This window comes from Hyla sarda, chromosome 4 (assembly GCF_029499605.1).
Source record: "Hyla sarda isolate aHylSar1 chromosome 4, aHylSar1.hap1, whole genome shotgun sequence".
NCBI classification, from domain to species: domain Eukaryota; kingdom Metazoa; phylum Chordata; class Amphibia; order Anura; family Hylidae; genus Hyla; species Hyla sarda.
The window spans coordinates 403743156-404019161 of record NC_079192.1 but is presented as its reverse complement, the minus strand read 5'-3'; the positions used below and the strand labels follow the sequence as shown (position 1 = coordinate 404019161).

Sequence of the window (276006 nt, the reverse complement as noted above, 5' to 3'; positions counted from 1 at the left end):
CTCATCTTTTTGGGCACATTCACACTATGGAATTCCAGGCGGACATTGCGTACAGGAAAGCCGGTAATTACTCACAGATAATTGTGTTTCCCCGAGCCATGACAGCACTAAATGAGAGAGGGACTCCGCCCCTGAGGAGAGGAAACCTGGAGGATAAAAAAGGTAGGTCCCTCCTCCCCGGCCTCAGTGAATTTCTGAGACTAGAATGGGCCTACCATATGATTAGTAGACATAATATACATAACACTCTAAAAATAGTAGAAAATAATAAGGGTGAACCCCACGCCATTGCAGAAAAAACACTAAAATAATACTTCCGAAGCATAGGGTGGGAATGCCCCGATGCTGTCCTGGTAGTGCTGGGTGGTATACCGAAATTTTTGTGCGGCACGATATGAATTTTTCCCATACCGCAATACTGGTTGGGCCCCTCCCCCTCGGGAATGAATGAATTATCAGCCCAGCACTGCGCTGTCCCCACATCGGGGAACTAATCATATGTGGCCCGCGAGTGCTGTTCTGCGCCCCCCCCCCCCCCCCAATTAATTATCAGCCCAGCGCTGTCCCCATCAGGGTAAATACTCACATATGTCACCCGCAAGCGCTGCCTCCTCGCCCTCCTTTTTGTTGCGGGCCGCCGGCGCTGACACTCTATACCAGGGGTCTCAATCTCAAATTATCCGGGGGCCACTGGAGGTAGCAGTAGTATATAATGCCCCCATCATACGCCCCTCATCATCCACCAGCAACACCCCCCACCAGCAGTAGCACACCCATCATCCACCAGCAACCCCGCCCATTCCCCCTACCCCGTGTGGTAATAGCATGAGCTTAAAGGAGAACTCCAGAGTAAAAAAAATTGTCACCCATACTGCCCGCAGTAAAAAAAAAAAAGATGTACATACCTTCCTCCGCTCCCCCGGGGCCTCCGGTAACCGGCTCCGGTCTCCGCCGCGATCCACTTCCTGGTTGCCGGTGCTCAGCCAGTCACCAGCCGCAGTGAAGTCCCGACTCGGCCGGTGATAGGCTGAGCGGCTATGTGAGAACGCTTCAGGACACAAAATTCTTCACTACACCGGCACCTGCTGCCGGGGCCGAAAACGTCACGCTGCCGCTCAGCCTATCGCCGGCCAAGTCAGGACTTCACTGCTACTTGTGACTGGCTGAGCGCAGTATGATTCATCCGACCACCGGCAACCAGGAAGAGGATCGCGGCAGAGACCGGAGCCGGTTACCGGAGGCCCCGGGGGAGCGGAGGAAGGTATGTACATCTTTATTTTTTTACTGCAGGCAGTATGGGCGACAATTTCTATACTCTGGAGTTCTCCTTGAAGGATGATGGAGGTGCTACTTCTGGGGGTTCCCCACATTAGGTAGGTGGCAGGTTCCCCACATTAGGTAGGCGGAAGGTTCCGCACATTAGGTAGGCGGCAGGTTCCCCACATTAGGTAGTAGCAGGTTCCCCACATTAGGTAGTAGCAGGTTCCCCACATTAGGTAGGCGGCAGGTTCCCCACATTAGGTAGTCGGCAGGTTCCCCACATTAGGTAGTAGCAGGTTCCCCACATTAGGTAGTAGCAGGTTCCCCACATTAGGTAGTAGCAGGTTCCCCACATTAGGTAGTAGCAGGTTCCCCACATTATTTAGTAGCAGGTTCCCCACATTAGGTAGTAGCGGGTTCCCCACATTAGGTAGTAGCAGGTTCCCCACATTAGGTAGTAGCAGGTTCCCCACATTATTTAGTAGCAGGTTCCCCACATTAGGTAGTAGCAGGTTCCCCACATTAGGTAGTAGCAGGTTCCCCACATTATTTAGTAGCAGGTTCCCCACATTAGGTAGTAGCGGGTTCCCCACATTAGGTAGTAGCAGTTTCTCCACATTAGGTAGGTAGTAGCAGGTTCGCCACATTAGGACACATACATAGACAACCTTACCTGTCCTGCACTGCACTTCTCCTCTCCGTTGTAGTGAAGAAAACTGTGTCTTTAACCCCTTAAGGACCCGGGCTTTTTCCATTTAACTTAACTTTAAAAAATCATAACTCTTAAAAATTTTCACCTAAAATTATATATAATGGCTTAATTTTTGCGTCACTAATTCTACTTTGTAATGAAATTAGTAATTTTACCCAAAAATCTACAGTGAAACGGGAAAAAAAAATCAATGTGCGACAAAATTGATGAAAAAACACTATTTTGTAAGTTTTGGGAGCTTCTGTTTTTACGCAGTACATTTTTTGTCAAAATTGATACCTTATCTTTATTCTGTAGGTCCATACGGTTAAAATGATACCCTACTTGCATAGGTTTGATTTTGTATCACTTCCGAAAAAAATCATGAATACATGCAGGAAAATGTATACGTTTAAAATGGTCATCTTTTGACCCCTATAACTTTTTTATTTTTCTGTGTTCAGGGCGCTTTGAGGACTAATTTTTTGCGCCGTCATCTGAAGTTTTTAGCGGTACCATTTTTGTTCTGATCAGACTTTTTGATCACTTTTTATTCACTTTTTTGTGGTATAAAAAGTGATAAAAAATGCGCTATTTTGGACTTTGGAATTTTTTTGCGCGTACGCCATTGAAAAGCGGTATATTTTTATAATTCGGACATTTTCGCACGCGGCGATACCACATATGTTTATTTTTATTATTATTTAAATAATGTTTTTTTTATTTTTGGAAATGCCGGGTGATTCAAACTTTTATTAGGGGAAGGGATAATTGAAAGGGTTAATGATTTTTTTACATTTTTCTTATGCAATATTATAGCTCCTATAGGGGGGGCTATAACATTGCATGTACTGATATTTTACACTGATTGATCCATCTCCATAGGAATGGATCAATCAGTGTTTTCGGCGATTGAATGCTCAAGCCTGGATCTCAGGCTTGAAGCATTCATTCGGCGATCGGACAGCACAGGAGAAGGTAAGAAGACCTCCTCCTGTGCTACAGCTGTTCGGGATGCCGCGATTATACCGCGGCGATCCCGAACAGCTCCCTGAGCTAACCGGCACATTTTACTTTCGTTTTTAGCCGCGCGGCTCAGCTTTGAGCGCGCGGCTAAAGGGTTAATAGCGCGCGGCCGCGATCAGTGCCGCGCGCTATTAGAGGCGGGTCCCGGCTTCACTATGATGCCAGGCCCGCCGCGATATGATGCGGGGTCACCGTGTGACCCCGTGTTATATCGCAGGACCGGGACCCAGGACGTACTCATACATCCTGGGTCCTTAAGAGGTTAAGTGTTCTGTGTCCCGAACAGATGAGGAAAGTGCTGAGTCACTGTGATTGGTTGGTGAAGGGGGTGTGTGCAGTCTCTGCTCAGGACACAGAACGCTTCAAGACACAGTTTTCTTCACTACACCAGCCGTCAGGCAATACAAATTACATATACCTGGTGCGGGCCACAAATTTTCATTCCATTTGTGGCCCGGGAGTTTAAGACCCCTGCTCTATACTGTACGCTGTATCCCTATGCCTGGGCTGCCGGCCGGCTTCTTACATGACAGTGGGCTCAGCCTATCACCAGCCAAGGCAGAACATCGCTGCGGCCGGTGATAGGCTGACGGCTCTCCGACTTTCCCGTCACCGGGAAGCAGGTCCGGACTGGCGGGGGAGTGTAGTAAGGTGCGTTAAAGTTTATTTTGTTTATCTTTTGCAGCCTGGGCATAGGAATACAGCGTACAGTATAGAGTGTCAGCGCCGGCGGCCGCAACAAACAGGAGGGCAGCGCTTGCGTGTTATATGTGAGTATTTACCCCGATGGTGACAGCGCAGCGCTGGACTGATAATTAATTTCGGGGGGGAGCAGAACAGCGCTTGCGGGTCACATGATTTTGGGGGGGGGGGGGGGAATTATATACCGGGGAACCGCCATAAGTTACAAAAATACAGTGATGCACATATTTGGTCACACCGCCCAGCTCTACTCAGGGAAACACAATTACCGGTGAGTAATTACCGGCTTTCCCTTTCACCATGACCGCACCGAGAGAAATAACAGAGATGACACCTAGGGTGGGATTACAGCCTGGAGGACTTTCCGGCCAAAGGAAACAGCAGAGGAAGAATTACCCACATCCACCTTATATAGTGTTTGAAAAAGGTAAGTGGAGACGACCAGGTGGCCACCGTGCAAATCTGGTCTATGGAATCTCATCCTCTCTCGGCCCAAGAGGAGGTCACTGATCTAATGGAATGAGCCCTAACACCTGAAGGAGTGGGAACCCCTGAAGCTACACACTCTACAGATATAGTCTCCATCCAGCAATAGAGCTTTTACCAACTCTCTTTCCTTTATTCGGGCCAAAAAACGGAATAAATAAGGACAAGGACTTCCTAAAGGGCCCAGTTCTCTCTAGATACTTACATCTAAGTTATGAAAAAGTTTTTCTTTATCATTTGAAGGTTTAGAGCAGAAAGATGGCAAAACAATGTTCTGTGAGACATGGAATTTGGACACTATTTTGGGTAAGTGAGCAGGGTCAGGATAGAAGATGATCCTATCCTCTGGGATTTTAGTATAGGGCAGACAGGTCCCTTACTCTCCTGGTGGATGTTATTGCCACTGCCGGGTGCCGACCACGGGGACGGGAGTATCGTGATGTCACGACTCCGCCCCCCCGCTATGCAAGTCTATGGGAGGGGACGTGACGGCTGTCACGCCCCCTCCCATAGACTTGCATAGCAGGGGTGGAGTCACGATACTCCGGCCCCGTGGTTGGCACCCGGCAGTTTGTGAGCTGGCAGCAAGTGCGGCGTGCAGCTCAAAGAGGATGGTACCGAATGCAAGATCGACCACGTTTTTGCCTGCGGTCGGGAAACCGCATACGGCCTAAAAAGCAGCCGACCGGAGGCTGCAGTTCACTCCGGTCGGCTCATAGACATACATTAACTACGGTTCCCTATACGGCTGAGTGCGGGCGCCGCGATTAAGCCCCTCCCACCCCTCCTCCCAGCCGTATACGGGAACCGTAATTACAAACCGTCGTGTGAACCCAGCCTCAGACCGTATAAGTTTTTTTGTTTTTATTTTAACATGGGAGTCAATGGGAACCGTACAGAACCGTATGTGCATACGGCTGCATCCGGTTTTCACCATACGGTTTTTGACTTTGCAGTTTTTTTTTTTGGAATTTATATCAAACAAGGAAAACTTTATTCAAAATGGAGTGAAAAGTTAAAAAACGTATACGTTTTTTTTCTTAACAAACTGATGCAACCGGACATCATTTTTCAAACCGTATACGGTTTTTAACTGTATATGGTTTGAAATTTATGCACACGTTTTGATTTAGTCAGGTTTTGAGGAATCCGTTTTTCTTCAAAAACCTGATACCTGAACTGTATTGCAAAAACGTGGTGTGAATGCAGCCTAACTTCTATAAAAAAAAATCTTAATCCTTTCAGTACTTATGAGCTGCTGAAGTTGAGTTGTTCTTTTCTGTCTAAGTGCCCTCTGATGACACCTGTCTCGGGAACCGCCCAGTTTAGAAGCAAATCCCCATAGCAAACCTATTCTACTCTGTGCAGTTCCCGAGACAAGCAGAGATGTCAGCAGAGAGCACTGTTTCCAGACAGAAAACAACAACAACTCAACTTCAGCAGCTGATAATTATTGGAAGGATTAAGATTTTTTTAATAGAAGTAATTTACAAATCTGTTTAACTTTCTGGAGCCAGTTGATATAAAAAAGAAAAGAAAAAAAGTTTTTCCTGGAAAACTCCTTTAAGAAGTTGCTCATGAGGCACATTATTGGCCGCTAACTCGTCTATACAAATTAACATTGATCTAGACACGAGAGGAACGCTGAAGCTGAAAAACAACTTTGGACCGCGTTGCGCGACCGCCGGCAGACGGAAAAGATGACACCAGCTCCAGCCAGCCAGGAAGGAAGGACTTCCCCAGACTAGCGGAGCCGACTAGGGACACAGAATTTTTTTGACACTACAGGGTGTCCAACTGGGACAGGGATTCCTGCCCCACCAGGCTTCCCAAGGACAGGAAACCACTGAGGTTTGGGAGGAGGGACCTACGTTTTATCCTTAGGGGCGGAGTCCCTCTCTCAGTTGGTGCTGTCATGGCGAAAGGGAAAAATTTTAATTCCGGACATGGTCATTCTTTCGTCGGCTATGCACTGCCATCAATGACGGCTTAATCAGGACATGCACCGCCACCACCACTGACGGCAATGCATAGCCGGCAAAAAGAATGAACATGTCCGGAATTTTTACGGCAACATTTTCCACCGCGGAAATTCTGCATTGTGCACAGAGCAGCAGAATCCCATTGCCAGAAGTAGAGAAACAGCTGAACAAGGACCCTTCTGCAAAACATGATTGCTGGAGAAGCCCCTAGTAGGGTGCAAAGGGCCTAACTGTCAATAATGAACTAGGATAGTATTTCCCCAACCAGGGTGCCTTCAGCTGTTGCAAAACTACAACTCCCAGCATGCCCGGACAGCCGTCGGCTGTCCGGGCATGCTGGGAGTTGTAGTTTTGCAAGTGAATTTGGAGGATCAGTGCAGTAAAGTAGAGAAATTTTAGGAAAAAATTGTGATTTAAAAGGGGCCGCACAAATTAACCATTTACGCTACTAACAACGCGTCGTTATAAGATTATGGATTCCCCTTCGTAGTCTTTTATCACATCTAATCATAGTCGTGCGGAGATACCAAGGGCGTCTCAGACGAGGCAATGGGTATTCTGACAGCGCGCAGTCAATTACGGAGGTAATGATACGTTAATATAATGTGTTTAGTTAGTGATTATGGAGGGAGTCTGAATGCTGACAATATCGCCGGAGGGCGCAGCTGTTTTGAAACCGTGCAGGAGTTAAACAGGTTGTGACAGGACAACTTATTCCTGTTATGCCGGGATCTGCATGATTTTCCTGTTCTGGCCCTATTAAGTGTATACAGAGCTGTATTCACACCGCCACCGGGACACAGAGGCCTCCATTGTCTCTGTTCTAGGATCTTAAAACACATACTGCAACTTGATCTGACAGCATCTGCCCAGAGGTGTAAATGAGGGTTGGAAATTTACTTATCTACTGGGTAATTTATGAAGCCGAAAATTGAAAAAAAATGGGGAGGCTGCACACTATGAAAAGTGTTTGGGTTGCACAAACTGCGCCGAGGTCCTGAGTTGCACCATACCCATAGTTCCAAATTACAGTAAAATAAAAGGAGTTCAGACCTCAAGGGACAGATGGGGGTACTCCGGTGGAAAACTTTTTTTTTTAAATCAACTGGTGCCAGAAAGTTAAACAGATTTGTAAATTACTTCTATTAAAAAATCTTAATCCTTCCAGTACGTATTAGCTGCTGAATACTACAGAGGAAATTCTTTTCTTTTTGGAACACAGAGCTCTCTGCTGACATCATGACCACATTGCTCTCTGCTGACATCTCTGTCCATTTTAGGAACTGTCCAGAGCAGCATTTGTTTTCTATGGGGATTTTATCCTACTCTGGACAGTTCTTAAAATGGACAGAGGTGTCAGCAGAGAGCACTGTGGTCATGATGTCAGCAGAGAGCACTGTGGTCATGATGTCAGCAGAGAGCTCTGTGTTCAAAAAAGAAAAGTATTTCCTCTGTAGTATACAGCAGCTAATAAGTACTGGAAGGATTAAGATTTTTTTTTTTTATAAAGTGATTTACAAATCTGTTTAACTTTCTGGCACCAGTTGATTAAAAAAAAAAAAGTTTTCCACCGGAGTACCCCTTTAATATGCAAAATTTTTAGGTTATGTAATAAGGAAGGACTAGAGATATAGCTGGTAAATGCATTTTTTTATAAAAAAAATGTCATTAATATTATTTTTAATAAAACACGCATTTACCAGCTACATCTCTAGTCCTGTTCACACTACGGAAATTTTGCTGCACGAATTTAAAGGGGTTATCCAGGGAAGAAAAAAAAAAAAGATATAATCATATACATACATACACTATATATATGTGTGTTTATCTATCTATAATATATATATATATATATATATATATATATATATATATATATATATATATAATTTCGACTGGCTCCATAAAGTTAAATAGATTTGTAAATTACTTCAATTAAAAAAATCTTAATCCTTTCAGTACATATGAGCTGCTGAAGTTGAGTTGTTCTTTTCTGTCTAAGTGCTCTCAGATGACTCCTGTTTCGGAAATTGTCTAGAGTAAAAGCGAATCCCCTTAGCAAACCTGTTCTACTCTGTGCAGTTCCCGAGACAAGCAGAGATGTCAGCAGAGAGCACTGTTGTTAGACAGAAAACAACAACAACTCAACTTCAACAGCTGATAATTATTAGAAGAATTAAGATTTTTTAATAGAAGTAATTTACAAATCTGTTTCACTTTCTGGAGCCAGTTGATATATATATTTTTTTTCCCCTGGAATACCCCTTTAACATTGGTGTCAAGAGGTTTTTTCCATCGAACCCATTCACACTGCGGAATATCCGCAGTAGAAAAATTCTGTGGAGGACATTCTGGATTCTGAACTTAAAGGGGTAGTCCAGTGCTGATAAACCTATCCCCTATCCTAAGGATAGGGGATAAGTTTCAGATCACGGGGGGTCCGACCGCTGGGGCCTCCGTGATCTCCTTTACGGGACCCCGGCTAGCTGGCCAGATAGCGGGTGTCGACCACCGCACGAAGCGGTGGCCAACACGCCCCCTCAATACAGAGCTATGGCAGAGCCAGAGATTGCCGGAGGTAGTGCTCCGGCTCTACCATAGAGTTGTATTGAGGCGGCGTGTCAGCCGCCGCTTCATACGGTGTTCAACACGCCCCCTTTCCGTGGGCTGCCGGGGCCCCATACAGGAGATCGCAGGGGGCCCCAGCGGTCCGACCCCCCTGCAATCTGAAAATTATCCCCTATCCTTATACTCCAGGTGAGTATGTCATAGTGCAACCGGGGCCTTAGGCTACTACGTTCACACTGTGTAAAATGATTACTTAAAAAAAAAAAAAAAACTGCAGTGAGGCTTGGGTTAAGGTGGGTTCACACTATGTTTGTAGTGTACGGTTGCTGGATCCGGTTGGGAGGGGCAAAAACCGGCCGCTCCCATATCCCAGCCGGATCCAGCCCGAACCCCATTCATTTCAGTGAGCCGACCGGAGTCAAACGCTGACTCCAGTTGTCTCATTTTTGCTCCGTATACAGTTTTCTGACCGGACCTAAAACCGTGATATACCACTCCGACTATAACTGACTTGATTGGTAACTTGACTTGGTTGTAGGTAGAGACAGTAGACATAGATGGCTGGACTTACTGACATATAGGCTTGAGGCCTCCAGGGGTACTGTATGCTGGATCTGAGGTGTCTGGTCTTTACTGTTCCTCAGCAGGAGTGATGGTGTAAGTGAGAGATTGTAATGGCCGTCCCTCTTATAAAGGGGGCTGAGCAAGAAGCCCATAGGTCAAGCTGCAGGTCATGTGTTTAACTGGTGCTCTCTGGGTAACATAACAGATCAGGTGATCATAACGTGATACCTCCAAAAGGTCCTTAACATAACATGTGATACCTCCAAAGGTCCTTTATACTTTATACACATAGTACATAACATTATACTGACTATACACAGTAACACTAGCTTCAATACTGGGGGAGACACTGCAGGAGATCCCCTAGGACAATAAGGGACTCCACCTGACAGGGTCTAAGTACTATACAGGGTTATATCCTGTACTGGGACATTACAAACTTGACCTCAGCAGAAGTAGCAATGAGCTAAGAGAGATTGCAGCCCCTCCCCTGGTTATATAGGGGGGCTGTGCAAGGAGCCCATTGGTCACTTGGGGGGGTCACCTGATCACTGAAGACCTCTGGGTAACAATCAAGTGGTACAAACATTAAAGCAACAGTACATTAAATGAGGCAAACCTATATACATAATGGGGGTATGCTTCAGGGGAGCCCTGGGGATATGCAGAGACTCTGCCTGACAGGGCAGGAGGACAGTACGGGGTCACATCATCCCTTACTGGGACATCACAATATGTTGCTATGGGCAATAAGGAGAATCTTATCATAAAACAGTGCAAGATCTCCGCTTGCTTTAGCTTCTAACAGTGTTTTCCAACCAGGGTGCTTCCAGCTGTGGCAAAACTACAACTCCCAGCATGCTTAAACAGCCTTTGGCTGCCTGGGCATGCTGGGAGTTGTAGTTTTGCAACAGCTGGAGGCACCCTGGTAGGTAAACACCGAACTACACCAACAGAATTTAACATTTTTCTTCTGCGCTGATACTTTGTAACACTGTGTTAGTGCAGTAAAAACGCATAAGCCTCTTTAGATCAGACAAGGATACAACTTTGCCAAATCCTCAGCTGTGACAAGTATTAGGACCCGTTTACGCTGTGTTGTTTTTTTTTTAGTGGTGAATTGCGGCACGCTATACACATGTATTTATCACGAAAATATCCCGTAAGCTTTCTAGTGATTTTCAACTGAACAAAAAATATTTAAAAAAATAAATAAAAATAATCATAATTTAATTTTTTTAATTAAATGTATTTTAAAAACTTCTACAGAAATACAAGTGTATTTATCAGCTTCCTTTGTGCGAAACACAAAATGTTCAGAGTTATTAAGATCTATGGGGGAGATTCATCAAAACCAGTGTAGAGGAAGTGAGGTGCAGTTGCCCATAGCAACCAATCAGATTGCTTCTTTCATTTTCCACAGGCCTTGTTAAAAATGAAAGAAGCACTCTGATTGGTTGCTATGGGCAACGGCACCACTCTTCCTCTACAGTGGTTTTGAAGAATCTCCCCCTATGTCAATAAATAAATAGGAAATGAATTGCGCCGAAACTGCGCACTTCCTAATAAACCTGATGCATTTTGGACTGTCGTAAAGTCAGAAAACTAGTGCTGATATTTGCACCGTTCAGAGGCCATTGAAATGAATGGCGCCCGCTGCACCATGCCATAGTAGTATATGTTGGCATCATCTTCTCGGTGCCATAATTTGCAGCTTATTCTGCAGCTCGGTTTATGGCAAATAAAAAATAAAAAAAAAGTGGGCCGAACCATATTAGAACGTTGCGGGAAGTTTCGTTCTTGGCGATCTCGCTTTGTTTACGGAAAACAAGCCGACGGAGGGTTAAACGACAAATTCAGCTCTGCTACATCTCTAGTTACCTTCCGTTGACAGCACCTGTGGCGCTTCCTGATTCTTACCTGGCAGGGTGTCCCCGGCTGAGGTTGGAGGGGGAGCTCGGGGGGTCACCGTCCCCCTGGTCCGGTAGGTCTTCCTGGCAGGGAGTATGCCCAGGTGACTGCGCCTCCTGAGAAGGTCCTGGAGAAGGTGATCAGGGCTCCTTTGTTCGGGCTACATGTGAGGATAGTGAAGGCGGGGCACACAAAGAGAAAACACTTTAAAAAATCCAAGGTGAAAATAAAAGCCACCCACTCACCCTGCATTCCTCCCCTCCCCGCCTGACACAGTGTGGATTCATGGGAGACACTCCGGCAAGAACAGGACGGACAATCACATTCTCTGCCTCTGTAAACTGAGCAAAACTACAACTCCCAGCATGCCCGGACAGCCAACGGCTGTCCGGGCATGCTGGGAGTTGTAGTTTTGCAACAGCTGGAGGGACACAGTTTGCAAACCACTGGTCTAGACAATGAGCTCAACTCGTTCCCTGATTTCAAGAGGCTGTCCTTACCATGATAAAATGTCCCAAAAATAACCCTAACTAATCCCCGACAAAGTTAAAGGGGTACTCCGGTGGAAACCTTTTTTTTTTATTTAAAAATGTTAATCCTTCCAGTACTTTTTTAGCAGCTGTATGCTACAGAGGAAATTTTTTCTTTTTGAATTTTCTTTTTTGTCTTGTCCACAGTGCTCTCTGCCGACACCTCTGTCCGTGTCAGGAACTGTCCAAAGCAGCATAGGAGATTTTCTCCTGCTCTGGACAGTTCCTTATACGGGCATCAGGTGTCAGCAGAGAGCACTGTGGACACGACAGAAAAGAAATTAAAAAAGAAAATAATTTCCCCTGTAGCATACAGCTGCTAATAAGTTCTGGAAGTACTAGAAGTAATTTACAAATTTGTTTAACTTTCTGGCACCAGTTGATTAAAAAAAAAATATATATATATGTTTTCCACCGGAGTACCCCTTTAAAGTCATGTACTACATGATCCAGCAGTTTTTCCCGTCTGCGTGGACCAAGGATCTGTAAACTGTGCAAAACTACAACTTCCATCATGCCCGGACGGCCAACGGCTGTCCAGGCATGCTGGGAGTTGTAGTTTTGCAACTGCTGGCGGTCCACATTTTGCAAACCACTGGTCTGGACAATGAGCTCAACTCGTTCCCCAATTTCAAGGGACTGTCCTTACCATGAAAAAATTTCCCAAAAATAACCCTAACTAATCCCCGACAAAGTTAAAGGGGTACTCCGGTGGAGAACTTTATTTAATTTTTTTTTTTTTTTTTTAAGAACTGGTGACAGAAAGTTAAACAGATTTGTGAATTACTTCTATTTAAAAATCTTAATCCTTCCAGTAATTATTAGCTGCTGTATGCTACAGAGGCAATTCTTTTCTTTTTGTATTTCTTTTTTGTCTTGCTCTCTGCTGACACCTCTGTCCGTGTCAGGAACTGTCCAAAGCAGCATAGGGTATTTTCTCCTGCTCTGGACAGTTCCTGATATGGGTATCAGGTGTCAGCAGAGAGCACTGTGGACAAAAAATAAAAGAAATTCAAAAAGAAAAGAATTTCCTATGCAGCTGCTAAGAAGTACTGAAAGGACAAATATATTTTAATAGAAGTAATTTACAAATTTGTTTAACTTCCTGGCACCAGTTGATTTAAAAAAAAAAAAAAAAAAATCCACCGGAGTACCCCTTTAAAGTCATGTACTACATGATCCAGCAGTTTGTCCGGTCATCGAACGTGGGTTAAAGGTGATGTAAGGTGGCAAACAGTAGTGACTGCCATATTGAAGTTGCTGTTTTTTTAATACATCAATGGTAACTTTTGGAATGATCTTTTTTCAAAGGGGTTAAAAATAAAATTAGAAAAACATGGCTGCTTTGATCCAGAAAGAGCGCCACACCTGTCCATTAGTTGTGTCTGGTGTTGCAGCTCAGTTCCATTGAAGTGAATAGGACCGAGCTTCAGTACCACACACAGCCTGAGGACAAGGGTGGCACTGTTTTTTTTTTTTTTTTTACAAGAAAGCAGCTATGTTTTTGTATTCCTGGACAACCCCTTTAAAAAGGTGGCCTCATGACAGTCAAACCTTGATAGCTGCTATGGGGGGGAGGGGGTGGATCATGGGGAGACCCCCTGTTTTTTTATCTGGGGGATTTTACAACCATTAGAAACAATGCATGTCAGAGGCTCACCTCTCTAGCTTATACAGGTGGGCCCCACATGATGACCTCCATCTTTGATGTCTATACCTGGAGAGTAGATGTTCTGATGGGTCAACGCCCCTGCACACTATGAGAATTCACTCAAATTTATTCTGAGCGGAATTCCACTTAAAGCAGCCTCCTCTGGAATCGGCGCTTAAAGAGGTACACCGGTGGAAAACTATTTTATTTTTATTTTTTCAAATCAACTGGTGCCAGTAAGTTAAACAGATTTGTAAATGACTTCTACTTAAAAATCTTAATCCTTCCAGTACTTATCAGCTGCTGTATGCTCCACAGGAAGTTCTTCTCTTTTTGAATTTCTTTCCAGTCTGACCACAGTGCTCTCTACTGACACCTCTGTCTATATTAGGAATTGTCCAGAGTAGGAGTAAATCCCCATAGCAAACCTATCCAAATTTTCCAAAAAGAAAATAATTTCCTCTGTAGTATTCAGCAGCTAATAAGTACTGCAAGGATTAAGATTTTTTAATAGAAGTAATTTACAAATCTGTTTAACTTTCTGGCACCGGTTGATTAAAAAAAAAAAAGAAAAAAAAATTTGTTTCCACTGGAGTACTCCTTTAAACACACACCAGTAGATACTGAATAAAGCACCCTGAAAGTGAGTGTATCTACCGGTGTGTGTTTAAAGGGGTACTCCAGTGGAAAAACTTTTTTATTTTTATTTTTATTTATTTTTTTATCAACTGGTGCCAGAAAGCTAAACAGATTAGTAAATTACTTCTATTAAAAAATCTTAATCCTTCCAGTACTTATTAGCTGCTGAATACTACAGAGGAAATTATTTTCTTTTTGGAACACAGAGCTCTCTGCTGACAGCATGACCACAGTGCTCTCTGCTGACATCTCTGTCCATTTTAAGAACTGTACAGAGTAGGAAAAAATCCCCATAGAAAACATATGCTGCTCTGGACAGTTCCTAAAATGGACAGAGATGTCAGCAGAGAGCACTGTGCTTGTGATGTCAGCAGAGAGCTCTGTGTTCCAAAAAGAAAATAATTTCCTCTGTAGTATTCAGCAGCTAATAAGTACTGGAAGGATTAAGATCTTTTAATAGAAGTAATTTACAAATCTGTTTAACTTTCTGGCACCAGTTGATTTAAAAAAAAAAAAAAAAAAAAGTTTTTTTCCACTGGAGTACCCCTTTAAGCACACACCAGTAGATACACTCACTTTCAGGGTGCTTTATTCAGTATTTCCCAACCAGGGTGCCACCAGCTGTTTCAAAACAATTCCCACCATGCCCAGACAGCCTTTTGCTTTAGGGCAGTGGTCTTCAACCTGCGGACCTACAGATGTTGCGAAACTACAATTCCCAGCATGCCCGGACAGCCATCGGCTGTCCGGTCATGCTGGGAGTTGTAGTTTTGCAACATCTGGAGGTCCGCAGGTTGGAGACCACTGCTTTAGGGTCTGAGTAAAAACTTGTATACACTGGGAACGAATTTACAGTAAGTTTCGACACCTTGCTGAACATAAAATTAACTTTTCTTGTGTCCATCGATGCAAATAATCCAATGGTATGATCACATCCAGATAATAATGCCATATAGTTGTGGTATAGGGGTGTGAGATGCAGGGCAGATGGAATTACACTAGTGGGTGATAGCATTAACACCTTGTATTCGTGACGCCAGGGCATGGTTTAACCTCAAAACCACCCGAAGGTATACCGCTGGATCCTGGTCCTGGCACAGGGGCAATAATGACTCCAACCCCAAGTTACGGACAACGGCGGCTTTACTGAGGTTAGACAGGTGAAAAATGTCTATACAGTTCAGCCAGGGCCCACGGAGGTGACCAGTGACACAGAGACCTTAAGTGCTTGCTGGGACTTGTAGTAGATGAGGTCAATTTAATGCAGACCACGATGACTTGACAAATGATGACTGTGACTGACTTGTGTGACTGACAAGACTGTGACTGTGGTTACTTGCAGGTTTGTAGCTTGTGGCTGCAGACTGGACTTGAGCCTCCTATGATTCTGGACACTTAGGCTCGACTTGACTGGACCTCAGCAGGAAGCAAGAGAGAGAGAGCAGAACCCCCACCCAGGGCTTTTATGGGGGAGGGTCTGGGGGGATCCCATTGGTCACCCTTAAAGGGGTACTCTGGCCCTAAGACATCTTATCCCCTATCCAAAGGATAGGGGATAAGATGTCTGACTGCGGGGGTCCCGCCGCTGAGGACCCCCGCAATCTTGCATTTTGCACCCACCACTTTGAGCTGCACACCACGCTACCAGCTCACAAACTGCCGGGTGCCGACCACGGGGCCGGAGTATCGTGATGTCACAAGGGGGTGGAGTCGGGAAGTCACGATACTCCGGCCCCGAATGCAAGATTGCAGGGGTCCCCAGCGGCGGGACCCCCGCGGTCAGACATCTTATCCCCTATCCTTGGGATAGGGGATAAGATGTCTTAGGACCGGAGTACCCCTTTAAGTCACCTGGTCACTGATACCTCCTGGGTAACAATCACATGGTAAACAGTCTTAAAGTGACAACGCTTTCTTCACACATTAAACAATATAATACATAATAAACATATTTACATGGGAGACAGATGCAAGGGGGGCCCAGGGGACACTCAGGCTGCCTGACAGGACAACAAGGGTACGGGGTAACACCTCCCGTACTGGGCCACCACATAATGCCCTAATAATACCAACATACACTGCCTAATTAAAAATGCTTATACAGGATAACAGAGCTCAGGGCCTAAGTTATCAGTGACTAGTAGCCAGACTGTCTTTAGGAGCAAGGCCGGCGCTGCCACTAGGAAAACTAGGCAGCCATCTAGGGCACAGCTAGCCTTCCCCAGATTCTGCTGATAGGAAGCAGTGATGAAGGGGAACAGAAGGTAGTGATACGAGGGCATAGGGGGCAGCTTCACTCCCTGTTACCCACTGTCCTTCTTCTCAAGGTGGGCAATGATTTCCCTGCCCCCTCTATCTTGGTTTAAACAAGCCGCCCGGTATCTCCTTGCGTCACCTCTCTCTCTCCCATAAGCGGTCTTCTGAGCTCTTCCAAACTCCCAGCCACCACCACTGGGAACATTCAGCTGAGGGCGCTCAGAAGTTAAGAGCAAGACAGGGAGCCCAGAAAAGGGCCTGGGGGGGGGGGGAAGCATGGCAGGCCACCTGTTCATCCTTTGCTTTTAGCTGCCTTCCTCTAGAAACCTGCCTGACCCAAGCCTGACTGCTCCATCCTTGACGAGGTGAGGCTGCATGCCGTTTACTTTTGGATGCTGGCCGTGGAGGACCTGGGGTCTGCACCTTGCAGGAGGTAAGTACTGTTTTGTGAACCCGGTCCCCATTGGTGGCACAGGACACCAAACAGACTATTCAGTTCCCACTGGTGGCTCAGGACACCAAACAGACTATTCAGTTCCCACTGGTGGCTCAGGACACCAAACAGACTATTCAGTTCCCACTGGTGGCACAGGACACCAAACAGACTATTCAGTTCCCACTGGTGGCACAGGACACCAAACAGACTATTCAGTTCCCACTGGTGGCACAGGACACCAAACAGACTATTCAGTTCCCACTGGTGGCACATGACACCAAACAGACTATTCAGTTCCCACTGGTGGCTCAGGACACCAAACAGACAATTTGGTTCCCATTGGTGGCGCAGGACACGAAAAAGACTATTCGGTTCCCGTTAGTGGTGCAGGACACCAAACAGACTATTCGTTCCCATTGGTGGCGCAGGACACCAAACAGACTATTTGGTTCCCATTGGTGGCGCAGGACACCAAAAAGACCATTCGGTTCCCGTTAGTGGCGCAGGACACCAAACAGACTATTCGCTCCCATTGGTGGCGCAGGACACCAAACAGACTATTTGGTTCCCATTGGTGGCGCAGGACACCATAAAGACAATTCGGTTCCCGTTAGTGGCGCAGGGCACCACTAGATCTATTCACCTGGCAAGCAGGTGGCCAGGCACACGCTGGGCACAAGCAGGTGGCCGGGCTCACACCAGGTTCTGATATGTCTGGTATTCCAATGCCAGGCTTCCCTAGTGTAGGTAGCAGCATATGCCTGTGCATCTTGTCATGCAGGCATAAGCTAGCTGCGCAAGGGAGGCCAGGCATTTCATTTTCGAGGCTTCCGTCTGTGCCCAGCGTACACCTTAGGAGTCCTTGGGGCCAATAATGTTCTTTAATGAGATTGTTGACGTGGAGTCCAGAAAAATCCCTGCCACCTCGTCACATATCTCCAGTGCTCCGGTGAGTGGACGGTATTATTAGCTCGTCCTATAATCCTACATGATTATAAGCTTCTCATTCTCTGTATGTTTCCCCAATAAGATGAAATAATACCGCTATCTTCTGGTCTGTGGAGGGTGACATCAGCCCGAGATGAGAAGAGTCTTCATCACGATACCAGAAATGAGCCATTGTGCATCGGTGATGTAGGCCGAGCCCAGAGTCCAGCTGAGCTTTGATGTCTAAATATATTAAAGTGCAAAGTGCCCTCAAACTACCTGCTCCCGTCCTCAATTTCAGAGATCAAAGCCTCAACACCCAACCAGCTCCGATGACGTCACCGGGGAGAGAGCGCAGTTCAAACGTCCGCCGCTGCCTCCGCCACCGCCCTCCTCTCGCAATGGTGAGTGATGGAAATAATGACATCCATTTGCAGAAATTATGGATTATAGATGTGTTCATCATTATGTATAGAAATATATTTACAGAATTGGCCTTAAAGGGGTACTCCGCCCCTAGACATCTTATCCCCTATCCAAAGGATAGGGGATAAGATGTCTGACCGTGGGGGTCCCGCCGCTGGGGATCTCCTTTCTGCATCCGGCATTAGGTGCAGCGTCACGGCCACGCCCCACTCGTGATATCACAGTCACGACCCCTCAATGCAAGTCTATGGGAGGGGGCGTGACGGCAGTCACGCCCCCTCCCATAGACTTGCATTGAGGGGACGTGACTGTGACGTCACGAGCCTCCGCCCCGCATCGGCAGTCATCAGTCATGGAACAAGGTTCGCTCCGTGCATCGGGTGCAGCGTCACGGCCACGCCCCACTCATGATGTCACACTCACGTCCCCTCAATGCAAGTCTATGGGAGGGGGCGTGGCTGCCATCACGCCCCCTCTCATAGACTTGCATTGAGGGGACGTGACTGTGACGTCACGAGACTCCGCCCCGCATCGCCAGTCATCCGTCATGGAACGAGGTTCACTCCGTGCATCGGGTGCAGCGTCACGGCTACGCCCCACTCATGATGTCACACTCACGTCCCCTCAATGCAAGTCTATGGGAGGGGGCGTGACTGCAGTCACGCCCCCTCCTATAGACTTGCATTGAGGGGACGTGACTGTGACGTCACGAGACTCCGCCCCGCATCGCCAGTCATCCGTCATGGAACGAGGTTCACTCCGTGCATCGGGTGCAGCGTCACGGCCACGCCCCCACTCATGATGTCACACTCACGTCCCCTCAATGCAAGTCTATGGGAGGGGGCGTGACTGCCACCACGCCCCCTTCCATAGACTTGCATTGAGGGGATGTGACCGTGACGTCACGAGCCTCCCCCCCCCCCCCCCGTCATGGAACGAGGTTCGCTCCGTGCATTGGATGTCTGGGGTGCCGCAGCTGAGATCGCGAGGGTAGGCGATGGATAGGGGATAAGTTGTCTATGGGCCGAGTACCCCTTTAGGGTTAAAAATGCTGAATATTGTGGAGGTCCCCCTTGTGCCACCATCGAGACTCCATAAGACCTGCAGGAATGACCGTGATGTCACGACCCCCGCCGCCTGCACCCAGCATTCTAAACGAACCCCGGGTGCTGCACAGAGATCACTGGGGAAAGGGGATAAGATCTCTAGGGGCGGAGTACCCCTTTAAAAAATCACACACCACGGATGTCTAGCCGCTCACGGCGGACCAGACGTCTATGCCCCATCTCCCCGATTTAGTTTAGAGACCTTCTGGAGGCGGAAAATTGCCAGAAGAGAGACAGCAAAACTTACCCGGACACTCAGCCACCACACACTCAGCGCGACTGTTCCCAGAATTTTAGAGGTGACTCACTTACCTAAAATATCTGAGCTGAGATTAATATTTAACCTGGGAACGTGAATGACGTCCTGACACCGGCCCCGGAATGTTTACACTCAGTGGCGGCAATATTCTGGTTTCTTCCTAAAATCAATGACTGTGTGCACCATGGACAGGATAGACGGCCAATCTGAAAGTAAAAAAATTAAAGTTACCATTCAATGACAGCAAGCAAAGATCTTAAAAACCATAAGGAACAAAATACATGAAGTACTTTGTACAAGTTGACTGGTTTAAAAAGGTACTCCAAAGGGGGGGAGGGGGGGGGGGGGGGGAATGATCAAATCAACTGGTGCCAGAAAGGTAAACAAATTTGTAAATTACTTTTGATAATCCTTCCAGTACTTATCAGCTGCTGTATGCTCCAGAGGAAGTTGAGTTGTTCTTTTCTGTCTGACCACAGTGCTCAGTGTCAGGAACTGTCCAGAGCAAAATAGGTTTGCTATGAGGATTTTCTCCTGCTCTAGACAGTTCCTGACATGGACAGAGGTGGCAACAGAGAGCACTGTGGTCAGAATGGAAAAAAAAAACTACACAACTTCCACAGGAGCATACAGCAGCTGATAAGTACTGGAAGGGTTAAGATTTTTAAATAGAAATAATTTACAAATCTGTTTAACTTTCTGGCACCAGTTGATTTAAAAACATTTGTTTTCTGTCAGACTACCCCTTTAAGAAACTCATATTCTAACTAAGCCTTTACCTGGCAATTCTATTCTAATTCCATTCAGGATCTAGTAGCAAGAAGAGACAGTAGCTACAAAAAGAAGGTTTCACTCTGGAGGACCATCAGGTCCATCCATTACACAATGAGCTGTTGTAAATCAGAACTGTGTACTACTCCAGTTTTCCTGTGGTGGCGCTGTAGAGGAATTGCATACTTGTTTTAGCTGATTTTAGGAGAACACCATGTAATCTTCTAATTAAAGGGGCCTCTTCTAATAAAAAGAAGTTTCCTAAGCAAACCACCTCTTTACTGAATGACTACAACAGAATATATGAGTTCCCCTTTAATTTTGATGTGCTGGAATGTTCAAGTTATAGACAGACTCCCTCTGAAGGTGAATGAATCTTAATCCTTCCAGTAGTTATCAGCTGTTGTATACTACAGAGGAAGTTCTTTTCTTTTTGAATTTCTTTTCTATATGACCACAGTGTTCTCTGCTGACACCTCTGTCAATGGCAGGAACTGTCCAGAGCAGGAGCCAAGCCCATAGCAACCCTATCATGCAAACCTAACCTGTGTGACTACAGCCACCCAAACAGTGCTCAGAGTAACAGCAGGTGACTCCGCTCTTGGACCCCTCAATAACACCCTACAAACCCAGTATATCAGTAATTCCTTGTCCCTTCATATGTCATCTATAGTACTGTAGTGAGTAAATCCTCCCCAGTGCACTTTTTCCAGAACTATATTCGTGGCATAACAGAGCAGAGTAGGTGCTTAGCTGTGATTGGCCAGAAAAGTATGGGAAAGGGAGTCCCTGTATCCCAGCTGTGGTACTGCCCCCTAAAATGGACAGTCGCAGATGCTCAATTTGGGGTCCGGAGGCGCAGCGTGGGGTGTCAATTTCCGGGGGGGGAAGGTTGCTGGTTAGGGCAGGTTAGATTTGGGGTCCGGAGGCAGAATGTGTATGTATGATGTATGTGTATGTACTGTATGTATGGTGTATGTATGATCTGTGTATGTACTGTATGTATTGTGTATATGTGACGTGTGTGTGTCCTGTATGTATGATGTATGAATGTTGTGTGTGTATGAATGATGTGCATAAGCAACATGTCTGTATGTATGATGTGTGGAGATGTGTGTAAGCTAGGAGGAGATGTATGTATGATCTGTGGAGATGTATTATGCGGGGGATCTGGAAGCGGCGGGTGTATGTATGATGTGTTTATGTATGATGTATGTATGTATTATGCATGTGGGGGGCAGAGGCGGCGTGTGTATGTATGATGTGTGTGTATGTACTGTATGTATGATGTATGAATGATCTGTGTATGTACTGTATGTATGGTGTCTGAATGATGTGTGTGTGTATGAATGATAGCTGTGTGTAAGCATCATGTATGTATGAGTGTATGTATTTAAGATGTGTAGAGATGTGTGTAAGCTAGAAGGATTTATGTATGATCTGTCGAAATGTATTATGCGGAGGGATCTGGAGGCGGCGGGTGTATGCATGATGTGTTTATGTATGATGTATGTGTATGTATGTATTATGTATGTGGGGGGGCAGAGGCAGCGTGTGTATGCATGATGTGTGTGTATGTACTGTATGTATGCTGTATGAATGATGTGTATGTACTGTATGTATAGTGTATGAATGATGTGTGTATGAATGATAGCTGTGTGTAAGCAACATGTATGTATGTAAGATGTGTGGAGATGTGTGTAAGCTAGAAGGATGTATGTATTATGTGTGGAGATGTATTATGTGGGGGATTTGGAGGTGGCAGGTGTATATATGATGTGTTTATGTATTATGTAAGTATGTATGATGTGTGTATGTACAGTATGCATGATGCATGTGTGTGGGGGTGGAGGTGGTGTGTGTATGTATGATGTGGGTGTATGTACTGCATGTATGGTGTATGAATGATGTGTGTATGAATGATAGATGTGTGTAAGCAACATGTATGTATGTATGTATGATATGTGGAGATGTGTGTAACATGTATGTATGTATGATGTGTGGAGATGTATTATGCGGGGGGATCTGGAGGCAGCAGGTGTATATATGGTGTGTTTATGTATGATGTACGTGTATGTATGATGTGCATGTTGGATGTGTGTATGTATCTTTTTTCCCCATCATTATTCCAGCTGCCTGTTGACCTGGTGTTAAAGGGGTACTCCGCTGCTCAGCGTTCCGAATGCTGGAGCCGGCGCCGGGAGCTCGTGACATCATAGCCCCGCCCCCTCTTGATGTCACGCCCCACCCCCTCAATGCAAGTCTATGGGAGGGGGCGTGACCGCCGTCACGCCCCCTCCCATAGACTTGCATTGAGGTGGCGGGCGTGACATCACGAGGGGGCGGGGCTATGACATCACAAGCTCCAGTTTGTTCCAAACGCTGAGCAGCGGAGTACCCCTTTAAGACGTTGCAGATTTCTCCTTGTCAGACCGTCAGCAGACTCTCTGTGCCGAGGTGTCTAACCCGTCCTCGTACCCCGTATGTAATGAAGCTCTTGCTGTTAGATATCATCGGCTGGCACCGAGCAGCTCTGGCTGGCGGATGCGCACATCACAGCACAAACATTATCATGCTACCAGCTTTCTGCAATCATAGAAAAGGCTTTGTGTGAAAATCCCTCGGAGGATTAAAGTCTGTGTCTGTACATTCGCTTTCTACGGATTTGTCGGAGCGGTTCATTCCCTTTGTCTAAATACAAGAAAAAGTGCAGAACTTCCAAAATCCTTAAAGGGGTACTCTGCTGCTCAGCTTTTCGAACAAACTGTTCCGAACGCTGGAGTCGGCAGCTCGTGACATCATAGCCCCGCCCCCTCATGACATCACGCCTCGCCCCCTCAATGCAAGTCTATAGAAGGGGGCGTGACGGCACATGTGTAAATTCATAGTTTTGATGCCTTCAGTGTGAATCTACATTATTCATAGTCATAAAAATAAAGAAAACTCTGAATGAGAAGGTGTCCAAACTTTTGGTCTGTACTGTGTATATATATATATATATATATATATATATACCAGAGGGTTTGCCCTACCTGTCATGCCTGAAGAGGCTGCGCATGCGCAGTGAAACACGTTGCATCTTGGTCCAAATAAAGTCCTTGTTTGAAGTACTGCGACACCTGCTCTGTTCATCCCGGTCAGCGCCAAGGTTAATCCTGTGTCACTTTGAAGCTCCTATCCAGGTAAGAACTAAAGTCATCTTATGGTGGATAACCCCCTTTAAATCTAGAGTAATTTCTTCTACCCGGAGATGGTAACATTTAGTTCAGACCTCTTAGCAAAACGAAACTTTAGTAGACCTCCGGTCAAGTTTGGGCCTTTCTTCACCACTAAGAGCTAACCGCTGTAAGTCTTATCACCTCCTGAACATCTCAGGAACTAGCTCCAAACATTGACTTTCATGGGTTAATTCCCATAATGCCCACCCATAGTGTCGATTTTTCTATAATTTACAGCAATTTCTGGTGTAACTTATAGTAAACGTAGCAGGCTGTGGAGGCCACACCTTCCATCTAAGCTCCACCCACTTTTATAGAAAGTGCCAACTGTGATATACAGAGTGTCTGTAACACTCACGGTAGTAGTGGATCTGCTGTACCTGTGTGGATGATGACTTAGGCCATGTCAGGGAACAAAGTCTAAGGTGCCACTGGTTTTCACCAGAGCCCGCCACAAAGCGCAACGGACTTACTGCTGCAGGTGGCACCCAGGTCGCTACCCCTGACACGACTCGTCCACACAGGCTGCTGAGGAGATACGCGGAACAGGAGAGATCAGGCAACTCGTAGTCAGGATAGCAGATGGTCAGGGCAAGAGGCACAGGTACGTGGTCAGGAATGTAGCAGGAGGTTAATAGGCAGGCGGCACAGGAGCATGGACAGGTCACGGAGCGGAAGGTCAGAACACTAACAGGGCTAAACACAGTAACGCTTTCTCTTGGGCAAACAGCACACAAAGATCCATCAAGAGGTAGAGCGAGGTGCACATACTTATAATGAAGGGACAGGTGGAAACGCTAATTAGGGATGCACTGGCCCTTTAAATCTCAGAGCTCCGGCGCGCGCTGGGGAACAGAGGCAGCAAAGACGCCAGCAGGAGCAAGTGGTGAATGACGGCCGAGATTCGCATGAGGGCGCGTCCCGCAATGCAAATCCCAGACCCGCCGGAGGAAGGAGGAGGAGAGCACTCACGGCCAGAGTGAGTGGTCGGAGTGCTCGCCGCAACAGTGACAGTGGTAAATTGTGTATTCCACCCTCAGCTTTTCAAGAATATATATTATGTTTACCCATCCATGACCACCATGCCCATCCTTGGTATCTCCACCAGCTATGACACCACCCGCGCTGGAGAGTCTGGGTCCCACCCCCTCCCGTAGACTTGCATTGAGGGGAAGGGGCGTGATGTCACACGGGGGTGGGGGCGGGACCCCCGCGATCAGACATCTTATCCCCTATGCTTTGGATAGGGGATAAGATGTCTAGGGGTGGAGTGCCCCTTTAAGAATTTAGAGAGATTTGCTTTAAACAAAGCTAAAGCACCGACGCTTTGATGTCCTACCGCGCCGAAGCCGAGAGTTATTTATTCTATATAATATCTGCAAAAGCCGTGACTAGTCTGCAATGAAAATGAAGCGATACAGAGAGTCAGGATGCGGAGCGGCTCCTGTAATATCCTATTGCAAGAACAAGTCCTATGAAACTGAAATATCTAAAACAATCCACAGCACTAGAATGTGGAATCGGGGTTCTTAAAGGTACAGTTACCCTTAAAAAAAATATCTTCTCTACAAATGTACAATGATCCTAGGGGAGTCTAATTCCTTAGGTAATGGCCAATACAGTAACTGCCCCCCCCCCCCCCCCCCGACCTATGATGGCCCCGACATACAATAATTTCAACATACGATGGCCTGTCAGAGGCAGCATCAACATACGATTCTTTTGTATGTCGGGGCCATCGCATAAACGGCTATCCGGCAGCACAGACTGCGTCAGCTGCCACCGGATAGCCGTTTACGGTGCCCCGTGTGGTCCGCTGATGATCACTTACCTGTCCTTGGGGCTCCGGCGCGTCCTCTTCGGTATCCCCTGCATCGTCGGCGCTCTACATCGTCGTCATCATGTCGCTGCGCACGCCGTCCCCGTCATCCAATAGGAGTGGCGTGCGTAGCGACGTGATGGCGGCGACGGAGAGCGCAGATGCCGGGGAAGCAGAGGCCTTGCCGGACCGTCGAGGACACCCCGGGGACGCGGCGACAGCCATAGAAGGCGACATCCAGGGCAGCGATGACGAGCGGTGACGGGTCCGGAGCGGCGGGGACATGTGAGTACAACTTCCTCTACCAGTGGTCTTCAACCTGCGGACCTCCAGATGTTGCAAAACTACAACTCCCAGCATGCCCGTGCTGGGTGTTGTAGTTTTGCAACATCTGGAGGTCCGCAGGTTGTAGACCACTGTCCTATACTTTACATTGCACGGATCCCTCAACATACGATGGTTTCAACAAACGATGGTCCATTTGGAGCGGATTACCATCGTATGTTGAGGGACCACTGTATATTGATCAATTGAAATTATCTAGAAATGTGTTGGCTGTATTGACTGAATTATCTATGACCAGCAACGTAGGTGTGCACTAGTGATGTCACTATGAAGGAATGATGACATCACTTCATGGGAGATGGTCAACTGATTCACCACTGGCAGCTGCCGGACTCTTTAGGTGACCATACACCTTCATTAGCTGTTAAAGGGGTTACCCAGGAAAAAAACTTATATATATATATATATATCAACTGGCTCCAGAAAGTTAAACAGATTTGTAAATTACTTCTGTTAAAAAATCTTAATCCTTTCAGTACTTATGAGCTGCTGAAGTTAAGTTGTTCTTTTCTGTCTAAGTGCTCTCTGATGACACGTGTCTCGGGAACCGCCCAGTTTAGAAGCAAATCCCCATAGCAAACCTCTTCTACACTGTGCAGTTCCTGAGACAAGCAGAGATGTCAGCAGAGAGCACTGTTGCCAGACAGAAAAACAACAACTCAACTTCAGCAGCTGATATTTATTGAAAGGACTAAGATTTTTTAATAGAAGTAATTTACAAATCTGTTTAACTTTCTGGAGCCAGTTGATATATATTAAGTTTTTTCCTGGAATACCCCTTTAACATTTTTTTGTTCGACTCTAATTCAACCCTATATATACAAACATTCAGTTAAAGGGGTACTCCCGTGGAAAACATTATTATTATTATTATTATTATTATTACTATTTTAACAACTGGTGCCAGAAAGTTAAGCAGATTTGGAAATTACTTCTATTTAAAAATCGTAATCCTTCCAGTACTTATCAGCTGCTGTATGCTCCAGAGGAAGTTGTCTAATTCTTTTCTGTCTGACCACAGTGCTCTTTGTCCATGCCAGGAACTGTCCGGGGTCGGAGAAAATCTCCTTAGTAAACCTATTCTGCCCCAGACAGTTCCTGACATAGACAGAGGTGTCAGCAGAGAGCACTGTGGTCAGACAGAAAAGAAAAAAAAAAAAGAACTTTGTGTGAAGCATACAGCAGCTGATAAGTACTGGAAGGTTAAGAATAGACCTAAACCTGTTAGAACCAGTTAGTCTAGGCCTGTCCTTGGCCAGAGTAACATGCAATTGGAAAGTTATTCTGCATACATTAATCTATGATATATAAAAAAAATTTTTTGATGAAAAGTACCTTTTAAGTCACTATTACGTGCGTCAATATTCCATTAATTATCTTTACTTATATCTACTATTTAGAACATACATTGAGTGTTTCAGGCTTAGCTACTGTATTGTGAATCTAGGAGTTTTTTTTCCCCTCTGCTATTGTAACATAGTTCATAAGGTTGAAAAAAGACCAGAGTCCAACTTATAACCCTAATGAGTCCCTACTGAGTTGAGTTGATTCAGAGGAAAGCAAAAAACCCTCATACTAGAGGTAAAAATTCCTTCCCGACTGTAATATGGCATCAGAATAAATCCCTGGATCAACCCTCTGTCCCTATAAATCTAGTATACATGACCAGTGATGTTATTCTCCAAAAATGCATCTAGACCCCTTTTAAATTCTTTTACAGAGTTCCCCATGACCACCTCCTCCGGGAGAGAATTCCACAGTCTCACTGCTCTTACAGTAAAGAACCCCCGTCTGTGCTGGTGTAGAAACCTTCTTTCCTCTAGACGTAGAGGATGCCCCCTTGTTATAGATACAGTCCTGGGTATAAATAGATCATGGGAGAGATCTCTATACTGCCCCCTGATATATTTATACATAGTTATTAGGTATTCCCTAAGCCTTCTTTTTTCTAAACTAAATAACCCTAATTCTGATAATCTTTCTGGGTATTGTAGTCCTCCCATTCCCCGTATTACCTTGGTTGCCCAATTTTTTCCCCTCTGCTATTGTGAATCCTGTTTTGTGAATATAGTAGTTTCCACTTCCTGTTTGGAGAATCTAGGAGTTTCCACTTCCTGTTTGGAGAATCTAGGAGTTTCCACTTCCTGTTTGGAGAATCTAGGAGGTTCCACTTCCTGTTTGGAGAATCTAGGAGTTTCCACTTCCTGTTTGGAGAATCTAGGAGTTTCCACTTCCTGTTTGGAGAATCTAGGAGTTTCCACTTCCTGTTTGGAGAATCTAGGAGTTTCTACATCCTGTATTGTGAATTCCGCTTCCTGTATTGTAAATTTAGGAGTATACACTTTGTGTTTTGTGGGTTTAGGAGTTTACACTTCCTTGTCTGTGAATTTAATATGAGGTAACCCAGTACGGGATGGTGTTTCCTTGTACTTCTCCTGACCTGTCAGTAGGGTTGCCACCCTGCCGGTATTTTACCGGCACGGCCGGTATTTTCATCTACATTCCGGGCTGTGCCGGTAAATTTGGATGAAAAATACCGGCCATGCAATGGCCGGTATTTTTTATTCACTGACAGGGGCGGATGGAGCAGCATCCCCAGAAGAGCACTGCTTTCATGACCGGCCGTACAATGCCCAGGTCTGACACCAGCAGCCTGTGACAGGGAGAGCTCCGTGCGATGACAGGAAGAGATTGTACAGTGCTGGGGAGGGGGCTGCACCTCCTATCTCCTCTCTCCCCCTCCCCCTCCCCCTCCTTCTCTCTGCCCCGTGCAGTCTTACAACCCTCCATAGGCAGAGCAGGGAGGGGGAGAGGCCGTGTATTCTGTCTCCCTCTGCTGCGCAGGACGGGTGAGTGTCTGTGTTTACATGTGTCTGTGCATGTGTCTCTGTGTGTCTGTATATATGTGTCTGTGTTTATATGTGTCTGTGCATGTGTGTCTGTGTGTATATATATATATATATATATATATATATATATATGTGGGGGGGGGGGGGGTAAACTGCCTAATCTGGGGTACAACTATGCTCCTAATCTGGGGGACAACTATGCTGCCTAATCTGGGGGACAACTATGCTGCCTAATCTGGGGGACAACTGTGCTCCTAATCTGGGGGACAACTGTGCTCCTAATCTGGGGGACAACTATGCTCCTAATCTGGGGGACAACTGTGCTCCTAATCTGGGGGACAACTGTGCTCCTAATCTGGGGGACAATATGCTGCCTAATCTGGGTTACATCTATGCTGCCTAATCTGGGTTACATCTATGCTGCCTAATCTGGGGGACAACTATGCTCCTAATCTGGGGGACAACTATGCTCCTAATCTGGGGGACAACTATGCTCCTAATCTGGGGGACAACTATGCTACTAATCTGGGGGACAACTATGCTCCTAATCTGGGGGACAACTATGCTCCTAATCTGGGGGACAACTATGCTCCTAATCTGGGGGACTATGCTGCCTAATCTGGGTTACATCTATGCTGCCCAATCTGGGGGACAACTATGCTCCTAATCTGGGGGACAACTATGCTCCTAACCTGGGGGACAACTATGCTGCCTAATCTGGGGGACAACTATGCTCCTAATCTGGGGGACAACTATGCTCCTAATCTGGGGGACAACTATGCTGCTTTATCTGGGGGACAACTATGCTGCTTTATCTGGGGGACAATTATGCTGCCTAATCTGGGGGACAACTATGCTCCTAATTTGGGGGACAACTATGCTCCTAATTTGGGGGACAACTATGCTGCCTGATCTGGGGGACAACTATGCTGCCTGATCTGGGGGACAACTATGCTGCCTGATCTGGGGGACAACTATGCTGCCTGATCTGGGGGACAATTATGCTGCCTGATCTGGGGGACAACTATGCTCCTAATTTGGGGGACAACTATGCTGCCTGATCTGGGGGACAACTATGCTGCCTAATCTTGGGGACATCTGTGCTCCTAATCTGGGGGACAACTATGCTGCCTAATCTTGGGGACATCTGTGCTCCTAATCTGGGGGACAACTATGCTCCTAATCTGGGGGACAACTATGCTACTAATCTGGGGGACATCTATGCTCCTAATCTGGGGGACAACTATGCTGCCTGATCTGGGGGACAACTACCCGGCCCTCCACAATACTTTTAGTTTCTCATGTGGCCCCATGGGATAAATAATTGCCCACCCCATTCCTCCTCAACCCCGGACATTCCTTAACCTGGAGCCGCCCGGGGAAAGGAGAAAGTGAAGACAAGAGACTGGTGAGACCTCTCTGCAAAATTGTGTATTTAATGCAGTGTTTCCCAACCAGGATGCCTCCAGCTGTTGCAAAACTATTACTCCCAGCATGCCCAGACAGCCTTTGGCTGTCCGGGCATGCTGGGAGTTGTAGTTTTGCAATAGCTGGAGGCACCCTGGTTGGGAAACACTGATTTAATGTTTTAATGTGTGAAACTATCTGCTCCGCTCTGTATCTAATCCTGTCATGTGTGATACTGTCTGCTGAGCCTGTATATCCAAATCTGTCATGTGGGATATGAGCCTGTGTATCTAATCCTGTCATGTGCGATACTGTCTGCTGAGCCTGTGTATCTAATTCTGTAATGTGTGATACTGTGAGGTGAGCCTGTGTATCTAATCCTGTCATGTGGGATACTGTCTGCTGAGCCTGTGTATCTAATCCTGTCATGTGTGATACTATCTGCTGAGCCTGTGTATCTAATCCTGTCATGTGTGATACTGTCTGATTAGCCTGTTTATCTGACGTTGCGCAGGGGGACGTCACTCGTCATCAGAGAGAGCCAGCGTTGCTGTCGCGCACCACCACTACCGCCGCCGCTGGCATAAATAGGGTTTTGGTAGGTATTCTCTAAATGTAAATTTTTTGTGCGATATAGGAAAATTCCCCCCGCATATATATTGTATCCCTCCAATCCCCCATGCCATTTCTTAAACCCCCCTCCCATCCCCCGTGCCATTTCTTAAACCCCTGATCCCTCAGCCCCTGTGCAATCTGGCCCCTCCCCTTTTGTAGCTCCACCCCCACATAGCCACACCCATGACCGGTATTTTTCTGAGGGAAAGGTGGCAACCCTACCTGTCAGGCAGAGTCTCTACATGTTCCCTGTGCCCCTTTATATATTATCCCCTGTGTATATAAGTTGTGATATTAATAATGTACTGTTTCTTTAATTGTTATACCATGTGATTGTTACGCAGGAGGCACTAGTGACCAGGTGACCCCCCCCCAAGCGACCTATTGCAGCTCCCCTATATAACCAGGGGAGGGGCTGCAATCTCTCTTTTAGTTCCTGAGGTCCAGTGCAGTCCTCTCTGTGTGTGTCCGGCGCATTGGAGGCCTCAAGCCTAAAGTTTGCAGCCACCTGTCAATTGCAAGTAAGCCAAACTCATCTAATTGTCAGTAATCAAGTCAGTCAAGTCATATCTACTGTATAGTCACCGTGGCCTGCACCAAATTCTGTCTAAGGGTGCGTTCACACTGAGTAATTCAAGAGGAATTTACTCGTGTACCATATTGTTCGCCCTATAGGACGCACCGGTGTATAAGATGCATCCAATTTATAGGTGCAAAATCTAAAAAAATAAAGATTTTGAACCCAATAGTGGTCTTCAACTTGCGGACCTCCAGATGTTGCAAAACTACAACTCCCAGCATGCCCGGACAGCCAACGGCTGTCCGGGCATACTGGGAGTTGTAGTTTTGCAACATCTGGAGGTCCGCAGATTGAAGACCACTGCATAGGAGGTAATACTCACGTGTCCCCGCCGCTCCGGACCCATCACCGCTGCCCTGGATGTCGCTCCATCGCTGTCGCCGTGTCCCTGTCGCTCCGGAACGTCTCTGCTGCCAGCCGGGTATCCTCGCTCTCCGTCATCACGTCGTTACGCACGCCGACGCACATATGTGACGACGTGATGACGAGGAAGGAGAGCGCCGGCCATACAGGGGATTCCTGAACGGAGAAGACACCGAGGAGGCAGGTAAGGTCCCTCCCGGTGTCCTGTAAGCACTAACCCGGCTATTCAGTCGGGCTGTTCGGGACCGCCGCGGTGAAATCGCGGCGGTCCCGAACAGCCGGACTGAACAGCCGGGTTAGTGTCACTTTCCCTTCAGACGCGGCGGTCAGCTTTGATCGCCGCATCTGAAGGGTTAATACAGGGCATCACCGCGATCGGTAATGTCCTGTATTAGCTGCGGGTCCCGGCCGTTGATGGCCGCAGGGACCACCGCGATAGGGATGTTTTCGCCATACACTCGCACCGACTTTTTCCCCCCAGTTTTGGGGAAGAAAAAGTGCATCTTATACGGCGAAAAATACGGTAATTCCTCTTGAATTCTCCGCTCCAAATTAATGCACATCTCCTCTGCCCATTGGGGGAGATTTATCAAAACCTGTGCAAAGGAAAAGTTGCCCAGTTGCCCATAGCAACCAATCAGATTGCTTCTTTCATTTTGCAGAGGCCTTGTTGAAAATGAAAGAAGCGATCTGATTGATTGCTATGGGCAACTTTTCCTCTACACAGGTTTTGATAAATCTCCTCCATTGACTTTAATGTTATTTCTGTTGTGCTGTTCACACTGCGGAAATTCTGCTAGCAGAATTCCTTTCCGCTTGAAGAAAGAACATGTTCATCCTTCAAGCGGAATCCGCTAGCAGAATCCAATAGAAGTCAATGGTAAAAAAAAAATTCTGCCCGACATCGTTTTCGAGCGGAATTCAGAAAAGTAGACTAAATAGCCTCCTCCTTCATTCCTCTTCATTTCCGCATGGAAATTCCACTCGAATTCCGCTTGATGGAGAAGGGAACAATTTCCTTACTGAAATTATTCCTCGTGAATTCCTCTTGAATTACTCAGTGTGAACGCACCTTAACTAATGCAAGTCCCATCAAGCCTGCGAGGTCCCTGTGTCACTGGTCACCTCCTTGGGATATAAGCTGTACTGCATAGACTGTGTCATCTGTCTACCCTCAGTAAAGCTACCGTTTGTCTGTAACTTGGGGTCGGTGTCTTCATTGCCCCCGTGCCTAGCCCAGGACCAGCGGTATTACCTTACGGTGGTTAAGGCTAAACCACACCCTGGCATCACGACAAGAAGGCGTTAATAATATCTGCCCCTTGGGTTTTAACATCTACCCTGCACCTCACACCCCGACACCAAAAATAGTTTACCCTTCCTGTTTTGTAAATCTGGGAGGTCCATTGCCACCTGTTATCATTCAGAGACCAAAATTAAACCAGAAATGTATCATACATTTAATGGAAACCGGGAAAAAAAATGTAGAGAAATCAATAGACATGAGGCCAATGGAAACCTTCAACTCATTGTAAACCCGAAGTGAAAAGAAAGAAGAAAGTAAAAGAAGATTATTATACAAGGCTTTGCCGTCCGACATCCATGGTGTATCCTGAAGATTTGGCACAACCTATTCCGAAATCAATGAAAATTCCTTCCGAGTCGGAGTCTATGGATTCTAAGATCTGGTCAACAATTGTCTCTGGGCTGGAAGATGGGGCCGGAATCAAAGTGGAGTCTCTGGCTATATCCTCCCTGGAGCTTGTGCTGTGGAACAGTCCTTGTTGAGGTTCACTGTTGTTATGCATTGAAGGAAACTGTCCATTGCCCACGGCTGGATGCTCCAGCTCCCCCGTGGCTTGTGGTTTGGCAGTGGACATTGAGAGTTTGGAGCTTGAGTCCAGAATGGTGGTTAGATTGGAGTATCCCTGCATCTCCAGAAGTGAGGTCATCTCCGATACTGAGTGTCTTCTGATTCCAGTCCCATTGGATGTATGGTTTTCTATTTCGTACTCGGCTACCGGGGTCAGCAATGGATTGTTGTAGCTCTTGGATCTCACCACTGGATTCTTAGTGATGATTTCACCAGATTTGGGACAACGTCTGAACATGCGTTTCTCTATAAAGGACACAAAATAATACAATCGTCAGACATCCAAGATACCAAGAAGAAAGAAAGTAACAGAGCACTCAAGCGGTAACTTAGTTCGCAGTAGGGATACACCGATATGGATTTTTTAGGGCCGATACCGATAATCTGTCACCTTTCAGGCCGATAGCCGATAACTTATACCGATATTTCGGTATAAGTTATCGGCTATTTCAACCCCCGACGGGGCAGAAGTCGTTGCAGATCAATGATTTAAAGCAGGCACTTTAAATCAATGAACTACAGCGGCTTTTGCCGTGCCAGATACCGCCGCCGCTGCCCGTTTCTCTCCCCCTGCCTGTCCTGAGTCTAACCACCACAGTTGCCCCATCGCCTCCCCCCCATCCTCTGCCCACATACCACCGCTGCCCCATCGCCTCCCCCCATCCCCGGTGTTATAATTACCTGTTCCCGGGGGTCCGCAATCCTTCTGGCTCCGTCGGCGTCCTGCGCTGTCACTGTGCGTACTGACTGTGATGTCGTGTTGGGGACGTCACTCGTAATTACGCAGTGCAGCGCACAGCAACAGCGCAGGAGCCAGAAGGATCGCGGACCCCGGGAACAGGTAATTATAACAATGGGGATGGGGGGAGGCAATGGGAGGGCAGCGGCGGCGATAGGCGGGGGTCGGGGCATTATCGGCATATCGGCAAGGTAATTGCCGATACTGATAATGTCCAAAATTGCGATTATCGGTCAAACCGATAATCGGTCGATCCCTAGTTCAAAGGCTTAGTCGCCCATTGTCTACCTTCCAGTCTTGGAACTAAGGCTGCATTCACATCTCGTTTTTACAGTACAGGTGCCGATTCCGGCTGGGGGAGGGGAAAACCGGCGCTCCCGTACCCCAGCCGGACCGGCGCTGAACTCCATTTACTTTAATGAGCCGACCGGAGTCAAACGGTGACTCTGGTCTGCTCATTTTTGACCCGTATCCGGTTTTGTCACCAGACCTAAAACCGTAGTATAGTACGGCTTTAGGTCCGGTCAGGAAACGGGGTACAGGTAAAAAATGAGCCGACCGGAGTCACCGTTTGACTCCGGTCGGCTTATTAAAGTAAATGGAGTTCAGCACCAGTCCTGCTGGGGTAAGGGAGTGCCAGGTTTTCCCCTCCCCCAGCCGGATCCGGCACCCGTACTGTAAAAACGAGGTGGGAATGCAGCCTTAGAATACCATCTACACCATACAACACTTATTAAGTTGCTTCTAAGAGTTTGCGGTCATATTCAATAGTTATATCAGTGCCGATTCACACATCCCTTTCCAGAGAAGTTAAAGGGGTATTCCAGGAAAAAAACCTTTTATATATATATATATCTCAACTGGCTCCAGAAAGTTAAACAGATTTGTAAATTACTTCTATTAAAAAAATCTTAATCCTTTCAGTACTTATGAGCTGCTGAAGTTGAGTTGTTCTTTTCTGTCTAAGTGCTCTCTGATGACACGTGTCTCGGGAACCGGCCAGTTTAGAAGTAAATCCCCATAACAAACCTCTTCTACTCTGTGCAGTTCCCTAGACACGTGTCATCAGAGAGCACTTAGACAGAAAAGAACAACCTTAACTTCAGAAGCTCATAAGTACTGAAAGGATTAAGATTTTTTAATAGAAGTAATTTACAAATCTGTTTAACTTTCTGGAGCCAGTTGATATCTATCTATCTATCTATCTATCTCTCTCTCTCTCTCTCTCTCTATATATATATATATATATATATATATATATATATATATATATAAGTTTTTTCCTGTATAAACCCTTTAATACACTTCTAACAATAGGTTTCTTCTAACACTTTGCTAATAGTTTTGTTTAAACACTCTTCTGTTGTACTGTGTATACAGCACTTTTGCCTATATGTTGTCATGGATACAGACTACAAATAAAACATTTGTAGTCTGATTCCACAGTTGTGCTCTAATCCCTTTCCTTCCATTTCTTGGATTTCTTGTCTGTGTCTGTCGACCATTCAGTCATATATAGTTCTGCACAGGAGCTGTTGCACTAAACAGTAGCAGTTTTTTTTACATTTTTATTTATTTATTTATTATTGATTTACAGGTCAATTTCCAAGTTAGCTTCCTTTTTTCAGTTTAATTTCATTAGATCAAAAAATTAAAAAATGCATAAATCTGTAACATTTATACAGAATAATGTGACAGAAGATCCTTAGGGTCGCATTACGCACCAGGGCTCAGCTTCATGCGTCTCCTCTGCATACTAGACCTGTATGCTACACTAATAGCATGGGATGTGTAACTACTCACAATGGACACCAGGTGGCAGCAAATACCAAATAAAAAATTAAATAAAAAAATACTAAATGATAATTATTGCAGTCACTATAGACACACACACACACACACATATACATTAGAGATGAGCGAACTTACAGTAAATTCGATTCGTCACGAACTTCTCGGCTCGGCAGTTGATGACTTATCCTGCATAAATTAGTTCAGCTTTTCGGTGCTCCCGTGGGCTGGAAAAGGTGGATACAGTCCTAGGAGACTCTTTCCTGGGACTGTATCCACCTTTTCCAGCCCACCGGAGCACCGGAAAGCTGAACTAATTTATGCAGGAAAATTCAGCAACCGCCGAGCCGAGAAGTTCGTGACGAATCAAATTTACTGTAAGTTCGTTCATCTCTAATATACTTATATACCACAGTGGATGGATTTATATCAATGAAGCTTTGTAAATCTGCCTGTATCAGCTTTTGGGTAAGGATAAAGTTATAGTCAGGGACACAGTGTGTGGCAGAATTATATTTAAGGGTACAGCATGTAGCAGTATTATATTCAGGGAGCACAGTATATAGCAGTATAACATTCAGGGGTACACTGTGTGGCAATATTATATACAGGAGTACAGTGTAGCAGTATTATATTCAGAGGTACAGTGTGTGGCAGTATTATATTCAAGGGCACAGTGTGGTAGTAATAAATTTAGATAGCACAGCATGTGGCAGTATTATATTCAGGAGGTACAGTGTGTGGCAGTATATTATTCAGGGTACACAGTGTGTGGCAGTATATTATTCAGGAAACACAGTGTGTGGTAGTATATTATTCAGGGAACACAGTGTGTGGCAGTATATTATTCAGGGTACACAGTGTGTGGTAGTATATTATTCAGGAAACAGTGTGTGGCAGTATATTATTCAGGAAACACAGTGTGCGGCAGTATTGTATATTATTCAGGGAACACAGCGTGTGGCAGTATATTATTCAGGGAACACAGCGTGTGGCAGTATATTATTCAGGGAACACAGCGTGTGGCAGTATATTATTCAGGGAACACAGCGTGTGGCAGTATATTATTCAGGGAACACAGTGTGTGGCAGTATATTATTCAGGAAACACAGTGTGTGGCAGTATATTATTCAGGGAACACAATGTGTGTCAGTATATTATTCAGGGAACACAGTGTGTGTCAGTATATTATTCAGGGAACACAGTGTGTGGCAGTATATTATTCAGAGGCACAGTGTGTGTCAGTATATTATTCAGGGAACACAATGTGTGTCATTATATTATTCAGGGAACACAGTGTGTGTCAGTATATTATTCAGGGAACACAGTGTGTGTCAGTATATTATTCAGGGAACACAGTGTGTGGCAGTATATTATTCAGAGGCACAGTGTGTGTCAGTATATTATTCAGGGAACACAATGTGTGTCAGTATATTATTCAGGGAACACAGTGTGTGGCAGTATATTATTCAGGGAACACAGTGTGTGGCAGTATATTATTCAGGGAACACAGTGTGTGGCAGTATATTATTCAGGGAACACAGTGTGTGGCAGTATATTATTCAGGGAACACAGTGTGTGGCAGTATATTATTCAGGGAACACAGTGTGTGGCAGTATATTATTCAGGGAACACAGTGTGTGGCAGTATATTATTCAGGGAACACAGTGTGTGGCAGTATATTATTCAGGGAACACAGTGTGTGGCAGTATATTATTCAGGGAACACAGTGTGTGGCAGTATATTATTCAGGGAACACAGTGTGTGGCAGTATATTATTCAGAGGCACAGTGTGTGGCAGTATATTATTCAGGGAACACAGTGTGTGGCAGTATATTATTCAGGGAACACAGTGTGTGGCAGTATATTATTCAGGGAACACAGTGTGTGGCAGTATATTATTCAGGGAACACAGTGTGTGGCAGTATATTATTCAGGGAACACAGTGTGTGGCAGTATATTATTCAGGGAACACAGTGTGTGGCAGTATATTATTCAGAGGCACAGTGTGTGGCAGTATATTATTCAGGGAACACAGTGTGTGGCAGTATATTATTCAGGGAACACAGTGTGTGGCAGTATATTATTCAGAGGCACAGTGTGTGGCAGTATATTATTCAGGGAACACAGTGTGTGGCAGTATATTATTCAGGAAACAGTGTGTGGCAGTATATTATTCAGGAAACACAGTGTGCGGCAGTATTGTATATTATTCAGGGAACACAGCGTGTGGCAGTATATTATTCAGGGAACACAGCGTGTGGCAGTATATTATTCAGGGAACACAGCGTGTGGCAGTATATTATTCAGGGAACACAGCGTGTGGCAGTATATTATTCAGGGAACACAGTGTGTGGCAGTATATTATTCAGGAAACACAGTGTGTGGCAGTATATTATTCAGGGAACACAATGTGTGTCAGTATATTATTCAGGGAACACAGTGTGTGTCAGTATATTATTCAGGGAACACAATGTGTGTCATTATATTATTCAGGGAACACAGTGTGTGTCAGTATATTATTCAGGGAACACAGTGTGTGTCAGTATATTATTCAGGGAACACAGTGTGTGGCAGTATATTATTCAGGGAACACAGTGTGTGGCAGTATATTATTCAGAGGCACAGTGTGTGTCAGTATATTATTCAGGGAACACAATGTGTGTCAGTATATTATTCAGGGAACACAGTGTGTGGCAGTATATTATTCAGGGAACACAGTGTGTGGCAGTATATTATTCAGGGAACACAGTGTGTGGCAGTATATTATTCAGGGAACACAGTGTGTGGCAGTATATTATTCAGGGAACACAGTGTGTGGCAGTATATTATTCAGGGAACACAGTGTGTGGCAGTATTATATTCAGGGAACACAGTGTGTGGCAGTATATTATTCAGGGAACACAGTGTGTGGCAGTATATTATTCAGGCAACACAGTGTGTGGCAGTATATTATTCAGGAAACACAGTGTGTGGCAGTATATTATTCAGGGAACACAGTGTGAGGCAGTATATTATTCAGGGAACACAGTGTGTGGCAGTATATTATTCAGGGAACACAGTGTGTGTCAGTATATTATTCAGGGAACACAGTGTGTGTCAGTATATTATTCAGGGAACACAGTGTGTGGCAGTATATTATTCAGGGAACACAGCGTGTGGCAGTATATTATTCAGGGAACACAGCGTGTGGCAGTATATTATTCAGGGAACACAGCGTGTGGCAGTATATTATTCAGGGAACACAGCGTGTGGCAGTATATTATTCAGGGAACACAGTGTGTGGCAGTATATTATTCAGGGAACACAGTGTGTGGCAGTATATTATTCAGGGAACACAGTGTGTGGTAGTATTATATTCAGGGAACACAGTGTGTGGCAGTATATTATTCAGGGAACACAGTGTGTGGTAGTATTATATTCAGGGAACACAGTGTGTGGCAGTATATTCTGTAGGACGTAGAACATATTTAGGGACACAGTGTGTGGAAATATTATATTCATCATTTTACTGTAGCTAGGCTTGGTCAGAGGAGGCATAGCAGCATAGCAGCGCAGATGCCGGGACAAGTAAAGTGGCCATAATTATTCACTTCAGGGGCACAGTTTATTCTACAATTATATTAAAGGAGTTATCCAGGAAAAACTTTTTTTATATATATCAACTGGCTCCAGAAAGTTAAACAAACTTGTAAATTACGGTACTTCTATTTAAAAAATCTTAACCCGTTCAGCACTTATGAGCTGAGAAGTTGAGTTGTTCTTTTCTGTGTAAGTGCTCTCTGATGACACGTGTCTCAGGAACTGTCCAGAATAGAAGCAAATCCCCATAGCACTGTTGCCGGACAGAAAAGAACAACTCAACTTCAGCAGCTGATAATTACTGGAAAGATTAAGATTCTTTTAATAGAAGTAATTTACAAATCTGTTTAACTTTCTGGAGCCAGTGTATATTAAAAATAGAGTTTTTTCCTGGAATACCCCTTTAATGGGTACAGTGTGACGCAGGGATATATTCAGGAGCACAGTATGTGGCAGTTTTATAATCAGGGACACGGTGTGTGGCAGCATTATAGTCAAGGACACAGTATAAATACATTTGGGCAACAAACTCTGCATAGAAAAGAGAACTAGTTAGATGTCATCATGGCTGCCTGTCCGGATAGAGAAGAAAAGGAAAGAGAAGGACGCCAGTAGGAGAAGTCATCACCTGTGACTGAGTCTAACCTTCTGTAACACACGATCCACAGCTACTCCTCATCACCATACTGTGGGTCCAATGTATATACTGGAGCTATACATATCTACTCATCCTGAGCTCTCTGGTTCATGAACCGAATGTGAGACCTACAGTAAATACTGACACATAAGCACCACTGGGGTGCTATAACCACTTACAACCACCAGGTTGCGCATCTGCAGTTCTAAACATTGGTGTTGAACACGAATATTCGTAATGCAAATTTCTATCACGAATATTAGAGATGAGCGAACTTACAGTAAATTCGATTCGTCACGAACTTCTCGGCTCTGCAGTTGATAACTTTTCCTGCATAAATTAGTTCAGCATTCAGGTGCTCCCGTGGGCTGGAAAAGGTGGATACAGTCCTAGGAGACTCTTTCCTAGGAATGTATCCACCTTTTCCAGCCCACCGGAGCACCTGAAGGTTGAACTAATTTACGCAGGAAAAGTCATCAACTGCCGAGCTGAGAAGTTCATGACGAATCGAATTTACTGTAAGTTCGCTCATCTCTAACGAATATCGCCACTTTGCGATTTAGCGAATATTTAGAATATAGTGCTATCTATTCGTAAAGACGAATATTCCTATTTTTTTTTTTTTCACATGCAAATTTTTATGCAAATTTTCGCATGGGAAAAAAAAAGTAAACGAACATAGTGAATATGCGAATTTCGCGAACATAGGACGAACAATAATCAATATATTCGCGAAATATTGCAAAATTCGAATATGGCCCCTGCTGCTCATCACTACTCAGCCCCAAGAGGCCTCGGATGTGTTCCACCTTCACTAACCTATAGCTATGTTTTTGGCAATGATCCTACTTACTGATTGGTCGATTAGGTAAAAAAAAAACTATTTTTATGTGAACTATAATATATATCATGCAAAGATTCTGCCGAGTAGCGAGTGTCTCAGTGTGTGAAGTGCAAAACTGCCCCACACATACCCAAGATACAGGAGGAATGGGTGAATGGAGCGTCACTAGAGTACAACCCGTATGTACCAAGGTATGGAGAGACCACCTTCTGTATAAGTTGTTCCAGGTTAAGATATTCTTCCGACACCCCCTTCGACTCATGGACACCCTAGAAAATATGGAGAAAAAAAAAAAAAAGATCACATGAGAGAACAAACAAAAAGCTGCCTCAAAGTGGACATGTCAGCAAGTAGAAGTGTCCTACTCTATGAGCCAGAATTAACAGCCTATAAAGAGTCACATACTACCGTTTCGTGCGTAATGACATACTTCTTCCGGCCTCTTGGAGGCCGGAAGAAGTGCATCATTAAGCATGAAACGGTCGTAGTCTCTGAGTGCCCTCCATAATGTCTTTTCATGCCATCCCACAGCTTTGATCCTCGTAAAGAAGATCTAGAAGACATCTACTCTATGAGCCAGAATTAAGAGTTGCCTATAAAGAGTCATCTACTACCGTTTCGTGCGTAATGACGTACTTCTTCCTTTAATTCTGGCTCATAGAGTAAATGTCTACTAGGATCAGAGCTGTGGGATGACATGAAAAGACGTTATCGAGGGCACTCAGAGACTATGACCGTTTCGTGCTTAATGATGCACTTCTTCCGGCCTCGATTGGCTGAGTGCAGTATGACTCGCCGACCACTGTCAACCAGGAAGAGGATCGCGGCGGAGACCGAAGCGGGTTACCGGTGGCCCCGGGGGAGCAAAGGAAGGTATGTACATCTTTACTGACTTTCTGCCGGCAGTATGGAGGACAATTTTTATATTCTGGAGTTCTCCTTTAAGAGTCGCCTATAAAGAGTCACCTACTACCATTTTGTGCGCAATGACGTACTTCTTCCGGCCTCTTCGAGGCTGGAAGAAGTGCATTGTTCAGCACGAAACGTTCGTAGTCTCTGAGTGCCCTCCATAACGTCTTTTCATGCCATCCAACAGCTTTGGTCCTCATAATGAAGATCTAGAAGACATCTACTCTGTGAGCCAGAATTAAGAGTCGCCTATAAAGAGTCACCTACTACCGTTTTGTGCATAATGATGTACTTCTTCCGGCTTCGAAGAGGCCGGAAGAAGTGCATCATTAAGCACGAAACGGTCGTAGTCTCTGAGTGCCCTCGATAAGGTCTTTTCATGCCATCCCACAGCTCTCATCCTCGTAATGAAGATCTAGAAGACATCTACTCTACGAGCCAGAATTAAGAGTCACTCACCAAGAGTCTCCTATGACCGTTTCATGCAAAATGACACACTTTTTCTGGCCTCCAAGAGGCCAGAACAATGTGCATCATTAAGCGCGAAACAGTGGTAGCATCTGAGCGCCCTCGATAATGTCTATCCATGTAGTCCCGCAGCTCCGATCCTTGTTATGAAGATCTAGAAGACATCTACTCTGGTCAGTGCTCTTCTCCGTTTCTATTAACATAATAATGTAAATATGATAACCCTGAACTTGAATAACAGGTAGACTCGTTGTGGGGTTTTGGGCAATGCCCACCAAAGGTTTCATGAATGTTTCCCCTGTGTAAAAATCTCTGATCCTTCCGCTTTCAAAAAACTGCAATCCGTAAATCTTATCCCTGGATAATTTAGAAGCTTTTCGATGGTAATCCTTCCTTGTGACCGACGTGTCGCTAAGAAACACAAACTTTCAGAGTTACAGTACTTTTCCATTAGGGAGAAGTCATAGAAAACACACATCTGATGGATCCTTTGGGAAAAATTTATATATGACTAATAGTGGCTTATTATGGGAAAATTACCTTTAAATGGGCACTGTCAGATACAAAAAAATCTTAATATGTTGTAAAGTATGCAAAACCAATAGGTTTTGCAATTGCTTTCATTAGAAAATGTTTACTAATTCAGGGTGAAAAAGCCAGTCAACTAGGGGTCCCCCCCTCCATGCTTGGACACATACCAGTCTGCCGTGTCCAGTGGTCATCGCCTACGTCATGGACCCATCCTCTGATTGACAGCAGGTCCAGCGCTGAGAGCGAGCACAGACCTCTGAGCAGGATGAGGAAGGCTCGTGGTGCATCGGCATCACCCCACGTCCCGAGCATCCACCGCATGGTAGTATGTTTATATATGTTTAGGGGAGGGGGGCTGCCGACTACCGACCCCCGGACACTGCCGACCCCAGGATAACGCCGAACCCCAGACACTGACGCCCAACACCGCAGCCAGACACACCGTCGTCCGGGTGTGTCCTTTACAGTGTTGCGGATGTCCGGGGCTAAATCTCCTGGTCAGGCTGAGCGGGCAGAGGACACCCCCGCAGGAGCTGCCGACCCCTGAACAACGCTGCTGCTGAGAGCCCGGAGGAGCGGGGCGGGCATAGCGGGCGGAGGTTTAGGGTACAGTAAACTGTCTGAAACTACAACTCCCATCATGCCCTGACAGTGTGGACATGCTGAGGGAGGGGGGCGGAGACTTGCACAGTGAGGCCACGCCCCCTCCCTTGGAGTGGAATTCAGACTAGTGAGATACAAAGTGTTATTAAAAAAAAAAAGGTTCTAGACACATACAAATTAGATGTACATGGTCAGGATTAGGTACAGAGTAATATATATATATATATATATATATATATATATATATATATATATATATAAAAGAAAAAAAATTGTTGGATCTGACATGTAAGCTTTAAGGTCCTAGTAAAGATCAATTATAGGAAAGGCAATTCTAATATATATATTGAAATAGAAAAGGGATATTCTATATTTATGTTTTCAACTTGTTGGTTGCAGAGACAGGTCAGTGGGTAAGATCAATAAATCAATGAAGGGTCATGGTAGGATCCAATGGCCGTTGCCAAAGTGAAAGGTCATCAGTATATGTAAAGCACCTACACCCATTGGTCACTTCTATTAGATTCATGTTCATAGAAACAAAGTTGTGTTTCCAGGTTATTCTATGTCTATATAGGACACATGGGGTAGGGGTGTATGGAAAGCAAAGTATCACCTGCCAGTCTAACAGAAAAGAACACTGGAGTAAGATGCACCAGATGTAGTAGGAGGCTCACTCATGCATAGAGGCTTATTGATACAGTTCATGCATCTTTTGCTGTCCGGCTGTGGGCTGTCCCTTCATAGTGTCTCAATATGGGAAGATAACCTTTACAGTCTTTAAGGGAACTTGTTATCACCTTGATGCTGCCCGATCCATGAGTCATCAGGATAGTCCCCGGCGGCATTCTGCACACCCCACCAGACTTAAAGGGGTACTCCGCTGCCATCATAGCCCCCTCCCATAGACTTGCATTGAGGGGGCGGGGCATGACATCACAATGGGGAGGGGCTATAACGTCACAAACTCCCAGCACCAGCTCCAGCGTTCGGAAAAGTTTGTTCCAAACGCTGAGCAGCGAAGTACCCCTTTAATTGATAGATCTCACATTATTTGGGTAATGGAAAGATCTATTATTCAAGGCAAATAGGGTAGGCAAATAGGGTGCAGCCTTAGCCAATCATAGCTCATCTCACACTGAACTGCTCTGGGCTGTGTGTAGCAGAGTGAGGGAGGAAGTTCTCCCCTGTATGGCTTCAGATAATGTCACACCTGCTGGGGAACGCCCCTTCCCAGTGTGAATTTGGCTGAGACTGAGCAGAAAATACAGAGCAATATCAAGGTAGAAAACTAAATAATAATAAAAATAAAGGCAGGGGGTGGATTATCAGGAAGGGGACAGTGAACTTGGAGGATAATAAAATATAACAAGATCATGAGAGGTACCCTTTAAGTAGCCGGGGCCCCCTACAGGAGACCACTGTGTGTGTGTGTGTAAATGTATTCTAGACAGTTTACTTTAGGGAAAAATCCACAGCAACCCGATGTGAAAAATTTGTGCTCATTTTGCGGTGAACTAGATGGTAATTTAGTGTGTAAATGCTGAGGATTTGATCTTTCCAATTGCTTTCAGAGGATCAGAAATTGCGCCACATTAATTGACCTTCAGTCAGGGAAATTTCCGCTGTATGTAATGGAAATTTAAAAATCACATCCACTGTGCTGGTAATGTAATCTGCTGCAGATTTGGCGTGCAAATGTATGCGCAGAAAATCCGCAGAAAATTTGTGTAGTGCCCATTTACTCTTAGGGCTCATGTATAGGGTTACATAATGCGTTCAACACAGAGTCGTGTGTTCCATTAGATTCCATGTTACAACGATGACATGATGGGCCTATGATTCTGTAATAAGGCGCCATAGGGACTACAAGTGCCACCATGCAGGCTTAACGCACACAGAGCCCGGAAAAATTTGAAACAATTTTTTATTATTATTACTATCATTATTATTACTATTATCATCATTACTATTACTATTATTATCATTATTATTATTACTATTATTATTACTACTATTATTATCATTATTATTATTATTATTACTATTATCGTTATTACTATTCTTTTTAAATTTTTTTTTTTTTCAGCACAATTCAGCTTATAGTCGAGTGAACTCTCTGCCTGTCAATCCCTTCTCAGTGGTCTTCAACCTGCGGACCTCCAGATGTTGAAAAACTACAACTCCCAGCATGCCCGGACAGCCATCGGCTGTCCGGGCATGCTGGGAGTTGTAGTTTTGAAACCTCTGGAGGTCCGTAGGTTGAAGACCACTGCGGCCTTCGTCATCATCCAGACCCCCCCTTTAGTTTTCTACTCACCTCCCCTCGGTGAGCTGGTCCGGGCCATCTATGGTGCAGGGACCGTCCGGTGGGGAGGGTTAGTTGTTCTGGGCTGTCCATTTTCACCGGGGGGCCCTCTTCTCCGCGCTCCGGGTCTGCCCGGACTAGTGACATTGCATTGATGACAACGCACAGGGACGCTGATGGGGGTCTGGATGATGACGGGGGTCTGGATGATGACAGGGTGGGATGATGTATCTCCCACCCTAGGCCTATAGTCGAGTCAATAACTTTTCCTGGATTTTTGGGGTGAAGTTAGGGGCCTCGGCTTATATTCGGGTCGGCTTATATTCAAGTATATTATACAATATTATTATTAATATTATATATATATATAATATTATTATTATTTTTTTTTTTTCCTTTAACACAGGATTAGGTACACACGGTTAGGTACAAATTATATAGGGTGGACACATTCTATAGATGTTTCTGGCCATAAAACACTATGAGATTATGTAAATTGTCCCTTTTTTGCACCTTACACTGTCATGTAACATAAAACCTTCTTGTTTTGGATCCGTGCTCACATATGGGATCCATTAAATTCCAGAACATGAACATGTGACTGCAGACAGTAGGGTCTTATATAACAGCGAATTTCTCTTATTTGCTTCTCTATGTCCCTTCCTAGAAATGGGTGATTTATATTTCCTTCTAGGAACAGTAAATGAAAAAATACTGGCTGGAAAATCTCATTTGAAGAATTTCTTCTTAATCTATTTAGGGGCTTCAATAGGTCTATGAGAGTCGTCTTTGATCCTTTCGCCAAATTGTTCCAACAGGACCTACAGAGAAACCCGAGGACCCCATAGCAACACTTTGAATGGGCCACCTCTCCCCGCTGAGAGCTCCGCCAAATGTTTTAAGTCCCAAAATCTGTGTTAAATTATTTCTGTGCTCAGTTATTTCACATTCTATCTCTATAAAGGATCTTTGTTTTTCTGATTTAGTAAATTACATATTTTTGGCACATACAGCCACCCCTAGGGGGAGTTAAGAGAATATGGATTTAGACAGATAGTATTGAATGAATTGGAGCTGTATCAACCTATATGCAATCAACTCACTTAAAGGGGTACTCCACTGGCCAGCGTTCAGAACTAAATGTTCCGAACACTGTTTTCGCGCTGCCAGGGTTGGCCATGCCCCTCGTGATGTCATGGCCACACCCCCTGAATGCAAGTCTATGAGAGGGGGCGTGACGGCCGTCTGGTTCCGAATGCTGGCCAGTGGAGTACCCCTTTAAGTGGTAGTTGCTTTGATAGTGTCATGGCAAACAAGGGTGACCGCCGATCCCATAGCAGTCCCGGGATCTCCGGCTCTCCCATAAAGAAGGATGGAGGGTGTGTGCTGACCCCGTATCCAAAGGATAGGGGATACATTATCCTACATTGCAGTACTAATTTAAAGGGGTAATCCGGCCCTAAGACATCTTATCCGCTATCCAAAGAATAGGGGATGAGATGTCTGACCGCGGGGGTCCCTCCACTGGGGACCCCGGCAATCTTGCATTCGGCACCCACCTCTTTGAGCAGCACGCCGCGGTGCCAGCTCACAAACTGCCGGGTGCCGACCAAGGGGCTGGAATATTGTGATGTCACGACTCCGCCCCCGTGTGATGTCACACCCCGCCCACGCTATGCAAGTCTATGGGAGGGGGTGTGATGTCACGACTCCACCCCTGTGTGATGTCACGCCCCGCCCCCACTATGCAAGTCTATGGAAGGGGGCGTGACGACACGACTCCCTCCCCGTGTGATGTCATGCCCCGCCCCCGCTATGCAAGTCTATGCGAGGGGGCGTGACGGCCGCCACGCCCCCTCCCATAGACTTGCATAGCAGGGGCGGGGTGTGACGTGACACGGGGGCGGAGTCGTGACATCACGATACTCCGGCCTCGTGGTCTGCACCCGGCAGCTTGTGAGCTGGTAGCACAGCGTGCAGCTCAAAGAGGTGGGTGCCGAATGCAAGATTGTGAGGGTCCCCAGCGGCGGGACCCTCGCGGTCAGACATCTTATCCCCTATCCTTTGCATAGGGGATAAGATGTCTTAGGGCCGGAGTACCCCTTTAACCATTCGCCCTTCTTTCTCTGTGGTATAAACCTTACATAAGCAGCAACCTATGTGATACAATGACTAACAAGGGTGGGGGAATTTATATTTTACATTTGGGCATTACATCATTGTGTTCAGTAAATATGTTTTCTCCATAATGATGAGAGGCGATATTGAGCCGCGTGTTCGTCAGTTTGATGGCATCTTATTTGCTGACAATCTACTGAACTGAGTCACTGTGAGGTAAATAAAGCCTTAGGATACCCTGACTCATACCCTTCAGAAATCAATGGAATTATGGGTACAAGGAGCACTTACGGGAGTCATCAGCCGTCACATTACGAGTAGTTGCAAGAGGAAGAAAAAATTTAAAGGAGACTACCTTAAAAAAAACCTACTCATACACTCAGTAAAATGTAATGTAGTACCGGGGACCCACACTTACCGGTCACTTTGTTAAGTACACCTGGCTAGTACTGGGAAGGACCCCCTTTTTTCATTTGTTTGTGGAATACTTTCTACAAGGTGCTAGAAATGTACCTCAGAGATGTTGGTCCATATGGACATGATGATGACATCACACAGTTCCTCTATATGAACATGATGACATCACACAGTTCCTCCATATGGACATGATGACATCACACAGTTCCTCTATATATACATGATGACATCACACAGTTCCTCTATATGGACACGATGACATCACACAGTTCCTCCATATGGACATGATGACATCACACAGTTCCTCTATATGGACATGATGACATCACACAGTTCCTCCATATGGACATGATGACATCACACAGTTCCTCCATATAGACATGATGACATCACACAGTTCCTCCATATAGACATGATGACATCACACAGTTCCTTCATATGGACATGATGACATCACACAGTTCCTCCATATAGACATGATGACATCACACAGTTCTTCCATATGGACATGATGACATCACACAGTTCTTCCATATGGACATGATGACATCACACAGTTCTTCCATATGGACATGATGACATCACACAGTTCCTCCATATGGACATGATGACATCACACAGTTATTCCATATGGACATGATGACATCACACAGTTCTTCCATATGGACATGATGACATCACACAGTTCTTCCATATGGACATGATGACATCACACAGTTCCTCCATATGGACATGATGACATCACACAGTTTCTCCATATGGACATGATGACATCACACAGTTCCTCCAGATAGACATGATGACATCACACAGTTCCTCTATATGGACATGATGACATCACACAGTTCCTCCATATGGACATGATGACATCACACAGTTCTTCCATATGGACATGATGACATCACACAGTTCCTCCATATGGACATGGTGACATCACACAGTTCCGCAATATGAACATGATGACATCACACAGTTCCTCCCTATGGACATGATGACATCACACAGTTCCTCTATATGGACATGATGACATCACACAGTTCTTCCATATGGACATGATGACATCACACATTTCTCCATATGGACATGATGACATCACACATCTCCTCCATATGGACATGATGACATCACACATTTCCTCCATACGGACATGATGACATCACACAGTTTCTCTATATAGACATGATGACATCACACAGTTCTTCCATATGGACATGATGACATCACACAGTTCCTCTATATGGACATGATGACATCACACAGTTCTTCCATATGGACATGATGACATCACACATTTCTCCATATGGACATGATGACATCACACATCTCCTCCATATGGACATGATGACATCACACATTTCCTCCATACGGACATGATGACATCACACAGTTTTTCCATATGGACATGATGACATCACACAGTTCTTCCATATGGACATGATGAAATCACACAGTTCTTCCATATAGACATGATGACATCACACAGTTCCTCCATATGGACATGATGACCTCACACAGTTCTTCCATATGGACATGATGACATCACACAGTTCTTCCATATGGACATGATGACATCACACAGTTCCTCAATATGAACATGATGACATCACACAGTTCCTCCATATGGACATGATGACATCACACAGTTCCTCCATATGGACATGATGACATCACACAGTTCCTCAATATGAACATGATGACATCACACAGTTCCTCCATATGGACATGATGACATCACACAGTTCCTCCATATGGACATGATGACATCACACAGTTCCTCCATATGGACATGATGACATCACACAGTTCCTCAATATGAACATGATGACATCACACAGTTCCTCCATATGGACATGATGACATCACACAGTTCCTCCATATGGACATGATGACATCACACAGTTCCTCCATATGGACATGATGACATCATACAGTTCCTCTATATGGACATGATGACATCACACAGTTCCTCAATATGAACATGATGACATCACACAGTTCTTCCATATGGACATGATGACATCACACAGTTCCTCCATATGGACATGATGACATCACACAGTTCCTCCATATGAACATGATGACATCACACAGTTCCTCCATATGGACATGATGACATCACACAGTTCCTCCATATGGACATGATGACATCACACAGTTCCTCCATATGGACATGATGACATCACACAGTTCCGCAATATGAACATGATGACATCACACAGTTCCTCCCTATGGACATGATGACATCACACAGTTCCTCCATATGGACATGATGACATCACACAGTTCCTCTATATGGACATGATGACATCACACAGTTGCTGTAGATTTGTCAGATCCATGATGAGAATCTCCGTTTCCACCACATCCCAGCGGTGATCTATTGGATGAGATCTGGTGACTGTGGAGGCCATGGGAGTCATGTGACCTCATTGTCCTGTATGAGATGATGTCATGTGACCTCATTGTCCTGTATGAGATGATGTCATGTGACCTCATTGTCCTGTATGAGATGATGTCATGTGACCTCATTGTCCTGTATGAGATGATGTCATGTGACATGGGGCATTATCCTGCTGGAAGTATCATCAGAAGATGGGTCCAGTGTGGTCATAAAGGGACGGACATGGTCAGTAACAGTACTCAGGTAGGCTGCGGTGTTTATACCAGGATCAATTGAAGGGGCCCAAAGTGTGCCAAAAAAATATCGCCCACACCATTACACCACAACGAGAACCGTTGATACAAGGCAGAACGGATCCAGGCTTTCACGGTGTCTACAACAAATTCAGGCTCTGCCATCTGAATGTTGAAGCTGGAATGGAGCCTTTTAGACCAGACAAAGTTCCTCCAGTCTTCCGCTGTCCATTTTTGGTGACCTGTGTGAATTTTAGCCTCAGTTTCCTGTTTTTAGCATCCAGTGTCGTCTTCCGCTGCTGTAGCCCATCTGCATCAAGGTTGGACGTGCTGTGCGATCAGTGATGGTATTCTGCAGACTTTAGTTGTAACCATTGGTTACTGTTGTCTTTCTGACATCTCGAACCAGTCTGCGTATTCTCCTCTGACATCAACAAGGCATTTTCATCCACACAACTGCTGCTCCCTAGATTTGTTCTCATTTTCTGACCTTTCTCTCTAAACCCTAGAAATTGTTGTGGCTGAAAATCCCAGTAGATTAACCATTTCTGAAATCATCAGACCAGCCCGTCTGGCATCAATAACTATGTCACCCTTAAAGGGGTACTCCGGTGAAAACCTTCTTTTTTTTTTTTTTTTTTAATCAACAGGTGCCAGAAAGTTAAACAGATTTGTAAATTACTTCTATTAAAAAATCTTAATCCTTCCTGTACTTATCAGCTGCTGAATACTACAGTGGAATTTCTTTTCCGTTTGAAACACAGTGCTCTCTGCTGACATCATGACCACAGTGCTCTCTGCTGACATCTCTGTCCATTTTAGGAACTGTCCAGAGTAAAAGGAAATCCCCATAGAAAACAAATGCTGTTCTGGACAGTTCCTAAAACGGACAGATATGTCAGTAGAGAGCACTGTGCTCGTGATGTCAGCAGAGAGCACTGTGGTCATGATCTCAGCAAAGAGCTCTGTGTTTCAAAAAGAAAATAATTTCCTCTGTAGTATTCAGCAGCTAATAAGTACAGGAAGGATTAAGATTTTTTAATAGAAGTAATTTACAAATCTGTTTAACTTTCTGGCATCAGTTGATTTAAAAAAAAAAAAAAGGTTTTCACCGGAGTACCCCTTTAAAGTCACTTAAATTCCTTTTCTTCCCCATTCTGATGCTAAGTTTGAACTTCAGCACGTTGTCTTGACCACGTCAACATGCCTAACTGCATTGCGTTGCTGCCATGTGATTGGCTGATTAACTATTGGTGTTAAAGGGGTACTCCGGTGAAAAACTTTTTTTTTTTTAAATCAACTGGTGCCAGAAAGTTATACAGATTTGTAAATTACTTCTATTAAAAAATCTTAATCCTTCCTGTACTTATTAGCTGCTGAATACTACAGCGGAAATTATTTTCTTTTAGAAACACAGCGCTCTCTGCTGACATCACGAGCACAGTGCTCTCTGCTGACATCTCTGTCCATTTTAGGAACTGTCCAGAGCAGCATATGTTTGCTATGGGGATTTCCTTTTACTCTGGACAGTTCCTAAAATGGACAGAGATGTCAGCAGAGAGCACTGTGCTCGTGATGTCAGCAAAGAGCTGTGTGTTTCAAAAAGAAAAGAATTTCCTCTGTAGTATTCAGCAGCTAATAAGTACTGGAAGGATTAAGATTTTTTAATAGAAGTAATTTACAAATCTGTTTAACTTTCTAGCACCAGTTGATAACAAAAAAAAAAGTCTTTCACCGGAGTACCCCTTTAACAAGCAATTGAAGAGGTGTACCTTATAAAGTGGTCAGTGTGTGTATATCTGTATAGGTGACACATATATGGTACACTTTATGGTCATAGACATATTCATGGTGTCTTGTGAATGATTTGCTTTGGTTTGGGATTATACCGATACCTGAAGTATTAGCAGCATCTGAATGATGGAGGGAGGTACTCGAGCTCGTGGGCGGGATAAGGCATCGTCCAGTTTAAGATTTAGGGTTATTATATTTCTGAAATGCAGCAAAGCCAGCTGACGGATGGAAGGCTCCTTCCCCTATGCAAGTAACAACAACGTACATTAAATATGTTAAATATGTAGATCAGCTTATTAACATATGCTAAATATTCATAGAAAGGACAAAAAAGCTCCAATATATAATGTACAAACTCTTACTATTTTACTGTGGGGTTCAGAATAGCTCTGTGCCCACACACTCAATGAAGCAGCTCTATCTGCCTCTCTTACAGTGGGAAATCCCAGCATAATCTGAAGGACCAATCAGCAGAGGAGATACATCCAGCCAATCAGCTGTCAGCTCCCATACCCTTGTCAGTGCAGCAGCTTCCTGTTGCCTTTAGAGGGGTACTCCGGCCCTGAGACATCTTATCTTATAGTATCGTGACGTCTTGTCTCCGCCCCCGTGTGACATCGCCCCCCGCTATGCAAGTCTGTGACATCACACGGGGGCGGAGTCGTGACGTCACGATACTTGACCCCGTGGTCGCCACCCGGCTATTTGTGAGCTGTCACCGCGGCGTGCTTCTCAAACAGGTGGGTGGCGAATACAAGATTGCGGGGGTCCCCAGCGGCGGGACCCCTGCGGTGAGACATCTTATCCTCTATCCTTTGGATAGGGGATAAGATGTCTCAGGGTCGGAGTACCCCTTTAATTCTGCTGCACTGTGTGCACTGCCAGAAATTTTAATATCGGACCCAGTGGAAAGGATGGACATCCCCTTGGAAATGCATTGCCGTCTATGAAGACATCACATGCCCGAGTGGTCCTAGCGCTGACCGATTTAGTTGGCATCAGCAGCAGACGAAGTCTCCCCGCCGGAATATTTCCAGGTGGAGATTCCGTAATGTGAACGTAGCCAAACTACCTGCTAAATGGAAGTTAGGTTTTGACTGGCAAGACAAAACTTCCACTATTCTTCAGAAGAAAAGAACAACTGACAAAATCCTTCCGTACAATACACCCTCCTGATGGGAATCTTAGGTCATTTACCTGGACAGGGTAGAAGATTGCCTGTAACATTGGCAGAACATCGGTGAAGAAGAAATCCCAGGATTCTGCTAAGGAATCAAGGAGTTTTTGTCCTAAAATAGACAAAGCGGGACTATTTATGGTACCACAGTAATAGTACTAGCAAACATTAAATATAGGTACACAGTCCTTAAAGGGGTACTCCGTTGGAATTTTTTTTTTTTTTTTTAATCAACTGGTGCCCGAAAGTTAAACAGATTTGTAAATGACTTCTATTCAAAAATATTTTCCCTTCCAGTACTTTTTAGCAGCTGTATGCTACAGAGAAAATTCTATACTTTTTGAATTTCTTTTTTTGTCTTGTCCACAGTGCTCTCTGTTGACACCTGCTGCCCGTATCAGGAACTGCCCAGAGCAGCATAGGGGATTTTCTCCTGCTCTGGACAGTTCCTGATACGAGAATCAGGTGTCAGCAGAAAGCACTGTGGACAAGACAAAAAAGATATTCAAAAAGTATAGAATTTTCTCTGTAGCATACAGCTGCTAAAAAGTACTGGAAGGGCAATTTTATTTAATTTTTTTTATATAGAAGTCATTTACAAATCTGTTTAACTTTCTAGCACCAGTTGATTTAAAAAAAAAAAAAAAAAGTTTTCCACCGGAGTACCTCTTTAAAGTGGAACTCTGAGCAGATTTATAGGGTAAAGGGTATAAAGTAGGGCTGTATAGGGCATCGGATCCTGAATCTGTAAACACCTCTCATTAGAAAATTGGACCCTCTAGTGCCAAAATATCAGGTTTTAAAAAGATATGCAAATATCTGATTGGCTCAGCGGGCCATTACTGCCAAGACTACTTTGTTTGGAAAGGTGCAGCCGAGGTGCTCAGAGGGAAGAGTAGGGCGTTGTTCTGGAGATCACGCTGGACCTCAACGGTCGGACCCTCTGCGATAACACTTATCCCTAATTCTGTGGATAGGGCATATGTTTTTTTTTAAAAAGCCGGATAACCCCTTTAACCAAAGTATCTCCCTCAGCCAATGGCGCGCTCACAGGGGTCAAGGAAGCTTAGATATAAGGACTGTTTGCCAGGGCCTCCACATTGTATAGTTGACACTACTAATGACATAAGGTGAGCCGTAGTCGTAGTCAGGCGGTTCTTCACTTTGGTTATAAGTTCAATTTGCTACCCAAGCCCTGTATCTAAATACCCAGTCAAAGCCCCTAAAGGCAATATAGGAGGTATATTCCAAAATCTACCTATAAACCATAGATGAATCTTCATATCTACCGCATATACTCGAGTATAATCCGACCCGAATATAAGCCGAGGCCCCTAATTTTACCCCAAAAACCCAGGAAAAGTTATTGACTCGACTATAAGCCTAGGGTGGGAAATACATCATCCCCCCCTGTCATCATCCAGACCCCCGTCATCATCACCCCATCATCATCCCCCCCTTCATCATCACCCTTCATCATCACCGCCTCTCAATCCCTTCATCAGTGGTCTTCAACCTGCAGACCTCCAGATGTTGCAAAACTACAACTCCCAGCATGCCCATCGGCTGTCCAGGCATGCTGGGAGTTGTAGTTTTGAAACATCTGGAGGTCCGCAGGTTGAAGACCACTGCGCGGGCCTTTGTCATCATCCAGACCCCCCCCCCCCCCCCTTTAGTTTTCTACTCACCTCCCCTCGGTGGGAAGGTAGGGGTGAGCTGGTCCAGGCCATCTATGCTGCAGGGACCGTCCGCTGGGGAGGGTTAGTCGTTCCGGACCGGCCCTGGACTAGTGACGTTGCCTTGACGACGACACACAGGGACTTTCATGCACATGAATGTCCCTGTGCATCGTTGTCAAGGCAACGTCACTAGCCCGGGGCCGGCCTGGAGCGAGCGGAGAAGAGGGCCTCCCGGTGAAAATGTACAGCCCGGAACGACTAAGGCCCGCGCAGTGGTCTTCAACCTGCGGACCTCCAGATGTTTCAAAACTACAACTCCCAGCATGCCTGAACAGCCGATGGCTGTCCGGGCATGCTGGGAGTTGTAATTTTGCAACATCTGGAGGTCCGCAGGTTGAAGACCACTGATGAAGGGATTGACATGCGGAGAGATCACTCGAGTATAAGCCTAGGGGGGGCGTTTTCAGCACAAAAAATCGTGTATGTACAGTAAGTGAAATTTTAAGTGGATTATTCTTCCTAGATTAACGGTTGAATAGCGTTACCTTCATAAAAACGTATCTTGTCTCGCAGGATCACCATCCCCTTAGTGAGCAACTGGTTCTAAAGAATAAAGAACACTTATACTGTAAGAATACCATTAGAAAATAACACTATCTGCATCTCAACCCCCGTCTGATGGCGTAAAGTGTTTTTAGAAGCAAATTTTCTAGATGGAGGAAAAATATTGAAACATTTTTTAGAGAAGTGCCATCCTCTTTCTCCACCAAAGTGAAATGTAAGTGTACGTACCTGAAGGTATTCTGTGAAGAAGGAGCCCAGTTCGGTTTTCAACAGCTGCCTGTACCAAAAAAATAAAAAAGTGGAAAATTAACTAGTGGGCAGAAACAATATCGTACCAATAGGGGGCATCATAGTGGGGGAAGAGTTTATTTAATATAATCTGTTAACAACCCTCTGACTGAAGTCGATGTTGTAGTGAACTAGGCCAAAAAAAACATTAAAGGGCATATGGGTCCTATGGTGGCTGGGTCCATTGGATGAACCTACGATGAACCTGTCCACCATATCCCGCCTCCCTCCAGACAAGAGAAGATGATAACAATGGACAACAGATTGTAAAGGAAATGTACCAAAAATATATTAGCTTGACTTTGCTCTTATGTTACTGTGAAGTCTACCCAAAAGCGGGCACTAAAAATATACTATCAAAACCACTTGCTTGAGGTTTTTCACTGAGATAGTGGGGAGTGTTCTATGAAATGTTCCTGAGACCTTTTCTATTTTAACCACAAAAATTGTACTACACCTAAATATTACCCGTCATTTTTAGATATATGTAACCACAGTGAAGACAAAAGGGCAAAAACAGCACAAAAATGTTGATCTTGTGTTGATGTCAGACGATGTTATCAGTAGAGTCCAGGGCCATGGAGGAGATTCTCATAAATCTATGGAATGGTAATGTCCAACCAGTTTGTGAGTGTTCCCGCAAAAAGAAGGGATTTTTGGTCAAATACGGTATGTTCCTAAACCACCACCCAATTAAAATAAAAATCTCAGAGCTGGCTGCAGAAACAATATGGGCCAAAACATCCCATAAAAACATCCCTTGTTCTTGTTGGCCAAAGTACGTCCTGCCAATGCAAACAAGAAAGGGTCATCAAAGTAATTACCAAATATCTAGTAAATCCAGACTATAAAAAACTTACTTTGTGGGTCTCTTTAAAAAGGCCAAATTATCATACGCATAAAAGTTTTATGACCCATTTAGATGTTGTCTTGAAGTCAGAATTACAGGAACGTAGAACCTTGCACTTCCAAGAAAGAATAAAAATCCTCCATGGTTCAAAATGTTTTGGCCAAGGTCAATGGTTGATCGAAAATGGTGGATGAGGACTTTAAAAACACTTTAAGCATGTAGTCTACCTGAGTAGGCCATCACACGGGAAGATTAGCTGCTCCCCACTAATAGGATTTATTCCAATGTTAGCAAGAAGAAGACCTTCCACAAGGGAAAAATGTGACCTGGTCAATGTCCAAGTCAATGTCAATAGTTACCAATGTCAAAAGTTTTAAAAAAAAAGTCCCGTAGGGGTCTACAGAGAAGATCCAAGAATTTTTGTTTGAAGAATAAGATCAAAGATGCCTCATGATATTCTCTTCTGATATGCCTATATGATGGGGCTTGACTAATTCTAGAAGACAGGTAACAAAGCACCTAAAAAAGTGCTGTGGGCACCTAACTTTTTGGGCTATTTTCTGGACTGTTCTAAGTAAAAGAATTAAACTGTAGGAAGATCTCCTATTTCAATAAAACCAAAAATACCCTGGTTTAGGTAATTCTTTTGTGTATTCCTAACCACAAGGACAAATATTTTAAACATTTTTGGTACCATACTTTAGTTGAAGTTATGGAAAACCGATAAAGTTCTTCTTATACTTTCATTTTGGGGGCAAAAAAACTAGTTTTTCCAAGATTTTTTAAAAAAAAAGGATGACTTAGCCTCAGCATATAAATATTTGATCACTGTCAGCACCCCTGCCATGTCCAATGGTGCCATGGGGCCCAGAAGTTAATGAAAGCTTAGCGGCAGTAACCTAGCATGGTCAATACACATTGTACATAGCTGTCTGCTTCTGGTTCCGGTCACTGTTTTATGCAGGCACCGTTTCTGGTTGCTATTGTTGGCATTCTACCGAAGCCATCAGATATTGACGGCGGTTTTGAAAATTGTCCATCAATAAGAACCCCCCCTAGATGTAGTCTCTAGGCGCCGTATACAAAGTGTAGAACCAAGAATGCCCACCCCGACCCAGTCTAAAGAGTATATAAAATCTGTGCCCTATCCAGATGCATGATGGGAGTGAAATTTAGAGTCTGTAACTAGTATATTCTTGGAAAATTACTTTCCCATGTTTGATAGGGTTGGCGAAAGGGGTACTCGCCTGGCCAGTGTTCGGAAGTAAATGTTGAGAATGCTGTTTTCACTCTGCGGAGGTTGGCGACGCCCCTTGTGATGGCATGGTCACGCCACCTCAATGTAAGTCAATGGGAGGGGGCGTGACTGCCGTCACGCCCCCTCCCATTGACTTGCATTGAGGGGCCGTGGTCATGCCGTCACAATGGGCCTGGCCGACCCCACAGCGCGAATACCGCGTTCGGAACATTTACTTCCGAACGCTGGCCAGTGGAGTACCCCTTTAATGAGTCATTGGTTATCATATCAGCGTTCCCTGGAACTGCCCTTCAAAGTTACGGAGTCTGTTATATTACACCATATTGTTACAGATAGGATCCGATTCATTTGCTCTTAATGAATTTAATAAACCTTCTTGTCTTGTAAAATATGCGGCTCTTAAGCGGAGCTTCCTGTTTACTGTGGATTTATTGGTCACCGTGCTGGGAACAATGCAAACCTATCTGCGACAATATATACGAAATGAGCCTGGAAAGCTTTCAGTGTTTATGTCGGGCACATGCCATTAACCTGTGGAACGGTCATATAACCAATGGCCCTTGAGATGAGAATGATTATAGATTTATAGCCAATGTTGTCTGCTTAATAAAACCCAGGAAGAAAAGAGAACGAACATTTGCTCCATTAAATTAAACTGTTTCAATTACGGAGTAATTACACATGGGAGCTGCAATTACGACGATTTCATGTCAGCGCCGAGCTAACAAGGGTCAGCTAATTCCTCCAAATTAAACGTATGGCACACAAAAAGAAGAAAAAAAAAGGATTAACAGCGGAGAAAAACACAGACAAGTCTAATAAAAAAAAAACAGATCATGGGATTCCACCACCAGCTAGTGTTCATGGCTTCTCCACACTAAAGCAGAGGTCCCCAACCCAGTCCTCAAGGCCACCAACGCTCCAGGATTTGGATTCTTCCCTGCTCTATTCCAATGGAGCAACTGAAAAAAACTGGAATGTTGGTGGGCCCCGAGGACTGGATTGGGGACCACTGCTCTATGACATATTCATTCTGACAGAGGTCCCCAATCTAGTCCTCACAGCCCACAAACAGTCCAGGATTTTAACTTTTCCCTGTTCCAATAGAAGAACTGAAAAAAACTAGAATATTTGTGGATTTGACAAACTAGGTTGAAGACCACTGCTCTACGATATGTATATTTAAACAGTGGTCCCCAACCCAGTCCTCAAGGTTTCACCAACAGTCCAGGATTTGATTTTTTTTCGGTTCAATTCTAATGGAGTAACTGAAAGAAACGGGAATGCTGGTGGGCCTAGATAACTTGGTTGGGGACCACTGTTTCACAGGGACAGGAAGCGGTTGAACTGGGCAAGTTGACTATTTCTGATAACTTCTTTTGCCCCTCCTAGATAAGAGGCACTTGAGGCGTAGCAGGCAATCTTCCCGATGCCATAAAAAACAACAAAATACAGGTTCATGCGAACCAAAAAAACATGGTATTAAGAATCCACAATTTTAATAGTAGACCAAAGTTCTGGTTGACAACAGTGAAGGGATGAGTGGATTGAACCAATCTATTTGCCAACATAATTTGCTGATTTTCCAACCAATATGTTCGTTTGAACCAGATTTTGGAACACTGCATCCGGCCCCCTTTCAACTTTACTTGGAGATTATTCTACTTTAAAAACCATAGCTCTCTTTTTCAGCTGGAGTTTGTGGGATACTTGACGATTTCCATCATTTGGGTATACTAGTCAACCAACGAACATACTAACACTCGTTCATTGGTTGATTGTTAGTCCTTAGAGGACCATTGATGTCACCTTCTGTCCTCCTAAAGTTATTTGCTCCAACTAGTTCAGCTTTATTTGGACATTTTGCTTTAAAGGATGATCAACCATTAAAAAAAAAATCTGGCTACACTCTATGGGACCTGCAAGATTCCAGAAATTAGATGTTAGACAGAACATAAGCTAAATAGGTCACTGAAATTTCTCAGGAAGTGTCTGAAAAGTCCAAAGCTAAACACTGGATAGCCGTCAGCCATATGCGGTTTTGGCCAACAGTTATTATTCCCGGTTCTTCCCATACATTTCGGCTAAGTATCAATGTTCAATAGGAATTGAGGGCGGGGGGTGGGGTATTGATTCTTGGCTTATCTCCCTTAAGAATAAAAGGATGAGACATGTTGAAATCCAAATGCCCGATCCTTAAATCACCTATATTAATTGTTGGGGGGGGGGGGGGGGGGGGAGTTCAGATGACTCCATACACATTAGATGGTCAGCCAGTCATCATGAGTCAGCCAGTCATCATGAAAGAGGCATGTTTAGCCAACAATATCCTAATGTGTATGATCACTTATTGTCTATTCGACCTCCCCATATGCATACATGCTCAGCTCAACCCACCTTGATTTTTCAATGGGAAATGAAGAATCACCAATAATGTCAATATCCAACATGGGTAATCCTTCTTTCCCCAGATGTCTGCCATTAGGGAATAGTTTGGTAACCCCCCTAGGTACATCAGGTAGTTGGTTGAGCTCATCGAAAAAGGGGGGGGGTTGACCAACTTCCTTTTAATGTGAATGGGCACCTTTATTTCGTGCCCTTCTGAGCCACGCTTATAATTAGGCAAAAATGTATATTACGTGAACTCAGAGTTTGCCAAGTGATCGTGCAGCCAACAGTTATCCTTTGTTTATGATAAATGATACCTAAAGGAAGACTCTTTAAAGGGGTACACTGGAGAATTTTTTTTTTTTTTCAACCAATGACAGTAAGTACATTACAGATCTGTAAATCTTTCTATTTAAAAAATCTGGAAAGTTTCTGGAGAAAGTTCCAGTCAGACCACAGTGCTCTCTGCTGCCATCTCTGTCCGTCTCAGGAACTGTTTGCTATATGGATTTGCTCATCCTCTGGAGCATATAGCAGCTGATAAGTACTGGAAGGATTAAAGGGGTACTACAGTAGGGCAGTGGAGTACCCCTTTAAGATTTTTTTATAGATGTAATTTACAAATCTGTCTAACTGGCACCAGTTAATTTAATAATTATTTTCCACCATAATACCCCTTTAATTGATAAAAGACAAAGTGACCAATGCATTTGTGTAAATAAATCTGCACTCTAATGGATATTATGGATAATATATATATATATATATATATATATATATATATATATATATATATATATATATATATATGACTTGTTCTTGGAATAAGTGAATAAGTGATGCCCTTTGGATCGTAAATGAACCGTGGAGAACATCGGCCTTCCTGCGGATATATTGGACAATTTTACAAACTAAGCTAAAGTTTTATGGGCTTATACAGAATTACTGCCCCTGTGGATTGCCCACTTAAAAATATGAATTTGCTGCCTCGGACACTTTAGGAAGAGGAGAATGTCATCATGGAGTAGAGATATAGATTATGCCCTCCTACAGTAGGTGTTGGACTCGGATCAAGTCAATTTCCTGCACTTATATCATTCGCCAATTTAAACTGGAAAAGGAACTCTTGTACTTTGCAAAAATTATATTAGGATGTTGTCACGGCATGGAGGCTCAGCTATGGACTATTTGCAAACTATAATAGTAAGAGGACTCTGATGTTGTAAGGTGGGAGTTTTCTAACAAATCTTCCCAATTTTTAGGGCTACAAATGTGTCCACTAAGGGTATGTTCACACTGCGGAATTCCCGCGGAATTCTGTGAGCGGAATTCCGCACAGTGAACGTTAGCATCAGCGTCGATCGGTCTTCCGCGAGACCCATTCACACTGCGGAATTTCAGCAAAGAAAGAACATTTTCCACGCAAAGAAAGAACATGTTCATTCATTGCACGGAAGTCAGCGAGCACTGCATAGCCATCAATGGTGACGGCACAGTGCCGCACGGTCCTACCGCCGGCTGCCAGGCTGAATCTCTGCTCACTGAATTCCGCGAGCGGAGATTCAGCAACATAGTGTGAACATACCCTAAAAGCCCATCATGATAGAAGCTTTCTTAGGTGACCTTCTCTCAAAACATTTCCTCCTCCTGATGTCTGGAAAGCCTCGGAAGTCCATTGTTGATAGTAGAGATGCACCGAAATGTTGGTTTCGGTTCAAAATTTCAATTTCGGTGCACCACTACTCAATAAGTTTGGCCAACTGTTATTGACCTAAACCAGAATATATCAAACCTTTCTGTTTGAACCATATCAACCTTAGCATCACCATTATTGGTCGAAGTCCAAGCAAAAAAAAAAAATGTAAATAATTCCAGTCTATCTTTTATTTGTCTCCTGAACCTCACGACCACTTCCGACAAAACACCATCCTGGCAGCCAGTGGAGCCACAGCACTCCTAGTGGAGCCAAAACACATTATTAGATCTATCATACAGTGGATGCCAATGGTGCTCCATAGACTTCATTGACCTTACAATGAAGTCCATCAGATTTCAGTGTGGTTTCATGGCATGCACCAATATTTGTCGCTTTAAAACACCAAAAACACAATTACAAAAGCTCCAAATGGAGTCTCCAATGTAAATGTAAACAGAGACTTATATCATCGAGGACTGTATGTAGTCAACCTGGAACTACAATTGAGCATTAGTAATGTTTTTTGTGCAAGTTGTTGGCAGTCAATCACCATCCCCATCGGTCAGAAAACTGGCCATTGTGAATTTTGTTATATCAATTCCCATAAGGTCCCCATAAATTTTACACAAAAGTTGGCGAACCAGCCAATTTTCAACAGGACCACCTTACTATTTAATGTGTATTGACGCCTCCTGAAACCTCCCCAACATCTGGTCTGATCCTTTACTTCTTTTAAAACATAAATTGCCACCAGAGGTTTCTGGCCGTGACCTTCCCTTCTCTACTCACTGGCAAAACATGTATATAGGTGTCACGTGCTGCACTCCGGCCGCAAGCTCTGGCCGTGAGTGCAGTGTCCCGGGTCCCCGTCTGCCGGAGGGGCTGGGATTCGCATCGCGGGACGTGCCCACATGCGAATCCCAGCCCGTCACTCACCCCGCTCTGCTGCTTCTCTGTTTCAGCTCCGGCACGAACGACCCCGTCTCCTAGGGCACGCGCACGCCGGAGCTCTGAAATTTAAAGGGCCAGTTTGCCCATAATTAGTGTTTGTACCTGACACCACATTATAAGTCCCTGCACCTCCCACACTTCCCTGCCGGATCTTCAGTGCCCCTAGCCTGAGATTAAAGGGGTATTCATGGCCAAAACTTTTTTTTATATATCAACTGGCTCCGGAAAATTAAACAGATTTGTAAATTACTTCTATTAAAAAATCTCAATCCTTCCGATAGTTATTAGCTTCTGAAGTTGAGTTGTTGTTTTCTCTCTAACTGCTCTCTGATGACTCACGTCCCGGGAGCTGTGCAGTTCCTATGGGGATATTCTCCCATCATGCACAGCTCCCGGGACGTGACATCATCATTGAGCAGTTAGACAGAAAACTTCAGAGGCTAATAACTATTGGAAGGATTAAGATTTTTTAATAGAAGTAATTTACAAATCTGTTTAACTTTCCAGAGCCAGTTGAGATATATATATATATATATATATATATAAAAAAGGTTTTGCCTGGAATACCCCTTTAAGTGTTCCTTATATCCTGTTTGCCTTATCTGTGTATCCAGACCTTCCTGCTATGTTATTTGACTACGCACCTTTGCCGCCTGCCTTGACCTTCTACTACATTTGACTACGCTACTGCATTATCCTCTGGTACCTCGCCTTGCCCAGCTACCTGTGTGGTCGAGCGGTGTCGGGGTAGCGACCTGGGTGTCGCCTTCCACAGCAAGCCCATCCTGCCTTGCGGCGGGCTTTGGTAAAGACCAGCGGTACCTTAGACTCTGCTCCCTGATACGGTCCGAGTCATCAGCCACACGGGTAGAGGATCCACTACCTGCTCCGTTACAATAGGGTAAACATCTGTCAGCTAAAAGAGCTGTTGATGGTGTATGAGCACCATAAGCCTTGAATTTTGGCATGGTCCTCAACCACCATGCGTAGCAAGGGACCCTTCTATTCTTTGTAGACCCCTTTCATCTATCTTCTCAGGTGGTTCGAAAATGTGTACGCTGGTTGAAGTGAACGGGAATACACAGGAACCACAGACCGGCTAAGGTATCATGACTGATAACCATCACTGAATAAACTGCACCAGTAGATCTGGCCTACATCCCGACATAACCTGTTCATTCAATGTCTTCCTGTATGTCCAGAAAAGTAAACAATACCATTCCTCCTCGGTGACATTTACGAGGCTCGGAGAATTATGATTTCCCTCAATATGCGTAACATCTCTTTTTATCAGATGCTAAGTCTGAATATAGCAGCAAAACGTTGTGGGAAATCAGGGCTACAGATCCATGAGGAGATTGTTAAAAAAGACAGAAAGGGATTAGATTGTATGGGAAGGCCTGGGAAAAATTGCATGTAATATTTATGGTGCAGACAAACTGCAGACACCGAGCCCTCATTTTTGGATTTTAAGGATTAAAGGGGTACACCGCTGCCCCAACGTTCGAAACATTTTGTTCCCAACGATTGGAGAGGGCGGCGGGGGGGTCGTGATGTCACAGCCACGCCCCTTCATGTTGTCACGCCACACCTCCTCAATGCAAGTCTATGGGAGGGGGCGTGGCAGCCACCACGCCCCCTCCCATAGATTTGCATTGAGAGGCATGGCTTGACATAACAATGGGCGTGGCTGTGATGTCACAACCCCAAACGCCCGTAGCCAGCGGTCTAAACAAATGCTGCACAGAGATTGCGATGGGTCCAGCTGTGGGATGCCAACGAGCAGACAGAGTTCCCCTTTAAATATAGGGTTACATGAATATTCCAGAAGGTAACATTGTGGAGCTCCAAAATGTGACATCTCTATAATTCTTGTCGCAATTTACAGCTTTCACCCCTTTCTTTAAAGGGTTGTCTGAGAATAGAATAAAAGGTTCTCCAAAAACAGCGCCAATCATGTCCATTGGCTGTGTTTGGTATTGCAATACCAAACACAGGATAAGGTATAAGTGTCTGATCCAGAACAGGGTCCGCCTCTCACCACTGATCAGCCTGGCCTTAACCTGAGAACTGGTCTTGTAAGTAACAACCCAATCACCGTCTGAGACCGGACATTGCTGCAGCCAGTGATTGACTGAAGGGGCCATCACTGCTGAGACTGGCACGTCTCGGAAGGTGTGGGCCCAAGTGATCAGCAAGGCAAGTCGGGCACCTTTCTGGAGATCACGGGGGGTCCCACCAGTCAGACCCCCTGTGATCAGACACTTATCCCCTATTATTTTGGTTTCAAACAACATAGTTGCTTTCTTCCAGGAACAGTGCCAATCTTCCACTGAAGTGAATAGAGCCAAGTTGTAATACCACATGCAACCTGAGGACAGGTGTGGCGCTGTTTTTGAAAGCGTTTCAAGATAACTTCTTTCAAATAAGGCTGAGCTGCAGCACCAAACACAGCCCATGGACAAGGCTGGCATTGTTCCCAGAGACCCCTTTTTTCTAATGTCTGACAACCCCATTAGAACTTTTGTTTCCCCAGTACTAACATGGGGGAAAAGAGAGGCAAATGAGATGCCTCACCTTTTAGGCTTTGTTCACATTGCCGTCGGACTCTGCTATTTTGAGTTCCATCGGCAATCCGGCCAGAAGAACAGTTAAGCTGAGAAAATTCCTGTAAAAAAAAACCCTGTAAAATCACCGGGTGACTGACGGACCCCATGCAAGTGAATGGGGTCCGTCATGACCAATAATAGCCGTTTGCATCCAATCCGTTTAAGGGTCCGATTGGCTCAAAAAAAAAAAAACTATAATGGATAGATGCAAACGGACGTTTGAACCAAGCCTTAGATGCCCTTTTTCACCCTTTGGATTATGGGAAAGAATAGGAACCAATATCTTATTTTTCTAGTATGTTGATACCTCTTTGCGAAGACCACCGAAAAATTTAATGAAAAGTGTTTTTTCTATGGAATGGTCTTCTCAAAGACCATAGTGCAGCAGTGAGAAGATGACCTTCAAACAGGCGCTCAGGTATCCACCGAAGGACGTCACAACTAGGTCATGGAAGTGGAATGAAGTTGCAAGTTTATTGGAACAAAAAATGACGCATTTCAGATGAATCTGCCTAATCTGAAGAAGGGGTTTGTACACCTTGAAACGCATAATTTTTTGTTCCAATAAACTTGCATCTTCATTCCACTTCCATGACCTGGTTGTGACTTCTTCCGTGGAGCCCCTGTTTGAAGGTCATCTTCTCTCTGCTGCACTAAGTCCCATTACAGGATAACCATTCAGTTCCTCCTGAGACCAGTGGGCTGGCACGGGATCCTCCTTTTCACTATACCTCGGGTTAAGGTTATATGCATATTTATATACGCTCCAGGTGAGCGGCCATTTTATAGACTCCACGTCTGTCCCCACTTCTTGTTGGGCATATCGTTGTTTTATTAGGGTAACGCACAATGCGCCTCCCTTTGGGCCTTTCTCTTTTTCTACTTTATACACATTCTCAATGAACATGGCCAGTATGTACAAAGTATGGTGGACTGAAAATCTGTCACACTAAATCTGGTCTGGGTAAGTGGGTGGTCTTCTCCAAAGAGGTGGTCATGGTTAAATGATGCAGTGAAAAGGGTTGAATGAAGGCACTGCATGCTGCGTCATCCTAGAATATTCACATCCTAGACATCCAAAACAATGAGAATTAATCCAGAGAACACAACACAGAACACAACATCTGAACTGCTAAAGCATAACAACATCTACAAGAGCCAAAATCAGATAAAAATGTCTGCCTTAAAAACACCTCTTCAATTAATATCAGAGACAAATAGATGGTGGAAATATATGACCGTGTTCTACACCTATTGACAGTTTCATTTCCTTAAAGTGTCATCTTTATTTGCTGATGCAAGGAAGAGAAATATTCTCGACCAGATATGTCTGTAAATCATTGTGTGACTGCACCGTGACTCATCAAGCAAGCCTTCCTGGTACACTCGGACTGTAGATCATAGATAACTGGGTGTCTAAAAGGACAACTAGCTCTTAAAAAGTTCCAAAAAGTTAAAAAATAAAATAAAAATCTGAAAACTCATCATCCAATCTTTCATATATGACCATGTGACTAGTGTTTGTGGAAGAGTTGCCACTGAAAGAGTGCTACGAAAATGGATTATTGGCTTCAGGAAAAGGTGCATAAGACTAGAACATGAGAAGAATGGTGTAAGAGTAGACTGTGTCCACTGGAAGAGTGGTATGAGAGTAGACTATTGTCCTCTTGAAGAAAGCCATTAGAGTGGACTATGACCTTGAGTAGGATGGTGCAAGAGTGGACTGTGTCCAGCAGAAGAGTGGCATAAGAGTAGACTGTTGTAGACTAGTTGAAGACTAGTTTCACCTGAACAGGTTGCATAAGAGTAGACTATGGCTTTGAGAAGAATGGTGCAAGAGTGTTCTGTGTCCATTGGAAGAATGGCATACGAGCAGACTAATGTCCTCCCAAAGAATGCCATTAGAGTGGACTTTGACCTTCAGTACAATGGTGCAAGAGTGTACTGTGTGTGTCCACCAGAAGAGTAGACTAGCGTCCTCTGGAAAGGCTGCATAAAAGTGGACTATGACCTTAAGAAGAAAGGTGCAGGAGTGGACTGGGCCAACTAAAATAAGAGCAGACTATTGTCCTTTGGAAAAATACCATAAAAGTTTACTATTATCCTTTGAGATAATGCAATAAGAGTTGATTATAGGCTTCTGGAAGAGTGGCATTAGTATTGACTGTGTCTACTAAAAGAGTGACATTAGAGTGGTCTATTGGCTTCTGGAAGAGTTGTATAAAAGGGATTTGTGTCTACTGGAACAGTGACAAAAAGTATTTAAGTCCTTTGATAGAACACCATATGAGTTAACTAATTTCATTTGGAAAGGTGGGCTGTGGTCTCTCCTATTGGAATATCAAGTTCTTTTGCCAAATATGGGCTTGTCACAGTTGGCTTAAAGGGGTACTCTGCCCCTAGACATCTTATTTCCTATCCAAAGGTAGAGTGTGAGAGAGGAAGGGGACATGGCCTAGCATAGAGGCTATGAACTCAGCAGCTTACAGCTCTGAATCTTCTCCTCTCTGTATACAACTGCATGTGCGGAGAGAAGAAAGATCTGAGCTCAGATAGTAAAATGAATGAGGGCATGCAGTAAGGCAGAGTCAGGAGTATGCCCTGCTGTGCTATGAGCACAGTGCTGGCTCCTGCCTGTCTGATTGACAGGCAGGGAGCAGTGCTGAGCTTGTCTGTGTCCCGGCTGCAATCTGAGATTTAAGACTCGAGCATGAGTCTGAAATCTATAAAAAAAAAAAAAAAGGGCTTGTGGCCAGGACTGGTAAGTAGACCCCTAGTGGTAATTTTTTCAAAGTGGAAAATTAAATAGAAAGAAGCATATTTTTTTAATAACATGCAATTGGAAAGTTATTCTGCATACACTAATCTATGATATATCAAAAGTCTTTTTTTTATGAAAGGTACCCTTTAATCACCTTAAGTGTTTATTTGCATAATACACACAAATAGTATAGATGTGGCAAGATTGTGACACGCAGGATGTGTTTTGGCCAACTAGTGGCCTTTATCAATTCGGTTGAAGAAGGCCACTAGTTGGCCGAAATGCTTCCTGCTTGTTGCTATCTTGCCACATCTATGCTATTTGTGTGAATTATACCAATAAACACTAGGTTAAGCATCTATCGTGAGTGCCTGGATTCTTTTACCTACTGCAGACGATTACCTGTCCGCGAGCACCACACTACAGGTACGAGTGCCGACTCCATCTACCTCTGTCCTTTAAATTATATACTGCTACTAGATGGTGGTTGAATGTTCTTACAGGTCTTCCAAATAGAGAACACTCTCCTAAGGCCAGTCAGTTTATTGTCACCATAGATATGAAAAATGGTGTTTTATCCTTTTTGTCTGAGATTCCTCTTATGTTTTTAGGCATCTTTCAACCACAAATGTGTGGTTCTTCTTCAAGAAAAAGTTCCCTATCTATTCCTCGTACTTTATCATTCTAAACAATGGACCCTACGTCTACTCACCGGACACCTTCATTCAGATTGTAGAGTTCATGATCCTGCAGCCCCTTCTTTTGGAAGACTGAAATTACTCCATTCTGGATGCTGAAATGAAGAGAAGAACCTTAGACCCAAAGTCCATTCTAAAGTTCTTACATATCTAACACATTCAATGCTAGAGAAGGCAGATGGATTAAAGGTGAACTACTGAAAATTAATGTACTCTTTATAATGGAGTGGATAGGCAAGTGGATGGAATTTACAATGGCCACGGTTTAAGGGGTGTCAAACATGCATACCCAATTGGTGTTAAATCCAGGTGTATTAGTAAGTCATGTGACGCGCCATCCTGTAACTTTAATAGTATCAATGTTGGTTGTCATCTAGCTCTTATTTTACCAGCTTGAATAGGGGCATATAAGTAGTATCTACTTTCTACCGACTATAGCAGTGGTCGCCAACCATTTTCTTTACATCTGTTGTGAAACTACAGCAAGACCTGATCGCTGGACACAGTGGGACTAGAGGTTGGAGATTGTAATATAGGGTTGCATTTTTGCTGGCCTAGTATTGCCCTAGTTTTGTACTGCAAAATGGTGACCAATAAAACAGGGTCTTATTCTGGTGTCCTGGTACCAGCAGATTGGGGACCACAGGTTGTGGGGCTCTGTTTTAGAGAGTTGTATCTTTGGTGGTCTAGTATTTGCTGTTGGTCTTTTTGTGGCCTTGTATTGGTCTTTTGGTGGCCTCATTTTAGGACAAGCAATAGACCTGAGTCTATTAGTGACTATTAATCAACTAGACTGACAGTAAAATAATAATAAAAAAGAATTAGAAATGAAACACTTCTCCACACGACATGCCCAGACATTCGGGGAGCATCGCCTGCGGTAGAACCTGTAATAGATATCAGCTGAGGTTTTCAGGCTGAGCCGAGATGTCTTTTTCAATGAGACAATGCAATGCAAACCCGGATGATAATAATGCAAAGGAACAGAGCAAGACTGGGAAATGAGGCTGTTATATGTGTAAGAGACATATGAAACATGACACATAATTTACTGAGCTCCATCATCACCTCAACTACTGATATCAAGCCTACAAGATAAGGAATAGTATGCTACAGAGCAGTCTATTAGAATTTCATTTTTTGAAAGGGACTGTCAGGTATACAGTATATAATCCCTTTCTGTATACTTTAGTTGGGTATTTTGAGGGAAGCTAAATGCACCTTTGTGACCGACCCCCATTGTACAGAATGGAGAGATGATGGACTCTTAAAGTTATCCAAGAGGCCAACTGTTTCCCTCCAACTTCACTGTGTCACTGTTAAGGGTCCTAACATAAAGCCCCATGTTTTTTTACTAAAGGGGCTGTCTCTTTAAAGGGGTACTGTGACAAATATCCTACACTAATGTATTGTAGTTCATCCAACTATGTCAATCATCCATTGCTTGCATCCACCAGTGTGGAGAGCCTTGTAGTGCTGGGGTTCTGGGTTCAAATCCCACCAAGGACAACATCTGCAAAGAGTTTGTATGTTCTCTCCGTGTTTGCATGGGTTTCCTCCGGTTACTCCGTTTTACTCCCACACTAGGTTTAGACTGTGAGCCACATTGGGACAGGGGCCCATTGAGTGTACAATGATAAGGAATCTGTGTGTGCTATATAAATAAAGAATTATTATGACTTTTGAAGGGATACTAATATTCTTAAAGGGTTACTCCGCTCCCCAGCGTCCGGAACATTGAGTTCCGAACGCTGAGTGCTGGCTTCCATGTTCACGCCTGCCCCCTCGTGATGTCATGCCCTGCCCCCTCAATGAGAGTCTATGGGAAGCAGTCACGCCCCCTACCATAGACTTACATTGAGGGGGCGGGGCGTGACATCACGGGGCGGGGCGTGATGTCACAAGGGGGCGGGCGTGAACACAGAAGCCCGTACCCAACGTTCGAAACTCAATGTTCCAGACGCTGGGGAGCAGAGCAACCCTTTAACATGGTTGGTTCATCAAGATAACCCTTTCCATAAAAATATCTTCCCTGCAAACAGCTGTTTCCCACAGGCCTATCTTTAGGAAGTTTGGTTTAGCCATGAAATAGCCAATCAATGATAGACCTGTTCCGCAAGGGTGGAGCCACTTAGTACCTTTTCCATCTGCCATATGAACAGTAGGATAAGCCCTCTTCTATGAAGACCATAAACTCTACTAGAGGTGTAGATTTTCTTACTGGGACAACCCATCTGAAGCCTAAATTCTTCGAAAAGTATGTAGGAAACAATGGTACAAGGCCTCATCCTCACATCGAAGAGCTGTCTGTCACTAATAATTTTGTTCCTCAAAAAAGTCAACCATTTTTTGACTTAGAGATACTATTTAAGCCACTAAGAGGGTCCCTAGACCATCTGTGGTTAGGGCTTAGGTGGTGTCTCCTCTTTTTCTCCACACAACTATAGCAGTCTACGAGATGAATGTTTGAATGAGGGTTTGAATGAAGCTCCCAAGCATCCTGGCCTTGAACTTCGGGACCATGGAATAAGGGGCCATCGTCACTCCCCCATGCCAGTGAATAGGTTGCAATGAGCTGGGATGATTTTCATGAAGGCTCCTACCAATCACAGACACGCGGCAGGAGTCGCTGGGCAGCTCGGGCCTTATACTTCTGCTTTCTTTCATTATCCATCTTCTCAAACTTATAACCACATCTTAGTTTGGAACTATTTAATAAGCATTAGCCCTAAGGAAAAACAAGATGCACTTTTTGTAATCTCCTTAAAATTCCATTCCTTAAAAGTTCCAGTGGATGACGACAAGAGTTGACGGAGACGATGATGATGGAAAGAATAAGATAGTCATAGATTATTTACATATGGATAAACATCTATAGTCCAATCCTTGTAATTCTGGATATGGATAATTATTATGTGTTGTCTCCAACTGTTGCAGAACTACAACTCCCGGCATGCCCGGACAGCCAAAGGCTGTCCGGGTATGCCGGGAGTTGTAGTTCTACAATAGCCGGCAGCACACTGGTTAGGGAAACACTGATCTAGAGCCTACAAAGCTGTAGGACCTTATTCTTCTCACAGCTGAGTTCAAGGCTGGATTATAGAATGGGTAAAGGGGGCCGATTGCTCACGGCGGCTCCACCACTTGAAGGTTTTCACCGCCCTGTCCCAGTTTCATTGTGATCCCAGCTGTGGTACTATTTATGAACTGTATAGCATTATTATTTAAGCACTACATGGTACTGTTATGTGTTCACTGTGTGGCAATATATGGCCGTGTTGTAGTTATTTGGCATTGAATGGCGGTATTATGTTTAAAAAATGTACTACTATTTTATACAGTTCTGTTATTGGGATGCTCCATATGCCTGCTTGAGATACAAAAAGTCAGGGTGGCCCTCATGTGTCCATAGGGACCTTCACAGACCACGATCTGTCTCAGCATCAACCTGGTGACCAGGCCATTGAGATCACAGATAATTTGTACAATTTTGGCCTTATTCTACAAGATTCTTTGTCCCACCCTATTCCAGATTACTTATTGGGATAGTATTTAATTCAGAATTGGAAAAACATGGCTGCTTTCTTAAAAAAAATAATAATAAATAAATAAATAAATAAATAAACAGTGCCACGACTGGCTCCATACACTTCAATGAAACTGAGATGCAATACCACACACAACCTGAGAACAATGGTGGCGCTGTTTCTGAAAGAAAGTAGCTACGTTCTTCTAATCCTGGATAATGACCACAGTCTAGAATAACGGTTGTATCAAGACTTCATTTCACCAAATTGAGAAGCACATAAATTGTGAATAGTGTTGCTCGCGAATATTCGCAATTCGAATATTATTCGCGAATATCGCATATTCGCGAATTCGCGAATTTCGCGAATATAGCGCTATATATTCGTAATTACGAATATTCTTTTTTTTTTTTCTTCACAGTACACATCACAGTGATCATCCCTCTCTGCTTCCAGCTTGTGTGGTGTAAAGAAGGCTGTAATACTACTGTGAGAGACTGGCGTGCGAAAATTCGCATATACGAAAATTCGCATATGCTACTTTTCGCATATGCGAATTGTTGCATAAACTAATTTTCGCATACGCGAACTTTTGCATATGCGAAAATGAAACGAGGAGATAACGAATATGCGAATATTCGCGAATATATGACGAATATTCGACCATATATTCGCGAATATTCGCGAATTCGAATATGGCCTATGCCGCTCAACACTAATTGTGAAGAATTAAATTATGAAGTTTAGTAGAAAGTTGCAGAACATTTCATTATACTACAAGGGAAAGTCCACCGTTGCAAGTAATTTCATTATCGCACTAATCCATCGAAAATGGAAAATTAAGCAACTTGGCAACTAATGTTAATTAAACAACTCATCAATATTTTAGAACATTCAGTCGGTGTAACTTAAAGGGGTACTCCAACATCAGGAAACAAAAAATAATAATTCTACAGAAGCATAAAGCAACCCCAGTGCTGAAATAACCAATAAAGAAAATTGTTTTGGGGTTCTACGTCCTGTACTTCCTGGTTGAGTGGTACCACAATTCCCAGAATGCATTGCTTTTCATCAGCCCTTCATCACAGTCCTTCCACCCTACCTAGTCCATCTCCACAGCACTATTAAACAATCAGTGAGTTTGCAGCACCTGCTGCATTCACTCGTTCTGCTCCTCTGCTTGTGGCATTGTTCAGCACAAGACAGCATGCTGTAAACGCACCTCATTTTGTAATTTTACTGCGATAATGCTAAAGTAAAACACACCATTTTTAGTGCAATTTCAGTAATTTTGTGTAAAAAAAATTCTGTACCACGTCAGTATCACTAATGACATGCCCTGTAAGAGCATAGCCTCAATATCCCCCAAAAAGATGGAGAAGTCGGCTGTAGGGGTGGTCAGAGGTAATGACATCACTCAGGGGGCGGGGCTTGAGCTCAGAGACAAGATCCAGCCACACTTCCTCAGACAGCGTCGTCTTGGGAGAGAGGGAGGAACCGAACGGCTGCTGAGACAACACCACACTGACAATGAGAGGACTACACAACTTCCTTTCAGGAGAGAGGGATTAGCTAGGGAGCTGCTGAGACAACTCTACACTGACAATGAGGAGACTGCATAACTTCCTGTCAGGGGTCAATCACACAAAAGCATGCTGAAGCCAGTACAACTATATTAGTAAGTTATATGTCAGGAATTTTTTTTTAAATAAAATTTTCGGAAACCGGAATACTTTAATGTACCCATTATTATTAAAATATGAATGTAGCCCGAAATCACTGATGTTGTCCAGACTGGCCGATCATGTAATGTGCCCTAGATGGCATTTTTTTGGGAAACATGCTTGATACTTTATTTCATGGGACTTAGGCTACATTAAGGTGTAAATCACTTTTCCGTTAAGCTGGATCGGTCAACCATCTACTGTGTGGGTAGATCGCCCAACTCTGTGTCGAAGAGGAGTAGGGTCAGGCGTGTTGGATTTCAACATGCTGGATCTTTTTGTTCTCAGGCAGATAAGCCCCTACCAGAGATGTATCTACTAGTGTTGCTTGCGAATATTCGCAATTCAAATTTTAATCGCGAATATCGCATATTCGTGAATTTGCGAATATTGCGAATATAGCACTATATATTCGTAACTACGAATATACGTCTTTTTTGCATATGCGAAAATGTATGCGCATATCCGTGAATATTGAGTCCTCCCTTATTCAATGGTATAGGGAACTATGACTAGTGCATTAACTCTGTGACTTCTTGCCCATTGAGACTAATCGGCCCATTGTGGTCTATGGGGATCTCACTACATGTAGAACAGGAAGCTAAGCAGGACCGTCTCGGCAGCACAGTGGATTGGAGACCACCACGGGTTTGAGTCCCGGGGTTGACAGAGTGTTACAGTGTTACAGTGTTGTGGTTTAACTTTACTTTACTGGAAAAGCAGCTGAGTTGCCCATAGCAACCAATCAGATTGCTTCCTTCATTTTTGAAATGGCCTCTGCAAAATGAAGGAAGCAATCTGGTTGCTATGGGCAACTGAGAAACTTTTCCAGGAAAAGTTTCTGAGTTGCCCATAGCAACCAATCAGATTGCTTCTTTCATTTTGCAGAGGCCATTTCAAAAATGAAGGAAGCAATCTGATTGGTTGCTATGGGCAACTGCACAACTCTTCCTCTACACTGGTTTTGATGAATCCCCCCCATAGAGGGAGATTTATCAAAACCTGTCCAGAGGAAAAGTTTCTGAGTTGCCCATAGCAACCAATCAGATCGCTTCTTTCATTTTTTAGAGGCCTTTTCAAAAAATGAAGGAAGCAATCTGATTGGTTGCTATGGGCAACTCAGCAGCTTTTCCAGTAAAGTAAAGTTAAACCACAACACTGTAACACACTGTTCACCCCGGGACTCGAACCCATGGTGGTCTCCAATCCACTGTGCTGCCGAGATGGTCCTACTTATCTTACTGTGTTACATGCTGTGAGATCCCCACAGACCACAATGGGCCTATTGGTTTCAATGGGCATAAAATCACTGAGTTAATGCACTAGTCATAGTTCCCTATACCATTAAAGAAGGGAGGGCGCAATATTCGCGAATATGCGCATATATTTTCGCATATGCGAAAAAAAGGAATATAACGAATATGCAAATTTTGCAAATATATGACGAATATTCGTCCATATATTCGCTAAATATCGCAAATTCGAATATAGCCTATGCCGCTCATCACTAGTATCTACTAGGGATCGACCGATATTGATTTTTTAGGGCCGATACCGATACCAATAAGCAGTGGACTTTCCGGACGATAGCCGATAACTTATACCGATATTCCGGTATAAGTTATCGGCTATTTCATAACTCTTCCCCCCCAGCCCTACAGAAGCCGCTGCAGATCAATGATTTAAAGCGGGCATTTTAAATCAATGAACTGCAGCAGCTTTTTCGGGGCCAGAGACCGCCGCTGCCGCCACCTGCTTCTCTCCCCCTGCCGGTCCTGAGTTTAACCACTGCAGCTGCCCCATTGCCTCATCCCCGGTTTTATAATTACCTGTTCCCGGAGCCCGGGGTCCGCGCTTCTTCTGGCTCGGCGGCGTTCTGAGCTGTCACTGTGCGCACTGACGGTGACGTCGTGTTGAGGACGTCACTCGTCATTGCACAGCGCACAGTGTAACGTAGGACACCGCAGGAGGCATAAGTAGCGCGGACCCCGGGAACAGGTAATTATAAAACCGGGCATGGGGGAGGCAATGGGGCAGCGGCGGCAGCGGTGTGGTGGGGGGTGCGGTGGGGGGCGGGGCATTATCATCATTATCGGCAAGGTAATACCGATAATACCGATAATGCCGATACCGATAATGCCCAAAATCTTGATTATCGGCCGATAATATCGGCCAAACTGATAATCGGTCGATGCCTAGTATCTACCCATTCAGAACACACTCAGCAGGTCAGGGAAAATTGTGGTCCTACGGAATAGGGTTGGGCCTATATTTGTCTTAGGTGTATGGCCAGCTTTTGAGGAGAACAAACCAAAAATAATAATTTTTAAACAAGCTTAAAGGGGTAGTCCGCCCCTAGACATCTTATTACCTATCCAAAGGATAGGAGATAAGATGTCTGATAGCGGGGGGTCCCGCCACTCGGGATCCCCGCGATCTCGGCTGCGGCACCCCAGACATCCGGGCCACTGAGCAAACTTTGTTCCGTGCCGGATGACTGGCGATGCGGTCACTCCCCGCTTGTGAAATCACGGCCACACCCCCTCAATGCAAGTCTATGGGAGGGGGTGTGACGGCCGTCATGCCCCCTCCCATAGACTTGGGTTGAGGGGGCATGGCCATGACGTCACGAGCCTCCAGCGCTGCACCCAACGCTCTAACTGAATGCCGGGTGCAGCAGGGTGAACACGGGGGTCCCCAGCAGCTGGACCCCAACTATCAGACGTCTTATCCCCTATCCTTTGGGGCGGAGTACCACTTTAACCCCAAATCTACCCCCAGAGTATATAACATATTTCACAATGTGCCATGTACTTAGGAAGGTATCTGGATAGAAAAGGTTAACCGGGCTGTGTGTCCGCACAGAACAGAATGAATAATTTAGCTTTAACCTTTGAAATCTTACACCATCTCATCTACCATCCAAGACACCATTAGTTTATATTGATGAAATCCCACAATCCCTCGACCAGAGACCATTAATAAAAACCCGGCTTTGTGTTCAAAGTTTGTTGTCTTTGGACAATTGGATTAGAATGAAAACCAAAACAATTTGGATCTTACAATCTAATGTTCTAGTTTCCTGGCAATGAATGGGATTAAGTAAGAGATCAATATCAAGGATGTGGTGGATAGGGGATAGGATGTCTGATCGCGGGGGTCCCGACTCTGGGGACCCTTGTGATCTCTCCTTAAGCCCCCCTGTCATCAGGTGCACGGAGCGAAGAAGAGTCCGCAGGGGGTCCCCTTGCGGCGAGACCCCCCCCCCCCCCGATCATACATTTTATCCCCTATCCTTTGTATAGGGTATAAGATGTCTAGGGGAGGAGTACCCCTTGAAAAATCTCTAGAACCTGGGGACAGAAATAGTCACATCACTGCACTGAGAGCTTCATAGATGGGTTAAAGGAGTCATCCCAAGATTAAGAGTCATCCTCTATCACAGGAAAGGGGACAACTAGCTTTTTGGTGGGAGTCTGACCACTGGAACCCCTACGGGTCACAAGAACAGTGGTCAAATGCCCCCAACCGAGTTGGGTGGCAGCACTTGGCAATGACTGAAGATCTATAGAGAGTGAACAGAGCAGTGGCCGAGCACCCAGTCAGACCCCCAACTGCTAGATTCCCTTCCCTGTTATTGGGATAACCACTTTAAAGGGGTACTCCCCTGGAAAACTTTTTTTTTTTTTTTATCAACTGTTGCCAGAAAGTTAAACAGATTTGTAAATTACTTCTATTTAAAAATCTGAATCCTTCTAGTACTTATCAGCTTCTATTTGCTCCACAGGAAGTTATTTTTATTTTTTTCTTTCCTTTTCAGTTTGACCACAGTGCTCTCTGCTGACACCTCTGTCCATTTTAGGAACTGTCCAGAGCAGGAGAGGTTTGCTATGAGGATCTGCTCCTACTCTGGACAGTTCCTAAAATGAACAGAGATGTCACAGAGAGCACTGTGGTCAGACTGAAAAGGAAATTCAAAAAGAAAATAACTTCCTGTGGAGCAAATAGAAGCTTATAAGTACTGGAAGGATAAAGATTTTTAAATAGAAGTAATTTACAAATCTGTTTAACTCTCTGGCACCAGTTGATTAAAAAAAAAAAATAATAATAATAACAATAAAATGTATAAAATGTGACAAAAAAGTAGCAATTTAGCGTTTATTTTTATTTTTACATTCACACTGTTCACCGTACAGGATCAATAACATTATATTTTAATAGTTCGGACATTTATGCACGCGGCAATACTAAATATGTGTATAAAATTTTTACACTTTACAAAGGTAAAATGGAAAAAATGGCATGTGCCCCTTACATATAATGCCCCCATCAAGCGCCCCTCATCATTCACCAGCAACACCCCCCACCAGCAGTAGCACCCCCATCATCCACCAGCAACTCCCCCCCCCCATTCCCCCTACCCCGTGTGGTAATAGCATGAGCTGATGGATGATGGCCATTGCCACCATTGCCTCTTGAGAAAGCTGCGGAGGCGGCGAAACATGTAGAGGCGGCAATTGTGTGATCTTTTAAGCGACACCAGAGTGATCCTTACAATAGGCAGCCACTGCAGGGCTACCTAGTTACTTAAGAGAAGACTGCTGCTGCATAACGAACTCACTGTTATATTTGGATCACCTGGATGTCAGTTTTAATCTTATTTTGTAGTTGGGAATTATCTTTTAATAATAATTAATAACAGTTATTTTTTAAGGGGTAAGCAATAGGGGTTTACACCCCGGGCTCCGGCCTTGGGGTTTAGTTATTGAGTTGATATATGGCCCCTTACTACCCTAGGGTAGTTTGTTTAATATAGCTGATGCATAGGACACAGCACTGATCAGTATTATCGGCGATCTTCTGCTCTCGTCTGCTCGATCTCAGACCAGAGCAGAAAACCCCGGGAGACAGCCGGTGTGAGGTGGTTTTTCGCGCCCCCGTGAATCCTTGCGTCCACTCCTCCCCCAGCTCTCCGAAGATTTCCGAAGCTAGAGCTGGCAGAGGGCAGAGCAAGGGGAGAGAGAAGGTACACGCCCCCTCCCTCCTCTCCCCGAGCTGAGGACGCAGATCTCCATGGAAAGCAAGAGCAGGGGGAGAGAGAAGCACGGCTCCCGCATCTCCCCTCGGAGGACGCATGTCTAGAAGCCAGAGCAGCGCTCCTCATCTCCCCTGCCTGAGCTCTGACTGTGTTTACTGTACATGGACTGGGGATTCATACACTGCAGGGACTGGGAATAAATCTCTGTCTGGGGATGATTTCTATGTGAGGAGGAGGGGGGTCCCTGTTATGTGTGTATGTATGCTGGGAGTTGTAGTCCCTGTTAGGTGTGTGTGTGTATGCTGGGAGTTGTAGTTCCTTGTTAGGTGTGTGTATGCTGGGAGTTGTAGTCCCTGTTAGGTGTGTATGTGTGTGTATGCTGGGAGTTGTAGTCCCTGTTAGGTGTGTGTGTATGCTGGGAGTTGTAGTCCCTGTTAGGTGTGTGTGCATGCTGGAGTTGTAGTCCCTGTTAGGTGTGTGTGTGTATGCTAGGAGTTGTAGTCCCTGTTAGGTGTGTGTGTGTGTGTATGCTGGGAGTTGTAGTCCCTGTTAGATGTGTGTGTGTGTACGCTGGGAGTTGTAGTCCCTGTTAGGTGTGTACATGTATGCTGAGAGTTGTAGTCCCTGTTAGGTGTGTGTGTGTGTGCATGCTGGGAGTTGTAGTCCCTGTTAGGTGTGTATGCTGGGAGTTGTAGTCCCTGTTATGTGTGTGTGTGTATCCTGGGAGTTCTAGACCCTGTTAGGTGTGTGTGTATGCTGGGAGTTATAGTCCCTGTTAGGTGTGTGTATGCTGGGAGTTGTAGTCCCTGTTAGGTGTGTGTATGCCAGTGGTTTTCAACCAGGGAATGCTGGGAGTTGTTGTCCCAGTTAGGTGTGTGTATGCCTGTGTTTCCCAACCAAGTAATGCTGGGAGATGTAGTCCCTGTTAGGTGTGTGTGTATGCTGGGAGTTGTAGTCCCTGTTAGGTGTGTGTGTATGCTGGGAGTTGTAGTCCCTGTTAGGTGTGTGTGTATGCTGGGAGTTGTAGTCCCTGTTAGGTGTGTGTGTGTATCCTGCCATCAGAATTTATGGGGCCCCTTACACAGCTCGAGGCCTGCAACCCCCCCCCCCTTTCGAAATGATAGGTAGAGAGATAGATATGAGATAGATAGATATGAGATAGATAGATCAGGGATGTGGAATTCCTATCACCGAACGCCCGGGACTAGCAGTTTTGGGCGCCGGGCAGGTGAATTTGTCCGGCCCTTAGCCTGGCTTCGGGCAAGCAGGGCCGGACCTGACAAGTGCGGCGGCGATCTGCAGTCTGTATGGAGCGGGCTGCCGACTCCTGCCCGCTCCATACTCTGCAGCCTGTGTCCTCCGATGCAGAGCAGGGGAGATGAGAAGCTGTGTATTTGTCTTCTCTCCCCTGCTCTGCAGACGTGCGGGGGGAGATGAGGGAGCGTGGCTTCTTGCTCTGCAGACATGCGGAGGGAGATGAGGGGGCGTGGCTTCTTGCTCTGCAGATCTGCGGGGGGAGATGAGGGGGCGTGGCTTCTTGCTCTGCAGACGTGCGGGGGGAGATGAGGGGGCGTGGCTTCTTGCTCCCCGTGCAGACCTGCGTCCTTTGCCTTCACTTCCCACAGCTGTAGCTTCGGAGAGCTGAGGGGAGGAGGCGCGTCTGCACGGGGAGATGCTTGCGGCGCTCTGCAGTATGTATGGAACGGGCTCAGGATTCCTGCCCGCTCCATACTCTGCAGACCCCTGGCTGTTCTCAGTAGCCGGGGGTCGCCGCTAATAGCCAGCATGCGGCGATCGCCGCGGCTGGCTATTAACCCTTTAGATCGCCGCTGTCAAAGCTGACAGCGGCGTCTAAAGGGACATGTGAATGCTCCCTGGTGGGCTAGTGGGGTGGATCGCCCCCCCCCCCCCCCCCCCCCGCAGCGCGATCGCAGGGGGGCGATCCACTATGGAGGTAGCCGGAGGACTTACCTCTGCTTCCTCCAGTCCCAGCTCTGTCATTGATAGATCCTGGCTGGACCAGGCTCTATCAATGGATCACAGAGCACACAGATTAATAGAGATCAATAGAACTCTATTCATCTGTCTGAGGAAACTAATGATTCCTCCTATAAAGTGTAATAAAGTGTAAATAAATAAATAAAAAAGTTTTAATAAAAGTTTGAAAGACACACATTAACCCAGTGGTCTCCAAACTGTGCCCCTCCAAAATGTTACAAAACTACAATTCCCAGCATGCCAGGACAGCCGTTGGCTGTCCGGGCATGCTGGGAGTTGTAGTTTTGCAACATCTGGAGGGCCACAGTTTGAAGACCGCTGCATTAACCCCCTTCTATGTTAAAAGTTCAAATCACCCCCTTTTTCCTATATAAAAACATGCAAACATAATAAAAAATAAACATATTTGGTATCGCTTTGTGCGTAATTGTCAAATTATATTAAAATATAACATTATGTATCCCGTACGGTAAATGTAAAAAAAATACCAAACCGCAGAATTGCAATTTTTATAATATCCCAGAAAAAAAAGTTAAAAAGCGATTAAAAAGTCAGATCAATACCAAAATGGTACCGATACAAAAACACAGATTATGGCGCAAAACATGAGCCCTCATACAGCCTGGTATGTGGAGAAAGATTTTGCTCCATTTTAGTCCCGTAGACAAGTAGTTTTTTATAAAATTTCCAAATCCCTGTAGATAGATATGAGATATATAGATAGATAGATATGAGATAGATAGATACATATGAGATAGATAGAGAGATATGAGATAGATAGATAGATATGAGATAGATAGATATGAGATGAATAGATAGATAGATAGATAGATAGATAGATAGATAGATAGATAGATAGATAGGAGATAGATAGATATGATATAGATAGATATGAGAGATAGATAGATATGAGATATAGATAGAATATGATAGATAGATAGATATGAGATAGATAGATATGAGATAGATAGATAGATAGATAGATATGATATGATATAGATATGAGAGATAGATAGATATGAGATATAGATAGATATGATAGATAGATAGATAGATAGATATGAGATAGATAGATAGATATGAGATAGATAGATACATATGAGATAGATAGAGAGATATGAGATAGATAGATAGATATGAGATAGATAGATATGAGATGAATAGATAGATAGATAGATAGATAGGAGATAGATAGATATGATATAGATAGATATGAGATAGATAGATAGATAGATAGATAGATAGATAGATAGATAGGAGATAGATAGATATGATATAGATAGATAGATATGAGAGATAGATAGATATGAGATATAGATAGATATGATAGATAGATAGATATGAGATAGATAGATATGAGATAGATAGATAGATAGATATGATATAGATATGAGAGATAGATAGATATGAGATATAGATAGATATGATAGATAGATAGATAGATAGATAGATATGAGATAGATAGATAGATATGAGATAGATAGATAGATAGATAGATAGATAGATAGATATGGCCCGCAACCAGTCCTGGCGTCTAGTGAGTAGGGGCCCTATTGGGGGGAGAGAGATAAATAGATATGTGTAAGACAGATGATAGATAAATAAATAAATAGATATTATAAAGTGTTTCCCAAAATAGGGTGCCTCAGCTGTTGCAAAACTACAACTCCCAGCATGCCCACACAGCCAAAGACATGCTGGGAGTTGTAGTTTTGCAACAGCTGAGGGCACCCTGGTTGAGAAACAATGATCTGGAGGTAAATAGTCACTATCTCATTTTTTCAACCAAGGTGCCTCCAGCTGTTGCATGATATATTGCCTATTTATCTCCTACTTATCCCCAAATTACAAACTCCCTCCCCCCCCCCCCCAGATAGTAACTTATTATGACTGATGGAGGCTTCCTTAGGCATGGGAAGTCTTCCAATTACCAGTGGCAACCGAGTGTCAGGGTATTGGAGAAGGAAAAACAAATCATGTGATCCTGCTCCACCAATAGTGTGAGGGGAGGGGCGGGGCGTCCTCTCTGCTATGCTTCTCTGCTCTTGTACCAGACAGTGAGCGTAACGTCGTCCCATGCGCTGATATTACAGGTACAACGTGTTACAGGTTATAAGGAAACATGTCTCTGGGAGCAGGAGACCGAAACAGCAGTCTCCTGCCTCTGTACTGGGGCTGCTGAAGGGGGGTGCAGCTGGGCCCCGGGCCCCTGGAGTACTGGCTGTACCCCCTGATGGCCGCCCTGTATACAGGGACGTGCACTGACATTTTGGGGGGCAGGGGCTGAATTGTAGAAAGAGGCATTTCCCGTAATTATTTATATAGATGTCCACATAATGATTCCAAACTGCCCAGGGCACTTTTAGGAGTAATATCAAAAGGGCCGGGGATCAAGCCCCCTTTCTAGTCAATCTGTGCACGTCCCTGCCTGTATATATATATATATATATATATATATATATAGTATATATATATATATATAGTGTGCTGTGTATAACGCTGTGTGTGTATATATATATATATGTATATAGTGTGCTGTGTATAACGCTGTATATATATATATATATATATATATATATATATATATACTATATATATTAGGGGTGCTGTGTATAACGCTGTATATATATATATATATATATATATATATATATAGTGTGCTGTGTATAACGCTGTGTGTATGTATATATATATATATATATATATATATACTATATATATATATATAGTGTGCTGTGTATAACGCTGTTATATATATATATATATATATGTATATATTTATATTAGGGTGCTGTGTATAACGCTGTATATATATATATATATATATATATATATATATATATATATATTAGGGTGCTTGTGTATTAGGGATCAACCAATATCGTTTTTTTAGGGCCGATACGATAACTTATACCGATATTCCGGTATAAGTTATCGGCTATTTATCCCCCCGCGACACCCGCTGCAGATCATTGATTTAAAGCGGTGCGCTTTAAATCAATGCACTGCAGTGGCTTTTGTGGTGCCATAGACCGCCGCCACCACCACGCCTTCTCTCTCCCCCTGCCTGTCCGGGGGTCCTGAGACCTACCACCCGCCACCGCTCCCCCGCCGCGCCTGCGACCTGCGACCTGCCTCCCCGACCCACCGGCACCGGCCCCATTGCCTCCCCCCATCCCCGGTTTTATAATTACGTTTTATAATTACCTGTTCCCAGGGTCCACTCCACTTCTGGCTCCGGTGGCGTCCTCCTGAACTGTCACTGTGCGCACTGACGGTGACGTCACGTCGCGCACGTCATGTCACTCATCATTGCGCACAGCGTAACGCAGGACGCAGCAGGAGCAAAAAGTAGCGTGGGCTCCGTAAACAGGTAATTATAAAACCGGGGATGGAGGAGGCAATGGGGCCGGTGCGGTGGGTCGGGGAGGCGGTCGCAGTGCGGCGGGTCGTGGTGCGGGGGCGGGGCATTATCCGCTTATCGTCAAGGTAATTGCCGATACCAATAATGCCCCAAATCGTGATTGTCGGCCGATAATATCGGCCATACCGATAATCGGTCGATTCCTACTGTGTATAATGCTGTATATATATATATATATATATATATATATATATATATTAGTGTGCTGTGTATAACGCTGTATATATATATTAGTGTGCTGTGTATAACGCTGTATATATATATATATTAGTGTGCTGTGTATAACGCTGTATATATATATATATATTAGTGTGCTGTGTATAACCCTGTGTATATATATATATATATATATATATATATATATATATATATATTAGTGTGCTGTGTATAACCCTGTATATATATATATATATATATATATATATATATATGTGTGTGTCTGCTGTGTATAACCCTATACATATATATATATATATATATATATATATATATATATATATATATATATATTAGGGGTGTGAATCGCCAAGAATTTGGCGATTCGATTCGAATCGCGATACCAGTGTGGCGATTCGATATATCCCGATATATCGCGATACCGTCTAGGTGACGATACATCGCGATATATCCCGATACATCGCCCACCTGGGAGCATTCACAGATCCCAATAGACGCCGCTGTCAGCTTTGACAGCGGCGATCTAGTACTCCGGTGCACACTTTTCTCATGTTATCCCGTCCGGGCTGCAAAATAAAATAAAACGCACTTTCTCTTACCTGCCAACGAGCCCCCGGAGCTCCGGTACACTCCGGTACAGGTGTTCGGTCCCCGGGCTGTATTCTTCTTACTTTCTGTTAGTCCGGCACGTCACATGGAGCTTCAGCCTATCACCAGCGGAGGCGGGACATTTCTGCGGCTGGTGATAGGCTGAAGCTCCATGTGACGTGCCGGACTAACAGGAAGTAAGAAGAATACAGCCCGGGGACCGAACACCTGTACCGGAGTGTACCGGAGCTCCGGGGGCTCGTTGGCAGGTAAGAGAAAGTGCGTTTTATTTTGCAGCCTGGATAGGATAAAATGAGAAAAGTGCGCACCGGATACTCCTTTAATAGCCAGCCGCGGCGATTGCCGCATGCTGGCTATTAGCGGCGGCCCCCGGCTACTGAAATCAGCCGGGGGTCGTATAGTACGGAGTGGGCACGAGTCGGAGCCCGCTCCATAGCCGTGTCAGATCCGGCCTGCCCGGCTCCACAAATGTGGAACTTTTATCTCCTGATGCCCGGGACATGACATGCTGTTCCAGGCGTCCGCAGATAAAAATTCCACATCCCTAAAAGAATCGATTCAAAAATATTTTGAATCGATTCTGTATCGGCAAATGAAAAATCGCGATTATCGCGAGAATCGATTTTTTCTTACATCCCTAATATATATATATATATATATATATATATATATATATATATATATATATTAGTGTGCTGTGTATAAGGCTGTATATATATATATATATATATATATATATATATATGTATATATATATATATATATATATATATATATATATATATACAGCCTTATACACAGCACACTAACATAACTCAGCCCTGGTTGGGATACACTGGCATACACACACAAAAGGGACTACAACTCCCATCATGTGTCATTCAGGAGTTTTCAGTCTGTGGTATAACACCAGCATGCTGCCTCTGTAGTCTCCTGGGAGTTGTAGTTCACCACACCTCTACACGGCATACACCAGTGTTTCCCAATCAGGGTGCCTCCAGGTGTTGCAAATCTACAACTCCCAGCATTACATGGTTGGAAAACACAGGCATACACACACCTAACAGGGACTACAACTCCCAGCACACACACACGCCTAACAGGGACTACAACTCCCAGCATACACACACACCTAACAGGGACTACAACTCCCAGCATACACACATACCTAACAGGGACTAAAACTCCCAGCATACACACCTAACAGGGACTACAACTCCCATCATACACACATAACAGGGACTACAACTCCCAGCATACACACTCACCTAACAGGGACTACAACTCCCAGCATACACATTCACCTAACAGGGACTACAACTCCCAGCATACACACACACCTAACAGGGACTACAACTCCCAGCATACACACACCTAACAGGGACTACAACTCCCAGCATACACGCACACCTAACAGGGACTACAACTCCCAGCATACACACACACACACACACCTAACATGGACTACAACTCCCAGCATACACACACACCTAACAGGGACTACAACTCCCAGCATACACACCTAACAGGGACTACAACTCCCAGCATATACACACCTAACAGGGACTACAACTCCCAGCATACACACACACACACACCTAACAGGGACTACAACTCCCAGCATACACACACACACCTAACAGGGACTACAACTCCCAGCATACACACACACACACACCTAACAGGGACTACAACTCCCAGCTTACACACACACACACACATAACAGGGACTACAACTCCCAGCATATACACACCTAACAGGGACTACAACTCCCAGCATACACACACACACCTAACAGGGACTACAACTCCCAGCATACACACACACACACACACACACCTAACAGGGACTACAACTCCCAGCACACACACACACCTAACAGGGACTACAACTCCCAGCTTACACACACACACATAACAGGGACTACAACTCCCAGCATACACACACACATAACAGGGACTACAACTCCCAGCATACACACCTAACAGGGACTACAACTCCCAGCATACACACACCTAACATGGATTACAACTCCCAGCATACACACACACCTAACAGGGACTACAACTCCCAGCATACACACACCTAACAGGGACTACAACTCCCAGCATACACACACACACACACACACACCTAACAGGGACTACAACTCACAAAATATACACACACACACACACACACATAACAGGGACTACAACTCCCAGCATACACACACCTAACAGGGACTGCAACTCCCAGCATACACACACACCTAACAGGGACTACAACTCCCAGCATACATACACACACCTAACAGGGACTACAACTCCCAGCATAAACACACCTAACAGGGACTACAACTCCCAGCATAAACACACACACCTAACAGGGACTACAACTCCCAGCATACACACACACCTAACAGGGGCTACAACTCCCAGCACTTACACAACTAACAGGGACTACAACTCCCAGCATATACACATAACAGGGACTACAACTCCCAGCATACACACATAACAGGGACTACAACTCCCAGCATACACACATAACACAGACTACAATTCCCAGCATACATACACACATAACACAGACTACAATTCCCAGCATACATACACACATAACAGGGACCCCCCCTCCTCCTCACATAGAAATCATCCCCAGGCAGAGATTTATTCCCAGTCCCTGCAGTGTATGAATCCCCAGTCCGTGTACAGTAAACACAGTCAGAGCTCAGGCAGGGGAGATGAGGAGCGCTGCTCTGGCTTCTAGACCTGCGTCCTCCAAGGGGAGATGCGGGAGCCGTGCTTCTCTCTCCCCCTGCTCTTGCTTTCCGTGGAGATCTGCGTCCTCAGCTCGGGGAGAGGAGGGAGGGGTTGTGTACCTTCTCTCTCCCCTTGCTCTGAGGAGCGGACACAAGGATTCACGGGGCGCAAAAAAAACACCTCACACTGGAGCCAGGTGAGGGGACCTCCGGCTGTCATGCTGGATGATCGGATCCCCGCGGCAGCGCTGCGGGCGATTCGATCATCCATTGAAAGTACCGCACTGCTGCAGATGCCGTGATCTGTATTGATCACGGCATCTGAGGGGTTAATGGCGGACATCCGCACGATCGCGGGTGTCCGCCATTACCGGTGGGTCCATGGCTGCTCATAGCTGCCGGGACCTGCCGCCCGTGACGCGTGCACCCGCCCAACGCGCGCAGTCATGGCGCCGCGTAAATGTACGTCATGGTGCGTTTAGTGGGGATTTGCTCCTACTTTGGACAGTTCCTGACACGGACATAGGTGTCAGCAGAGAGCACTGTGGTCAGATTGAAAAGAACTACAGAACTTCCTCTGTATTATACAGCAGCTGATAAGTACTGGAAGGATTAAGATTTTTAAATAGAAGTGATTTTCAAATATGTTTAACTTGCTCGCACCAGTTGATTTAAAGAAAAATAAATCTACTGGAGTACCCCTTTAAGTCTTCTTTTTTTTTTTTTCTTTAGGGTAAATGAAGACTGGAGCCATCTAATCCACTAGATTGGGTTCGGGTTATGAACGTTGGGTGTTGTCCCTAAATCCTGACCACTGAACTTCAGTTGATTCGTCCAAGTGAATCACTTTCCTGTTACGCATTTACATAATTGAAACCGTAAGTTCTAATGGCGCAATGATAGACGACGTCCTCGGTGAATCTAACAAAAAACGTCTGAGGATCCTGGCAGCCCCTGTAACACGGGGAGCACTGAATCACTGTCAGACGCTCCTCTCCATCTCATTAACCCTTGCTACTCCGCAGAGAATGAGCAACACTACAGAGACCTCTGTCTCCAGTTTATCATCCATACAGTATATAAAAAAAGCTGCATGAAGAGCAAATACTTTAGACCATGTCACAGTATTTGGAATATTGCTCATTTATCTGTGTATATAAAACTTAAAGGGGTACTCCGGTGGAAAACATTTTTTTTTTTTTTTTAAGTCAACCGGTGCCAGAAATTTAAACAGATTTGTAAATTACTTCTATTAAAAAATATTTACCCTTCCTGTACTTTTTAGCAGCTGTATGCTACAGAGGAAATTCTGTTCTTTTTTTAACTTCTATTTTGTCTTGTCCACAGTGCTCTCTGCTGACACCTCTGTCCGTGTCAGGAACTGTCCAGAGCAGCATAGGTTTGCTATGGGGATTTTTTCCTGCTCTGGACAGTTCCTAATACGGGCATCAGGTGTCAGCAGAGAGCACTGTGGACAAGACAAAAAAGAAATTCAAAAAGAACAGAATTTCCTCTGTAGCGTACAGCTGCTAAAAAGTTCTGGAAGGGTAAAGATTTTTTAATAGAAGTCATTTACTAATCTGTTTAACTTTCTGACACCAGATCATTAAAAAAAAAAAAAAAAAAGTTTTCCACCGGAGTACCCCTTTAACGTATGTGTGTATATATGTCTACATGTATGTCCCAGCCTAACTTCCGAAAGGCTGGAGATATTTTGCATACATCTCTCTATATAGTAGAGTTTAGGATTGTTCAATTACCAACAATCTCCGCAGCTCCAGAGACCAACAGCGGAGCCTGGAATTAGGGATCGACCGATTATCGGTTTGGCCGATATTATCGGCTGATATTCACGATTTTGGACGTTATCGGTATCGGCAATTACCTTGCCAATAATCCGATAATGTCCCCCACAACGCCCCCACTGCCACCGCGCACCGCACCACACGCCGCCCCCACCGCCGCTGCCTCATTGCCTCCCCCATCCCCGGTTTTATAATTACCTGTTCCCGGGATCTGGGGCCCGCGCTACTTCTGGCTCCTGCGCTGTTGCTGTGCGCTGCGCAATGACGAGTGACGTCCTCAATGCGACGTCACCATCAGTGCGCACAGTTACAGCTCAGAACGGGAACCAGAAGTAGTGCGGGCCCCAGACCGCGGGAACAGGTGATTATAAAACCGGGGATGGGGGAGGCAATGAGGCAGCGGCGGTGGGGGAGGCGCGTGGTGGGGGGGTGCGGTGTGGTATGGAGGGGGGGGCAGCAGCGGTGGTTGGGAGGACCCCCGGACAGGCAGGGGGAGAGTAGCGGGCGGCGGCGGTCTCTGGCCCAGCAAAAGCCGCTGCAGTTCATTGATTTAAAGCCCTGATAACTTATACCGGAATATCGGTATAAGTTATCGGCCTGAAAGGCCACAGATTATCGGTATCGGCCCTAAAATATCGATATCAGTCGATCCCTACCTGGAATGTCAAATCATACTTTACCAGGACGTTGGTCTGATGGGATGTTTAAGGGTATGTTCACATGTACAGTATATGTTATGTATTTTGCTTATTGACTTCAATGGGAAGGAAAATTAGCTGCAGAAAATATGTAGCAAAATATGGCAAGTGTGAACATACCATAAAACTCCCGGTCAATCTCCGCAGCCCGAGAGATAACACAATCAAGAGATGTTTCGGAAGACCCATGCAAGTCTATGGGACTTCTGATAAGTCTCCAGAAGCATTGCAGGGTTCTCATCACAGTCATCTGAGTAAGGCCCAAATCTACTGGGTCCTCCAAAGCAGTGGTGCTTAACCCAACCCTAAAGGCCCACCAACATTCTGGGATTTTTTAGTTACTCCACTGGAATAGGACAAAGAAAAAGTAAAGGGGTACTTCGGTGGAGAACAAAGGTTTTCAAATCAACTGGTGCCAGAAAGTTCTACAGATTTGTAAATGCTTCTATTTAAAAATCTTAGCCCTTCCAGTACTTATCAGCTGCTGTATGCTCCAAGTTGTGTAGTTCTTTCCAGTCTGGCCACAGTGCTCTCTGCTGCCACCTCTGTCAATGTCAGAAACTGTCCGGAGCAGGAGAGGTTTGCTATGAGGATTTGCTCCTACTCTGGACAGTCCCTGACATGGACAGAGGTGTCAGCAGAGAGCACTGTGCTTAGACTGGAAAGATAACTTCCTCTGTAGTATACAGCAGCTGATAAGTACTGGAAGGATTCATATTTTTAAATAGAAGTAATTTACAAAGCTGTAGAATGTTCAGCCACCAGTTTATTTAAATTTTCTTTTTTTTTACACCAGAGTACCCCTTTAAGGGCCGGGTTGGGGACCTCTGTCCGGAATGAGGGTTCTTTTTTATAGCTGCTACCGAAAACCGATGGAGATCTCAAATGACGGAACCTCGACTATTGAATCTATTGAAACCCCTTTAAGGACACTAATGATGCCACTTTAGGAACATTCGACAGTGTTATGACTAGGCAGGGGTATGCTCCAAAGGAAGTTGTGTAGTTCTTTCCAGTCTGACACTGCTGACACCTCTGTCCGTGTCAGGAACTGTCCAGAGTAGGAGCAAAGGCCCATAGCAAACCTATTCTGCTCTGGACAGTTCCTGACATGGACAGAGTTGGCAGCAGAGAGCACTGTGGTCAGACTGGAAAGAACGATGCAACTTCCTGTGCAGTATACAGCAGCTAATAAGTACTGGAAGGATTAAGATTTTTCAAATAGAAGTAATTATGAATCTGTAGAACTTTCTGATTTGAAAACCTTTGTTTTCCACCAGATTACCCCCTTAAGGCCCATCAATAGGCCACTGAGGGAAAAAATGTGCTACAGCTTTTCTCCCTCTTAGCCTTATCAGTGGTCTCAAAATGTGGCCCTCCAGATGTTGCAAAACTTCAACTCCCAGCATGCTGGGAGTTGAAGCTTTGCAACGTCTGGAAGGCCACAGATTGAGACCACTGCCGTACATGTTCTGAGTAGTGTTGAGCACGAATATTCGTAACGCAAATTTTTATCGCGAATATCGGCACTTAGCGATTTTGCAAATATTTAGAATATAGTGCTGTATATTCGTAATGACGAATATTCGTTTATTTTTTTTTCACATGCAAATTTTTTTGCATGGAAAAAAAAGTGAATGAACATAGCAAATATGCGAATTTCGCCAACATAGGACAAATAGTATCCGCGAAATATCGCAAATTCGAATAGGGCCCTTGCTGCTCAACACTAGTTCTGGGCTCCATTTAGCAAAACCTGTCCAGAGGAAAAGTTGTCCTGTTTCCCATAGCAACCAATCAGATCGCTTCTTTCATTTTTAACAAGGCCGCTGCAAAATGAAAGAAGCAATCTGATTGGTTGCTATGGGCAACTGGTCAACTTTTCCTCTGGACAGATTTTGATAAGTCTCCTCCATATCTTCTCCGCTCCATGTCGCTGTGACTGGACGCAGTGAAGTAGTCGGCAGTAGTGATGACTGTAGTGTTGAGCGGCATAGGCCAAATTCGAATTCCGATATATATGGACGAATATTTGTCATATATTCGCTAAATTCGCATATTCGTAATATTCCCAAATACGAAAAGTTTATTCGTATGCGCGAATAGAATATTCGTATACGCGAATAGGATATTCCTATATGCGAATAGGATATTCCTATATGCGAATGGAAATTTCGCATATATGAATAGAATTGTTCGCATATGCGAAAAGAATTCACATATACGAATAGACTTTTTCGCATATGCGAATAGAGTTGAGAAAAATGCGAAAAACTGCGGATGTATGCGCATGAGAAATAGCGCAAGATCTCGCGAACTTTACAGCAAGTGACTTCTACTGCTTCTATCATCTAGACTATCAACATGGTCCGCAGCAGATTTGCGAGGAAGGAAGAAAGAATAATCATCCGTGTAAGTATTTTCGCATTACTTTTGTAGTTGTAGCTTGTGAATTTATTTTCGCATGCACAAATTTATTTTTGATATATTCGAGCATGAGAAAAACTTGCAAAACTACAACTCCCAGCATGCCCATACAGCAAACAGCTGTCTTGGCATGTTGGGAGTTGTAGTTGCGTACCTCCAGCTGTTCCATAACTACATCTCCCAGTACATGCTAGGAGTTGTAGTTTTGCAACAGCTGGAGGCACACTGGTTGGAAAATACTGAGTTAGGTAACAGAACCTAACTGAAGGTTTTCAACCAGTGTGCCTCCAGCTGTTGCAAAACTACAACTCTCAGCATGCAAGGTCTGTCAGTGCATGCTGGGAGTTGTAGTTTTGCACCAATTGGAGGCTCCCTGTTTGGGTAGACATTGCATTATGGGCGTTCTCCCCAGCGGAGACCGGCAAAAATGTCATGACCGATTTTTTGTGTTTTTTTTTCTTCTCATTTCAAATCCGTGTATGCAGAGCATTACGGCAGATTCGATGGATTACGGCGGATTAACGAGGGCTGTGGGGGAGTGTTTTTTTAAATAAAATAATTTTTTCAATGTGTTTTTTTTTTTTTTTACTGAATTTTCAGGTTTAGTAGTGGAAGCTGTCTTCTAGACGGAATCCATTACTAAGCCGGGGCTTAGCATTAGCCCCCAAAAAAGCTAACACTAACCCCCAATTATTACCCCAGTACCATCCATCACAGGGGTGCCGTGAAGAGCTGGTACCAACAGGCCCGGAGCATCAAAAATGGCGCTTCTGGGCCTAGAAGGTAACAGGTTGGCGTTATTTAGGCTGGGGAGGGCCAGTAACAATGGTCCTCACCCACCCTTGTAACGTCAGGCTGTTGCTGCTTGGTTGGTATCTGGCTGAGAATAAAAATACTGGGAACCCTATGTGTTTTTTTTCATAAATAAATAAATAAATAAAAACGCATAGGGTTTCCCTTATTTTAGAATATGTCACGAAAAAACTATCTTGGAATCATAATGAAAAGTAAAAGCATCCCAGAGTTATTAATGCTTAAAGGGGTACTCCAACGCTTAGACATCTTATCTCCTATCCAAAGGATAGAGGATAAGATGCCTAATCGTGGGGGTCCCGCCGCTGGGGGACCCCCGTGATATTGCACGCCGCACCCCGTTTATAATCAGTCCCCGGAGCGTGTTTGCTCTGGGTCTGATTACCGGCTACCACAGGGCCGGCGGCGTGTGACGTCACGCTCCCGCCCCCGTGTGACATCACGCTCCGCCCCCCTCAATGCAAGCCTATGGGAGGGGGCGTGACGTCACAACGCTCCGGCCCCGTGATCGACAGTAATCAGACCCGGAGCGAACACGCTCCGGGGACTGATTATAAACGGGGTGCGGCGTGCAATATCACAGGACCTTGGACCTTTACCTTTTATATGCGGACCCTCACTAAAAATAGTTGAGTACCCCTGATCTATAGACCGTCTGTGTGTGTGTAAGTGTGGGGGGGAGGGGTACATAGTGTGAGGCAGGAAAATGGATGTGCAATGTGAATGTGAGATATATTTCTATGCTGTATATTAGGGATCGACCGATAATCACGATTTTGGGCATTATCGGTATCGGCAATTACCTTGCCGATAAGCCGATAATGCCTCGCCCCCCCCCCCCCCGGACCCACCACAACGCAACCGACCCGCCGCACCGCGTCGCACCCCCCACCGCACCGCCCCGACCCCATTGCCTCCCCCAACCCCGGTTTTATAATTACCTGTTCCCGGGGTCCACGCTACTTCTGGCTCCTGCTGCGTCCTGCGTTACGCTGTGCGCAATGATGAGTGATGTGCGCGACGTGACGTGCGCGACGTGCCGTCACCGTCATTGCGCACAGTGACAGCTCAGGAGGACGCCACCGGAGCCAGATGTAGAGCGGCAGTAGGGGGCGCGGAGTGGTGCGGCGGTGGGGGGGGAGCGGTGCGGGGGTGGCGGTGATAGGACTCAGGACCCCTGGACAGGCAGGGGGAGAGAAGCGGGTGGCGGCGGCGGTCTATGGCACCGCAAAAGCCACTGCAGTTCATTGATTTAAAGCCCCCACTTTAAATCAATGATCTGCAGCGGCGTCGCGGGGGGATAAATAGCCGATAACTTATACCGGAATATCAGTATAAGTTATCGGCTATCGGCCCTAACCTCCACCGATTATCGGTATCGGCCCTAAAAAAACGATATCCGTCGATCCCTACTGTATAATATAAATGCCACAGACATAGTGCTTTGATGAACAGATACTTTTAATATACTTGCATCTTCATCCTGCAGCACTTCCTCCAAAATAGCTATGACCAAAAACGGTCCCATGCAGAGAAAAACAGAATTGTCCTCGAGGTCCAGGGGGAGCTGGCGGCCATTGGGAGGCGACACTCAGAACTAGAGATAATTAAGAAATGGTCTGATCTTAAAAGGCGAAGTATGGATCGGATCTCTAAGATCAGAGACCGGAGGTGCCCAGGTACAATGCTGGCTAGAGAAACAAATGTAATGTATATATATATATATATATATATATATATATATATATATATATACAGTTATGGAAAGAAGTATTTCATCCCTTTACAAATGAGTACAGTGGTCCCTCAAGTTACAATATTAATTGGCTCCAGGACGACCATTGTAAGTTGAAACCATTGTATGTTGAGACCAGGACTCTATGGAAACCTGGTAATTGGTTCTGAAGCCACCAAAATGTCATCCAAAAATAGGAAAAAGCAAGGAATAAAGAAAAAACCAATACAGATAAAACAAATCCTTACATATAAAAGTAAGAAAGATCTGCTGGGAGCTGTAAATAACTGTCTATGTCAGTGTTTCCCAACTAAGGTGCTTCCAGCTGTTGCAAAACTACAACTCCCAGCATGCCCGGACAGCCGTTGGCTGTCCGGGCATGCTGGGAGTTGTTGTTTTGCAACAGCTGGAGGCACCCTGGTTGGAAAAAACTTTTATATATATATATATATATATATATATATATATATAAATCAACTGGCTCCAGAAAGTTAAACAGATTTGTAAATTATTTCTATTAAAAAAATCTTAATCCTTTCAGTACTTATGAGCTTTTGAAGCTGAGTTGTTCTTTTCTGTCTAAGTGCTCTCTGATGACACCTGTCTCGGGAACCACCCAGTTTAGAAGCAAATCCCCATAGCAAACCTCTTCTAAACTGGGCATTTCCCGAGACAGGTGTCATCAGAGAGCACTTAGACAGAAAAGAACAACCTTAATTCTTTCAGTACTTATGAGCTTCTGAATTTAAGATTTTTTAATAGAAGTAATTTACAAATCTGTTTAAAGGGGTATTCCAGGAAAAACTTTATATATAAATATATATATATATATATATATATATATATATATATATATATATATATCAACTGGCTCCAGAAAGTTAAACATATTTGTAAATTACTTCTATTAAAAAATCTTAATCCTTTCAGTACTTATGAGCTTCTGAAGTTAAGGTTGTTCTTTTCTGTCTAAATCCTCTCTGATGACACCTGTCTCGGGAAACGCCCAGTTTAGAAGCAAATCCCCATAGCAAACCTCTTCTAAACTGGGCGTTTCCCGAGACAGGTGTCATCAGAGAGCACTTAGACAGAAAAGAACAATCTTAAGTTCAGAAGCTCATAAGTACTGAAAGGATTAAGATTTTTTAATAGAAGTAATTTACAAATCTGCTTAAAGGGGTATTCCAGGAAAAAAACTTTTTATATATATATATATATATATATATATATATATATATATATATATATATCAACTGGCTCCAAGAAGTTAAACAGATTTGTAAATGACTTCTATTAAAAAATCTTAATCCTTTCAGTACTTATGAGCTTTTGAAGTTTTTTTATATGAGCTTTTGAAGTTTTTTTTTATATATATCTACTGGCTCCAGAAAGTTAAACAGATTTGTAAATTACTTCTATTAAAAAATCTTAATCCTTTCAGTACTTATGAGCTTCTGAAGTTAAGGTTGTTCTTTTCTGTCTAAATCCTCTCTGATGACATGTGTCTCGGGAAACGCCCAGTTTAGAAGCAAATCCCCATAGCAAACCTCTTCTAAACTGGGCGTTTCCCGAGACAGGTGTCGTCAGAGAGCACTTAGACAGAAAAGAACAACCTTAAGTTCAGAAGCTCATAAGTACTGAAAGGATTACCGTATATACTCGAGTATAAGCCGAGTTTTTCAGCACGATTTTTCGTGCTGAAAACCCCCCCCCCCCCCCCCTCGGCTTATACTCGAGTGAACTCTCCACCGGCAGTGGTCTTCAACCTGCGGACCTCCAAAGGTTTCAAAACTACAACTCCCAGCAAGCCCGGGCAGCCATCGTCTGTCCGGGCTTGCTGGGAGTTGTAGTTTTGAAACCTCCGGAGGTCCGCAGGTTGAAGACCTCTGCGGCCTTCGACATCATCCAGCCCCCTCTCACCCCCTTTAGTTCTGTACAGTACTCGCCTCCGCTCGGCGCTGGTCCGGTGCTGCAGGACTGTCCGGTGAGGAGGTGGTCCGGTGGGATAGTGGTTCCGGGCTGCTATCTTAACCGGGGAGGCCTCTTCTAAGCGATTCGGGCCCGGCCCCAGAATAGTCACGTTGCCTTGACGACGACGCAGAGGTACGTTCATTACCAACGTACTTCTGCGTCATCGTCCAGGCAACGCCTCTATTCCGGGCCCGCAGCGCGGAGAAGAGGCCTCCCCGGTGAAGATAGCAGCCCGGAACCACTATCCCACCGGACGACCTCCTCACCGGACAGCCCTGCAGCACCGGACCAGCGCCGAGCGGAGGTGAGTACTGTACAGAACTAAAGGGGGTGAGAGGGGGCTGGATGATGTCGAAGGCCGCAGTGGTATTCAACCTGCGGACCTCCGGAGGTTTCAAAACTACAACTCCCAGCAAGCCCGGACAGCCGATGGCTGCCCGGGCTTGCTGGGAGTTGTAGTTTTGAAACCTCTGGAGGTCCGCAGGTTGAAGACCACTGAGGGCGGATGATGACAAGAGGATGATGAAGGGGGGTGTGGGATGATGACAAGGGGATGATGAAGGGGGGTGGGGATGATGACAAGGGGATGATGAAGGGGGGTGGGGATGATGACAAGGGGATGATGAAGGGGGGTGGGGATGATGACAAGGGGATGATGAAGGGGGGTGGGGATGATGACAAGGGGATGATGAAGGGGGGGGGGGGTGGGATGATGACAAGGGGATGATGAAGGGGGGTGGGGATGATGACAAGGGGATGATGAAGGGGGTGTGGGATGATGACAAGGGGATGATGACAGGTGATGATGATGAGGGTCTGGATGATGACAGGGTGATAATGATGAGGATGTTAATGACGGGGGTCTGGATGATGACAGGGGGGGATGATGTATTTCCCACCCTAGGCTTATACTCGAGTCAATAACTTTTCCTGGGATTTTGGGTTGAAATTAGGGGCCTCGGCTTATACTCGGGTCGGCTTATACTCGAGTATATACGGTAAGATTTTTTAATAGAAGTAATTTATAAATCTGTTTAAAGGGGTATTCCAGGAAAAAAACTTTATATATATATATATATATATATATATATATATATATATATATATATATATATATATATATCAACTGGCTCCAGAAAGTTAAACAGATTTGTAAATTACTTCTATTAAAAAATCTTTATCCTTTCAGTACTTATGAGCTTCTGAGGTTAAGGTTGTTCTTTTCTGTCTAAATCCTCTGATGACACGTGTCTCGGGAAATGCCCAGTTTAGAAGCAAATCCCCATTGCAAACCTCTTTTAAACTGAGCGTTTCCCGAGACACGTGTCATCAGAGAGCACTTAGACAGAAAAGAACAACCTTAAGTTCAGAAGCTCATAAGTACTGAAAGGATTAAGATTTTTTAATAGAAGTAATTTACAAATCTGTTTAACTTTCTGGAGCCAGTTGATATATACATATAAAAAAAAAGTTTTTTCCTGGATAACCCCTTTAAGTAGAGGAGCTTCTTCAGGGTCCTATACAGTACACACAGTGTCCCAAATGGAGCCGCCATTACTTGGTGTCCAAAGGAGCAGCTAACCCTGGCACAGGTAAGGAGTAGTACAGAACTTGTAGTTCCTCCCTGTACTGTAGGGGGCGCTACCAGACAGCAGGTCATTGCTTTCACCTCAGTAATACAGCTGATTTACCAATGAATGCCCATTCTGATTGGTCAGTTCCTCCAGTTGTGACACGTTTCACAGATCTGGACAACATTGTATGTTGAGTCTGGTTTCAAGTTACAATGGTCCAGAAAAGATAATTGAGGCCATTGTAAGTTGAGGGATCACTGTACTTACAATTTACAAGCTAAAAAGGTGGAAAATGGCCCGGTCATTAAGGGGTGAATTTGCATTGGTTATTATGAGTTGTAAGTTGTTTGTCTACATTCTCAACATTGTCTGATTACAGGAGCTCCACTCCCCTCTGTAAGGAGAAGGAGGGAGGCAGAGGAGGATGAAGAGAGGAACATGGGGGAACAACAGGAGGAAGATGGAGAGGAGGAGGAAGCGGAGGACAGGGTGGAGGAAGATGGAGAGAAGGAGGAAGAGGAGGACAGGGTGGAGGAAGATGGAGAGAAGGAGGAAGAGGAGGACAGAGTGGAGGAAGATGGAGAGAAGGAGGAAGAGGAGGACAGGGTGGAGGAAGATGGAGAGGAGGAGGACAGGGAGGAGGAAGATGGAGAGGAAGAGGCGGGGCCATCTTGGCACTTGTCACCACCGGAGCCGCGCTCCTCCCCACCATGTCCTGAGACTCCTGAAGAGGAAGAAGAAGTTCTCCACTGCCCCCGCCAGGAGGGTAAATATGTGAACTTAACATTATAACGTTTTATATACATAAGATGTACAGAAAAAATGTCCAACAATGAAGGGAAAAAACACACAATATAGTAATATAATACAATAACACTAGACACTAATTCATTCATCCACATAAAAACCATTAATTACAGAAATAAATCACATTATACTCTACATACCGTATTTATCGGCGTATAACACGCACTTTTTAGGCAAAAATTTTTAGCCTAATGTCTATGTGCGTGTTATACGCCGATACACCCCCAGGAAAGGCAGGGGGAGAGAGGCCATCGCTGCCCGCTTCTCTCCCCCTGCCTTTCCTGGGGTCTAGAGCCGTGCTGCCAGCCCTTCTCTCCCCCTGGCTATCGGCGCCGCTGCCCGTTCTGTCCCCCTGACTATCAGTGCCGGCGCCCCATTGCCGATAGCCAGGGGGAGAGAAGCGGCGCCGACAGCCAAGGGGAGAGAAGGGGCAGCGGCACCCATTGCCGGCGCCGCTGCCCTGTTGCCTCCCCCCATCCCCGGTTGCATAATTACCTGTTGCCGGGGTCGGGTCCGCGCTGCTTCAGGCCTCCGGTGTGCGTCCCCTGCGTCGTTGCTATGCACTGCACGGCGCACTGACGTCATGCACCGCGCCGTGCAGCGCATAGCAACGACGCAGGGGACGCACACCGGAGGCCTGAAGCAGCGCGGACCCGACCCCGGCAACAGGTAATTATGCAACCGGGGATGGGGGTAGGCAACGGGGCAGCAGCGTCGGCAATGGGTGCCGCTGCCCCTTCTCTCCCCCTGACTATCGGTGGCGGCGCCCCATTGCCGGCGCCGATAGTCAGGGGGACAGAACGGGCAGCGGTGCCGATAGCCAGGGGGAGAGAAGGGCCGGCAGCAGGGCTCTAGACCCCAGGAAAGGCAGGGGGAGAGAAGCGGGCAGCGACAGCATCTCTCCCCCTGCCTTTCCTGGGGGTGTATCGGGGTATACACGCGCACACACGCACCCTCATTTTACCATGGATATTTGGGTAAAAAACTTTTTTTACCCAAATATCCTTGGTAAAATGAAGGTGCGTGTTATAGGCCGGTGCGTGTTATACCCCGATAAATACGGTAGCTATCACAAATAGACACTTGTTGCTCCGATCGGCAAGACCGGAGCTCCAGCGGAGTGATGACTGACGTCAGGAGAAGGTCCGCGTGGGGTGGGGGGAGATGTTGGGAGCGAAGGCCGGCTGTTTGATTGAAAGTGCATAAACGGGATAGCGCTATTCTGTCCGGGCAACAGATGAATAGCTTTTACAAAGATTTCTTGCAGTAGTAGTGCGTATTCAAAAGTCCACAATCTTAACACATTTCAGGGTACTACCGTATATACTCGAGTATAAGCCGAGTTTTTCAGCACGATTTTTCGTGCTGAAAACGCCCTCCTCGGCTTATACTCGAGTGAATTCTCCGCCTGTCAATCCCTTCTCAGTGGTCTTCAACCTGCGGACCTCCAGATGTTGCAAAACTACATCTCCCAGCATGCCCGGACAGCCATCGGCTGTCTGGGCATGCTGGGAGTTGTAGTTTTGAAACATCTGGAGGTCCGCAGGTTGAAGACCACTGCGGCCTTCGTCATCATCCAGACCCCCCCTTTAGTTTTCTACTCACCTCCCCTCGGTGGGAAGGAAGGGTGAGCTGGTCCGGGCCATCTATGCTGCAGGGACTGTCCAGTGGGGAGGGTTAGTCGTTCCGGCCTGTCCATCTTCACCAGGAGGCCCTCTTCTCCGCTCTGGGCTGGCCTCGGCCTAGTGACGTTGCCTTGACGACGGCGCACAAGGAGATCCATGCGCATGAACTTCCCTGTGTGTCGTCGTCAAGGCAACAACACTAGGACGGGGCCAGCCCAGAGCGGAGAAGAGGGCCTCCATGTGAAGATGGACAGGCCGGAACGACTAACCCTCCCCACCGGACGGTCCCTGCAGCATAGATGGCCCGTACCAGCTCACCCTTCCTTATCACCAAGGGGAGGTGAGTGGAAAACTAAAGGGGGGGGGGGGGTCTGGATGATGACGAAGGCTGCAGTGGTCTTCAACCTGCGGACCTCCAGATGTTTCAAAACTACAACTTCCAGCATGCCAGGACAGCCGATGGAGGTCCGCCGGTTGAAGACCACTGATGAAGAAGGGATTGACAGGTGGTGATTAAGGGGGGGGGGGCGATGATGACGGGGGTCTGGAAGATGACATGGGGGGATGGTGTATTTCCCACCCTAGGCTTATAGTCGAGTCAATAACTTTTCCTGGGTTAGGGGCCTCGGCTTATATTCGGGTCGGCCTATACTCGAGTATATACAGTAATACACAACCCCTTCCTCATATTTTCATATGTGTTATATATTTTATTATCATACCACAATCATCCACCAGTATTTCTGGTGAGGTCCTGGAGGTTTTAGATTTTCAATAGCACCTAGGGGTATAGGTGAACATACGATCTAGCCTCTGAGCTTTGTAGCTAACGATGGCTAATAGCGCGTGGCGCCAGGATTGGTATTAACCCTTTAGACGCGGCGTTCAAAGTTCAATGCCGCATCTAAAGTGAAAGTAAACCTATGCCGGTTAGCTCAGGGAGCTGTTTGGGATCGCGGCGGCGAAATCGCGGCATCCTGAACAGCTTACAAGACAGCCGGAGGATCCCTACCTGCCTCCTCGCTGTCCGATCGCCGAATGACTGCTCAGTGCCTGAGATCCAGGCATGAGCAGTCAAGCGGCAGAATCATTGATCAATGGTTTCCTATGAGGAAGCATTGATCAATGTAAAAGATCAGTGTGTGCAGTGTTATAGGTCCCTATGGGATAAAAATGATGAGTATAAGAGATCAGTGTGTGCAGTGTTATAGGTCCCTATGGGATAACAATGATCAGTATAAGAGATCAGTGTGTGCAGTGTTATAGGTCCCTATGGGATAACAATGATCAGTATAAGAGATCAGTGTGTGCAGTGTTATAGGTCCCTATGGGATAACAATGATCAGTATAAGAGATCAGTGTGTGCAGTGTTATAGGTCCCTATGGGATAACAATGATCAGTATAAGAGATCAGTGTGTGCAGTGTTATAGGTCCCTATGGGTTAACAATGATCAGTATAAGAGATCAGTGTGTGCAGTGTTATAGGTCCCTATGGGATAACAATGATCAGTATAAGACATCAGTGTGTGCAGTGTTATAGGTCCCTATGGGAGCTATAACACTGCAAAAAAAAAGTTAATGAAGATCATTTAACACCTCCCCTAAAAAAAAACCTGTGTAAATAAAAATAAACATATGTGGTATCGCCGCGTGCGCAAATGTCCCGAATTATAAAAATATATTGTTAATTAAACCGCACGGTCAATGGCATACGTGCAAAAAAATTCCAAATTCCAAAATAGTGCATTTTTGGTCACTTTTTATATCATGAAAAAATGAATAAAAAGCGATCAATAAGTCCGATCAATACAAAAATGGTACCGATAAAAACTTCAGATCACGGCGCAAAAATTAGTCCTCATACCGCTCCATATGCGGAAAAATAAAAAAGTTATAGGAGTCAGAATATGAGAATTTTAAACGTATACATTTTCCTGCATGTAGTTATGATTTTTTCGAGAAGTACAACAAAATCCAACCTATATAAGTAGGGGATCATTTTAATCGTATGGACCGACAGAATAAAGAGAATGTGTAGTTTTTACCGAAAAATGTACTGTGCAGAAACAGAAGCCCCCAAAATGTACAAAATGGCGTATTTTTTTTTTTCTATTTTGTCTCAAAATGATTTTTTTTTTCCGTTTCGCTGTAGATTTTTGGTTACAATTACTGATGTTGTTACAAAGTAGAATTGTGGCGCAAAAAATAAGCCATCATATGGATTTTTAGGTGCAAAATTGAAAGAGTTATGAATTTTTTAAAGGTAACAAGGAAAAAATGAAAGTGCAAAAAACGGAAAAAACCCTGGTCCTTAAGGGGTTAAAGTAATGACATTTTACATAACAATTCATTTTTTCTATCCTAATAGTTATTTCGGAGATAATCCAAATGACAAGCGAGCTCCAACGGGACCATGAAGAGGCAATGGGCGAAATTCAGGCCCACCAGAAGTCGATCCATCAGCAGCAGCGCCTTCTGGTGGAGAAGGTGAAGAACCTTTCAGAGCAGCACCAGAAGGGGCTGCGGAAGCTGCTGGACCTCCAGCAAAAACTTAAACAGTTGCCTTAGAAGCTTTCTTTTTTTTATTTTTATATATTTATATATATATATATATATATATATATATATATATATATTTGTTATAAATTGTTATTTCGGTTGAAACGTGTGCTTTCTATTTTTTGATAATATGTTTTTCACCAATACATAGAACTGCAGGTAAACATAATCCACAAAACAAATGCAGCTTTGCATCATCTCTTCTCCGGTTCCGGGAACTAATGCTATGGCCGGAGCGGTGGTCGGAACACTGAAGTGGGGCAGTACACAGGCATACAGCCTCCAGCCATACACTGTATATGGCTGGAGGCTGTATGTCTGTGGGGAACACTGCCTACCTAATGTGGGGGGAACACTGCCTACCTAATGCGGGGGGAACACTGCCAGCCTAATGTGGGGGAACACTGCCTACCTAATGTGGGGGGAACACTGCCAGCCTAATGTGGGGGAACACTGCCTGCCTAATGTGGGGGAACACTGCTGCGCCTAATGTGGGGGAACTCTGCTGTACCTAATGTGGGGGACGACGACTCTGCTGCACCTAATGTGGGGGCCTCGTATCGACGTTCGCTCACGTCGCGCTCCCAGAATTCAAGGATACTAGAGCGTGACGTGAAGGGGGGCTTTGGGCCTCCATGTCTATTTTGCTTGGGGCCCCCAAATTCCTTCAAACAGCCCTGATAGTGCCTTCTGAACAGACTACAAACTCCACTATGCTGTATGATAGTGTCGGTGTGGAGGCAAATGACTCCTGCTGCCATTACCGGTGGAGCCCCTGACGCTGGTCTCTGTGGTGACCTGGCGCACCGTTTCCCTAGGGTGCCTACCTTCCTCGTCACTGCTGCTGTGAACTGACAAGGGAGGTGGCACCCATTCTTGGTTACCCTCCTCTTCGCCCCCAGATATGTCAGACCCAGGGCCAAACTGTGGTGGACTGAGGGGAACAGCAGACATGGAGCCCCTGACCTGGCTCTGCTGTCCCCTCGCTGACGCCTGGGTGTGACTAGGTGCGGGGGTTTGTTGGATAAAACCACCCGCACCAGTTGGACGGGATGTCATAGGGGTACTGACAGACATTACCCCCTCCTCTTCCTCCATCATCCCTTCCAAAAGGTCCTGAGCATCAGCACTGAGATGGAGATCAGCCTGATGCAGAACCTCCCCCAAGAGGTCACTGTCAAACAGGAGGCTAGACTCTTGGGTCTGGGGGCTGGTCCTACAGGAACCATAGTGCTGCTGCTGCTCGGAGCCGGGGCAGAGGAATCCATGGCACTCGCTTGTACCACGAGATCCACTACTACCTCGGCATCCTGTGAGGAAATGGGGTGGCTGCCACCACCAAAAAAGTCTCTAATGAGACGGACGCCCCTGCCGCCTGCGCCTGACTCTCTAGAGGAGCTGCCCCGTGCTGGCAACGCTCCAGCATTGGAAAAAAATCCCCTGCTGCCTGAACGGCCACGAGAACTACTCATTGTAATGGGGGAAAAACCTTATTGGGATGGGGACTCTGGGGCAAAAATGTATTTACCTAACAAAAGACACAGACACTGACGAAGAGACTTAACACTTAAACCTAACACTACTAAAAAAAAATATTATTGTTTTTTTTTTTTTATAGACACCAAAGACAATCACAAAGACACCGACACAGACACTACTAACTACACCAACTAAACAATAAAAAACTAAGTAAAAACTAAAGCTAAAACACTAAGGCTACTTTCACACTACAAAATTACTCAGTTTTAAAGTTCCGTTAGAAGTTCTGTCTGAAAATCAGCTGTAAAACGTCAGTTACAAAATCCTTAACGGCCATTAGAAAATCCCATTATAGTCTATGGGATTTTTCTAATAGTCGTTTTAACCCGTTATCGACCGTTTTTCTGAAATGGTTTTTGGGGGGCATGTAACATTTAGGAAGCCCCTATGTTGCCAGAACAGCAGAAAACCCCCAAAATGGCATACCATTTTGGAAACTAGACCCCTCAAGGCACATAACAAGGGGTCCAGTGAGCCTTAACACCTCACAGGTGTTTGACGACTTTTTGTTAAAGTTGGGTGTGTAAATGAGAAGAAAAAAATGTTTTCACTAAAATGCAGTTTTTCCCCCACATTTTTTATTTTTACAAGGGGTAATAGGAGAAAATTACCCCCAAAATGTGTAACCCCATTTCTTCTGAGTATGGAAACACCCCATGTGGGGACGTCAAGTGCTCTGCGGGTGCACTACAATGCTCAGAAGAGGAGGAGCGCCATTGAGCTTTTGGAAAGAGAATTTGTTTGGAATAGAAGTCAGGGACCATGTGCATTTGCAAAGCCCCCTCGTGGTGCCAGAACAGTGGACCCCCCCCCACGTGACCCCATTTTGGAAACTACACCCCTCACAGAATTTAATAAGGGGTGCAGTGAGCATTTACACCCTACTGGCGTTTGACATGTTTGGAACAGTGGGCTGTGCAAATGCAAAATGAAATTTTTAATTTTCACAGACCACTTCCAAAAATCTGTCAGACACCTGTGGGGCATAAATGCTCACTAAACCCCTTATTACATTACATGAGAGGTGTAGTTTCCAAAATGGGGTCACATGTAGGTATTTTTTCCGTTTATGTCAGAACCGCTGTAAAATCAGCCACCCCTGTGCAAATCACCAATTTAGGCCTCAAATGTACATAGTGCACTCTCACTCCTGAGCCTTGTTGTGCGCCCGCAGGACCTTTTTACGCCCACATATGGGGTATTTCCATACTCAGGAGAAATTGTGTTACAAATTTTGGGGGTCTTTTTTTCCTTTTACCGTTTGTGAAAATAAAAAGTATGGGACAACATCAGCATGTTAGTATAAAAATTTTACTTTTTTACACTAACATGCTGGAGTAGACCCCAACTTTTCCTTTTCATAAGGGGTAAAAGGAGAAAAGTCCCCCTAAAATTTGTAACACAATTTTTCCTGAGTACGGAAATACCCCATATGTGGCCCTAAACTGTTGCCTTGAAATACAACAGGGCTCTGAAGTGAAAGAGCGCCATGCGCATTTGAGGCCTAAATTAGGAATTTACTATAGGGGCGGACCCCGATACAAGGATGGCGCTTGCCTCCACCAAATCCCTATGGCAGTGTTTCCCAAACAGAGTGCCTCCAGCTGTTGCAAAACTCCCAGCCTGCCAGGACAGTCAATGGCTGTCCGGCAATACTGGGAGTTGTTGTTTAGCAACAGCTGGAGGCTCCATTTAGGAAACACTGCCGTATGAGATGTTTTTAATTTTTATTGAGGGGGTAGTGTAGTGTTTTTAGGGTACATTCACACAGGTGTAGCAAAGGGTTTCATAGAGACATTTATAAGTCGTAAGTCAATACAGTAGACAATAGAGGTCAACTCGGCAAGGGATAAATAGAAGGGACCAGACAAGTGCTCAAGTCGTGCACTGAATGAATGCATGGGAATTGAGATCCTGCACTTTTTCCACAGCAGGAACACTGTTTCCATTAGCAGAACCAGCCGTTGAGTGGAAATCTTGAGTGAGTTCCCACACTTTTTTCCCCAGGACTTGACCCCTGGAAGGGACGTAAAGGGGGTATTCCCCTGGAAAACATTTTTTTTTTTTTTTTAAATCAACAGGTGCCAGAAAGTTAAACAGATTTGTAAATTACTTCTATTTAAAAATCTTGATCCTTCTAGTACTTATCAGCTGCTGTATGCTCCACAGGAAGTTCTTTTCTTTTTGAATTTCCTTTCTGTCTGATTAGAGTGCTCTCTGTTGACACCTTTGTCCAGAGTAGGAGCAAATCCCCATAGCAAACCTCTCCTGCTCTGGACAGTTCCTGACATGGACAGAGGTGTCAGCAGAGAGCACTGTGGTCAGACTGGAAAGAACTATTCAATTTCCTCTGTAGTATACAGCAGCTGATAAGTCCTGGAAGGATTAAGATTTTTAAATAGAAGTATTTTACAAATCTGTTTAAATTTCTAGCACCATAGGTCACCCCTGGGATCATCTGGTCACTGATACCTCCTGGGTAACAATCACATGGTACATTTCGTAAAGTAACAACACATTATATATCACAATACACAGCCAAACATATATATAGGGGGGGGGGGGAACAGGTACAAGGAGGCCCAGGGGACACTGAAGTGAGGCTGCCTGACAGGACAGCAAGGGTACAGGGCAACAACTCCCGTACTGGGCCACCACATTCTTCTTTAAAGGGGTACTGCGCTGCTCAGCATTTGGAACAAACTGTTCCCAACGCTGGAGCCGGGAGCTCATGACATCATAGCTCTGCCCCCTCATGATGTCATGTCCCTCCCCCTCAATGCATGTCTATGGGAGGGGGCGTGACGGATGTCACGCCCCCTCCCATAGACTTGCATTGAGGGGGAGGGACGTGATGTCATGAGGGGGTGGGGCTATGATGTCACGAGCTCCTGGCTCCAGCGTTGGGAACAGTTTGTTCCAAACACTAAGCAGCAGAGTACCCCTTTAACCCATAAAGGGTGGATGAAAGTGTAATTCACTTCAACCTAAAAATAATGTATACCCAACAGGATATTCTAAGGCAGCAATAGCAACTTACCGTCCCCCTTCACATCCAGTTCTGGGGGCTGATTAAGCACCCAATGAATGGCCTAAAGGGCACCTAACCAAAGGTAGAATTGGGTGCTGGATAAAGATGACTACCTATTGGGTGAAAGGAACGCTGAGCGCAGGATCTTGGGGGGGGGGGGGATGATTGGGTTAAATGACTGTAAGCAACTGTCTCCCAGCGATAAGATGGCGGACCGGCCCTGAAAATCCTTCAAACTAATTATGAAAACCAGCAATCCTGCCTGTGTGCAGAACGCCCCCCTCCACATTACCGTCTCCTCCATGAAAACTAATTACATTTCGCAGGATTACTGTTTTGCATTCCACAGGAACACCAAGACCGTGAGAAGGCACCGCCGCCATGTAAAAGTATCTGTGCCTTATCGTATTAAAGGGCCAGTCCATTGTGGACGCTTCTCATAATATGGGTCTGCCTAAATGAAGCTGATCGGGGCCCCTTTATGAGATTTTTGTGGCAGAAGGTCCCCTAAAAACTCTCTGTTCTGGTCAACTGGTTCCAGAATGTTAAACAGATCTGTAAATTACTTCTATTAAAAAAATATTAATCCTTTCAGTACTTATGAGCTGCTGAAGTTGAGTTGTTCTTTTCTGTCTAAGTGCTCTCTGCTGACACCTCTGTCTGTCTCGGGAACTGTCCAGAGTGGAAGCAAATCCCCATAGCAATCCTATTCTGCTCTGTGCAGTTCCCGAGATAAGCAGAGATGTCAGCAGAGAGCACTGTTGCCAGACAGAAAAGAACAACTCAATTTCAGCAGTTGATAGTTATTAGAAGGATTAAGATTTTTTTTTTATAGAAGTAATTTACAATTCTGTTTAACTTTCTGGAGCCAGTTGATATATAGAAATATTTTTTTTTCCTGGAATACCCCTTTAATACAAACCATATTGCCATGACCGGTGCCTATCCATGTCCACCCCTTATCTCAGCTGTGAGCATGGAACATATGTGGAGTCTGTTATAGCAGCCATGTTATTATCCCTTCAATATTATATTTAAATCCCAATGATTTTTGGCCATTTAAAAGGGCACTCCAGTTTTTAGTTTTTTTTCCCCCAGATCATGCAAACTCACTATCACTAGTCCTACAGCAACATCTGTTTCATTCCAGCACAGCTGCATTGATACATTTCATTACAGTAACTTAGTCATGTGATCACCAGGCTGACTCTCCAAACCTTCCAGTGATTAAAGGGGTCCTCCGGTGCTGAGACATGAGGGGCGGAGCGTGACATCACACGGGGGCGGGGGCATGACGTCACACGCCGCCCGCCCTGTAGTCGCCGGTAATCAGTCCCGGAGCAAACACGCTCCGGGGACTGATTACAAACGGGGTGCCGCGTGCAAGATCACGGGGGTCCCCAGCGGCGGGACTCCCGCGATCAGGCATCTTATCCCCTATCCTTTGGATAGGGGATAAGATGTCTAAGCACCGGAGTACCCCTTTAATGTGTCAGAACAGGATGTCAGTTCTAGGTCGGACTTCCTGTAAACTTTAAGATTACATCATCACCTACCAGATCCCCTCCTACTAGCTTTCAGATCTCTCCCCACCCATCTCAGCTCAATCTGCTATCGCTTCGGAATCAGGATATATAGTAGATATACACCTTTCCTCCAACCCTATCTGTATACTGCTGCTATCTCTATGTGATTAGGATATATAGTAGTTATACACATCCCCTCCAACTCTATCTGTATACTGCAGCTATCTCTATGGGATCACATTATATAGTTGCAGCTCTTTCTGAAAGCTGCTGATGTTATCTCCATGGGGGTCAGTATATATATATATATATATATATATATATATATATATATATATATATATGTAGTAGATATAGACCTCCCCTCCAGCTCTTTCTGTATACTGCTGCTGCTATCTCTATGGGATCAACATAAATAGAAGTTATACACCTTCCCTCCAGCTATTTCTGTGTACTGCTGCTGCTATATCTATGAGATCAGTATATATAGTAAATATACACCTCCCCTCCAGCTCTTTCTGTATACTGCTGCTGCTATATCTATGGGATCAGTATATATAGCAGATATACACCTCTCCTGAGGATGTGTTCACACTTTGCATTTTTTTGCAGCGATTTTCCAGTTTATTTATTAGTTTTTTTGCTGGGATTTTCCCAAACTCACAGGAAAGGGGTTTTTTATTTTACAGCAATTGTGTTACGCACTGTAAAAACTTGTAATTTTACTGTGATTTTGAAAAATCACAGTAAAAAAGAAAAAAAAATCACAGTAGAAACAGCTGTAACGCTGTAAGAACACTATAAGAATTCTACATGTGAACAAAGATTTCAGATCTTCATAAAACACCTCAACTGTGATTGTAGGTTATATCACTTATGGCTATATATCTCTAGAATGCACTTTGAATAAGAAAACACATTAAAACTGCATGTAGTATGAACTGACACCAACCTGGTTGACCTCCAGCACTAGCAGTTAGGTTGAACAGTTGCAATGATCAAACGCCACACCCTCTTTTCCCTCTGCAAAGCCAGAGAATTCATGGGAAATGCAGACAGCATTATCAACATTTGAGTGTATTTTCAGTCAGAAATGGCTGAAATCTCATACCTGCCACATTAGCTAAAACAGGTAAGCACAAGGAATAAACAAGAACTTTTACATTACATAAAAGCCTAAGCATTTTTTTTTTTTGCCCGGAGTGCTTCTTTAAGCCTCACTGTCATGTGTGACTTTGATGCAAATACGTTATAACCCGAGCCTTTTGAGTTCTGGTGACCACCAACCATGCATGATGTCTTAGTTCAGACCATTGGATTATGTAGGGTAGTGATTGCTGACCTGTGGTCCTTTAATTGTTTCAAAACTACAACTCCCAGCATGTTGAGCGTGTAAGGCTGGGTTCACATCATGTTTTAGTCAATATGGAATCACATATGGCTGGGGGGAGCTAAAACCGGGCGCTCCCGTATCCCTGCCTGTAATGTATTTCAATGTGTCGACCTTAGTGAAACGCTGACTCCAGTCGGCTCATTTTTTCCCCGTATGCGGTTTTCCCACTGGACCTAAAGCCGTGGTCGACCACGGTTTTAGGTCTGGTGGGAAAACCGCATACGGGGCAAAAATGAGCCAACCGGAGTCAGCGTTTCACTCCAGACGGCTCATTGAAATACATTACATACGGGCCGCATACGGCAGGGATACAGGAGCGCCCGGTTTTAGCTCCCCCAGTCGCATACGGTCCCGTATTGCCTAAAACGGGATGTGAACCCAGCCTAAGTTTGTAACGTCTAGCCACTAAGTGGAGACAACTGATACAGGTGGACAGCTCCACTAAAGTCAATGAAGATGTCGTCTATATACCGCAGCAATATGGAAATGTCTGAGGCTGGAGACAAAAGGGCTTAGACATAAAAGAAGACAGATGCAGATAGTTGAAGTACACGTCAATGGGCATATTAGTAAAACTATCACTCCCAGCAGTGACAGTCATAGATTTGTCAAAGATAAGACGTCCAGTCTTGGCTTAAGATCTCAAGACAATGCAATCCTATATCAGCTGCAACAAATGTGGCTCAGGCCATGCAGCAAATGTATATATAGTGTATACAACAGCTGTTTACCCAGCATGACCCTTACTGTTATCTGTAATGTATGACTGGTGTCCAAATGAATCAGGGAGAAAGGGGGGCTCCTGTGTTTGAGCGTCTCTACTTCACAGTCAGAGACCTCTCTGGTTCATAGTGTGTATATGGATTGTCCTTATGGGCTTCTTCACGTACTCCGAATTCTGTTTTTGGGCTGCAAGGGTTGGCCATGCCCCTTCGTGCCATCACAGCCACTCCCCCCTGAATGCAAGTCTATGGGAGGGGGCTTGCACTCAGGGGGCGTGGCCAACCCCCGCAGCGTAAAAACAGCATTCGGAACATATCATGATAATGCTAGATATAGGGTAAAGAAGAGAGCTCAAGCTCTCCAATTGTCCATTTAAGCTTCATAATTTATTATTTATGGATTATAAAACAGAGATTTATACAAGACAACAAGACAGGACAATCTTATCTGCTGATGCCTATGACTAAGGGGTAACCCCAGGGGTCAATTCCTGGGAAAAAAAAGTGTGATCAAAGGCTGGTCCTGCTAACGGAAACAGTGTTCCTGCTGTGGAAAAAGTGCATGAACTCGGTTCCCACACGTTCCTGCAGGACTTAAGCCCTGGACAACCCCCCTGAAAAGTGTTAAGCTTGTCTTGTCCTGTGATGACCCTCAAGTGGTGAGCTAAACAATCACAATGTGTGAATGCCAGATATATATTTGACCAAACCAAGAACCAGGCGTTAAAGGGGTACTCCGGCGAAAAACATCTTCAGATAGGGGATAAGATGTCTGATACCGACAGTCACTGGGGACCCCCGCGATCTGTGGCGCTGCATCCCGGTCATCCATGCACAGTGCAAACTCTGCTCCGTGCCAGATTACTGGAGACTACAGCCGCCACGCCCCTCTCCATTCATGTCTATGGGAGGAGACGTGACGGATCATTGGAAGCTAGAGTTCGATTGACACCAGTACAATTTGATAACTAAATATATTTTCCAGTATTTGTACAACTTTCTAATATACTTAACATTCTGTATTTTAATTATTCACTGTTTTCCGTATCCCTGCTTGCTGTCATTGAATGGGAACATTCTGTTTTACTTCTGAAGGCTGAAAACACAGACAACTCTTAAGCTGGGTATACCCATTGGATAAGCATTGGCCTAACTCTGTAATTTTGATGGGACTGGTTGACCATATATTGTGTATGGTGGCCTCCCAACTCTTCCACAACAGATTGGGGAAATCCAACATGTCCAATCCTTTTGTTCTCTTGTACAGAGGATCCCAGCCCAGTCCTCAAGGACCACCAGTAGTACAGGATTTGAGTTTTTCTCTGTTCTATTCCAATAGAGCAGTGTTTCCCAACCAGGGTGCCTTCAGATGTTGCAAAAGGACAACTCCCTGCAATCCTGGACAGGAAAAGGCTGTCCAGGTATGCTGGGAGTTGTAGTTTTGTAACATCTGGAGGCACCCTGGTTTGGAAATTTTGAATCGAGTAACTGGATAACAAAATTATTTTTGTGGGCCTTGTGGACTTAGTTGGTGACTTCTGCTCTAGTAAACAAACCTCCACCAGTGAAATCTGGCAGTGTCTTTTTCTCGTCTTTCTATTATAAACACATGTATGCAGGGCAAGCATGTGTATAGGAGATCATCAGAGGAGAACTGCTGGCCAAACAAGTGTTCAGGCAACAGCTTTCTTATGAGCATGACCAAGTGAAATGGGTATCTGCGGCGCTCCCTTAGACACTGCATGGAGCATGTTGGAAATGTTTGTTTTGTGACAACTGTCTAGCCAAAAGGTGGAAACAACTGCTATGGGGGTGTCAATTCCATTAATGTCAATGGAGATGTCGTCTATATACCTCTGCAACATCGAAATGTCTGAGATATCATACAAAAGAAACATTAACATATAAGTCCCAGAATTCTTCAATTGTTGCAAAACTACAACTACCAGCATGCTAGGAGTGTTAGTTTGTGACAACTGTCAAGCCACAAGGCGGAGACAACTGCTATAGGTAGACAGCTCTATTAAAGACTAAAGAGATATCGTCAATATACCTCTGCAAAACGGAAATGTTTGAACTATCATACAAATAGCCATAAACATATAATAAATCATTTCTAAACCTTTTTGAGTTTGCAGAATCATCTGGTGACCACCAACCATACACAATGTCTTAGGTCAGGCCATTAGATTAAATAGGCCAGTGATCATTGATTTGTGGTTCCTCAATTATTTAAAAACTACAATTCCCAGCATTCTTCAATTGTTGCAAAACTACAACTCCCAGCATGTTAGGCCATGATAGTTTTGTAACAGCTGTCTAGCTACAGTGTGGAAACAATTGCTGAAAGAGGGGCAGCTCCATTAAAATCAATGGAGATGTCGTCTATATACCTCTGCAACATGGAAATGTCTGAGATATCATACAAAAGAAACATTAACATATAAGTCCCAGAATTCTTCAATTGTTGCAAAACTACAACTACCAGCATGTTAGGAGTGTTAGTTTGCGACAGCTGTCAAGCCACAAGGTGGAGACAACTGCTATAGGTAGGTAGCTCCATTAAAATCAATGGAGATGTCGTCTATATACCTCTGCAACATGGAAATGTCCGAGCAATAAGACAAAAGTGAAGAATTGGTGCCCCGTTCCAGAGATTAGGAAAGTTCCTGCGATCAGACACTTATCCCCGATATCCACACTGCAGATACAATTCAGTCCAAATGAACAATATGACACATCCGGCCCTGCTAAACCAGTATCTATTTGTCTTTAGAATTAAAGGGGTAGTCCAGTGGTGAAAAACTTATCCCCTATCCTAAGGATAGGGGATAAGTTTGAGATCGCGGGGGGTCCGACCGCTGGGGCCCCCTGCGATCTCTCTGTACGGGGGCCAGGCTCTCCGGCCAGATAGCGGGTGTCGACCCCCGCACGAAGCGGCGGCCGACACACCCCCTCAATACATCTCAATGGCAGAGCCGGAGATTGCCGAAGGCAGCGCTTCGGCTCTGCCATAGAGTTGTATTGAGGGGGCGTGTCGGCCGCCGCTTCGTGCGGAGGTCGACACCCCCCCTTCCCGCGGGCTGTCGGGGCTCCGTACAGGAGATCGCAGGGGGCCCCAGCGGTCGGACCCCCCGCGATCTGCAACTTATCCCCTATCCTTAGGATAGGGGATAAGTTGTTCACCACTGGGTCACCACTGGACTACTCCTTCAAGATAATTTTTAAATGCTGGAAAACCCCTTTAAGACCTCTTACAGCAGAGGGTTTGCTGCAATTCTATTTAGTCTAGGCCGTCCTCTGTGAGATAAACATATAAAGCTGATACATAAAGCTGATACTTCTGCTACATTGTATCAGTGCAGGTAAAATGTATCAGCTTGAAATTCAGTTGTAACAAAGGGATACAATTGTAGCTGTGAAAAGCTTGGGGTCAGTACAAGTTAGGATGGAAAGAAGAATGTTTCTTTTCGCTTACTGCAAGCGGAGATCTTATATAAGTATATTGGAAAGCTTCAGAATTTTTCATACCCCCCACCCCCCCACGCCGCTTCCAGTACAACAATACAGCAAATGCCTATTAACAGCTAATGCCTTATAAACAGTAACTTATAAGTCACCTGTGACACACTCCTCTCTCCTAGGTACCATAGTAGGGTTTCCCAACCAGTGCGCCTCCAGCTGTTGCAAAACTACAGCTCCCAGCATGCCCGGACAGCCTTCGGCTGTCCGGGCATGCTGGGAGTTGTAGTTCTGCAACAGCTGGGAGGACACTGGTTGGGAAACACCGCACTATAGTATCACTACAAACACATCTAAATGCAAAGCAGCCCTCGTCGCAGCTTTCCAGACAACACAACGTGCGCACAATTTAGCTCTGTCTGCGGCCCCGACAGTGCCAAGGGGGCTGTGGTAGCTGCAGGTTGCTGCCAATTCTAACTGGCAAGTATTACGAGAGCCATTTACCCGCTGCATGAGGTTACTGGTAAATAAAATACTGCAATGTAGACGCAAAAAAAACAGATGGAGACGCTAAGCAGAGCTGAGTTTGTCATTTGGCACCACTCAACATGTGATCATAGGGCCCTATGGACTGTAGATTGAAGGCCTGCGTTATCTTATCGTGCTACAGGCGCAATTCAGTCCAAATGACAGAGATGACACAACCGGCTCTGCTACATGAGGATCTATTTGTCTTTAGATTGAAGATAAATTGCTTGGGTGTGAAAGGGAATGGTCTAAAGCAGTGTTTCCCAAGCAATGTGCCTCCAGCTGTTGCAAAACTACAACCACAAGCATTCTCGGCATGCTGGGAGTTGTAGTTTTGCAACAGCTGGAGGTACGCTGCTTGGGAAACTCTGGTCTATAGATAAAGATAAGCAAATAGGAGTATGAAGTTGCACTTTGTTCTGATTCTGAGTCATCGACACAACTCCTTGCCTGTCACTAGTGCGTTGTGTGGGGCTGAACTTTGACCTTGGGATAGGTCCAGGTCTGTGTATAAACCTGGCCAAGGCGCGATAATCACGATATTAAGAAGCTGCTTTTACTACAAGGGGTTATCCAGGAATAGAAAAACAAAGGTAATTTCTTCTCAAAACAGCGCCACCCCTGTCCTCAGGTTGTTTGTGGTATTACAACTTGGCTCCATTCACTTCAATGGAAGGAGAGAGAGAGGGAGAGGCAGAGAGATAGAGGGGGAGAGAGAGAGGGAGAGGCAGAGAGATAGAGGGGGAGAGAGAGAGGGAGAGGCAGAGAGATAGAGGGGGAGAGAGAGAGGGAGAGGCAGAGAGATAGAGGGGGAGAGAGAGAGGGAGAGGCAGAGAGATAGAGGGGGAGAGAGAGAGGGAGAGGCAGAGAGATAGAGGGGGAGAGAGAGAGGGAGAGGCAGAGAGATAGAGGGGGAGAGAGAGAGGGAGAGGCAGAGAGATAGAGGGGGAGAGAGAGAGAGAGAGGGAGAGGCAGAGAGAGAGAGAGGGAGAGGGATGCAACATTAAGGAAAGTCAGGGCTGTATTAGATGTACAATATCTCTACCATTGAAAAAGTAAAGAACCAACAAAAACTGACGAAAATACCTTCATATAGTGGAAACCAGAACAACATGATAGTACATACAATTCTATCTATAATCTATCTCATATCTATCTATCTATCTATCTATCTATCTATCTATCTATCTATCTCATATCTATCTATCTATCTCATATCTATCTATCTATCTATCTATCTATCTATCTATCTCATATATATCTATCTCATATCTATCTATCTATCTATCTATCTATCTATCTCATATCTATCTATCTCATATCTATCTATCTATCTATCTATCTATCTATCTATCTATCTATCTCATATCTATCTATCTATCTTGTATCTATCTATCTATCTATCTATCTCATATCTATCTATCTATCTATCTATCTCATATCTATCTATCTATCTATCTATCTCATATCTATCTATCTATCTATCTCATATCTATCTATCTATCTCTCATATATATATATCTATCTCATATCTATCTATCTATCTATCTCATATCTATCTATCTCATATCTATCTATCTATCTCATATCTATCTATCTATCTATCTCATATCTATCTATCTCATATCTATCTATCTATCTCATATCTATCTATCTATCTTGTATTTATCTATCTATCTATCTATCTCATATCTATCTATCTATATATCTATCTATCTATCTCATATCTATCTATCTCATATCTATCTATCTATCTATCTATCTATCTATCTATCTCATATCTATCTATCTCATATCTATCTATCTATCTCATATCTATCTATCTATCTCATATCCATCTATCTCATATCCATCTATCTCATATCTATCTATCTATGTATCTATCTATCTATCTATCTATCTATATCTATCTCATATCCATCTATCTATCTCATATCTATTTCATATCTATCTATCTATCTATCTCATATCTATCTATCTATCTATCTATCTATCTATCTCATATCCATCTATCTCATATCTATCTATCTATCTATCTATCTATCTATCTATCTATCTATCTATCTATATCTATCTATCCCAGCCAATTGCTTACATGACAATCCCCTAATACATCATCCTGATCCTTCTGGCCATATAATGGATCTAAACCACCAGTCTCCAAACTGCAGACCCTCCAGCTGTTACAAAACTACAACTCCCAACATGCCCGGACAGCCATGCTGGGAGTTGTAGTTTTGCAACCGCTTGAGGTCCACAGTTTTTGAGACGTATTCAATAATTGCAATTAAAAACCTGAAGGTGTGAACACAGCCTTAATCATGCATGAAGAAATATGGCGTTTTCTTTTACCTGTTCCAGGTGGCGTTGGACCCGGCTCGCTTCTGTTGCGTCCCCCGCTCGTCCAAGGCTGCCTGCTCTCTCTTGCCCAGGTCAATGAGGCTGGGCGAACTCATGAATTTCGACCTGCGGAGAGTCCTCATGGTCAACGTGAGTCTGAGCATTCACTACTGACAGATCTATATCCTTACGAGCTCCAACACTTCGCATCGAGACAAGACGTCCAGCCCCAACCGGGCAGGGACAGATCATCGTAAGGCACGGTACAGCAGCATGGCGTCCTGACCGACTTCCTCAGGGTACCAAAAAATTGCAAAAATAAAATGTCCCATCTACTATTCGGCCTCCTCTAGACAACAGTCAAGCTGAAGGGCCCCCAGGTGTGACTGCAACCTCTGCACCCCCTACGGTTACGCCCCTGGGGTCTGAACTCTTCTTGGTGTCTCGGAGCCGAGTTCCTGACTCTTAACAACTTTTTTTTTTTCTTTTTGTTAAGTGCGGAAGCTCCAAGAAGAGGAAGAAGAAGAAGAAAAAAAAAAAAAGTTTCTCAACCACAAAGGAGGGAGAGTGTATGTGGGAAAGACTGACAAAGTGCACAGAATCTGGGAGCATGAAGAAGCAGGGGAGGGAACAGATGTCGGGACAATGGAAGAGTCTGGGGAACAGTCATGGGGGGAAAAGTGGCCCCAGATTCTCTATAGAGCTGCCTGGGGATTTACATCTCAATGTTGAATGGGGATAGATGCTCCTTAAAGGGGTACTCCGGTGGAAAACCTTTTTTTTTAAATGAACTGGTGCCAGAAAGTTAAACAGATTTATAAATTACTTCTATTTTAAAAAATCTCAATCCTTTCAGTACTTCTTAGCAGCTGTATGCTACATGTATGCTGTATGCTCTCTGCTGACACATCTGTCCGTGTCAGGAACTGTCCAGAGTAGCATAGGTTTGCTATGGGGATTTTCTCCTGCTCTGGGACAGTTCCTGATACGTACATACGTACTTGTCTGTGGACAAGATGAAAAAAAAAGAAAAAAAAGAAAAGAATAAAAAAATAAATAAATAAATAAAAAAGAAAAGCATTTCCTCTGTAGCATACAGCTGCTAATAAGTACTGGAAGGGTTAAGCTTTTTTAATAGAAGTCATTTACAAATCTGTTTAACTTTTTGGCACCAGTTTATTAAAAAAAAAAGTTGATTTAAAAAAAATTCCAAAAAAAATAAAAATTTCCTCTGTAGCATACAGCTGATAATAAGTACTGGAAGGGTTAAGATTTTTTAATAGAAGTAATTTACAAATCTGTTTAACTTTTTGGCACCAGTTGATTTTAAAAAAAAAAGTTGATTTAAAAAAAATCAAAAAGAAAATAATTTCTTTTGTAGCATACAGCTGCTAATAAGTACTGGAAGGGTTAAGATTTTTAAACAAATCTGTTTAACTTTTTGGCACCAGTTGATTAATAATAATAATAATAATAATAATAATAATGATAATAATGTTTTCCACTGGAGTACCCCTTTAACCTCCTCTATCCCAAGGGAAAGCAAAAATCACCAGCACCTCAGCTGCTGCAGAACAATATAATGCACACCCCAGCTGCTGCAGAACAATATAATGCACACCTCAGCTGCTGCAGAACATCAAAATATGTACCATACATGGATCGTGACCATGTACAGGGAGTTCATGTTACCACGTTGAAATTCACTAAAAGCCAGAGGCTGATGACAGAGAGCAATAGCTTCAGCTACTCAAGAAAAGGCGTACTGTCCCTTTAAAAAAAAATATCATACTAGGTAGTAAATAGCCGTGTACTTTCCAAGTGATCTGCGGGAACATTTTGTACAAAAAATACCCAATAAAATGAATAGTTTATCCCGCGAAGCCTCTGTTGTGCAGACATCTGCTGATTCCTAATGATCGGGGGAATAAATATTCATATAATGTTGACTTATAAATTATAAAATATTTATGGCAGATAATATACACGCGCAGCTGCCGTACCCTCCGCAGTAGGAACCCTTAAATCCTCAGGCCACGTACAATGCGTGGAGCTCTGGTTAAAGCAGTTTCCCAACCAGTGTGCCTCCAGCTGTTGCAAAACTACAACTCACAGCATGCCCGGACAGCCCTTGGCTGTCCGGGCATGCTGGAAGTTGTAGTTTTTCAACAGCTGGAGCTACACTGGTTAGGAAACTGCTTTAACCAGAGTTCCACACATCGGAGCTTTGTACTGTAGTACTGCCTCCTTGCCTCTCACTCTAAATGATGCAGGCACAGATAGTACTGCCCCCAGTCTCTACTAAGTAATGATGTAGGCACAGATAGTACTGCTAGTGTTTTCCTGTCCCTCCCACTAATTGAAGTAGGAACAAATAGTACTGCCTCCCAATCTCTACTGATAAATGATGCAGGCATATATAGTACTGCCTCTCTTTCTCTCTTCCTCTAATTGACAAAGGCACAGATAGTACTTCCCCCAGTCACTACTGAGAAATGATGTAGGCACAGATAGTACTACTAGTGCTTACCTGTCCCTCCCACTAATTGAAGTAGGAACAAATTGTACTGCCTCCCAATCTCTACTGATAAATGATGTAGGCACAGATAGTACTGCTAGTGCTTACCTGTCCCTTCCACTAATTGAAGTAGGAACAAATAGTGCTGCCTCCCACTCTCTACTGATAAATTATGTAGGACCAGATAGTACTGCCTTCCTGTCTCATCTTCTAATTTAAGTAGGCACATATAGTACTGCCCCAGTCTCTACTGAGAAATTATGTAGGCACAGATAGTACTGCTAGTGCTTACCTTTCCCTCCCACTAATTGAAGTAGGAACAAATAGTACAGCCTCCCAATCTCTACTGATAAATTATGCAAGCACAGATAGTACTGCCTCTTTCTCTCTTCCTCTAATTGACAAAGGCACGTATAGTACTGCCTCCAGTCTCTACTGAGAAATGATGTAGGCACAGATAGTACTGCTAGTGCTTACCTGTCCCTCCCACTAATTGAAGTAGGAACAAATAGTACTGCCTCCCAATCTCTACTGATAAATTATGTAGGTACAGATAGTACTGCCTTCCTGTCTCTCCCTCTAATTGAAGTATTCACAGATAGTACTGCCTCCCAATCTCTACTGCGAAATGATGTAGGTACAGATAGTTCTGCTTCCCTGCCTCTCCCTCTAACTGATATAGCCACAGATATTAGTGCCTCTCTGGGTCTCTCTCTAAATGATGTAGGCACAGATAGCACTACTCAATTTCTACTGATAAATGATGCAGGCACAGAAAGTACTGCTTTCCTGTCTCCCCCTCTAATTAGAGTAGGCACAGATTGTACTGCCTCCTTGCCTCTTCCCATTAACAATATAGCCACAGATATTAGTGCCTCTCTGACTCTCCCTCTAAATGGCCTAGGCACAGATGCACTAGCTCCCAATTTCTACTGATGCATGGAGAAGGCACAGATATTACTGCCTTCCTGTCTCTTTCTCTAAATGACGTAGGCACAGATAATCATGCATCCCAATCTCTACTCATAAATAGTGTTGCTCGCGAATATTCGCAATTCGAATATTATTCGCGAATATCGCATATTCGCGAATTCGCGAATTTCGCGAATATAGCGCTATATATTCGTAATTACGAATATTCGTGTTTTTTTTTGTTTTTTTCTTCACAATACATATCACAGTGATCACCCCTCTCTGCTTCCAGCTTGTGTGGTGTAAAGAAGGCTCTAATACTACTGTGTGAGACTGGCGCGCGAAAATTCGCATATGCTAATTTTCGCATATGCTAATTTTCGCGTATGCTAATTTCGCATATGCTAATTTTCACATATGTTAATTTTCGCATACGTGAAATTTCGCGTATGCGAAAATAAAACGAGAATATAACGGATATGCGAATATTCGCGAATATATGGCGAATATTCGTCCATATATTCGCGAATATTCGCGAATTCGAATATGGCCTATGCCGCTCAACACTACTCATAAATAATGTAGTATATAGTAGTGTTGCTCGCGAATATTCGCAATTCGAATATTATTCGCGAATATCGCATATTCGCGAATTCGCGAATTTCGCGAATATAGCTCTATATATTCGTAATTACGAATATTCGTTTTCTTTTTTTTTTTTTTTCTTCACAGTACACATCACAGTGATCACCCCTCTCTGCTTCCAGCTTGTGTGGTGTAAAGAAGGCTCCAATACTACTGTGTGAGACTGGCGTGCGAAAATTCGCATATGCGAAAATTAACATATGCTAATTTGCGCATATGCGAATTTCCACATATGGTAATTTTCCGCATGTGCGTATTTTCGCATACGCGAAAATAAAACGAGAATATAACGACTATGCGAATATTTGCGAATATATGATGAATATTCGTCCATATATTCGCGAATATTCGCGAATTCGAATATGGCCTATGCCGCTCATCACTAGTATATAGTACTGCCTCTCTGTGTCTCCTTCTAACAGAAGTAGGCACAGATAGTACTGCCTCTCTGTGTCTCCTTCTAACAGAAGTAGGCACAGATAGTATTGCCTCCTTGTCTCCCCCTCTAAATGCTGTAGCCACAGATATCAGTGCCTCTCTGGCTACCCCTATAAATAACATAGACACCTATAGCATTATCTCCAAATTTCTGGTGATAATGATGTAGGCACAGATAGTACTGCCTCTCAATCTCTATTGATTAATCATATAGGCAAAGATTGTAATGTCTCTTTGTCTCTCCCCCTAAATAATAGCAGATAGCACTGCCTCCTTTCCTCTCCCTCTAAATTATATAGCCACAGATATTAGTGCCTCCTTGGCACTCCCTCTAAATGGCATAGGCACAGATAGCACTGCCTTCCAATTTCTACTGATGATTAATTAGGCACAGATAGTACTGTCTTTCTGTCTCCCTCCCTCTAAATGACATAGGCCCAAATAGTGTTTCCTCTCAATCTGTGTTGATAAATAACGTAGGCATAGGTAGTACTGTCTCCTCTTCTGTCCTTCTGATGTAGGCACAGATAGTGCTGCCTCACTGTCTCTCCCTTTAAATAATGTAGGAAAAGACAGGACTGCCTCCTGATATCTCCATTTAGATAATATAGGGACAGATTGCACAACCTATTTGTCACTCTTGGAAACTAATATAGACAAGGATAGGCGGTGATAATGTTGCCTCCCTAAATGTGGTTGTGCAGTTATAGTGCTGCCTCCATGTCTTTCTCTATAAATGTTAATAGGAGTGATAGTGTTGCCTCCCTTTTATTCCTTATAAAGGGTGTAGTCAGCGATAGTGCTGCCTCCCTGTCTCTCCCCATAAATGTTGATAGGAGTGATAGTGCTGCCTCCCTTTTTTCCTTATAAATGGTGTAGTCAGGGGTAGTTCTACCTCCCTGTCTTTTCCTATAAATGTCGTAGGAAGTACTAGTCCTGCCTCCCCGTCTCTCCCCATGAATGTTGTATGCAGTGATAGTGCTGCCTCCCTGTCTCTTCCCATAAATGTATGCAGTGATAGTGCTGCCTCCCTGTCTCTCCCTATACATATTGTAGGCAGTAATAGTGTTGCCTCCCTGTCATTTCCTATACATATTGTAGGCAGTGATAGTGCTGCCTCCCTATTTCTCCCTATAAATGCTGTAGGCAGTAATAGTGCTGCCCCAATGACTTTCCTTATAAATGTTGTAGACAGTGATAGTGTTGCCTCCCTGTCTCTCCCTATAAATATAGTAGCCAGTGATAGTGCTGCCTCCCTATTTCTCCCTATAAATGCGGTAGGCAGTGATATTGCTGCCCCAATGTCTTTCCCTATAAATGATGTAGACAGTGGTAGTGCTGCCTCCCTGTCTCTCCGTATAAATGTTGTAGGCAGTGATAGTGTTGCCTCCTTGTCTCTCCCTATACATATTGTTGGCAGTGATAGTGCTGCCTCCCTATTTCTACCTATAAGGGCTATAGGCAGTGATATTGCTGCCCCAATGTCTTTCCCAATAAATGAGGTAGACAGTGAGAGTGCTGCCTCCCTGTCTCTCCGTATAAATGTTGTAGGCAGTGATAATGTTGCCTCCTTGTCTCTCCCTATACATATTGTTGGCAGTGATAGTGCTGCCTCCCTATTTCTACCTATAAAGGCTATAGGCAGTGATAGTGCAGCCCCAATGACTTTCCCTATAAATGTTGTAGTCAGTGATAGTGCTGTCTCCCTGTCTTTTCCTATTAATGTAGGCAGTGATAGTGCTGCCTCCTTGTCTCTACCTTTGCTTAATATTGGCACATGCAGTAATTATGTTATCTGACCATAGATGGTACACATTGTAAGTGTATAGGGTGTATATTTTCTTGATGTCTGATGTATAGAGAACTCACCTTTTAATATCACGGGGATGGTAAATCTGGTCGTTAAGGCTTGTGGATTTGAAGGCGTGGAGGTAACCAAAAGCCACAAATTACATCGGATCTGTAAAAAAATGCACAAAAATAAAAATTTTAGGACACTGTTGTCTATATATTTTTTTTATATAAATATAGTCAATTGCAGACTGGAAGATCTGTATCAGGCAGAATATAAATATATGGTAATACCTGTGGCAGGCAATGTGGGCGGGGGGGGGGGGGGGGGACCTTTACTGGAAATTTTATTGGGAATTTGTGGCAGGCAATGTACAGTGTGTAAGGGACTTAAGGAATCAACAGAGCTGATTTCATTACCAAAAAAACAAAACAAAACAGTGCCACTCTTGTTCTCAGGTTGTGTGCGGTATTGCAGCTCAGTTCCATTGAAGTGAATTTAGCCGAGTTGTAATACCACACACAACCTGAGGACAGAGGTGGCGCTGTTTTAGGGAGGCATTAGCTCTGCATTTAAAGGGGTGCCTTCAAAGGGGTGCTCCTACATTTTTTGCATATCCTTAGAGCAGATATAGGGATACATAGCTGACACATATGGGGACGCCTATAGTTGGCACACTGTAATGCAGCATTTCCCCAGCAGGGTGCCTCCAGCTGTTGCAAAACTACAACTCCCAGCATGACCGGACAGCCAAAGGCTGTCCGGGCATGCTGGGAGTTGTAGTTTTGCAACAGCTGGAGGCACCCTGCTTTGGAAACACTGCTGTAATGTTAGGATATGTGCTACCACTTAGTGAACATGGCCTAAATTCCACACGGCTAGAAGTTCACACCTGACGGCATTCTTCAGAAGTACAGCAAGTTACAAAACCTGCAAAAACTCTGCACGAGATTCTGTGAAAAACCATCTACCAAATGAATAAATAAGGTCAACAGCGCCACCAACAGGACGGTGTCAGTACTGCACAATGTTATACGTATATCATCACAGCAGTGTTTCTTAATGCGTACAAGACAAGTACAAGACTAAGCAGGAGAACCGAGGGCTGTCAGGAAATGATGGGAGTTGTAGTTTTTCCACATGTAGAAAGCCACAATTTATGCAACGGAGCATTTCAGTATTCATGTAGCAAATAGAGGTCAAGTACAGGAAAAACTAGACGGGGTTATGCTATACTGCCCCGATATATAGTTATTGGCCCCCTCTCTACCTCAATATAGTTTTAGGCCACCTTTGTGCCGCCAGAGTTAAAGGTCATCCTTTATAGATCTAGGCACCTAAACATAGTTATACTGTATGCCTCCTCTGTGCCTCCATGTAGTTGTAGGCCCCCTTTGTACCCCACATAGTTATAGCCCCCCTTTGTGCCCCCATTTAGTTATAGGCCTCTCTTTGCCCTCATATAGTTATAGGCCCCCTCTGTGTCCCCATATAGTTATGAGCCCCCTCTGTGCCTTAATATAGTTGTAGGGCCCCTCTGTGCCCTCATATAGTTATAGGCCCCCTCTGTGTCCCCATATAGTTATAAGCCCCCTCTTTGCCTTAATATAGTTGTAGGCCCCCCTCTGTGTCCCCATATAGTTATGAGCCCCCTCTGTGTCTTAATATAGTTGTAATGCCCCTCTGTGCCCTCATATCGTTATAGGCCCCCTCTGTGTCCCCATATAGTTATGAACCCCCTCTGTGCCTTAATATGGTTGTAGGGCCCATCTGTGCCCTCATATAGTTATAAGCCCCCTCTTTGCCTTAATATAGTTGTAGGCCCCCCTCTGTGTCACCATATAGTTGTTTCACCCCCTCAGAGCTCCCATGTAGTTATAAACTCCCCTTCTGTGTTCCCATATAGTTGAAGCCCTTCCTCTATGTCCCCGTATTTAGTAGTAGGTAGGCAACCCCACTGACAAACTGTCCCCGGTGGCTCAGCCATACTGCCCCACTTAATTTGTGTGCCACTTCTCTTTCAGTCCGGGGTTGGGACCTACAGATATGGTCGGGCCATATCAGTAGGTCCCCGGACTGAGGAGCAGTGGAGGGGTCCAGGGTCTATTCCAGAGTCCAAGCTTGTGCTTTCTTGATGTCCTCTTCTGGGCATGACATCAGGGGCATTATATATGTCACAAGTACCAGCAGCCACTGCTCATTGACTTAAAATGACTGCAATGCCGGCTGCCACTTTATGATCAGGCAGCACGGGCTGTGGCCACTTTAAGAACAGTGATCAGCAGCTGCTGTGGCACGAAAACTGCAGAAATGTCAATTCTGTTCCATTTTGTGTAAAAAACGGGACAATATCAAAATCTTTAATCAAATGGCAGGATAATCATGAAATAGGAAAGAAACTGGACTTTTCCATTCAAAAATGGACATATCGTCAACCAAAAGTTAGGTTCATACAGTATATTTTCAGGCATATCTCATTGTAAAAAATGTGTCCGCAAAATTGTGGAAAAATAGCCGCCGGAAAGTGGTTGTCTGAGCACACAATATGTAAAAAATAATTTAAATATTTTTTCCAAGTGACATGTTATAAAGACGCAATTCTTTCTGTGATGTTTTCAACGTATATTTTACAATGAAAGACGCCTGTGAACCTGTCTGACCACAGTGCTCTCTGCTGCCACCTCTGTCTGTGTCAGGAACTCTCCAGAATAGGAGAGGTTTGCTATGGAGATTTGGACATTTCCTGACCTCTGGAACATACAGCAGCTGATAAGTACTGGAAGGATTAAGATTTTTAAATAAAAGTAATTTACAAATTTGTATATTTATTTTAGCATCAGTAGATCTGAAAAAAAAAAATGTCTCTCCTCCGGCGTACCCCTTAAAGCTTGGAGGCATTGCTTGAAGCTCCATTTTGAGGGAAAGACAGGAAGGCAGTATTATCTGTCCCTGCACATTTATTAATAAAAATTGAAAGGTAGTCTTATCTGTGCCTACTTTATTTAGAGGGAGAGCCAGAAAAGCACTAACATCTCTGAGTATATCATTTACAGGTTGAGACAAGGAGGCAGAACAATCTGTGCCTAATTCAATTAGAGGAAGAAACAGGGAAGCAGTGCTATCTGTACCTACATAATGTATCAATAGAAATTGGGAGGCAGTACTATCTGTGCCTATGTCATTTAGAGAGAGAGACAAAAAGGCAAAGCTATCTGTGCCTGCATCATTAATTAGTAGAAATTGGGAGGTTGTGCTATATGTGCCTACGTCATTTAGATGGAGAGACAGAGAGGCACTAATATATGTAGCTATATCATTTACAGCAAGAGGCAAGGAGGCAGTACTATCTGTGTCATTTATCAGAAGAGATTGGGAGGCATGAATATCTGCCTATATTATTTTGAGGGAGAGCCAGGGATGCAGCACTATCTGTGCCTACATCAGAGGGAGAGACAAGGAGGCAGTTCTATCTGTGTCTACATCATTTATCAGAAGAGATTGGGAGGTATGAATATCTGCCTATATTATTTAGAGGGAGAGCCAGGGATGCAGCACTATATGTGCCTACATCAGAGGGAGAGACAAGGAGGTAGTACTATCTATGCCTACATTATTTCTAAACACAGATTGGGAGATAGCACTATTTGTGCCTATGTAATTTAAAGGGAGACAGAGAGGCAGTATTATCTGTGCCTGCATTATTTATCTGAAGAAATTGTGAGGCAGTGTAATCTGTGCCTACGTCATTATAAGGAGAACCATAGTGGCAGTACTATTTGTCCCTACATAATTTAAGAGCCGAGGAACGTGAGGACCCCAAACAAACCTTGACCTTCCCTCCAGGCCAGAAGGCACCTGTGAGGTTCCAGGTTCAATGTCCCTTTTCGCCAAAGCTACTAAGGGACCAGAAATGCTCCCGATATCCATCTAGGCATTTACCAGGGTATCTGCCCGCAAAGCTGTTCAATGGTCAGTACCCTGCCTGTCCAGGAGTACCCAGGGTTTTTGCAGGGAGGTGCGGAACCTGATGGCCACTCACACCTCCCCTAAACCACCAGGAGGGACACCAAGAAGGGCTACCGCATCCTGCCAATCCTGGGGACACACAACACGCAAAAGTGGCACAGTGACAACAAAAAAAGAATAAATAAAAAGATAAGTGCAGATATTCTGCCTGGACATCCAGCCGGATCTATAAAAGCTTCTCTCATCCTAGCCAAAAGGCCGGGAATCAAGAGGTGAGTGCAAAAGGTGTAGAGGTTGGTGCCAGTGCGTTAACTCAGTGTGCTCATCCTCCCAGTGAGTTTCGGCACCTGGGGGTCACCACTACCTGAGGCACAAAAGTAACTCGGCTCTAGACCCTCTCATTGAGACCCGTAGGGCACCGGTCACATCGGGACAGCCGTTGAGCTGATTTCTCAGAACGCCCTAGTACACCCATCCCCACCAGTCCCACATCAGCAGATCCCGATCAACTGATAAGAACAGATACTACACTTGATCTATTTAGGGGGAGAGACAAGGAGGCAGTACTATCTGTGCCTACATCATATAGGAAGAAAGACAAGGAGGCAGTACTAGTTATTATCATGTAGTGGACCGAAGGTTTCCCTGTGTTCTGCCCAAAAGCCTCCTCGTAGAATATCCACTACAGTAACAAGCCGGGTGATGAATAATATTCAGTCTTTTCATTGCCGCTATATACATCCTATAAATCAATGGCCGTTTCCAACCAGTCCTGTCAGAGGTCGGACAAGAAAAATAAATACAAGATGATTACTAATGGTTCTTTAACGCCAGGCTTCACGTCCTGCCCCCATTTATGATCAATAAATGTAATAATCTTCTATCTCGTACGGGTCTGGAATCAATCATTCACATTCACGGATCGTGAGGCTGGATCTTTAATGCAACGTCCCAGAGACAATAAATAATCCATGAGTTACAACAGCGAAGTCCCAACAGGATGCAAAACAGCAGGCAAATGATTAAACCTAATAAATCTGGGAAACAAGAGATGAGAAAAATCACTGCAGAACACACAGTCCTGATGCCCAGTCTGGAATTTACTCACAACAGGGGGCGCCAATCAGCATTTCTCCCTAAAAAATGTTGGTTGACCTTATATTATGGTTCTGCCTATTTCATGGGTGCAATCATAATTTAAAGGGGTTATCCAACATAAGGTGACTTTGATTATTAAGGTGGAAAAGTAATGGACATGCCTTTCAAGGATCTGTGCTTGTGTTGGTGGTAAATGGCCATGTCTTGTGTCCCCCATCATGCTGCTACCTTGCTTCTAAGAACTGGCTACTTACGGTTTCTGTAGCCTCTCTCAGACTACAATACCCATTGCAGCATGGCCACGGTCCATTGATCACATGACTTGACGTCAGGAGTGGAATGGTGCCAGCACCGGGCATCTAGGGCACAAGCTTCACATTTTTGCTCAACTGTATAAGCATCATCAGAATACAGACACAGTTGAATACTATGGTGGGGCAGGGAGCCATCAACTTTCAGCTCATTCTGTCATTAGTGGTGCAGACAGACACCATGAAGTCCCTTTTCTCATGCAAGCTTAATTTAGCTTGTAGACAAATAGCTTTCCCTAGTGCAGAACATAGGTAAACCCTGGTAGGCCAGTAGGCCCCTCAAGGGTGGGATGAGGCCAGCACTTAGCTTCTGAGGCACAACACCAACATTTTTTGGCCAAGTTCCCTGAATTAGTGGTCCAACATTACTGTCAACTGTATCAGTGATATCAGAATGCAGATATAGTTGAATACTATGGTGGAACAGGGAGTCATCGGCTTCCTGCTCTACCATTCTGTCATTGGTGGCTCAACATAATGATGTTACTTCATCAAGCCAGCTTAAATTAGCTTGTAGCTAAATAACTTCCCCTAGTGCAGGGGCAGACTGACCATAGGCTTTACCGGGATAATTACTGGGAGGCCCTACCCAACTGGCCCACCAGGATTGAGCCAGAAGCTTGTCTCGTCTCCTTCCCCCGGCGGGACCGCGATTCGAATCGTGGGATGCATCTGCATGTGAATCGCGGCCCGTTCATAAACTGCTGCTGCCCGGCTTTCTGGTTCCCTGCGCGCACCCCCGCCTCCTAGGGCGCGCTCGCCGGATTCTCCAGATTCAAAGGGCTAGCGCACCACTAATTGGTGCCTGATCCTTCCCATATGTTGTTTAAGCCAGCTCCTCCCCCTCTTCCCTGCCGGATCTTCAGTGCCCCTAGCCTGAGATTAAGCGTTCCCTATTGTCTGCTTGCTGCACCCGTATACAGTGATCCCCCCCACCTACGATGGCCCCGACATATGATGAAATCGACATACGATGCTTTTTTATGTCGGGGCCATCGCATTAAGTGCTATCCGGCAGCGCCAAATGTTCCCCGTGTGGTGCGGTAAGTATTACTTACCCCTCCACGATGCTCCGGGGTGCCCTCCGGGTCCAGTGCTGGTCTTCCGGTGTCTTCTCGGCCCTCTCCGATGACGTCAATACGCTGCTGCGCACGTCATCCAATAGGAATGGCGTACACAGCGGTGTAATGACGTCGCTACGCAGGCCCAGTAAGGCCTTGCGGAAGAAAGCGGAAGACCGGAGAAGACAGAAGAGGACCAGAGAAGACAGCAGAGGACCGGAGAAGACAGCGGAGGACCGGAGAAGACAGCGGAGGACCGGAGAAGACAGAAGAGGACCGGAGAAGACAGCAGAGGACCGGAGAAGACAGCGGAGGACCGGAGAAGACAGCGGAGGACCGGAGAAGACAGAAGAGGACCGGAGAAGACAGCAGAGGACCGGAGAAGACAGCAGAGGACCGGAGAAGACAGCGGAGGACCGGAGAAGACAGCGGAGGACCGGAGAAGACAGCGGAGAGCCCTGCGGAGGCCCGGAGACACCATCTCGAGCAGTGGGGACAGGTGAGTACAGCTTCCTATACTTTACATTGCACGAATCCCTCAACACACGATGGATACGACAAACGATGGCTCGTTTGGAACGAATTACCATCGTATGTTGAGGGACCACTGTATTTGACCCTTCCACTACGTTATTTGACTACGCACCTTTGCCACCTGCCTTGACCTTCTGCTAAGTCCGACTACACCTCTGCCCCATCCATCTGTACCTTGTCTAGCCCAGCTACCTGTCTGGTCAAGTTAACCTAAAAAGGTATGCAGAACCGCACACCTGACTAAAATATGTGATAACCCCAAGTATAAAAAATTAAAATGAAATAAGGATACAGGTATAATACACTAAGAAGTCATTATTAAAAATATATTTTATTACACATAATATAATTTACACAGAATTAATTCATGTGGGCATAAAAATGGATAACTATCCTAAGAATATTAAAAAAGTTTAAAAAAAAAGGGAGGTGGGGGTACTGGGATATAGAGTCCTGTATAGTAAAGTATATAGTAATACCACATATAATGTAAACGCATAGAGCCTAAAATGGAATATAAAGCGCTAGTGCAAGGAAGAATAGTAGTAATAGATAAATAAATAATAAATAAATAAAATAAAAATAATAGAAGAAATAGTAACGCTAAGAGTTCATGACACTAGTGCAGAGAACACAATAACTGATAATAAAGTGCAAAATTTATGTGCAAAACTGCATAGTGAGTGCAAAAATGAGCAAAAAAGGAAGACAAAAATCCGAGCAAAAGTACAGCACAAAATGGGATGAACAGATTAATGTGTAAAAAAAATACACAAAGTGAAACTGTGAGTCACAGCTGAATAGAACATGCATATAGCAATACCAAAAAAAGAGGAGGGTAAAGTAGACCAGTGCAATAGCAGCAATTATAATAAGGAATGAATAGGCTCAATATGGCGCCTACAGGACTCACCCACGCCCCACCACCACTACTCCGACGCGTTTCGCCTGGCGAAACGCGTCGGAGTAGTGGTGGTGGGGCGTGGGTGAGTCCTGTATGCGCCATATTGAGCCTATTCATGTGTATTTTTTTTTTTACACATGAATTTTACACTGTTCATCCCATTTTGTGCTGTACTTTTGCTCGGATTTTTGTCTTCCTTTTTTGCTCATTTTTGCACTCACTATGCAGTTTTGCACATACATTTTGCACTTTATTATCAGTTATTGTGTTCTCTGCACTGGTGTCATGAACTCTTAGCGTTACTATTTCTTCTTCCTTGCACTAGCACTTTATATATTCCATTTTAGGCTCTATGCGTTTACATTATATGTGGTATTACTATATATTTTACTATACAGGACTCTATATCCCAGTACCCCCACCTACCTTTTTTTTTTTTTTTTTTTTTTAACTTTTTTAATATTCTTAGGATTGTTATCCATTTTTATGCCCACATGAATTAATTCTGTGTATACAGTGATCCCTCAACTTACAATGGCCTCAACATACAATAGTTTCAACATACAATGGTCTTTTCTGGACCATTGTAAGTTGAAACCAGACTCAACATAAAATGTACGGACAGTCCAGATCTGTGAAACGTGTCAATGGCTGAAAGGATTGACCAATCAGAATGGGCAATTTTCTGGTAAAAACCCCTGTATTACTGAAGCGTATGCACTGACTGATATCTGGTACCGCCCCCTACAGTACAGGGAGGTATTACGTGTTCTGTACACTTTACCTGTACCAGGGTTACCTGCTCCTTTAGACATCAGGTGAGGGCGGCTCCATGTTACTTTTTTAGGACATTGCGTGTACTGTACAGGACCCTGAAGAAGCTCCTGTCCTCAACATAGACCAGTGTTTCCCAACCAGGGCGCTGCCAGCTGTTGCAAAACTACAACTACCAGCATGCCCGGACAGCCTTTGGCTGTCCGGGCATGCTGGGAGTTGTAGTTTTGCAACAGCTGGAGGCTCCCTGCTTGGGAAACACTGACATAGACAGTGATTTACAGCTCCCAGCAGATCTTTATTACTTTTATATGGAATGATTTGCTTTATCTATATTAGTTACTACAATTTTTCTTTAATTTTCCTATTTTTGGATGAAATTTTGGTGCCTTTAGAACCAATTACCAGGTTTCCATACAGTTCTGGTCTCAACATACGATGGTTTCAACATACAATGGTTGTCCTGGAACCAATTAATATTGTAACTTGAGGGACCACTGTATTACATTATGTGTAATAAAATATATTTTTAATAATGACTTCTTAGTGTATTATACCTGTATCCTTACTTAATATTCATTTTTATTTTTTATACTTGGGGTTATCACATATTTTAGTCAGGTGTGCGGTTCTGCATACCTTTAGGTTTTATTGGATTTCCGGTTCTTGTGAACCCCTCCTACCATTCTTTAAGTGAGCCAGGGATTAGGAAAGGTTTTGTAACGATGCTGGATGTGGATCCTCCAACCTGTGTTGTAGATGACAGGGGCCGTATCGGGGAGCGGAGTCTAAGGTGCTGCTGGTCTTCACCAGAGCCCGCAGCAAGGCAGGATGGGCTTGCTGGAGACACCCAGGTAGCTACCCCCGTTACAACTTGACCACACAGACACACAACGTTGTGTGTCTGTGTGATCAACGTTGTGTGTCTGTGTGGTCAAGTTGTAACGGGGGTAGCTACCTGGGTGTCTCCTGCCGCAGCAAGCCCATCCTGCCTTGCTGCGGGCTCTGGTGAAGACCAGCAGCACCTTAGACTCCGCTCCCCGATACGGCCCCTGTCATCTACAACACAGGTTGGAGGATCCACATCCAGCATCGTTACAAAGCTGACATCTGGGTCACAAGCCTTGGGGTTTTGGCCCTGTTTCCTGAATTCCCAGGCCATCATCAAAGCCAACTGTATCTGCATCCTCAAGATGCACACACAGGTGAACACAACTATCAGCTCCCTGCTCCATCATTCACCCTGTGATTGGAAATCTAGCTGGCAGGTGTCATGACGTCACTTTAACAGTAGCCAACAAGAGGATAAAATAGGCCAGCTCAATGAGGTGACATCATTACGATGGCTTGGACACAGGCTACTCGGCAACTTTTCCTCTAGACAGGTTTTGCTAAATCTCCCCCTATGTGCCCCGTTTGATTTGGGGATCGGGCTAGATGTGTATAACTTTTATTAATTTAGAAGTCAACCGAAATTGAGCGGGGGGGGGGGGGGGGGGGGCACTTTTACTTTAAGGGGACACATATCCATAAGGAGTTAAAGGGGTACTCCCGTGCAAAACTTTCTTCTTTTTTTTTTTTTAAATCAACTGAAACAGAAAGTTAAACAGATTTGCAAATTACTTCTATTAAAAAATTTTTTATCCTTCCAATAGTTATTAGCTTCTGAAGTTTTCTGTCTAGCTGCTCAATGATGATGTCACGTCCCGGGAGCTGTGCATGATGGGAGAATATCCCCATAGGAACTGCACAGCTCCCGGGACGTGAGTCATCAGAGAGCAGTTAGACAGAAAACAGCAACTCAACTTCAGAAGCCTAATAACTATTGGAAGGATTAAGATTTTTTAATGGAAGTAATTTACAAATCTGTTTAACTTTCCGGAGCCAGTTGACATATAAAAAAAAAAAAGTTTTTGCCTGGAATACCCCTTTAATCCTTCCAGTACTTATTAGCTGCTGAATACTACAGAGGAAATGGTTTTCTTTTTGGAACACAGAGCTCTCTGCTGACATCATAACCATAGTGCTCTCTGCTGACCTCTGCTGTCCATTTTAAGAACTGTCCAGAGTAGGAGAAAATCCCCATAGCAAAGATATGCTGCTCTGGACAGTTCCTAAAATGGACAGAGATGTCAGCAGAGAGCACTGTGCTTGTGATGTCAGCAGAGAGCTCTGTGTTCCAAAAAGAAAATAATTTCCTTTGAAGTATACAGACCCTAAAAATTAGTGGAAGGATTAAGATTTTTTAATAGAAGTAATTTACAAATCTGTTTAGCTTTCTGGTACCAGTTAATTAAAAATAAAAAATGAAGTTTTCTACGGAAGTACCCCTTTAAGTTCATGAGTCTACTGGTGACATGGACTGATGCGGATGAATAAATTCTTGCTATAAAAGAAAACATAAACTGTTTTCTGACCATCACTTGCAGGAAAGGGTAGCAAAGATTAAAATAAATAAATAAATAAATGATTCCACAATAAATATTTATGAAAGGATCAATGTTTCTAGTAACACATTACCCCAACACACGCATGTGAAGAAAAACACTGACTAAGCGACACGTGACTAATTTCCTCATCCCATGTATAACCCCGAGTCCAATATAAACTGAACTCCGCAGAACACATGAAAAACACCAAATGAGTCAAATGTCTTGTAAGTCGTCCCGCTGACATATTACAGAATTAGCCGGAAGGATGCAAATTCAACAGAGTAATAATTGCTAATAATAGCGCAGCAACAAGTCAGGGGAACAGCTGCACCGAGGACGACCGCACAGACGTCTAGTGATGCCAGACGCTTATCTGGAGGATCAGACTCGGGCAGGAAGCGCCAAACCACGATTAAATGAGAGATGAAAAGAAACGGAATATTCTAAGAAACAAACTTAAATTTATCTTTACTAACTAAACAACCGACTACTGTATATACTCGAGTATAAGCCGACCCGAATATAAGCCGAGGCCCCTAATTTCACCCCATAAACCCAGGAAAAGTTATTGACTCGACTATAAGCCCAGGGTGGGAAATACATCATCCCCCCTGTCATCATCCAGACCCCCATCATTAACACCCTCATCATCATCACCTGTCATCATCCCCCCCTTCATCATTACCCTGTCATCATTCCCCCTTCATCATCTTCATCATTACCCTGTCATCATTACCTGTCATCATCCCCCCTTCATCATCCCCCCCTTCATCATTACCCTGTTATCACCCCCCCTTCATGATTACCCTGTCATCATCCCCGCTTCATAATCCACCCCCCTTCATCATTACCCTGTCATCATCCCCCCTTCATCACCCCCTGCTTCATCATTACCTGTCATCATCCCCCCTTCATCATTACCCTGTCATCATCCCCCCTTCATCATCCCCCCTTCATCATTACCCTGTCATCATCCCCCCTGTCATCATCCCCCCCTTCATCATTACCCTGTCATCATCCCCCCTTCATCATCCCCCCTTCAGCATTACCTGTCATCATCCCCCCCTTCATGATTACCCTGTCATCATCCCCCCCTTCATCATCCCCCCTTCATGATTACCCTGTCATCATCCCCCCTTCATCATCCCCCCCCTTCATCATTACCCTGTCATCATCCCACACCACCCCCTTCATCATCACCGCTTGTCAATGTCTGATTCGCGCCCGGCCCGGGAATAATGACGTTGTCTTGACGACGACGCACAGGGACGTTCAACGTCAACGTCCCTGTGCGTTGTCGTCAAGGCAACGTCATTATTTCAGGGCCGGGCGTGAAGCGCGGAGAAGAGGCCCACCCGGTGAAGATGGACAGCCCGAAACGACTATCCCTCCCCAACGGACGGTCCTGCAGCACAGATGGCCCTAACCAGCTCACCCGAGCGGAGGTGAGTACAAAACTAAAGGGGGAAGGGGGGGGGAGTTGTAGTTTTGAAACATCTGGAGGTCCGCAGGTTGAAGACCACTGAGGGCGGAGAGTTCACTTGAATATAAGCCGAGGGGAGTGTTTTCAGCACAAAAAATCGTGCTGAAAAACTCGGCTTATACTCAAGTATATACGGTATGTCTCATAATACTCATTTATCTAAAAAATTATAAAAAAAAATAAATCTTAAAGGGGAACTCCGATTCTAGACATGTTATCCCCTATCTAAAGGTTTGGGGATAAGATGTCTGATTGCGGGGGTCCAGCCACTTTGGTCCTCCACAATCTCTGCCTCGGCACCCCAGTCATCCAATGGACGGAGCGAACTCTGCCCCTTGCAGGATGACTGGATATCACAGCCGCCATGACCCCTCCATTCATGTCTATGGGAGGAGATGTGACGGCTGTTTACTAGCCGTTAAGCCCCCTCCCATAGACTTGAATGGAGGGCGTATGGCGTGACGTCACGATCACTGCTTTCATTACCGTAATGCCGCAGCACTGGCCAGACCTCTTGATCAGACATGTTTAGGGGGAAGAGCGTAAACATTTTTTTTTATAAACATATTTGGTATCACCACGTGCGGAAACGTCCGAACTATAAAAATATAATTTTAATGATCCCGTACGGTGAACGGCGTAAACGTTAAAAAAAAAAAAAGTCCAAAAATGCTGCTTTTTTGTCACATTTTATTCCAAAATAAAAAAAAATGATATAAAAGTTTTATGTATGCAAATGTGGTATCGATAAAAAATGCAGATGACGGCTCAAAAAAATCAGCCCTCATACCGCCCTATATACGGAAAAATGAAAAAAAAAGTTATAGGTGGTCAAAATAGGGCAATTTTAGATTACTGATTTTGTACAAAAAGTTTTAGATTTTTTTTAAGCGGTACAAAATTTTTTAGTATCTAGCCATGGGTATAATTTTAATCGTATTGACCCACAGAATAAAGAACACAGGTAATTTTTACCGTAAATTGTACAAAGTGAAAATGAAACCCTCCAAAATGTGCAAATTGTGGTCTTCATTTAAATTTCCTCCCTAAAAAATTATTTTTTTTGCGTTTGCCGTACATTTTATGAGAGGTTTCATTACGAAGTACAATTGGTCATGCAAAAAACAAGCCCTTATATGGGTCTGTAGATGGAAATATAAAAGAGTTCTGTATTTTAGAAGGCGAGGAGGAAAAAACGAAAAACGCTAAATTAAAATTGGCCTGGTCCTTAAAGGAGTAGTCCAGTGGTGAAAAACTTATCCCCTATCCTAAGGATAGGGGATAAGTTGCAGATCGCGGGGGTCCCCTGCGATCTCCTGTACGGAGCCCCAACAGCCCGCGGGAAGGGGGCGTGTCGACCTCCGCACTAAGCGGCGGCCGACATACCCCCTCAATACAACTCTATGGCAGAGCCGAAGCGCTGCCTTCGGCAATCTCCGACTCTGCCATAGAGATGTATTGAGGGGACGTGTCGGCCGCCGCTTCGTGCGGGGGTCGACACCCGCTATCTGGCCGGAGAGCCTGGCCCCCGTACAGAGAGATCGCAGGGGGCCCCAGCGGTCGGACCCCCACTGGACTACCCCTTTAATGTGAAAATGAGCTTGGTCCTTAAGGGGTTAATCTTAATTTGAAGAGAAAGAGACAAGGACCCCCCGGTAGACACTCGGATTCTGTCTTCAAAGGCTCCACCGCTGTAATCCTTCAGGTACTCGCTTCTTTTTATAACGAAGGTGTTAATACAGAGAGTCACGTTCTCGGACAAGTATTAATAATGCTTTGGTCACGCTCCAGAGATTTTCATACCTATTCTGACATTTTAAATAGCTGCACATTAATACCGTGTGTATTTAACAGAGCGATAATGAGAACGCCGCCAGCGCACGGAATAAGTGACGGGAATAGATGCTTGAACTGGGACGGCCATGGCGCCTCTACAGGACAGATGGGGGTGAGACCTGCACTTACAGTCATGACACCACCATGGGGGAGTACTGTATTAGACAAATCAGAGACAGTCCATCTGACTGTGATGGGACTTAAAGGAGTAGTCCAGTGGTGAACCCTAAGGATAGGGGATCGCGGGGGGTCCAACCGCTGGGGCCCCCTGCGATCTCCTGTACGGAGCCCCGACAGCCCGCGGGAAGGGGGCGTGTCGGCCTCCGCACGAAGCTGCGGCCGACACGTCCCCTCAATACAACTCTATGGCAGAGCCGAAGCGCTGCCTTCGGCAATCTCAGGCTCTGCCATAGAGATGTATTGAGGGGGCGTGTCGGCCGCAGCTTCGTGCGGGGGTCAACACCCGCTATCTGTCCAGAGAGCCTGGCCCCCGTACAGAGAGATCGCAGGGGGCTCCAGCGGTCGGACCCCCCCGCTATCTCAAACTTATCCCCTATCCTTAGGATAGGGGATAAGTTTTTCACCACTGGACTACCCCTATAAAGGGGTATTCCGCCCCTAGACATCTTATCCACTATCCAAATGATAGGGGATAAGATGTCAGATTGTGGGGGTCCCGATCTCGGCTGCGGCACCCCAGACATCGGGTGCACGGAGCAAACTTTGCTCCATGCCTGATGACTGGCGATGCGGGGCGGAGGCTCGTGATGTCATGGTCACGCCCCACTTGTGACATCACGGCCACACCTCCTCAATGCAAGTCTCTGGGAGGGGGCGTGACAGCATATTTTTTTTTTTTTTAATCAACTGGTGCCAGAAAGTTAAAAAGTTTTGTAAATCACTTGTATTAAAAAAATCTTAATCTTTCCAGTACTTATCAGCTGCTATACTACAGAGGAAGTTCTATTCTTTTTTAATTTCCTTTCTGTCTGACCACTGTGCTCTCTGCTGACACCTCTGTCCATGTCAGGAACTGTCCAGAGCAGGGTAGATTTGCTATGGGGATTTGCTCCTGCTCTGGACAGTTCTGAAAATGGACAGAGGTGTCAGCAGAGAGCACTGTGGTCAAACAGACAGGAAATAAAAAATAAAAAAAGAACTTCCTGTGGAACATACAGCAGCTGATAGGTACTGGAAGGATTAATATTTTTTAATAGAAGAAATTTAAAAACTTTCTGGCACAAGTTGATTTAAAAAAAAAATGCTCAAAAAATAAAGGGAACACTTAAACAGCACAATAAAACTTCAAGTCAATGACACTTCTGTGAAATCACACTGTCCACTCAGGAACAACACTGATTGACAATCAATTTCACATGCTGTTGTGCAAATGGAACAGACAACCGGTGGAAATTATAGGCAATTAGCAAGACACCCCCAATAAAGGAGTGGTTCTGCAGACCACTTCCCAGTTCCTATGCTTCCTGGCTGATGTTTTGGTCAATTTTGAATGCTGGCGGTGCTTTCACTCTAGTGGTAGCATGAGACGGAGTCTACAACCCACACAAGTGGCTCAGGTAGTGCAGTTCATCCAGGATGGCTCATCAATGCGAGCTGTGGCAAGAAGGTTTGCTGTGTCTGTCAGCGTAGTGTCCAGAGCATGGAGGCGCTACCAGGAGACAGACCAGTACATCAGGAGACATGGAGGAGGCTGTAGGAGGGCAACAACCCAGCAGCAGGACCGCTACCTACACCTTTGTGCAAGGAGGAGCAGGAGGAGCACTGTCAGAGCCCTGCAAAATGACCTCCAGCAGGCCACAAATGTGCATGTGTCCACTCAATCGGTCAGAAACACACTCCATGAGGGGGGTATGAGGCCCGATGTCCACAGGTGGGGGTTGTGCTTACAGCCCAACACCGTGCAGGACGTTTGGCATTTGCCAGAGAACACCAAGATTGTCAAATTCGCCACTGGCGCCCTGTGCTCTTCACAAATGAAAGCAGGTTCACACTGAGCACATGTGACAGATGGGAAAGAGTCTGGAGACGCTGTGGAGAATGTTCTGCTGCCTTCAACATCCTCCAGCATGACCGGTTTGGCGGTGGGTCAGTAATGGTGTGGGGAGGCATTTCTTTGGGGGCCGCACAGCCCTCTATGTGCTTGCCAGAGGTAGCCTGACTGCCATTAGGTACTGAGATGAGATCCTCAGACCCCTTGTGAGACCATATGCTGGTGCGGTTGGCCCTGGGTTCCTCCTAATGCAAGACAATGCTAGACCTCATGTGGCTGCAGTGTGTCAGCAGTTCCTGCAAGAGGAAGGCATTGATGCTATGGACTGGCCCGCTTGTTCCCCAGACCTGAATCCGATTGAGCACATCTGGGCATCATGTCTCGCTCCATCCACCACAGACTGTCCAGCAGTTGGCGGATGCTTTAGTCCAGGCCTGGGAGGACATCCCTCAGGAGACCATCCGCCACCTCATCAGGATCATGCCCAGGCATTGTAGAGAGGTCATACGGGCACGTGGAGGCCACACACACTACTGAGCCTCATTGTGACTTGTTTTAAGGACATTACATAAAGTTGGATCAGCCTGTAGTGGGGTTTTCCACTGTGATTTTGAGTGTGACTCCGTATCCAGACCTCCATGGGTTGATAAATTTGATTTCCATTGATAATTTTTATGTGATTTTGTTGTCAGCACATTCAACTATGTAAAGATGAAAGTATTTCATACGATTAGTTCATTCATTCAGATCTAGGATGATGTGTTATCTTAGTGTTCCCTTTATTTTTTTGAGCAGTGTATATTATTTTTATAGAGGGTGCAACAACTTTCCCCTGATACAAGTTGTCTGAGAGAAAAAGGATCGGGCATTGAAAATCTGACAGCAACCATTGCCCTCACCCCATTAAAAACTGCATGTAGGTCCATTCAAATGTGCATGAGCATGGGGGTCGGCCAAATGTGTATATATATATATATATATATATATATATATATATATATATATGTGTGTGTGTAGATGATGGGAGGAATGATGAAGCCGACTGCTATTGAAGGGGTATGGTATTATAAATTTGGGTATATTATGGGCCGTAGTGGCTACGTGTACCATATTACAAGTACCGTACAAGCCGTGTGCATGAGGCCTTAAGGGCATTTTCCCGTATAACAACCACCCGCACTATTACACTTTTTCGAGTTGTTTTTCCCATCAATAAAACGATATAATGAAGCAATGATTTTCTTTGACTCTTTGAACTTCTCTTCCTCTTCATGTTTACTATACAATAAAATCAGTTTACAGTCAATACCAGTAAGGGGCCAGCGAGACAGCGAGAACAAGACGGCGAAGTTCATCAGCTGCTTATTGTTAATTTTCCCCACTCACGAATCAGAGAAAGTCACAGGAGGCGGCCAATGAAACACATCCTAGCCTGATCCCGGGAGACCTCAACATAAGAGAAAATGCTGCATGTTTATACTGAGAGAGGACGATTCAGCCATTAGTGTAGACTTCTATAGCGTACAGCACTAGAGGACTAAAAAACAACAAGATTGGAAAAATAGATCTGCTTTTTTCCAGAAACAGCGCCACACCTGTCTATGGGTTGTGTTTGGTATTGCAGCAAAATTGAAAGATGTAGTTGCGGCTCTATTTTTTTTTTTATCTATTTATTTTTTATTTCTTAAAGGGGTACTCCAGTGAAAAACATTTTTTTTTTTTAAATCAACTGGTGCCAGAAAGTTAAACAGATTTGTAAATTACTTCTATTAAAAAAATCTTAATCCTTCCAGTACTTACCGTATTTTTCGCCCTATAGGACTCATCGGCATATAAGACGCACCCAATTTTAAAGGTGCAAAATCTAGAAAAAAAAAAGATTCTGAACCCAACAGTGATCTTCAACCTGCGGACCTCCAGATGTTGCAAAACTACAACTCCCAGCATGCCCGGACAGCCGTTGGCTGTCCGGGCATGCTGGGAGTTGTAGTTTTGCAACATCTGGAGGTCCTCAGGTTGAAGACCACTGGTATTGGAGGTTATACTTACGTGTCCCCGCCGCTCCGGACCCGTCACCGCTCGTCACCGCTGGCCGTCACCGCTCGTCACCGCTCGTCATCGCTGTCGCCACGTCCCCAGGGTGTCCCCGACGCTCTGGACGTCTTCTTCCCCAGGATCCACACTCTCCATCGCCGTCATCACGTCGCTACGCACGCTGCTCCTATTGGATGACGGGACGGCGTGCGCAACGACGTGATGACGACGAAGGAGAGTGCCGGCCATGCAGGGGATCCCGGCACGGAGCAGACACCAAGGAGGCAGGTAAGGTCCCCCCCAGTGTCCTGTAAGCTGTTCGGGACGCCGCGATTTCACCGTGGCGGTCCCGAACAGCCCGACTGAACAGCCGGCTTAGTGTTCTTTTCGCTTCAGACGTGGCGGTCAGTTTTGATCGCCGCGTCTGAAGGGTTAATACAGGGCATCACCACTATCGGTGATGTCCTGTATTAGCCGCGGGTCCCGGCCGTTGATGGCCGCAGGGACCGCGGCGATAGGTGTGTATTCGCCGTATAAGACACACCAACTTTCCCCCCCCCCCCCCCCAGTTTTGGGGAAGAAAAAGTGCGTCTTATACGGCAACAAATACTGTATCAGCTTCTGTATGCTCCACAGGAAGTTCTTTTCTTTTTGAATTTATTTTCTGTCTGACCACAGTGCTCTCTGCTGACACCTCTGTCTGTCTCAGGAATTGTCAAGAGCTGGAGCAAATTCCCATAGCAAACCTCTCCTGCTCTGGACAGTTCCTGACTAGGACAGAGATGTCAGCAGAGAGCTGACTGTGGTCAGACTGGAAATAAATTTAGAAAGAAATGAACTTGTGGAGCATACAACAGCTGATAAGGACTGGAAGGATTAAGATTATTAAATAGATGTAAATTACAAATCTGTTTAATGTTTTTGCACCAGTTTATTTAAAAAAAAAAATGTTTTTCACTGGAGTACCCCTTTAAACGTAATACTACCCTACTAAAGAAAAAAATCCCCAATAAATATAGGTCCCTGTGTTGTCCTCTTCTGTAAAAAGGTTTGTCTACTTTCCAAAGCCCTCTTTCTAGAGCGTGATCAATTATCCAGAGCCAAAAGTAAGTGACTACATAGAGTGTCTCCCTCCTCGGAGGACCCAGCATTACACAGACAGCCCAGTGACTTTAATGAGAATTGTGTAATGCTTTGGTTCCCCTGCGGGGGTGCTGTTAGGAAATTGAGCACTTGTTGATGGATTTTGATGGGTGGTCTCAACAACAGGACATCCTGTCATAATGTCTTATCAGTAGATCCTACTGGTGGATAACCCCTTTAAATTGTTAAAATTTATATTAAGTTTTGTCTTAGCTAAATTGTTGTTTTTTTTTTTTTTAAATTACCGTATGTTACAACTAACAAGGTGTTATACAAAATAAAAAATAAATAAATTTGGCTGTTTTCTTTTAAAAACAGCGCCACCCCTGTCCTCAGTTTGTACCTGGTATTACATTTCAACTCCATTCACCTTAATAGAGCCGAGTTGAAATACCACACACAAACTGAGGGCAAGAGTGGCGTAGTTTCTGAAAGAAAGCAGCTATACTTTTTTCTAATCCTTAATAACCCCTTTGTTATCCAGGGGTTATCCAGGATTTTTTTTCAAAGCATTTCTACTTTCTTCCAAAAACAGCGCCACCCCTGTCCTCAGTTTGTGTGTGGTATCGCAGCTCATTTCCACTGAAGTAAATAGAGCCAAAATGTAATACCACACAAAAAGTAAGGACAGGGGTGGCGCTGTTTTTTTTAAAAGAAAACATACTATATATATATATATATATATATATATATATATATATATATATATATATATAATTTTTTTTTCATTATTTATTTATTATATATATTTATTTATTTATTTTTTTATCCTGGATAACCCCTCTATTAAGTATGGAAACCGTCATGGCCACCATATTCGGGCAAAAAAAAAAAAAAAAAAAAAAATCTATAAGTTTCAGCTATTTAAATATTATGATCCAGGTTATATTTGCCTATTAAACTGAAAAACGAAATTACTAGTAAAAATGAGAGGCATTATGACACTGTTCACACCCAAAGCAGCATTCAAAAACAAACTCCTCTACTCTAAGCTCTCAAAACGCAGGACCTCGTGTTTCGCTGTCCAGTGTCAGAACCTGCCTTGCTGTGGTGCATTGTGGGAGATAAAGTGGCGCAACAGGGAACGTAAATGAATCAGAACCTCGAAGCTTTGGCTGTGACTAGAGACAAATAACAATATTAATGGGTAATACGGGAAAAAAATATGTGAATTTTGATACCCCCTGTCCCGTAAAAGTCATTTATCATGCATAGTTAACCCTTCTTCTGCTGGAGTTGTCTATGTGATATGATTTCCAGAATCCTTTCATCCTCCCCCCCGGCTGTCATAAGGTGACAGACCCTAAATAATCGCCATCTGTCGGAGTCATATGTTGTACATCAGGTCCCTACCAGAGCATCACCCCCCCCCCCCCCAATACTACAGCTCATACATGCAAGTCAGTGTTTCCCAACCAGAGCACCTCCAGCTGTTGCAAAGCTACAACTCCCAGCATGCCCGGACAGCCAAAGGCTGTCCGGGCATGCTGGGAGTTGTAGTTTTGCAACCGCTAGAGGCACCCTGGTTGGGAAACACTGACCTAAGTACTATTTTTTGTATTATACCTAAAATAAAAGCTACGCCCGCCCTGAACTTTTCAACTTTTCCGACCTTGCGATATTTGCCCCGAGGCGCGACACGACACACAACACGCGGCCAATGACAATGTGTCGACTAATAGCGAGGCGAACATCATCTCTGGAAACAGTGACAGCAACGACGAAAAGAAAACGAAAACCAGCTCTGGATGTGACTAGAGTAGGGACATGAAACAACACAAAACTGATGCATAATAAGTAATGCAAATACTATTTGTAATGTAATACTCTTATAAAAATTTCTTAAAAAAAAAAAAAAAACATAAATAGGAAATTCAAGGAGTTGTCTCGTGGAAAAAAAACACATATCCCCTATCCGCAAGTTTTAGATCTTGGGGGGGGGGGGGGGGGGGGCCGAAGATAGCCGAATAGCTCTCCCATAGAGATATATGGAGGGGGCGTACATTGGGTGGTGGTCATGACCCGCCGCTCCAAGGGAGAGCAGAGGGCCCGTACAGGAGATCACGGGGGGCCCCAGCGCTCGGACCCCCCACAATCTAAAACTTTTTCCCTATCTTATGGATAGGGGATAAGTTTATCTCCATGAGATAGCTCCTTTAAATCTGCGCCTTAGAACTAGGGTCGGGGTTCTGCTTAGGGTGGTAGTCCACTTCAAGATGTTCCCATTGAACATATATCCGTACATGTATATATGTGAAATGTAATGTATTTTTTATGGTAGCATAAACTTTTATCATCGGCGGATCTGGGCACCATTGGGCACCATATGGCACCGGTTGACCAGGCTGTTGAGGGCTGAGATAAAGTAACAATTACGATTACTGGTACCAACATTCAGGTTACCAGTCAAGTGCCTGTATGGGACACCACTGTCCCTAAGGGAAAGGAAGTGCCATCCGCTCTGAGTATGTGTATTTCTATATGGCAGCTGTAGGGTCATGCCAGTGCATTAAGGAATGTAAAATGTGTAACCCAATGGAAATGCAACCCATCTTTGACATTTAGGTTGTTTGGGGCATCACATATCAGGGCTTGCTATGTGGTCTAGTGTAGAGGCCTGCATCGGGATTGGAATCCCGTGGGACCCAATAAAAAGAACTTGCGGGTGGTAATGAGGTTGTTGTGCGTGGGAGTGGTCACAGAACATAGAGCGGATGAAATGGCACAAGGGGGTGATGAAAGGGCACAAAGGGAGGATGAAATGGCATAAGGGAGTGATGAAAGGGCACAAGTGGAGGATGAAATGGCACAAGGGGTGATGAAAGGGCACAAGGGGATGATGAAGGGGCACAAGGGGGGTGATGAAATGGCACGAGGGGAGGATGAAATGGCACAAGGGGATGATGAAATGGCACGAGGGGGTGATGAAAGGGCACAAGGGGGTGATGAAATGGCACATGGATTGATGAAATGGCACGAGGGGGGTGATGAAATGGCACAAGGGGTGATGAAAGGGCACACGGGGATGATGAAATGGCACAAGGGGGTGATGAAATGGCACAAGGGGATGATGAAATGGCACAAGGGGGTGATGAAATGGCACGAGGGGGTGATGAAATGGCACAAGGGGAGGATGAAATGGCAAAAGGGGTGATGAAAGGGCACAAGGGGAGGATGAAATGGCACAAGTGTGATGAAATGGCACAAGGGGAGGATGAAATGGCACGAGTGGTGATGAAATGGCACGAGGGGATGATGAAATGGCACAAGGGCGAGATGAAAGGGCTCGAGTGGTGATGAAATGGCATGAGGGGATGATGAAATGGTCCATGGATTGATGAAATGGCACGAGGGGATGATGAAATGGCATGAGGGGATGATGAAATGGCACGAGGGGATGATGAAATGGCATGAGGGGATGATGAAATGGCACAAGGGCGAGATAAAAGGGCTCGAGGGGTGATGAAATGGCATGAGGGGATGATGAAATGGCATGAGGGGATGATGAAATGGCATGAGGGGATGATGAAATGGCATGAGGGGATGATGAAATGGCACAAGGGCGAGGTGAAAGGGCTCGAGGGGTGATGAAACGGCATGAGGGGATGATGAAATGGCACATGGATTGATGAAATGGCATGAGGGGATGATGATGAAATGGCACATGGATTGATGAAATGGTACGAGGGGATGATGAAATGGCACAAGGGGTGATGAAATAGCACGGGGGTACTATTACGAAAAGCTGTGACAAAATGTTTGTGGGAGCAGGTGGCCTTGGACACAAATGTAGCGGGAGTGGGTAGAAGTGAGACACACACCTTGCAGGAGCAGGCGGTAATGGTCAGAAATCCAGCGAGAGTGTGCAAGGCTCTAGTCTGGACCTGACTAAGGTAAGATTAGTGTAGAAGTAACAAGAACTACAAATAGTGTGATTGCTCCTTATTTCAGTCCAATACATCTGTTGATCACATATAAGGGGTGCATAAAGCTGACATCCCATTAACTTCCCTTAGAAATGCTTTTGCTAGAAGCTGCTAGAAGGTTCTATGGGAGGAGTCTTCTAATTTCAACCCTCTCTCCCCAGAGGTCTGGAACCAAACCAGTTCAATCTAGTCTAGCTTAGGCTACCGTGCAGGGGTGCATTTCTGTCTTTTACTAGGCCACATGTGGAGAGTAGTGTTGAGCGGCATAGGCCATATTCGAATTCGCGAATATTCGCGAATATATGGACGAATATTCGTCATATATTCGCGAATATTCGCATATTCGTTATATTCTCGTTTATTTTCGCGTATGCGAAAATACGCGCATGCGAAAATTAGCATATGTGGAAATTCGCCTATGCGAAAATTTGCGTACGCTAATTTTCGCATATGCGAATTTTTGCACGCCAGTCTCACACAGTAGTATTACAGCCTTCTTTACACCACACAAGCTGGAAGCAGAGAGGGGTGATCACTGTGATGTGTACTGTGAAGAAAAAAAAAAAAAAAAAAAAAAAAACGAATATTCCTAATTACGAATATATAGCGCTATATTCGCGAAATTCGCGAATTCGCGAATATGCGATATTCGCGAATAATATTCGAATTGCGAATATTCGCGAGCAACACTAGTGGAGAGAAGATTTAGGCCTAGTTCAGAATCTCCTACCAGCAAAGCCTGCTGTAAAACAAGACAGTCCAGCCACTGCCAGGGAATCTAGTGTATATCCGGCTCCAGTTGTCAAGGTCTAACCTGAGTCAGCTCATGGTCAGTTCCGCCCTATATGGATTTTCAGGAGGTGTACCTGAGAACTGTGCTCAGCCCACACTGAGACAACATTTATCTCTACTATTCTATTCCTGCTCCGAGAAGGAGAATCATTAGGCTGGAAGAGAGAAAAGCTGTGTATGGACTCTTCTGCAACACTAAACTAAGTGAGGGCTTCTGATTGGAGTTAGTGCTATGTGGCTTACACGTAATGATCGTCTTTGTCTTACACCCTGCAATAGGGAATCGTAATACCATCAACCACCAGTCTTTCAAGTTTATTCACCACAGTCAGAGAAGCAAAGCAAACACTACATCTCCCCTAATGCAATGCGGCAGTGCATGCTCTATATAGATGCTAAAACAGCATGGCAGACAAAAAAACATGAAGCATGACCACTGTGTCAGGAAAAGAGCTGTAGGAATAATCCCGTCATGGCGTACAGAGCTCCATAGGCCTCTGTTACCGGCATCACAGGCGTACTAGGCCCCGCTCCGAGGTCAGGGGTCCCTGGGCGCTAATGTTAGTCTTCTCAATTACATCCTTTACAATGTGACTCTTCCTGAGAGAAACATAAATGTCGGACAGGAGGATCACGTCTACTATACTAAAGATCAGATAAATGTGAAGTGGCTGTTAACCGCGAGTGTTGTTATTACGGCCAATAAAGATAAAAAAAGACATTAATAGAAGTGTCTGCTAGTTATATGACACCACAGTCTAATCTAACCATCAATATAGACAATTCCTTAAAGTATCCATGATTCCCTCAACAGACGACCCCTATGTATAACAAATATGTGGCCCCGTTTATATAATAAGTATATGGGCCCCTATGTATAACACATATATGGCCTCCTGTGTATAACAAGTATAAGGGACCCTATGTATAACAAGTATATGGCCCCCTATGTATAACAAGTATGTGGGCCCCTACGTATAACACTTATATGGCCTCCTATGTATAACAAGTATAAGGGACCCTATGTATAACAAGTATGTGGGCCCCTATGTATAACAAGTATGTGGGCCCCTATGTATGACAAGTATGTTGGCCCCCATGTATAACAAGTATGTGGGCCCCTATGTATGACATGTATGTGGGCCCCTATGTATAACAAGTATGTGGGCCCCTATGTATAACAAGTATGTGGGCCCCTATGTATAACAAGTATGTGGGCCCCTATGTATGACAAGTATGTGGGCCCCTATGTATGATATGTATGTGGGCCCCTATGTATGAAATGTATGTGGGCCCCTATGTATGATATGTATGTGGGCCCCTATGTATGATATGTATGTGGGGCCCTATGTATGACATGTATGTGGGCCCCTATGTATGACATGTATGTGGGCCCCTATGTATGACATGTATGTGGGCCCCTATGTAAGACATGTATGTGGGCCCCTATGTATAACAAGTATGTGGGCCCCTATGTATAACAAGTATGTGGGCCCCTATGTATAACAAGTATGTGGGCCCCTATGTATGACAAGTATGTGGGCCCCTATGTATAACAAGTATGTGGGCCCCTATGTATAACAAGTATGTGGGCCCCTATGTATAACAAGTATGTGGGCCCCTATGTATGACAAGTATGTGGGCCCCTATGTATGATAAGTATGTGGGCCCCTATGTATGACATGTATGTGGGCCCCTATGTATGATATGTATGTGGGCCCCTATGTATGATATGTATGTCGGCCCCTATGTATGATATGTATGTGGGCCTCTATATATGATATGTATGTGGGCCCCTATGTATGATATGTATGTGGGCCCCTATGTCTGATATGTATGTGGGCCCCTATATATGATATGTATGTGGGCCCCTATGTATGATATGTATGTGGGTCCCTATGTATGATAGGTATGTGGGCCCCTATGTATAATATGTATGTCGGCCCCTATGTATGATATGTATGTGGGCCCCTATGTATGACATGTATGTGGGCCCCTATGTATGATATGTATGTGTGCTCCTATGTATGATATGTATGTGGGCCCCTATATATGATATGTATGTGGGCCCCTATGTATGATATGTATGTGGGCCCCTATGTCTGATAGGTATGTGGGCCCCTATATATGATATGTATGTGGGCCCCTATGTATGATAGGTATGTGGGCCCCTATGTATGATAGGTATGTGGGCCCCTATGTATGATATGTATGTGGGCCCCTATGTATGATATGTATGTGGGCCCCTATGTATGATATGTATGTGGCCCCCTATGTATGTGGGCCCCTATGTATGACATGTATGTGGGGCCCTTGGCTGAGTTTCACAGTCCTGTCTGATTTATGAATAACAACACTCATTGGCCGAGGCGGGCACCGGGATTAGCCTATCTGCAGAATGACGTGTCATCTTCATCATCCAGGATGAGGACCTCAGAGGAGGCAGGATACCCAAGACATCAAGGGTGACGGGAGGTAAGTAGTTTTTTTTTTTTCTTTTGTACATGGAGACAGCCTGGACAGGATTTGAAAGAAAAGTTCTATCCCGGAATACCCCTTTATAAGCCTAGTCTCAGATGTCAGTTCACAATTTATTTAGAGGCTCTGGCCTGGGATACATATTCGTTTAGCTGATCTAATGTCTTTCATTAAAGTATTCTGATCTGGGGTCTGTATTTATTTATAGACTGTGATCTCAGGTCTGTATTAGTTTAGGGATCTGATCTGGGGTCTGTATTTATTTATAGACTGTGATCTCAGGTCTGTATTAGTTTAGGGATCTGATCTGGGGTCTGTATTTATTTATAGACTATGGTCTCAGGTTTGTATTAGTTTAGGGGTCTGATCTGGGGTCTGTATTTATTTATAGACTGTGGTCTCAGGTCTGTATTAGTTTAGGGGTCTGATCTGGGGTCTGTATTTATTTATAGACTGTGGTCTCAGGTCTGTATTAGTTTAGGGGTCTGATCTGGGGTCTGTATTTATTTATAGACTGTGGTCTCAGGTTTGTCATAGTTTAGGGGTCTGATCTGGGGTCTGTATTTATTTATAGACTGTGGTCTCAGGTCTGTATTAGATGAGGGTTCTGATCTGGGGTCTGTATTTATTTATAGACTGTGGTCTCAGGTTTGTATTAGTTTAGGGGTCTGATCTGGGGTCTCTATTTATTTATAGACTGTGGTCTCAGGTCTGTATTAGATTAAGGGTCTGGTCTTGGGTCGGTATTTATTTATAGACTGTTGTCTAAGGTTTGTATTAGATTAGGGGTCTGGTCTTGGGTCAGTATTTATTTATAGACTGTGGTCTCAGGTTTGTATTAGATTAGGGGTCTGATCTGGGGTCTGTATTTATTTATAGACTGTGGTCTCAGGTCTGTATTAGATTAGGGGTCTGATCTGGGGTCTGTATTTATTTATAGACTGTGGTCTCAGGTTTGTATTAGATTAGGGGTCTGATCTGGGGTCTGTATTTATTTATAGACTGTGGTCTCAGGTCTGTATTAGATTAGGGGTCTGGTCTTGGGTCGGTATTTATTTAAGGGTTTGGTCTTGGGTCTGCATTAGTTTAAGGGTCTGGTCTTGGGTCGGTATTTATTTAAGGGTTTGGTCTTGGGTCTGCATTAGTTTAAGGGTCTGATCTTGGGTCAGTATGAAATAAAGGGTCTGGTCTTGGGTCTGTATTAGTTTTAGGCTCTGGTGTGGGGTCTGTTTTAATCTAAGGGCCTGATCTTGGGCCTGTATTAGTTCAGATGGGCTGTTCTTGAGTTTGCATTTATTTTTTGTTTTTCTCTGACCTGCAATCCGTATTAGTTTAGAAGGTTCTGGTCTGTGGTCTGTTTTAGTTCAGCCGTCTGGTCTGGGATCTGTTTTCGTTTAGGAGTTCTGAATGGGGTTTGTATTAGTATTATGGTCCTGATTTGGGGTTTGTATTCATTTAGCAGTCTCTATTTATTTAAAGGGTTCCGATTCGGGGTTAAAGGAGTTAAGCAGAGATGTCAGCAGAGAGCACTGTTGCCAGACAGAAAACAACAACTTAACTTCAGCAGCTGATAATTATTGGAAGGATTAAGATTTTTTAATAGAAGTAATTTACAAACTGTTTAACTTTCTGGAGCCAGTTGATTTTTTAATTTTTTTTTTTTTTTACTGGAATACCCCTTTAACCCCTTAAGGACCAAGGACGTACCGGTACGTCCTTGGTCCTGCTCTTCCGATATAACGCGGGGTTACACAGTAACCCCGCGTCATATCATGGCGGGCCCGGCGTCATAGTGAAGCCGGGACCCGCCTCTAATAGCGCGCAGCGCCGATCGCGGCGCCGCGCGATATTAACCCTTTAGCCGCGCGCTCAAAGCTGAGCCGCGCGGCTAAAAGTGAAAGTGAAAGTTCCCGGCTAGCTCAGTCGGGCTGTTCGGGATAGCCGCGGCTAATCGCGGCATCCCGAACAGCTGACAGGACAGCGGGAGGGCCCCTTCCTGCCTCCTCGCTGTCCGATCGCCGAATGACTGCTCAGTGCCTGAGATCCAGGCATGAGCAGTCATGCGGCAGAATCGTTGATCACTGGTTTCTTATGAGAAACCAGTGATCAACATAGAAGATCAGTGTGTGCAGTGTTATAGGTCCCTATGGGAGCTATAACACTGCAAAAAAAGAGTGAAAAAAAAAAGTGAATAAAGATCATTTAACTCCTCCCCTATTAAAAGTTTGAATCACCCCCCTTTTCCAATAAAAAAAAAAAACACAGTGTAAATAAAAATAAAAATAAACATATGTGGTATCACCGCGTGCGGAAATGTCCGAATTATAAAAATATATCATTAATTAAACCGCTCGGTCAATGGCGTGCGCGCAAAAAAATTCCAAAGTCCAAAATAGTGCATTTTTGGTCACTTTTTATATCATTTAAAAATGAATAAAAAGTGATCAATAAGTCCTATCAATGCAAAAATGGTACCGTTAAAAACTTCAGATCACAGCGCAAAAAATGAGCCCTCATACCGCCCCATACACGGAAAAATAAAAAAGTTATAGGGGTCAGAAGATGACAATTTTAAACGTATTAATTTTCCTGCATGTAGTTATGATTTTTTCCAGAAGTCCGACAAAATCAAACCTATATAAGTAGGGTATCATTTTAATCGTATGGACCTACAGAATACATATCAGGTGTCATTTTTACCGAAAAATGTACTACGTAGAAACGGAAGCCCCCAAAAGTTACAAAACAGCGTTTTTTTTTCAATTTTGTCGCACAATGATTTTTTTTCCCGCTTCACCATAGATTTTTGGGCAAAATGACTGACGTCATTACAAAGTAGAATTGGTGGCGCAAAAAATAAGCCATCATATGGATTTTTAGGTGTAAATTTGAAAGAGTTATGATTTTTTAAAGGCAAGGAGCAAAAAACGAAAATGCAAAAACGGAAAAACCTCCGGTCCTTAAGGGGTTAATATTAGTTTAGAAGGGTTTGGTCTGGGATCTATATTTTTTTAGTGACTTTGGTCTGGAGTCTGTATTAGATTAAGAAGTCTAGTCTGGGTCTGTCTTAGCAGAGACGTGCACAGACGTTTTGGGGGCAGGGGCCGAACAAAAAAAAAAAAAAGGGCACTTCTTATAATTATTCATATAAATGCCCACATAATGATGCCAGACTGCCTAGGGCACTTTTAGGAAGAACATGAAAGGGGCAGGGGCTCAAGCCCCCTTTCTAGTCAACCTGTGCACGTCCCTGTGTGGGTGACGATTGGGGTCTACAGTTTCTTAGTTTAGTGAGTTTTGTCTGGGGTCTGTTTTAGTTTTGGGGTTTGGTCAGGGGTCCGTAAATAAGAAATATTGCCCAACTTGCTTGACGTGTCACTAAAAGGATCCTGATCCACATATTCATTAGAACTTCTTATCCAGACTGAGCATTTTGTTTCTCCTCTGATGCTTTTAGTAAACAGAACACACAACACTTCAGTTCTTACGCCTTACGGTTTTTTTTATCAACTCTGTGCAAGAAAGTTAAACAGATTTGTAAATGACTTCTATAAAAAAAATCTTAATCCTTTCAGTACTTATTAGCTGCTGAATACTACATATGAATTTCTTTTCTTTTTGGAACACAGTGCTCTCTACTGACATCTCTGTCCATTTTAGGAACTGTCCAGAGCAGCATATGTTTGCTATGGGGATTTTCTCCTGATCTGGACAGTTCTTAAAATGGACAGAGATGTCAACAGAGAGCACTGTGCTCGTCATGTCAGCAGAGAGCTCTGTGTTCCAAAAAGAAAATAATGTCCTCTGTAGTATTCAGCAGCTAATAAGTACTGGAAGGGTTAAGATTTTTTAATAGAAGTAATTTACAAATCTCTTTAACTTTCTGGCACCAGTTGATTAAAAAAAAAGTTTTCCCCCGGAGTACCCCTTTAATGGGCCGGCTTTGTAAAAATAAGAACGCAAGAAGACTCCAGAGGAAATCCATAACCTTCCCCTGGTGTTCTAGGAAGAACACTTTCCGTTCCGCTGCTCACCGATGAGGTCTGCGCTTTGTTCATCCATCAGGACGGTAAGAGACACGAGCCGTTCATTACGCGGTATTTGCTGCTGGGTGATTCTCCGCCAGGCTTTCAGCGTTACATCTATTCTGTGAAATCGTATGAATTATGAACGAGACGCGAAAAGAAAAATGTCTCTGGGAGTCTCTGTTCACGTCAGCGCTCTATACCCAGGACACCGCTGGATACATAGGTAATCCACGTTCCTCAAATCTTTGCATTTCTGCTGAAAGATCTGACATTTTTTTTAATTTTTTTAAAGGGTACCTCTCATCAAAAAAACTTTTGATATATTATAGATTAATGTTTGCAGAATAACTTTACAATTGAATGTTATTAAAAAATATGCTTCTTTCTATTTAATTTGCCACTTTGAAGAAATGACCACTAGGGGTCTCCCTACCAGTCCTGGCAGCAAGCATTTCAGACTCATGCTGGAGTCCTAAACACTACGAGCTGTCAGTCTCTGCTTTGTTCACAAAGGAGAACACTCAGAGCTGCCAGCCTGCTTTGTTCACAGCCTGTTTGTCTGTGAACAAAGCAGGCTGGCAGCTCTGAGTGTTTAGGACTCCAGCATGAGTCAGAAATGCTTGCTGACAGGACTGATAGAAAGAAGCATATTTTTCATTAACACAGTTATTCAACATTCATTAATCTAAAATATATTAAAAGTTTATTTGATGAGAGGTACCCTTTAAATCAAAACAAACTGATGGAGTGATGGAAGGGTTAAAAAGATAGTAAGGGGATTAGCTGGAGAAGGGGGGCATAGTTTTCCTGTGGTCTACCAGCCTATAGAATAGGTTGGTAGAGTGCACCTTAAAGGGTATTCCACTAAAACATCTTATCCCCTATCCAAAGGATAGGGAATAAGATGTCTAACCGCGGGGGTCCCGCCACTAGGGACCTCTGCGACCTCCGGGCGGGCAACAGCGAAGCCGCCACTTTCGTGATGTCACGTCACACCCCCTCCATTCATGTCTATGGGAGGAAGCGTGACGGCTACTACATGGAGGGGGCGTGGCGGATGTGTTCGCCAGTCATTGGGCACGGAGCAGAGTTTGCTCCGTACACACAATGACAGGGGTGCCGCAGCGGAGATCGCGGGGATCCCCAGAGGCGGGACCCCCGTGATTAGACATTTTATCCCCTATCCTTTGAATAGGGGATAAGATATTTTCAGGAAAGTACCCCTTTAAAGGGGTACTCCTGTGGAAAACTTTTTTTTTTTTTTTTAAATCAACTGGTGCCAGAAAGATTTGTAAATTACTTCCATTAAAAAATCTTAATCCTTCCAGTACTTATTAGCTGCTGAATACTATAGAGGAAATAGTTTTCTTTTTGGAACACAGAGCTCTCTGCTGACATCATGAGCACAGTTCTCTCTTCTGACATCTCTGTGTGGTATCCCAGTACCGCATTCTATACGGTACTTGTTTATTTATGGGTCCCCATAGCCAGAGTCCCTAGGACGTAGGGATCCCTATTAGTCAGTTTACCCCTAGTCGCCTCTATTCTAGTATATAATTAGTAATTTATGCATAGATTAATGTAAATAGCATAATATATGTAAATAAATGGTTAATTACTTGTTTCTATGGTGTTGCAGGGCCTTCGGGTCATGTGATGCGTTCCAAGCCTCACTCTGGATGCGTTCCAGGCCTCACTTTGGTATTTCAAGCCTCGTTTTGGTATTATTATGTGTATAGGAAGTCAGATGATCACCCAGAAGCCTGTGTGACGGTGAGTGACAGCTGACCTTGGACCTATCAAATTAGGCTCCGCCCCCTGTCCATATAAGGGACGCGGCAGCCATTTTAGCTCTCTTGCTCCTGTGCTCTTGATGAGCAAAGACCTTTACAGCAGTAATCGCAGTGAGTTAGGCCTGAGCCTTGCGGCAACGGCTGAATAATTATAGTTATAGAGTGTATCAATCCCCAAACACTCTGCGGGACTACCGGACCTAATCTACCCCTAAATCCGGATGGATCCACGCACCAATTACCTTGATTCTATTAACCTGCAAAAGACGCAAGGTCCACAGCAACTGGCAGTCATTGAAGTCTATACAAGTGTATTACAGAGATTGTTACTGTATTCTGAATGTACCGCAAGTTTAAGAGTAAAGTTTACTTCAGTTCAAGTTTAACTCCAGTGTGGACCTTCAGTCATTATCTGCATACACCTGTCGTTTCTGGGAAGGGCGGCGATAGGCCGAAGCTATACCTCAATAATACCAGCCCTCACCCTGGCGTCACGAGTGACAGGGTTAATATTAACCCCTCATATACCGTTACCATACCACCGCTACCATACACCCCCCAAGGGCTACCACATCTGTCCATTTTAAGAACTGTCCAGAGTAGGAGAAAATCCCCATAGCAAACATATGCTGCTCTGGACAGTTCCTAAAATGGACAGAGATGTCAGCAGAGAGCACTGTGGTCATGATGTCAGCAGAGAGCTCTGTGTTCCAAAAAGAAAACCATTTCCTCTGTAGTATACAGACTCTAAAAAGTACTGGAAAGAGTAAGGTTTTTTTAATAGAAGTAATTTACAAATCTGTTTAACTTTCTGGCTCCAGTTGATTAAAAAAAAAAAAAAGTTTTCCTCGGGAAAAGGGCAAGCTGCCCTCAACCAGATACTGCTAGGAGGACCCACTTGGACTATTTTTGAGGTAGAGAAGAAATTGTTGAATTTTGGACAGTCATTAAAAAGTTCAAACTTCTGAGTTTAGGTGAAATGACCTGAACTAACAGCAATTTAGGTCCCTATGATGCTTCCAGCTTAGGTCTCCAGACCTAGGGTCAGGTCCAGACTTAAGGCCACAATATAGACACAAAAATGAGGCAGCAATATGTTCTTCTCACATGACTTATAGCACCTGACATTGTCTGGTCTTGCTACCCAAACCTTGTGTAAGAGGAAAAACAACGCTCTTTAGGAGACAGGGAAAGCAGGGCAGCACGCATACTGCATGCCACCCAGCTTTCTCAGTCTCCTAAAGCAACAGCAGTGATAGGCCGCTCATCCTCCCTGCAGCAGTGCTGCCATGCCCTCTCCTTGCCCCCACATTGATTTTCTCCCCCCCCCCCCTCACTTTTCTTTCAGCCCCTTAACTAACTATTCTCTGCACCTGCCTGCCGGACAGTTAAATCATACTTCACCATGACATTGGTCCAGCCGCAAGACGTTTAAGGCCTTATCCACAGGCGCAGCTGAGATCATCAGTGGTAGGATCACGCAGACATTGCCGTCTCCATAGATGGCAATACAGTCAGGTGGAATTCCACCCCGAGAATCAACAAGTTTATTCTTTGGGCAGATCTCCGTTCAGCCATGTAGAAATTTAAGAGCCGAGGCGCGTGCTCTCTATCACCCAAAGTGCAAGAAAAAGTGCAAACGTGTCACACTAAAAAAACGTGCACAAAGGATGTGGTCTATCGCTAAGCCATTCTCCAACAGGAGAGAGGCCCCCCAACAAACCTTACCCTTCGCCTCCGGACCAAAAGGCACCTGCAAGGATCCAGGTTCGATGCCCCTTTTCGCCAAAGCTACTAAGGGGCCGCAAATGCACCTGGCTTCAACGTAGGCCAGGGGTCTGCAACCTTTAAGACAAAAAAAGCCACTTGGACCCGTTTCCGAAGAAAAAAAAACTGAGAGCCGCAAAACCCCCCTCCCCTCTGATGCCCTGGTTGGGATACACTGGCATACACACACAAAAGGGACTACAACTCCCAGCATGTGTCATTCAGGAGTCTTCAGTCTGTGGTATAACACCAGCATGCTGCCTCTGTAGTCTCCTGGGAGTTGTAGTTCACCAACACCTCTATTGTATCTTAGTATTCTCCTGGGAGTTGTAGTTCACCAACACCTCTATTGTATCTGAGTAATCTCCTGGGAGTTGTAGTTCACCAACACCTCTATTGTATCTTAGTATTCTCCTGGGAGTTGTAGTTCACCAACACCTCTATTGTATCTTAGTATTCTCCTGGGAGTTGTAGTTCACCAACACCTCTATTGTATCTTAGTTGTCTCCTGGGAGTTGTAGTTCACCAACACCTCTATTGTATCTTAGTATTCTCCTGGGAGTTGTAGTTCACCAACACCTCTATTGTATCTTAGTAGTCTCCTGGGAGTTGTAGTTCACCAACACCTCTATTGTATCTTAGTATTCTCCTGGGAGTTGTAGTTCACCAACACCTCTATTGTATCTTAGTATTCTCCTGGGAGTTGTAGTTCACCAACACCTCTATTGTATCTTAGTAGTCTCCTGGGGGTTTTAGTTCACCAACACCTTTATTGTATCTGAGTAGTTTCCTGGGAGTTGTAGTTCACCAACACCTCTATTATATGAGTAATCTCCTGGGAGTTGCAGTTCATACACCAGTGTTTCCCAACCAGGGTGCCTCCAGATGTTGCAAAACTACTACTACCAGCATTCCCTGGTTGGGAAACACTGGAATACACACACATAAGAGGGACTACAACTCCCGGCATGTGTCATTTAGCAGTCCCCGTCCCCCATCAATCCCAGTATGATATTTATTCCCCTGTAGTCTATACATCCCCAGCCTGTGTAATGTGTCTTCTCACATATAGAAATCTTCCCCAGCCCCTGCAGTGCAGCATGTCTCCTCTCCTCTCCCCTCACCCGCTCTGTGTTTCCCCTGTGCAAACATGAAACCTCCCCGTGAACAATGAGGTCCTGTGTGTACAGAGCGGGGGGAGGGGAGGAGCTGTGTCCGTCCCCACTCTCCCACTGTCTCCTTGTATTATGCAGAGCTGCGCTCTCGCGCTCTCCATCCTCCGTGAGGGGGCGTGGCTTCATTATCTGCAGACGTGCGGTGAAAACATCAAACCCATGGCTCTGCCCTCGATCCTCCCCGCTGTAGCTTCGGAAAACTTGCCCCTCCCTTTTTCACCTCACACCGGAGCCGTGGCAAAGGTGTAAAAGAGCCACATGCGGCTCCGGTCCCGACCCCTGACTTAGGCGTTAACCAAGGTATCAGTCAAGGAGCCGTATACTGATGGCATCTTGACCGAAGCCAAGATGCCCAGGGGTTGCAGGGAGGTGAGGAACCTAATGGCCACACAAACCTCCCCTAGACCGCCAGGAGGGACACCTAGAAGGGCTACCACATCCTGACAAATCCTGTGTACAAACAAAACACACAAAGTGGCACAGTGACAAAACACAAAAAAATAAATAAGTGGATAAGTGCAGATATACTGCCCGGTCATCCGGCCGGATCTAAAAAAATTGCCCTGATCCTAGCTAGAAGGCCGGGATACCAAGGGTGAGTGCCAAAGGTGAAGAGTAATGGTGCACTGCTTTCACTCAGTGAGCTATAACACCCAGTGAGTTTCGGCACCTCAGGGTCACCACTCCCCGAGGCAGAGAAGTACCTCGGCTCTACACCCCTCTACCTCATGGCGAGACCCGGAGGAAACAGGTCACATCAGGACAGCCATCGAGCTGATTCCTCAGAACCGGCCCCGGAACGCCCCGGTTGACCTGCCTCCTACATGCAGCACCCACCCCCACCAGCACCACACCAGTGGGACTTCTCCACCAGTATGAAACTGAGGAGAACAGATACTACACTTGATCTTAGCCAAAAGGCCGAGAAGCCATGTAGGTCTGTGGCGATTCATATTTCCCTATTGGTGCCCAGCTAATATCTTACTGCCAATGCTAAACCCACATTGCTTTCTATATTACTTGCCAAGATTTTGTCACAAAAGAAATAATAATGCCATAGTCTCGACATGCTGCAATTTTGGAAAACTGACACTGAGCCCAAAGCCTCAGAAAAACATCAGATATTAAAACATCCAGGTGCAAAGTATTTTTACCCAAAAATATGCTGTGTGTCATTTGTAGCATTTTTGAGGTGTTTTTTTCCTTTTTGGACTGGTTTTTGAGCATTACCTACATTTTATGCAAATTTGGCCTTTGCTTGCAATATTCCAGTTTTTTTTACGTGTTTACACTCACAAATATGTGCCAGAATACATCAGCAAACAGGGGCCCGGCTCTCTGGTTAGAGAGGGCGTGTTGACCACCGCACGAAGCAACGGCCGACACGCCCCCCAAAATACACTGCTATGGGAGAGCCGGAAACTGCCGAAGCGCTGCGCTTCGGCTCTCCCATAGCAGTAAATGGAGGGTGCGTGTCAGCCGCCGCCTCGTGCGGTGGTCCACACTCGCTCTCTATGCAGAGAGCCGGGGCCCCGTACGGGAGATCGTGGGGGGCACCAGCGGTCGGACCCCCGCAATCTGAAACTTATCCCCTAGCCTTAGGATAGGGGATACATTTTTCAATCCCGTAGTTCTCCTTTTAAAGGGGTATTCGGGCCGTAGACATTTTATGTCCTATCCAAAGGGGATAAGATGTCTGATCGCAGGGGGTCCCGCCGCTGTGAACCCCGTGCAGCACCCTGCATTCTGTGCCGGGATTTGCCCCCGAGGCGAAGATGTGACTTCATGCCACGCCCCTTTTGACGTTACATCACGCCCCCTCCATTCATGTCTATGGGAGGGGGGTAGTGGCGGGGGTCAAGACACGCCTCTCCCGGGGAGATCTGGGTCCCTGTACAGGAGATTGTGGGGGGTCCCAGCTATTGGACCCTCCATGATCTAAAACATATCCCCTATGCTGTGGATAGGGAACAGTTTTTTTTAGCAATTTTTAGGATGAGACATCCCCTTTAAAAAAGCGCATAAAACACAAACAAAATGGCCGTCCAAACTCCTTTTTTTTTTTTTTTTTACAGCTATAGAATAATGATGTAAACTTTACAGACAAAAAAGGCAAGAATTACAGCCGTAAAATTTGACCCCGTTTCGTGCCCCAAAACACACCTCTTGCGTGAACATGGCCTATAAGTAAGATTTTAACTCAAAATAATCCAGGCCAGTAAACCTCAGCACGAATAGCGCCTACTCTCCTATCGCTGGATGTGGTGAGTGGTTAAAATGCTCCAATAACATAAATGGAGCGCGGCCCATAAATATCACATAAATAGTGGTTTACAAGGTGACGGCGAGTATTTCAATGTGACATTCAGGTTCCTCCGTGCTACCTCAGGCCGATTCTTCACAGCAGAGCTGGTTTCCAGCACGTGGGCGGCGAGCAGTTCATCCCGTCCTCGCCGAACATTAAACTAGTGAATCAAAAACCCGCTGAACCATAACACCGCCGCTTCGAAAATTTCCACTTTACAAAACCAGACAACTACTTCTTCTAAAACTGGCCGAGTAACTTTGTCACTATGTCCGGCGACAAAAAGAAAAAAAAAATAATAATAATAATAATATTCTAAATAAACATAAGACATAAAAATAAAGGGGAGATTTAGCAAAACCTGTTCAGAGGAAAAGTTGCTGAGTTGCCCATAGCAACCAATCAGATCACTACTTTCATTTTTGAAAAGACCTCTGAAAAATGAAAGATCTGATTGGTTGCTAGGGGCAACTCAGCAACTTTGCTTCTGCACAGGTTTTGATAAATCTCCCCCCAAATCAATATTTTTAAAATATATTTTAGGCTAAATTTCCAAAATGTTTTCCTTCCATGCTGGGAGTTGTAGTTTTGCAACATCTGGAGGTCCGCAGGTTGAAGACCACTGGTATACGGGATACTAGTCATGTGACTCGAGAGTTAAAGGGGTTATCCAGGAAAAAACTTTTTTATATATCAACTGGCTCCAGAAAGTTAAACAGATTTGTAAATTACTTCTATTAAAAAATCTTAAACCTTTCAGTATTTATGAGCTGCTGAAGTTGAGTTGTTCTTGATGACACCTGTCTCGGGAATTGTCCAGAGTGGAAGCAAATCCCCATAGCAAACCACTTCTACTCTGTGCAGTTCCCGAGACAGGCAGAGGTGTCAGCAGAGAGCACTGTGGTAAGACAGAAAAAGAACAACTCAACTTCAGCAGCTGATAATTATTGGAAGGATTGAGATTTTTTTAATAGAAGTCATTTATAAATCTGTTTAACTTTCTGGAGCCAGTTGATATATAAAAAAAAGTTTTTTCCTGGAATACCCCTTTAATGTTTACATGACATGATCTGTATTTCCTTGAAAAAATGTTTTCAATTATACAATTTTTTATCATTATAGAAACATTATTTACCAGGAATTATCCAGGATTAGGAACACATAGCTGCTTTTTTTTCCAAAAACAGCGCCACCCCTGTCCTCAGGCTGTGTGTGGTATTACAATTCTGCTCCTGTCACTTAAATGGAACTGAGCTGCAATGCCACACACAACCTGAGGACATGAATGGCGCTATTTCAGGAAGAAAAGCAGCTATGTGTTTCAACCCATAATTTGTTTGTTAAAGGGGTATTCCAGGAAAAAACTTGAGATTATATATATATATATATATATATATATATATATATATATATATCAACTGGTTCCAGAAAGTTAACAAGATTTGTAAATTACTTCTATTAAAAAATCTTAATCCTTCCAATAATTATCAGCTGATGAAGTTAAGTTGTTTTTTTTCTGTCTGGCAACAGTGCTCTCTGCTGACATCTCTGCTTGTCTCGGGAACTGCACAGAGTAGAAGAGGTTTGCTATGGGGATTTGCTTCTACTCTGGACAGTTCCCGAGACAGGTGTCATCAGAGAGCACTTAGACAGAAAAGAACAACTCAACTTCAGCAGCTCATAAGTACTGAAAGTATTAAGATTTTTTTTTATAGAAGTCATTTACAAATCTGTTTAACTTTCTGGAGCCAGTTGATATATATATATATATATATATATATATATATATATATATATAAAAAAAAGTTTTTTCCTGGATAACTCCTTTAGTCACATTAGTCACATGACTAGTATCCCGTATACCAGTGGTCTTCAACCTGCGGACCTCCAGATGTTGCAAAACTACAACTCCCAGCATGCCCGGACAGCCAACGGCTGTCCGGGCATGCTGGGAGTTGTAGTTTTGCAACATCTGGAGGTCCGCAGGTTGAAGATCACTGTCCTATACGACATTCATAGGCCGTAATAGAGTATAGAGAAAGGGACTGTCCTAATTGGATACACACACTTAGTATATATATATATGTGTGTGTGTGTGTGTATTTTTTTTTTTTTTTATTATTATTATTTTTTTATTTTATTTATTTTTTAAGTGGACCCACCTGGAGCTTGTTTTCTAATGCCAGCCCTCTGTTACTCCTCCTGGAAATGTAATACTGAATTGATGACTACAGTAGTGTGGGTTAGTACTATGCAACCATAGAAATCGGATCTCCAGGTGGTGCTTCTCGGCCCCTTTGCCCCTGTATATAGCCTCCCCCCCCCCCCCCCTGTAGTTACCTTTGCCTGTGTATAGGGCCCCCTTGGTTAGCTTACCGCCTGTATATAGCCCCCCTCCATAATTACCTTTGCCCCTGTGTATATGCCCCCTTTAAGTTAGCTTTGCTCCCATGTATAGGCCCCCCCTACAGTAAGCTTTTCCCCTCTATATATCCAACAGCTGTCCGGGCATGCTGGGAGTTGTAGTTTTGCAACATCTGGAGGGCCACACTTTATAGACCCCTGCTCTATAAAAAGAGAGAGGGCAAAGATAACAACATTACATGGCCGCACCCCAGACTGCCCCATCCCCCAGGACCTGCACAGTCCGTCTCCGGTGACCACAGCTCTCGGCGCCGGCTCCCTTCATGACACTGATACCCAGCAGGTTAAATCTAGCTGCAGCCGTCCATTTCTAATCCAAGAAAAAGCCTACGGGAAGGAAGCCAGGGGCCGTAATGAGGTCTGAGGCTTCCCAGCACCACCAGGCCTCAGCCTCTCACCACAATCCCATGTCATACGGTCACCGCCGGTTGTCATTATATCCAGAGGTCGGGATTATGGCGGCTGCAGCTAAATGCTGGGGTTTGTCAAAACCATCACCTCAGAGGCCATAGCGACAGGAAAGGGTTACATTAAAGGGATAGTCTACTTTATTTTTTATTTATTTTTTTAGTCATTTTCTTAGAAATGTTGTCCCTTCTCTGCAGCTGTACAGAGAGTGTTTCGTTTTCCTGCAGCGCCCCCACAGGAGACATGAAGCATTACATCAATGTTCACTGATATCAATGTGTCTGTGTTATAGACACGATGGAGGATCTTTATTGCCATCCTCTAACCTGGCTTAGTGACGTATACATCTTGAATGAGGGATCCCTTCAATTAACCCTTTTAAGACTTAGCCAATTTTTGTTTTTTCTTTTTCGTTTTTAAAGCCATAACTTAAGCAATCATTTTTTTTTTTATCTACTCATCTATAAGAGGGCTGGTATTGTAAATGACTTTCTTAATTTTTCCATAACAAATGCTCCGAAACAAAATATTAAGTATATATATATATATATATATATATATATATATATATATATATATATCAGGGCTGCAATGATTATTCAACATTATCGATAAAATTCGATAAGGGGATTCGTTGTCGATGAATCCTGTTATCGAATAATCGGCCGATTCGTTGTCCGGGTTCCGGTTGTGATAACACTGCTGCGGGTGCGTGGTCAGACGCTAGTCCGCACCGCCGCAGCCTCTGTTAAGTTAGTCTAGTCCCTGTCCCACCCTCCGCTACCCACTGCTCACCAATCACGTGTGCGGCAGCTTCTCAGAACTCCTCCCCTCCCCCGCCGCTTGTGGACGCTCTACACTTATGGAGCCTCAGCCTGCCGTGGAGGACGCTGTACTACTGCCGCCGGTAGGACAGTTTCCTGCAGTTTAATGTGCCCTGCCCCTGTTACTGCAGCATTGCTTATTGACACACACATGGGGGGTATCTGCAGAGCATTGCACCCTAGTGTCAATCTACAGACACTAGGATGCAATGCTCTGCACAAACCCCCATGTGTATAGTAGTGTAAGTATGCACACTGCTATACACATAGTAGTATGTGCAGAGCATTGCGTCCTAGTGTCTGTACTACAGACACAGGGGTGCAATGCTCTGCATATACCCCTATGTGTATAGCAGTGTGCATGTAGTACACACTTACACTACTATACACATGGGGGTATGTGCAGAGCATTGCACCCTTGTGTCTGTACTACAGACACAAGGGTGGAATGCTCTGCACAAACCCCCACCGGTAAAGCGGTGTGCACTACTTACCGGTATACACATAGGGGTATATGCAGAGTGTTGCACCCTTGTGTCTGTAGTACAGACACAAGGGTGCAATGCTCTGCACATACCCCCATGTATATAGTAGTGTAAGTGTGTACTACATGCACACTGCTATACACATAGGGGTATATGCAGGGCATTGCACCCCTGTGTCTGTAGTACAGACACTAGGACGCAATGCTCTGCACATACTACTATGTGTATAGCAGTGTGCATACTTACACTACTATACACATGGGGGTTTGTGCAGAGCATTGCATCCTAGTGTCTGTAGATGACACTAGGGTGCAATGCTCTGCAGATACCCACCATGTGTGTGTCAATAAGCAATGCTGCAGTAACAGGGGCCTCAGTACAGACACAAAGGAGCAATGCTCTGCACATACCCCCATGGGTAAAACAGAGTGCATGTAGTACATATACACTGCTATAGACATGGGGGTGCAGAGCATTGCATCCTAGTGTCTGTACTACAGACATGGGTTCGGGTGCAATGCTCTGCAGTCTGCAAATACCCCCATGTGTATAGGAGTGCTATAGAAAAAGTGTAAAGTGAAAACAAATTAAATGTAAATAAACCGTCCCCCAATAAAAATTAGCTCCGCCTTTTCCTATTGCGATACAAAAATCGTAAAAAAAAATAAAAATGTTTACATATCTGATATTGCTGCATGGCTAATTGTCTCAACTTTAAAATGAAATATTAGTAAATCATTAACATTTTATTTTAATAGTTGAGACAGTTACCCATGCGGCAGTATCACATTTATGCTGGTTTCTGTACAGGATCATTAATAACGACCCTGTATAGCAACCAGCGTAAACTTAAAAATAAATAAATTGCGGTTTGGTGACATCACATGCAAGAATACTTTTAATATGGCCAAGTAGAATCAGCTGAACCCCTCATTTCCGCATTTTGACGTTTTTTTCTGATTAAACGATAAAATAATCGACAACTAATCGATTATTAAAATAGTCCTTAGCTGCAGCCCTAATATATATATTAGGGATCGACTGATTATCGGTATGGCCGATATTATCGGCCGATAATCACGATTTTGGGCATTATCGGTATCGGCAATTACCTTGCCGATGAGCCGATAATGCCCCGCACCGCCCCCACCGCACCGCTGAAGCCCCCCCCCGACCCGCCGCACCGCGACCGCCCCCCCGACCCACCGCACCACCCACCGTAGTGCTGGGCGGTACACCGGTATGAACCGGATACGTTTTTTTTTTTTCTCCCACGGTATGGATTTTTGCCCATACCGCTATACCGGTCGGGCCCCTCCCCCACCCTCCAAGTCAATAAAAAAAATGTAACTTACCCGTAATGGGGGTGGTCCGGGCCATCCATCCTTCCTGTAGTGTCCGGCGGCATTCCGGGTGGAGGGTGAACCGGTCCGGGCTGTCCTTCTTCTCCGGGGGTCCTCTTCTCCTCTCTGGGCAGGCTCCGGCCTAGTACGCTGCATAGACGCCGCTACGCCATGACGTCAGGTGCGTCGCTGCGCAGCAGCATCTATGCAGCGTTACTAGGCCGGAGCCTGCCCGGAGTGAAGAAGAGGACCCCTGGAGAAGAAGGACAGCCCGGACCGGTTCACCCTCCACCCGGAATTCCGCCGGAATCCTAACCCATTTTTTTGTGTTTCTTTTTTCTTCTTGTTTGAGATCTGTGTAAACAGAGGATTGCGGTGGATTCGGTGGATTATGGCGATGAACTAGATTTTTTTTCTTTTAATAAAGTGGTTAACGAGGGCTTTTGGGGGACTGTTTTTTAAAATAAAATAATGTTTCCAATGTGTCATATTTTTTTTTAATGGAATTTTCAGGCTTAGTAGTGGAAGCCGTCTTATTGACAGAATCCATTACTAAGCCGGGGGTTAGTGTTAGCCCCAAAAACAGCTAGCGCTAACCCCCAATTATTACCCCGGTACCCACTGCCACAGGGGTGCCGGGAAGAGCCGGTTCCAAAAGGCCCAGATCATCAAAAATGGCGCTCCTGGGCCTAAGCGGTAACAGGCTGGCCTTATTTAGGCTGGGGAGGGCCAGTAACAATGGTCCTCACCCACCCTGGTAGCGTCAGGCTGTTGCTGTTTGGTTGGTATCTGGCTGAGAAAAAAGATACGGGGAACCCTATGTGTTTTTTTTTTTTCATAAATAAATTTACAAAAATAAACACATAGGGTTCCCTGTATTTATATTGTCAGCCAGATACCAACCAAGCAGCAACAGCCTGACATTACCAGGGTCCCCAGCCTAAATAACGCAAGCCTTTTACCGCCTAGGCCCAGGAGCACCATTTTTGATGCTCCAGGCTTGTTGGTACCGGTTGTTCGCAAATTTTGTATATTCTTATATTCGCGTATTCGTGGAAGAAAACAGTGAGGGGGTGGGCAACTTTACTATTGGTTGCTAGAGATGTTGTTGATAACCTCTGACAAGTGTATTTGCATCATTCTAATTGGCCCACAAGTGAAACGAAGGAATATGCGAATAATCAAATATGCGAACATGCGCATATGCGAATATTCACATATGGGAATATGCGCATATGCGGAAAAAAGTGAATATTCGTAATTTCGAATATATATCGAATATATTCGCAATATTCGCAGATTTGCAACATTCGCGATAAAAATTCGAAATGCGAATATTCGCACCCAACCCTAGTCATTAGTTTACTTGATGATCATGAAGTGCCAGCCCACTAGTCACGTCACGGCCACCTGTAAGTAGCGGGTCCCTAACATCCCTAGCATGAAATGGCGCTGCACCGAGCGGCGACCACAAAACAAAACGCAATATGTACCTGTCCCAGGCAGGGATATTCTCCGCACTATCGCTGGGCCGTGCTCTTCTCGCTCCACAGTTCAGGCGCCAATAAGTGATGTCCAGTGCCTGCACTGCGCGGTGGGGGCGGAGGTCACGTCTCCTGTTAGTCAGTGTGGTGTCTCCAGCTTATATATTTTTTTTTGGGGGGACACACTGATGGCCAGGACAAAAGTATGTGTGTGTGCGTGCGGGGGAGGGGGCAATTATAAAATGCTACATACTGTATATGCCGCAAGGATATAACAGTGCCACACACTGTGGCACCAGTATATAACAGTGCCGCACACTGTGCCACCAGGATTTAACACTGTGCCACCAGGAATTAACAGTGCTGCACACTGTGCCACCAGGGATTTACAGTGCTGCACACTGTGCCACCAGGGATTTACAGTGCTGCACACTGTGCCACCAGGGATTAACAGTGCTGCACACTGTGCCACCAGGGATTAACAGTGCTGCACACTGTGCTGCATGGATATAATAGTGTCACACACTGTGCTGCATGGATAAAATAGTGTCACACACTGTGCTGCATGGATAAAATAATGTCACACACTGTGCTGCATGGATAAAATAATGTCACACACTGTGCTGCATGGATATAATAGTGTCACACACTGTGCTGCATGGATAAAATAATGTCACACACTGTGCTGCATGGATATAATAGTGTCACACACTGTGCTGCATGGATATAATAACATCACACAATGTGCCGCTAGGGTATACTAGTGCCACACACTGTGCTGCATGGATATAATAGTGTCACACACTGTGCTGCATGGATATAATAGTGCCACACACTGTGCTGCATGGATATAATAGTGTCACACACTGTGCTGCATGGATATAATAACATCACACAATGTGCCACTAGGGTATACTAGTGCCACACACTGTGTGCCATGGCAGAGAATAGTATCAATTCTTTAAAAAAAAAAAAAAATTGTGGGGACAAAACTGATTATAAAAAATTGTGCAAAACTTACGTATACACACGTGCGATGGAAAGGCACTTCTTAAGACATTCAGAGGAGATGCTTTGCCTTCTTGTTCTAGCAGCGGGTCGGTCAACTCTCATTTTACCAAAAAAGTTCTCACACTAGGGTGGAGATTTTCTCTAAGGGGAGGGCAGCAATTCCTGACCTACAAGTGTCCTACAACTGGTAAAACCAGATCTCTAATGCTATCCCAATGTCCGAAAACATAGAGAGTAAAGGTGATCGGTAAATCTGTATTCTATGTTTATTTATTTGTTTATTTATGTATATTTATTTATGTATTGATTTATTTATTAGTTTTTGTTTATTTATTTATATTTATTTATGTATTTATTTTTACATTTTTAAAAATGTATTTATTTATTTATTCATTCATTCACTCATTCAATTATTTATTTATTTATTTGTTTTTATTTATGTATTTATTAGTTTTTGTTTGTTTAATTATGTATATTTATTTATGTATTTATTTTTACATTTTTCAAAATGAATTAATTTATTTATTCATTCATTCATTCATTCACTCATTCAATTATTTATTTATTTATTTTTTTTATTTATTAATTTTTGTTTGTTTATTTATTTATATTTATTTATGTATTTATATTTAAAAAATTTTCAAAATGAATTAATTTATTCATTCATTCATTCACTTTTTCAATTATTTATTTATTTGTTTTTATTCATGCATTTATTAGTTTTTGTTTATTTATTTATGTATTTATTTTTACTTTTTCAAATTTAATTAATTTATTTACTGTATATACTCGAGTATAAGCCTGAACCGAATATAAGCCGAGGCCCCTAATTTCACCCCAAAAACCGAGGAAAAGTTATTGACTCGACTATAAGCCTAGGGTGGGAAATACATCATCCCCCCATGTCATCATCCAGACCCCCGTCATCATCCCCCCCTTCATCATCACCACCTGTCAATCCCTTCATCAGTGGTCTTCAACCTGCAGACGCCCAGATGTTGCAAAACTACAACTCCCAGCATGCCCAGACAGCCATCGGCTGTCTGGGCATGCGGGGAGTTGTAGTTTTGAAACCTCTAGAGTTCCGCAGATTGAAGACCACTGCAGCCTTCGTCATCATCCAGACCCCCCCCCCTTTAGTTTTTTACTCACCTCCCCTTGGCGGGAAGTTAGGGTGAGCTGGTCCGGGGCATCTATGCTACAGAGACCATCCGGTGGGGAGGGTTAGTCATTCTGGGCTGTCCATTTTAACCGGGGGGCCCTCTTCTCCGTGCTCCGGGCCTGCCCCGGACTAGTGACGTTGCCTTGACGATCACTACAATATGAGCGGGCTCAGCAACATCAATTAGTTGCCTTGACGATGACGTACAGGGACGTTCATGCGCGGAGAGTTCACTCAAGTATAAGCTGAGGGGGGCGTTTTCAGCACGAAAAATCGTGCTGAAAAACTTGGCTTATACTCGAGTATATACGGTATTAATTCATTCACTCATTCAGTTATTTTTTTATTTGTTTTTATTTATGTATTGATTAGTTTTTGTTTATTTATATTTATTTATGTGTTAATTTTTTAATGTTTCTACATTTATTTACGGTATATATTTATTTATTCATTCATTATTCAGTATTTGTTTATTTAAAAAAAAATTAAGTTTTTATTTATGTATGTATTTATTTATTCAGTTTTTTATTTTTTTTTTTATTTTTTATTTATGTATTTATTTATTACTTTTTGTTTGTTAATTTATATTTATTTTTAAATTTTTTCCTAATTTATTTATTTGTGCATTCATTTCTTTCAAAAATGTTTTATGTATTTATTTATTGATATTTTAGGTTTGGTTTGATATTATTATTTCCCATTGCTTGTAAATTTATTGTGTTAGTCAAACATTATTTTCTTTGGTCATATGTCATGTGATATTTTACTCCTAGAAGGCACCATTATATATATATATATATATATATATATATATATATATATATATATATATATATATATATATATTTTAATGAATATTTTGTAAGGTAATTTAACCCATTATTGCAGTGTTTCCCAACCAGTGTGCCTCCAGCTGTTGCACAACTACAACTCTCATCATGCCCGGACAGCCTTCGGCTGTCCGGGCATGCTGGGAGTTGTAGTTGTGCAACAGCTGGAGGTACACTGGTTGGGAAACACTGCCTTATGTAGTTATTTGCTTTCAATAAGCCTGTAAATACTCATTTCCTAAAGGGGGGTTAATTCTTGTATTTCTTGGCCCAAAAAGCAGGGGGGGGGGGGGGGACGGACGGACGATGACCCTGTCCTGTTTTGTGGCCAGATATAAACAGATCTGACATGGTTATATATATATATATATATATATACATTTTTTTATTTTAATTTTTTTTATAAAAATTGCGATATCTCTAAAGCCTACACTTAATCACATAGAGATTTCGTATTTGCTCTGCCGCGGTGTTTGTCCGGGCGGAAAGTTAATAGTGATTTTATGAGGTAACAGCTGGAGCTCTGATGTCAGCGCCGCTCCCTGACATTTTCATTCTGTAGTTTGTTCCTGTCCCTGTGGGTCGAGAACCCAGCAAAAAAAAAAAAAAAAAGATAAAAAAAATCACCTGACCGGTCGGTTACGGAGCAGCCGAGCGAGTAATGTCAACATTTTTTTGCAATGTTTTTAATAGCTAATAAAGTCCTGGTTTACACAGAGCCTGGGGATTCAATGGCAGGACTTCTCTGAGAATCGGGCATTCCTATGTACAAGAAGACATGGTGGATACCTCGTACCTCCCCGGCCTTGACTTCCCATCCCTACCATATGTTCTACCTTATAAAAGATCGACTGATTTCCTTCTACATAGACTGAGCTAGCTGAAAACATATCAGGCACACTCACCATCACTAGTCCTACAGCGCCATCTGTTTTATCCCAGCACAGCTGCATCTATACGTTTCATTACTGTAACTGGGTCATGTGATCGACAGTCTGACTCTCCGGACCTTCCAGTGCTTAATGTGTCAGAACAGGATGTCAGTTCGGGGGTTTTGATTTCCCCTTTGAACTACATGATGGCATCATCACCTGCCAGCTCTATCTATATACTGCTACTATTTCCATGGGATCAGGACATATAGTTGTTATACACCTCCCCTCCCACTTCTATCTGTATATTGCTGCTGCTCTCTCTATGGGATCAGGATATATAGTAGTTGTACACCTCCCCTCCCAGCTCTATCTGTATACTGCTGCTGTCCTCTCTATGGGATCAGGATATATAGTAGTTGTACATACACATTCACACCCGCCAGCTCTATCTGTATACTTCTGCTGCCATATATATATATATATATATATATATATATATATATATATATATATATATACATAGTAGTTTTTCACCTCCCCTTTGAGCTCTGTGAGATCAGGATATATAATAGTTATACACCTTTCCTCCAGCTCTATCTGTATGCTGCTGCTGATATCTTTATGGGATCAGTATATATATATATATATATATATATATATATATATATATATAGCCTTTGAACTCTATCTCTATGAGATCAGGATATATAGTAGTTATACACCTTTCCTCCAGCTCTATCTGTATACTGCTGCTATCTTTATGAAGACAGGATATATAGTAATTATTTGAAGTTATAAGTAGTTAGATGAAGGATATAATCGCGCATGCGCATTTTGCGAATTTCATTAGGGATTTTGCATTGGAAAAAAAAAGTGAACGAATATGCGAAATTCATGAATATAGGAAGTTTAGTCGTCCATATATTCGCAAAATATCTCAAATTTGAATGTGGCCTATGCCGCTCATAACTAGTGTTGAGAGGCATAGGCCATATTCAAATTTGCGAATATTCGCGAATATATGGACGAATAATCGTCATATATTCGCGAATAATCTTTTTATTTTCGCATATGCGAACATTCACGTATGCGAAAATTAGCGCACACAAAAAATCGCTTATGCGGAAATTTGCGTATGTGGATTATCGCATGTGAGAAAATTCACACACCAGTCTCACCCAGTAGTATTAGAGCCTTCTTTACACCACACAAGCTGGAAGCAGAGAGGGATGATCACTGTGATGTGTACTGTGAAAAAAAACGAAAAAAAAAAAAAAAACGAATATTCGTCATTACGAATATATAGCGCTATATTCGCGCATATTCGCGAATTTGCGAATATGCGATATTCGCGAATAAAATTCGCATTGTGAATGTTCGCGAGCAACACTACTCATAACTAGTGTTGCTCGCGAATCTTCGCAATGCGAATTTTATTCGCGAATATCACATATTCGCAAATTCGTGAATATGCGCGAATATAGCGCTATATATTCGTAATTACGAATATTCGTTTTTTTTTTTTTTTTTTCACAGTACACATCACAGTGATCATCCCTCTCTGCTTCCAGCTTGTGTGGTGTAAAGAAGGCTCTAATACTACTGTGTGAGACCGGTGTGCGACTTTTCGCATATGCGGAAATTAGTACATGCAAATTTACGTATATGCGAATTTCCCACCAATATATTTTTTGTTCATGCAAATTTTCGCATATGAAATTTTTCACGTATGCGAAAATAAGATGAGAATATTACGAATATGCGAATATATGACGAATATTCGTCCATATATTCGCGAATATTCGCGAATTCGAAAATGGCCTATGCCGCTCAACACTACTCATAACTAGAGACAGATCAATCTGATCGGTAATCAAAACCTAATATGACCACCACTACAATATCAGTGCCACATAGTGCTCATCTGGAGGCCTGTCACCAGGGGGCACTGTGGAGGTACAATCAGGGTCTTACCACAACACTTACAGTGGTTGTCTCATCAATTACTGTGACCACAACAGTTATACTCAATGTATGACTAGTGTTGAGCGGCATAGGCCATATTCGAATTCGCGAATATTCGCGAATATATGGACGAATATTTGTCATATATTCGCAAATATTCGCATATTCGTTATATTCTCGTTTTATTCAACATATATTAATATTAGTATATATAAAATTAGCACGCGCTAAACTTTGCATATGCGCAAATATGCGAATTTATGCGCGCCAGTCTCACACAGTAGTATTACAGCCTTCTTTACACCACACAAGCTGGAAGCAGAGAGGGATGATCACTGTGATGTGTACTGTGAAAAAAAAAAAAAAAAAAAAAACGAATATTCGTAATTACGAATATATAGCGCTATATTCGCTAAATTCGCGAGTTCGCGAATATGCGATATTCGCGAATAATATTCGAATTGCGAATATTCGCGAGCAACACTATGTATGACCCTCAGAAAAAGTAACTCCTCAGAAAAAGCCGAATTGGAGGAACAGAAGGTAAGGAGAGGATAAACCATCGCAACGCAGACCGGGTGAAAAACGGGGCCTGGACAGTTAAAGGGGTACTCCCCCCCTAGACATTGTATCCCCCTATCCAGAGCATAGGGAATAAGATGTTTGATTGCGGGGGTCCCGCAGATGGGACCACCTCCATCTCTGGGCAGCACTCGGCATTCCTTTAGAACACTGGAAGCGGGCAGGGAAGGTCGTGATGTCATGGCCGCGCCCCTCAGCACGTCACACCATGCCCCCTCAATGCAAGTCCAAGGGAGGGGGGCGTGACGGTCACCACGCCCCATCCCATAGGCTTGCATTGAGGGAGTGTGGTGTGACATCCCGAGGGGCGTGGCCGTGATGTCACGATCCCCGCTTCCCGCTCCAAGCGTTCGGAACAAAATGCTCCAAACGCTGGGGCAGCGGAGTACCCCTTTAACATAAACTTTAGCCATACATCAATTCAGCAGCAACATGTTTACAACTCCCGGGCAATCTCCGCAGCCGGAGAGTAATGCTATCAGGAGATGTACGCGAAGTCTTGTGCCAGGGAGTTTTAAACATTTTATCGCCAGACCAACATTATGGTAAAGTATGATTTAACTGTCCAGCAGGCAGGTGCAGAGAATAGTTAGGGTAGGTTCACACTACGGAATCTCTGGGCAGAATTTCTGCCAGCGATCGAGCCGGCGGCACTAGGACCGCACGGACTGCATTGCCGTCCCCATAGATGGCAATGCATTTCTAAGTGAATCTTTTGGGAGATCTGCTCAGAAATGCATTGACATCTATGGGGACGGCAATGCAGTCCATGCGGTCCTAGTGCAGAGATTCTGCTCAGAGATTCCACAGTGTGAACCCAGCTTTAGGGTCTATTCACACAGTGGAAATTTCCGCAAGAGGAATTCTGCCTCAAATGAAAGCCCAATACACTTCCATTGGATTCCGCACTCCCATTCACACTAAGCGGAAATTCCGAAGTGTGAATGGGAGTGCGGAATCCACTAGAAGTGTATTGGACTTTCATTTGAGGCGGAATTCCACAAGCAAAATTCTGCAAGAGGAAATTCCAACATGTGAATAGACCTTTAGGGCGGGGGCAGGGAAAAGGAACAAGGCCAGTGGGGGAGAGGAGATTTATTGTGGAATGAAAAAAGAGTGAAGGGTTAAAGGGGTACTCCGCTGGAAAACAATTTATTTTAAATCAACTGGTGCCAGAAAGTTAAACAGATTTGTAAGTTTCTTACATTAAAAAATCTTAATCCTTCCAGTACTTTTTAGCAGCTGTATATTACAGAGGAAGTTCTTTTCTTTTTGAATTTATTTTCTGTCTGTCCACAGTGCTCTCTGCTGACACCTCTGGACAGTTCCTGGCATGAGCACAGACTTCCTGCTCCAAAACCACGGCGGGGTAAAAGGACGCTGAGACCAGGATACGGTAAGGGAATTCTATTACCCACAATGCAACGCGTTTCGTGGAGAATCCTGAGGAAGCGCATTCTCCGCGAAGCACGCTGCATTGTGGGTAATAGAATTCCCTTACCTTATCCTGGTCTCAGCGTCCTTTTACCCCGCCATGGTGGAGCGGCTGCAGAGACCCTCGCATTCTTCATACGCTATCCCACTGTTGTACTTGGTTTTCAGTACAACCCCCTATGGTAAGCGCAGTTCACATTTCGCGTTACCATTTGACCTCAAGGTAATACACTACGGAGCGCATCCTTTAGCTTTCATTGTTTCAGTTCCTGACATGGACAGAGGTGTCAGCAGAGAGCACTTTGGCCAGGCTGGAAAGAAATTCAAAAAGAAAAAAAATTGAAGTAAACAGCAGCTGATAAGTACTGCAAGGATTAAGATTTTTTAATAGAAGTAATGTAAAAATCTGTTTAAAGGGGTACTCCGGTGGAAAACTTTTTTTTTTAAATTAACTGGTTCCAGAACGTTAAACAGATTCGTAAATTACTTCTATTTAAAAATGTCAATCCTTTCAGCACTTAATAGCAGCTGTATGCTACAGAGAAAATTATTTTCTTTTTGAATTTCTTTTTTGTCTTGTCCACAGTGCTCTCTGCTGACACCTCTGTCCGTGTCAGGAACTGTCCAGAGCAGCATAGGTTTGCTATGGGGATTTTCTACTGCTTTGGACAGTTCCTGATACAGGCATCAGGTGTCAGCAGAGAGCACTGTGGACAAGACAAAAAATAAAATAAAAAATAAAAGAATTTCCTCTGTAACAAACCGCTGCTAATAAGTACTGGAAGGATTAAGATTTTTTTAATGGAAGTTCTTTACAAATCTGTTTAACATTCTGGCACCAGTCGATTTAATTCGCCCCCCCCCCCACCCCCACCCCCACCCCCACCGGAGTACTCCTTTAACTTTCTGGCACCAGTGGTTTTAAAGTAAATTATTTTCCACCGGAGTACCCCTTTAAAAGAAGACATCAATGCGGGGACGGGGAGAGGACATAAAAAGGACTGCTGCAGTAAATAGTGAAAGGAATACAAGCAGCCGATCACTGCTGGGGCTTGATGAGTCTGGGAAAGCTGGGTGGCGTGCAGTATGCGTGCCACCCAGCTTTCCCAGTCTCCTAAAAAGCGTTATGTAGGAAGACTAGGCCAAGTTCTCAGCTAGTTGACCATAAATCGGTCTTGTCCATTGGAAAGTGTATCTGGGACCTTTGGTTCTTCTGATCTTCTTTATCTACAATTATCATCCAGTAATGGAGCGGACAGATCACTACTCCCATCATCCGCCTGCATAGGCTGTTAGGTCTTATACACAACGGCAGAAGGTGAGCGCCCCCTATAGGACATTATTCATGTCACTTCTTGTTTGTCTGATCTCACGGGAAGATCTGCTCTGAATGTTTTATATAAATATGTGCAATGACGTGAGCAGGAAATATCTCCATTTACTCCATTTTTATCTTAAAGAAGAACTCCAGGAATTCTATTTTTATTTTTGCTTATATAGTGCAGCACAGGATATTAAGCTGTGTTCACATATTGAATTCTTACTGCAAAAATAGTACCTTCTGTGCCATGATTTTCCCAAAAAAATGCAGTAAGAAACGCAATGTGTGAACACAGCCTCAGGAGAGGTATAAAGCTACTGTATATCCTGATCCCATAGAGATAGCAGCAGCAGTATACAGATAGAGATGGGAGAGAGGTGTATAACTACTATATATTCTGATCACATAGAGATAGCAGCAGTGGTATACAGATAGAGCTGGAGGGAAGTGTATATCTACAATATATTCTGATCCTATATAGATAGCATCAGCAGTATACAGATAGAGCTGGAGGAGAGGTATATAACTACAATATATTCTGATCCCATAGAAATAGCAGCAGCAGTATACAGATAAAGCTGGGAGGGGAGATTAATAACTACTATATATTCTGATCCCTTAGAGATAGCAGCAGTATACAGATAGAGCTGGAGGGAAGGTGTATAACTACTATATATTCTGATCTCATAAAGATAGCAGCAGCAGTATACAGATAGAGCTGGGAGGGGAGGTTAATAACTACTATATATTCTGATCCTGTAGAGATAGCAGCAGTATAAAGATAGAGCTGGAGGTGAGGTTAATAATTACAATATATTCTGATCCCATAGAGATAGCAGCAGCAGTATACAGATAGAGCTGGGAGGAGAGGTTAATAACTACTATATATTCTGATCCCATAGAGATAGCAGCATTATACATTTAGAGCTTGAGGGGTGGTGTATATATCTACTAAACATCCTGATTCCATAGGGACAGCAGCAGTATATAGATGGAGCTGGAGTGGAGGTGTATAGCTACTATATAGAGATAACAGTAGTATACAGATAGAGCTGGAGGGGAGGTGTATAATTAAAAGTCAGAACCCAGAACTGGCATCCTGCTCTGACACATTAATGGGGTACCCTTGGAGACTGAAATGTATCCCCTATCCCCAGTGGTCAGACCCCCTTGGCGATTTCCTGTACGAGGCTCCACTAGTTACTGTTCTCGGAGTACTCCAGCCCCCACCTATAGAGACGAGAGCAAGTGACCGCCCACTAAGCCAATGAAAATAAAGTGCACGCTCATTCAAGGTGGGTCACCACTGTGGCCAGTGATTGGCCGTACAGGCACTTCCTATGTACCAAAATGGAGCACAGGCAGCTTTGACAGTTTCGGCACTTTTGGGGGTGGGGGTTTAAAAAAGTGCATTCCCTTAAACAACAAGTCCCATGATTCCTTGTTTGTAAGTGTGAGGTCACTTATCTCCCTCCCACACATCAACCACCTCACCCATTATGACACACCCGTGATCCTTTCCATACAATAGACCAGTGTTTTCCGACCTGGGTGCCTCCAGCTGTTGCAAAACTACAATTCTTGCAGAATGATCTCCCTCCCACCCAGCGGTCACTCCACCCATTGAATCAGACAGGCTCCCTCTGAACACTTCACTAGTGATGTGATGTCTTGGGTCACATTGCAACCCGGGAAAACCTAAGAAGACACTCATTTTGTATGCTTTGAAAAATAAACATTGGGGCAAAAATCACAGAAGAATTGCAAAACCACCATGAAACACAGGTACAAACACTATATTATGAACTACATTAACTTCACTGCCCCTGTAGCCTAGTAAAGTAAAAAAAAGAATCCTGGAATACTCCTTTAAAGGGGTTCTCTGCTGCTCAGCGTTTGGAACAAATGCTGGAGCTGGTGCCGAGAGCTCGTTACATCATAGCCCCGCCCCCTCATGATGTCACACCCCGCCCCCTCAATGCAAGTCTATGCGAGGGTGCGTGACAGCCGTCACGCCCCCTCCCATAGGCTTACATTGAGGGGGCAGGGCGTGACATCAGTCTTCCTACATAACCCTTGTGGGATAGAAAAAGTAACGCTTTGTCGTAATGAGCTGCCTGATCCAGCGTTTGGAACAGTTAAGCAGAGGAGTACCCCTTTAAGGGTGGAAGAGGAAGAAGAGAACCGCTGTTCTTCTAATAAGTTAAAGGTGTACACCGCCCCAAGACATCTTATCCCCTCATTAAGAGCGTCGGGTTCATCGCCGGAGGCTTGTGACATCACGGCTGTGCCCCGCTCGTGACGTCAAAGCCACGCCCCCTCAATGCAAGTCTATGGGAGGGGTCGTGACGGCACGGTGATGTCACGAGCCTCCGCCCCACATCGCCAGTCATCTGGTATGGAGCAAAGTTCGCTCTGTGCACTGGGGTGCCGCAGCCGAGATCGCAGGGGTCCCCAGCCGTGAGACCCACTCCATCTTGTGGTCTTCTGGTGCTCAGCGATATACTTGACGTAGCTCTTGGCCTTATCTAATAAAGGAGAACACAAGGGAGTCCAGAGCGGGGGACTCCCTTCTATTATCTAACGCCCTCTATAGGTCATATAGAAATATTATATATAATTTTCTCTAGAATTGTCCTACCCCGTCGCCCTATCCTTACACCATCTGCAGTGTACGGCCAACTATTTAGCATCCGCTATGCAGCTGTTATTGAGGACACGGCGGCTGACAGTCTCTGGCTCTAAAGTAAATCATTTACTGGGCACCAGACTCGGCATCGATGCCTTAAAGGCTCCCGGTATATTACTTCTGCGCAGAGCTGTCAATCAACCGTAACCCTCCGAGTGATTGACAACTGCACCAAATGGAGAATTCTGCTGCAGCAAAAGCAAGCCGTGTGCTGAACACTACGGGGGGACAAAGCATGGAAGTCAGGGATAGTACTATAATGATGGATGACGAAAACAATAATATCCTATAGAAAGTTTTCAAACCCTTTTGCTTTTTTCTCACTTAGTTGTGGAATTAGCTTTGGCTCCTTCCATTTCTCTTTATTATCTCTGACATGTTTCTCCACCTTGGTTGGTGTCACCTGGGGTAAATTCATGGGATTGAACAAGATTTGGGATGACACTGTCCTGTCTATAAGGTTTCACAGTTCACAATCTATATCAGAGGAAATACCAAGTCATAAGGAGGCAAGAACTGTCTGTAGAGCTTGACCCTACCCATTGGTTCTGCCCTTTGACACGCCCCACCTTACTACTGGGGTGACACATTGTAACAAACCCCCTCCTCATATAATCTCCTTACTACTGGGGTGACACACTGTAACAAACCTCCTCCTCATGTAATCTCCTTACTACTGGGGTGACACACTGTAACAAACCTCCTCCTTATGTAATCACCTTTCTACTGGGGTGACACACTGTAACAAACCTCCTTCTCCTGTAATCTCCTTACTACTGGGGTGACACACTGTAACAAACCTCCTCCTCATGTAATATCCTTACTACTGGGGTAACACACTGTAACAAACCTCCTCCTCATGTAACCTCCTTACTACTGGGGTGACACACTGTAACAAACCCCCTCCTTATATAATCTCCTTACTACTGGGGTGAAACACTGTAACAAACCTCTTCCTCATGTTATCTCCTTACTACTGAGGTGACACACTGTAGCAAACCCCCTCCTTACATAATCTCCTTACTACTGGGGTGAAACACTGTAACAAACCTCCTCCTCATGTTATCTCCTTACTACTAGGGTGACACACTGTAACACACCTCCTCCTCATGTAATCACCTTACTACTCGGGTGACACACTGTAACAAACCCCATCCTCATGAAATCTCCTTACTACTGGGGTGACACACTGTAACAAACCTCCTCCTTTTGTAATCTCCTTACTACTGGGGTGACACACTGTAACAAACCCCTCCTCATATAATCTCCTTACTACAGGGGTGACACACTGTAACAAACCTCCTCCTCATGTAATCTGCTTACTACTAGGGTGACACACTGTAACAAACCCCCTCCTCATGTAATCTCCTTACTACTGGGGTGACACACTGTAACAAACCTTTTCCTCATGTAATCTCCTTACTACTGGGGTGACACACTGTAACAAACCTCCTCCTCGTGTAATCTCCTTACTACTGGGTTGACACACTGTAACAAACCTCCTCCTCATGTAATCACCTTACTACTGGGGTGACACACTGTAACAAACCCCCTCCTCATGTAATCTCCTTACTACTGGGGTGACACACTGTAACAAACCTCCTCCTCGTGTAATCACCTTACTACTGAGGTGACACACTGTAACAAACCTCCTCCACGTGTAATCACCTTACTACTTGGGAGGCAGGGTTAAGCTGGAAGAGGCGTTGCTTTGGAGGCTGGCTAACTTTATTGCGGTGGGCAGAGCGGCGCCCCCATTAAGAGTGCGTTCTAGGCGGCTGCCTATTTTGCCTATAGGCAGAGCTGACCCTGCTGCGAGTTCTACATCTTATCACTTATTTCTTTAATGATTAAAGGGGTACTCCCCTGGAATTTTTTTTTTTTAAACAACTGGTGCCAGAAAGTGAAACAGATTTGTAAATAACGTCTTGTTAAAAATGTTAATCATTCCAGTACTTATCAGCTGCTGTATGCTCCACAGGAAGTTATTGTCTTATTTATTTTTTTCCTTTCTATCTAACCAAAGTGCTCTCTGCTGAAACCTCTGTCCATATTAGGAACTGTCCAGAGCAGAAGAGGTTTGCTATGGGGATTTACTCCTACTCTGGACAGTTCCTAAAATGGACAGAGGTGTCAGCAGAGAGCACTGTGGTTAGACAGAAAGGAAATTCAAAAAGAAAAGAACTTCCTGTGGAACATACAGCAGCTGATAAATTCTGGAAGGATTAAAAATTTTAAATAGAAGTAATTTACAAATCTGTTCAACTTTCTGGCACCTGTTGATTTAAAAAAAAAAAAATGTTTTCCAGTGGAGTACCCCTTTAAGAGAAATATGACTTCTTTTTTTTTTCCAATAACAGCGCCACACTTATCTACAGGTTGCATGTTGTAATGCAGGTTGCCCAAATTCACTTTTGAGATTGATCTGCCCGACTCTCCCCTGACATATGCAACAAACGAGGGTCATCTTATGTCTAAGGCGGGGGTCTCAAACTGTGGCCCTCCAGATGTTGCAAAACGTCAACTGCCAGTATACCCAAATAGCCAAACACCTGTCTGCCCCCTCCAGAGGATTCATACTGATCATGAAAGGTAAATCAAGGCTTCCCTTTTGCAAAACTTCAACTCCCAGCATGCCTGAATAGCCAAACACCTGTCTGCCTCTCCAGAGGGTCCACATTGATCATGAAAGGGTCCACATTGATCATGAAAGGTAAATCAAGGCTTCCCTTTTGCAAAACTTCAACTTCCAGCTTGCCCGGACAGCCGTTGGCTGTCCGGGCATGCTGGGAGTTGAAGTTTTGCAGCATCTGGAGGGCCACAGTTTGAGACCACTGGTCTAGGTCCAGCTGTAGTCCAGAATGTGAGCACAGGCAGGGAACTGGATTATTCTAGGATATCGGCCTCGGTTAAGAACTATACTAGAGGTACAATGTTATTTCCAAAAAACTGTTTCGGTGCCTTCTGGTGAATGTTATTGCGGTCGCGGTCACTCCTGGGAACGCATTGTCCCAATTTTAATTTTCAGTTCCATCCTCCTCCCCTGCAGTCTGGAGGAATACGTTCTCTGCTACATGGTAACTATAGGCTCCATAAATCAATGGGATCCTTCCCATAAAGCAAAGCAGGAAACCCCACAACAATGGAGGGAGCTCCGCAAACGTCCCATCGGATGTCATAAATCCTGTAATATCTGCACAGGCAGCGGCCATGCATTTCCCGGGATAGTGACAGGACAATGACAGATGGGACCCTGACCACTGACATATGGGCACCACCATGGGGGAGACTCCATACTGTAGACTAGTCATAATAATAGAGCCACATTACCATGGATAACCTCTATCTATCTATCTCATATCTATCAATCTCATATCTATCTATCTATCTATCTATTTCATATCTATCTAATATCTATCTACGGTATCTCATAGCTATCTAATATCTATCTTTCTATCTCATATCTATCTATCTATCTATCTATCTATCTCATATCTATCTATCCATCACATATCTATCTATCTCTCTCATATCTATCTATCTAATATCTATCTACGGTATCTCATATCTATCTAATATCTATCTTTCTATCTCATATCTATCTATCTATCTCATATTTATCTATCTCATATCTATCTATCTATCTATCTATCTCATATCTAATATTTATCTATCTATCTATCTATCTCATATCTATCTATCTATCTATCTATCTATCTATCTCATATCTATCTATCTATCTATCTATCTATCTATCTCTTATCTATCTATCTCATATCTATCTAATATATATCTCTCTATCTATCTATCTATCTATCTATCTATCTAATATATATCTATCTCATATCTATCTATCTATCTCATATCTATCTAATATTTATCTCATATCTATCTATCTATCTATCTATCTATCTATCTCATATCTATCTATCTATCTATCTATCTATCCATCTATCTCATATCTATCTATCTAATATCTATCTACGGTATATCATAGCTATCTAATATCTATCTTTCTATCTCATATCTATCTATCAATCTATCTATCATCTATCTATCTTCTATCTATCTATCTATCTATCTATCTATCTCATATCTATCTATCATCTATCTATCTCATATCTATCTATTTTCTTTCTATCTTCTATCTATTTATCTATCTATCTATCTATTTCACATATATCTACCTATCTCTAAATCTTTGTAAAGTATCAGCAGGTGGATGAGCATGAGCATCAACAGGTGGATGAACATGAGCATCAGCAGTTGATTGAACATGAGCATAAGCAGGTGATCGAACATGAGCATAAGCAGGTGGATGAACATGAGCATCAGCAGGTGGATTAACATGAGCATCAGCAGGTGGATGAGCATGAGCATCAGCAGGTGGATGAATATGAGCATCAGCAGGTGATTGAACATGAGCATAAGCAAGTGGATGAACATGAGCATCAGCAGGTGGATGAACATGAGCATCAGCAGGTGGATGAACATGAGCATCAACAGGAGGATGAGCATGAGCATCAGCAGGAGGATGAGCATCAGCAGTAGGATGAGCATGAGCATCAGCAGGAGGATGAGCATGAGCATCAGCAGGAAGATGAGCATGAGCATCAACAGGTGGATGAACATGAGCATCAGCAGAAGACTGAACATGAGCATAAGCAGGTGATTGAACATGAGCATCAGCAGGTGGATGAACATAAGCATCAGCAGGTGGATGAGCATGAGCATCAGCAGGTGGATGAGCATGAGCATAAGTAGGTGATTGAACATGAGCATCAGCAGGAGGATGAACATGAGCATCAGCAGGTGATTGAACATGAGCATCAGCAGGTGGATGAACATGAGCATCAGCAGGAGGATGAGCATGAGCATCAGCAGGCGGATGAGCATGAGCATCAACAGGTGGACGAGCATGAGCATCAGCAGGTGGATGAGCATGAGCATCAGCAGGTGGATGAACATGAGCATCAGCAGGTGGATGAGCATGAGCATCAGCAGGAGGATGGGATGGTGCATCAGCAGGAGGATGAGCATGAGCATCAGCAGGAGGATGGGAAGGTGCATCAGCAGGAGGATGAGCATGAGCAGATTTTTGCTCTGTCTTGGCACTTGGGCACTGATTCTTACCACCTTATGCTTAGGCTTGAAGGGGTTATCCAGGGATAGAAACCCAGAGCTTATTTCTTCCAAAAACAGCACAAAAGCTGTCCTCAGGTTGTGTGTGGTATTGCAGCTCCATTCCATTGCAGTGAATGGAGCCAAGTTGTAATACCACATACAACCTGAGGACAGGAGTGGAGTTGTTTTTGGAAAAAAAAATGTTCTAGGTTTCTATCCCTGGATAATCCCTTTAAGACATTCTAGTATCTATCTATCTATCTATCTATCTATCTATCTATCTATTAGTGTTGCTCGCGAATATTCGCAATTAGAATTTTATTCGCGAATATCGCATATTCGCGAATTCGCGAATATTTGTGAATATAGCGCTATATATTCGTAATTACGAATATTAGTTGTTTTTTTTTTTTTTTTTTTTTCACAGTACACATCACAGTGATCATCCCTTTCTGCTTCCAGCTTATGTGGTGTAAGAAGGCTCTAATACTACTGTGTGAGACCGGTGTGCAAATTTTCGTATATGCGAACATTTGCATATGTTAATTTTCGCATATACGAATTTTCACTTATGTTTACCTTTGTATATGCGATTTTTCGCACATCTTAATTTTCGCGCATGCGAATATTTGCAAATGCGAAAATAAAACGAGAATATTACGAATATGCGAATATTCGCGGATATGACGAATATTCGTCCATATATTCGCGAATATTCGCGAATTCGAATATGGCCTATGCCGCTCAACACTACTATCTATCTATCCATCCATCCATCTATCTCATATCTATCTATCTCATATCTATCTATCTATCTATCTATCTATCTATCTATTTCATATCTATCTATCTCATATCTATCTCATATCTATCTCTCTATCTATCTATCTATCTATCTCATATCTATCTATCTATCTATCTATCTATCTATCTATCTATCTATCTCCTATCTATCTATCTATCTATCTATCTCTCTATCTATCTATCTATCTATCTTATATCTATCTATCTATCTATCTATCTATCTATCTTCTATCTATCTATCTATCTATCTATCTATCTATCTATCTATCTATCTATCTCATATCTATCTTTCTATCTATCTCATATCTATCTTTCTATCTATCTCATATCTATATATCTCATATCTATCTATCTCTCTATCTATCTATCTCATATCTATCTCATATCTATCTATCTATCTATCTATCTATCTATCTCCTATCTATCTTTCTTTCTATCTCATATCTATCTATCTATCTATCTATCTATCTATCTATCTATCTATCTATCTATCAGTCTATCTATCCATCACAGTTAAGGTAATGATTAGGGACATTGTGACTTATAAGCAAAAGTAGATCGCCCCCATCTCGCTCCTATGAGGTCAGACCAGGATAATACAATAAATCACTATACCGTCATACAACGCAAAAACAAAAATGGCATAAGAATTAACATCACCTTCCTGTATTTCGTTACAATGTATCAGTCCAGATCCGTTTTTTTTACCAATACTGATCCCCCCTCCTCTTTGCATTAGAAGGAGGGGATCCCTCCAGACGTCTCAGAGATTTACCTCTTCCTACGCCCGGCAGTCCTGCTATATCCATCCCATCCCAGCCGCCAGATCGGCGCAATGTGTTCTGTATCTGTAGACCCCAATAATCTGCATTAGGCAGTGTTTACACTTGTGGTGCCTTGTGATACCCAGCCCTGCCACATACCATCTTACTAAGGGGCATTGGCTCAGGCACATTTTTGGCATCTTCCTTGTGAACGTCAATAGCAATCGCTTGTGCAAGCGGAGGGGACGCAGGAAAACCCTGATTATATATGGAAGGCTTCCAGCCTATGGGGGGTGCAGGGGGAATACACGCAGTTAACCGCTTAGGTGCTGCAAGAGAAAGAAGGATGGAAAGGAAGCATTTTTTTTGGGGGGGCGTATGGGAGTGACAAGTTGTTTTGCACCCCCAGGTAAGGAGGGACTCACCTGATTGACTGTGCTGCCGCTCCTTCCTCGTACATTTGCAGAGGATCTCAGTGTAGATGCTGGAGATGTCAGGGAGCTGTCAGACAGAGGCAATGGTGGAGAGGTTTAGGGGGGTGACAATAACATAGAACCCCACGTGTCAGCTCCTCCAGCCTCCCCCTCTAGACAGGACAATCCCTGGCCCTGGCGTGGAGCTGTCTAAGGCTTGATCCCTTTTTGCTTTGCTGCCATCCTTGCTTGCTGTCAGTTCCTCCCCTCCCTCCACCCCAGTCTCTCGCTCATCTCCTCCCATTCTGTGATATTACAGGACCGGCGCTCTGCAGGCAACACACAGTGCTGCACTGGGACAGCAGCAAACAGCAATCCTATCAGCTCTCACAGGCCTAGGACAGTGGTCCTTAACCTTGTTGGAGGTACTGAACCCCACCAGTTTCCTATGCGCATTCACCGAACCCCTCTTAGGGGATGTTCACACTGAGGAATTGGGGCGGAAATCAGGCAGAAATTTTCTGCCTCAAAATATTGTTACCGTATTTTTCGCCCTATAGGACGCACCGGCGTATAAGACGCACCCAATTTTTAAGGGCAAAATCCAAAAAAAATAAAGATTTTGAACCCAATAGTGGTCTTCAACCTGCAGACCTCCAAATGTTGCATAACTACAACTCCCAGCATGCCCGGACAGCCGTTGGCTGTCCGGGCATGCTGGGAGTTGTAGTTTTGCAACATCTGGAGGTCCGCAGATTGAAGACCACTGCAGGAGGAGGTAATACTCACGTGTCCCCGCCGCTCCGGACCCGTCACCCGTCATCGCTGTCGCTGTGTCCCCGTCGCTCCGGAACGTCTCTGCTGCCGGCCGGGTATCCTCGCTCTCCGTCGCCGCCATCACGTCGTTACGCATGTACGCGACGTGATGACGAGGAAGGAGAGCGCCGGCCATACAGGGGATCCCTGAACGGAGAAGACACCGAGGAGGCAGGTAAGATCCCTCCCGGTGTCCTGTAAGCACTAACCCGGCTATTCAGTCGGGATGTTCGGGACCGCCGCGGTGAAATCGCGGCGGTCCCGAACAGCCCGACTGAACAGCCGGGTTAGTGTCACTTTCCCCTCAGATGCGGCGGTCAGCTTTGATCGCCACGTCTGAAGGGTTGATACAGGGCATCACCGCGATCAGTGATGTCCTGTATTAGCCGCGGGTCCCGGACGTTGATGGCCGCAGGGACCGCCGCGATAGGGGTGTATTCGCCGTATAAGACGCACTGACTTTTTCCTCCCAGTTTTGGGGAAGAAAAAGTGCGTCTTATACGGCGAAAAATACGGTACTTTTCCACAAGAACTCACAGAGATTTCGCGCGGAATTAGCGTGGAAATCGTGCGGAATTCGCGTGGAATTCCACGCGGAAATGCAGGTTTCATGCGGAGGAGGAGTATCAAGTATTTCTATTCATAAATTTATTTATTTTTTTCATGCGGAAATTCCGCGCGAATTCCGTGCGAATTCCACATGGAAATGCTTCTGACTCAAAAAAAAATAAAATAAATAACATTGATCTCTCTGGGAGAACGACGCTGATTCCGCCTGAAAGAACGAACATGTTCTTTCTTCAAGCGGAACATACTTCCTCGTCTGAATTCTGCTTGAGGAAATTCCTCAGTGTGAACTGAGGCGCAGAAATTCTGCACAACTCTAGGGGGGATTTCACTGCTGAATGAATTGGAGAGGAAAAAGCGAGCAGAATTACTCGTGGAAATTCCTCTCCAATTCCTCAGTGTGAACATACCCTTAATTGGAAAAAGAAAATATGATTTTTCAAATTCAAAACATAGGAGGTATATATAATTAAGTATATATTTATACATAGGTGCACAAAATGAACAAAACCATTAAGAACAAAGAACAAAACCATGAAAACAGGATTTTCACACAAAAACATAATGAATATTTACGGCAAATCAGTGTGACTTCTGCTGTTGTCTTTCAGAGACCAGTTCAGAAATGCGCGGCTTTACCTTGGCAAGTGCCACTCTCATGTCATTTTCGCAACAATGGCAGTGTTCCCCCACATTAGACAGGCAGTGTTCCCCCACATTAGGCAGTCAGTGTTCCCCCACATTAGGCAGGCAGTGTCCCCCCACATTAGGCAGGCAGTGTTCCCCCACATTAGGCAGGCAGTGTCCCCCAGCATTAGGCAGGCAGTGTCCCCCAACATTAGGCAGGCAGTGTTCCCCCGCATTAGGCAGGCAGTGTTCCCCCACATTAGGCAGGCAGTGTCCCCCCACAATAGGCAGGCAGTGTTCCCCCACATTAGGCAGGCAGTGTTCCCCCGCATTAGGCAGACAGAGTTCCCCCACATTAGGCAGGCAGTGTCCCCCCATATTAGGCAGGCAGTGTTCCCCCACAATAGGCAGGCAGTGTTCCCCCACATTAGGCAGGCAGTGTTCCCCCACATTAGGCAGGCAGTGTTCCCCCACATTATGTAGGCCAGTGGTCTTCAACCTGCAAACCTCCAGATGTTGCAAAACTACAACTCCCAGCCAACGGCTGTCCGGGCATGCTGGGAGTTGTAGTTTTGCAACATCTGGAGGTCCACAGGTTGAAGACCACTGATGCAGGCGGTGTTCCCTCACAGACCTACAGCCTCCAGCCATATACAGTGTATGGCTGGAGGCTGTATGCCTGTGTACTGCCCACTTCAGTGCTCCGACCACCGCTCCGGCTATAGCAGTAGGTCTCGGGACCGGTGGTCGGAGCACCGAAGATGACGTGCCGCTGGTCACTTACCAAGCTGGCCAGCGCGCGTCTTCTTCCTTCTCTATCCTCCGGTCCTCGGCACCTTCTTTTTCATGGGCGCACGCACGGGATGTCAGTGACGTCCCGGCGTGCGCTATGTCCCGGCGGCCCCTGCGTTTTTAAACTTTACGTGGGGCCGCAGGGAGTGAATAGTGATGGGGGGAATTGCCCCGTCGCTACAATTGCTTGGTTGCCTGTCCTGTTGCGACCTCCCCTGCCGAAGGCCCGGGACTGACTCATTGAACCCCTGGGGTTCGATCGAACCCAGGTTAAGAACCACTGCTCTAGGATCAGACCGAACCAAATGCTTCAGAAAAATGAAATTTTTTTCCGGAATGCATTAAATGAAAAAAATAAATGCAAAAAAATCCCAGGTTGTCACCCAGCTTTTCCAGACACCTGAATGACAAATCAATAGCGACTCAATGTCCTCTGCAAAATGATTGTGGGAGCCGTAATGGCCACTACTCATTTTATTCACCAATGAATTAAAATCCACTATTATGTCTTAAATGGAAGATATTAAAGAGGATCTCACCCTTTAGACAATAGTAGCGGATTGTGAGGACTCCCCCCATCAGCTGTCTATATGAGACCCACGAGTCTAAGTCAGGCGATGTTTTGGGTACATTCACACAAGGCGGTATTCTGCTATAGATGGTACCAGTATTCTGCTATAGATTGTGCAAGTATTCTGCTATAGGTGGTGCCAGTATTCTGCTATAGATTGTGCAAGTATTCTGCTATAGATGGTGCCAGTATTCTTCTATAGATGGTGCCGGTATACTTCTATAGCTGGTGCCGGTATTCTGCTATAGATGATGCCAGTATTATTCTATAGATTGTGCCGGTATTCTGCTATAGATGGTGCCGGTATTCTGCTATAGCTGGTGCCAGTATTCTTCTATAGCTGGTGCCAGTATTCTTCTATAGCTGGTGCCAGTATTCTTCTATAGATGGTGCCGGTATTCTTCTATAGATGGTGCCGGCATTCTTCTATAGATGGTGCCGGTATTCTGCTATAGATGGTGCTGGTATTCTGCTATAGCTGGTGCCGGTATTCTGCTATAGCTGGTGCCAGTATTCTTCTATAGATGGTGCCAGTATTCTGCTATAGCTGGTGCCGGTATTCTGCTATAGATGGTGCCAGTATTCTTCTATAGATGGTGCCAGTATTCTGCTATAGCTGGTGCCAGTATTCTTCTATAGATGGTGCCAGTATTCTTCTATAGATGGTGCCGGTATTCTGCTATAGATGGTGCCGGTATTCTGCTATAGCTGGTGCCAGTATTCTTCTATAGCTGGTGCCAGTATTCTTCTATAGATGGTGCCGGTATTCTTCTATAGATGGTGCCAGTATTCTTCTATAGATGGTGCCAGTATTCTGCTATAGCTGGTGCCAGTATTCTTCTATAGATGGTGCCAGTATTCTTCTATAGATGGTGCCAGTATTCTTCTATAGATGGTGCCGGTATTCTGCTATAGATGGTACCAGTATTCTGCTATAGATTGTGCAAGTATCCAAAAAGAAATTAATTTCCTGTGATGTCCTGACCACAGTGCTCTCTGCTGACCATTTTACGAACTGTTCAGAGCAGTATATGTTTGCTATGGGGATTTTCTCCAGTTCCTAAAATGGACAGCAGAAGTCAGCAGAGAGCACTGTGGTCGTGATATCAGAGGAAATGCATTTCTTTTTTTGGATTTCTCTTTAGTATACAACCTTAAAAAGTACTGGAAGGATTAAGATTTTTTAATAGAAGTCATTTACAAATCTGTTTAACTTTCTGGCACCAGTTGATAAAAAAAAAAAAAAAAAAACAGTTTTCCACGGTAGTACCCCTTTAATTCTTCCAGTACGGGGCTGTTTACTACAGAGGAAATGTTTTTCTTTTTGCATTTCTCTATTTCTCTTATGTCATGAGCACAGTGCTCTCTGCTGACCTCTGCTGTCCATTTTAGGAACTGTCAAGAGCAGCATATGTTTGCTATGGGGATTTTCTTCTGCTCTGGACAGTTCCTAAATTGGACAGCAGAGGTCAGCAGAGAGCACTGTGGTTGTGACATAAGAGAAATCCAAAAAGAAAAACATTTCCTCTGTAGTATACAGCCCCTAAAAAGTACTGGAAGGATTAAGATTTTTTTTAATAGAAGTAATTTAGAAATCTGTTTAACTTTCTGGCACCAGTTGATCTTAAAAAAAAAATAAAAAAAAATAAAAGGTTTCCATGGGAGTACCCCTTTAAACTGTGGACTTCTGGATGTTGCAAAACTACAACTCTCAGCACTGGGAGTTGTAGTTTTGCAACATCTGGAGGTCCATAGTTTGGAGACCGCTGCCATTGGGCTTAGACATTAGTGTTGAGCGGCATAGGCCATATTCGAATTTGCGAATATTCGGCATATATTCGCGAATATTCGCATATTCGTTATAATCTCGGTTTATTTTCGCATATACGAAATTTCGCGTATACGAAAATTAACATACAGGAAATGCGCACACTCGAAATTTCGCATATGCGAATATTAGCATGCACTAATTTTCGTATATGCGAATTTTCGCACGCCAGTCTCACACTATCACAGTATTAGAGCCTTCTTTACACCACACAAGCTGGAAGCAGAGAGGGATGATCACTGTGATGTGTACTGTGAAGAAAAAATAAATAAATAAAAAAATTCGTAATTACGAATATATAGCGCTATATTCGCGAAATTCGCGAATTCGCGAATATGCGATATTCGCGAATAATATTCGAATTGCGAATATTCGCGAGCAACACTATTAGACATCTGCTTAGACATACTGACATCTGCTATTGGTTTGTGCACTATTTCGCAAAATACATTGCGCCATAGATGGTGCCAGCAGAGTTGGCATCAGTGAAAACATACCAAAGGGCAGTGGTCTTCAACCTGTGGACCTCCAGATGTTGCAAAACTACAACGCCCAGCATGCCCAGACAGCCAACGGCTGTCTGGGCATGCTGGGAGTTGTAGTTTTGCAACATCTGGAGGTCCGCGATGGCTGTCTGGGCATGCTGGGAGTTGTAATTTTGCAACATCTGGAGGTCCGCGATGGCTGTCTGGGCATGCTGGGAGTTGTAGTTTTGCAACATCTGGAGGTCCGCAGGATGAAGACCACTGCCATAGGGCTTAAAGGTAAAGATTCTTCGGGCTTAGCTACTGTGATCTGGGTAAACATTCTCTACCCTTTATCAGATACTATCACCCAGGTGCCAATATACTGTACTGTACACTGCAAATATTTAAAATATAGTGCTATATATTCGTAATGGCGAATATTAATTTTTTTATAATTTTTTTCACATGCAAATTCTTATGCAAATTTTCGCATAAAAAAAAAATTGAACCAACATAGCGAATATGCGTATTTCGCGAACATAGGACGAATAATCGTCGATAAATTCACGAAATATCTCAAATTCGAAAATATGGCCCCTGTCGCTCACCACTACTGTACACATGGTACCAGCTCTAGGGTGCCAGCTGGGCAACTATTTCCAGCTTTCTACCTATTGCCTCCACCTATAACATCAATGCATAATACAGTAAAGCAATTCTCTGTCCTAATACTCAAAGAGGGCTCCTAGTGAGCAGTAATGGACACAGCTGCTGCGGAATCTCTTAAAAACAGGTCACTTTTGTTAACCATGACTTGGTTATATCATAATAAAATGTGTCTTAAAGGTGAAAGATACAAGTAAAATCTGGTACCAGGCAGAAGTTTATTAGGTCAATAAAGTCGGCATACAGGGCGTTGTTGGCACATGTGCATCGGCACAGTCATTGGGCTATTGGTATTGTTGGCAATTCACAAAATATAGTTATAGATGTAAATATATAATTTTTTTGTTGCTTACATAATGCAGCCTAGGCTATTATAAGAGAATCAGGTAGAGGTTCTTGTGCATGCCTTGTGCTTACCTGTTTTAGCTGATGTGGCAGGCATGGTTTTTCAGCCATACTTATTGCAGTTCCATCACTGAAATGATTTCCTAATGCTGCCTGCATTTGCCATGAATCCTCGAACTGAGTGTGTGGTGTTTGCTCACCGCACCTGTTCATCTGATTAGGCTGCTGGAGTTGTATCCTGATCCCATGAGAATAGCAGCAGCAGTATACAGGTAGAGCTGGGAGGGGAGGTGTATAAGTACGATATAGCCTAATCCCAAAGAGATAGCAGTAGTATACAGATAGAGCTGGGAGGGGAGGTGAATAACTACTATATATCCTGATCCCATATAGATTGCAGCAGCAGTATACAAATAGAGCTGGAGGAGAGGTGAATAACTACTATAAATCATGTTCCCAAAGAGATAGCAGCAGTAGTATACAGATAGAGCTGGCAGGGGAGGTGTATAACTACTATATAGCCTGATCCCATAGAGATAGCAAAAGTATACAGATAGAGCTGAGAGGGGAGGTGTATAGCTACTATATATCCTGACCCCATAAAGATAACAGCAGCAGTATAAATATAGAGCTGAGAGGGGAGGTGTATAACTACTATATATCCTAATCCCATAGAGATAACAGCAGCAGTATACAGATAGAGCTGAGAGAGGAGAGGTCAGGAAGCTAGCATGAATGATCTGGTAAGGATGTGATTCTGCAGTTCATAGGAAGTCAGCTGACCCAGGAGTGACCACTTCCTTTGCCCTATTAAACACTGGGATTTTCTGTGGATCAAACTGGTGATCACATGACCTAATTACAGTAACAAAATGCATAAATGTAACTGTGCTGGAATAAAACAAATGGCGCTGTACAACTAGTGATGGTGAGTGTGCCTGATATAGGCAATTCACAAAACACATTCTGCTATTGATGGTGCCAGTTTTCAGAGCGGGCATCAGCACACGTGTACCATTGGGCTTGGAGGGGCAATTACAATCTGGGTAAACATGCGCTACACTTTCCCAACCACAGGTGGGGTAGACCAATGGTCTAGTGCGAAACTATCACCCAGGTGCCAACATACTCATGGTACCAGCATCAGGCAGCTATAAACAGCCTCATCAGATTACCTCCACCTATAGATATATACACTGCTCAAAAAATAAAGGGAACACTAAGATAACACGTCCTAGATCGGAATGAACTAATCGGATTAAATACTTTCGTCTTTACATAGTTGAATGCGCTGACAACAAAATCACACAAAAATTATCAATGGAAATCAATTAACTAAAGCATCCGCCAACTCCTGGACAGTCTATGGTGGATGGAGCGAGACATGATGTCCCAGATGTGCTCAATCGGATTCAGGTCAGGGGAACGGGCAGGCCAGTTCATAGCATCAATGATTTCCTCTTGCAGGAACTGCTGACACACTCCAGCCACATGAGGTCTAGCATTGTCTTGCATTAGGAGGAATCCAGGGCCAACCGCACCAGCATATGGTCTCACAAGGGGTCTGAGGATCTCATCTCGGTACCTAATGGTAGTCAGGCTACCTCTGGCAAGCACATGGAGGGCTGTGCGGTGCCCAATGAAATGCCACCCCACACCATTACTGACCCACCGCCAAACCGGTCATGCTGGAGGATGTTGCAGGCAGCAGAACGTTCTCCACGGCGTCTCCAGACTCTGTCCCATCTGTCACATGTGCTCAGTGTGAACCTGCTTTCATCTGTGAAGAGCACAGGGCGCCAGTGGCGAATTTGACAATCTTGGTGTTCTCTGGCAAATGCCAAATGTCCTGCACGGTGTTGGGCTGTAAGCACAACCCCCACCTGTGGACATCGGGCCTCATACCACCCTCATGGAGTCTGTTTCTGACCGATTGAGTGGACACATGCACATTTGTGGCCTGCTGGAGGTCATTTTGCAGGGCTCTGGCAGTGCTCCTCCTGCTCCTCCTTGCACAAAGGTGGAGGTAGCGGTCCTGCTGCTGGGTTGTTGCCCTCCTACAGCCTCCTCCGCGTCTCCTGATGTACTGGCCTGTCTCCTGGTAGCGCCTCCATGCTCTGGACACTACACTGACAGACACAGCAAATCATCTTGCCCCAGCTCGCATTGATGTGCCTGATTAAAAATAAATAAATACCGTATTTATCGGTGTCTCTCCCCCTGCCTTTCCAGGGGGTGTATCAGGGTATACACGTGCACACACGCACCCTCATTTTACCATGGATATTTGGGTAAAAAACTTTTTTTACCCAAATATCCTTGGTAAAATGAGGGTTTGTGTTATAGGCCGGTGCGTGGTATACCCCGATAAATACGGTAAATACATTCACTGGAGTAGCCCTTTAAAAAATATATCTTTTTTTAAATCAACTGGTGCCAGAAAGTTAAAAAGATTTGTAAATTATATCTATTAAAAAATCTTAATCCTTCCAATAATTATCAGCTGCTGAAGTTGAGTTGTTCTTTTCTGTCTGACAACAGTGCTCTCTGCTGACATCTCTGTCTGTCTCGAGAACTGCACAGAGTAGAAGAGGTTTGCTATGGGGATTTGCTTCTACTCTGGACAGTTCCCGAGACACGTGTCATCAGAGAGCACTTAGACAGAAAAGAACAACTCAACTTCAGTAGCTCATAAGTACTGAAAGGATTAATGTTATTTAGTAGAAGTAATTTACAAATCTGTTTAACTTTATGGAGCCAGTTGATATATATATATATATATATATATATATATATATATATATATATATATATATATACCTTTAAACAGATTTGTACATTATTTATATTTAAAAAAATTAATTCTTCCAGTACTTATCAACTGCTGTATGCTCCAGAGGAAGTTTTTTTCTTTTTTAATTTATTTTCTGTCTGACCACAGTGCTTTCTGCTGATACCTCTGTCCATGTCAGGAACTGTCCAGAGTAGGAGCAAATCCCCATAGCAAACCTATCCTGCTCTGGACAGATCCTGATATGGACAGAGGTGTCAGCAGAGAGCACTGTGGTAAGACAGAAAATAAATTCAAAAAGAAAAGAACTTCCTCTGAAGCATACAGCAACTGATAAGTACTGGAAGGATTAATATTTTTTAAAATAAGTAATTTACAAATCTGTTTAAAGGGGTTATCCAGGAAAAAACTTATATATGTGTATATATAATATATATATATATATATATATATATATATATATATATATATATATATATATATACATACACACAGCTGTTGGCTGTCCGGGCATGCTGAGAGTTGTAGTTTTGCAACATCCAGAAGTCCACAGTTTAAAGGGGTACTCCCGTGGAAAACATTTTTTTTTTAGATCAACTAGCTCCAGAAAGTTAAACAGATTTGTAAATTCCTTCTATTAAAAAATATTAATCCTTCCAGTACTTATGAGCTGCTGAAGTTGAGTTGTTCTTTTCTGTCTAAGTGCTCTCTGATGACACCTGTCTCGGGAACTGTCCAGAGTAGAAGCAAATCCCCATAGCAAACTTCTTCTACTCTGTGCAGTTCCCGAGACAGAAAGAGATGTCAGCAGAGAGCACTGCTGCCAGACAGAAAAGAGCAACTCAACTTCAGCAGCTGATAATTATTGGAAGGATTAAGATTTTTATTTTTTTTTTAAATAATTTACACATCTGTTTAACTTTCTGGCACTAGTTAATAAAAAAATAAATAAATAAAATAATAATTTCCAGTGGAGTACCCCTTTAAGTTGCTCAGTTCAGTTCTGAAGGACAGAGATAGATTCGTGGAAATCAAAGGTTAATAGTTCTGTGTGATATAGTTGCAGGATAACCAGATCTCATTTCTCTTAGGTGTCTTGTATGAAATGGCTAACCTCAGCATCCAACGAAAAGAGCTGAGACGGCAACACATGGTTTGCAACAGCGAGGGAGGGAGACGTGTAGTGGCGGGGGAGATGAAGTGAGAAAGAAAAAAAAGTCTAAAAAATCAAAACCCCAAATTTTGTCCAAATTAATTTGTTAATTCGACTACTGCGGACATCTCTCTCCTTAGTTTGCTACAATGTATCAGTGAAGGTAAAATGTATCAGCCAAAAGCAGTGTTTCCCAACCAGGGTGCCTCCAGCTGTTGCAAAACTACAACTCACAGCATGCCCGGACAGCCAACGGCTGTCCGGGCATGCTGGGAGTGGTAGTTTTGCAACAGCTGGAGGCACCCTGGTTGGGAAACACTATCCTAAAGTCTAGGCCTCAAAACTGTGGACCTCAAGATGTTGCAATACTGTAACTACCAGTATATTGTTAGCTTGTTTGTGTATGCTTTGAGTTGTAGTTTTGCAACAGCTGGAGGCACCCTGGTTGGGAAACTAACCTAAAGTCTAGGCCTCAAAACTGTGGACCGCAAGATGTTGCAATACTGTAACTCCCAGTATATTGTTAGCTTGTCTGTGTATGTTTTGAGTTGTAGTTTTGCAACAGCTGGAGGCACCCTGGTTGGGAAACACTAACCTAAAGTCTAGGCCTCAAAATTGTGGACCTCAAGATGTTGCAATACTGTAACTCCCAGTATATTGTTAGCTTGTCTGTGTATGCTGGAAGTTGTAGTTTTGCAACAGCTGGAGGCACCCTGGTTGGGAAACACTAACCTAAAGTCTAGGCCTCAAAACTGTGGACCTCAAGATGTTGCAATACTACGACTCCCAGCATGTCGTTTGTAGTTTTGCAACATCTGGATGTCCTCAGTTTGGAGACCGCTGGTCTAGGCCGAATAGCTCACATAGGATACAGCTGTACAAAACCTCAGCTGTGGAAAGCATTAGGCCAGGTTCCGTGCACACTATGGAATTTCCTAGCATTATTCCGCTTCCAAATTCCTCTGCTGCCAATGGGATTCAGCTGCGCAGTACGTACAATTAAAGGGGTACTCCTCTGGAATCCTTTTTTTTTTTTTTTTAAATCAACTGGTGCCAGAAAGTTAAACAGATTTGTAAATGACTTCTATTCAAAAATCTTAATCCTTCCAGTACTTATCAGCTGCTGTTGTGATCTACAGGAGGTTCCTCTCTTTGTGAATTTCCTTTCGGCCTGACCACAGTGCTCTCTGCTGACTAGTGTTGCGCGCGAATATTCGCAATTCGAATATTATTCGCGAATATCGCATATTCGCGAATTCGCGAATTTCGCGAATATAGCGCTATATATTCGTAATTACGAATATTCGTTTTTTTTTTGTTTTTTTCTTCACAGTACACATCACAGTGATCACCCCTCTCTGCTTCCAGCTTGTGTGGTGTAAAGAAGGCTCTAATACTACTGTGTGAGACTGGCGTGCGAAAATTCGCATATTCGAAAATTCGCACATGCTAATTTACGTATATGCGAATTTTCACATATGTTACTTTTCGTATACGCGAAAATAAAACGAGAATATAACGAATATGCGAATATTCGCGAATATATGACGAATATTCGTCCATATATTCGCGAATATTCACGAATTCGAATATGGCCTATGCCGCTCAACACTACTGCTGACACCTCTGTCCATTTTAGGAACTGATGTTGAAGCAAATCCCCATAGCAAACCTATCCTGCTCTGTACAGTTCCTAAAATGGACAGAGGTGTCAGCAGAGATCACTGTGGTCAGACAGAAAGGAAAAAAAAAAATAATAAAAAAAAAGAACTTCCTGTGGAGCATACAGCAGCTGATAAGTACTGGAAGGATTAAGATTTTTTTAATAGAAGTAATTTACAAATCTGGTTAACTTTCTGGCACCAGTTGATAAATAAAAAAAAAATATATAAAAATGTTTTCCAGTGGAGTAAAATGTTTTCCAGTGGAGTAACCCTTTAATTCCATATAAGAATTATCCATTCTTTCGGCGAAATCCATTGATGCCTATGGGAACGGCAATGTCCAGCGGTGGCCCCAGCGCCGGCCGACCTTGGAATCCTCTGTCCGGACATTTGGTAGCCTAAGGCTAGGTTGACACTGCCTTAGCGCTCCCGTTAGTCGTATCCGTATAATGTTAACGGGAGCGACCAATCCATTGATTTCAACGGCCGAACTGAGTCACCTAGGGGGAGATTTATATATAGAGATTTAGAGAAATAGTGGTGCAGTTGCCCCTAGCAACCAATCAGATGGTTTCTTTCACTTTTAAAAAGGCCTCTGAAAATGAAAGAATTCTGCTGCAATCTGATTGGTTGCTATGGGCAACTGCACCGGTCTTCCTCTACACCGGTTTAGATAAATCTCCCCCTTTTGAGTATTTATGTCTGTTCTGCTGTCGCAGGTACTGGCCTGACCGCAAGTCTTACGGTATATGGCATTTTACGTATCCTTCATGTTAACCTCTGCGTCATATAATATTACCCAAGTTTCTTAAAGATTTCACTAGATATTTTAATGTCCCTCCTGACTTCATATCTGCAGTGCGGTATACGTTATACTTTACTTACACTTCCTCCATCGCTGCTTATGACATATTGGGGATGTGGTGGTGAAACCCTTGGTGGCGGTGTGTGTGGTGACATGACTATACAGGCGGTATTACTTCATACTTTACTGGTGTCAAGAGTGAGGGGAGACAACTGAGCCAACGTAGATTGTCACAGGTTTATCAGTCAACAGCTGGATAATGTAATACTGCCCCCTGTGTACAAGAATGTAACTACTATAATACTGCCCCCTGTGTACAAGAATGTTACTAATATAATACTGCCCCCTGTGTACAAGAATGTAACTACTATAATACTGCCCCCTGTGTACAAGAATGTAACTACTATAATACTGCCCCCTGTGTACAAGAATGTTACTAATATAATACTGCCCCCTGTGTACAAGAATGTAACTAATATAATACTGCCCCCTGTGTACAAGAATATTACTAATATAATGCTGCCTCCAAAGTACAATGACAAAAACTTCTATAATACAGCCTCCTATGTACAAGAATATAACTACTTTTAAAATACTGCTCCCTGTGAACAAGAATGTAACTAATATAATGCTGTCTCCTAAGTACAATGAAAATAACTACTATAATACGGCTCCTATGTACAAGAATATAACTACTATAATACTGCCCCGACATACAAGACTATAACTACTATAATACTGCTCCTATATACAAGAATATAACTACTATAATACTGCCCCGATATACAAGACTATAACTACTATAATACTGCTCCTATATACAAGAATATAACTACTATAATACTGCTCCTATATACAAGAATATAACTACTATAATACTGCTCCTATATACAAGAATATAACTACTATAATACTGCTCCTATGTACAAGAATATAACTACTATAATACTGCCCCGATATACAAGACTATAACTACTATAATACTGCTCCTATATACAAGAATATAACTACTATAATACTGCTCCTATATACAAGAATATAACTACTATAATACTGCTCCTATATACAAGAATATATCTACTATAATACTGCCTCATATGTACAAGAATATAACAACTATAATACTGCTCCTATGTACAAGAATATAATTACTATAATACTGCTCCTATGTACAAGACTATAACTACTATAATACTGCTCCTATATACAAGAATATAACTACTATAATACTGCTCCCTATATACAAGAATATAATCACGATAATACTGCTCCTATATAAAAAAAAATATAACTACGATAATATTGCTCATATACACAATAATATAACTACTATAATACTGCTCCAATATACAAGAATATAACTACTATAATACTGCTCCCTATATACAAGAATATAACCACTATAATACTGCCTCCTATATACTGTCACGATTCGGCTTACGGGTTGTGGATCCGCTGTGTCAGCGAGGGATTGGCGTGGACCGTGCTAGTGGACCGGTTCTAAGAGGCTACTGGTTTTCACCAGAGCCCGCCGCAAAGCGGGATGGTCTTGCTGCGGCAGTAGCAACCAGGTCGTATCCACTAGCAACGGCTCAACCTCGCTGACTGCTGAGAAGGCGTGGGACAGAAGGACTAGGCAGAGGCAAGGTCAGACGTAGCAGAAGGTCGGGGGCAGGCGGCAAGGTTCGTAGTCAGGATGGATAGCAGAAGTTCAGGTAACACAGGCTTTGGACACACTAAACGCTTTCACTGGCACAAGGCAACAAGATCCGGCAAGGGAGTGCAGGGGCAGTGAGCAGATATAGTCTGGGAGCAGGTGGGAGCCAATTAAGCTAATTGGGCCAGGCACCAATCATTGGTGCACTGGCCCTTTAAGTCTCAGAGAGCTGGCGCGCGCGCGCCCTAGAGAGCGGAGCCGCGCACGCCAGCACATGACAGCAGGGGACCGGGACGGGTAAGTGACCTGGGATGCGACTCGCGAGCGGGCGCGTCCCGCTGTGCGAATCGCATCCCCGACGGCCATGACAGTGCAGCGCTCCCGGTCAGCGGGACTGACCGGGGCGCTGCAGGGAGAGAGACGCCGTGAGCGCTCCGGGGAGGAGCGGGGACCCGGAGCACTAGGCGTAACAGTACCCCCCCCCTTAGGTCTCCCCTTTTTTTTGTCCGGTAACTGCCTCCCCTGGGATGAGGACACCGGGAAAGAATGGAGGGTTTCCTCAACGGCAGGCAGTACAGCAGGAGTTGGAATGGGGAGGGAGGGCAGAGGGTGAAGCTTGGCACGGGGCAGGGTGACACAAGGACGGGAGCCATGAGGAGGCACAGAGGCTTGCCTGACTGGACTGGGAGGGGGGGAGAGGCACTTCCTATGGCAGGCAGAGTCCCAGTTCTTGATCTCCCCGGTGGTCCAATCAAGGGTGGGGGAATGAAGCCGGAGCCATGGCAGACCGAGGAGGACCTCAGAGGTACAGTTGGGTAGGACGAAGAGCTCAATCACTTCGCGATGGGGTCCGATACACATCAGGAGGGGTTCTGTGCGGTAACGCACGGTGCAATCCAGTCTGACTCCATTGACCGCGGAAATGTAGAGCGGCTTGACGAGACGGGTCACCGGGATGCGGAATTTATTCACAAACGACTCCAAAATAAAATTCCCAGAGGCACCAGAGTCCAAGCAGGCCACGGCTGAGAGGGAGGAGTTGGCTGAAGGAGAAATCCGCACGGGCACCGTGAGACGTGGAGAAGCAGACTTAGAACCAAGAGACGCCACACCCACGTGAGCTGGGTGCGTGCGTGCGTTTCCCAGACGTGGAGGACGGATAGGGCAATCCACCAAGAAATGCTCGGTACTGGCACAGTACAGACAGAGATTTTCTTCCCTACGGCGATTCCTCTCTTCCTGGGTCAGGCGAGACCGATCCACTTGCATGGCCTCCTCGGCGGGAGGCCCAGGCGTAGACTGCAAAGGATGCTGTGGGAGAGGTGCCCAGAGATCTAAGTCTTTTTCCTGGCGGAGCTCTTGGTGTCGCTCAGAAAAACGCATGTCAATGCGGGTAGCCAAATGGATGAGTTCTTGGAGGTTGGCAGGAATCTCTCGTGCGGCCAGCACATCCTTGATGCGACTGGATAGGCCTTTTTTAAAGGTCGCGCAGAAAGCCTCGTTATTCCATGATAACTCGGAAGCAAGAGTACGAAATTGGATGGCGTACTCGCCCACTGAAGAATTACCCTGGACCAGGTTCAACAGGGCAGTCTCGGCAGAAGAAGCTCGGGCTGGCTCCTCGAAGACACTCCGGACTTCAGTGAAGAAGGCCTGGACTGTGGCTGTGGCAGGATCATTGCGGTCCCAGAGCGGTGTGGCCCAAGACAAGGCCTTTCCTGAAAGAAGGCTTACTACGAACGCCACCTTAGACCGTTCTGTAGGAAACAAGTCCGACAACATCTCCATATGCAGGGAACACTGAGACAAAAATCCACGGCAGAGTTTAGAGTCCCCATCAAATTTGTCCGGCAGGGACAAGCGGAGGCTAGGAGCGGCCACTCGCTGCGGAGGAGGTGCAGGAGCTGGCGGAGGAGATGGTTGCTGCTGTAGCAGAGGCAGAAGTTGCTGTAACATGGCGGTCAACTGCGACAGCTGCTGTCCTTGTTGGGCAATCTGCTGCGATTGCTGAGCGACCACCGTGGGAAGGTCAGCGAGACTTGGCAGCGGCACCTCAGCGGGATCCATGGCCGGATCTACTGTCACGATTCGGCTTACGGGTTGTGGATCCGCTGTGTCAGCGAGGGATTGGCGTGGACCGTGCTAGTGGACCGGTTCTAAGAGGCTACTGGTTTTCACCAGAGCCCGCCGCAAAGCGGGATGGTCTTGCTGCGGCAGTAGCAACCAGGTCGTATCCACTAGCAACGGCTCAACCTCGCTGACTGCTGAGAAGGCGTGGGACAGAAGGACTAGGCAGAGGCAAGGTCAGACGTAGCAGAAGGTCGGGGGCAGGCGGCAAGGTTCGTAGTCAGGATGGATAGCAGAAGTTCAGGTAACACAGGCTTTGGACACACTAAACGCTTTCACTGGCACAAGGCAACAAGATCCGGCAAGGGAGTGCAGGGGCAGTGAGCAGATATAGTCTGGGAGCAGGTGGGAGCCAATTAAGCTAATTGGGCCAGGCACCAATCATTGGTGCACTGGCCCTTTAAGTCTCAGAGAGCTGGCGCGCGCGCGCCCTAGAGAGCGGAGCCGCGCACGCCAGCACATGACAGCAGGGGACCGGGACGGGTAAGTGACCTGGGATGCGACTCGCGAGCGGGCGCGTCCCGCTGTGCGAATCGCATCCCCGACGGCCATGACAGTGCAGCGCTCCCGGTCAGCGGGACTGACCGGGGCGCTGCAGGGAGAGAGACGCCGTGAGCGCTCCGGGGAGGAGCGGGGACCCGGAGCACTAGGCGTAACATATACAAGAATATAACTACTATAATACTGCTCCTATATACAAAAATATAACTACTATAATACTGCTCCTATATACAAGAATAGAACTACTATAATACTTCTCCTATATACAAGAATATAACTACTATAATACTGCCTCCTATGTACAAGAATATAACTACTATAATACTGCTCTTATATACAAGAATATAACTACTATAATACTGCCTCCTATATACAAGAATATAACTACTATAATACTCATAGAGCCCATCTGATATAGACTGCTGCTCATTCAGCCCTTCCAATATAGACTGCTTCTCAGCCAGCCCCTCTGATATAGACTGCTGCTCAGCCAGCCCCTCCGATATAGACTGCTGCTCATCCAGCCCCTCCGATATAGACTGCTGCTCATCCAGCCCCTCCAATGTAGACTGCTGCTCATCCAGCCCCTCCAATATAGACTGCTGAATATTCAGCCCCTCTGATATAGACTGCTGCTCATCCAGCCCCTCCAATATAGACTGCTGCTCATCCAGCCCCTCTGATATAGACTGCTGCTCATCCAGCCCCTCTGATATAGACTGCTGCTCATCCAGCCCCTCTGATATAGACTGCTGCTCATCCAGCCCCTCTGATATAGACTGCTGCTCATCCAGCCCCACCGACATAGACTGCTGCTCATCCGGTCCCTCTGATATAGACTGCTGCTCATCCAGCCCCTCTGATATAGACTGCCACTCATCCAGCCCCTCTGATATAGACTGCTGCTCATCCAGCCCCACCGACATAGACTGCTGCTCATCCGGCCCCTCTGATATAGACTGCTGCTCATCCAGCCCCTCTAATATAGACTGCTGCTCATCCAGCCCCTCTGATATAGACTGCCACTCATCCAGCCCCTCTGATATAGACTGCTGCTCATCCAGCCCCACCGACATAGACTGCTGCTCATCCGGCCCCTCTGATATAGACTGCTGCTCATCCAGCCCCTCCAATATAGACTGCTGCTCATCCAGCCCCTCTGATATAGACTGCTGCTCATCCAGCCCCTCTGATATAGACTGCTGCTCATCCAGCCCCTCTGATATAGACTGCTGCTCATCCAGCCCCTCTGATATAGACTGCTGCTCATCCAGCCCCACCGACATAGACTGCTGCTCATCCGGTCCCTCTGATATAGACTGCTGCTCATCCAGCCCCTCTGATATAGACTGCCACTCATCCAGCCCCTCTGATATAGACTGCTGCTCATCCAGCCCCACCGACATAGACTGCTGCTCATCCGGCCCCTCTGATATAGACTGCTGCTCATCCAGCCCCTCCAATATAGACTGCTGCTCATCCAGCCCCTCTGATATAGACTGCCACTCATCCAGCCCCTCTGATATAGACTGCTGCTCATCCAGCCCCACCGACATAGACTGCTGCTCATCCGGCCCCTCTGATATAGACTGCTGCTCATCCAGCCCCTCCAATATAGACTGCTGCTCATCCAGCCCCTCTGATATAGACTGCTGCTCATCCAGCCCCTCTGATATAGACTGCTGCTCATCCAGCCCCTCTGATATAGACTGCTGCTCATCCAGCCCCTCTGATATAGACTGCTGCTCATCCAGCCCCACCGACATAGACTGCTGCTCATCCGGTCCCTCTGATATAGACTGCTGCTCATCCAGCCCCTCTGATATAGACTGCCACTCATCCAGCCCCTCTGATATAGACTGCTGCTCATCCAGCCCCACCGACATAGACTGCTGCTCATCCGGCCCCTCTGATATAGACTGCTGCTCATCCAGCCCCTCTGATATAGACTGCTGCTCATCCAGCCCCTCCAATATAGACTGCTGCTCATCCAGCCCCTCCAATATAGACTGCTGCTCATCCAGCCCCTCTGATATAGACTGTTGCTCATCCAGCCCCTCTGATATAGACTGCTGCTCATCCAGCCCCTCTGATATAGACTGCTGCTCATCCAGCCCCTCTGATATAGACTGCTGCTCATCCAGCCCCTCTGATATAGACTGCTGCTCATCCAGCTCCTCCGATATAGACTGCTGCTCATCCAGCCCCTCCGATATAGACTGCTGCTCATCCAGCCCCTCCGATATAGACTGCTGCTCAGCCAGCCCCTCTGATATAGACTGCTGCTCTTCCAGCCCCTCCAATATAGCCTGCTGCTCATCCAGCCCCTCTGATATAGACTGCTGCTCATCCAGCCCCTCCGATATAGACTGCTGCTCATCCAGCCCCTCTGATATAGACTGCTGCTCAGCCAGCCCCTCTGATATAGACTGCTGCTCATCCAGCCCCACCGACATAGATTTGCATAGTAAACAGAAAATTTAGATATAAAACACTTTGGTTCTTTTTATTCCCTGACATAATAATAGATTCTGCTTGCGGGGCTGACAGCGCTGTAATGGTTAAGTAATTAATGATAAGACGTTATATCTATAATTAGTTCAGCATTATGGAGCCTGGGTAATTAGAAGCTTAATATAGTCGTGGAATATTCTAGGACAGGGGTACACAACTGCTTTTAGAGACGGTCTGCTTCTCCGCGCCTGCCATGAGGTGAAGATCCGAGCTGAATGCTGAGGTCTGGAACACACCTAGTGTACCGCCATATACCAAAGAGGGTTTTAACCCTAATAATCAGTCACGGGGTAAAATGAGCTACTGAGGTGTGGAGGATGTCAATTTACTGTTCCTAGTGACCTGAATACTGCCACATACTGTGCCCCCTGAATATACTGCTGCCACACATTGTTACCCTCAAAATTATATTACACCACTCTTTACTCCTGAATATAATACTGCCACACTGTGCCCCTGAATATAATACTGTCACACACACTGTGCCTCTGAATATAATACTTTCACACATTGTAACCCTCAGAATTATACATTACACTTTACTCCTGAATATAATACTGCCACACACTGTGCCCCTGAATATAATACTGTCACACACTGTGCCTCTGAATATAATACTGTCACACACACACTGTGCCTCTGAATATAATACTGTCACACACACTGTGCCTCTGAATATAATACTGTCACACACTGTGCCTCTGAATATAATCCTGTCACACACACTGTGCCTCTGAATATAATACTGTCACACACACACACTGTGCCTCTGAATATAATACTGTCACACACACTGTGTCTCTGAATATAATGCTGCCACACATTGTAACCCTCAGAATTATACAACATTACACTTTACTCCTGAATATAATACTGCCACACACTGTGCCCCTGAATATAATACTGTCAAACGCTGTGCCTTTGAATATAATACTGTCACACACACTGCGCCTCTGTATATAATACTGTCACACACACTGTGCCCCCCGTATATAATGATGCCAAACACTGTGCCTCCTGAATATAATAATGCCACACACTGTGCCCCTGAATATAATACTGTCAAACACACTGTGCCTACGAATATAATACTGTCAAACATTGTGCCTCCTGAATATAATACTGCCAAACACTGTGCCTCCTGAATGTAATACTGCCAAACATTGTGCCTCCTGAATATAATACTGCCACATCCCATACCCCTGAATATGATAATACCACATACTCTGCCCTTGAATACAATATTACCACATACTGTGTCCCTGAATATAATGCTGCCACATGTTTTGCCCCTTAAATATACTGTAATATTGTCAAATATCGTGCCCCTGAATATAACATTTCCAAACACTGTGCCCTCTGCCTCATGAAACAATGAATTATATGTCTGTGCCCCTAATGAACTGCGCCACTGCCCCCCTAATAACCTGCTGCACTGTCCCAGTTAAGTTCAGGTCTGTCCTGTCCTGAATCCTGTTTAAGTTGAAGCCTGCTTTAAAGGGGTTCTCTGGTGGGAAAACAATTTTTTTTTCCTTTTAAATCAACTGGTGCCAGAAAGTTAAACAGATTTGTAAATTACTTCTATTAAAACATCTTAATCCTTTCAGTACTTTTTAGGGGCTGAATACTACAGAGGAAATGCTTTTCTTTATGGATTTCTCTTCTGTCAGGACCACAGTGCTCTCTGCTGACCTCTGCTGTCCATTTTAGGAACTGTCCAGAGCAGCATATGTTTGCTATAGGGAACAGTTCCTAAAATGAACAGCAGAAGTCAGCAGAGAGCACTGTGCTCGTGACAGAAGAGAAATCCATAGAGAAAAGCATTTCCTCCGTAGTATACAGCCCCTAAAAAGTACTGGAAGGATTAAGATTTTTTTTTTATAGAAGTTATTTACTTATCTGTTTAACTTTCTGGCACCAGTTGATTTAAAAAAAAAAAAAAAGGTTATTTACGGGAGTACCCCTTTAACCATTTTTTTTTTACAAATCTCTGCATACCTGCACGAAGCCAAACTATACAGAAAATCTGCATCATGTGAATTCAGCCTTACTGTTCATTGCTACTCTGACTTTGTCAATGAGAGCAGTAATACCCACATTTGATGCTGAGGGGAAGGGGGCGCTGCAGATTTTCCGGCGCTGAGCTGCAGGACCGACATTCCCGCCCAAGATGATGCCTTGGAAAGTTTTTAAATTTTTTTGGTTTCTCATGAAGGAGATTTTTGCTACGAGTGCAAGATGGCAGCCAAATGGCAGCCGCGCGGAGTCCAGCAGATTTCCTGTTTCACTATGTTCCCTGGCAGGGCTCAGAGTCTCTTCATACTTATGATGAATATTATTGCTCCAGATTGCTGGACACGTTTTGACAGCTGGGGAAAGACTGGATACTCGGAATTAGGAGTCCTAAATAGATATCTGTACCACAGAGCTCTGCTAATCCAATGAATAGAGACGTCTTTCCCACCATTTATTGATGGTAACGTATAGTTTACACCCAGTGGTCAAGTCCTGGGAAAAAAAAGTTTGGGAACTCACCCAAGATTTCCACTTAAAGGGGTACTCCGCCCCTAGACGTCTTATCCCCTATCCAAAGGAGGTATCTAGAGAGAGGGAGGAAGGCGCCTCATGTGCGGGATCAGCAGGTCTTGTTAGTGGGGGAAGGGGAAGGTAATTCCCAAGCCGCTTACCAGAGTTGGTTGTGCGCCCACGCACAACAAGCTAAAGCATAGAATGAATATATGTATTGGTCCGCTGCAGCCCTTCTGGGTAGAAGTAGAATCAAAACAGAATGACCGTAAATTCAGGAGTTAGTCCGGTGCAGAGAGGAACCATCATAAAATCAATGGATTTATTAGATGCAACGCGTTTCGCTGCGCATGCGCAGCTTCATCAGGCTACTGCCTGATGAAGCTGCACATGCGCAGCGAAACGCGTTGCATCTAATAAATCCATTGATTTTATCTGGCTCCCTGATGGTTCCTCTCTGCGCCGGACTAACTCCTGAATTTACGGTCATTCTGTTTTGATTCTATCCAAAGGAGGGGAAGGGATAAGATAAGGGTAGGGGATAAGATGTCTGGGACCACCGCGTTCTCCCTGCTGCACCCGACATTTGTTTAGAGCATTGGGTGCAGCGCCGGAAGCTCGTGACGTCATGGCCGTTACTCCCACTCCCATAGACTTGCATTGAGGGGCCATGGCCGTGACGTCATAAGCCTCTGCCCCCTTCACCAGTCATTCGGCACGGAGCGAAGTTCACTCCGTGCACCGGATGTCTGGGGTGCCGCAGCCAAGATCGGACCCCCGGGATAAGATGTCTAGGGGCAAAGTACCCATTTAAGGGCTGGTCCTGCAGGATTCCTGCTAATGGGAACTGCGTTCCTGCTGTGGAAAAAGTGCAGGAACTCCGTTACCATGAGTTCCTGCAGGACTTGAGCCCCTGTTTACACCCCAGATTCATGGCAGAGGACATGTGAGATGCAATGCGTCATGGGTTTAAGGCAGTGTTTTCCAACCAGGGTGCCTCCAGCTGTTGCAAAACTACAACTCCCAGCATGCCCGGACAGCCAACGGCTGTCCGGGCATGCTGGGAGTTGTAGTTTTGCAACAGCTGGAGGCACACTGGTTTGGAAACACTGCTTTAAAGGACAACTGAAGCGGAAAACAACTTATCCCCAATCCCCCTCCCATAGACTTACATTATGGGGGCAGGGCCGTGAAGTCATGAGTCTCAGCCCCGCATCGCCAGTCATCCAGCACGGAGCGAAGTTCGCTCTGTGGACCGGATGTCTGGGGTGCAGCAGCCGCGATCGCAGGGGTCTCCAGAGGCAGGACCCCAGTAATCAGACATCTTATCCCCTATTCTTTGGATAGGGAATAAGATGTCTAGGGGCGGAGTACCCCTTTGAGAAGACTGGAGGCTGGAATAACTGCCAAAGGGGCTTTAACTACCGTATTTTATTGAATACACACCTATCGCGGCGGTCCCTGCGGCCATCAACGGCCGGGACCCGCGGCTAATACAGGACATCACCGATAGTGGTGATGCCCTGTATTAACCCTTCAGACACAGCAATCAAAGCTGACCGCCGCGTCTGAAGCGAAAGTGACAGTAACCCGGCTGTTCAGTCGGGTTGTTCGGGTCCGCCACGGTGAAATCGCGGTGTCCCGAACAGCTTACAGGACACTGGGAGGGACCTTACCTGCCTCCTCGGTGTCTGCTCCTTGCCGGGATCCCCTGCATGGCCAGCGCTCTCCTTCGTCGTCATCACGTTGTCCCGTCATCCAATAGGAGCGGCGCGCATAGCGATGTGATGACGGCGACGTAGAGCGTGGATCTCGGGGAAGAAGACGTCCGGAGCGTCGGGGACACCACGGGGATGCAGCCACAGCGATGGAAGGCGACATCCAGGGCAGCGGTGACGAGCGGTGACGGGTCCGGAGCGGCGGGGACACGTGAGTATTACCTCCAATACCAGTGGTCTTCAACCTGCGGACCTCCATATGTTGCAAAACTATAACTCCCAGCATGCCCGGACAGCCAACGGCTGTCCGGGCATGCTGGGAGTTGTAGTTTTGCAACATCTGGAGGTCCGCAGGTTGCAGATCACTGTTGGGTTCAGAATCTTTTTTTTTTCTAGATTTTGCACCTTTAAAATTTGGTGCGTCTTTTATGCCGGTGCGTCCTATAGGGCGAAAAATACGGTACATTCTAAAGGGTCTGGATATGATTGGGGAGATGTAGACTTTTTTTTATTTAGGCCTCATCCGTGTTCGCAGTGAACCCCAGTAATGCTCTTTAGCCACCAAGGTTTTTGTAAAAAAAAAAAAAAGAAATTATTGGGACTCTTCTAATAGATATTAGTGTTTCTGTCATATATTACAAAATCATACAAACTCCAGATGAGACGATTTATTGTACAAGAAGGAAAAAACCTGATCCCCTTAAAGCTATGGACTTGGTTCCCGGCTGATTTACAGCTCAGCAGATCTCCGCAGCTTAGTCCTGGAACCGGCAAATGTTTTTTTGTTCTCGAATAAAAACCTCAAGTCCTTGTGATTTATTCCAGTATTCAGCCCTGATTTACATGGTGCAGCTTACGATGTATTAAAATGCATGAGCAGATCCAGCGCCACTTTCAGACTAAGTGTGGCCCTGGGCAAAATTAAAGGGGTACTCCCGTGGAAAACTTTTTTTTTTTTAATCAACTGGTGCCAGAAAGTTAAACAGATTTGTAAATTACTTCTATTAAAAAATCTCAATCCTTCCAGTACTTTTTAGGGGCTGTATACTACAGAGGAAATGCTTTCTTTTTTGGGATTCTCTGACGTCATGACCACAGTGCTCTCTGCTGACCTCTGCTGTCCATTTTTGGAACTGTCCAGAGCAGGAGAAAATCCCCATAGCAAACATAGGCTGCTCTGGACAGTTCCTAAAATGGACAGCAGAGGTCAGCAGAGAGCACTGTGGTCGTGACAGAAGAGAAATCCAGAAAGAAAATCATTTCCTCTGTAGTATACAGCCCATAAAATGTATTGGAAGGATTGAGATTTTTTAATAGAAGTAATTTACGAATCTAACTTAAATAAAGTAGAAAAAGATAATGGTAGTGGCACCTAACGGTCTAGAAAATGCAATAATTCAACATAGTCTATACATAGAGTTCAAAATTCAAAAGACTATAGCGGTAGTCCATGTTCATAATAAGTTCCATGCGCTGCGGTGGTGCCAGGACTGAGATATGTAGAAGAAACAATAATTGTAACAAAGAAAGGGGTCCGGCAACTCACCGTCTCGGCGCTAACTGCTAGGAGGCTTGGATTCAGTCCATGGGGCAGAGGTTAGTGCGGGAAGCTCAGGAGGCGATTAACCGGTTGATTTCGTGCAAAAGCACTTCGTCCGGCCTCTTAGTGCTTTTGCACAAAATCAACCGGTTAATCGCCTCCTGAGCTTCCCGCACTAACCTCTGCCGCATGGACGGAATCCAAGCCTCCTAGCAGTTAGCGCCGAGACGGTGAGTTGCCGGACCCCTTTCTTTGTTACAATTATTAATTTACAAATCTGTTTACCTTTCTTGCACCAGTTGATAAAAAAAATAAAAAATAAAAAAAAGTTTTCCACCGGAGTACCCCGTTTAAATATGGGGCCCCCGAATGGCATGACCAAAGATTTTCCTGGTTTCCTCTGTTTTGTGATACAGAATACTCAGCACCAGGTTCCTGATCAAGCACCATGTGAGATCCCAATGAGGGGAAAAGCATCTAAGGCCATAACACAAACGTATCAGGGTCCAAATCTAAGATCTATAGTAAATATTTTCTGTGTTTAGGAGAACGTTCACACGTTGGTAACTACCAGTAGGTTTCCACTGCGGGGTTACGCTACCATGCACTTGTTTGGGCACATGGACAGTCCCTAATAGTGGCAGGTTTCCAGACCCGTTAAAATGACCATTAGCGTAACAGGTTTTTCTGCAGTGGGAAACATAAGAGTTATGACTCTCAGAAGATAAGGAAAAATAAGAAAAACCTGGCTGTGTCCTGAGTGATTAAAATATTAAATCACACTCCCCATCACACCCCCAATCCCTGGAAATAATTGCAAACCAGCCCTACAGCCACTGGCATCGGGGCACAGACGTATTCCTCTTTTTTTTTGTGTGGATAAATATATATATATATATATATATATATGTATGCAACATCAGCATTCCGGCCAGACACGCTGGCCGTGAGCGCTCTCTTGACGTGTCCCTGCTGCCGGCGGGGCTGGGATTCACATCGCAGGATGCGCCCGCATGCAAATCCCAGCCCGTCACTCATCCCCCTGATCTTCCTGTTCAAGCAGCCCTGGCGCGTATGTCCCCGCTTCCAAGGATGCGCACGTGCCTTTTTCATTTAAAGGGCCAGTACTTCCCTAATCAGTGTATTCACCTGTGCTCTTGTTATAAGTACTTGCTCCTCCCTTGTATCCCTTCCGGATATTTGTTGCCTTGTGCCCTAGTGAAAGCATACTTTGTTCCTGTTCCGTCACCTGACCCTGCACCTGTGCCGCCTGCCCTGACCTACTGCTACCTTGACCTCGTCTTGCCAGTTTCCTTTTGTGCCACGCCACACCCCAGCAACCTGTGTGGAGAATTCGTGCCAGGGGTGGCGACCTGGGTGCCGCCTGCCGTAGCAAGACCATCCCGCTTTGCGGCGAGCTCTGGTAAATACCAGCGGCACCTTAGACTCCACTCCCTGGCACGGCTCACGTCATCATCCACACAGGCCCAGAGGATCCACCACCTGCCGTGACCCTCACAATATATATATATATATATATATATATATATATATATATATATATATGTATATGTACTGTATATAAATCCTGTATAATGAGACCAATATTACCACCCCTAATACTAGTATACTTAGCAAGAGGATTGCAGCCAGGGACCAAAGTGGGATATCGGAGGCACCGCGGGAGTGCTGGGGGTATGAAAAGGTTTATTTTTTTCATATAAAACATAGAATGGCCATGCTTCTAGAAAAACTAAACCCTCCATCTGGATAATCCCTTTAAGCCCCCTGTGCTCCATATAATCACACCAAGACTATATAACACCACCAGGCCATGAGTGAATAACGCTACCATTCAGTGATTCAGGTAAAAACAACTATAGAAATACCAATATTGGCACCATACTGAGACCTGATACACGTACAATATATCAATAGCACATGTTGGCCTGTGGAATCACCACAATCAGTGCTGATAAATGAATATATTTCTGATCAGACAAATTCAGACGCAGAATAATCTTCTCTGTTAGGGTCTTCTCACATGTACAGTATCCTCTGCATATTTGATGCACAGGATTTGAAAATGCAGATTTGAAGCTGTGTTCAATTAGTTTACATGGAAATCTGCAGCAAAAAATCTGCAGCTTCAAATACTGTGGATCAAATATGCGCAGGATACTGTTAGTGTTAATACTCCCTCATGAGTTATTTTCTTTTCCCATTTTCTCACTCCACCCCAAATCGCCATAATGACTACAAAACCTCTGAGTTTGCAAAAAAGAAAACTAAATAATACATTTCCACAACTAAATAATACCTCTATACCAGAGAGCACCCATAAAAGTCAGCCAGGGAACCTCTATACCAGAGAGCACCCATAAAAGTCAGCCAGGGAACCTCTATACCAGAGAGCACCCATAAAAGTCAACCAGGGAACCTCTATACCATAGAGCACCCATAAAAGTCAGCCAGGGAACCTCTATACCAGAGAGCACCCATAAAAGTCATTCAGGGAACCTCTATACCAGAGAGCACCCATAAAAGTCAGCCAGGGAACCTCTATACCAGAGAGCACCCATAAAAGTCAGCCAGGGAACCTCTATACCAGAGAGCACCCATAAAAGTCAGCCAGGGAACTTCTATACCAGAGAGCACCCATAAAAGTCAGCCAGGGAACCTCTATACCACAGAGCACCCATAAAAGTCAGCCAGGGAACCTCTATACCAGAGGGCACCCATAAAAGTCAGCCAGGGAACCTCTATACCAGAGAGCACCCATAAAAGTCAGCCAGGGAACCTCTATACCAGAGAGCACCCATAAAAGTCAGCCAGGGAACCTCTATACCAGAGAGCACCCATAAAAGTCATTCAGGGAACCTCTATATCAGAGAGCACCCATAAAAGTCAGCCAGGGAGCCTCTATACCAGAGAGCACCCAAAAAAGTCAGCCAGGGAACCTCTATACCAGAGAGCACCCATAAAAGTCAGCCAGGGAACCTCTATACCAGAGAGCACCCATAAAAGTCAGCCAGGGAACCTCTATACCAGAGAGCACCCATAAAAGTCAGCCAGGGAACCTCTATACCAGAGAGCACCCATAAAAGTCAGCCAGGGAACCTCTATACCAGAGAGCACCCATAAAAGTCAGCCAGGGAACCTCTATACCCGAGAGCACCCATAAAAGTAAGCCAGAGAACCTCTATACCAGAGAGCACCCATAAAAGTCAGCCAGGGAACCTCTATACCAGAGAGCACCCATAAAAGTCAGCCAGGGAACCTCTATACCAGAGAGCACCCATAAAAGTCAGCCAGGGAACCTCTATACCAGAGAGCACCCATAAAAGTCATTCAGGGAACCTCTATACCAGAGAGCACCCATAAAAGTAATTCAGGGAACCTCTATACTGGAGAGCACCCATAAAAGTCAACCAGGTAGGACTAACTTGGTAGTGCACTTAAAGGGGTACTCCCCTGCTCAGCATTTAGAACACACTGTTCTGAACGCTGGAGACGGTGCCGGGAGCATGTGATGTCATAGCCCCGCCCCCTCATCACGGCTGTCACGCCCCCTCCCATAGACTTGCATTAAGGGGCTGGGGAGTGATGTCATGAGGGGGTGGGGCTATGACGTCACAAGCTCCCTGCACCAGCTCCAGCAATCGGAACAGTTTGTTCCAAACGGTGAGCAGCGGAGTACCCCTTTAATTCTCACAGAAGCCAAGTGGGTAATGCTGAGTCTTTTAATCCCACAGAAGATAAAGCGCAGCCGAGTCAAAAGTTAATTTTGCATTTCAGAGTGTTAAAATGTATCTCTAGAGTTATTTTTCACATATGACTATGACGCAGCTCTGTGCATGATGCTCATTTGTCTAAATATGATTTATTTTAAAATCAGCGCCTAAAAAGCCAAACAGTAAGATTTCTCCTGGACGCTTTCAGCTGTATATTACTGTGTCCTGTAAGAAGAGGTCACCACTGCGTCTCTATAGGACCCATCTCCAGTGATGGCGCTGATTTTAAGAAATCATATTAAACAAATGAAAATCATGCACAGAAAGGCGACATAGTCATATCTTAAAAGAGGTACAATTTATTATACACCACAGGACTACAACTCCCATTGTGGTCTCCCTGTCTGTGCCCCTCCCTCAGCCTTAAAGGGGTACTCCGCCCCTAGACATCTTATCCCCTATCCAAAGGACCATAAGATGTCAGATCGCCGGCGTCCCGCTGCTGGGGACCCCGGGGATCGCTGCTGCAGCACCCCGCTATCATTACTGCGCATAGCAAGATCACTCTGCACGTAATGACGGGCAATACAGGGGCCGGAGCATCGTTACGTCACGGCTCCACCCCTCGTGACGTCACGGCCTGCCCCCGTCAATACAAGTCTATGGGAAGGGGGCGTGGCGGTCGTCACGCTCCCTGCCATAGACTTGCATTAAGGGGGCAGGCCGTGATGTCATGAGGGGTGAAGCCATGACGTCACGCTTCTCTGGCCCCTGTATCGCCCGTCATTACGCACAGAGCGAACTCGCTCTGCACAGTAATGATAGCAGTGCCGCAGCGGCGATCCCCGGGGTCCCCAGCAGCGGGACCGTGGCGATCTAACATCTTATCCCCTATCCTTTGGATAGGGGATAAGATGCCAGGGGCGGAGTACCCCTTTAAAGGGATATGGTGAGTAGTGATGAGCGGCAGGGGCCATATTCGAACTTGCGATATTTCGCGAATATATGGACAAATATTCCTATTATGTTAACAAAATTTGCATATTCGCCATGTTCGTTCTCTGTTTTTTTTTTTCCATGCGAAAATTCATAATGAAATTCGTATACTGCGCATGCGCAATTATATCTTTCACTTAAAAGAAGGGAGGGATCAGTGTCCAGTCTGGAAGTGCTGATATTCACCTAAATATTCGCATAAATTTGCATTAAAAAACGAATATTCATCATTCGTTAATATGTATCGCTATATTCTAAATATTCGTAAAATCACGAAGTGCCCATATTCGCAGTAAAAATTTGCATTTCCAATATTCGCGCTCAACACTAGTGGTGAGTAATTACATAGGCCACACAGAAAGACCACACTGGGAGTTGTAGTTAATATTGTACATTTACAGTCCGGCAAGCAACATTAACATAAGGCTCTGCTGTACTGTAGCTCATGTTGGACTAATACAGTAGATTCAGCCTGATGCAGCAGGCTGCTGGGAGTAGTAGTACTAAAAGGACTGTCAGTGTGTCCTCCCCTCCCCATAAGGATAATGGGGGAGATTTATCAAAACCTGTCCAGAGGAAAAGCTGCTGAGTTGCCCATAGCAACCAATCAGATCGCTACTTTCATTTTTGATAAGGCCTCTGCAAAATGAAAGTAGAAATCTGATTGGTTGCTATGGGCAACACAGCAACTTTTCCTCTGGACAGGTTTTACTAAATCTCCCCCAATTTTCTCACATTTAATCACAGGCAGACAGTGACAAGTACTGGGTGGCGGTGCTGGGTTCACACCACGTTTTTGCAGTACTGTTCCCGTATCAAGTTTTTGATAGAAAAACGGATTCCTAAAAACCTGACTAAACTGTATCAAAATGTGTGTACAAATTTTAATCCCTATACAGTTGAAAAATGATGTCCGGTTGCATCCGTTTAAAAAAAAAAAAAAAAAAAAGTATACGTTTTTACGTTTTTAACTTTTCACTCTATTATGAATAAAGTTTGACTTGTTTGAAATTCCAAGAAAAAAACTGTGCAAAGTCAAAAAGCATATGGTGAAAACCGGATAGAACTGTATGCAATTACGGTTCTGTACGGTTCCCGTTGACTCCCATGTTAAAAAAAAAAAAAGCTTATTTGTTTCAATACAGTTTTTCACCCGGACCAAAAACCGTGGTACGCTACGATTTTGGGTACGGGAAAAAAAAACCTGAAAAAATCGTGCAGGATCAAAAACGGACACAACCGGATGCATTGTTTGGCATACGGTTTTCAATACAGTCCCGTACGGTTTTCAAATTGAAAACGTATACGGGACCTGTATTGCGAAAACGTGGTGTGAACCCAGCGTTAGCTGACAGGATGATAGCACTGGGTAACGGGGAGAAGAGTTGTCATCCCCCTCTTGCTCTGCAGGCTCTCCTCAGCTCTCCTCTCACCACAGACTGCACAGGCGGGTTTAGACCTGCAGTCTATGAGACAGGGGGAACACGCTGGTGACCTGTGATGTCATCCAAGCGCTCCTGCAGGTCTAAACCAGCCTGTGGCCATAGAGCATAGGGATGTAAGTGCGGCCATTGGTCCCATAGCTGCTGCCAGTCAGGGTTGTAATCGGCCCTGCCAGTGCCTGAAAAATGACAAATCTGGCCCTGACTGTATTTTGCCACAATTTTCACAAAATTGCGGTAAAAACTGTATTTTGAGTATGGATGTAAATATGTTCAGGTGGTCCTCTTTTGGATGGGGGCCCTGGGCAACTGTCCAAGTTTCCCCGCCCTAACGCCGGCCCTGAGCAGATCCATGGTCTGTATCACCGGGGGAGGGCCGGAATGCTGCAGAACAGGACAACCTTAGATCATCTGGAGCAGAAGTCAATGCTGGTGTCATCTACTATTGGTTTGTATACACAAAGTTATACTGAAAAACACAGCTATGAGGGTTGCAAACATAGAAGGGGCAACCACGCCCAGTAAGGCCCTTTACTATATAATGGAATGGTGGCACTAATATGGAGGCACAATGACTTAAAGGGGTACTCCGGTGGAAAACAAATGTTTTCAAATGAACTGGTGCCAGAGTGTTATCCAGATTTGTAAATTACTTCTATATAAAAATCTTAATCCTACCCATACTTATCAGTTGCTGTATGCTCCAGAGGAAGTTGTGTAGTTATTTCCAGTCTGATCACAGTGCTCTCTGCTTACACCAGCCGTTTCATACTTCCTAGTGCTTCATCGGGCCTCTGAGAGGCCCGATGAAGCACTAGGAAGTGTGAAACGGCTGTTGCCTCCTTACCTTGACTAGTCTCCTTGGGATATGCAGATCAGTATACGCAAGTCAATCATGGATTCCTGATGGCATCCAACAGAATTGTTTCTCATATATTTTGTGCTTGCTGTCAGTGAATAGAAACCCACAGCCAAGGGTCTGCTACCATTGTATGCATTCTACATAATCCTCAAATACAAATGGGGTGGGGGGTCCTGGTCTTATCTTTTTACTTTAAATCTCATGACTGCCAGGAGCGAGTGACATTGTTGTGTCTGGGAGCCGCGCATATTAAGCCACGGCAGAGCAGAAATCTTTCTGGATGATAGACAAACAGCCCACGCTATGATCTCCTTCCAAGGTTGCATTAATCTTGGAAGCCGAAATAGTTTTAGAATCCAACAAAGATACTTTTTGTCACTATAAAACGCCGCAGCGGTTGGCAGGCGGTATCCATTGAACGAGTTCATTGAGCTCCCAATCGCAGTTGTTGCTATTGAGACACAAAGAACTCACATACAGTACATGTTCGACACGTCCTACCGAAGAAGCTGATGAAGCAAGACCGAGCCGGGGGGGGAATCCCGAAGAAGACCCGTCTGGTGCTGGAAATATGGCATATATCCAAAAATAAGACATATGTAGTGTATTCTACATCAGTGACCCCCAACCAAGTCCTCAAGAACCACCAAAGTCCTGGAATAGAACAGTGGAGCGGAGAGTTGGGGACCTCTGTTCTACATGATAGACGTAAACATCCTCAAAGAAGTTCTGCAGCCACTAGGGTTAGCACCGGGCAACCTGGAAAGGATGGACACAGACTGCAGAGGGCGCCATGCATGCATAAAATATTGCCCCCCTGTTTGGCAAGTTCACCATAGATCCTCCTATGCAGAGATGGGCACAGGTTCACTAGAAAGGGGGCTTGAGCCCTTGCTCTTTTGATGTTCCTCCTGGGCAGTCTGGCATCATTATGTGGGAATTTATATAAATTATTATAAGAAGTGTCTTTTTTTATTTTTTTTTATTTTTTTTTTAGTTCAACCTCTGCCCCCCAAAATGTCTGTGCACGTCCCTGCTCCTATGTATCTCTAAGGCTAGGTTCACACTACGGAATCTCTGGGCAGAATTTCTGCCAGAGATTTAGCCGGCGGCACTAGGACCGCACGGACTGCATTGCCGTCCCCATTTCTGGATCTTTTGGGAGATCTGATCAGAAATGCATTGACATCTATGGGGACGGCAATGCAGTCCACGCGGTCCTAGTGCCGCCCGCTAAATCTACATAAGAAATTCTGCCCAGAAATGCCACAGTGTGAACCTAGCCTAACAGTCCCATGCAGTCCAACAGTCCCTAACATGCAGTCTAAAAGACAGTAGAAAGATGATTTAAAGGGGTACTCCGGTGGAAAACTTTTTTTTATATATATTTTTTAAATCAACTGGTGCCAGAAAATTAAACTGATCTGTAAATTACTTCTCTTAAAAAAGTCTTAATCCTTCCAGTACTTATTAGCTGCTGAATACTACAGAGGAAATTATTTTCTTTTTGGAACACAGAGCTCCCTGATCCATGAATTTTAAAAGGGTATTCCAGGATTTTTAGTTCTTTGAATGTAAGACAGGGCCAGAAAATGTAGTCGAGTCACTAATATACTTCCCTTACCTGTGGTTGGTGGCAGGTATCAGATTGCCTAGTCCTCCTTTTCCCAGTCCCAGGAAGTTCATTTTTTTAAGCCTATAAAATGAGTGTTGTCTTGGACCTTTCCCAGCTTGCTGTGCGGCCCGAGACAATACATCAAAAGTCAGGTGCTGAAAGGAGGCTTGGCTGCTCATTCTGTTGTGTGTGAAGCCAACCCCCTGATGATGTTATGGCGCACATCTGTGTGGATTCATCATCACACGTATCCACAGCTTATGTGTCAGATGATGTCTGGCAAGCCATGTGATCAAAGGGAGCGTGGCTGTGCTGCAATAGGTGGGGAAACCAATGTGTAGGAGGCAAAAAAGTCACCTCCTACCTTGAAACAAAGGATTCTGGGGATTGTAGTAAGAGGGAGGTCACAGAAACCAAAAGTAGCCAATTCCCAAAAACAAACCAGCAGCGTGATGGGGGACACAGGACACGGCCATTTACCACCAACACAAGCATAGATCCTTGGTAAGCATGTCCATTACTGCATGACACTTAATTACTAAAGTCACCTTATGTTGGATAACCCCTTTAATCCATGGATCTTTTGGGTAATTCAGAGTGATAGACATCCGCTATACCAGTGTTTCCCAACCAGGGTGCCTCCAGCTCTTGCAAGACTACAACTCCCAGCATGCCCGGACAGTCAACAGCTGTCCAGGCATGCTGGGAGTTGTAGTTTTGCAACAGCTGGAGGCACCCTGGTTGGGAAACACTGATCTATGTGTACAATAGCCTCTTGACTTCCAATTGACTCTAGATGTCAGAGGAGAGAAGGTCGGGCAAGTGCCCCTCTGCAAAATACATGTGCTAGTGTATACAGGCTGTCCGGGCATGCTGGGAGTTGTAGTTTTGCAACAGCTGGAGGCACCCTGGTTGGGAAACACTGATCTATGTGTACAGTGGCCTCTTGACTCCCTATTGACTCAGATGTCAGAGGAGAGAAGGTCTGGCAAGTGCCCCTCTGCAACATACATATGCTAGTGTATACAGGGGTAAGAAGTGCATGCTGGGAGTTGTAGTTTTTTCAACAGCTGGAGGCACCCTGGTTGTGAAACACCCCCCTATACCCTTGTAAATAATCCTAAAACTGGTTTTACAAATAAAACCTTATTTCAATGGAAATTCTATAATTTCTTTAGCTAGTGATATTGATGGAATTGTTGGCGATTTGCCGCATCATTACCCATAATTACTTTCGTCAATAGGATCTGATGCTCCACGTCCGCTCCAGACAACAAATGCACAAAGAAGTCCGGTGTGTTCTGTCTCCGTCCTCGCCGTATGTGTGTAAATCTCTATGACTGGAAGCCGTACAGCAGACAGAACTAGAGACGGGGTCAATATATTGATGTTCTATGTGACAAATGACGCTATTTTGGAAAGCTGATCATTTTTTCCCCCCCTTAGGTTGTATGAGCTGGAGATGTAAGCACCAGGAATACATAGGGGGAGATTTATCAAAACCTGTGCAAAGGAAAAGTTGTCCAGTTGCCCATGGCAACCAATAAGCTTGCTTCTTTCATTTTTAACAAGGCCTCTGCAAAATGAAAGTAGCGATCTGATTGGTTGCTATGGGCAACTGGACAACTTTTCCTTTGCACAGGTTTTGATAAATCTCCACCTATATAATGTACTGGGGAAGTGCGAGGAGACAATAATACTGGGAAAGACACTTTTATGTCATCCCTATGGGCTTCAGACTCAAAGGGATCAACCATGGTTAAAGGGGTACCCGGCCTGAGACATCTTATCCCCGATCTAAAGGATAGGGGATAAAATGTCTGACCGCGGGGGTCCCGCCGCTGGGGACCCCCCGCAATCTCCCTGCTGAACCTGGACTTCATTTAGAGCGGATGACTGGCGATGCGGGGCAGAGTCTTGTGATGTCACAGCCACGCCCCCTCAATGCAAGTCTATGGGAGGGGGCGTGACGGCCGTCACGCCCCCTCCCATAGACTTGCATTGAGGGGGCGTGGCCGTGACGTCACGAGCCTCCACCCCGTATCGCCATTCATCCAGCATGGAGCGACGTTGCATCGGATGTCTGGGGTGCTGTAGCCGTGATCGCGAGGGTCCCCCGCAATTAGACATCTTATACCCTATCCTTTGAATAGGGGATAAGATGTCTAGGGGCGGAGTACCCCTTTAAGAAAAAGAGATACCCTTTCTTTATTTTTTCCAGAAATAGCGCCACCCCATCGTCCAGTGGCCATGTCTAGTATTGCAGCTCTGCCTCATTCACATGAAATAAAGCTGTTGAATGCAATAGAAGATGTATACAGAAAGTGTTTATTAATTAAAATATATATATATATGCAAATTCTGGCACAGATAATATTGATGGTCTGTCGTTGTTCTATGCCTAGAAAAGTTCTCTCCGTCCCGCCTCCTCGTCCTGTACTCAGCAGAGTTTATTCTGTTCCATAAGATCTATCGGAGCGGTTTGTACTTTGTAGATGATATAAACATAATTCATCCTGATTGTTATTGGATGGATAAAAATCTGCTTATTTATATTTCTCAACATGAAGAGTAAGCGCCGTATAGAGCGCACTTCATCATCTGTACGGGGACAGCGCAGCCTGGAGATTAATGCAGATTACACTAATTCCTGACAATTCATGAGGCGCACGGATAATGGCTTCATAAAATGTACAATTGTTTTAGTTGTGTAAATAAATATTTATCTATCTGTTTATCTATCTCACATCTATCTCATTTCATTTCTATCTATCTATCTATCTCATATCTATCTCGATTCGTCACGAACTTCTCAGCTCGGCGGTTGCTGACTTTTCCTGCATAAATTAGTTCAGCTTTCCGGTGCTCCGGTGGGCTGGAAAAGGTGGATACAGTCCTAGGAAAGAGTCTCCTAGGAATGTATCCACCTTTTCCAGCCCACGGGAGCACCTGAAAGCTGAACTAATTTATGCAGGAAAAGTTATCAACTGCCGAGCCGAGAAGTTCGTGACGAATCGAATTTACTGTAAGTTCGCTCATCTCTACTATCTATCTATCTATCTATCTATCAATCTCATATCTTTCTATCTATCTCATATCTATCTATCTCTCATATCTATCTCTCATATCTATCTCTCTTATCTATTTATCTATCTCATATCTATCTATCTATCTATCTCATATCTATCTGTATATCTCATATCTATCTATCTATCTATCTATCTATCTATCTCATATCTATCTATCTATCTATCTATCTCATATCTATCTGTATATCTCATATCTATCTATCTATCTCATATCTATCTATCTATCTATCTATCTCATATCTATCTATCTATCTCATATCTATCTATCTCATATCTATCTATCTCATATCTATCTATCTCATATCTATCTATCTATCTCATATCTATCTGTATATCTCATATCTATCTATCTATCTATCGATCTCATATCTATCTATCTATCTATCTATCTATCTATCTCATATCTATCTATCTCATATCTATCTATCTCATATCTATCTATCTATCTATCTATCAATCTATTATCTATCTCGTATCTACAGTATCTATCTATCTATCTCATATCTTGATATATGTCTGTCTGTCTGTCTATCTATCTATCTATCTATCTATTATGCTTTTTCTGTGTATACTGTGTATACTATTACGCTGCAGGTCTTCTCTGTACAAGTCTTTGGCTGCATTCGCCATCTCCTTCTCATTGCACATTGCTATTATACTGAACCTTGTTCTCTTTTTATTATTGACACTGGCTTTCAATAACATTTATGAAGGTAAATCAACATGAAACTGAGCATGTGATGACATTGAACGCTTGTAAAATGTATCATAAACTGAACAAAAGACCAGGAAACCTATGAATTACATAATTTCACAGCATTTAGATTGATCCAATCTGTAGCGCCAACCTGGAAAATAGAGAATAGAGCTCTAAATCCCCCGCTTCCCTTCACACAGACCAAAAGTTAGAAATAAAATGCTGGCTGTCTGCAGTCACCACTAGGTGGAGCTTAGGAGCTTACAGTATACTGTTAATTCATTAAACTCAATAATATATCTGTATATATTGAACTTCTAAACTCCCCTGAGGAAGTGGCCCACAGGCAACGTAACACGTGGGTTTTAGGGGGATGCCCGCCCGGTGGACTTATACATCTTCTCTTCTGTTCTGGTTCTTCTCCTATCACATTGGAGGTATTTATATATATATATATATATATATATATATATTGTTTTCATTTGCTATGGATTAAGTTTATTTAAGTTGTATGATTTATGGGACAGTATGACAGCGGATCAATTTACTTGAGATGGTTTGTTTTTTTGTCCATATGCTTCCGTTTATGTACATACATGTTTCTGTATTGTTATTCCAGGCAGAAAAAAACTTTTTGTGATATAATTAGGGAATGTGTCCTCCACCAGCCTGATCTGTTCACATTTGACAAAAAGGGGTCATTGATTCATGCTGCCTGTGCCAAAATCTGACCGTCCCATCACAATGGTGCAACAAAGATCTGGATCCATCTGACCAGACCATGTTTTACCACAGAGATTTGGATCCAAAACCGTGACCATTTTTTGGGTCATATATTCACGTGAGAAGATCACTAAAATCTACATCTAATAAGTTATCATTAGTCTCTAGAAAAGCTGGGTGATTTTCTTTACTATTCGGGGATCAGGAAAATATGAGTGACAACCACTGTTTAAGCTGTCAAGCTGCTTGCAATGGTTGTCACCCAACTTTTTCTCTTGAACTCCTCTTTTCCTGTCTACACTGTATAGTCCAGCTTTTCCCAAGGTAGGTCACTCTCTGGAGTGCAGTTATAGGGGGTGCAGAATAGCAGTCACCTTGGTCCTTGGTCCTATTACTGATTTGCATATGGTCCAAGGAACTTTAAGACACACCATGGTCATGTACTTAGGCATGGGAACCCAACCCTCCACTTTCTCCATATAAATACATCTGTGGTGGCCCGGTACGGGAGGTGTCACCCTGTACCCCTGCTGCCTTGTCATGCAGCCTCCTGCAGTGTCCTCTGGGCCCCCTTGCATCTGTTTATTTAATTGTATATAATCCCTATGTTATATATGTAAGAGTGTTATATCTTTAAGACTGTTTACCATGTGATTTGTCATGTGATTGTTACCCAGGAGGTATCAGTGACCAGGTGACCTAGGGGTGACCAATGGCACCCGACCAGAGCCTCCCCCCATATAAGCCCTGGGCGGAGCCTCTGCTCTCTCTCTTAGTCTTTGCTGAGGTCCAGTGCAGTCGTCCCTAAGTGTCCGGAGTCATAGGAGGCTCAAGTCCAGTCTGCAGCCACAAGATACAAACCTGCAAGTAACCACAGTCACAGTCTTGTCAGTCACAGTCTTGTCAGTCATCAGTCACAAGTCAGTCACAGTCATCATTTGTCAAGACAACGTGGCCTGCATTAAATTGACCTCATCTACTACAAGTCCCAGCAAGCCCTTAAAGGGCTTCTACCGTGCTGACAACTTATCCCCTATCTAAAGGATAGGGGATAAGTTACCTGAGTTACCCGCCACTGGGGACCCCCGCGATCTTGCACGCAGCACCCCACTCTCATCAGGCCCCTGAGTGAACATCCGCTCCGGGTCTGATGACAGGGCCGGTGATCGTGACGTCACAGCTCCTCCCCCGTGTGACGTCACGCTCCGCCCCTCAATGGAAGTCTATGGCAGGGGGCGAGACAGCCGTCTCGCCCCCTGCCATAGACTTACATTGAGGGGCGGAACGAGACGTCACATGGGGGCGGAGCCGTGACGTCACAATACTCCGGGGGCCCCGTGATCGGCAGTCATCAGACCCGGAGCGATGTTCACTCCAGGACCTGATGAGAGCGGGGCACTGCGTGCGAGATTGCGGGGGTCCCCAGCGGCGGGACCCCGCGCGATCAGGCAACTTATCCCCTATCCTTTAGATAGGGGATAAGTTGTCAGCACGGTAGTACCCCTTTAAGGTCTCTGCATCACTGGTCACCTCCTAGGCCCTGGCTGAACTGTATAGACTTTACCATCTGTCCAACTTCAGTAAAGCTACCATTGTCCGTAACTTGGCATCAGAGTCATCATTGCCCCCGTGCCTAGCCCAGGAAGCAGCGGTATACCTTCGGGTGGTATTGAGGATAAACCATGCCCTGGCATCACGAATGCAAGCGGTTAATGCCATCAGCCCCTAGGGTTATTCCATCTGCCCTGCATCACACCCTATAACACACATAGTATATATTTCTTGTAAAACACAGAGCAAACACAGATGTAGGATTGTAGTATCAAGACAACCGCCTCTCTTTGTGTCTACCCAGGAATTGTTGAAGTTGACTTTCTCGATAAGATCTAAAGTTCTACAAATAAAATCCGCTCTGACAAGGTTTGCGTAATGATCCTTGTCGGCCCCGAGGAAGATCGGATCAGGTTGTTAGAGAAGTATGTGAAAACAAACTCACAAAACTTGACTCAAACAGAACTTTCCCCTCCCAAGGTCTCGGGACTCTCACCTTGAACTTTGTTTTTCAGCACAAGTAGAAAGAACGCGGAATGATTTCATACTGGGCTGTACGGCGAAGGCTGGAGGGGGAATGATACTTTGGCGATCTGTATGGCATCTGAACTGTATAAGTCATGGCGCCATCACTTTGTCTGCAGGGACAAACCAAGGTGTAGGGAAAACAAAATAATGCCACCATACAGTGCAAAATAAAAGTACTATACAGGGCTTATATAAATATTACAGCACAATGAACATACAGTAGTCAAATAATAGCACCATATAATACTGCCATAATTGCCAATATAATAATGCCAATAATACTTTGGCAATGGGTGTGGCATCTGAACTGTAGTAGAAAACAGTGAGTTAAAAGTTTGCAATTTACTTACATAGAATGGTGCCACCTGTTGTTCGAAGTGTTTGTGACGCCAGGGCACCGTTATCCTATACACCGTCCTAGGTTGGAGACAGCTTCTCCTGGGCCAGACATGGGGAGTAAAGAAACACACCAACATCAGGTTATGGATAACTATCTTTTACTGAGCAGGGTGCAGATGGTATTTCATGCCAACAGTATGGTGCAGAGTGGAGAGGATGCAGTGTAACCCCTTGGGAGCCTTGTTGCCTTGCTGGGACTTATGGTGCTTTTTGTTCTGGGCCTTCCCTCAGAGCTTCTCCGCACACCTCACACTTGTGCTCAGACTACAGCTCTAGGCTGAACTGGGGCAACTTCTCCCCCACTACTCTACATAGCTAACAATTTAGGGGTTCCTATTGGGCATACAGGGTCACATGGGCTTGCACTGCTCCACTCTTAAAGGTACAAAACATATATAAATAACACATAACATAATGCTTATGAAAAAATATATTAAAGTGGTACTCCGCTACTCAGCATTTGGAACGCTGGAGCATTTCCGAACGATGGAGCCGGGAGCTTGGGATGTCATAGTCCCGCCCCTTCATGACATCATGCCCCGCCACCTCAATGCAAGTCTATGGGAGGGGGTGTGACATCCGTCACGCCCCCTCCCATAGACTTGCATGGATGGGGCTGGGCGTGATGTCATGAGGGGGCGGGGCTATGACGTCACGAGCTGCCGACGCCAGCTCCAGCGTTAGGAACAGTTTCTTCCAATCTCTGAGCAGCGGAGTACCCCTTTAATCATTTGATAAAGTGCTTCAATAGGATCACAGTGATAACCAGTCCTTTAGTGGGCCCAACACCAGTGCCGAAGGTCCGCCCAAGGAAGTCCGAAACCACAGGAGAAGCCTTTGGTGCTGGGAGACCACATATAGCAATGTGACTGTCCACCAGTTGAGCTGAGAACTGGTAAGCGCACATAGGGGGCACTGTAGAGGAGGAGACTCCTTCAGAGGAGAAAGGAGACTGATTCTGTCCAGAGCCCAATACCAGGAGAACCAGGGGAAAAGATGAAGGGAAAAAAAGTGATAAAATACTTTATTATAGTATATATCCCTTTCTATTCTTAAAGGGGAACTCTGGTTAAGCAAAACATATCACCTTCCCCTCCCTTTGAATTTTTTTTTTTTACTTTCCTAATGTGATTTTCTCCTATCAGTAGACAGAAGGACAATGGAAGGAGATGCAGAAGGACGCAGCAGTATCTCGTACTCCAGGGTGGTCGGGGTTAGATGACCTCTGATTTTTTATTCTAAAAACTAAAATATTCCAAGTCAAGCGATTGTATATCAGCAACTTCATCAAGAACGCCGGCAGGAGACAAAGTCAGGGTGACATTGAGAGCAGCCGGTCCTGAGTACAGCGCGGGAGATCTGCTCCCCGGGTCATGTGATTGGCAGCTGTAATATCGGCAGACGCTTAAATCAGGAATTAATAGGAACATTACCAACCGGAGCGGAAAGGGCTCGAAACTTATCCATAAGATATAGTATAAAACCGCAATAAGAACGTCTTACAGGTATAGACATTGTATAAACATGCAAGAAAATTTAGGAAAGTCCAGCTCACCTGCTTTGGATCGTGCCCGGATCCTCACTTAGGCTCGACGTGTTCAACAATGAAGAAAAAATAAAATGATCCAACACTGAAGAAATTCCAGCTTTATTAGATCCTCTTTAAAACCAGCATGGCAAAACACACTTCATATGGTCTGAACAATCTTGACGCATTTAGAGCGCATCCTCTTTAAAACCAGCATGGCATAACACACTTCATATGGTCTGAATAATCTTGACGCGTTTCGAGCGCATCCTCTTGAAAACCAGCATGGCAAAACACACTTCATATGGTCTGAACAAGCGTGACGCGTTTCGAGCGCATCCTCTTTAAAACCAGCATGGTAAAACACACTTAATATGGACTGAACAAACTTGACGCGTTTTGAGCGCATCCTCTTCAAAGCTAGAATGGCAAAACACACTTCATATGGTCTGAACAAACTTGACGCGTTTCAAGCACATCCTCTTTAAAACCAGCATGGCAAAACACACTTCATATGGTCTGAACAATCTTGATGCGTTTCGAGCAAATCCTCTTTAAAACCAGCATGGCAAAACACACTTCATATGGTCTGAATAATCCTGACGCATGCGCTCGAAACGTGTCAAGTTTGTTCAGACCATATGAAGTGTGTTTTGCCATGCTGGTTTTAAAGAGGATCTAATAAAGCTGGAATTTCTTCAGTGCTGGATCATTTAGTTTTTTTTCCTCATAGACATTGTATACCCTCAGGGTGTGTATACTTTTACAATCCCCTTTTTATTGCCCTAATATATTTAAAATAAATAAAGTAAACAATGTGGCAAATTGTATTGATTAAAATGTCCCAACCCGTTTAAGTACGCAGCTCTAAGTTTACAGACTACAAACCAAACCCATGTTTTAAAGGGGTAGTCCGGTTATGTAAAGCTTATCCCCTATCTACAGGAATGCTGGAGAGTGTCCGACGGCTGGGACCTCCTGTCCCCTCTTGAACAGGGCCCGTCTCTTACCGCAGAATCCTCCAACCCCCACCTTCTGATATAAACTTGTCTTGACGCTGATGGCCGCTCAGTCAATGATCGGCTAAGGTGGAACACCGCTGCAGCAGGTGATTAACTGAGTGGCCCACCACTGCTCAGACCAGTTCATTTTGGAAGTAATGGCCGGTTTAACAATCACCGGCTAAGGGTACGTTCACACAGGGGGATTACATGCGGAATTTCCGCAGAGTATTTACTGCAGGAAATATGCAGTGGATTTGGCTACCATTGACTTCAATGGGTCAGCAGAAAATCTGCAATAGAGGCAGATTTGCAGATTTTCCTTCGGACCCATTGAAGCCAATGGTAGCAAAATACGCTGCGGATTTTCTGCAGCAAATACGCTGCGGAAATTCCGCAGGTAATCCGCCCGTGTGAACATACCCTAAGGCAGGACACCACTGTAGCTGGTGATTGACTGAGTGGCCTGTCACTGCCGAGACCAGTTGGTCTTGGAAGGTGGATGTTGGAGCGTTCGGTCAGGAGAGATGGGCCCCATTCTGGAGATTACAGGGGGTCTTAGAACAGACACTTGGCCCCTAACTTGTGGATATAGGATGAGTTTTGCATAAACAGAGTACCCCTTTAAGCTGTTCCTGCAATCGTATATTCACCTGCCTCATATGCCTGCTTTCAGAATACACAAGGTTTGTTTGTAGTCTGTAACCATGGAGACACATAAATCTGCAATGGAGCTGTATACACATAACAGTGATTCATTTTCTCACATGCTCTGCTCCATTAAAGGGGTACTCCGCTGCTCAGCGTTTGGAACAAACTGTTCCGAAACGATGGCGCCGGGAGCTCGTGATGTCATAGCCCTGCCCCCTCATGACGTCACACCCCGCCCCCTCAATGCAAGTCTATGGGAGGGGGCTTGACAGCCGTCACGCCCCCTCCCATAGACTTGCATTGAGGGGGAGGGGTGTGACATTATGAAGGGCTGAGACTATGACATCACGAGCTCCCGGCGCCGGCTCTAACATTCTGAACAGTTTATTCCAAACGCTGAGCAGCGGAGTACCCCTTTAAACAAAAAACAACTGTTAAAGGGGTTATCCAGGAAAGAACTTTTTTATATATATCAACTGGCTCCAGAAAGTTAAACAGATTTGTAAATTACTTCTATTAAAAAATCTTAATCCTTTCAGTACTTATGAGCTTCTGAAGTTGAGTTGTTCTTTTCTGTCTAAGTGCTCTCTGAGGACACTTGTCTCGGGAACCGCCCAGTTTAGAATCAAATCCCCATAGCAAACCTCCTCTACTCTGTGCAGTTCCCGAGACAAGCAGAGATGTCAGCAGAGAACACTGTTGTCATACAGAAAAGAACAACTCAACTTCAGCAGCTGATAATTATTGAAAAGGATTAAGATTTTTTAATAGAAGTAATTTACAAATCTGTTTAACTTTCTGGAGCCAGTTGATAAATAAACATATATATATATATATATATATATATATATATATATATATATATATATATCAAGGTTTTACGGCAGTCTACGATTAAGCTTTTTAGCGAAACGCGTCAGACTTTCTACCCTGTACCGCAGAATCTTGAAATAAAAGAATACGTTTTTACCTGCAACCTAGTGCCGGACCTTGTTTCTTCTTATATATATATATATATATATATATATATATATATATATATATATAAAGTTTTTTCCTGGAATACCCCTTTAAGTGTACACAGCAGCATACATTATATTACCATAGTGCATTATGGCAAACTCAGCTCTGCTGCATCTGCTCTATGTGCTGTATTCTGTAAATCAGTGGTCTCCAAACCGTGGCCCTCCAGATGTTGCAAAACTACAACTCCCAGTCAGAAGTTGTAGTCTTGCAACATCTGGAGGGCCATAGTTTGGAAACCACTGTTTCGAACTTGAAAGAACTACAATGGGTGTGTTACAAGGGATAGGCCATGTTGTGTGGATGCGAGGTGCCTGGCCTGACTGGTTGAGAAAGAACAAATACTATTTATGTCTCACTGTATTGCCTTTTTTTACATTTATTGACTCTATAAATACAGACCGGGGCCTACAATCATAGCTCCTAGTCCTGACTGCCACCCGCTCTGTATACCATCTGCTCCATAAACCAACTCACCACATAGTGTCAAAGTTTCTTGCAGCTTTCTTGGCTGGAGGTTGCAGCCAGATGTTATGTGCTCAACGTTTCTGCAGTTAAAATGAGGAAATATGTTAAAAAAAAAAAAAAACCTTATAATGCATCTTGGAATACATTTATTTATTTAATCATATATTTGTTTATTCCTATATTTATTCATTTATTTACTTGTTGAATAGTTTATTTCTTTCTTCATTTATTTAGTTATTTCTGTTTGTTTATTTGTTTTGTTATTTATTTACTTTATCATTTACTTACTTGTTTATTTAATTAATTAATTATTTGTTTCATTATTTATTTGTTTATTTATTGATCTATTTATTTATTTCATAATTTATTTGTTTATTCATATATTTATTAGTTTATTTACTTGTTGAATATTTTCTTTCTTTCTTTGTTTATTTAGTTATTTTTGATTGTTTGTTTATTTGTTTTGTTGTTTATTTATTTATTTAATCATTTATCTAGTCATTTATTTGTTTATTTAATTAATTATTTGTTTCATTATTTATCTGTTTATTTATTTGTATATTTATTCATTTATTTACTTGTATAATTTCTTTCTTTCTTCATTTATTTATTTATTTATTTGTTTTTGTTTGTTTGTTTTGTTATTTATTTATTGAATCATTTATCTGTTCATTTAATTAATTATTTGTTTGTTTCATTATTTATCTATGTATTTGTTTATTCATTCATCTATTTATTTGTTTATTTATTCATAAAAGTTGCTCCACATCTATCTTCAGGTTGCGTGTGGTATTGCAGCTCAGTTCTGTTGTGGTCAGTGGAGCCAAGTTGTAATACTGCTACCAAATTGAGGTCAGGGGTGGAGTTGCTCTCAGGAAAACAAATAGACAGGCCCGTTGCTACAGGACAGGAAAACCAAGCAATTGCTTGGGGCCCCGAGCTGGCCCGGGGCCCCAAGCAGAGCCGATGCTTGCCTGTCCTGTAGCAACAGGGCAATTCCCCCCATCACTAAGATGTTTTCGGGACACAGGGATGCCCCTGTTAGCTCTCTGCAGCTCTGCGTTAAGTTTAAAAACGCAGGGGCCGCCGGGAGTCACTGACGTCCCGTGCGTGCACCCATAGCAACGGAGGAGCAGAAGACCGGAGCATCGAGAAGGAGGAAGACGTGCGCTGGCCAGTTTGGTAAGTGACCAGTGGGACGCCATCTTCCGTGCTCAGACCACCGTTTCTCTGGTCCCGGGAACTAATGCTATGGCCAGACCGGAGGAGCGGTGGTCGGAGCACTGAAGTGGGCCAGTACACAGACATACAGCCTCCAGCTATACACTGTATATGGCTGGAGGCTGTATGTCTGTGGGGAACACTGCCTACCTGATGTGGGGGGAACTATGCTGCACCCTATGTGGGGGGAACTATGCTGCACCCAATGTTAGGGAACACTGCCTGCATAATGTGGGGGGAACTATGCTGCACCTAATGTGGGGGGAACACTACCAACCTAATGTGGGGGGAATTCTGCTGCACCTAATGTGGGGGGGAACTCTGCTGCACCTAATGTGGGGGGAACACTGCTACACCTAATGTGGGGGGAACTCTGCTGCACCTAATGTGGGGGGAACTCTGCTGTACCTAATGTGGGGGCCTCGTATCGACGTTGGCTCACATCGCGCTCCCAGAATTCAAGGGCCGGCGTTACTACGTCCTGACGCCGGCCCTAGAGAGTGACGTGCGTGAACATCAAGGGGGGGGGGGGCTCCATGTCCATTTTGCTTGGAGCCCCCAAATTCCTTCAAATGGCCCTGCAAATAGATCTGTTTTTCTATTTCTGGATAACCTCTTCTGGACTGACGTGGTTAATATACATTTCGTAAAATAGTGTGGTGTTTGCTCTTGAGCAGCTTTGGATGATTCAGCTAAAAAACATAATTTGAACAAGCTTCGTGTAATACCATGTTTCTCCTGTAGTGGCCACTGCAGTAGAAGTGAGCTGGAGCCTGCGAATACCAGATCAGCTGATCACCAGATTGTTTCTTATTGCTAGGATTGATTCTCTGAATGCTAGAATAAGGTGGCAGGAGGGGGCTAAGAAAGCACTGTGCATCTGTGTTTCCCCTGGGGGGGAACTTCAGGAATATTAAAGGGGTACTCCACCCCTAGACATCTCATCCCCTATCCAAACCCCTAGAAATTTACCATAAAGTTTATTCTGTTTAGTCTGCATATGAATCTGATGTTTATTTTTTATTTTCATATATATATATATATATATATATATATATATATATATATATATATATATGTGTGTATATCCCATAAAGCTTATTCTATAGGTGGATAATCCTCTGCATATATATATATATATATATATATATATATATATATATCAGTATATAAGCTGACTGTAACTTTACCCTTGAATCAATGTGATGGCTATGCTGTCATGATGTTAGTCTATGTTTCCCATAGTAAATAACAGCATCAGCTCTCCCGGGAGTTGTTCCGCTCTCATAAGTGCTTTATCAATGGCCAGGAATGCTGCATCTCTATGATCAGATAACATAGACTTTCTCTTGGGTTTCTGAGAACAGGTACGGCTATGGTAATGTAGCAGCTGTGACTGACATGAGAAACAATGCCGATAGCCGCCCAATTATTCACACGACCTTCTCATGGTTGTGCAATTTGCAGCCTTTACAAATGGCCGCAGCAATACCCAGTAAAAAATTAATCAGGAAGACAGCAAAACTCATTTTGTTAAAATTCTTTAAACCTGTTCATCCAGAAAAAAACAACAGGAATTTGGCACCATGAAAAACAGGCCCAAAGTCCATTCTTACCATTTCACTAGAGATAAAACAATTATTGGAAACTATCAACAAGCAGGCTGGCGGTGGGTCCTGTTATAGGTTTGTTCAGTTTAATAGGCCCCACAACTATAATGTTAATAACTAATTAGAATCACAACCAATTTAGAGCATTACACCCTTGTGCACTCATGGTACTAAGTAAAAACAGAGAATAACTGGAAACTATCATGAGGCAGGCTGCTGGTGGATTCTATTATTGCTTTTTTCACTTGACTGAACCTTACAACTTTTCAGAGGAGTTAAAAAAACACACAGCCGATTTACAACATAACACTCTTGTGCACTCATGGTACTAAATAAAAACAAAAAATAATTAAGTGGGCTGCTGGTGGATTCTGTTATTGCTTTTTTTTCCACTTGACTGGACCTTAGGTGCAAATAGGAATCACTCCCTCAGTGAGTGTGTGAGATGAGCTATGATTGGCTAAGGCTGCACACACACACCCCTCATGATTTCCTGATTTTGGACTTCTGCCAGGCCAGCAGGAGTCCAAAGTCTGTGCAAGAGATGGGGGGGGGGGGGGGCAATGTGCTCTGGACAAGTAGGTAGACATTATCTCAATTGCACAAAAGATAGGGTCCTGTACACAACCGGTTAATTATATTCTCTTAAATAGTCCAAATAGAACACCAGCTGACCATAACCAATGTAAAGAGGTGCAAATAGGGATCACTCACTCAGTCATCCGGGGTGAATGACTAACTCTCCCAGCGCGTTTCTGTTGCCTCTTTTTGCGACGTCCTCAGGGGAGTTTAGAGCATGAGGAGTACATCATACAATACAGTATTAGGGTATCTGCCACTGCGAGAGTGTGCGCCGCCGGTCATTTATGTTAGGAGTCACGGAACTGGTAACCAGCTGGAGGGCATGAGACTGATCCTCGCTGGGAACTAACTCCAACAACAGACCCATATACCTTTTTTTCTATATTTCATTTATTTATATGAATAAGAGTTAACTAGGCATTTGTACACAATAAGCTATCTTGAATACTACTTTGCTTGAGTTACATCTTTGGTTCTAGGTTTATTAAGGGTGTTGAACTCCTAACGTAAATGACCGGCGGCGCACACTCTCGCAGTGGACTGGAGAGACTGGCTGACCGACCCTAATACTGTATTTTATGATGTACTCCTTATGCTCTAAACTCCCCTGAGGACGTCGCAAAAAGAGGCAACAGATACACGTTGGGAGATTTAGTCATTCAGATGTGAGGGAGTGATTCCTATTTGCACCTCTTTACATTGGTTATGGTCAGCTGGTGTTCTATTTGGACTATTTAAGCAAAGAGGATATAATTAACCAGTTGTGTACAGGACCCTATCTTTTGGTCAATTGAGATAATGTCTACCTGCTTATCCAGAGCACATTTCCCCCCAATCTCTTGCACAGACTTTGGACTCCTGCTGGCCTGGCAGAAGTCCAAAATCAGGAAATGCTGAGGGGGTGTGTGTGCAGCCTTAGACAATCATAGCTCATCTCACACACTGAACTGCTCTGGGCTGTGTGTAGCAGAGTGAGGGAGGAAGTTCTCCCCTGTATGGCTTCAGATGATTTCACACCTGCTGGGGAACGCCCCTTACCAGTCTGTGAATCTGACTGAGCAGAATATACAGAGCAATATCAAGGTAGAAAAGTAAAAAAAAAAAAAATAAAGGCCGGGGGTGGTTTATCATGATGGGGCAGTGAACTGGGAGGATTATAACATTTAACAAGATCATGAGAGGTACTCTTTAGGGGCAAACATCACTTAAGACGTGTTTTAGAAATATGTCAAAAGTTTTGTTGAATGGGGGTTCTGGTGTTTAGACACCTACCAATCACTAGAATGAGTGCAGAAGTGCCTCCTTCAGTCCTGCGACTCCCCGCTCTGTGTGCACAAAAAGAGGATGGTCCCATAAATTAAAGTGGTACACTCCCCCTCCCATAGACTTGCATTGTGGGGGCAGGCCGTTACGTCACGATACTCCGTCTCCTGCACCGCCTGTCATCAGCCACAGAGTGATCTTTGCTCTGTGCAGCTGAAAAACAAGGGTGCTGCAGGAAAGATCACGGGGGTCCCCAGCAGCGGGATCCTGCGATTTAATATCTTATCCCCTATTCTTTTGATAGGGGATAAGATGTTTAGTGCCAGAGTGTATAGTGTTGCTCGCGAATATTCGCAATGCAAATTTTATTCGCGAATATTCACCAATATAGCACTATATATTTGCAATTACGAATATTCATATTTTTTCACAGTGATCATCCCTCTCTGCTTTCAGCTTGTGTGGTGTAAAGAAGGCTCTAATACTACTGTGTGAGACTGGCGTGCGAATTTTTGCATATGCAAATGTTTGTATATGCTAATTTTTGCATATGCGAAAATAAAACGCTAATATTACGAATATGCCAATTTAGCGAATATATGACGAATATTCGTCCATATATTCACTAAATATCACGAATTCGAATATGGTCTATGCCGCTCAACACTAGTCATGTACAGAGAGCTAGGAGAAAACACACTTAGCATGCACTTCTCCTGGCTCACTCTATTGATCGGTGAGGGTCTGAACACCTGGACCCCCACCATTTAAAACTTTTGAGGTGTCTCTACATTATGGTTCTGGTCCCCAGTGCAAACAGGGCCCTCCACCAACCATGTGCAATTTACAACACTAGGGACCCCCTATGACTATGCTCATAGAGGCAGATATATGAGATATGAGGGGGTTTTCTTTTGCATGATTCTATATACATAAGACAACATTGTAGACTTGGAACAGACCATCAAAGTTCATGAATGGAAAACAAACTTATTTCTCACTCTGTTAAGTCTGAACTTTGTCATTGGCCTCCATGTGATAGCATAGTCTGACCCTAGGACGCACGCAGCGGACTCTGCTGAGCTACACAAGCTTTGGCATTCCTACATTACTAATTGGTCAAAGCCTCTTGTAATAACAGGGGAATAAATAATCCAAAATATTCCTCAATCGCGGCCTCCTGCAGAGAACAATTAGAAGGGTGAACAGCTTTGCATAGACTGCTGGGGAAGGGAAAAAAACTGTGACCCGTAGCCGAATGTGACCTGAGCTTCTGAGCTCAGTACTCTCAGCCCTTCTAAGAGTTGATCGCTGTTAGGGGTTAGTATTAGGGTTAGGATAAGGGGTTTGGAATAGGGTTAGTGTTAGGATAAGGGGTTAGGATTAGGGGTTAGGGTTTAGGATTAGGGTAAAGGGTTAGGATTAGGGTTAGGATTAATGTTAGGATCAGGGGTTAAGATTAGGGGTTAGGGGTTAGGATTAGGGTAAAGGGTTAGTATTAAGGTTTAGGATTAGGGTAAAGGGTTAGGATTAGTGTTAGGGGTTTGGATTAGGGTTAGGATTAGTGTTAGGATTAGAGTTCAGGATTAGGGTAAATGGTTAGGATCAGGGGTTAAGATTAGGGGTTAGGGGTTAAGATTAGGGTAAAGGGTTAGTATTAGGGTTTAGGATTAGGGGAAAGGGTTAGGATTAGTGTTAGGGGTTTGGATTAGGGTTAGGATTAGTGTTAGGATTAGAGTTCAGGATTAGGGTAAAGGGTTAGGATCAGGGGTTAAGATTAGGGGTTAGGGGTTAAGATTAGGGTAAAGGGTTAGTATTAGGGTTTAGGATTAGAGGAAAGGGTTAGGATTAGTGTTAGGGGTTTGGATTAGGGTTGGGATTAGTGTTAGGATTAGGGTAAGGGGTTAGGATTAGTGTTAGGGGTTTGGGTTAGGATTAGGGGTTAGAATTACAGATTAGGATTAGGGGCTAGGGTGTAGGATTAGGGTATGGGGTTAGGATTACAGGTTAGGATTAGGGGTTACGGTTTAAGATTAGGGTAAGGGGTTAGAATTAGTGTTAGGATTATGGTTATGATTATGGGTTAGGATTAGGGTTAGGCGTATGGGTTAGGATTAGGATTGGGATTAGGGGTAAGGGTTTGGATTAGGGGATAGGGTTCAGATTAGGGGTTAGGATTAGGGATAGGATTAGGGTCAGAATTAGGAATAGAGGTTAAGAAGTGAGAGGGAGCTGGCCGTGAAGCAGAAAAGTGTGTCCCTGTGCGGATGGTCTCATTCTGCTACAGGGACACAGTTTTCTTCATTACACTATTGTCATCCACCGTATCTAGTTTATTGGTAGGGCTTTGACTGCTGGGACCCTCACTTATCACAAGAATGGAGGTCAATGGAGTGTATGTATGTAGGTCAATGTATGAATGGAGTTGTAGTGCACATGCTTGGCTACTGCCTCATTCATTTATTATGGGACTTCTGAAGATTGCCAAGTTCAGCGCATGTCATGTTCGAAGTTCTCACAGAGAATGAATGGAACAATGATGGAGCACGTGCACTGCAGCTCCATTCACTTAGAGGATAAACAACATCTGTTCTTGTGATCGGAGGGGTTCCCTGGGGATGGATCAGCTAGATGTACTGGTAAAAAGGGGATAACTTTTATTCTTGTAATAGTCAAGAACTTGAATGAAATGGACTGGTAGCCAAGAGTTTGAACACAATGGGGTGTGATTGGGTGTTGGGGTTCTAGCAGATGATGTTCCTTGACTTGAGGGAAGCATGGTTTGGATCCCCGCTTCTTCTAGAATTCCTGCAATGGAAAAGTCCACCATAGCATTTCAATGTGTAGGCATCCTGAGGACACACATAGTTAAATTAAAGGGGGTGTCTAAAGCCATGAAAACATTGTTTTGCATATATTGATCCTTTCCCACGAGCTTCCAGTAGAACTTGTAATCTGTTTTAGCCTGAGAATACTTATGGATTCTATCAGAAGCCTAAAGAGAACCTACCAATTCCATAGAGGTGTAGCCGAGGTCATGGTAGAACCCATGGTACCGACATGAAGATATATGTAGATTCTGAGCAGTACCTACACATTTGGAAGAAGATACACAGATGTTGTATGTTTCTATGTTTCCTTTACTTACGATGAAGGGTTTTGTTGGCCTCCGAGCCGTCAGTGTCGGAATTCCTTTGTTTTATGAAATCTATATGTGTGATGCTTGGGAATCCAGCTGGATAAATAGTCCATGGGAGATCATAGGATGTTTCTTCTACTTTCTCTTTACTTTTTTGTCATCCCTGGTTTTCTATGGATTCTGTTTACCCAACATTTCAGATGTTTCATGGTTTCCTGACTTGCCATCCAACTTCTTTTTAACGTGAATTTGCCAGACAAAGCAAGTCACTGGGTCAGATGTGTGTGAGAACGTACAACAATGTCAACAAAGTACTGGAGATTTCCAGGACTGTACATTGATGGCCTATGGTGGTGATAGAACATCATTGTGTGATCCAGGGTCTCGTTGTGGTGTCCCAGCACAAATAGCTGTCCTGTGGCTTTGGACTGTCTCGGGCAGCTCAGCAGCACAAGGTGTTGGGCCCACCAGAGGACTTACTGATTATATTAATTCTATTACAAAGTAATGTATTTCTTCTGAATTAATTATAGTATTGTTATGTGTATGTATGTTCTATGTGTTACTGTACCCTTAAATGAGAGCAGTGAACCCCATGTGACCCTGCCTGCCAATGGGAACCCCTAAAGTCTCCCCTATATAGAGTAGTGAGAGGAAGTGTTGTTCAGAACAGTTAAGCTGAGCAACAGTGAAGTTCAGGTGTGCTGTGTGTCGTGTGCTCTGAGGAGAGGCCTAGCTCAAATTTAATCTCTCTGGTCATCCTGCAAGGATTACTCTCATGGTAGAAGTTCATGCCCTTGTGGAGAAGGCTTCAGTACCTTGACAGGACCCTACCTACCAAGATTCATTATTCCATCTCACAAGTCAGTATTAATCCAATTGGTGTAAGCACCACAAGGGGTTACGCTGTATTCTCTAACCTATAGCCAGTTGTACGTGTAATACCATCTGCACCCAGCTCAGTAAAGACTGTTCAGTTACCTGACGTCAGTGTGTTCTGGCCCATGAGAAGCTGTCTTCAATCTTGGACCGTGTATAGGATAACAGTGCCCTGGTGTCAGAAAGTGATCCGGTATTCTTACTAACACCCCATGGACACCACATGGTCAGGTGGCCTCAATGATCAGCATACTTACTTGCCAATAGTCCTGTTTTTGTCTGGACAGTCTAATGTTACATGGCGTTCCAGCAAAAAGCCTAAATGTCCCAATTTTGGTATTTTAAATACTAAGGGTAATTGTAAAAAACTGTGGCAAAATGGTGTAAAGTGTTGTATGTCATACTATCTCGGTAGTTCCATGATATTTGGGGAAGTATCTACAGCTTGTCTTGTTTCTCTGACATTATCCCCTTCAGTACTCTAGGCCACCAGAGATGCTAGACTAAACCGTTTTACTACCCTAGACCATCAGGGGTACTGGCATTATCTCCTTTACTACCCTCGACCATGAATACTGACATTACTCCTTCACTACTCTCCACCAACAAGAATGCTAATATTAACCCCTCCACTACCCTAGATTACCATAGATGCTTGTATTAACCCCTTAAGGAGATGAGCATAGATACTGGCATTAATCCCTTCACTACCCCCAAACCACCAGACCTGGTGGCAATAACCCTATTAACTACCCTACATCACCAAGAATGCTGGCATAACCACCATTTACCATATTACATTACAACAGATGCTAGCATTAACCCTTTCAATATGCTTAAAACCAGGTTTCTTGTCATTCAATTAACAGGTTACATTAAGAATATGCACAAATAAACCATATTGGCTATTAAGAATCCCAATTTAATAGCCTCCTAATCCCAGCAGTTGGGGATGCAATGGTGATAAATGGTGTAAAATGTACAATGACCTCCCCAGCGGTTCTCCATGTTCTGCCAAAGCTCCCCTCAAGCTGAAGAATTTGGGGGGGGGGGGGGGGGGGGCTTAGGTAGGGGGCCCAGAATTTCTATGAGTGGCCCTGGCTGCAGAATATCAGTTACTTGCTGTATGGAAAATGATACGCATGAATGGAATGTATATTAGTTCACTGCACATTGTATATATGTAGCCATAGTCATGCTGGGTTGACTATATGGGTCAGATGTCAACACCTTTCTTCACTTTAGCACTAGATGGAGAAGGTTCTGTCACGCTGATGCAGGAATGTGTCACAACTGATCCAGATTTATCCATGGTCACCGCTGTCCGTCATCCTCTCCGACCTGTTTCTTGTGATGTAACCGGCTCAATCCAGAAATAACCACAGTTTTATTTATTCTGCAATTACAGAGGATGTGTTACAGCAAGGTAGCAGAGCTGAGTGTGTTAGAACTAAGTCTGGCACTCCTCATGGAGGTATCATAACGTACGTACTACCAACATAGTAGTGAAGAACCAATGATACAGATGGAAAGGGTTAAATACCAGCTTCAGGTCTGCCCCATCTGTAGCTTATTTAGCATAGGACAAAAGCAGATGTAGCTTCTATAGATCACCTGCTGATAACATTGTAAAATGTGTTTTTAAAGGGGTACTCCAGGGGTTGCCTGTAAACCATCCTGCCTGATATGCATGGCTCCCATAGCCCCTGTTGTCTTCTATGGCTGCTTGATATTCTTTGCCAACCTTCTCTCCCCTTGACTACATCTCACAGCAATCATTGCAGCTCTGGTCTGCCAGCCAGCTCACTCTCTGAGAGCAGCCCCCACCGACCTGCTCTGAGCAGCAGAGAGAGAGCTTCAGTGTCTTATTGGCTAAGGCCGCACACACCTCCCAGTTCTCAGCAGTAAAGGGAGCATGACTCATCAGTACAGGGTAGAAACCAAGTGGCCTGTGTCTCCCAGGAGGGTGGGGGCTTCTTTCAGTAAGGGATTTGTACTGAGACAGAGTGGATGGCTGGATAATGTCAATCCCACACTTCATGCATGTAAGTTGCAACCAAAGAGGGGAAACTGCTTTTTATAGCTAATTAATGATATTTAAACAATTAAATAGGTTGCTGAGAGGGAAAGGATGGGCTATGGGTTTAGTGCCCCGGAGTATCCCTTTTCGAAAAATGTTTCTTCACAGTTCAGACAGTGCAGAGTAAAAAAAGGGGCTTAGAGTGTTTTTTTTTTGTCAATTTTGGATTGTTAAATAGACAAATTGAATTCTTCTTCGAGGTCTATGGTATCACTATGAAGAGCATCTCTGTTAACAAAGAACAATCAGCACAGCAACACTAGGCCCCGCCCCTGAGGAGTTCATTTAATGCCAATGTCATGTAGTTGGGGCTTGTAACTGTTGTGGTAGAGAAGACTTACCCAAAAACATGAGATGGATTTTAGAGGACAGGGGCTTCCTGAGTTTGGGCATTTGTGCACACTCCGGAAATTCTGGTCAGAGAAATTGCGCTCAGAAAATCTTCAAATTGTCTTCAATGGGATTCTGCTGCACCGTGCACACTGCAGAATTTACTTGGCAGAAAATGCCACTACGGAAATTCAAATTCCGGAATGATCTTGTTTATTCTTTCAGCGGAATCTGCTTGAAAATTCTCGTCTATGGAGACAGTGCATTGGCCAGTCACAACACAGCAGAAGTGAATGCATGGTGAGTGAGGAGGGGGGGCTCAGTTCTTGCATTGGACATGACCCTTCCTGAGCAGTAGGTGTCAGAATGAGTGAGCAGCAGATCAGAGAGACTTGTGCACCAAATACAGAAGATAGACACATGTAAAGAATCTGCATGAACTAGTAACATATATAAGTATTATTTTTTTCTGTGATATGACAGCAGAATAAAGAGGATAACTCGAAGAGTCAATCAAATATTGTATCACAGCCCTTATAGACCCTTATTTAGATATTATTAAAACTTATAAATGTACTGATTTGCCTTCAAAAATTACATAATTAACACAAATTGTGACTACACACAGTGGTAGAGTGTTTTTTTATGAACTGATTGTATGTCACTCTGACCCTATTTGGGGACACTGTGAGATTCTACGTATTTGCTCTGGTCTGTGTATCCTGGGAGACCGATCAAGTACTGCCAGCTTACCATTGACTGCATCTGGATTGAAACTGTCCATCAGTCAGGACTGATTCTGGTCACGTGCAGATTTTTCCAGGTATTGTGGTAGTTATTTTTCTTTGTGTCACAAGTGTGTAGTCCCAATTTATGTTAATTATGTAATTTTTTAAGGCATATCAATAAATTTATAAGTTTTAATATAATCTAAATAAGGGTCTATAAGGGCTGTGATACGATACGACAGGTAAACTTTAAGTTTTGTTTGGGTTGACTCAAAAGAAATAGGGGATGTACTAAATTATAAAAAAAATGTTTTAGCATCCTCTGCTGAAAACTGCTATGCAAGAAAAAATAGGAAGAATTATGTAACAAAAAGCATACTCATCTAAGCTTGAATAAATCCCACCCTTGAATTCTTAAGCCCCACCCCTGAGGGGTATACCACAGTGTTAATAAACTTTTTTTTAACAAGAATCAGCCTATTATAGAGGCAAAGGACAAATGCGGGGACTATTACAGGATGAAAAGAGAGGGGTCAGACATATACCCTTGGGAATATTGACATCTACTCTAAGCAAGTCTCACCTGTCCGGGCATGCTGAGAGTTGCAGTTTTGCAACAGCTGGAGGCACAATGATTGGGCAACATAGTTCTACATCATAACAACCGTTCTCGTAATCTATTGCATGTGTTCAGGGGCAGAATTTTCCACAATCCATTTTTTCTCCATAATCTCTTCTCCCATGATCCTCCGCTTTTGCTTTTTTTTCTCACAGCTTGCAGGTGAAAAAAAAAATAAAAAAACCAAGGAAAAAATTAAAATAAAAAAACAATCCTAAATGCTCAAAAAATAAAGGGAACACTAAGATAACACATCCTAGATCTGAATGAACTAATTGTATGAAATACTTTCATCTTTACATAGTTGAATGCGCTGACAACAAAATCACACAAAAATTATCAATGGAAATCAATTAACTAAAGCATCCGCCAACTCCTGGACAGTCTGTGGTGGATGGAGCAAGACGTCCCAGATGTGCTCAATCAGATTCAGGTCTGGGGAATGGGCGGGCCAGTCCATAGCATCAATGCCTTCCTCATGCAGGAACTGCTGACACACTCCAGCCACATGAGGTCTAGCATTGTCTTGTATTAGGAGGAATCCAGGGCCAACCGCACCAGCATATGGTCTCACAAGGGGTCTGAGGATCTCATCTCGGTACCTAATGACAGTCAGGCTACCTCTGGCAAGCACATGGAGGGCTGTGCTGCCCCCAAAGAAATGCCTCCCCACACCATTACTGACCCACCGCCAAACCGGTTATGCTGGAGGATGTTGCAGAAAGCAGAACATTCTCCACAGCATCTCCAGACTCTGTCACATGAGCTCATTGTGAACCTGCTTTCATCTGTGAAGAGCACAGGGCGCCAGTGGCGAATTTGCCAATCTTGGTGTTCTCTGGCAAATGCCAAACGTCCTGCACGGTGTTGGGCTGTAAGCACAACCCCCACCTGTGGATGTCGGGCCCTCATACCACCCTCATGGAGTCTTTTTCTGACCATTTGAGTGGACACATGCACATTTGTGGCCTGCTGGAGGTCATTTTGCAGGGCTCTGGCAGTGCTCCTCCTGCTCTTCCTTGCACAAAGGCGATGGTAGTGGTCTTGCTGCTGGGTTGTTGTCCTCCTACGGCCTCCTCCACGTCTCCTGATGTACTGGTCTGTCTACTGGTAGTGCCTCCATGCTCTGGACACAACGCTGACAGACACAGGAAACCTTCTTGCCGCAGTATGCATTGATGTGCCATCCTGGATGAGCTGCACTACCTAAGACCCTTGTGTGGGTTGTAGACTCCGTCTCATGCTACAACTAGAGTGAAAGCACCGCCAGCATTCAAAAGTGACCAAAACATCAGCCAGGAAGCATAGGAACTGAGAAGTGGTCTGTGGTCACCACCTGCAGAACCACTCCTTTATTGGTGGCGTCTTGCTAATTGCCTATAATTTCCACCTGTTGTCTGTTCCATTTGCACAACAGCATGTGAAATTGATTGTCAATCAGTGTTGCTTCCTGAGTGGACAGTGGGATTTCACAAAAGTGTCATTGACTTACATTGTGTTGTTTGAGTGTTCCCTTTATTTTTTTTGAGCAGTGTACATTTTGAACAAAATGTATTCTAACAACCTGTTAGTTTTTGTAATTATGCTGAGAAGCAAGTAGATCAAAATACAAATGGTGGATGTGTGGCTGTGTTTCTCTATTTGTGTTGTACATTTGTAGTCTCTCCTTCCTTCCATGGCCAGCACTCCACTCCACCCATTTGGCCGAGGCGTTTTTAATTAGCAGGGGACTGCATGGGGGTTTCCTCCTGACATCCTCCCGGCCCTCTGGCAGAGAGCACATGGTGGGTGTTCACACTGGTGTGGTGCTCTGCGGCGGCCATTGTTTCTGTGATGCTTTGTCTGTGGGGTGGTGTGGCCCAGAGCCGGGGGCTTGGTCTGGCAGCAGTGGGGCTGCCTGCCCACTGGGTCGTTCCCCCTGTGGGCATGGTGTCTGTGAGGCAGTGGTTGCCGCCCGGTGCAGCGCCAGTGTCAGGTTAGGGACCCACTCTGACTAGGTGACCTTGACGTGGCGAGTGGGTTTTTACTTTTTGATCAAAATGTATAATAACAACCTGTTAGTTTTTAAACTATGTTGAGAAGCAAACAGATAAAAATACAAATTCTGCATGTACGGCTATGTTTCTCTATTTGTGTTGTACAATCCTGAATAAACTTCTGAATTATTCTTTTGTCTGGCAAAGAAATGCAAAAGTAAAGGACCAACAGGGATGTGTGGGAGACTAAACAATGCGGGAATTACAGGTTTAAAAATAGATTTACATTCCTTCATACTCCAGAAATGATTAAATTGTTAGGTAACTCACCAAGATGGTGGAACCTTTATACTGCGACCGGTTAGGACCTGATTAAAACTGAACATTGGGGGCAATGGACCTTTCCCGTTGCCCACTTGCCCTGAGATGTACCAGGTCATGGTTTCCCTGAGAGGATGTCCCACACATAAGTGGTGTACAGTGGACGTGTAGGTTGGGATTGCCCTAAGGGTGTAGGTCAGTATTGCCCCTTTTCTTCACTTCCTTGGTCAAAGGGGCAATCCTGCCCTATACCCCTGGGGCAATCCCGACCTACATGTCCACTGTACACCACCTATGTGTGGGACATCCTCTGGTGGGAACCATGACCTGGTACGTCTCAGGGCAGTTGGGCAAAGGGAAAGGTCCTTTGACACCAATGTACTGTTTTAGTCAGGGCTGAACCAGCTGGCATAGCTCTTTTTTGAACCCTTCTAACTACTGTATGTAACTATGAATCCCAAAAAGACAATCCAAGTCAAGTAGAAGGTGGAATGAAGATCGATAACTGAAGGTTCTACCATAAAGGTACCAGCCCTAAATCTGAAGCAGTGGTCTGATCCATAACCTGATAGTCACTCCCATGAGGATTGCCCGAGGGTGTAGGTCAGGATTGCCCCTTCCCTGTACTGCCTTGGTCAAACTTGATCAACAAAGGTCTTTTTTGAACCATACTTACTACAGTATGTAACTATGAATACCAGATAGACAATTCAAGTCAAGTAGAAAGTGGAATGAAGGTCGATAACAGAAGGTTCTACAATAAAAGTACCAGCCCTATATCTGAAGGAAAAAGCAATGGTCTGATCATAACCTGAGGGTCACTCCCATGAGGATTTCCCGAAAGTGTAGGTCAGGATTGCCCCTTCCCTGTACTCCCTTGGTCAAACTTGATGAACAAAGGTCTTTTTTGAACCATACTTACTACAGTATGCAACCTGAGGGTCACTCCCATGAGGGTCACCGAGAGTCTAGAGGTCAGTGGTCCTTTAAATATGCTTCTCATGGTAATGCCATCATAACTGAGAAGATCTAGAGGTATGAATGGAGAGCAGAAGAAGAGCACAGGAGATTCATGGAGCTATTGGCCGAGACTAGGACTTACGGCACCATGCATGCCAAACTGTGGCAAGTACAACAGAGCAGTGCTCCCCAACCCTGTTCCCCAACTGACCGGAGACACAATTTTCCAAATGGATCACTAGGTGGTGGCTCCCACCTCAGAGGATGTCTCACACATAGGTGGTGTGCAGTAGACGGTGTAGGTTGAGCTTGTCCTATGGTTGTAGGTAGATCCGCAGTTTGGAGACCAGTGCTATAGAGTGTCTATATAACATTGCCATGCAGTGTATACATAGCAGCATTATAGTGTGCCCAAATACCAGCCCAATATAAAGTCCAAGCTGCCATGTCTGCTGAAGTTGCTGTGGCAGGAAATTCCACTGTTGTACCCTCGATGTCCTCTAGGGGTGATAGAGGCTACTGTTGGCAGCTTTCTGCCTCCTCTAAACTAGCTGCGAAAATGAGTAAAATCTGAGATTAAAAAATATTTGTGTTTCTTTAAATTCAGAAACCCAGCGCCACCTTTGTCCATGGCTGTGTCTGGTATTGCAGTTCATGCCCATTCTCGTCACCGCTGCTCTTCTGGAAAGCAGAGGATCTCCAGTACAGTAATAAAAATGAGAAAGTCAGCTCTATTACCTCTACATGTACAGCTGGCAGGACTCATGTCCATATCCAGGCGCGGGCATTATTATCTAGTTATTTATATTTTGTTTTCATATGTATTTAATGTATTTCAAATTTTTTTAATTAGTGAATAAACATGTCACATAACAATTCATTTGGCATTTGGCAAACAAAGTGAAAATACTGTAATTCTATTCAATAAACAAAAGCGTCTTCCATTCTGTCGGACAATGCCGGCTTTGTGTGTGGTCGCAGTGGGCACAATGTAATCATTATGTGGGAAATTGGCCTCAGACCTGGGAAAGGTCCTAGATTCACATGAACACATGATCGCTATGTTAAGTAAGAGAAATCATATTTGTGTTAGGCTTCTTTCACACTAGTGAAGAGGCTCCATTACAATCAGCCGTTAATGGATTTTTTCTTCTAATTTGTCTGCCATTAATGTCCGTTATTGTAATGGAGCCTAACGGGAGTTATAACGGGCAAAGAAGATCCCATTCACTTGAATGGGATTTCTCTAACGTCCGTTATAACTCCCAATATTGTGGCCGAAGATGGCAGGAGAAAAAGACATGTCATGCACGATACCGGGCGAAAACGGTATTGTGAAAGGAGCCTTACAATGGATCTCCACCGTCTCGACCAAAGATATTGTGGTGGTCTTGGGTGTTGCGGTGATAGTTTAGGGTATATTGGTGTTAACCCTTAATTATCATGACGCCAGGGTGAGGTTTCCTCATGTTTCTAGCAAAACAAAAAAAAATTGACCAGTTGCCCATAGCAACCAATCAGATCGCTTCTTTCATTTTAAAAAAAGGCCTCTGGAAAATGAAAGAAGCGATCTGATTGGTTGCTATGGGCAACTGGTCAACTTTTCCTCTACAAATATATCCCAATGTGAGCATAGCGGCAGGTGGTCCAAAGTGACGCCTACATTTGTAGTGCATAGAAGACAAGTGTCAGCACAACTGTGACTTTGGTGGTGCCCATGGTGGCATCAAAGCCAATAATAACCAATAGCCAATAGAGATTTGCTTGGGTTGGTGTAGAATTGCTAATTTTTGGACCATTTGCCTTAAATTTGTGCTAATTATAACAAAATTTCCCCCCAGAATCAGTAAAAATGTCTACCGAGTCAATTTTTCAAAAATAACCGGGGATTAGAGATGAGCAAATGTTTGAAAAATTTGATTTGGCCGATTCGCCGAATTTTCTGAAGAAATTTGGTTGCGGCGAGTGGCTATTAAAAACGGCTATTTCTGGGCTACAGAGAACCTCAATAGGAGTGCAGAACCCTTTGCCTTGTGGTAACAGGGAGTGGGCTGTGGTAGTGAAATTCAGTTATTCAGTATGACATGCAGATCACAGGCATCACTATTAGAATCACTGCCGCAGAGCGTCTGGATGTGGCAGCAGGGCCAGGAGATCATATGGCGTCACAATTGAAGAGATTAAAGATATTTTTTTATGTCTTTTTAATTAAATTTAATTTGAATTTATAAAAAAAAATGTCATCCTTTTTTGAGGACCCATTCTGGTGAGCATCAAACAGGTGGGCCACCGCGAGGCAAGCTACCACCTGTTCCAGCCCCCCCCCCCCCCAGACTGTGAAAGTCCGAAATGTTTAATTTAATCACTTATGGTTCATTATTATCGCTCCAACCTGTTTAATTGGATTCTTGTGGTAATTCTACAGGTAATATATGACGACGACCATAGGGCCTCACAATTGAAAATTTTGAAGAGATATTTTAAAATTTAAATTGACGATTTTGATTAGATTCACAATGTCCCAGGTGCCCTAAGCAATTACTTTGAACTAATATTGTATGACCACAAAACCCAATATAACAAGAAGTCACATGGTGGCACAATGACAGAGCCTAGAGGTTTCAGCAGCCCGACAAGACCATAGGGCCTCACAAATGAAAAGATTTAAGATATTTTGTAAAATTTTAATAGAAAATTTTATATACCATATTTTTCGCCCTATAGGATGCACCGGCGTATAAGACGCACCCAATTTATAGGTGCAAAATCTAAAAAAATAAAGATTTTGAACCCAATAGTGGTCTTCAACCTGCGGACCTCCAGATGTTGCAAAACTACAACTCCCAGCATGCCCGGACAGCCGTTGGCTGTCCGGGCATGCTGGAAGTTGTAGTTTTGCAACATCTGGAGGTCCGCAGATTGAAGACCACTGCATAGGAGGTAATACTCCCGTGTCCCCGCCGCTCCGGACCGGTCACCGCTGCCCTGGATGTCGCTCCATCGCTGTCCCCGTTGCTCCGGAACGTCTCTGCTGCCGGCCTGGTATCCTCACTCTCTGTCGCCGCCATCACGTCGTTACGCACGATGACGCACGTACGCGATGACGTGATGACGAGGAAGGAGAGTGCCGGCCATACAGGGGATCCCTGAACGGAGAAGACACCGAGGAGGCAGGTAAGGTCCCTCCCGGTGTCCTGTAAGCACTAACCCGGCTATTCAGTCGGGCTGTTCGGGACCGCCGCGGTGAAATCGCGGCGGTCCCGAACAGCCCGACTGAACAGCCGGGTTAGTGTCACTTTCCCTTCAGACGCGGCGGTCAGCTTTGATCGCCGCGTCTGAAGGGTTAATACAGGGCATCACCACGATCGGTGATGTCCTGTATTAGCCGCGGGTCCCGGCCGTTGATGGCCGCAGGGACCGCCACGATAGGGGTGTATTCGCCGTATAAGACGCACCGACTTTTTCCCCCCAGTTTTGGGAAAGAAAAAGTGCGTCTTATACGGTGAAAAATACGGTAGATTAAAAATTTTAAAGTTTCATTTAATGTGCCAACAACATAAGGATACCATATGGTGGCACAATGACACAGCCTGGAGGTGGCAGCAGCATGAGGAGACCATAATGTGGCAGAATGACCCAGCCTGGAGGTGAAAACAGCCTAACGAGACCATAGGACCTCACAATTGAAAAGATTAAAGATATTTTGTAAAATTTAAATTGAAGATTTTATATAGATTTACATTTTTTACGTTTTATTTAATGTGACAGCAGCATGAGGAGACCACATGGCCACGGTATGTCTCGGTCCTCTGTCTCGTCTTCCTCATCACCCTGTAGCTCCACAGCCTGCTCCTGCTCCTCTTCTCCTGTCAGATGACTACAAAAAAAAAAACATTTCGCAAATCCTTGCCTGTGCTTCACTGTCCCTCTCCCCCTCCCCCTCCAATTTAGCCCCCACAGGGCTCTTGTGGCCGTGAGATGTAGGCACCACATCTCCAGTGTCCTGACCATCCATCGTTTCTAACACGTGTTGTAGGAAATGAAGCAGTGGAATGATGTTGTTCATCCCGTAATCCTGGCGATTTACTAATAATGTGGCTTCATCAATGGGCCTGAGCAAACGGTAGGTGTCACATATGAGCTGCCAATGGTTCGCATTGAAGCTACACAGGGGAGTCCCCCTATCCGCTTTTATCATCAAGAAATCGTGATGGCGGAGTTGCTCACTGTCACAGGACCAACGGCCTGAGAGCATGGAGGAGGAAGCAGCATGACCTGTCCAAGTTGGGGTTGTGGCTGTGCAGGAACCACATTCACCCAGTGGGCCATAAACGACATGTATTGTCCCTGACCGTAGTTACAGCTCCACATGTCGGCGCTGCCGTGCAGTTTGGTACACTTTAGTAGAATGGTGTGGTGGATGGTAATACCAGTACCCGGTGACAAAGGTGGGTGAAAAAAGGAGAACTTGGCATCAGATGTGTGGTATCAGGTGGGTGGCAGGATCGGAATAGTAGCTGAGGCAGGTCGGCAGAAGAAAATGGTCTCATTTGTAAAAGTGTTAGTGTGCACAAGTAAGTATTGAGGATATGCATTAAGTCAAACTTAACTTTTAATATTATTCTTAGGATAAAATATATGGACCCACGTTTTTTTTTTAAATCTAACAAAAGGAAAGGTGTGCAAAAAACACCATGTACAACCTACACCACCATGTATTGATGCGATGCAAAGACCTCTAAAAGGTGGAAGGGAACACCGTATGGTCCATTGTAACAGGTGGGGGTAAAAACTTCCTCTGTAAGGCCTACTCTGCCACTATTAATTCCCTTATTGGCAAGTGTTACTCGCCCTAAAAAGGGCAGCTCCGCACAGGAACCTCTCCCTATTTCTACCTAAAATCACTGCCATTTCCAAGGGTATTTATTTGGAAATAGAGAGAGATTCCTGTGTGGGGCCACCTTTTTTAGGAAGAGTAACACTTGCCTCCAGGTGGAAGGGAACAACGTATTGTCCACAGGAACCTCTCCCTATTTCCACCTAAAAACCCCGGATATGGCAGTGTTTGTAGGTGGAAATAGGGAGAGGTTCCTGTGTGGGGCCACCCTTTTTAGGGCGATTAACACTTGTCAAGAAGAGAATTAATAATGCGAGAGTAGGGCCTTATAGAGGAAGTTTTTACCCCCACCGGTTACAATGGACCATATGTTGTTCCCTTCCACCTTTTAGAGGTCTTGGCATCACATCAATACTTGGTGGTGTAGGTGGCACCTTTCCTTTTGTTAGATTAAAAAAAAATTGGGTCCATATATTTTATCCTAAGAAAAGTTACATTTTAGCTAATGCATATCCTCAATATTGACTGATCTGATGCGGAGGAATTTCTGTAACTGGGGACCAGCACCTTAATTATGTTGTGCAGTATCCATGGCAGCACAATGAGAGAGCCTAGAGGTGGTAGCATCAGCATGAGGAGACCATATGGCGGCACAATGAGAGAGCCTGGAGGTGGCATCATCAGCATGAGGAGACTGTATGGCGGCACAATGACAGAGCCTGGAGGTGGCAGAATCAGCATGAGGGCCATGCCAACTGAGGGTTGAGTCTGAGAAACCCACCAACTGTTGACTGGGGGTGTCGGACATCACTTGGGATGAAGTGGATTGCTGAGTGAACCAATCAATCACGGCTGCTTGGTTGCTGGTCGAGAAATGACTGCTAGCTGACACACCCCTACTCTGCTGTGACCTCTGCCTGCACCTGATAAATTTAGGCCACTGCCACTCCTCTGTGCACATCCAAGCACTTCTCTGCCTGACATACTTATACACCAGCTGAGTGCATGCATGTTACACTTATGAGATGAGGGCAATGTGCTCCACTACGCCTAAAACTATATTAGACTACAGAAACAAGTGTGTAGCTTTGGCTGGCCTTTCACAGTAACTAGGACCAAATTAGTTTTTCAGGAAAAAAAATGTACACCACGTAGGTGTACATACAGTTTAACCTTATGAGAGATGGACAATAGGTTCTGCTAAAAACTGTATTAGGCAACAGAAACAAATGCGTAGCTTTGGATGGCCTTTCACTGTAACTAGGCCCAAATTTGTTTTACTGTGGAAAAAAAACGTACACCACATATGTACACACAGGTTACACTTATGAGAGGTGGACAATATGCTCCGCTTAAAACTGTATTAGGCTACAGAAACAAGTGTGTAGCTTTGGCTGGCCTTTCACAGTAACTAAGCCAAAATTAGTTTTACAGGAAAAAAAATAACATACACCCCCTATGTATGCACGGCTTACACTTATGAGATTACAATAAGCTCCGCTATTAGGCACTGTAATCAGGTGACTATGGCTTTTCGTGCTCACCCTAACTGGCCCTTGTTAACTTTACAGTTGTTGTACAACCAACTGCAGCAGTACAGAATCGCTGTGTAGTAGAGCCCAGTACAGTTCTATTAGGTACTAATAGCAGGTGACAATGGCTTTTAGTGCTAAGCCTAACTGGCCTCTAAAAGCTTTAGAGTCGCAGTGTAGTACACCCAAAAGTGTACTTACTCTCTCCCTTCCCTGTCAGTGCTTTTCTGCAGTGATTTTGGCCTGTGGTTAATTGCTGCTGTCAAGCTGTTTTCATGTGCAATGCACACTCTGCTCTTTCTCTCCCTGCAATGAAAAGCTCTATCTGAAATAAAACGCTGCAATGCCTGGCCGCAAGACGGCTGCCAATTATAAAGGGCTGTGACACAGGGGTGACTGGCTGCAGATAGGCTGCATGCTGCATGTGATTCAGGGTCATCCCGACTACCCACCTTGCCACCTTCCCAGAGTTCCTTGCCCCATGTGGCTCTGCCATTTTAGATGCCCTGGAGCCTGGACCACACTAAATGGAGTTTAACGAGGCGATTTGTGCAATCCAATCGCTGCGATATTCGGATTCGTATGCAAAGCAAATTTTTCTTGAAATTCGTAACGAATTCGGATTCGTCAGATTCGTTTTGCTTGTCCCTACCGGGGATGTAAAAAAATTCACAACATTTTTGAGCAAAACACTGCATACCAAAAAATAGGCAAAAAATTTACACTAAACAGAAGAAAAAAAACAAAAAAACAATGATAAATTCCCCCCCGTTGGCCAAAGTTTTAGTAAATTTCCCCCTAGCTCCATGAAAATCAACACAAAAGAACCAATGATAAATCTTCAAGAGCTATAGAACATGTACCATTCCTTTCAAGGTGTAGTGTTTCTTTAAAAAAATATACGCAAACGATGGGCTAAAGACAGAAAAATAAAAGCCTCTTTCCCGCTCCTCCGGGGACATGAATCATTGTTCTATCCTTGTAAAGAGAAGTGACCTTCAGCCCATTGGCCGCGTCTTATGATAAATGATTCTGATTGATAAAAGTATTGTGTTGATAATGCTGAGCTGGACGTGTTATCCCGTACAGCGCTGACTGCAAACTTTGTGGCCATGTCAGCGCTTTAATAATGATGTCAGGGAAAAAAAAAAAAAACTCCAAGTCGACTTTCTTCATTTCAGATAATAAAATGCTGACTTACAAAGGACATCATTAAAATCTATCACTACATTTACTCTCGGTGACATCCAGCTTTCCTGACAGATACATCCCCAACATCCTAAGAGCCGGATTATCCAATAAAAAGGAAAGTCTCAGTGCCAATGCTGCTTTGAATTTATTACAGTCTAATTATCAGGACAACATGGCGGTTATTGGTTCAAAACCCACTAAGGACAACACGGTGGTCCTGGGTTCTAATCCCACTAAGGAAAAAATGGCGGTCCTTGGTTCAGATTCCACCAAGAAAACACGACTGCCCTGGATTCAAATCCCACCAAGGGCAACACTTCAGTCCTGAGTTCAAATCACACCAAGGACAGCATGATGGTCCTAGGTTTAAATCCCACCAATGACAACACAGCAGTCCTGGGTTCAAATCCCACCAAGACAACACAACTGCCCTGAGTTCAAATCCCACTAAGGACAACACTGTGGTTTTGGGTTCAAATGCCACCAAGGACAACATGGCAGTCCTGAGTTCACATCCCACCAAGACAACAAGGTGGTTCTGGGTTCAAATCCTACCAATGACAACACAGAGGTCATGGGTTTATATTCCACCAATGCAATCAAAACCAAACCCCAGGGCCGTAGCCCGGGGTGAAAAACCCCTATTGAACTTCCCTTATTTATGATAACTTTTATTGTGATCCAATTAAAAAATCCCCAAAACAAACAAAAGATAAAACCAGTGAAGTGGCAGAGTGCGTATAACGTACTATGAGTACAGGGACTACCCTGTTGTGTAAATGTAAACAGTGCTGCAGTACATTGTATTAAAACTCTGTCACTGTCGACATGTTTCGCCGTAACAATGGCATTGTCAAGAGGTTGTTGAAGCAATGACAATATTCCACCAATTACAACATGCTGGTCTTGAGTTTAAATCTCCCCAAGGATAACACAGCAGTCGTGGGTTCAAATTCCCCCAAGGACAACATAGTGGTAACGGGTTTAAATCCCACCAAGACAACATAGCGGTCCTGGGTTTAAATCCCACCAAGGACAACAAAGCCGTCCTAAATTCAAATCCTACCAATGACAACGTAGCAGTCGTGGCTTCAATTCCCACCAAGGACAACATTTGCTGTTCTCAGTTTGTATGTTCTCACCACATTTACATGGGTTTCCTCTCACACTAAAAAAACATACTGATAGGTAAAGTTAGATTGTGAGCTCCAGTGGGAACAGGGATCAGTTTTACTGTTCAGTGCTGCAGAATATACTCGTTCTATATAAATAAAGGAATTATTATTAAAGGGATATTCAGCCTAATAATTAAATAGCATAACTGTTCAGTTCAAAGCCAGACTGGCAGCAGAGAAGGGGTTGTTGACCCTGGACAAGTAATGTGGTGGGCTTTCAATGGGCTTTGAGGCCTGGGATGTTGTGGCATAGCTTTTATACACACTTGTGTTATTTAATATATGGCTGCTGTGGCCAAGAATTTTTTTTTACGCTTTTGGTGTCATTATTTGGGAAGAGGCTTTGGTATGTAGCTTGCAGGAAAAAAGTTTATGAATCGGGTACAAGTTGACGATGCATAGTCAAGTATTTAAAGGGGTTTCAACAAAAAGAAATTTGTATATACTGTATGGCTGGGGGTAATGTAAAAAAAGTAATACTCAACTTCTCCAATCTTCCACAGCTCCCTGTCTGACGTTTTCTGGTCCCCGCATGAACTGCTTAGGGCTGGATAGTCATCTAGGAAGCAGAAAGAAGTGGTAATGAGCAGGTACCACTAACTTTACACTATCACCACTACACCAAGTCACGTCTACCACAACTCCTTGACCCCAATACCAAATTGGTAACTGACCATATACCATGTACATCACTAGTGTCTTTTATGTGACATAGAAGCCTTTGGGCACCTTTGGCACTCGGGCCTGGTTTGTGACTGGTATCTCTACATTCTCTACAGCTAAGTCTCAGCATCTAAACTGGGTCCCTTATTGGTCTCACAGTGACTTAAGCTGCCTCTATGGTATGGAACTTGAACATAAAAATATAAATACAAAGAACCCACCAAGTTAATGCAGCTGCTTCTAGGGTGGTGGCCCAGTAACCCCTCTACCCATGGGGTCTTAATTCCAACCCCCACGTACTTCGCCCCATGAAACCCCTTCCTCTTTGAGCATGCCCTCTCTTAGGGTGGGTTCGCATTACGTTTTGACCATACGGTCACCGGATCCGGCTGGGGGGAGAGAAAACCAGGCACTTCCGTATCCCAGCCGGACCTGGCCTGGGGGACAGGGACTGCTCCCGGGCCGGGCCAACTGATGGTTATCTCTGAGGAACCCACTGACTGTTGACTGGGGGTGTCAGATGTCACTTGTGATGAAGTGGATGACCGAGTTAACCAGTCAATGACAGCAGATAAGTTGCTGGTCGAGACACGACCGCTAGCTGATACTAGGAGCTCAGGCCTCTCGCTGCGACTCCTGCTGCCACTTGCCCCTAGTCTGCTGCTACCTCTACCTGCGCCTGAGGAATTTAGGCCTCTGCCACTCCTCTGTGCATGTCCTGGCACTTCTCTGCCTGACATACTTAGTACGTATATGAGGGAAGTACAATATGCTTCACTACGCTTAAAACAGTATTTGTCTAGAACAGCAGCAGGTGTGTAATTTTGGGCAGGTGTGTACTTTTGGCTGGCCTTTCACAGTATCTTGGCCCTTGAGACTTTAACAGGAACAAAATAGTACACCACTTAGATGTACGTATGTGGTATGCACTTATGAGGGGAGGACAATGCGCTCCAGTACACTTAAAAAACATATTTGTGTACAACACCAGCCGGTGTGTACTTTTGCCTGGCCTTTCACAGTATCTAGGCCCTTGAGACTTTAACAGGAACAAAATAGTTCACCACTTAGATGTACGTATGTGGTATGCACTTAGGAGGGGAGGAAAATGTGCTCCAGTATGCTTAAAAAAGTATTTGTGTACAACACCAGCAGTACACACCAGTGCTGCAGCACACAGTCGCTGTGTACTACACCCAAAATTGCACTTTCTCTCTCTATCTCACTCCCTTCCCTATTAGTGCTTCTAGGCAGGATTTGGCAGGCATCTTGACAGGACTAAAAGCTTGAATTTCCCCCAGATGCTTCCTGGTGATTCATATAGAGACCTGTCAGCTTAATCCCGGGAGCAATAATTCTACATCCAAATGAGACTCGTCCTTCCTCACTTCTGCTTTTCTAGTGCACATTGATCTTTTCTAATATTATGGCAGGAAATGATTTGCACTCTCTAGGGGAACATCCTATTCATGTCCTGACAATTGGGGAGAACAATGCAGACAATGGAAAGGGGTGTAACTATAGGGGGTTTAGAGGATGGAATCACAACAGGACCCTAGTACTGGACTCTGAAAAAGCTCAAACAATCTCTTTAAACCATATAAGGGGACCATTATTATAAGGTATTGGGGGGGGGGGCAGTTTTCCATTTCTTCGTTGACTATGGTTGAAATTTTTTCATCCTCATTTTGGTAGAACATATTAGTTATATGTTCTTATATTATTCAAGTGGGTATCAACTAAATTTTTCACGTTAGACACTTCTTATAAACGAATCCCATCCATTGAGTCAGTTCACAAAATTTGTCCACCATAAAAAAATGTTTTAACTGTAAGTTTTTATTAAATACAAAATAGTTTTTATTAATACAAAATGGGAAAACAATAAGACAATTTTACATAGGACCCGAGGGTCAAAAAAGGGGAACAGACAATATGTTAAGCAGTAAACAGCTAATAAGCATCACTAGCCCACAATCCACATCCATACCCAACCAAAGCCGGGCAGGACCTAGCCAGAAATACCCAAAAAGAGGGTATAGTTATATAAGGGGAAGGGGAATCGGGAGGGGCAATGGAATTCAAGGAAATATACAAACCACAAGAGTTAGGGGAAATGCCCCCCCCCCCCCTCCAACACAATTAAGGAGACACACAGAAAACAAGAAAAATAAAACACACAAACAAGAAGAAAGACATGCAACAAAATTAGTGGAGAGAGAAAGAAAGGAGGGAGAAAAGACAAAGAGGTAAAAGGAAACATAGACAATCAAGGAGGCTGCTGATCAGTGAAACAATCCCATGGCTTCCACACAGAGAGAAATAAAGGCACAGTGTCAATGAAGGAGGCAGTGAGAGACTCAAGAGAACGGCTCTCATGCACACGAGCAACAAGATCATCTTCAGAGTGGGAGTTTTTTTTTCCAGTACTTAGCAATGAGTGTCTTGGCTGCAAGAACTACATGCATAAAAAGCTTGAACGGCTTCTTTGAGAGGGCACTATGGGAAAGATGTAAAAGGTAGGTAAGGGGGTCAAGGGGAACAGAAACACCCAGAACAGCAGAGAAAAGCCTCTGAACCAATTATGAGTGGACACGACCAGAATATGTGAAAAACCGTATCTAAACCCACCCCACAACGCCAGTATTGGGGAGGGATAGCCGGGTCCAGTTTATTCAGGAGCTCCGGAGTATGATAGCATCCCATTAGCATTTTAAATTGGGTCTCTTTATAAGCTGTACAAATGGATGCTTTAGAGGCCCACTCCCAAATCACCTGCCACCAAGGTAAAGAAACAGAGGTTTGGAGGGCATCCTCCCAGTGCCGAATATAGTGGTGAGATGGGGCTTCACCATCCAGGGGCATAAGGAGGATAGAGTAGATATCAGAAAGAAGTACTTTTGCCTGGGGTACACTCCGTCATAGCCACTCTAATTCAGTGAGCAAGGACACAGACAGATACCCGCGTTTAGAGGGCAGATAGTTGCAAAGCTGCTGGTAGTGGAATTCCTCAGACGGAGGGAGATTCTTGCGAGAGGACAATTGCTCAAAGCATAGAAGAGTACGAGATAGGGGATCAACCAAATCCGCCCAACAAAAGAGACCCTGGGAGCCCCACTCCAGCACGATCCCTGAAGTCAAGCCAGAGGGAAAAGCAGGGTGGTAAAGAGAAGATTGGAGGGGAGAGAAAGAGGAGTAAAGGGTAAACTTCAATATTCCCAGATATAACAGGAAAAGGACATGGTACCCAATAACGGACCTAAGGAGGCATAGGGGAGGAAAAGCTCCACAAGAGAGCATTCGGATGGACCGTAGCCAGCCACAGCTTCTCCAACTCCATCCACTGACTATAAGCATGATAGGTAGACCACGCAACTAGATGACGTACATGAGCAGCCCAGTAATATTTGGTAACATCAGGTACGCCCAGTCCCCCCAGAGATTTGCAAGCTAACATGACCGACATCCGGAGTCGATGTCTTTTAGCATCCCAAATAAATCGAAAAATATCAGATTGAAAAGAGCGAAGAGCAGAAACCGGGATTCTCACAGGTAATAAAGCAATTTAGGGAGGATGGTCATCTTAACCGCCGCGATTCGGCTGAAAAAAGAAATATATCGGGACTGCCACTTCTCAATAAGAGCCCGTAGATCACGAAAAAGAGAAGGGAAATTAGTAGAATAGAGAGATAAATAAGAAGGAGATAGCAGTACCCCCAGGTATTTTAAAGCAGAAGGCGACCACTTAAATGAATAGTCTGCCTGCAGAAGGGTGGATAGAGACAGGGAGAGATTCACTGGTAGTGCCTCAGATTTAGAAAGGTTCACTTTATACCCCGAAACCACACCATAGGAGTGAAGAACCCTATATACAGTAGGTTAGGAAGGGAGACCAGAGGTTTAGTGAGAGTAAGGAGGACATCATCAGCAAAGAGGCAAATCTTAAATTCCCTATCATGGATTCCCAGATCATGGCCGCTAGAGGTTCAATACACAAAGCAAAGATCAGGGGGGATAACGGGCAACCCTGCCGAGTGCCATTAAAGAGAGGAAAAGAGGAGGAGGAAGCATGAGAAAGTTTGAGAGAAACAGTAGAAGAGGAGTAAAGACCCCGCAGTGCTGTAAGAAAATTCCCCGTAATGCCAAATTTTTGAAGGGTAGCAAAAAGAAATGGCCAACCTAGCCTATCAAAGGCCTTCTTGGCATCCAGACTCAAAATCAAGGCCTGTTCAGACCTCCAATTAATGAAGTCTATAAGGCTCACTACTCTCCTAGTATTATCTCCACCCTGGCAGCAGGGAATAAACCCCATTTGATCCTTATGCACAATGGAGGGAAGAAAACAGAAGAGGCGCGCCGCCAGAACCTTTGGAAAAAGCTTGAGATCTGAGTTAAGAAGAGCAATGGGCCTATAGCTGGAGCAATCATGAGGATCTTTCTCTGGCTGTGTCCTCCCCCCCATGAAAGAGTTGAAAAGGGAAACAAGTCTGGGAAGAGTATAGAAGAGAAAATCTTGTAGGGGAAACCGTCTGGGCCAGGGGAGCGCCCTGCAGGGAGAGTCTTAAGCACTTCAGACAGTTCCTCATGAGTAATAGAAGCGTTTAGAACTTCACAATCAGACACCGAGAGAGTCGGCAGACTGCATCAGGATAGGTAAGAGCCCAACACTGCAGCACACTCCTCCAGGGTAGACGGGAGTTATAAAGGAAGGGAATAAAGCTTAGAGTAGTAGTCAAGAAAGAGTTGGAAAATCTTTTCAGGATGATAGTGAAGTACCCCCAAAGAGTCCTTCAGAGCAGAGTGAGACTGGGCAGCCACATGGCCCCGCAGGTGTCTAGCCAGCATAGTATGAGCTTTGTTACCTTTTTCATAAAAACGCTTCTTAGCATATAGCAGTTGACACTCCACCTTTCGTAGGGCCAGATCAGCTTATTGAGACCGAGCAACAACCAGCCGTCTCAGCATCGATAGAGAGGGAGAAGAAAGCAAGAGAGCTTCCAGGTCAGCAATCTGTGTTAAAAAATTCTGAGGCGAAAATGGCAATGTCTAGAATAGGAGGAAAAGGAAAGAAGAACTGGGCTATGGTCAGACCAATAGATAGGGTCTAGGGAAGCACCTGGAAGCATACAAACCATAGGGAGATTGCCAAAGAAGTAGTCTATATGGGTATGGAGTTTATGAGAGTGAGTATAGAAGGTAAAAGAACAATCAGTAGGGTGGTTAATACGCCAAAGATCATAGAGAGAGGTGGAACGAACCAGCTCCAAAAGATAGAGGAAAAGTGCAACAGGGGAAGAAGAGGAAGCTATAGTGGAGTGGCGGCCCATAGTTGGTGAAAAAATTAGATTAAAATCCCCCCCCCCCCAAGGAGCCACGCAGAGGGGGAGGTGTTGGAACAGGTATGTCCAGGGCATAGCATAAGGATGGTAAGTCAGAGAAAGAATGCCGAACAGCAGAGCGTCCATCTTTGCAGGCATGAAGAGCAAACGGGAATGACCACCTGTAAGGAATTTGGTGACAGAGGAGGACCGCTAGGAGAGGCTGGAGCATCCGTCGCTTCCATAGGGTTATCCAAGACAAGTCCTGATACAGCTGCACAAGAAAATCAAAGTTTCTCAGAGACCAGGCCTCAGTCATGATCGCCTCCTTCACCTGAAAATCACAGCGGATGACGTCCCTAGCGGGCACGTCCCAGTGTGCATGTTCCAATTTAATCCGGTGAAATGGAGGTTCACCCAGAATCATATTGAATATTGCTTCCAGTGTAACATGAAGGTCCTCTGCTTGAGTCGCCTTGAGGAGACCACAGATACGGATGTCATTATGTCTACCTAGACTAGCTAGATCTTCCACATGGTCAAGGAGGTCGATGAGAAAGTCCGACTGAGAAGCAACGGTGGACTGAAGGCGTGCAATGTAGGCCCTGTGTCATGCTCTTCCTCAAGCTCCTAAACCCTATCGGACACATGCTGGAGATCCTGGTGGAGTGGGGAAATTTTGGCTCTACAGGTGTCTTTGGCTTCAGAAATAAGGGAGCAAAAGTCCTCCTTAGGGATTTGTGAAAGCTGACTCCAATCAGGAGGAGGAGGTGAGGAGGCAGACATACCTGAGCAGTCTAGGTCAGGATCCAAGGTAGTGTCCCACAGGGATTTATCAGCTGCAGGCAGGGCCCTTCTGTGTGGAAGAGCGGGGAGCCCCCATAGAAAGCCTGGAGGCTGCCATAGGCCTTTGGGGTTTCAGAGAGACCGGGTGGTGGGGGGTCACAGGACAATCCCCTGGGGAGGAAAGGGAAGAGGGATCGGAAGCAGCAGTCCAATCCCCAGCCTCTGCAATAGGCATCAGGAGAGCAACCAGGGCCTCAGTGGTTAAGGCAGGGGTTAATGCAGGCCCTTGAGAGAAAGCTGGAGTATCCTCCTAAGAGGAGATGTCCCCCTTCACCAGGGCACCCAAGATGGCGGGGTACAGCCCAGGGAGGATGCAGGCAGAAGGCCCCTTGCACACTGAAGAGTAGGGGAGCAGTCAGGGCAGGTGACCCCTTCTAGCAAAACTGCAGAAGAGCCACTCACCGGAGTTCCCAGGAGGCCAACTAGGGAGTCCAGAGCACAGGCTGGAGACTGAGGGGCCGCAAGGCCTGCTGGGGAGGAGAAGGGCCCTGCAGAAGATAGTGACCGCGCCGAAGGAGAGGCAGGGGCCTGGAGATCTGGGGTGGATGCCATGGAGAGCTGCGGCTGGAGATCCCATGGCTGGTCAGCAGGTAAGCCGGGCAGAACTTCAGGCACGCGCACGTCCCGCGTGAGCCCAGTGCCAACTGACTGATGCCTCACAGTGTCCTCAGCAGCTGGCGGGAGGTCTGGGACCGGAGCAGGCTGAAGGTAGTGGACGATGAAACCCGGGGAAGAAGAGGCTCGAGGGTAGGTGGAATGCTTTGGCCGTCGGCAGGTAGTACTCCTCCTGGATCAGAGTCAGGTCACCGCATAGAATAGTTTGGGAAGGCCTCAGGGAGCGGGAGTCGACGAGTTATGCAGCCATCTCTCTCTGCGCCAAGCCACACCCCCTTGTCCACCATAAACATTTATGTCATATCCACAAGAAAATGTGGCGTCCTCTGGTCACCCTTCCATCAAGTGGGCTGGCCTCTAGATCCAGGTGGAGAGGCCATAAAAAACGGGCTCTTCTTTTTCTTTATAAAGAATCTGTCCTTTCATATTAAGGAGCTGCAGACACCATCAGATAGCTAAAACAATATCAAAAATACCTGTTAGAGTTCATGGATTTGCCGCAACAATGCTTATATAGGCACTGTCATTTGAACAAACTTAGATCAATAGCACAAGCACATTTAAGAAACTTTGTCATATATCTTATTAGACAAAAATGATTCTTTCTCCTGTTATCAAACTTGTTCCTTCATCAAAGTGGTGGTGGGAGGTCCGGTATATAGAATATAGCCTTCAAGCCAAAAAAGCTACAGAAGTAAATGAACCATTCATTTGACCCTACTGGGCTTAGGTATCTAGAAGTGGTAATTTCCCACCCATGTCTCCAGACCAAACCTCCTCGAGCTACTGGAAGGTAAATGGGTGAATCCAATATCAGTTTAACCTCTTCAAGTTTCCAAAGGCGAAGCCATGAATCCAGTGCATCCCAAAAGAGAACCCGTTGCCAAGAATTGGACAAGTGAATTTATTCATCTGTACTCAATACCCATGAAGTGGGCACAGTCCACCACGTCTACCATGTCCACGATGTTACATCTTACAGGATAAATTATTTTCAAGTCCATTTTAATTAGCACCATTAAGTTGGGCTTGAAATGATGCCCAGAAGCTGTAAATGTGACAATATCCTCCGCGCCTCGACGTAAAGCTGATGAATTAAATGGAGACTAATTTTAGACTACAGGGGAAGTGGTTATGAGTAGAAGACATCTGCATGCACCATTACCGGAGATCAGCTGTAAAACATATTGTTTAGTGGAAAAATTGCTTCATTATATCTCTGGTGATGTGGGTTTATGTGACCAGCAGACCAGGGACTTTGACAGAGGGCAGGCAATGTGGAGCAGTTAGTATCAGTATTAGTGTACATAAATGATCTGACATTATGAGCTGGTGTTTCTGTCCAAACGAAGAACAGTAAAGGTACTAGGACATAATAGAGACCAGGACTACATATTAGAAAGCAGTATATGTTGTTGTGGGGAATAACACCTTGATAGGAACAGAATAACGGGAGATTCTATTTGCTTCTGATTTTATGAATAGCAGTAATCATTCTAATGTTCTATCTTCTCCTGCTTACTATATTTTTGGAGTAGTTGCTATTGCTGTGGATCAGTTATATAGGGAAGGAAGAAGTGCGTCCCTGAGCTCACCCTGTACCCTTTTTTCCGCCTACTTTCATAATTGCCCTAGACAGTGGAATCTCAACTGGTCGACAGTCCCGGCGCTGAAAAAAAGTGCTGGGGTGTCACATGTGAAAACAATAAATAGAACTGTAGAAAGGTCACAGGTTGAGATCTGAAGGGTTACAGGCAAAAGCTAAAGTCAAAAGGCAGACAGCATATGCACAAACATTAAATCGGAGTTAACAGGCCGGGTCTTTACCAGAGAGAGGGGGTGTGGCATGACGTCATGTCTCCAGTCCCGGAAATGCATAGATTTCTGGGACTGAAGCAACAGCCCCGCCTAGGATGCGGGTGCTGCAAGGAGATCGCGAGGGATCCCAGCAGCAAGCCCCTCATGATCAGACATCTTATCCCCTATCCTTTGATAAGGGTTAAGATATCTATGGTCGGAAAACCCCTTTAATTTGTGAATTCCGTTATACTTTGGGTGCATCGCCACCCATGACCAAATGTTGCCCATATGCCAAGCAGACTTGAAGGCACCATTATTAGGCTACCATCTGCACTCTTGAGTGACGATGCACCAGCTATTTCTTGTAAGTGTTGAGTGACATTTTGTAGCATGACAGCAAAGTGAAATATATGGTCATGTGATAAAATTTGACAAACTTTGGAATCCCATTCTTGAGATTGCAGAGGTGTCCCAAAGATTCAACCCCCTGCAATCATACACTTATACCTTATCTTGTGTTATCAGTGACACAATCACCTCATTGCTTGTTTATATGAAAAGTCATTCCGGATCAATGCCACACATCTTCAACCTAGGTGCCATCCTGTCTACAATCAAGTGATTGTGTTCGTCAGAGAGCAAAAGGCTGATCAAGGACCTCTCTGCATTACACTAATCTCTTCATAAGCCATTCATTTCTTGATAAGCCTACCGTCAGAGTTTTTGACAACCACGTCAGAAGAATTTCCCTGCATACGTCCCTACAGGTATCATGTCGCAGAACCAGATTTGTGAGAATAAAGAAAAGTCTACTATGTAGAGCCGCCAACCTGTGAAGATCCTCATCAGTAATGTCAGTAACTTTTAGAACCTGTGAACACTCACATCTGCATTAGTCATTATATGGTGTGCCCCGGGGGTGCGATGTGAGGTGTATGGGGCAGATGTTGTAGCCCAGGGGCAGATGGTATTATCCCCTATATGTTCGTGACGCCAGAGCATGGTTTGCCTATGTAACCATCCGAAGGTAGCTCCGCTAGTCCCAGTTAGGCATAGGCAGGGGACATAAGAGTCCAAGGCCAGGTCAGGGTTAATGGTAGCTTTACTGAGGTAGACAGATGGTACAGTCTTTACAGCTAGGCCAGGATCCCAGCCACGCTGACTATAATAGACTTGACTTGACTGAAGATAATGACAGCATACAGAGATGACTTGACTTACTGACATGTGGCTGTAGGTAAGGCTTGAGACCTCCATGTGTGTTGGACACTGACTCTGAGACATCTGGACTGAACCTGACCTCAGGATCTAAGAGAGTGTTTGTAGTACCTCCCCCTCTTAAAAAGGGGGGCTGAACAAGGAGCCCATAGGTCAAGCTGCAGGTCACCTGGTTAGCTGGTGCTCTCTGGGTAACAAACATGTGAATTGAACATGTGACCACAATATCATGTGAATAAGGTCCTTTAAACATAATACATATAACACTATGGGGGAGGTGCTGCAGGAGAGCCCCTAGGACACAGAAGGACTCAACCTGACAGGGCCTAAGTACTGTATGGGACTATATCCAGTACTGGGACATCACACTTACATATAACTGGGCTAAGAAGCACCTCAAAGATTGCTAAATTCAGTAAAGCTGCCAAAAAAAAAAGCATCAATTAAAGGCACAGTGACCAAATATCCAATCTTCTGCCTAAAAAATTCTTTGACTGAATTCTAGAGTCCAGATATCTCATTCCTACACTTTGCATATGGGAACAATTTCCTTGACAAAAAGTCAGTGGGGGTCACAAGGGAAAACCTGGTTAGCTACACTACCCTGCCACATGACATATCCTAAGGACTGACATAACCCTTTATATACACAATACCAAAACTTGTTTGTCGTTGAACACTTCTCCTATAGGAGCATAAGGTAAAGCGGTATATACATGCAACGACATGAATTATCATAATCATTGCAATGTGTATATGAGAAAGGCTGAGTTCACACTACGTTTTGTCCATTCAGGGACCGGATCCGGCTGGGGGATGGGAAAACCGGGTTCTCCCGTATCCCAGCCGGACCCGGACGGGTCCGGCTGGGATACGGGAGCGCCCGGTTTTCCCACCCCCCTAGCAGGATCTGGTCCCAGTATGGACAAAACTTAGTGTGAATGCAGCCTAAGGGTGCATTCACACTGAGGAATAAGAGAGAAACCCTCGCGTAAAAATTCCACTGCAAAATTGATGTTTTATTCGGGCGAAATTTGCGCAAAAATCTCGCTGAATTAACGCGGAATTCTGTGCAGATTTTCCGTACGGAATATAGGAGGAAACAGTTTTTTTTTTTTTTGCTGGACTACAACTACCAATTGGATTTTTTCTTTTTATTTATTTTTTTTCGTAAAATTTCCCACCCGAATTTTGCGCAAATTCCATGCGGAAACGATTTCAAGCTGAATTTTTTTTTTTTTTTACCATTGACTACAATGGACTTCTGCTCGCGTAAAGAACATGTTCTTTCTTCTAGTGGAACGGAATTCCGCAAGCGGAATTCACGCAGTGTGAACAGCGCAGAGTAAAATAGACTGACGTCAATGGCAAAGCAGGTGTTAATTATTTCTAAGCAGAGAATTCAAGAGGAATTACTCGAGTAAGTGTGAATGCACCCTTAGAGTGCCGATCAACTTGTTCTACCAACGAATGATCCCCAATATGGGCAATCCATCTGTGTGTGTGAACAGGCTCTTAGCCTTCCTCCTGCATCGCTCCAGCCTCGTCTGAACCTACCCTTTATGTCAGATGGAGAAAGCGTAGGCAGCCGCGCGGCGTGTTATTTAATCTAAGCGGCGGCATATGTCGCTAATTAGAAGATGGAAGGTGTTTACTTAGAACTTGAAAAGACGTCCTTTGTTTGTGATAAGATTGTTTGAAGACATCGCGTCCCCGCAGATCAAACACATTTTTCCTCCCAAAAAAAAATAAAAAATGAAGCATGATAATAAGCAATATGAATTCTGGGCAGAGATCTGGAGCGCCGGCTGCATCGCCATGATATAGTAGTGAGCTGGGGCGCTGCGGGCTGTTTACGAGCAAGAAAAAATTAAACGGTGACATCGGAACACTCAAGACGAGCCGCTCCATAGTCTCCTACTGTACGAGGGGAATAAATATTAACTACCGCACCTTCAGTGTCGGCTGTCAGGATATAAGGCTGGCACAGATTCCATCACCGCTACGTGGGGCCGACATGTGGAAGTAAAGTTCATAAATTATCTTTTGAGACAAGAGAGAAGATCAAACGCTCAGACACCTTTGGCGCCACAATCCCATATTCGATACTTGAAGTACTACCGCAACGCCCTGTTATTTTTCTGCTGTATGGCATGGCTATGCGTACACTGTATAACTGCACTATGTTAGAGCTCTATGGTAGAGTTCCATTTATATTACTGTATATGACAGTATTATTAAAGTGCTGAAGGATTGGGTTACATGTACACTGTACGGCATCATAAATATGACACTGTATGGAAGGGGTTACCTGTTTGCTGTATGACAGAATTATTATTATTATTATTATTATTATTATTATTATTATTATTATTATTATTATACTGTAGAGTAGGGTAATATGACACTGTATGGAAGGGGTTACCTGTATGCTGTATGACAGTATTATTATTATTATTATTATTATACTGAAGAGTAGGGTTAATATGACACTGTATGGAAGGGGTTACCTGTATGCTGTATGACAGTATTGTTATTATTATTATTATACTGAAGAGTAGGGTTAATATGACACTGCATGGAAGGGGTTACCTGTATGCTGTATGACAGTATTATTATTATTATTATACTGAAGAGTAGGGTTAATATGACACTGTATGGAAGGGGTTACCTGTATGCTGTATGACAGTATTATTATTATTATTATACTGAAGAGTAGGGTTAATATGACACTGTATGGAAGGGGTTACCTGTATGCTGTATGACAGTATTATTATTATTATTATTATTATTATTATTATACTGAAGAGTAGGGTTAATATGATACTGTATGAAAGGGGTTACCTGTTTGCTGAATGACAGTATTATTATTATTATTATTATTATTATCATCATCATCATCATCATCATCATCATCATTATTATTATTATTATTATTATGATAATACTGAAGAGTAGGGTTAATATGTAGTGATATCTTTACACTGTGTAACAGGATTATTATGCCGCTGTATAGTAGGGTAACATGTCCGCTGTATGGTATAGTTAACTGTATGTTGTATAACAATATTATTATAGTGCTGAAGGATCGGGTTACATGTACACTGTACGGCATCGTAAATATGACACTGTATGGAAGGGGTTACCTGTTTGTTGTATGACAGTATTATTATTATTATTATTATTATTATTATTATTATTATTATACTGAAGAGTAGGGTTAATATGGCACTGTATGAAAGGGGTTACCTGTTTGCTGTATGACAGTATTATTATTATTATTATTATACTGAAGAGTAGGGTTAATATGACATTGTATGGAAGGGGTTACCTGTTTGCTGTATGACAGTATTATTATTATCATCATCATCATCATCATCATCATCATCATCATTATTATTATTATTATTATTATTATTATTATTATTATTATTATGATAATACTGAAGAGTAGGGTTAATATGTAGTGGTATCTTTACACTGTGTAACAGGATTACTATGCTGCTGTATAGTAGGGTTACATGTACGCTGTATGGTATAGTTATCTGTATGTTGTATAACAATATTATTATAGTGCTGAAGGATCGGGTTACATGTACACTGTACGGCTTTTTAAATATGACACTGTATGGAAGGGGTTACCTGTATGCTGTATGACAGTATTATTATTATACTGAAGAGTAGGGTTAATATGACACTGTATGTAGTGGTATCTTTACGCGTTGCATGTACACTGTATGACAATGTTAATATGACACTTTTTGGTAGAGAGTCATCTGCACACTGTATGACAGTATTATGTTGCTGTATGGGAGGGTTACATGTATACTGTATGGTTATTTTTACACTGTATGACAGTATTATTATGTTGCTGTATGATAGGGTTAATATGGCAGTATGATATACTGTAGTATACATTGTATGACAGTATTATGGTGGTGTTGTAGATTAGGTTTACTTGCATACTGTATAGATGCATTCATTTGGTGCTGTATGATAGGGTTAAATGTAAACTGTATGACAGTATTATTATGGTGTGGTATGGTATAACTACCTGTACACTGTATTATGGTATTATATTGCTGTATGGTAGAGGTATGTGTACACTGTATTACTGAATTATTACTGCATTATTTTGGTAGTGCATGGTATGAAGTATGACAGTATTATTTTGGTATTGGGATGGGAGTCCAGGTTTGCCTCATTCTTTTATTTATTAGTAAAAACTGTGCAGAACTCCTCTCTCCAGAGAACTGTATGGGGGGGGGGGGGGGGTACTGATCAATGGGTTATGGTAAGATGGAAAGTAAGAGAAAACCAGAGTCCTTTCTGTCCTGGGGGGCAAAGTCAGGCATCCTTTTTTCTATGTACCCCAATGGTCATAGCCAATAGTATTAGAAATGACCATTCAACCTTGACTCTGGGAATTGTATGAGACCTCTTCCTGGTAAATGAATTATTGACCCCCCCCCCCCCCCCCCTTATTCCAACTAATCTTTATGTTAGTAATTGTAAGACTACCGCATTACTGAAGCAACCTGCACATCTCTAGAATTACCCACATAATTTGGGTTTTTCAATACCCCCAGCATGTAGGTCAAGTGGTCCCCATTGTCATTTAGCCTTGGCCATAACTTCCGACACCTGATCCTTATTGGATATTGGTTACTGTACATTGGGCCATCATTAGTAACTGAGCCCCGCGGCCCATTTGCCGGGTAATGTATACTTTATGTTTGTTGTATACTGGGATACAGTATATTAGTATATTATCTCAGTGCCCCAGGGATGTTTGCAGTTTCCTTGACATAATGTTTTGCTGGTCAGTCGAGTAGTTAAGGATATTGCAGCTGCCCTAAGTGATACAATGAAATGAAATGAAACGACTCCAACAATCGATGCGGGATCAATACGTAACCATTAACCTTATAAAGGCTTCACAAATGGTAATAGTCTCCTCCGGGCCTGCGATGGCTGAGGAGACAGAATGACGTAATCCTGGATGGACCTCTATAGATGAAGATCCTGCAGCGGTTCCTCCAATACAGATCTTCGGTTTCCACTCACAAAGATGTAAAATTAAACATTTAATCAGTATATAACAAAATAAGTGTCCTCAAGTAACAAATACGTGTCACAAACAACACCAATATACTGTGCCGCAACAACCTCAACTATGGCCTGTAATCAATAAACATACAATGTCCTAGACTTCGGTACAGTGATCCCTCAACATACGATGGTAATTCGTTCCAAATGAACCATCGATAGTGTAAACCATCGTATGTTGAGGGGTCCGTGCAATGTAAAGTATAGGAAGTTATACTCACCTGTCCCTGCCACTTGGACTGTCACCGCTGCCCTGGATGTTGCCCTCCATCGGTGTTGCCGCATCCCGGGGGTGTCCCCGCCGCTCGGGACTGTCTCAGCTGCCTGGGATCATCGCTCTTCATCGCCATCATCACATCGCTGCGCACGCCGCTCCTATTGGATGACGGGACGGCGTGCGCGGCGAAGTGATGACGACGAAGGAGAGCGCCGGCGATGCAGGGGATCCTGAAGAGAACGGTCTGGAGCGCCGGAGACAGGTGAGGGATCATCACCAGACCACACAGGGCACCTTAAACGGCTATCCGGTGGCAGCTGAAGCAGTCTGCGCTGCCGGATAGCCG

The 276006-nt window shown here is 44.3% G+C and overlaps 2 protein-coding genes and 1 non-coding gene across 14 annotated transcripts in view; all 3 read right to left on the bottom strand.

Moving 5' to 3' along the window:
* The window catches only part of ARHGAP8 (Rho GTPase activating protein 8), an 86820-nt gene extending 56085 nt beyond the window's left edge, over positions 1-30735 (bottom strand). The window contains exons 1-4 of one of the 3 annotated variants that reach the window (XM_056517439.1): positions 30667-30735; positions 27589-28013; positions 19474-19626; positions 11200-11350 (exon numbers count right to left, since the gene is read on the bottom strand). The gene's annotated coding sequence lies outside the window, so the exon portion shown is untranslated. Of the gene's footprint in view, positions 1-11199; positions 11351-19473; positions 19627-23223; positions 23361-26908; positions 27164-27588; positions 28014-30666 lie in introns of those variants that run through there. The other 2 variants (XM_056517441.1, XM_056517442.1) reach the window with 2 other exon arrangements.
* A 2094-nt stretch (positions 30736-32829) lies between these two features.
* On the bottom strand, positions 32830-225268 carry PRR5 (proline rich 5). 10 transcript variants are annotated; one of them, XM_056517445.1, is made up of 11 exons: positions 224996-225268; positions 189462-189537; positions 125734-125824; positions 119364-119477; positions 69569-69649; positions 56284-56332; positions 56037-56094; positions 53833-53924; positions 52737-52877; positions 40984-41122; positions 32830-33506 (listed from the first exon to the last, which is right to left on the bottom strand). In XM_056517445.1, exons 4-11 carry the CDS (start codon positions 119465-119467, stop codon positions 32962-32964), a joined length of 1209 nt encoding a protein of 402 aa, XP_056373420.1. In that variant the 5' UTR covers positions 119468-119477; positions 125734-125824; positions 189462-189537; positions 224996-225268; the 3' UTR covers positions 32830-32961. The 10 variants fall into 10 exon arrangements, with proteins under 10 accessions (XP_056373420.1, XP_056373421.1, XP_056373422.1 ...); XM_056517446.1 differs by having other exon boundaries at positions 225006-225268; XM_056517447.1 differs by lacking the exon at positions 189462-189537.
* LOC130267804 (U2 spliceosomal RNA) lies at positions 161949-162135 on the bottom strand. Its single transcript, XR_008843290.1, has one exon. It is a non-coding gene; the product is annotated as a U2 spliceosomal RNA (small nuclear RNA).
* Positions 225269-276006: the final 50738 nt, after the last annotated feature.

Excerpts from the sequence above, each read along its gene's own strand:
- PRR5 (XM_056517443.1), bottom strand. The coding sequence starts at position 119,515 with ATGCTCAGACTCACGTTGACCATGAGGACTCTCCGCAGGTCGAAATTC. Across the intron at positions 56,095-56,283 it reads TCTTCACAGAATACCTTCAG|AACCAGTTGCTCACTAAGGG; the intron begins GTACGTACACTT and ends TTTATTCTTTAG. Across the intron at positions 33,507-40,983 it reads CCATTCCTCCTGTATCTTGG|AGAAACGCATGTTCAGACGT; the intron begins GTATGTGTGGGG and ends TGTCCTTTATAG.